The 252,781-nt window shown below is 34.1% G+C and overlaps 10 protein-coding genes across 11 annotated transcripts; 3 read left to right on the forward strand and 7 right to left on the reverse strand.

Annotated features, from left to right (window-relative positions):
- The first annotated feature begins 18,344 nt into the window (after positions 1–18,344).
- Positions 18,345–40,974, forward strand: LOC145332582 (rhomboid-related protein 2-like). The gene is made up of 15 exons (XM_080177590.1): positions 18,345–18,426; positions 20,177–20,242; positions 25,949–26,017; positions 26,732–26,829; positions 27,983–28,090; positions 28,685–28,752; positions 30,622–30,682; positions 31,234–31,318; positions 31,764–31,824; positions 32,439–32,504; positions 33,080–33,218; positions 33,911–33,979; positions 34,417–34,507; positions 35,077–35,146; positions 37,224–40,974. The coding sequence occupies exons 1-15, from the start codon at positions 18,373–18,375 to the stop codon at positions 37,355–37,357; spliced, it is 1,239 nt and encodes a 412-aa protein (XP_080033716.1). The 5' UTR covers positions 18,345–18,372; the 3' UTR covers positions 37,358–40,974.
- A 5,736-nt stretch (positions 40,975–46,710) lies between these two features.
- On the forward strand, positions 46,711–67,269 carry LOC145332599 (dynein axonemal light chain 4-like). 2 transcript variants are annotated; one of them, XM_080177606.1, is made up of 10 exons: positions 46,711–46,794; positions 47,596–47,627; positions 55,295–55,338; positions 56,761–56,829; positions 58,042–58,122; positions 59,822–59,899; positions 60,452–60,529; positions 63,023–63,075; positions 65,082–65,119; positions 66,743–67,269. In XM_080177606.1, the coding sequence occupies exons 1-10, from the start codon at positions 46,736–46,738 to the stop codon at positions 66,826–66,828; spliced, it is 618 nt and encodes a 205-aa protein (XP_080033732.1). In that variant the 5' UTR covers positions 46,711–46,735; the 3' UTR covers positions 66,829–67,269. The 2 variants fall into 2 exon arrangements, with proteins under 2 accessions (XP_080033732.1, XP_080033733.1); XM_080177607.1 differs by lacking the exons at positions 65,082–65,119; positions 66,743–67,269 and adding an exon at positions 63,526–63,577.
- Positions 67,270–73,954: 6,685 nt separating this feature from the next.
- Positions 73,955–78,499, reverse strand: LOC145331795 (small lysine-rich protein 1). Its single transcript, XM_080176635.1, has 3 exons — positions 78,428–78,499; positions 77,781–77,867; positions 73,955–74,116 (listed from the first exon to the last, which is right to left on the reverse strand). Exons 1-3 carry the CDS (start codon positions 78,494–78,496, stop codon positions 74,039–74,041), a joined length of 234 nt encoding a protein of 77 aa, XP_080032761.1. The 5' UTR covers positions 78,497–78,499; the 3' UTR covers positions 73,955–74,038.
- Position 78,500: 1 nt separating this feature from the next.
- Positions 78,501–85,693, reverse strand: LOC145331298 (cilia- and flagella-associated protein 298-A). Its single transcript, XM_080175916.1, has 12 exons — positions 85,578–85,693; positions 84,671–84,785; positions 84,205–84,289; positions 83,653–83,705; positions 82,869–82,963; positions 82,599–82,654; positions 82,377–82,451; positions 81,031–81,137; positions 80,432–80,514; positions 79,876–79,950; positions 79,453–79,519; positions 78,501–78,907 (listed from the first exon to the last, which is right to left on the reverse strand). The coding sequence occupies exons 1-12, from the start codon at positions 85,601–85,603 to the stop codon at positions 78,878–78,880; spliced, it is 867 nt and encodes a 288-aa protein (XP_080032042.1). The 5' UTR covers positions 85,604–85,693; the 3' UTR covers positions 78,501–78,877.
- Positions 85,694–92,680: 6,987 nt separating this feature from the next.
- On the forward strand, positions 92,681–196,126 carry LOC145332601 (tektin-1-like). The gene is made up of 17 exons (XM_080177609.1): positions 92,681–92,791; positions 93,139–93,207; positions 99,940–100,036; positions 109,052–109,147; positions 138,235–138,320; positions 143,721–143,750; positions 144,154–144,247; positions 168,425–168,493; positions 171,399–171,484; positions 172,028–172,105; positions 174,942–174,959; positions 193,776–193,853; positions 194,458–194,536; positions 194,841–194,909; positions 195,186–195,239; positions 195,405–195,479; positions 195,615–196,126. The coding sequence occupies exons 1-17, from the start codon at positions 92,700–92,702 to the stop codon at positions 195,750–195,752; spliced, it is 1,308 nt and encodes a 435-aa protein (XP_080033735.1). The 5' UTR covers positions 92,681–92,699; the 3' UTR covers positions 195,753–196,126.
- Positions 196,127–199,108: 2,982 nt separating this feature from the next.
- LOC145331516 (uncharacterized) lies at positions 199,109–200,666 on the reverse strand. Its single transcript, XM_080176206.1, has 3 exons — positions 200,521–200,666; positions 200,002–200,095; positions 199,109–199,467 (listed from the first exon to the last, which is right to left on the reverse strand). Exons 1-3 carry the CDS (start codon positions 200,663–200,665, stop codon positions 199,278–199,280), a joined length of 429 nt encoding a protein of 142 aa, XP_080032332.1. The 5' UTR covers position 200,666; the 3' UTR covers positions 199,109–199,277.
- Positions 200,667–200,864: 198 nt separating this feature from the next.
- Positions 200,865–203,376, reverse strand: LOC145331299 (uncharacterized). The gene is made up of 3 exons (XM_080175917.1): positions 203,238–203,376; positions 202,446–202,539; positions 200,865–201,199 (listed from the first exon to the last, which is right to left on the reverse strand). Exons 1-3 carry the CDS (start codon positions 203,374–203,376, stop codon positions 201,010–201,012), a joined length of 423 nt encoding a protein of 140 aa, XP_080032043.1. The 3' UTR covers positions 200,865–201,009.
- Positions 203,377–218,753: 15,377 nt separating this feature from the next.
- Positions 218,754–220,256, reverse strand: LOC145332602 (uncharacterized). Its single transcript, XM_080177610.1, has 3 exons — positions 220,071–220,256; positions 219,864–219,957; positions 218,754–219,198 (listed from the first exon to the last, which is right to left on the reverse strand). The coding sequence occupies exons 1-3, from the start codon at positions 220,213–220,215 to the stop codon at positions 219,006–219,008; spliced, it is 432 nt and encodes a 143-aa protein (XP_080033736.1). The 5' UTR covers positions 220,216–220,256; the 3' UTR covers positions 218,754–219,005.
- A 9,367-nt stretch (positions 220,257–229,623) lies between these two features.
- LOC145332606 (uncharacterized) lies at positions 229,624–231,107 on the reverse strand. The gene is made up of 3 exons (XM_080177614.1): positions 230,932–231,107; positions 230,725–230,818; positions 229,624–230,068 (listed from the first exon to the last, which is right to left on the reverse strand). Exons 1-3 carry the CDS (start codon positions 231,074–231,076, stop codon positions 229,876–229,878), a joined length of 432 nt encoding a protein of 143 aa, XP_080033740.1. The 5' UTR covers positions 231,077–231,107; the 3' UTR covers positions 229,624–229,875.
- Positions 231,108–239,311: 8,204 nt separating this feature from the next.
- Positions 239,312–241,298, reverse strand: LOC145331922 (uncharacterized). Its single transcript, XM_080176798.1, has 3 exons — positions 241,146–241,298; positions 240,245–240,338; positions 239,312–239,766 (listed from the first exon to the last, which is right to left on the reverse strand). Exons 1-3 carry the CDS (start codon positions 241,288–241,290, stop codon positions 239,577–239,579), a joined length of 429 nt encoding a protein of 142 aa, XP_080032924.1. The 5' UTR covers positions 241,291–241,298; the 3' UTR covers positions 239,312–239,576.
- Between the last annotated feature and the right edge of the window lie 11,483 nt (positions 241,299–252,781).

The raw sequence follows: 252,781 nt of genomic DNA on the forward strand, positions 1-252,781 counted from the left end.
CGGTTTGTGTTATGGACAAGTTTCTTTGAATAAAAATATAAAAATCGTAAAATCAATTACCAATTATTAATCAGAATCTTATGATTTTTGAATTTATTATTTAATTTATTATTACTTGGTACTTACACCAGATTTTGATGTTCTCTATTAATGTGAAAATTGCAGCAGGATAAACTAAAGCTTCTCCATTTATCCTTTACTCCATCCTCTTCCCTCCTGCTGGAGGAACGAACTGACCAATATGCGAGTTCCATATTAGCAACCTAAATTGACGACATTTTTTTCCCCCTGTCATAATATCCACGTATATTCTGCATCCATCTAATTTCTAATATGGGTGTTTGTAGAGGACCATTGAGGGCGAACTTGAATTGGTCAGTCAATCTTAGTTCACAGTCGGGGGGGGGAAGGTTTTCACCAGGGAGGATAAAGGGATGGGACAATGAATAATAAATAATTACTAATCCCCCCTAAATATATTACTATTGGTAGTTGGCTGATATTGGGTTAAGAAAGGAGTGTAGATTAAAATATCAGTCATTGTTCTTTCTCTATGTCCCTGGTTTTCAGGGAAAGTTACAAAATGTATGCGGCAACAAAACAGCAAAAATTTTAGGATTCTATTTCACGATGACATATAAATTCAATTGTCTATTTCGACCATAGTGCACCTAGTAAAAGTGGCTATGGTTGACATACAGTAGCACAGCTAATTTTTAAGACTCAATATCTTGGCGTATTTGTATGTAAAAAGTTATGGCCTTAATTTTAAAATAATTTTTTTTTTGTAGCTGAATTTGATAAACTCCTAAAATTTTCACTTGCCCCAATAAATATTGTTACATTTAGAAGTAGCCAGAAAAATTTAAGGGACAAGTCAATGGACAATATTTTGATTTACCTCCAGCCAACTCTTTAAAAAAACCTTTAAATCATTTTGACACTGCTATTTATAAAAAAAATTAAGATTTTGTAAGTCTCCACAGTTTTAAGCTATTGGCTCCTATCTAAGAAAGACGGTTGAAAATTTTAAAGATTCCCAAGAACAAGGAGTATACAGTATAAACTTTACAGTGCCCGTAGATCTGTCAGCAATGAAAAAATATATTTATGTAGGTTTCGTGATATTCTTTTCATCCGGTGTTCTTTGTATCCTCCCCTTTTTTATGACCACTGAACATAATCTCCACAACTCACTTTATCCGTTTGTGAAGCTACGATTTATTTGTGGATGTTGTGATCCTTGTCTTTTTGTATAAACGGAAAAATTCTTATAATAAAATAACCCGTACACTATACGCACATTAAATGACAATAATTATAGCAGCTAACCACAAACAGACCAAAAATGTAAACTCAAAATAGACGACGTTTCTCTCCTAATATGTAATAATATTTGAACCTCAAATAAACATCTTGGGAATTCCAATATTATTTATTAGTAATCTCTTGTAAATAGCAGTCGAGTTATTAACATTTTTCCTCCACACCTGAAAGGAATACAAACAGATTGACAGGGTGAGTTATAGAGTAGCTTCGTCACTAAAACAGAAAACTAATGTATCTATTGAATGCATTCAACAGGGAGGGAGGAGACATTGGGCTGTTTATTACACTTGTCCCAAAAGTTTTATAATAACGTTTTCATATTCGTTGGCTCAACAACTTTGCGACATTTTGATTGGTTGGTTCATTAAGTTCAGTGTACAAACGTTTCAACCAATAATCGTAAACTTCAGAGGTGGTAATTTTGTGTTCATCATTGGGGATGTACATCAATTTGTTGGCAATTGTCTTATCCCTTTAGATCCCTGGCATTTAGTGTTTAATAAAATGGATGACTATTTAAGTTAACTGGTTTTACCACCAATTACATACTGTGCCATAATTTCATCCAAAAAATCAGCAATCAACAAACATATGAAAATATTGTCTAAAGTGATATTTTTTTTCACTAAATCAAGGATCGGTCCGTCCATCCGTCCGTCAGTAACGTATAGGTAAGTTAGGCATGTTAGAAATGTCTAATAAATTATAACATAGCATAATGAATCCTGTAACAGTAGGGTGCAATTCAAAAAGCGTTATAACTCTATAATCATTTCCAGTATGTCATCCTTATTGTTTACCAAGAAAAGAAAAAACAGTAAAGTTTTAAAAGAAAAAATTTAAAAAAAATCCTCCACCCTAGTTTTGTTTTGTCGGTGTTGGAGTTCCCTCCTCAAAATAGTAATAAACATTCCCAGGACATATGATAAGATACATTGTAAAAGAGAACCATATCAATTCAGCTGTTGGTGAGATCCTACGGTACACACAGACAGAGATCCTGTTACTTTTATAGGGATTAGCTAGTATATAAAAGATGTATGTATCCCTTTCTTCTTTAGGATTTTAAAAATTTAGGATTTTTGCTATTTTTGTTCGGAAGTGATGAAAAACTTTTTCAAATATGTTGTTCAGTTTTCCTTGATTGAAATTGTAGATAATTTTGCTAGGTATAAAAACAGAACTGCAAGGTTTTTTTAGCAGGGAGGGAGGGGACATTTGTAGGAAAACTATATTGGTATCCAATTTGAACTCGGTGGTTTATTTTATACTTTTTATTGATTGGTTGGTGCCAACTAGCAGTATCAAGGACATTTATTCTTTTTTAGATTGTAAAATGAGAAATTTTTGAGGTTTGAGGGGGGTAAAATGAGGGGTTTTAGAGGTTTGAGGGGAGTAAAATGAGGGGTTTTAAAGTTAAGTATGGGTCCCTCTCCCCCTTGGACGTGTATAAGCACTTACGAAACGTTTCAACTAATTAAACAAGGATCTGAAGGGTAAATAAAGATTGATTTACATGACACCATGGAAACTGTCCCAATTTTGTATAACTTTTGCGGAACATGTTCCAGTTACGGCATATTTTTCTTTCCCGAAAAAGGGAAGAGGGAAAGAAAAAAAAGGGAAGGGGGAAGAAAAAAGAGATGGGAGAAAAGGGGGTTTTCCCCATCTCTTTTGAAGAGATTTTCTTCCCCCCTTCCCTTTTTTGGGAAAGAAAAATATGACGTAACTGGAACATGTTCCGCAAAAGTTATACAAAATTGGGACAGTTTCCATGGTGTCGATTTACATCCCATATTATCATAAACAAAATAACTCAGGAATGGAGAAGACATTGAACTGTAAATTATAATGGTACCCAAAGTTTTATTAAAATAATATCCTCTAATGATAATGCATAAAAAACATTGGTTTCTTTAAATTAAATCTATGCTTTTTAACAAATAAGTTTGATCTACAAAAGAGTTTGATTTAATTTTTCATCAACGGGTATGTACATTAATGTATTTTACCATTGTCTTAATCCTTTAGAGCCCTGAGATTCTTTTGTTATAACTTTCTGCCTAATTGTCCCAGGAATATTCATGGTGAAAACAATTGTAGCTCACTGTTTCAGGAATTATCAAGTTTTGAATTAATAGAACAAATGTACGTAATGACTAAAACAGAAAAGCCTTGCTTTGAAAATTGTATTACACAATTGGAGCCTATTAAAAATTAGTTTGACTATGATATATAATTATGTTTAGTTTTTTCATGGGTTTTCTATAAAAACCCGCTAGAGATAAATTTTGCGCTTCGCAATAAAACAAGGATGACAACATCCAGAAGTAGCGAAGCAGACAAAAAATCCATGGATGGACAAAGTGGGTTATAGAACAGATTTTCAGTTGCCATATAGAAAGGGAAAAAAAGAGAGATTAATCATAGAAACCTTTAAATAGTATTCATCTCTTTTGAAGCAGGATAGATAGACCGACGGACCAAAGAAAATAATATACTAGTTGCTCATTTGTACAGGGAATCTTCACCAAAACTTTAGCTGTTCATCTTAAATAGCAGCCGAGAAAATAATATTTGCCCCCAGCGTTACGGACTGACAAAGTGAATTTTAAAGTAGCTTCGCTACTAATTTTTTGTTGTTGTTATAGGAATCAGTACTCCAAAAATCAGAACAATCGGATAATTTCATCATATAAAAATTAGCTGTTAAAAAGGTTAAAAATCAACATGTTAAAAGTGGAATTACGGACATCAAAGTAACAATTATAGAGTTTCTACGCTTTCTAAATTGTACCTAACTACTACAGTAATCATCCTGACCTGTTTAAATTAACAAAAAGAGCTGACTGTCTGTCTGTCGGACGGACCGACCCTAATTATAGAAACGCTTCGCTTTTAAAAAACATGGTCTACTTGAAAAGTACAAATAGTAAACACATGAAGGAAACTTTTGAAAAAATAGTTATTTCTTGCATATCGTATTATAAACGGCTTTCCGCGGATATAAAATGTACAATTATAAGTTTTTTTAGCCCAGAGATGCCGAAGGCCCGTGCTAAAAAAGTGGTTTTATTCTTATGATTGTATATTTTTATATTCGTAGGAAGCTGGATATAATACGATGCTAGACATAGTTTTTTCGTATGGATGAGAACCGGTTCCTATCCACCGTCACCACTCACCACCACTGTTTATCCAGGGAGGAGGGGACAGGGACTTTAAATGATACTTTAAATGATACTGGTGCTCAAAGTATTAATGACACATCTCAGTCGATGTCTTGAAACTGTGGGTACTCCAAATTGGTTTTCAATCATTTAAATATATATCTACATTAAAATATTCTAATTTTATTGTCCATTGTCTTATCCCTAAGATGCCTGCAGTTTATCATGGAAAGAATCAAAGATGATTAAGTGCAAAAGGAGCAAAACTTTTAACATTTTAACAGAAAAATAACACTAAAGTGATGTACACCCCCAATCATGGTAAATAAAATTCATCTTTAGAAAAGAAATATCGGTGTAAAAGTTTAAACACTGCTAGTTTATACCATCTTATAAATATCTATAATACAAAGTAGAACGATGTCTGTTTGTTTGTTTGTCTGTCTGTCTGTTTGTTTGTCTGTCTGTTTGTAGTGAAGGAACTCGCTAACCGCTGAACCGATCGGGTTCTCCTTTACAGGGTAGCTTCTCATAGGTTCCGGGAATGTTTATAACTATTTCCTGGGGGGTGGGACACCCCCCCCCCCCAAAAAAAAATTTTCTTTTTAAAACTAAACTTAAAATAGTTGGGTCGACTACCCCCCCCCCCAAAAAAAAAAAAAATTCCCCCCTCCCCAAATTTTTTTAAAAATTTTTCTTTTAAATCTTAAATACGAAAAATTGGTTTGATTAAACCTCGTAGGGCAAAGCCTCTAGAGGCTAGGGGCGAAGCCTTTAGTTTATATAAAAGTACCTAAAGTGTTTTGTAACCAACAAAAGTGAGTGGTTACAAATTGTTCCTCTGTCCGCTTTTTGCATGTGCAATGCATCAGATGTTTAAATCACGAGGTAAAAGTATGCCATGATTAATACTGAATAGACGACTTACAAAGTCTTAATAATCAATTACCTCACCTGGGGCGAAATTCTTCTTTAATATTCAGTAATCATCTAGAGAAGCCAGAGCAACATCTGCTAAATAGTAAAGGGATGCGACACTCTCGAACGCCATTTGTATAGAACCAACCCTTTAATTGAACGATCTTTTTCTGTGAGTCCTAATTGAGCATGGTAATGAATTTTGCCTGTAACTCCAAAAAATATTTTAGGGTAAGCAGGTATAAAAAGGCAAGAGGAACCCTACAATGACTAAAAGTAAAATAAGTTTAGAATCTTGAAAATAAGAGGGATGGGTCGGTGGGTTTGACAGCTAGCTATATAGTTTTGCCAGGGGGGTTCGCAAAATTTTAACACAGAACCTTAAACTAAAATTGAGGGGGGGGGGTGTAGGAGATGTATTTGTGGTAATACGACACCCAGACGGACAGGCCGTTTACAGAGTTGCTTCGCTGTGACTTATGATAACAAACCCCCTGCACTAATCCTATTATATCACCATCTATCTCATGACCGCTGTTGACCCCGCACCCAGCGGTCAAACTAGCCTGCCTAAATGTGGGGAGGGGACTCAAACATGCAACTATCACGAGTCCCTCACGCGCTTATATAATCGGGAGGCGTTGCCTCCCCTTTTACCACCGCTGCCCCCACAGCCTGTCTGCCGTCGGGAGCTAAGCCCTAGCGCCCCACACCCCCTTCAAACCTAACCATTGTTATATTTTGTTGTATATATATAGTAAACATAACTTGTAAATATTATTCAGTTTAAATATATAATTTCTGTATGATTGAATCCTGCTTGTTTGTTTGGTAGAATAATTAAAGGCTAGGGCTCGTTGAATCCGAACTCGTTACCCCGTGGGCCGAGAACGCTCGGCTTACCAGAACTTGGTGTCAGCGTGTTTCAATCGAGCCTTACAGAAACTAGCCTATTCTACCTCTGATTGGACCCTTTGGCAAGTAAGGGGACAATCAGCCGCCAACTGACCCGTGAGACGGCCTTTTTAGGTCGAATTTCCATCATTTTGAACGCAATATGTGGGCCTCTGGCCTACGGCAAGCAGATTTAGCCTGCTAAAAGCGCCAGTTAAGACGCTTTTTCCGTGTCGTGTAGGAGTAGCGCTAGGTGCGCAGCCACGGCAATCGGATAATTTAGCTCAGACGGCTACAGAACTGAGTCTAAATTGGCAAGTGTAGCTGGGACAAGCCCCAGGACACCCAGGCCAAACCTACGAGACAGACAGCTGGGTGCTGGTCTCCCTAAGAAGGCAATGTGTGGCTGCGAAGCTTCAGCACACAAGTAAGCCCTACCACTGCGACGGATAGCAGATTTGGAGCCACAGGCACGGCAGGACGGGACATTCCCTGCCGCTGCCTCCCAGGATTCGAACCCGAGGCGCTGCAGGACGGGCCATTCCCTGCCGCCATTTTCGGGATTCGAACCAGCGGCGCTGTAGGACGGGTCATTCCCTACCGCCGTCACCCCTCTGAACCTTGCAGGACGGACATTCCCTGCTGCCAGTGCTTCCAGAATCGCACCTAGAGCTCCTAGTGATAACAACACATAAGTGTGTATAAATGTCAACCAAGTGATAAGAATAAATATAAAATTGTTGACCAAGTGATAATTAATAAGCTCTAGTGATTCGAAGCTACAGTCTAAGCCACCATGGTAAGCGATACCACCATAGCTGCGGTTCGGCCACCACCAAAGTTTCTGCCAACCCCAGCCGAACGAGAGGCCCCCTTGTCTCAAGGGCAGGACCTCCACTTCCCCTGCCATGTCAGGGTGAGGTTTCCTACCCCTGACCCTGCCCAGCATGTACAGGTTGATGCCATGATTGATTCTGGCAACCGTGTACCAGGGTCTGCTGTAATTTCTGAGCACCTCATGCACGCGATGGGCGTGCAACGCATGTTGATTCCGGACAACACCCAGATCCTGACTGCTAATGAGGAAGGCCAGCCCCTCCAGGTAATAGGAAAGTTAAAAGAGTTATATATGGCAGTCTCACACACTCTTATACTCCATCTATACCACGTGACTGTGGTCCGGAACCTCTCACACCCTCTGAACCTAGGAGGGTATTTTCTCAAGGAGTTCGGAACTAGGCTCTGTTTCGACATGCAACCACCTTGCTTGTGGGTGCGTGGGGAGTTTATCCCACTCCGTGGCGTCCCCATTGACCGGGAGACAGCCGAGAGAGAGCTAAGCTATGAGGGGCCCCTGCCAGGCCCCCTGCCTGAGCAGCCGCGTGTGGTTGAGAAAGGCACACACTGGGTGGACGCTGAGCTCAACGCACACAAGGGAGCTAACCTGCTAGCCATGGGGTTGCCCCCAGTGCCCAAGGTGCCGAGGGAGAGCCTGCCAATGACGTTTCCTGAGATTGCCAGCCCTCCAGAACCAATCTTCTCCGCCGACACCTTTATCAACGGCCAGCCGTGTCCACCTGGCCCCCTCTACCTGGGACCTCCAGCCAGTCCACCAGCCAAGCCCGAGTCCAGACCCGTCAAGTCGCGGTCTGATGTACCCGGAGCCACACTCAACTCTCAGGCCCCAGCCTCTCCCGGCGCCGTGCCCGTCAAGTCGCGGCCGGACGTCCACGGAGCCAAAGCTGGACCCAGCACCGTGGCCTCTCCCAGCGCCGAGCCCGTCAAATCGTGGCCGGACGCCCTCGGAGCCACACCTGGCTCCGACACGTCAGCCCCTCCAGAAGCCGAGCCCGTCAAGTCGCGGCCGGTGGGTCCCGGAGCCAAGGCTGACCCCGCACCAGCCACGTATAGGCTAAGCGCTGTCACTCCAACTGATGGCCAGCCACCCCAGCTCCGCACAGCCAAGCGGGTGGTCCTGCCTGGCCGCGGGGTTATGGCGGTCCCTGTTGAGCTAGTAGGCCATCGCACCAAGGATGCCATTCAACTAGCTGCCCCAGAACAGAGGTTTGGGGAGGATCTTGTTATTCCAGAGGGCCTGTATGCCCACAGGCCTGGCTCTGCCACTGTGTTTAGAGTACTGGTGGTCAATGAGGGGGAGGTGCCCCTCTTGCTGGATTCTGGCCTCCCAGTGGCAGAGGAGCTGGTCAAACCTGACATTCTAGAGGTCTCTGATACGCCTCCCCCGCGTCTCCACTCGTTCCAAGAACCTGCTGAGCCTATAGACATGCAGGAGTTGTGGGAGGCCCTGGAGATGGAAGACAATGAGTTCCTACGCAAGGACCCCTTGCTCAAGAAGGAGGTCTGGACTATGTTGTCAGAATACAGGGACGTCTTCTCCAATTCTACCCCCGGCTGCACAGATGTGGTTGAGTTGCAGCTGCGCCTCAAGCCAGGGACCCAGCCGATCCGCCAGAGATTTAGGGATCTGAACCCGCGGCAAGAGGCTGAACTGGAGAAACAACTGGACACCTGGCTACAGGAGGGAGTTATAGAGCCGTCAGACTCCGCCTGGAGCAGCCCCCTGGTGCCCATCAAGAAGAAGGACGGGAGCACCCGCTGGGCCGTCGACTACAGAGCCCTCAACAAGTGTCTGGAGCTGGACAGCTACCCCCTGCCTAGGATCCAGCAGTTGGTGGAACGAGCTGGCGGGCACCGTGTCTACAGTGCTTTAGACGCGGTGGCCGCATACTACACCATCCGTGTGTCCGAGGACAGCCGGCCCTGCACCGCCTTCACCACCCCCAGGGGCTTGTATCAATGGAAAAGGATGCCCTTTGGCCTGGCTACGGCACCGTCTGTCTATTCCAGGTTTATTGCAGGGGTCCTAAACCCACTAGGCACAGCCAACCTCCAGTCATACCTTGACGACGTCCTGACCTTCCACCAGGATACCTGGGCCCACCTGGCCAGGCTCCGAGAGGTCTTGGAAGCCCACCGCAGGGGAGGGATCCGCCTCAAGCCAGCCAAGACCAAGCTGTTCCGATCCAAGGTGGATTATCTGGGCCACACCCTCAGCCGTGAGGGGATAGCCATGCAAGAGGACTATATTGACCGTATCTTGGACTGGCCAGCCCCTAGCACCCCCAAGGATTTGCTGGCGTTGCTGGGGTTCTTTGGATACTACCGCCTGTTCATCCCAGAGTATGCAGACCTCACCTACGAGATGAATCGACAGAAGACGGCCAAGGCCCTAACCTGGACGCCTGAGATGGAAGCCCAGCTGCTGCAACTCAAGGACAAGTTCCGCAAGGCCCCCATCCGAGCGCCGCCCAGGTTTGATTTGCCAGCGGTGTTTCAGCTCACCACAGATTTCAGCAGCCGCGCCATCTCTGCCATACTGAGTCAATGCCAGGAGGGCAAGGAGAGGCTGATTGCCGCCGTGGGGCGCAAGACAACCGACCCTGAGACGCGCTACCCGTCCTGGAAGGGAGAGATGGCCGCCATTATGTATGGGATCCGAAAATTCCACGGCATCTTGTCCTACCGCAGCTTCCAGATCAACACTGATTCCTCTGCCTTGCTACAGATGAAATCACTGAACACATCCACAGGGATGGTGGCCCGCTGGCAGGAGGAGCTAGCGGCCTTAGACTTTACCGTCTGCCACAGGCCTGGCACCCAGAATACCAACGCCGACGCCCTCAGCCGCCGGGAAGATGCCAACATGCCAACGGCTAGCGCCGAAGAATTAGCAGAGCAGGCTGAGTATATCCACAACCTTTGCCAGCTAGGGGAGTCCGCAGCTAGCCGGCCTCCTGCCGCCCGACTGGATCCAGCTAGAGTGTTGGAGGCCCAGACACAGGACCCCCTCCTGCTCCGTGTCCGCCAATGGGTGGCTGATGGCAAAGCCCCAACCAAGGCTGAGCTGCGTGGCAAGGAACGAGACGAGCAGCAGTACGCCAGCCGCTTCCCAGCCCTGGGGCTTGACGAGCATGGCTGCCTCACCACCACCGACCAGACTCTGACAGGAGAGAGGACAAGATACCTGCTGCCTTCGGCCCTCCAGCAGGACGCGTTCTTTCTAGCCCATGGGACCCCCATGGCTGGGCACTTTGGGATGGACGCAACTATCGCCCGCGTTGCCATGCACTTCTGGTGGCCCAACCTGGCCCGTGACGTCCGCCTGATGGTACAAACCTGCCCTGAGTGTGTCCAGAAAGTTACCAAGGAGAGGCTGAAGCAGGGGATCCACGTGCCCTCCCGCCAGGGGTATCCACAGCAAGTCCTATTCATCGACCTGGTGGGGCCACTGCCAGAGACCCCAGCTGGGAACCGCTACATCCTCACCTGCCAAGATGGATTCAGCCGGTTTGTCAGCCTCTACGCCATCCCCAACAAGCGCACCCTCACGGTGGCTGAAGCTCTGTTGCACCGCCACCTGGCCACGTTCGGATGCCCCCTGAAGATCCATTCCGACAATGGAATGGAATTTACCGGCCAGGTATTCCAGGAACTGGCCTCCAGACTTGAGATTGGCCTGACACATCCACCACCCTACAACCCGCAGTCCAACCGAGTGGAGAGGTTTCATAGGACGCTCAACACAGGCATGCGACTGTTCCTAGACAGAGACGATAACAACTGGGAGCCACACCTGCCTGCCATCGCCTTCGCCTACAACACCAAGGCCTGCAGATCCACTGGCGTGACCCAGTTCCTGGCCTTCTTTGGGAGAGAGGCCAAACTTCCGGTGGACATGGTACTACGGCTGCCAGAGACCGAATATACTTCAGTTCCAGCCAACGTCCAAGCTCTCTTGCAGCGCTACTATGCAGTGTATGATGCCATCCAGCAGAAGGAGGAGGGAGCCATCAGGAGGAGCGCGGCAGCTTACGAAGGCACGGCCAAGTATGAGGTTGGAGACTTGGTCTGGTACCTGGCCCCCCGCCTGGTGCCAGGGAAGGCAGCCAAGATTACCAAGAGATGGACTGGCCCCTGGAAAGTAGTGAGGAAAGCTACAGAAGTCCATTATGTCATTAAACCTGCCTCTCCAGTAGCCAGGATCTCAGAAGTTACCGCGCATGTAGGCCGACTGCGCAAATACACTGGAGATGTGACTGCCCACCAGATCCCAGCAGACATCCAAGTTGACATGGACGGCGACGAGGATGCCACCGAGCTGCCAGTTGGAGCGGCGGCGCCCGCAGCTAGCAACCCAGGAGAGCTCCCAGTGCACCAGCCAGCCGCAGCCGCCCCACAGCCTAGCGGCCAAGATCGTGACCCAGTAGAGGAGAACCTGCAGGAGCAGCCCAACGAACCACCGCCGCCGCCGCCCGCTCCAGAGCCACTCAGAGATGCCATCTGGAACCCTGACGCAGACATGGAGAACCTGCCAGCCAGCAGCGAGCCTGTAGGAGAAGAGCCAGCCACTGCGATGGAAGAGGCCGCCCCCGAAGAAGAAGAAGAAGCCATGTGCCCCCTGCTGATGACAGCCATCCCCATCCGGGTAGGAGCTAGGAGACCAAGCAACCTGAATCAAGCAGGCGCCCCCATGGAGTTCTATGCGCCCTTTGCCATCACCATTCCACCCTTAGGAACCACCAGAGTCTGCCTAGGCCTCCGTGTCCAGCTACCAGCCGAGGCAGAACTGATCCTGCAGACGAGGCAAAATTTCCAGCGGCGAGGCTTGGCCGTCGCCAACCCACGCCTAGAAGCCAACCAGGAGCTGACAATGCTGATCACCAACCACAGTCAGACCGAGCAACGAGTGTCCCAGGGAGCCTGTGTAGCCCGAGCTGTCCTCCATCGAGCTGTGCCCCAAGAACTGCCTGTCCGGCGCAGGCATAGGCTGTCGTATCCCCAGGTTCAAGGCCTGGTGGCTCAGGAGCCACGCAACCCTTGAAGGGGAGGTTGTGGTAATACGACACCCAGACGGACAGGCCGTTTACAGAGTTGCTTCGCTGTGACTTATGATAACAAACCCCCTGCACTAATCCTATTATATCACCATCTATCTCATGACCGCTGTTGACCCCGCACCCAGCGGTCAAACTAGCCTGCCTAAATGTGGGGAGGGGACTCAAACATGCAACTATCACGAGTCCCTCACGCGGTTATATAATCGGGAGGCGTTGCCTCCCCTTTTACCACCGCTGCCCCCACAGCCTGTCTGCCGTCGGGAGCTAAGCCCTAGCGCCCCACACCCCCTTCAAACCTAACCATTGTTATATTTTGTTGTATATATATAGTAAACATAACTTGTAAATATTATTCAGTTTAAATATATAATTTCTGTATGATTGAATCCTGCTTGTTTGTTTGGTAGAATAATTAAAGGCTAGGGCTCGTTGAATCCGAACTCGTTACCCCGTGGGCCGAGAACGCTCGGCTTACCAGATATTATAGACAGCAAGAGGGGTGTTGTTATCCTCATGGGGGTGTGAGGTTTTGAGTGTTTTGCACTTACCCCTTTATTTTAAGGGCGTAGACCCCTGTCAGTGGGGTTAAGAGGGTGTCACAGTAAGGGTGGACACTTCCCCCCAATTTTTCCAGCATGGGGTATAGAGCCCCATTCTGTTGAGTGGTTAAGAAATGAGTTTTAGGGAAAACACCAACTTTTTTCCTTAAGTAAATTAAGGCTCTAGGATAAAAAAAAAGAAAAAATGAGAGAATAAAATATGCAGCAAATCTAACTTTAAATTACCTAACCATTTTAGTATAAAATTAACAATACAAATACTTGAACCAAAATATTTAAAAGTTTTATCTCTTTATTGATCATTAAGCTTTTCTATAATTAGGGTCGGCCCGTCCGTACGTCCGTCCGTCCGAGATAGAATTGTCCTATCGATTTCAAAGTTTGCATGATGATTCCTGTAGTAGTTAGGTACGATTTAGAAAGCGTAGCAACTCTATAATCATTACCAGAATGTCCGTACGTCAATTTTAAACATGTTGATTTTTCTACTTTTTTAACAACAAATTTTTATGTGATCTAGTTATCCGTTTGATCTGATTTTCTGTATATTGATTCATGGGACAACAAAAAACAATATTATAAGCGAAGCAACTCTATAATCAAGTCCTAAAAATGTAAGCATGTCCTTAAACATTATCCTGTATCAAGCAGTTTTTCAACAAATTTACTTACAATTTTGCTTTGATTCTTATACTTTTATATTCTGACTATTCAGTTCAGACACTATACAAGTGTTAATGTCCGTTTGTCCTACCGTTTCAGTGCTTCGCTTTTATGGATGTTGTCATCCTTGTTACTATGCAAATCATGTTCTACAGGCAGGAAGGGAGGGGATAATGGATCAAATATTCAATATTTTAGGGTTTCAAATCTTGGGTACCAGCTTAAAGTGTTTGTGAATGATTTAGACTGAATTTGGGGACTTTGGGTACTAGCGCACAGTTGCATTAAAACAATTAACACAAATTGACACTAATGTTAATGTTGGTCAGTCCTACTTTCCCAAATGTACATCCCAAATGATGATACATAAAATTACCCCTCTCTTGGTAATCTCTTTTTATTTCATCTTTATGTGTTTTGGCCTTTTACATTCTTGTTTTTATGTCCTAGAGTAATGGATATAGAATACTTGGACATATTGATAGTGGAAAATTTGTCGCCAATTTAGGTGGCTTATTTGCACCTCATTTATTGGTCAGTTCGTTCATGCTTTAGGTGAGTATGAGGTAAAGTGGGTGGATTTGGAGTATCGTTATTTTAGCCAGCTGCTAGTATCACTTTATTAGAGTGCATGAAAATCTGGAGCAACATCCAAGTAATAATATATCTATTCCTTTAAAGAGTAGAGTGGTAGTTGATTGTATAATTAAAGATTCAAATCTTGTTTAATTTTAACCAATGCAATAACCCGTCTATGAGAACAAATCTAGGGTTGCCTAAATCTGTTTTATAATGTTTTTTTTTATGCAGATATCTGTTGTGCCCATATTAACTAGGTTTATGTATTCGAAGGGGTAGTGAGAGGAAGTAAAATAGCCTAAAACCATCTAGTGACCAATATGAAATATTCCTAAAATAAAGAACTTAATAGGTTCAGTGGTTAGCAAGATCTCAACACAAAACAAATAAAACCTTAAGTTGTTAAAAATAAGAGTTAAATTTGCATTATGAAACATTTCAATAGGGTGGATATTCTTAAATCAGGGCTCGGCAGTTAGAGCTGATTAGGTTAATCAAATTGAGCTGCATTGTTTTTCTATTGTTTTATTCAGCTGGTACTCATATCCAAAATATTTTTATATATTTTTTAAGGTTTATGTATTGGTTTTTAACTTTTTGTATATTTCTTTTTTTTGTTATGATAACAGATATTCTGCTCTATAACTCACTTTGTCCGTTTGTCTTTCTCATGATATATTTGTACTTCGCTACTTATGTATGTTGTCATCCTTGTTTCACACCATAAAACAAGAATCAATGGTGAAGACATTCATAAAAAGGACTCAACAAATTAGATGTATAGATATACGAACATTAACAAATCTATATACGAGTGATATTTAAATTGATTTTAAAAATTGATTATGTTTGTTAGTTATAGGAGTCATTATTCCAAAATTTAGTGATTAGGATAATCAGATCATGAAAAAAGATTTAAGCTAAAATAACACACTGTTTTAGAAATTAACACACCAAATTTTTGGTAATAATTTTTTGAAATAAGTAAGACGTTTCTAACATGTCTAAAATAACGATTAGTGCTATGGACTTACGGATGGACCGACCCTTATTGTGAAATGGTTTTGTCATTCACAAAAAAACTAAAAATATTTTTTAACAAAGAACTAATTCAAAGAATACATTTTGACCAAATAATTCACTTGGCAACCGTACATAAAGTACGTGTAGGCAGTCGGATCACGGGCGTTGGATGCATTACACCTCTAGCTCTCTCTCTTTTAATCTTCCTCTCCCTTCCTATCTCTCTCTCTCTCTCTCTCTCTCTCTCTCTCTCTCTCCCTCTCTGATCTGTTTACTTCCCCTGGACTTTGCCTTTTTCCTCCTCTAAAGAAGTGTGTCATAACATTCACTAAAAGTGGTACACCGACAAACGTCCTACAGCGACAAACGTCCTACTACGACAAACGTCCAAAGCGACAAACGTCCTACTGCGACATCTCTTAAGTAAAACGTCCTAAAAATTTAAAGGTCGAATTTTGTAATGCAAGGATGTATCGGGTTCGAAACCATACCATTTGATAGCCAACACAGACTTTGGGAAAACTGTCGGACAGATTTTTAAAATTTAGCATATGGTTAAAGTTATTCAAAAAATAAATTTCAGTTAAAGATTATTTTCCTGTGTTAATTATCGCCATTTTGAATTTTATATTGATATGTATTCTTACAATTAGAGGATTTTGTCCTTAAATTTGGAAGATTTTTTTTATTTCATAATTTTTGAAAATTTTTAGGACGTTTTACTAAAGAGATGTCGCAGTAGGACGTTTGTCGCAGTAGGACGTTTGTCGCTTAGGACGTTTGTCGCGTAGGACATTTGTCGTAGTAGGACGTTTGTCGCGGTAGGACGTTTGTCGGTGTACCCTAAAAGTTATGGTCTTAAATTCGATATATTATTACATGGATGTTGTAAAAGATTTTCTTGTACTCTTATCTGATAAAGTTATGCTCGCAGTTGGCTAAAATAACAATAACCCCCATTCCCTACAATCCTACTTAATAAAAGAACTGACCAATAAATGAGGTCCACATTAGTGAACTAAATTAGCAAAATTTTCTCCTGTCGATATATCCACGTAAATCATATATCCATTGTTCTTAAAAACTTACATTGTATACAAATCATAGGGTTTACTAGATCGTACTAGTGAATCAACCAAAAAAATTGCATTTTAAACTATAGCAAAGATTAGCGATTTTGATGATTTTAAAATATGATACATTTGGGAATGCCATAGCACACCCTGGAAAAGACTTGAGTTTAAAAATGGTCCGTGTTTTCTCCCGGCGTTCCTTCCCTTTTTTCACTCCATTAACTTTCCATCAATCCAGAAAAAAATGTGAAAATAGCAAATTTTATAAATAATAAAAATAAAAAAATTTGTTAAAATAACTATGAGAACATTTAATTTTTCAATTTTTTTTAGCTAAGAGGAAATTAATTTTTTTGGTTGTTTTTTAAAAGCATAAATTTTGTGTAAATTTAATGCATAGCTGCCTGGCATAGCTTAGCTTAGGTTGGTAAAACCCATAGTTGTCATTCAGTCGCTCTTAACTCAGTGAAAATATACAAAATTAAAAACATTATTACTCTTAAAAGTAATATAGTAATAACAAAAATAATTCATATACATATATAAATGTCTGGGGTAATTAACTGTAAAAGATTCCTTATCTGATTTGGTTAGCCACAACCACCTTATCTCTTGTTGCTATGCCTATAACTGTTTGTAAAACTATACCATTATTTTATATGTGTACGTTTTAATTAACTATAAGGAAAATCAGTTTTAATGTGATAAATTTAATCATAGCTTTTAGTTGAAAGTGAAAAAGTGACATAATATTTCAATAGGTACACCATTAAGTTTTGGTTTTTAAAAAATATGAAAAAAAGCATCTGGTTAAAAAATCTGGTTTGAAAACTAACTCTTTCCTTTTTCCCCTTCCTTCCTATAGGTCCCTGCCAGAGCTAGAGAGAGAGAGAGGGGACAATGGGCTGTTTGTTAATCAAGTTCCCAAAGTTTTATAATAAAATTTTCTTATTCGCTAGCTTATCAACTTTGGGGACTTTTGTGAAATTTCAAAATTTGATTGGTTAGTATATTAAGATGGTTGTTCAAATGTTTGAACCTCTAATTTTAATCTATAAAAGGGATTATTTTTTTGTATCATCATTGGGATATATCAATTTATCGGCCATTGTCTTATCCCTTTAGGTCCATGGGACCCTGTAGAAACCTGTACTATAAAAATTAGGTTTGCGTAACATTTAATATGCAAGATTTTGCATTGATAAAGAAAACATTTTTCAAACATTTAATTTTTTTATCCTTAAAAGTTTAATCATTGAATAAAAGTTATATTTATGTATCAACAAGAACGATGTTATTGACATAATTTTAAACATTGTTTGGTAGTTTCATAAGCCTTTGCATAAGATGAAAATACAAAATTAAAAAATATTCATTTAAAGGTTTTTAAGCAGGGATCGGAAGCCGCGCGTAAGCCGCGTGTAAGCCTCAGTAAAATCGTCATTTTATCACTATAAAATTTAGCTGGATGTATAAAACTGTCTCTTTAGTAGCCAATCCTTCTTTCAAAAATTTCTTTTTCTGCTCACAAGCAGGTTTAAAACTGAGGCTTATGCGCGGCTTCCGAACCCTGTTTTTAAGTTTCTAGGTAATATAATGTGAAACATAATTGTTGGAAGAATTTGAACATTGCGGGTTTTTACAACCAAATCAAAGTTATATAACAATCGTATGATACACCGTATTTACTGTTTAAGGTTGTCATCGTTGTTCATCTAAAAAAAGTACGTCTGAGATGGATAGCTTTTTTCGTTAATTTAGGCATGTTCGAATTGTCCTATCGATTTCAAACTTTGCATGGTGATTCCTGTAGTAGTTAGGTACGATTTATAAAACGTTACAACTATATAATCATTACCAGAATGTCCGTACGTCCATTTTAAACATGTTGATTTTTAAACTTTTTTAACAACAAGTTTTTATGTGATAAAATCATCCGATTGTTCTGATTTTTGGATTACTGATTCCTATTACAATAAGGTACAATATTTTGAGCGAAGCATCTCTATAATCAAGTCCTAAAAATGGCAGTATGTCCCTAAACAGAATCATGTATTTAATAAGTTTTGCAACAAATTTACGTAAAATTTTGTCAACTTATATATTAATATTTTGTATATTCAGTTCTGACACTTTAAAAGAGTCAATGTTCGTCTGTCATACCGTTTCAGAGCTTCGCTTTTATGGATGTTGTCATCCTTGTTTTTTTATATTTCAGAAGGCAAGCAAACCAAAAAAACTAGATATGAAAGAATGGGTTGAACTATTGAAGAATGGTAAACCATGTTTACAAAAAGAGGTAAATATTTTCCAGTATGGCTTCGAAACCGCTTAATATACGGCGGATTAGAACCGGTTCTCAGCCATACTGAAAAATCTACGAATTTAAAAATGTATAATCATAATATTAAAACCAGTTTTGTTAGCCCGTGGCTTCGGCATTTCGGGGCTAACGAAACTAGTTTTAACCTTATAATTGTACATTTTATGTCCGCGGAAAGCTGTTTATAATACGATTCGATAAATATATAATTCAGTATTGTTCCCCTAGTGCATAACATGCGAACTGACTGACAGAGTGAGTTATAGAGTAGATGATCATTGGAAAACAGAATCAGCACAAAAATCGAGACGTCTATCTAATAGTGAAGTAAATGAAAAGCACAGAATTAATTGCAGACGGACGGAAAAAGTTATGTATATAACTGGTTGCTAATTGGTATGGGGATATCTTCAGAAAAAAATCACCAGTCTATTTTTTGATATCAGCCAGGAAATTTACGTTTTTTCCCAAAACGTTTCAGGAAGACCGACGAATTATAGAGTGGATTTGCTTCCTAAAATATACTTCCCTAATGAGTGTCCACTTTAAATCATTAGCTTAACAATTTTGGTGATTTTATTAGATTTTTTATTAGTTGGTTCATTAAGTTTGTTTTTTTAACGTTTCAACCACTAATTGTAATATACAAAAGGGGTTATTTAGTGTATCATTGGAGATGTTCATCAATTTATCGGCCATTGTCTTATCCCTTTAGATCCCTGACTTTAAATCAACTTTTACTGTCCGCTCTTTTGGTTATTTCTTAACAAGATTTTTGCTTTTAAATTTTGCGAGAACTTTTGGGAATAAAAAGAACATATTTTTATAGCAACCCACAGGGTTTACAGCCCTTTAGAGATGCTTTTTTCTTTAAAAAAATAATTGGAGGGAGGGGTGGTTCGAGTTAGGATTCTTTGTGGTTCTAGGTCAACCGTATGAGTGAAAAAAACCCAAATTTTTTATGTATATAAAAATTCCTGTATTTTACATTTATAAAACTGGATAAATGATAATCATAGATAAGGTTTTACGGGTATAGTCCCTTTCGTAACATCGCACCTTATGGGGCGGTTCTTCGTATTTTTCACAGTAACTTTTCTCCTATTTCTAGCCCCTGCGGGGGACTCTAACCCAATATAACCTAACCTAACCTAAAATAACCTATAAAAAGCCATTTTAAAAATACAACGAATCGCCCCTTATGGGGCGATGTTACGAAAGGGACTATTCCCGGTTTTACTTCTACTTTTCCTCTTAAATATTTCTGAGATCAAAACTTTTGTATAATTCTTGTGTTCTGGTTTGTCTGTCTGCAAGAATTGATTTGACTTTATTAAGGACGAGAAAATGCTTTAGTATCAGCAAGAATCTACAGTGATACAATAGATTAGAATTTCTTGAAAAACAAAACTACCCCTTTTGACAGTTTAAAAAAACAGTCAAAATTTGATAATAGTTATTTATAGCACAGTATAATAGACAGCTTTCTGCAAATAGTAAAATTAAAAATTATGTTGTAAAAACCAGTTTTGTTAGCCCCAAAAGGCCGAATATAATATGATGCGATACATGATTTTTCAGTATGGCTGAGAACCGGTTACATTCCAACCAATATTAGTCATACTGGAAAAAATTTGAAACCAACAAATGAAAGGACGAGTTTAGAAAAAGTTAGAAGCCCAATGACCCCTACTACCCTCATACTAATTAACTGTTGTATTTTTAGGATTTGAAAAGTAACGATTACTCCCGATTAGACTGGGATGATATTTTTGATAAATTAGACACAAAGGTGAATATATTCTTTTTAAAGCGAAGCTTTTCTACAATTAAGGTCGGTCCGTCCCCATTCGTAACTAAAAGATCTGATCGTTACCTTTAGACATGTTAAAATTGTCCTATAACTTCGCAAACTTTCCTATTCCTATGATTTTTTGAATGATTAAAAAATTATGAAAAAAAATCTTTTTAAAGGTAATACGTAAGAAGTTTTTTGTTATTAAAAATGGGAGTTTTTAAGCAGTATTTCCTACAGGCTTCAAAGGACGTTAAATTTATGTGTTTATACTGGGTATTCCAAAATATAATAATAGCCAAAAATCACAAAAGCTAAAAATCATATGACTACTGTATTTACTTTTACATATGAATGTTTTCATCCTTGTTTTATTTCAATATAATTATGATTTTACATTATTGTTGCTTAGGCGTTTTTTTTTGCGTTTATATTTGAATAATATGCGTCGTTTTTATTAATAATAGATAAACAAGGATGACAACAATCATAAAAGCGAAGCACTGAAACGGTAGGACAAACGGACATTAACACATGTATAGTGTCATAACTAAATAATCATAATATAAATGTATAAGAGTCAAAGCAAAATTGTAAGTAAATTCGTTGAAAAACTGCTTGATTCAGGATAATGTTTATGGACATACTTACATTTTTAGGACTTGATTATAGAGTTGCTTCGCTTATTAAATTATACTTTGTTGTCCCAGGAATTAATATACCAAAAATCAGATCAATCGGATGATTAGATCACATAAAAATTTGTTGTTAAAAAAGTAAAAAAATCAACATGTTTAAAATGGACGTACGGACATTTTGGTGATGATTATAGAGCTTTCTAAATCGTACCTAACTACTAAAGGAATCACCATGCAAAATTTGAAATCGATAGGACAATTCTAACATGCCAAAATTAACGAAAAAAGCTATCCGTTACGGACGGACGTACGGACGGACCGACCCTAATTATAGAAAAGCTTCGCTTTTAACAAAGATGATAACCATCATAAAAGCGAAGCTCAACAAATCAGTCTGACGAACATTCAAACAATGGATAATAATTCAAAGTGGAAAGTTTTTTGTTTGTTTGAAGCTAAAGATCTTAGAAAATGATGGTACAAAAGTATTATTTTTTTTTCAGGAAAGCTATATAAATGTCTTTTGATAGTTTTAGGCCATTTTAATGACCTTCCCGACTCTAAACTAGGGGCTAGGAGAGAAGCAACTAGCAAATAATATAAAGTAACAACGCATTTAATATTCCAAATAGCTGAAGCTCATTATTGTGCCTATAAAAATGGGGATAAATTTGAAAACTTTTGGCCGAAATGTCCAGAATGACGTCATGAATAATTCATTTAACTAATATGACGTCAATTGGGATACTTTGGCCAAAAGTTTTTAAATTCCCCCCCTCTTTTTACAGGCACTATAAAGAGCTTCCAAATATCTAGAAGTCTAAACAAAATTTTCTTTTTAAACAATTCCAAATTACTTGAATACTGGATACTCTATGGACACATACTAACATTACATGGCTTGATTACAGTGATGCTTCGCTTATAGCATAGTACCTACTCTTCCTAGGAATCATTATTTAAAAACTCAGAGGAATAGGATAAATTTATAGTGTGAGGGACAGAAAAAATGACTAAAACATTCCCAAGGCTTAATATAAAACAGCTTAAACCAACTTCTCTACAATAGTTAGCGAAATCTTAGTGGAAAAATAGAAAATTGTTACTTAGTATTATATCTGAGTAAAATATGAAATTTCTTAATTATTTGATAAAATCAGGCCGCAGAAAAGACGCATTTTAGAAATTTTAAAATCAAATAAACAAAGGCATCTTTTAATTGCCTTTTTATGTTTTTGTTTATAAAGCTAAAAAGCAGTTTACATCAGTTTTAAGCAGTTTTTAGTTATGGTTCATGTTCATTTTTTCTTTGGGAAATTAATTTTTATAAAAAAGGTCCGGCAACGCAACATAATAAATATAGTAGATCTAGACCCATACTTGGTATATTGGACCAATTAGAACACAAATGATAAAAAACCGGCCATACTATTGGTAGGCTTTTACTAATTTTGATACAGTCTTAATTTCTTAGGATAAAGCTAGCTTTCTGGAAAATTCTATTGTTTAAAAATTTCGTCGCTCGTATTATTGGAATATTTCACATCCTATTATATAAAGTATTATTATATGTATAAACACATTTAATTTTTTATTAGTAGCGAAGCTACTCTATAATTCACTATGTCCGTCCGTCCGTCAGTCAGTCAGTCCGTAACGCTATGGGGGAAATGTGATTTTCTCGGCTCCTATTCAAGATAGACAGCTGAAATTTTTAGTGAAGATTCATATGACATATGCCCATCTAATCTATACATTGTTTTGTCCGTCTGTTAATTGGGGTGCTAGATCGATTCCTAGATTTTTACGTTTTTGTAATTTTCTCGATTCCTGTTCAAGATAAATGGCTGGAATTTTCAGGGATTGAATAAATTTGGATTTTACATATTTCGATTAAGTTTTATTTAGATGCCTTTATTGGTTGGGTTGCTAGATCGATTCCTAGATTTTTAAGTTTTCATGATTTTTTCAATCCCTATACAAGATAGACAGTTGAAATTTTCAGGGATTGAACAAGTTTACTTTATACATAATTCCACCTATTTTTATTAAGATACCTTTATTGGTTAGGGTGCTAGATCGATTCCTAGTTTTTCAAGTTTTTGTAATTTTCTCAACTCCTGTTCAAGATAAACGGTTGGATTTTTAGTGATTAATTAAGTCAACATTCTTCATATTTTGACCAAGTTTTTTAAGACTTACTTTTTTTTGGGGTGCTAAATCGAATTTTAGATTTTAACGTTTTTTCTTATTAGCTTAATGCTTCAAAAAAACATTATACAATATACATTTTAAAAGGTTTCGTGATTTTTGTTATTGAAGTTTTTTATTACATACTCTATAGATCATTTCCAGTTGTCTATTTATAGTTTTTGAGCTTCGCTACTTATGGATGTTGTCATCCTTGTTTAACTATTTATTGGTGGAATACACATGTTTCTCTATAAAAATAGATCATCAGTTCCAATTAAGATGTATAAAATAAGAGTTAAAAAGATATATGTCCATGTATTTTGAATCTTTTTAAAAGACTAAATGAGAAAGAAGTGGAATACAGTAATAGTGTCTGACTGATTATGACGTAACAAAAAAATTAGCCAATGAGAGGCCACTATAAATTTTACCATTGGTCAATAACGGCCTCTCATTGACTAATTTTTTTTGTTACGTCATAATCAGTCAGACACTATTACTGTGTTCGAAAGAAGTGTTAGAAAATTGTGCCCCCTGCGGGTTTTTTTACTGCTTATATCCTCTTGGGGTTGGGGGGGGGGGGAATTAGCATCTTTATATAAAAAAGGGGGAGGTGTTTAAAGGGAATCTTTAAAGAGACAAAAATAGGTCATATTTATCATTTGCAGTTTTACAAATTAATACATATTTCTTTTGTGTGTAGCCTAAGATTTCGGTAGTTACTGATCCGATTGAGTTCTACATTTAAGTGAAGGTTCATGTTTGACCTGAGATTGTGTTAGGTTGTTTTTTATTATTTAAATTTAAATCTTAAGTTGGGTTAATGCTATTTTTCTGCCCTAGATGCTAAAGGCATAAAGGTATATAGACAAACTTATAAATTCGTCTGCTAGAAATTACTTTCTAAGTTTGATGGGTTATTTTGTCTCAGAGCCCATCTAGAATTATACATCTATTGCAACACAAACTATTCATTGTTTAAGTATGGCGTTTTTACATTTAGGGCGTGTCCGTCCATCCGTAGCACATTGCTTTCACTTTCTACCTTTTCATTTTCCTAATTCAATTAGTACTTTTTTAACGGCGTTTCTAGCATCTAGGGGAAGATAGGTAGTAAACTAGCCAAAAACCATTCCAAGGTGCATTTTCTTAAAATATATAACACAAAAGGTTCAATAGTTAGCGAGATCTCAACGGACAAACATGTCTATTATTTAGCTCCCCTCCCCCCCTCTCTTAACTTTTAGATCTTGGCATCTATTAAAGATATCAAGACAAACAAAAAAAACAAAGTTGCTTCATACATTAAAATCAGGAAGATTAAAATAAAATTTAGTGCCGTGTCATCGTTATTTATAACTAAAAACCTCCATAAATATAGAAAACGACGAAAAAAAAGCAGCAAAATTGTGTTGAAAAATATTTATTGTAACTTTACTGAAGTTCAAGGATGACCGGTTGATATTTTCTCACCTCTAAAGATCTTAATTGGTTTTTGGGGTCGCTTTTATGGATGTTGTCATCCTTGTTTGAAAAGGGTGTGGCGAGAGGAAATAGTAAAGAATACACAGGGATCTTAAGGATAAGATACTGGACTATAAATTGATATATACTTCCCCAATGATGATTAAAAAAATTACCCAACCAATAGATTAAAATTATTGGTTGAATAATTTTGACAATAAAAGTTTTTAAAAACCAATCAAAATTCAATAAGATTACCCCAAATAAGATACGGTTGTAATAATAAAACTTTGGGTACCAGTGTAATTTACAGATCAATGTCCCCTTCATCCCTGATAATACATAGTACGCATTTGCCATTTTTTTTATTCATAATTGTTTTTGTCACAGATGGCTGAATTAATAGTACGCAAAAATCTGGGACTTAAAAAAAATTTAACATAAAAAACATTTATTAATTGTTTTATTTCCATCTAAACTACAGATGTATTTGGAATCTCATGTTCGAAAAGTATTTTTAGACACCTTTTAAAGGCGTGGCTTTTATAAATTTAAGTCGTGTCCTTATAAGATGTTAATTATTTCAAACATTGTTTATTTTATTTAAAGTTTAAGCAATTTTGCGAAGGTTAAAAACAATATCAAAACCTGGATTACAATAAATCAAAGTAAATTTAGAGTGGCAGCGCGTTTGATTTTTAAAGTCTGATCGGATTAAAAATATATGTATCTAATATAAACTTCAAGCTTATAAGATCAATGCGTTTAAAATTGTCAGTCGGACTTCTCGGTAATGATTATAGTAGTGTTGCATTCTAAATTGTTAATTACTGTTACAGAAATCATCATGCCAAGATTAATTAAAATGATTTTTAAAAGCAAAGCTTTTCTATAATTAGGGTCGGTCTGTCCGTACGTCCGTACGTCTGTAACGGATAGCTTTTTTCGTTAATTTAGCCATGTTAGAATTGTCCTATCGATTTCAAATTTTGCATGGTGATTCCTTTAGTTGTTAGGTACGATTTAGAAAGCGTAGCAACTCTATAATCATCACCAAAATGTCCGTACGTCCATTTTAAACATGTTGATTTTTAAATTTTTTTAGCAAAAAATTTTTATGTGATCTAATAATCCGATTGATCTAATTTTTAGTATATTGATTCCTGGGACAACAAAGTATAATGTAATAAGCGAAGCAACTCTATAATCAAGTCCAAAAAATTTAAGTATGTCCATATACATTATCCTGAATCAAGCTGTTTTTCAACAAATTTACTTACAATTTTGCTTTGACTCTTACACATTTATATTCTGATTATTCAGTTCTGACACTATACAAGCGTTCATGTCCGTTTGTCCTACCGTTTCTGTGCTTTTATGGATGTTGTCATCCTTGGTTATCTTCTAGGATGGTAAGGAGGATGATAGAATTCCAAGTAAATGTTTTATTGAGTGGATGGACGCACTTAATTTTCAGGTAAAAAACTTTTAGTAATAGATTGATAAAGTAGGGGGGGGGGGGGGTATCCTAAGAAATAAGAAAAATGAAATAATAGTTATTATTCGCATCGTATTATAAACGGCTTTCCGCAGATATAGAATGTACAATTGTAAGATTAAAACCACTTTTTTTAGCCCCGAGCTGCCGGAGGCGCCGGCTAAAAAAACTGGTTTTAATCTTATGATTGTACATTTTCATATTCGTAGAAAGCTGGATATAATACGATGCTAGACATAGTTTTTTCGTATGGATGAGAACCGGTTACTATCCAACGGATTCGAATAATTACGGGAAAAAGAATATTTATTTCAGTCAGCATATTATAACACAATGATATGATCAGAATATTTACATAATGTGTATGATGTACAACCCCAATTATTTTGAACAAAACTACCCTACTAGTACTATAGATCATCATTTTATTAAAAGTTTGGACTCTTACAGTTTTAATCAACATGTCAAGATGAAAGTACCAAAATATTTTCAGCCAACTAATAATAGAACGTGTTTATAAACCTTTGGGAACCACAAAATAAACAATTCAATGTCCGCCAACTTAAATTTTTTTTTAAATTAAGGAGTTTTATTTCTGTGCAATATAAAAGATGGAAAACAATAGAAAATAGAAAACTTAAGAATATCATAATTATGTTTGATTAAACTATTATTGTTGTGTTTTGATTTTAGGACTCATTAAGTTTGGAATCCAAACATGGGGTGAACAGATCTAAACTTATTCAAATAGCTTATGAAGCTGATATTGATGAAGATGGTTATATAGACAGGTAGATAGATAGATAGATCTACACTTATTAAATAGCTTATGAAGCTGATATTGATGAAGATGGTTATATAGACAGGTAGATAGATAGATAGATAGATAGATCTAAACTTATTAAATAGCTTATGAAGCTAATATTGATGAAGATGGTTATATAGACAGGTAGATAGATAGATAGATAGATAGATAGATCTGCACTTATTAAATAGCTTATGAAGCTAATATTGATGAAGATGGTTTAATAGACATGTATATAGATAGATAGATAGAAAGATCTACACTTATTAAATAGCTTATGAAGCTGATATTGATGAAGATGGTTATATAGACAGGTAGATATATAGATAGATAGATAGATAGATAGATCTACACTTATTAAATAGCTTATGAAGCTAATATTGATGAAGATGGTTTAATAGACAGGTACATAGATAGATATATAGATAGATAGATAGATCTAAACTTATAGAAATAGCTTATGAAGCTGATATTGATGAAGATGGTTATATAGACAGGTAGATAGATAGATAGATAGATAGATAGATAGATAGATAGATAGATAGATAGATAGATAGATAGATAGATAGATAGATCTAAACTTATTGAAATAGCTTATGAAGCTGATATTGATGAAGATGGTTATATAGACAGGTAGATAGATAAATAGATAGATAGATAGATAGATAGATAGATCTAAACTTATTAAATAGCTTATGAAGCTAATATTGATGAAGATGGTTATATAGACAGGTACATAGATAGGAAGATAGCTTGATAGATAGATAGGCAGAGACATGGATAGACATTTAGATAGACAAAAATCAAAGATAGATAGACAAGGTCAATCAGATTTACAACTAAATAGTTAGATAAGTAGTTAGAAAGATAGTTAGATAGATGGATTTAAAAAAAAGATAGGTAGACAGTTATATAGATAAATGTGTGTGAGTGTGTGAGCCAATGTGGGTTTCCTTTACAGTAAAGCTTTTATGAAAGGTTCCCAAGAGAAATTTACACTAGAAAGAATGACCCTAAACAAACTTTTTAACTTTTTCTTTTTAAAACTAAAATTAAAAGTTAACCCCCCCCCCCCTGTTCACTTAAGTGCCCCTATTAGCCGCTGGTAGAATGGTGAACTTAATTTGTTTTACACTTAGGTATGAATTTAAGAGGTTGGTAGACAAACACTCGAAACAATGGGGAAAAATCCAAAGCAACAAGTTTTTATCCTACATCAGAATTGTGGCATATGCCGAGGAATACAGGTGAACAGTAGCGTAGCTGTACTATAACTATCACATATATGAACGTCATCGTTCTGTTTACGTAAGTTTATTAAGTTGACTTTATCTTCTATATTTTGAAATTTTGAAATATTGAAAGATGACTTTTAATTTGACTTCTCGGTAATTTCACTTAAACCTACTTCTAGCTCCTGTAGGGGAAGGAGTGCTTTAACCATGCGAGGCCCCATCCCTAGGGGTTTCTCTTCCTGCAAAGATGTCTTTCCTCGTCTAGGAGGTGCTAGGTTCGAATATCGGCTTAACACCACGTCATAACTAAAGATGATAAAAATGTTCCTACCGGTGCTATGTCAGGTTCGCGACATAAATAGTTGAAGTTGGAGAATGTCTAGGCCCAAAACAGGCACAATTCATTACCATGCCCGTTTAGGACTTCTAAGACAAAGGTCGTGCAATCAAAGGGTTCATTATCTACAGGGCGATATACTCTTGACACTGCAATTTAAGAGTAAGTTCTAAGGTGCGTAAAGTGGTGTAGAGCTCCAAACGACACATGGCCCTCAACCTAATAAAGTTCTGTCTATTTTTAAAATGAAAAAAAATGTAATGTTTTAGATGGCTGCCACCACCATGGTTCACATTTGTTTCTGTTGTTTTACTTATTGGCATCTACATTTTCAATGGTAAGCACTTCATACAGCAAGCATGACGACACCCATAGGGGCGTCGTAGCTCAGTGGTAACGCACTGAGTTACGGTGATGAGAGTTCGAGTTCAAGTCCCCATGTGGCAACTCGAATTCTCAGATGAACATATTCACACAACTTCCCCTGGTTGTGTAAGAAGGGAGATTATTAAGTGGTTTGGATACTTAATAGTCACGTACATAATATCTGTACAACCCTTATCCCAAGCTCCTCTGCGGAGAGCGTCATTTATTAGGGTGGCTTAATTTGGGACACCTGCCATACTCGGCGGGGTTGAGGTAATAAAGAGTAGCTCCCTTGAGACAGCGGGTCAAGGCATAATGTAGTTGGGCGTGGAGCTTGATAGCCCCAGTGGCTATACAAAAGTGTCTCGTCCTTCTTCATGACTACTTAGATCCAAACACTAAGAAACTATGGCTACACACACACACACACACACACACACCCATAAAACCGAAGCATCTTGGAGGGAAGGAACATTTGACTGGTATAAAAAGTTTCTTATTAGTTTGCTCAAAACTTTGGGTACTTTTATTTCATTGATGTTGGTTGGTTATAATCTTTTTAAACAAACAATTTGAATCTGCAGAAGGGGTAATTTTGATTATCATAATTGGGATGCACATCAGTTTATCATCCATTTGTTATGTTGCTTTACTTATTGGCATTTACATTTTCAATGGTAAGCTCTTCATAATACAACAAGGATGACAACACCAATAAAAGCGAGGCTCCTGGGAGGGAAGGAACATTAAAATGGTATATAGAGTTTCTTATTTGTTTGTTTAAAAATAATGGGTACTTTTATATATCTTACTAGCGGCTACGACCCTAGAGGCCTCTAGTGGCACTTGATATGATATGATTTATTAGCAGTAAATTACAGATTAATTTAACAAATAATTTAATACATTTTAAATTACATCAATTTTTATAGATATATTTATTTACATTGACATAATTAGGGTAACTGTACTACAGGGCCTTTAAAGTCAATCTTGACTGTCCTTCGGCCCAATTTTCATTTAAGTTTTTTTTTCTTATATATTTACAGGTTTCACAAATGATATAAAATAATACTAGCTATTTACAGGGTATGGCATTTAAGTAGCTTACTGGTTGCGATATTTAAATTATATTTAGGTTTTTCCACAGGGATAACACTTTCTCTCCCTGCATTGAAATGTTTTGTACTTTGATATACACTTATTTTTTATATTTAATATTAATATTTTAAATATAATTTATAACGTTTGACGTTTATATTTGCGTTGAACTCTCTTTCTAAAATCGAGAACGTAAAAAATTTTTGATTTCTCTTGGGAGGGTGGTGGTACCCTCCCCTAAAATAGTTAAAAAACCTTCCCGGGACATAAGAGAATCTACCCTGTTAATAAGAACCCGATCGGTTCTTCGGTTAGCGAGATCCTTCGGTACAGACACAGAGACAAACAAACATCCTGTTACTTTAGTAAAAGGATTTGGATTATATCTTATCTTTACAGAAATCTTCATGAAGTTAAAATTGTAATGGTAAAATGTTAAATACTTAACATTACAATAACAACTTAGAAAATAAAATTGATATAATGCAATATTACTAAGTAGCGCAAATGCTCTATAAATAGAACATGTCAGTAATCACGTCCGTCCGTAGGGCACAACGAAATAGTGGCTTAAAGGTTTCGTGATTTAATGTATATACATATATATATATATATTTATTTAATTCTAGTATATTTTCCATTTTTCCAAACTCTAATTTTAGGGTTACTGTTCTTTTTCCCAGAAGCTACAACTGTAACTAGTAGATTTGCGCTACTTATGAAATAATATTTTGTTTAGAATACTTTCAATCTTCTGGAACTCTGATTTTTGACATGCTGGTCTACAATCCAGCTAGAAGGTAAATTCAATCCGATTAATTAACGATTAATTGCATCGTGTTACAAAGAATTTTTCACGTAAATAGAATAAAAATCAGAATAGTTATTTCTCGCATCGTATTATAAACAGCTTTCCGAGAAAGGGGACAATGAGCCGTTTATTACACTAGTCCCCAAAATTTTATAATAACGTTTACTAATTAGTTGGCTTAGCAACTTTAATTGGTTGGTTTATTAAATTGAGTGTTCAAACGTTTCAACCAATAATTTTATTCTACAGAAGGGCTAATTTTGTGTATCATCATCATTATACATCAAAATATTGGCCTTTGTCTTATCCCTTTATATCCCTAATTTTCAGGGTTCGGCAGCCGCGCCTCAGCCCCGCATAAGCCTCAGTTTTAAACCTGCTGGTGAGCAGAAAAAGAAATTTTAGAAAGAAGGATTGTCTGCTAAAGAGCAGTTTTATACATCCAGCTGAATTTTATAGCGATTTCACTGAGGCTTATACGCGGCTTACGCGCGGCTTCCGATCCCTGCTAATTTTTACTACATCTTCACTAATATTTAGGTATGAGGCTTGGAGATACTTTACTTACATACTTCTGCATGGGAGTGTGCTACACCTCACACTAAACCTCTGTCTTCTATGCATGGTAAGATTACTAGGTGTTTTCCCTAAAAGTGTTGTGCGAGCACTTGAAACCACCCATCCCCCTTATTTTAAAAATAAGAAGAAGGGAGGGTAGTTATGTTTTATCTGTGCCTAACCCTTTGTGATGGTGCTTAAACTTTGCAGGGGCATTTACCCACGCGGTGTTTAAACCCAGTAGGGTTACACTATACCTAATACAACCTAACCTACCCAGCTTAAGGTAACAATCTTACATTAGAAAACTACCCCCTACTTATTTTTAGATAAGGAAAGTAGACCTGTTCTTGGCTAGGCACTTTATGGGAAACCGTCGATAAATTGAAAATCCAACAATAAAGCATATTTTTTTATGTTTTTTAGGTGAAACATATCTAGGTACACACCCACCTAACCTTCTGATATTAAAGCTTCGCTTTTATAGATGTTATCATCCTGTTTTTGTTTAGGTTAGTTTGCCTTTGGAAATGACACATGGCACTGTACGAACACAGATAGTTGCGTTAGCAGGTTTTTTTTTATTTAAAACTTTAATCCTAAAACTACTACTTAAATAAGTTTCTAATATCCTTATATTAAAGTAACAGGATGCTTTTATGTGTGTCTGTCTGGCTTTACCGAAGGATCTCTCTAACTGCTAAACCGATAGTGTTCTCCTTTACAATGTGGCTTCTCATAGGTCATTAAAAGAATTATAACTATTTAGGTGGTGGAGGGTACCACAACCTTTCCAAGAGAAATCGCCCCTAAAAATGAAACCTCCCCTAATTTTGTTTTCTTTTTTATTGTTTAAACTAAAATTCATAATGAGGGAGGGGGGGATGACTTTCCTCTTCCCAGCTGAAGTGCATTTAAAGGCCACTATAATATAACAAATATTCAGCTTAAAAATTGTTTTACTGTACAATATATAAAAACAGTTTATATTAGAACTACCGATTGCGCCCTTAGCATCTAGGAATAAAAAATAGCTTAAAGCCATTCCGGGCCCTAAGGCAAGCTTCCCTAAAAAAATGAGAGCTCAATTAATGCTGTAGTTAACGAAATCATTACTATTTCATGTAGAGATAAGTAAAACATTTTATCTGATGATAATGCAATTTGTAGAATTATATATTTTTCAGGTGCCATATCTTCTTGCTTGTTGTTCTCAGTGTCAAATCCAAAAGCTTTTCTCGTAGGATCTTCAGGTTAGATAATTTGACTTACACTTATTGGCAGGGAGGGAGGGAACATTAAACAATGAATTAAATTGGTACCAACATTTTTATACACACGCCATCTTATTATTTAGTTAGGTACATTTATATAATTATGTTTGGTTGATTCCAAGCTAATGCAGGCCAAGCTTTTCAACCAACAATTTTAATCTACAGAAGGGGTAATTTTAGGTATCACCATTGAAAATGTCTTTTTCTTTTAGATCTATGACTTTTGGGGGGACACCACACCTATAATTTTTCATTTATTTCAATAAAAGGGGGGGTAGATAAGTGTCTCACTCGGTTCATTGAGAGATATTGCCGAGGAGAGAGAGAGAGAGAGAGATAGAGGGGACAATGAGTTGTTTATTACCCTAGTCCCCAAAGTTTTATAATAACGTTTTCTTACTCGTTGAATTAACAACTTTTAATTTAATTTTGATTTATAAAAGGGGGAATTTTGTGTATCATCATTGGGGATGTACATAAATTTAACGGCTATTGTCTTATCCCTTTAGATCCCTAGATATTGCCCAATTTTTTTTAACAAATTGTAACTGTAGGCGCTGTGACAAGCCTAGTAACAGCCCATCTAGCCTCCATTATCCTAAACTGGAGGGAGGATACTCTAATATTGAGACAGAGGTTCAGAAACTCGCAGGCAACCAGTCCCATCTTTGGTAAACCCGTCAGAGTTGCCAGGTAATGTTCGTTTCTTTTTCTCGGCTATTATTTGAGATAGATGTTCGAAGATTTACTATATCTTTTTAAAATCAATTAATCTTATAATTAACTTGGTCTGTCAGTCATTCATTCCTGCCAGAATTGCCAGGTGTTATCATAATTAAATTACTATTTGTAGAAGCAAAGCTACAACATAATTTTATATGTCCGCCTGCAAAAGTTTGCGGACAATATGTTTTTAGAAAGAAGGATGAAGGAATAGTTATTTCTCGCATCGTATTATAAACGGCTTTCCACGGATATAGAAAGTACAATTATAAGATTAAAACTAGTTTTTTTAGCCCCGAGGTGCCGGAGGCACCGGCTAAAAAAACTGGTTTTAATCTTATTATTGTACATTTCTATATTCGTAGAAAGCTGGATATAATACGATGCTAGACATAGTTTTTTCGTATGGATGAGAACCGGTTCCTATCCACCGGATTTGAATGAATGCGAGAAACATTTTTAGACTAATTCGGATAATAAAAATGTAATATAATATATAAATGTTATTTAATTTCTAATACTTATTAACATGATTGTGTATAAAAATTTACAACATCATAACACTACAGAAAGATAGACAGACAAATACAAACACTTCTAGAGTAGATTCACTACTAAAATTATTCTAGAGGTAAAATAAAATGATATGAAATTATTTTTAGAGTTCTCCTTGTAATAGTGATATTGTGCCTGGATATCTTCAAATTTTGCCAAGACAATGAAGACACAAAGTAAGTTTTAGCCCATATTTTGGAGTGTTCCCTCAAAGTGCATGTTAAGCACTCAAACCCCCACACATATTTTTGAAATAAGTTGAAAATAAGGCAGGATGGGGGGGGGGTCGTAGTTTTCGTTTGTTTGTTTATTACTTCAGGGCAGTTTCTGGTTAGTTTGAAAATGGGTAGCCCCGCAAAGGTCGGCAATCTGCAAGGGTTGAGCATAGAAAAACACTTTTGTCTTTAAGATTACATTTCTTTAAAAATATATTTCTTAAATATTTTTTTTTTGGGGTGGGGTGAAACACATTAAAAGAGATAGAAATAAAGACAAACATAATATTTATTTAATTGCAGAGGGAGAGGGAGAGGAGACAATAGGCTGTTTATTACACTAGTCCCCAAAGTTTTATAATAACGTTTTCTTTTTCGTTAGCTTTATTGCTTTACAGGATTGCTTTTACAGCCCACATAGGCGGAGCAGTAGCTGGACTATTTGTTGGTATCGTTGTGCTACAAAATAGAAGAGTTCAGTTCTGGGAGGTTAGAAATTTGATTCTAAACCATTTCATTAAATAATTAAAGCATGGCGTATCCGCTCGTCGTCGGGGAAGTTATAGGTTAGAATCTCGGCCCGACACCGCGTCATAACGTAAGACGTTAAAAATGGTTCCTACTGTCGCTATATCAGGTTCTTGACATAAATAGATAGCGTAGGGGGGGGGGGGATGCCTTGGCCTAAAACATGCGCAACTAAATACTATGCACAGTTTGGATTTCTCAGATAAAGGTCTTGCCATCAAAGAGTTGGTTGTCTCATGGGTGTCCTAATACCCTGGGTGATTGGACGGAAAAGAAGAGATTTGGCTCCCCTTAGTTATCCTAAATTGTTGGACCTGACATGGACAGCACCCTCGCACGTATGAGGTATATAAAAATGATTATTTTACAAGATTGTATACATCCAAAAAGCAAAGCTTACAGCGTTTGGAGCTTATTTTTATTTGACTTGACAGGTTTTAGGCTAATTGTAATTTTTAATTAACCATAAACATTAATAATATTTCTCTTTCAATTAGATAAAAGTATGAAAACCCTATTCTTTATTATAGGTATGGGCTAAAGCAATGTGCATAGCAATTGTTTTGATCTTCATTTCAATACTCATCATTCTTAACATAGGTAACATTTCATTTGATACTTTAAAAGTCAAATCCAGAGAATCGACTTTAAGATAGCCAGATATAAACATCTCCAAAATCAAATTAAAAATCTTCAATAAATAAATATTATTTCCCATTAATACCCATTCTACAATTTTAATTCAAGTGTTATGTCAAAATATTATGCCACTAAAATATCCAAAATTTTCAGCAATTTCAAATGAAATTAATAATTATATATTTTTTTATGCTTAAAAGAAGCCTGCAAGAAATACCACGCTTTAACTGCTGAAAGACTGCCACAAGTAGATCAATACCCCAAATTTGAGGCCTTCAGATTCTATAACAAAAAAGTTCTAGGCATTTTAAAATGACATTTTATGTACAATGAAAATTTTGAAAGATTCTCAATGCTAATGTTAGAAATTTTGAAATTAAACTACGTGGCCTAGAAACAAAATTATAAGCTTTTTTTTGCCATAAATTTCGGTTGCAAGGAATTAATTATATTTGTACAATAAAAATACCCATTTTTATAGTCAAAACCATTAAAAAAAATTAAGTTTAACTTGCGTTGTACCGAGTGTACTGTAGCCAATCAGAAGGCTGAATCAGCTAAGCAACCAATCACAGCTGAGCTTGTTTTAGTTTTCCCCTTTGTTTCCGCTATGATTTTCGTTCACAAATGCAACTTAAATCGAATTTTTTTTTATATATTTTGACTATGAAATGTTGTGTTTTTATTGTAAATATGTAATCAGTTACCGGCAATCTAAATTTCTGACAAAGATAAGGTTATAATTTTATGTCTAGGCAACGTAGTTTAATATTGTTTTTAAAAGCGAAGCTTTTCTATAATTAGGGTCGGTCCGTACGTCCGTCCGTCCGAGATAGTTAGCTTTTATTCGTTAATTTAAGCATGCTAGAATTGTCCTATTGATTTCAAACTTTGCATGGTGATTCCTGTAGTAGTTAGGTACGATTTAGAAAGCGTAGCAACTCTATAATCGTTACCAGAATGTCCGTACGTCCATTTTAAACATGTAGATTTTTTTACTTTTTTAATAACAATTTTTTATGTGATAAAATCATCCGATAGATCTGATTTTTTGAATACTGATTCCTATTACAATAAGGTACAATATTATGAGCGAAGCATCTCTATGATAAAGTATTAAAAATGTCAGTATGTCCTTAAACAGAATTCTGTATTTAAGAAGTTTTGCAACAAATTTACGTATAATTTTGCCAAACCTTATATTTTCATATTTTGTATATTCAGTTCTGACACTCAACAAAAGTTAATGTTCGTCTGTCATATCGTTTCAGAGCTTCGCTTTTATGGATGTTGTCCTCCTTGTTTCTTTTATGAGCATTGTAAATCTTTCAAAATTTTCATTGTACATGAAATGCTATTTTGAAATGCCTAGAACTTTTTTGTTATTGAAGCTGAAGGCTTTAAATTTGGGGTATTGGGTCTACTTGTGGCAGTCTTTCAGTAGTTAAAGGGTGGTATTTCTTGCAGGCGTCCTTAAAGGCTGAATGTGTACGAATAAGATTAATTGTATACTTGCCCCAATGTTACATCGAGTTTTTAATTATCTTAATTAATTTTAGGATGGATAATCAAGGCCTATTTTGTGGCTTGAATATCATAATTAAATTCAAGTCGACTTATAGGATAAATATTATCAAAAAGAATATTTTTCCATACATCCTACATCCTATAATATAAAGTAGTAAGAGTTATTGCCTGTATCGAAGAATCTCGCTAAACGCTAGACCGATCGGGTTCTCCTTTACAAAATAGCTTGTCATAGGTCCCGGGAAGGTTTATAACTATTTTCTTGGGGGATGGGACACCTCCAACCCCCCTAAAAAAATGAGAAATACACCCCCCAAACAAATTGTTTTTTTCTTATTAAAACTAAAATTAAAATAGTGGGGACGACGATTCCCACCCCCCCCGCTAAAAAAATTTCTTTTAAATCTTAAATACGAAAAATTAGTTTGATCAAACCTCTTGGGGCAAAGCCCCTATAGGCTAGGGGCAAAGTTGGTAGTAATTTTGAATGAAACGTAATATATTATCTTAGTATGGAGTGATGGTTCCTATTTCCCTGAGCAGGACCACGGCCCTATTCACAAAGACCAGCCCTATGTTCCCAAGAATACATCCATGACACCGGATCTATATCTCGAAGATGAAGATTACAAGATTGATTATTAAAGGCAGCTGTCTATAGTGCCCTAGCAAAATGGGGATAGATGTTACTGCTTTTGGCCTACCTATTCTATTGACGTCAGGAAATACCATATACCCCATTTATTTTCCAGGGGTTTCTTTCCCCCTTCCCTTTCTCTTATCCTCTACTATGACGTCAATAGGTACTTGGTAGGCCAAAAGCTGTGAAATCTATCCCCATTTTCCCAGGGCACTAAACACTTATTAAAGAAGAAGAAAAATTGACATTTTTTGTCATCAGTACAATATCAAATATTTTGAAAAAGTCGTTAATACAATGGAAGGTCTTAATTTCATTAATGGTAAACCTTAGCTGGCCAATATATTAGCTGTAGCTTTTTATCTAATAAAGTTATTTATGAAAAACGCAGTCTAAAACCCCCTTATTGCGCAAATATCCTTAAAATGCCGCTGTTCATTTTAACAATTAATTTTCACTTCAATCAATCTATAACCAAATTAAATAGACTTTGATATATATTTTTGAGTGTAGCTAGCCGGTTAGCCGTTAGCAGCTTTTAATATTATTGAAAAGAGATCCTTCGCTGTTTAGTTTACTTATTTCTTCAACAATTTATATATCAAAAGTAAAAATCAAAATAAGATTAATATTTGTACTTATAATCTAATGATATTGTAAAAAAACGTTGATTTTGATGCCGCCTTTCAGTAAACCAAAAAATATGTTCCTATTACGCGCATTGGAAAAGTATTTTAAAGAAGCAAATTATAGTGCCTATACAAAAATGACGTCATTTTTTATAAGCACTATAAGCTGCCTCATTTAAAAGTTAGATTTTATACTAATTTATATTTACCTAATAATTGATTTTTCATTCAAAAGTATTACATTTTTGAAAAACACAAAATTAGTAGGAACATTACAGTATAAAACATGAAAATATATTTTATAAAAGTTATTAGAATACAAAAATGTCAGTTTTATATTCTATTTTCTTGGTAACTTTTATGAAGTATCTTTGAAAGAAGGCGTCTTAACTTTTTTGCTTTTTATTTGCTTAGAATGGATTCGTAATATTTTTCTGATTCTATGAACCCATATTTTTATGTCTGTTTGAGAAAATATTTAGGTTTAAAGTTTTTATTAAACCGAAGTTAAAAAAATAGATTTTTTCAATATTTACTCAACAGAATTTAAAAGTAAGGTGTCAAATTCAAGATCTTACTATTTTTGTTCATACTGGCAATTTTCTTCTTTTATTTTGTTGCGTTTTAGTACCTTAAAACTGACTTAATTATTTTTTTAAAAACTTAAATTACTTCAAAAATAAGAGGTCTACAAAAAACCGATTGCGTATTTGAATTCTATGGACCATTTTACATCTATTACTTACTAAAAGAACCGGCTAGCTATCTTAAATAAAAAGCAAAAAAGTTAAGACGCCTTCTTTAACCTAAACTAGAGAAAAGAGTAAAAATTTGAATAGAGTATTATTATGAGATGACCAATCCTAAGCACTAAATTCATCTACTCTCCCCCCATTGAAATTGAAAAATTCTTTGCGCCTTGCACATTTTTTGCACAAATATTTGGTTGAGTGTTTTCTTGCCCTATGTCTAACCCCTGTGGGACCTATACCTGCAGTGTCCTAACTCTGCAGGGCTACCCATTACCTAATATAACCTAACTTAACAAGGCCTAAGTAATGAAAAAAGGGGGCGGAATTATCAGGTATTATCTAAGAAAGTTCCTAGCTTAACAGATCATAATGTTTATGCCCTTGTAATATTTACAAAACTGCACTTCAATGCCTTTTTTTTACCTAAACAAAATGATTTCATTTATGCAAGTTTAAAAAGAAAACTTTGTTAATAAAACGCCTAAAGTTTTTTTACATGAAAAAAAGGGATAGTTATTACAGAATAAATTCCCTCTGAAAATTAAGTTAAAAAAATTTAAAGATTAAAATATTTTCTAAAACTTCCCCTTATTTTATCAATAATTATTTCTGTTTAAAACGAATAAATACTGTGTGTTTTTTTTTATTAGAACTTTTTTGAAAGCAATTTTACTCTACTTTTAGTTATCAGAATTTAAAGATTAATGGCTTATTTTCTTCGTTTTTTAATGCAATTAATAGAACAATAAAAAAAATATTTCAGTTTTTATTTAAAAAGTACAGTAAAATCTAAAATTCAAAACTTAGGTGTCAACATCTAAAAGAGTTTTTTTTTATGCTCAAATATTCAACCTTTTGCAAGAATGGCTGCTAAACACTTTAAAGTTGAGATATACATAGAGCTAAAAATGTCTACAGATACTATTAGGAACATATACTAGAACATATCAAAGTTTGAAGGTCAAATCTCAACCAGGGAAGAAGTAGTGGCCCCCCAAAGTCGACTATAGAAAATCCAATTTTTTTCTTGCAAAGGGTAGAAGATTTAGGCATAAGAAAAATGCGCTAAAACCATTTTTAGATGTTGACACCTAAGTTTTGAATTTTAGATTTTACTGTACTTTTAAATAAAACTGAAATATTTTTTTTGTGTTCTATTAATTGCATTAAAAAACGAAGAAAATAAGCCATTAATCATTAAATTCTGATAACTATAAGTGGGGTAAAATTGCTTTCAAAAAAGTTCTCATAAAAAAACACACTGTAGTATCCTAATGCAGAAGCAACTTATAGTGTCTAATAATAAATGACGTCATACAATACAATGACTAATGATAGGCCAGAAAACATTTTACCATAGGGAAATTACAATGTATACTGGCCTCTCATTGGTCATTTGTATTGTATAACGTCATTTTTGATTATGCACTTTAAGGTGCTTCCCTAATGTAATATTTGTTAATTTGAATCTTTACTAATAATCATGGTTCAAATCTATAATGCAATAGTTTTGAAGATATTTTTTTTTTATATTTTGATATATGTGTGCTATTATGGATGCTGTTCACAGAGCTCGGCAATCGTCTGTAAGCCACTAACAGCTGCCATAAATTTAATTATAAGATTTTCAGGAAGGGAGTGGACATTAGACTGAAAATAATTCCTTTGACTTACAAACTTTGATTAGGTTTTAAAAATAAGCAGTGTCCAAACTTTTCCAATAAAATCTACAGAGGGGAAAATTTGTGTATCATCATTATTGATATAAAATTTTTTTCCAATGTCTTGTCTCTTAAGATCCCTGGAATGTAACCGAACCCATCAGGAATGAATTTTAAGGAGCCCATTGTAATTTAATTGGCGGCTTTTTTTACAGCTGGCTGACGACTGCTAAGTCCTGGCAGTTTATCTGTATCAGATAAATAGAAACCACAGCTGCTCTACAATTTACTTTTATCTACAATATTTTACAATATATGTATGATAATAATGCTTTGATAATTCTAATTCAAATTTATTTTTGAAAAAAAATATTTTTTAAACATTGTTTTATACATTGATTTTTATAATATAGAAATATGCTTTTCTAAAACTTTTTTTAAAGAACTCAACAAAAATATATTCAAATTGTCTCTAAAATGATTTTCAATTGTGATACTATTTCTAAAGATTTAATGTATTTTCTTTTTGTACAACTTTAAAAATGTATTTTCTATTTAGAAATATAATCTTATTTAGTAAGCTTTTAATATCAATTTATTAAAGATTTTTGAGCAGACATCTTTTTTTGTGAAGATGAGTTTTATTTTTAAATGAAGCAAAATAAAAAGATATTATACCTTCACTCAAAAGTATCTGGTTGTTTTTAACGTGCACCGATTTGTACTTGTATAAGATGGTTGCAATTTATTTCTCTATTTTCTTTGGATCAAGTCAAGCAGAGTGTGCTAATATCCTGTTTTGGCACACTCTGCTTGACTTGGGGGAATATTGGTATACTCTGCTTTACTAGGGGGAATATTGGCACACTCTTCTTTTCTTGGGGGAATATTGGCATACTCTGCTTTGCTTGTCAAAATATGCTTTTCCTAAAATTTAAAATAATTCATGTATAGGTATGTACTAGCGAATCCACAAATCGATGCCTCTAGGGGCACTTGAGGGAAGGAGAGAGCTGAACATCTAATTTACATTTAAGTTTTATAATGAAAAACATTTTTACAAAATCAGGGTGTTTTTTAGGACGAATGAAAGGCTTCATTGAAAAGGGAACCCTAACAGTCCATTGATAAGTGAGATCCTTTAATTTGAAATTTAATAGTTATTTCTCGCATCGTATTATAAACTACTTTCCGCGGATATAGAATGTACAATTATAAGATTAAAACTAGTTTTTTTAGCCCCGAGGTGCCGAAGGCACGGGCTAAAAAAATGGTTTTTATCTTATGATTGTATATTTTTATATTCGCCGAAAGCTGGATATAATTCGATGATAGACATAGTTTTTTCGTATGGATGAGAACCGGTTCCTATCCACCGGATTCGAATGAATACGAGAAATGTTTTTAGGCTATTTTTCATAATTTTTCTACCAAAATATTGGTACACTCTGTTTTACTTGTTGTGTTTGGTCCACTCTGCTTGACTTGATCCTTTTCTTTCATATTTTTCCCTAGTATTCATGCAGTCACTGTCAGTAATAAATATATTTTTATATGGATGTTGCACGACATTTTCATGTACTCTGTTAAATTTATGCTCGCAGCTGGCTAAATTAACGATATCCCCCATCCACCAAAATTTCCTCCATCCCCTCCCTTCCTACGGGATTGACGAACTAACCAATAAATGATGTCAATGTTAGCAAGCTAAATTAACGAAAAATTTTTCCCTGTCAATATATCCATGTATATCCTTTATCCAATCTGTCAGAACAGGCAGGTTTTTAAAAACCAGTTCTTTTATTCATTATACTATACATTATTGGATACTATTTGGTCGACCAACTCCCCCCCATTTTCAATTATAGTTAAAAAGAATATTAATTTAAACAAGAGGGGTGGGTTAATTTTTTTTTTATCTAGGCGCGATTTCTATTGGGTGGTACACTCTTCTGAAATAGTAAAAAAATTCCCCAGGACCTATGATAAGATACCCTGTAAAGGAGAACCTTATCGGTTCAGCGGATAGCGAGGTCCTTTGGTACAAACAGACATCCTGTTACTTTACCATAAGGATTTAGTAATAATGTACAAACACCGAACAAGTTACCAAAATTTATTGGCTTTTTGCAAATAGTAATTTCTAATTTTGCGTGCAAAATTTTTGTCACCTATACAAAGTCACCAAAAATTTTCCTAAAATCATAGGGTCTAATTTTGTTGTTCAATATCTTCTGTAAAGTTTTGTATTGGTCATGTTTTAGGTCATTTTTAGAAAATTTTTACAAGGCTGCCATCATTTTTTTCACACGTTTCCTGAAAAATTTTTGGTAATTCTATTAAAGATTGATTTGTTAGTATACATGATAAGTGTCGATTGGGTGATTTAGTTTTTGTAATAATTTATCGTTCATTGTCTCATTCCTTAAAAGCCCTTCTATTTATAGATTTAGGTCTATATAAGAAGCACTTATACATTTCTTTTGGCGGTTTTGACTGCAAATAGAATGCGGCTGCAGTCGCTAACATTTTCTTTTTCTCTATTATTCCCCCATTAATATTGGCCTGTGTAAATATGCTATATGATTTTTTCGTTGTATTTAGAAGAATAATAAAAAGCTCGGATTTGAAAGTGTAACTGCAGTCACTAAACAGTCTTTCAATGAAACCCACCCTATCAAAAGTTCGTGTAGTTATTATATCAACAAAAGTAGTTAGTCATAATGTTATTATCAGGGCTTGGCAGCCGCGTATAAGCCTCAAATTAAAACCCGTCAGAATAATCTGAAAAAATATTTTAAAAAGGAATTTTCATATTATGTCAGGGTTAGAATTCAGCTGTTGTCTTAATACTATAAAAGAATGTCAACTATAGCCACTTTTATTTAAATTCAAATAGTCTATGTATATATAATGTCATTTGAAAAAAAAATATGTCGATAACATGTCAATTATCATCACTTTTTAACACTACTAACAAGTAATTGTTACCAACTTACATAGTACATCAATTATACTTTCTTTTTCTATAGTTTTTATTTTCGTACTTATACGATACATGATTTTTCAGTACGGATCAGAACCAGTTCTTATTCTTTAAAAAATAATAAGATATGTGATATGTTAATAAATGATGAATATAAAAGTAACCGGATATCTAGCAGCCTCTAGGGGCGTAACCGCAAGTTTATTATAAATTATTAGAAAACTTATCTATTTTTTTTATTGCACAGTAGAGCAAAATCATTGTTTTACGGAATCTCGCCTCTGAATGCCTCTCTAGCTGCCAAGCCCTTGCAAACTTTTGTTAAATCGTTTGATTGTTGAAAATTTAAGTATGAAATGAAATAGTTATTTCTCGCATCGTATTATAAACGGCTTTCCGCGGATATAGAATGTACAATTATAAGATTAAAACCAGTTTTTTAGCCCCTAGGTGCCGTAGGCACGGGCTAAAAAAACTGGTTTTAATATTATAATTGTACATTTTTATATTCGTAGAAAGCTGGATATAATACGATGCTAGATATAGTTTTTTCGTATGGATGAGAACCGGTTTCTATCCACCGGATTCGAATGAATACGAGAAAATATGATACCACAAACTAAAAGTTTACCAAAACCTCCTCCCACCCTCCAATCAAAAAAACGTGTTTTTTTCAACTGCGGGGCTCTCTCAACTCGTCTGACCTAACCTACCCAAAAATAAGCATAAACCCAGAGACCCTAAGGGATAAAACAATAAAAAATAAGTTGAAATACATCCCAATGATGACAAACAAAATGATACCCTTCTGAATATGTAGTGAACAATTGAGACACAAAATTGATAAAGTTTGTCAATATTTTATAAAAGGTCCAACGACAAACGCAGGAGTCTCAAACGTCGGAGTGGACAAACGTCGAAGTGGACACTTAACCTAACCTAACCTATTTTAGACCATCTTATAGGTTTTTTAAAAGCCTAACTCCTGCGGGGGGCTTATTTGTTCATTCATGACTTAACCTAACTTAATCTCTAATCTGTATAGAAATATTTAATAAAATTAATATTTTAAAACTCCTGCGTTTGTCCACTCCGACGTTTGGGACTCCTGCGTTTGTCCTGGAACCCTATAAAATAGTAAAGTTTTTATTACCCATGGAACGGGAGGAAATGTCCTTAAAGTAGCAGTATAAACTATTTACTCCTTTTTCGCTGGTTATACCTAGGTTGTATTTTGAACAGTAGTTCATTTTCAGATAAAGTAAAATGTCCAAATGAATAATACAATAATAATATAGGGCAATCAATATGATGACAGGACAATTTAATATCATATTTTGTACAGTACTTATTCTGTACATAAATATAGGGTTTTCTAGAGTTTAACAAATTTTAAAAAGGATTATTTGATAAAATGTGTTAAATTACGTGATTTTAAAAACAATTAAAATTTCAAATTGGACTATTTATTGATAATTTGTCCTTGTACTTTTTAAGTATGCGTACATTTTGTAACGACCAGATACTCATCATCGAAAGAGCGTCATTTGAATTTGTAGACGGTTATGTAATACGATTTATAGTAAAGTGTTTGTCGAATTATTGTGTTTTACAGTTTGCTTTCTCTTAATTATAATAACTAAAACGTTCTTTTTAAGATAAACAAGGATGACAACATCCATAAAAGCGAAGCACTGAAATGGTAGGACAAACGAACATTAACACTTGTATAGTGTATGAACTGAATAATCAGAATATAAAAGAAATATCGAAAGAGTCAAAGCAAAATTTAAGTAAATTTGTTGGAAAACTGCTTGATACAGGATAATGTTTATGGACATACTTACAGTTTTAGGACTTGATTATAGAGTTTCTTCGCTTATACTATTTTTCTTTGTTGTCCCAGGAATCAATATACCAAAAATCAGATCAAACAGATAATTAGATCACATAAAAATTTGTTGTTAAAAAAGTAGAAAAATCAACATGTTTAAAATGGACGTACGGACATTCTGGTCATGATTATAGAGTTGCTACGGTTTCTAAATCGTACCTAACTACTACAGGAATCATCATGCAAAATTTGAAATCGATAGGACAATTCTAACATGCCTAAATTAACGAATAAAAGCTATCTATCTCGGACGGACGGACGTACGGACGTACGGACGGACGGACCGACCCTAATTATAGAAAAGCTTTGCTTTTAATTATACCCTTCCAGGAATAAGGTTTAAGAAACAAGCAAAATATATTTAAAATAATATTTGGAGGGCAAAAAAATCGTGTAGTGTAGCCCACTAACGACAGGTGAAATTTAGTTTAGGTTTCGTGATTGTTTTCAAATAATTTTTGTTGTAAAAGAAATGGGAGAAAAGGGAGAAAGATGAGATTTTTTCCTCCCCTTCCCTTTTTATATGGCGTCAAAGGAATCGTCTTGCTCAAAACTGGGACAGTTTGGGGTTCGTCTATATGCTGATACCATTCCCATTTAGATTTTTGAACTAACTAAGTTGCTCCTTTTGTATTTAACAATTATTGATTGAACAGTTTTGACACTGTTAGTATGAACCAACCAATCAACATTTACTACCCAATTTTTTAAAAAGTATCCAACAACGAATAATAAGCGAACACGTTTTACAAAACATTAGGAGCCAGTATGAATCACAGTCCAATATCCCCTCCCTTTCTCAATAAACCTTTTTCATGAAACCATATATTAGCCGCTAGTCTATAATACAAAGTAGAACGATGTCTGTCTGTCTTTTTGCTTGTTTGTCTGCTTGTTTTTAGCGAAGGATCTCGCTAACCGCTGAACCGATCGGGTTATCCTTTACAGGGTAGCTTCTCATAGGTCCCGGCAAGGTTTATAACTATTTTCATGGGGGGTGGGACACATTTTTAAAAAATTTTTCTTTTAAATCTAAAATACGAAAAATTACTTTGATTAAACCTCTTGGGGAAAAGCTCCTAGAGGCTAGGGGCGAAGCCGCTAGTTGTAAATAAAAAGCATTATCTCATTACAGAAAGCAGTAAGGATTTTTTGTCAGATCCTAATGTTTTCATTTAGCTCCCTGGATGGGTTTATGCCATATATTTAATATTCTTTAAGTATTCCCGTCTTCTTCGCTAGGGGCGCAACCACAAGTGGATATAAAAATATGGGATCATGAAAAGAAAACTAAGTAGAGGGTTTTGTCGCATTTTGACAGCAACTTTTGACTTTAGGTTAGGTAAAAATTAATGATTGCCCTGCAGGATTGAAGCCCCCAGTAAGTAACCCGCGTCTTCGTTTTCTTTCCATGATCCAAAATTTGAATATTTTTCAGGAAAAAATAGATAAAAGGTAAAAATGAAAGAGATATCATCAGAAGAGTTGGCGGGGATGTATATTGGTCCCATCCTGGCAGCGTAAGTCTTTTATTAGCGGATAAGCCCCTAGAGGCCTCTGAGTGATGGGGTGATATGTTAATTTCCAAAGCTGCTTTTAAACAACATTGTACTTTTATCATGTGATTGTGCAATATCCATGCAACTGTCAGAATATATATTTATCGCATCGTATTATAGACAGTTTTCCGCAGATAGTAAAATGAAAAATCACAAGACAAAAAATAGTTTTTTTTCCCGGGAAAGGGGGAAAACAAAACTAGTATTAATTTTCTTTATATAAGAATTGGTCTGTATTACGATGCTTATATAATTTTTAGATATGGCTTAGAACCGGTTCAAATCCAGTGGAAATTAATTGGTTTCGAAGCCATACTGGAAAAATATTCCCAACTCTTTTTATACCAAATATTAAAAATGTATATACTTCATGTTATTTGTTAAATCAATTTATTTTATGGAGAAAATAATATTGTTTTGTATAATATTTTCTATATCAAACGTTTTAATTTAGTCAAACTGGTACAAAATGTTTACTTAGGAAGGAAGGAAAGGTACATAGACTGTAAATTATACAGATATCTAAAGTTTAGAAACATTCGTGGGAGATTTTACTAATTCTTGTTTGATTTAAAATAGCATTGTCTAAACTTTCTACAAAAGGGTGATTATTTTTCTTTATTTGGGTTGTACATCAATTGCCTATTGAAAAAATGGACCTTAACAAAAAAGTTACACCAATGTTTTTACTTTCGTATCTGTGGACAATTTTTGTAATGTTATTCCAAAAATGTATAATTTTCTCATTGTTTTTATATTTAGAGAGAAGCTGAATGTGAAAGAACTACTACAAGGTATTTAAAACAAGGATGACAACATCCATAAAAGCGAAGCTCTGAAACAGTAGGACAAACGAACATTAATACTTGTAGAGTGTCAGAACTGAAAAATCAGAACATAAATGTATAAATGTTGAATCAAAATTGTAAGAAAATTTGTTGAAAAAATGCTTAAATACAAGATAATGTTTAAGGACATATGTACATTGTACTTTGATGTCCTAGGAAATTGAATCAGTATTCCAAAAATCAGATCAATCGGATAATTTAATCACATACAAATTTGTTGTTAAAAAACTTAAAAATCAAAATGTTTAAACTGGACGTACGAACATTCTGGTAACGATTATAAAGTTGCTACGCTTTCTAAATAGTACTTAACTACTACAGGAATCACCATTTAAGTTTGAAATCGACAGGACAATTCTAACATGCCTAAATTAACGAAAAAAACTATCCGTTCCAGACGCACGGACGGACCGACATTAATAATAGAAAAGCTTCGCTTTTAAAAAGGAACTACTTTATAACCCATGTATGTCCGTCCATCCGTAACAACGTAAAAGTATTTTTGCTTACAAGATTTCGTGATTTTTCAGTGTTATGTAATCAAACTATATTTTTTCAATTTTTAAAACTTCCTGTTTTAAGTGTAGCGAAAAATGTGATTTTCTCAGCTGACAGACGGCTGAAATTTTTTTTTTACAAAATTCTATTTACCATGAATGTGCATTCAGTACACTTTATCCGCCGGTTTGTCAGTCATGCTTCAAAATATAAATATCTTTCTATTCTTTCTTTTTTAAAGCACATAATCAAATACTCTTAAAATCTCTTTATCTATATTCCAATCTATGAATTTTTGTACTTAGCTACTTGTTTTCATTCTTGTTTATTTACAGTTTTCTATCCTGTTTTTCAGTCAATCTACTGAAACTTCCAATGCTCATAGACACAATTGTTCTCTTCTTATTCTTAAAGGAAGCCTGCAAGAAATACCACGCTTTAACTGCTAAAAGACTGCCACAAGTAGACCAAATACCCCAAATTTGAAGCCTTCAGCTTCTATAACAAAAAAGTTCTGGGCATTTTAAAATGACATTTTATGTACAATGAAAATTTTGAAAGAATTGCAATGCTCATGTTGAAAACTTTGAAATTAAACTACGTGGCCTAGAAACAAAATTATAAGCTTATTTTTGTCATAAATTTAGGTTTCCAGTAACTAATTATATTTTTACAATAAAAATACCCATTTTTATTGTCAAAATCATTCAAAAAAATTAAGTTTTACTTGTGTTGTACCGAATGTACTGTAGCCAATTAGAAGGCTGAATCAGCTTAACAACCAATCACAGCTAAGATTGTATTAGTTTACCCCTTTGTTTCCGTTGTGATTTTCGTTTAAAAATGCAATTTAAATCGATTTTTTTTCATAGATTTTGACTATGAAATGTGGTGTTTTTATTGTAAAAATGTAATCAGTTACAGGCAATCTAAGTTTCTGACAAAGATAAGGTTATAATTTTGTGTCTACGCGACGTAATTTAATACTGTTTTTTCTTTTATGAGCATTGGAAATCTTTCAAAAATTTTATTGTACATAAAATGCTATTTGAAATGCCTAGAACTTTTTTGTTATTGAAGCTGAAGGCTTTAAATTTGGGGTATTGGGTCTACTTGTGGCAGTCTTTCAGCAGTTAATGCGTGTTATTTCTTGCAGGCGTCCTTTAAAACATATCAAGCAAACAAGGACAGCCATTTTCAATATTAGAAAAGTGGTAAGAGGGTACACATCAGGGATCTAAAGGGATAAGACAAATAAATGTACATCCCCCCAATGATGATACACAAAATTATCCCTTCTGTAGATAAAACTAGTGCTTATAACGTTTGAACACTCAACTTTCTAAACCAACCAATCAAAATTCACTGTTGCTTAGCCAACCTAATATAGAGAGATAAAGAGTAAGATATTTATATCAGTGTTAATATAACACTAACCACTGAACCGATAGAGATGTCCATTATAGAAAACCTTCACATAGGTCCATGAATGGTCTTTTCATACCCGCCTTTCATATAAAGAGCCCTGAGATTGTATGGGTGCATTTGCTTGTTGCCAATAAAAAAGTAGGTTCTTTACTAAATTGCAATAATAAAGTGTTTACAACCACAGAACCAAATAGAGCACAGCATTACCTACGGACAGACAGACACAATCAATCATGGAGTAGATTTGCTACTAAAATAAAACAACTGTCGATTTTTTGGGTATAGTCCCTTTCTTAACATCGGACCTTATGGGGCGATTCTTCGTATTTTTCACAGTAGCTTTTCTCCTATTTCTAGCCCCTGCAGGGGGCTTTAACCCTGCGGGGCCAACTACCTAACCCTGTGAGGCAATCACCTAACCCAATATAACCTAATTTAACCTAAAATAACCTATAAAAAGCCATTTTAAAAATACAACGAATCGCCCCTTATGGGGCGATGTTACGAAAGGGACTATATCCCATTTTTTCATAGCCGGCAATTTTGTATAATGACGTAAGGGTTTTACTCAGGAAAAGGAAAAAACATTCTGAAAAACACATCTGTATGAAAGGAACTGTAAAAGTATTATTATTTAATATTTTATATTTAAAAGCCGCCTGTATTTCAGTAAATCAACCGCCGTTGCATGTTGGCTACCATGTTGCCATCTTATTCATTTTTTTATCCATATAGTGGATAAAAGAAAACAATAGATATCTATCGCATCGTATTATAGACAGCTTTCAAAAGGAATATTTAGATTAAGATTAAATCTAGTTAGGAGCCGAAGGTTTTTCAAAATATTCCTTTTTACAATTTTGATTGATTTAAAATCCGCAATTTCGAATATGGTAATCTTCCCACAATTTTTCTTCCCTTCTACCAAAAGCATACTTTCTAGAATAAGATTTGTTTTTATTCAATTGTTCTATTCCTGAATGAAAATTTTTAAGATTCTTTTTCTTTTTGCCAGCTGGTTTACAAAGAATTTTGTACTCTTTAGTACAAAGTACATGCACAAAAAAGTTGTTGTTAAGGAATATTTTATTTCAACTTGGATGAAAGATTTTTATTTTTTTGGTTATTTCCTCATTGATTTCCTGTCAATTTTCAACAGTTTGCAAATCTATTTTTTTCATTTTCAACTTTTTTTTAGCAAAAATTTCTTTAGAGAAAAAACAAGGATGACAACATCCATAAAAGCGAAGCACTGAAACGGTAGGACAAACGGACATTAACACTTGAATAGTGTCAGAACTGAATAATCATAATATAAATTCATAAGGGTCAAAGCAAAATTGTAAGTAAATTTGTTAAAAAACTGCTTGATACAGGATAATGTTAATGGACATACTTACATTTTAAGGACTTAATTATAGAGTTGCTTCGCTTATTACATTATACTTTGTTGTCCCAGGAATCAATATACCAAAAATCAGATCAATCAGATGATTAGTTCACATAAAAATTTGTTGTTAAAAAAGTAAAAAAATCAACATGTTTAAAATGGACGTACGGACATTTTGGTAATGATTATAGAGTTGCTACGCTTTCTAAATCGTACCTAACTACTAAATGAATCACCATGCAAAATTTGAAATCGATAGGACAATTCTAACATGCCTAAATTAATGAAAAAAGCTATCCGTTACGGACGTACGGACAGACCGACCCTAATAATAGATAAGCTTCGCTTTTAAAAATAACCAAAAATTTATATTCGTTGATTGATATAGAAAAAACGTAGCACATTTGCTAGTAGAATATAAGGATATGGGCTCGCCAATAACCTCTTGAGGATCTCAATTTGAAGAAGAAACAAGGGGGCAAATATTTAGCCTCAAAGCTAGCAATAAAAAATAACAGAAAGCCATACTAGGATCTTTGTAAAGCTTTCCTAAAATGCATAGCTCTATCGGTTCAGTGGTTAATGTTATCTTGACGGATAAGCAAAAATTACTCTATTTATGTATACTAGGATTATGCCTTCTTTCTTAAGTGGGGAGGCTTATACACCCTCTGATGCTTGTACGTTCTGCATAATGTAAAATGTAAATTGTATTTACAAGTGGAAGTAAGAGTCCAAGCTTTTTTTTTTTTTTGGGGGGGGGGGGGTACTCACACCATAACATCTACTCCCATACCCTGCAAATTTACAACTAGAAAAAAAATATGCAGACTCAAAATTTAAAAACTCCATACTTCAAATTAAAGATGTCATTATACAAGCCAAAACAATTGGGATCCTGTCTGTTATCAGATTTGGGGTAAAGTCCCGTTCATGTCAACGCCCCTTAAGGAGATATTCTTCGTATTTTGACAGTAGTTTTTCTCCTATTTCTCGCCCTTGCGGGGAGTTCTAGAGCTGCGGGGCCAATTGCCTAACCCTGCGGGGCAATCCCCAAACCCAATATAACCTATTAAAAGCCATTCTAAAAATACGACAAATCGCCCCTTAAGGGGCGTTGCCACGTAAGGAACTATACCAGACATTTGTTACTAAAGAACACAATTGTCCATAATGTACAGCAAAGAGAGGTTTTTATTGATGTTGTCATTTTTGGTTTAAAAAAACAAGTTTAATTTGTTTTGAATAAATTTCCTACCTCACTTTTCATTTTATTTCAAACTTTTAACTTTATACAGGGAGGGAGGGGTTATTGGCCAATAAATATTACTGGTCGTCAATTATAGTGAGAAAGACTAAACTACATAACTTTTGTGTCACTTTTGAGGAAGACGATTTCCTTTTCTCCCATCTCTGTCTTAACCATAACACTTTAGTTAAGTGTGACTTCCGAATTTGCGGGATGTTCTAGAGATCTTAAAGTCTTTCAAGGCAAAACCCCCAATACCAGGACCATCAAGTTCAACAGCAGGTTTGAATATAGATTTATTGACAAACTATTTTAAAGTCCTGAAATTACAAAATCAATTAATACAGAATTCCAGTTTATATATCCACAAAATATTATTTGCTTTTTAAAATCTTTTTTTCTATGGTTAAAGAATCTTTGGGTACTTTGGCTTTAAAGGAAAATTATTTGGTTTAATAGACCATTGTTAAATGCATAAATATAAGCACATAAAAATTACTAAAATATAATATTTGAATCATAATAAAGTTTTTGTGTAGCTGGCTAGAGCCTTAAAACTTAATAAATCCGTCCTATATGCCATACAATTATATATGAAAACAAAGAAAAAACTACCTGAAGTTCTTTAGGTTTACACTCCTGGAATACTAGGGTTATACACGCACTCTGAGACCAATGTTAGGCCCGACTCAATTCTCCGAATGTCTTTATCCACACACATATAAATCAGAAGTAACGTGGCTTCACCAAAACATAAACAATCTTAAAATGCCGCAATTCTTTAGGGAAGTTAAGCAAAGACGACATTTTTTTTTTTGACTGGAATTATGGGATAAGGAAATTAATTTCGAACTTGATAAACACAAAGCTTCCTCAAAAAGAGGTTGAGACAATCTCTTTTGAAAAGATTTTCTTCCCCACTTCTCTTTTTCTTTTCCGAAATGTATATGACGTCACAGGAATCGTCTTTCTCAAAAGTTATGTAGTTCTTGAAAAAATGACTTTATTTAGTCTAGATTGGTTGGTACATACTGGGACATTCAAATATTTCCACAAACAATTTAAAAGTACAGAAGTGGTTATTTTGTTTATCCTTATTGGTGAGGGGGGGGGGGTGTTCATTAATCTTGTTCATTGTCCTATCCCTTGTGATCCCTGTCTCCGTGTGTTCCAACAATTCATTCAATCTGTATTTAGGTGTTTATACACACTTGCAAAGCTTATTGTTTTACACAAAAAGCTCAAATTAAGTAAAAACAGCTTTGGCGACTATGCCCCTAGAGGCCTCTAGAAGCCCCTAAGAGAGGGAAGAGGTGTAATCGACCCCTCACATCCAATTGTAGTTTTTTTAAAAAGCTGCAATTTTTTCTGAAGAAGAATTTTTTTAAAGGCGATTTAAAGTGGTACCCTTCCCCAAAATAGTTATAAACCTTCCAAGGACCCATGAGAAGTAATTCTGTAAAGGAGAACCATAACGGTTAAGTAGTTAAAGAGATCGGTACAGACAGACACACACACATAATTACTTTTGTATAAGAATTTAATACTATATGGTTCTCCTTTTCAGTAAAGCTTACTGGATAGTTTTAGGCTGTATCATTAATATAAAAAGTCTGAGGATGGTTTTAAGCTATTTTTCTTCTTTGAATATAGAGCCCGTAAATGCCAGGGGCACAGCAGCTAGTAAATAATATATTGTACTTAACAAAGGAAAACAAAACGCAGAGTTGTATAAACATCGAATATTTGAAAGTGCAAGGTTGAATACAAAAGATTTTAAGCAAAAATGCATTTCCACAAATTCTATGAAACATCCCCTTCTTTTTTTAACGTCATTTCTAAACTTTAATGGAAAAGTATTTTGTGCATTTGTTTTTATGCACTCCTATAGAATATTCAAAGCCTGAAATTTCTAATTGTTTACAGATTTGGAAGGGGGTTGGTTTTGTTAGGTCATGATCAATAATAGAAATAATAGTCAAAAGTAAAAGATGTTAACATAAAAAGTATCGAAACTTACAAATATATAAAATAGATGCATAAATGTTAAAAACAGTCGGAAAGAATTAAGGGGAATCATTATCAGCCCTTTCCGGATATTACGTTCAAATAAATATCATTTTACTTATTTCCAGTTAGAATTGATAGCAGTCACTCCCTTATCTTCTAGTAAAATAGCCTAAAACCAAACCAAGACTTAATAATAATAAAAAAATATTTAAATCATGACGTTTTGCTGGTTTTGAGTTTCTTCAATGCTCAAAGACTAATAAACATCCTGTTATTTTTATATAATGCCAGATAATTAGGGACATCATTTTTTAACTCAAAAACAAACAAAAATTTGTTAGGGTCAAGCATTTCACAAGAAATCTTTTAGATTTTTTTATGACCGCAAACTGTTTTTGATCCATTCATTTCTATTTGTTAACCGGAGAAGCCAAAATTAGTTTTCCAATAATGGATATAGGATATACGTGGATATATATTGACAGGGGAATATTTGTCGTAAATTTAGCTTCCTAATTTTGGACCTCATTTATTGGTCAGTTCGTTCATACTATAGGGCGGAAGAGGATGTGGTGAAGGGGATGGATGAGGGTTGTCGTCATTTTATCCAGCTACGGGCATCACTTTAACAGAGTACATTCAAATCTGGTGTAACATCCAAGGAATAATATATCGATTTTCCCAATAAATATCAGATACAACTCAAGTAAATAAAGAAATCAAAATATATTTTTTAACACAAAAAGTGTGTTCTATAAAACTCTGGGTATCTCACACTGTCTCTCTGTATGTCTGTAATGCGTTAAATGTAAAGCTTGTGTTTTACCGTAAATCCGAAAATTGGCTGATTTTTAAAATGTTTATTAGTGGAATCTTGAGATTTGCACATTGAAGACACTTCGATATGTCAGCTACAAAATCTTGATTAACATATAACAGTAGATTGTTCTATTTTAATTATAGTTTCAATTATAGCTAAATGCTGCAATACTTTTATAAATTAAGTTTTCTTGTATGAATTATGTAATGAATTTTTAGGTCCGTCGCCTCCAGTTGACTTCATACGATACTACAAAAGATTAGTAAGTTTAAAAAAATTAAGTAACTACTCTATAATTATGCTATGTCAGTGTGCCCGTCCGTCCGTATGTCCAAATGACATATTGATTGATAAAATGTTATATTAAAAGACCTTACAAGGTTTTGTGATTTTTCTATAAAAGTTTATTCTAATTTCTACCTACTTCCTATTAAAAAAAGTAATAGTTTACCTTCTAGCTTGAAATTTAAGGATTTATATAAAATTCAGTAAATTTTGTATCTGGACTTTAAAGGCTCCAAGCCTTGCAAATGTATGAAATTCATAATGCAACTCTATCCTACCTTAACCTGGCCTACCTCTAGAGGACAGGATATGGAAAAATTCCTAATATTGGGTATAACTTTGAATTTCATTTCACGTCTTTTAGACAACAAACACATTGATTGCACGACCTTTGTCTTGAAGTATTTACTGTGCCTTGTAATGATACGTGCCTTTTTTTGCCAAATAATTTCTCCTACTCTAACTATTAATTTCGTTCATCTGACATAGCATCAGAAGGAATCACATTTTTAATGTCTTTAATCATGATGTGGTGTTTGTTTAAGATTTCAACCCAGGATATCTCTTTTAAAGATCAGATGCGCTATAGTCTACTAGCGGCTTCGCCCCTAGCCTCTAGGGCTTCGCCCCATATAGTTATGGAAAGTCAACCCTACTTCATAGAAATATTCAAAAATATATTCTTTGTTTAATTACTCTGTGGTAAAATTAAACCCAGGTTGTGCGCTTTATGCACAAAAATTTTAATTTGTACAAATTAAACCCAGGTTGTTTGCCGTATACACAAATATTTCAATTCGTAAAAATTAAACCTAGGTTGTTCGCATTAACAAAAATTAAAATTAAAAAAAAAATATTTAAATTTTTTTTTTTGGGGGGGGGGGTTCATGGGGGCTTCGCCCCATGTTGCAGTGGGGTTCCCCCATCTCAATTACTGGTTTTTTTTACAAAAATTTAAAAAAATAAAAAATTTTGGAAGTGGGGATTTTTTTATTTTTGGGGGGGTTGGGGTGTCCCACCCCCCAAGCCAAGAAAATAGCTTAAAACCACTAAAGGACCAGTAGGTATATTCCCAGAAGGGTAGAGCCCAATTTGATCAGCAGTTACTGAGATTTTACAAAAAATGTAAAAAAAAATTTGGGGGGGGTGGTTTATTTTTTATTTTTTTGGGGGTGGGGGGTGTCCCACCCCCCAAGAAAATAGCCTAAAACCACCACAGGACCAGTAGGTATATTCCCTGAAGAGTAGAATCCGATCGGTTCATTGGTTACCGAGATCTTAAGGGACGGACAGACAGACGGACAGAGACGGACAGACATCAAGCTACTTTGTATTATAGATGGCTCCTTTCGAAGGTTGTGTATTTTTTAATTCTAATATTAAAAGTTTGACTCTAAAGGTAGAGGCAGAACTAGAGAAGAACAGAAACCAGCAAGTCACACAATCTACTGAAGTAGTTGTAAAACAAGTAAGCATATTTGTCTAATCATCTTTGGTGAAGCAGCTTACACTGCCTACAAAAAATGATCTCATACAATACAAATGACCAATCATAGGCCAGAATACTTTTTACCATTGCATTGGTCAATTACAATATATATTTGCCTATTATTCGTCATTTGTATTGTATGACGTAATTTTTTTTATAGGCTCTATAAGCTGCTTCGTCTTTTGTATGCCAGTGGCTGCGCCCTTAATATTGATGTGCAGGATTTGCCTGCCATGAGGGAGTGCGCTGTAAACAACTGAAATCCTGCAAAAATATCTATCATAGAGATAGAATGACGACATTCATCCTTACACAAAGACGACAAAATCCTGACATATTAATTATTTCATGATTAATTTTTATTTTCGAACAATTAATTAAGAATCACTGAAAAGTAAATGCAGCCACAGAATATATAAATAAAAAAATTAAAAATTGAAATTTTTTTATAGGTAGCACTGCATTTATTCAGAGTTATTAATGGCTTAGAAAAAAACACATGAAATTGTAATTACAACATCCATAAAAGCGAAGCACTGAAACGGTAGGACAAACGGACATTAACACTTGTATAGTGTTAGAACTTAATTATCATAATATAAATTTATAAGAGTCAAAGCAAAATTGTAAGTAAATTTGTTGTAAAACTGCTTGATACAGGATAATTTTTATGGACATACTTACATTTTTAGGGCTTGATTATATAGTTGCTTCGCTTATTACATCATACTTTGTTGTCCCAGGAATCAATATACCAAAAATCATATCAATCCGATGATTTGATCACATAAAAATTGTTAAAAAAGTAAAAAAATCAACATGTTTAAAATGGACGTACGGACATTTTGGTAATGATTATAGAGTTGCTACGCTTTCTAAATCGTACCTAACTACTTAAGGAATCACCATGCAAAATTTGAAATCGATAGGACAATTCTAACATGCCTAAATTAACGGAAAAAGCTATCCGTTACGGACGTACGGACAGGCCGACCCTAATTATAGAAAAGCTTCGCTTTTAAAAATCATATGGAGTGGATATAAAGACGGATGACTAGAGTAACTGCACTCCAAAAAAGTAACTTTTATAATTTGATTGCTTGATTATTAACTTTACTATTGGAGATTTATATGCACTAATAATTATATTATGTTTAATTTTGTTGTTTTTCAGAGTTTATGTTATTTTAGGATATAATAAATCCCAACAATGCAAATCGAATCTACGCCTGGCCAATCACAATCAAATCAAATATGCCAGAACACTGGAAGGTAAATTATAGAGTAGCACAGCTACTCTATAATTAGTATTGTCCGTATGTCAAATTATAAAAGCGCTTGAACTTGAAAAGATTTTTTTTATTGAAATAAGCATTGAAGTCCAAACCTCTCATTTTACCCCTTTAAAAAAAATTGAACGTACACTCATCCAAGCTAATATTAATTTCAAATTCTACCCCATGTATTCTCGTACTCAATTTAGTAGCTTAGCTCCTAAATGGAAGTCTGTTTTTATGTCCATTGGTCTGTTTGCTCGTCCATTCGACATTTTGTTATCTTTTATTTATTAAATTTACCTGCAGTATCCACAGAAATTATAATTATGAAACCTGACCTTATATCAGGATGATATACTTGATACTAGAGTTGGCTCGATATAATTATCTCCCTATTGGCTAGTTTTCTATATGCATATCTATTTCTCAATAAATCTATTTTCCTCACCCGGCATTACTATCTAAAAGAAAGTAAATATTTAATAATTTAAATGATTTCAAAAAGATTTTTTAAATTATATTTTTTCTTTACATTACCATCACCAAAGGGTTAATAATGATGATTACAATTTTAGTTTAATATTTGAACACACAAAATGTCGCCACAATCGAATTCTTTTAAAACAGAGTTTTCTTAAATTTATTATATTATAAGTTAAAATTTTCTTTTTTATTATTAGAAATTAAATACATCAATATAAGGTAAATAGCAACATGAAATTAAAAAAAGGAATTTATTTTTAATAAAGTAAAATAATGGGTCTTATCGTTCTGGGCAATGAGAGTTTATTATGGATTATTGGAGCACTATGAGTTTTAAACAAATATTCCTTGGAAAATTTGAGCTCGTTTATAGACATTTATTTCCTATATAGATCTAACATGGATCTTGAAGCAATTAAGCAGGCCGTTTTGTACATGTTAAAAATTGGAAGATTTCATTAAATAAAAGTTATCGCAAATATACTTAGTAAATAATATCAGCACACCTAGAGAAGTATATGTGGAGTATCCACAGAAATTATAATTATAAAACCTGACCTTATTTCAGGATGATATACTTGATATAATATCAGCACACCTAGAGAAGTATATGTGGAGAGCCACAGAAATTATAATTATGAAACCTGACCATATTTTAGGATGATATACTTGATATAATATCAGCACACCTATAGAAGTATATGTGGAGTATCCACAGAAATTATAATTATGAAACCTGACCATATTTCAGGATGAAATACTTGATATAATATCATCACACCTATAGAAGTATATGTAGAGTATCCACAGAAATTATAATTTTGAAACCTGACCATATTTCAGGATGATATACTTGATATAATATCAGCACACCTATAGAAGTATATGTGGAGTATCCACAGAAATTATAATTATGAAACCTGACCATATTTCAGGATGATATACTTGATATAATATCAGCACACCTAGAGAAGTATATGTGGAGTATCCACAGAAATTATAATTATGAAACCTGACCATATTTCAGGATGATATACTTGATATAATATCAGCACACCTAGAGAAGTATATGTGGAGTATCCACAGAAATTATAATTATGAAACCTGACCATATTTCAGGATGATATACTTGATATAATATCAGCACACCTAGAGAAGTATATGTGGAGTATCCACAGAAATTATAATTATGAAACCTGACCATATTTCAGGATGATATACTTGATATAATATCAGCACACCTAGAGAAGTATATGTGGAGAGCCACAGAAATTGCTCAGTTTATAAAAGTAAGAATTATTCTAAACCTGTATTAACTCCAGCCTTTTCCACAGACTTTACCAATTTATATATTATTTTGTCCATTTGGTTTTCATGAGGGAAATGTGATTTTGCAAAAAATGTTTTTATTTGATGAGATTCCTAACTGAACGTGCGGTAAGAGGGTATCAACACCAAATATGGAAAGGCATAAATCCTTTTTTTTCACCCACCTTTTACATTTGATGACTGAAAGCTCAGTAATATTTTAAAAAGTGCTGCTTGGTGCATTATATTTTTTTCACCTTGCGATATGACAATTTTTTGCGCTGTAAGAATAAAAATAAATTTGATATACAAAAATGTATCTGTAATCTTTTCCTGTATTATCATATTCCGTATTAAGCTTTGAAATAATCATTAGTTGTTAGAATTTGTTAATATTAAGTAAAACTTAAAACCATTTTAAAATTATCACTCAATTTTAATTACATTCACCCTATATTTTTATATACTATTGGGTAAACTGATTGTTAGTTTGTTATTTCTGCCCTTCTGATAGACATAATTTCTTTTTAAAGATTGAGCTAGATGGTCGGTACGGCTGCTCTTGGCATGTCGTGGCGGGGGAAGAATTTGGAACAGATATCACATTTGAGGTATCATATCAAACGCTTTGCTTATGTCAATATATGCGACAATACATTTTGTTGTATCACAGCAACTGGTTTAATCGATATATTATTACTTGGATATTGCATCAGATTTTTATGTACTCTGATAGTGATAATCGCAGCTGGATAAAATAATGATACACCCCCTCTTTACCCCCTACCCTTTAATTGGATGAACGAAATGAACTTTAAATTAACTAGGATATATGCCAAAATAAATTACATATCAATTACAAGATATAAATCTATTTACTAACCTTTAAGCACATAAGAAATAATTTTTAGCAAATTAATCTAATTTTTATTTAGTTATGATTTTGTAATTTCTATTGCTGCACTACTCTGGACCTGACATCAATAATAAATTCAGGGATAAGGGATGGGAAACCTGACCGAAAATTAGGTCTCAGCCTCCTTTTAAAAGTGATGGGGCAACTTTTCTTTTTTGCCTATAAAATCAACTCATTTCCCCCAGTTCCTCATTGGCTGTAGGCCAATATCCAATAGCCTGAAACTTGCTTTTAGCATTAACCAATTAATTAATAACAAACGCGTCCCCCAGTTCATTATTGGCTAAATTAATTCAACCAAACATAAATTTCTGCTATTAGAAAGACAACAATGGAAACTTTCTGCTATTAGAATGACAACAATATATATGACGTTCAATCACATCAACTTATTATTAAATTTACACATTAATAAATGTCCATATAGCAAAACATAAATTGAGAGATCGTTTTTTGAAGACTGAGTAGGATTCAACATTTTATACTTTAGAACAATGTGAAAAACTCATGTCTTTAGACAATTTAAAAGTTACATTTCATGTGGAATTGATAACCCATCTAAATGATCACAAATACAAAACTAGTTCAATATGTAAATAAAAGTGTACTGTGTTTTGTTAAAAAAAAAATTTCATTAATTTTGGTAAAAATTAATGCACACTTAATTGAACTTTTCTGTTAATATTTAACGTAAAATATTTTTTTTTTTAAATTCTTAATTTATATGTTTGCTATGGAACAATTAGTTGATAGAATGTTACCCATGTACTTATTCAATTCTACTTAATTTATTTATTAAAGCTGGGGAGCTAAAGCGGTGTTTATTTCTATATACAAATTTTGGGGTGAAGTAGATACCCCCTTAAAATGTTTGAAAATAAATCAGATTTAACCATCTCAAAAAAAACTTTTTTTAAAACTGTTTTTAACCTATTTTTAAAACATATATAAAAAATATACTATGACACCAGTAGAATGAGACTGCAGAGCCTAAATTTGAATTAAGTCCCCAATAAACTTCTTTGGGGGGATTTAAATATTAATTTTTACAGTTGCCGTGATCATTTTGATCCGAGCAAAAGGTCTTTTTTTTATTTGGGTAAAATTCGTAGCTTTTAGAGTGTTTTGCTTCATAAATATTGTATTCTGGTATAGAGTAAAATTAGGCCTTATGATTTTACTATAAAAATTCACTAAAAAGTTAATTCTTTATAATATATCAACGAATTAACATTAACATGTTTGTGTTCTCTCACTTATTTTAAAAACATAAAAAATGGCTGTAAAGGGTTAAATGACAACAAATGTTTATGCAATACAACAAATTTATTTTTGTCACATATACAAATGTGTTATAAAATAAGATTATTCAAACTTATCTTTTAAAATAATTTTAAAAAGTATGTATCTTTTATGTTTACGGTTTTCATTCTTTTCATTTTAATTAAATAAAAAATATTTAACTACATTGGAAATAAGTCACTTTGTGAAAACACTCTTTTTTGAATTGTAAAGAATTATATAATACAAGACTTTTTATTGGTTAGATTTCAGAATTATTTGTTTATTGTAAATGTTAGATTTTTCAATGAAATTAATTGTTTTGGAAAAAAAATTATTTCCAATGAACAGAGTAATGTTTTTTTAATGTATCAATATAAAGTGAATTATATAAAAATGTTCTGTAAGCCACAATATTACCCGAAGTAAAAAAAAGCTTTTGCTTCGGTCAAAATGATTACAGCAACACTAAAAATTAATTTTTAAATCCCCCAAAAAAAGTTTACTGGGGACTTAATTCAAATTTGGGCTCTGCAGTCTGATTCTATAGGTGTCCTAGTATATTTTTGACCCCCCATTCAAAAATAGGTTAAAAACAGTTTAAATGGGGGGGGGGGGGGGGTTGGCGAAGTAATAACGGGATTCTACTTAAAGCCACTAACATATTGGTTCTTTGAAAAGTTTTTATTATATTTTATGATAGGTGAAATCAACTACCTGAATTCTATTCTATACTTTTTTTCTTTGCATTCATATAATAGCTATTTCATCATTGTTCATAGTTTTCAAATCTAACTACTGCGTCATCCCGAAACTAGTTTTTTAGGCCTAGTTGGAAAATAGGCCTGGAATAATATTTTCTTACGTTTCCCATCCCTTATCCCTGAATAAATTGTATTTCCTCTAGGTTGGAGCAATGCTGTATGTATTCTATGGATCTCTAGCTATTCTTATTTGGAGGTAATTTTTTAATAAAATACTTATTTTTTTAAAAATTGTATTGAATACCCTTTTAATATATAGGAAAAAAGGGTCCTTGGAAATAACTTACATTTTATGTAAAATGAGTTTTCATAAAAATTGTCATCTTTGCAATGTAATTTTACCATGTATACGTATAGTTTTCCTCTTAGCTTAACAATAACAGAATTACAATATGGTTGACAATCAACAGGACACATTTTTTTTACATAAATAATATCTTAAATTTAAATTCCACAAACATCTTTAAAAAAGATTGTATACTAAAATACCTATATAAACAAAGGGTTAAAATGATATCGATTCAACAGAAGAATCATAAAAGTTGTTTTGATTGCCTTTTTTTAACATTTTATCAAGATTTGTATTTTTCAGTTTAGCAAAAATTAAACATAATTTTCACCTATTTAATATAAAAGTTGTTTCAAGGTGTTAGAAGAGTAGAAAGGTACCAAATAATTGTTGAAAAAAACTTGCTTGAAATTTATAACCATTTTGAATAGAATTCTTTGATAATTATTTTTGTGTTAGATTTTTTTCTGACTTAAATTTTTTATATTGAAATATGCATAATTGTAAATAATTTGAAAAAAGTTTTTTGCATGAAACAAGGACGAATTTCTCAAACTTTTTTTTGAGAAACAAATGTACATTTCCAGTCTTTTTCTATCCTTGCCATAAAGAATAAAACTAAAATATTTCTATCAAAGCAAATTACCATATTTATTGATAATACAATTTAATAATTCTTTTGCTATTTTTATTGCTGCGCTTCTTATGGCCCTAATTGTCCTTATGTCTATCTAAGTTTTTGTTTGAAATTGATCCTTTCAAAATGACAATCAAACCATGGTTATATAGTAAATTCTATATATTTGATAATATTGCCGACAAAAATTTGTATTTGATTGCTGAATTTGCCGCCAGAATGAACCAATTATGTGTCTCAATGTCAAAACACCAGTTTATTATTGGATATATTTTCATAAGGAAAAAATGGTTGAGAATACAGAGGCCCTGAGGTGGGTTTTTGAACCAACCATGCCGCGTTTTTTCGACATTTTTAAGACCTGTCGTCTTCGTTCAATCAATCATTATTATGAAAATGCCTCGTAGGATTTAAACAGAGTATACAACTTAGGAATTCAAAATTTTAAAATTAGTATTTTTGCCATTTGTATAATAAAGCTCTAAAAAGATGCATTATTTAATATACAGCGAAAATGGACATAAGATTATTTCTCGTATTCATTCGAATCTGGTGGATAGGAACCGGTTCTTATCCATACGAAAAAACTATGTCTAGCATCGTATTATAAATGGCCTTCTACGAATATAAAAATGTACAATCATAAGATTATTTCTCGTATTCATTCGAATCCGGTGGATAGGAACCGGTTCTCATCCATACGAAAAAACTATGTCTAGCATCATATTATAAACGGCTTTCTACGAATATAAAAATGTACAATCATAAGATTATTTCTCTTATTCATTCGAATCCGGTGGATAGGAACCGGTTCTCATCCATACAAAAAAACTATGTCTAGCATCGTATTATAAACGGCTTTCTACGAATATAAAAATGTACAATCATAAGATTATTTTACCAACAAAAGAGAAATAATTAAATAAATAATTGTTTAAATCCTACAGGGCATTTTCATAATAATAATTGATTTAAAGAAGACGACATGTCTAAAAAATGTTGAAAAAACGCGGCATTCTTGGTTTAAAACCCACCTCTGGCTTCATATAACATAATCTCACTCGGAGAAACATAATTGGTTCATTTTAGCGGCAAATTCAGGAATTCAAAGTTTACCTTTAATATTAACATTTTTCCTATTTTGAAGTATTAATATTTTTCATATAGCTGACCTTGTTGTTGACTTTAGCACTTACTGCTGCTCTTGCACTAACTAAGACTTGTTGCAAGGGGCATGTACTGTGTAAATAACACTGTGTTATATTTCTTGTTATAGATGTGGTACCCAGTTTCAAAGAGAGGCTATTTATAAAGGTAATATATTTCAATTGGGTAATTTTCCTATAACTGAAATTGAACCACTAATGGTAAAAGGTCCTTACAAGACATGATCTTTCATGAGGAGAAATAAAAAGAATAGTGTTGGGGTTGCTGTGGCCCATTGTCAGTTAAAGAGATTATTTTTTTTTATCTCTTTTTTATGGAAGTGTTTTTTATTAACATGAATATTACCCTGTCCTGTTTTAGAAAAATTTTGTTAAAATTTTTGCCCCCAGCCATAATATGCTTGATTTATGCAAAATAATGACCCATGCAAAATATTTTTTCTGTAATGCAAAAATTGCGATGGTACAAGCACTGCAAAATTTTTAAAATTTGCAAAAAGACCTGTTTTTAAAGCTCTTGTACCATCTCAATTTAAAAGATTTAAAATTTCAATTCTAGTGCGTCAAAATAAACCTGAAATTTACCAAAAAAAATGGGGGCAGTCTCAATTCTAACATATGAAGGACAAAGGTGTAGCAAGTAATCTTTCAAAGTAAAAATTGCCAGATTTCATACACAAATAATAGGGTTAGGCCGGATTGGATGGATTCAGATATCCGGCTGATCTATAATTCTGGATATCAAGTATTTAGGTTTATATTGACACACTAGAATTGAAATTTCATAAAAATATTTAAAATTGAGTTGAAACAAAAACTTTAAAAACGTTCTTTTTGCAGATTTTAAAAAGTTTGTACCATCTCAATTTTAAAGATTTTTACGAAATTTCAATTCTAGTGTGTCAATATAACCCTAAATACTTGATATCCAGAATTATGAATCAGCTGGATATCTGTATCTATCGATTCCAGCCCAACCCTATTATTTATGTATGAAATCTAGCAATTTTTACTTTGGAAAATTACTTGCTACACCTTCTTCCATTATATGTCAGAATTGAGACTGCCCCCATTTCTTTTGGTAAATTTCAGGTTTATTTAGACACACTAGAATTGTAATTTTGTAAAAATCTTTAAAATTGAGATGGTACAAGAGCTTTAAAAACAGGTCTTTTTTGCAAATTTTAAAAACTTTGCAGTGCTTGTACCATCGCAATTTTTGCATTACAGAAAAAATATTTTGCATGGGTCAATATTTTGCATAAATCAACTATATTATGGCTGGGGGCAAAAATTTTAACAAAATTTTTCAAATCCGGAACAGGCTAATGAATATACTAGAAAATCAGTAAAATTCATAAGCATGAGTATACTAGAAAATTTATATAAAGTCTGTTAGTTTTTTATATGCTCAATCATAACATTACATGTATTTGGCCATAACTCTGTAAAAAAATGCTTACAAAATAGATTTTCTCGACATAATACACTAAAATCGTTTATTTACAAGCCCAATGTATCAATTATGAGTTATCTTTTTATTTCAAGGAAACTTAACAAAATACTAAAATAAAAGCAAATTTGGGTGTCAACTTATTAATATATTTTATAATTTGCATATTTTTTTGTATTTTCTTTAAAATAGAAAGATATTTCAAAACTGATTGATTGGTCTGGCAAAGAAACAGTTCGAGTATGTTAGGTTAAAAAAGGTCTGTTTTGAAAGCATTTTTGAACATATTATAAATTAACAGTCTTTAACTTATTTCAGAACTTAATGGTGATAGTGAGATAGCCAGAAAGAAAGAAGAATTAAAACGAAGAAAATCTGTTTTTCAACAACCTGTTCAAGAATAGTTTTATTTTTGCATGTTATTGCACATTTACATGCATTGGTTAATACTAATGTAAAAGTAACAGGATGTCTGTCTGTTTGTCTGTGAGTAACGAAGAGTCTCTTCCTTTACAGTAAAGTGTTTTTTAAAGATTTAAAACTTTTTTTTTTGGAGGGGGGGATAGTACCACAACCAACCATAAAGAATTAACCACCATAAATTAGATTTAAAAGTGGTAGGTTGACTTCCTCTCCTTCAAGGGCCTCTAGAGGCTTTTAAGGGCGTAGCTGCTAGTCTCTGACAGAGCATTTAAAACTTTTGTTCCCCAAGGATGACATTTTATATGAATTAACCCTTTTAGAATACTTTTGCTTCTGATAGATACGAAGCGTTCCAAAATTTCACAAAATCCTTTTTTAAAAAACAGGAATCTAGCAGCAGATTGTTTAATATTTTTTCTCTTATTCATTCGAATCCGGTGGATAGGAACCGGTTCTCATCCATACGAAAAAACTATGTCTAGCATTGTATTATATCCAGTTTTCTACGAATATAGAAATGTAAAATCACAAGATTAAAACTAGTTTTAATCTTATAATTGTACATTCTATATCCGCGGAAAGCCGTATATAATACGATACGAGAAATAACTATTCTCGTATTCATTCGAATCCGGTGGACAGGAACCGAATACGAAAAAATTATGTCTAGCATCGTATTATAAACCACTTTCTACGAATATAGAAATGTACAATCATAAGATTAAAACCATTTTTTTAGCTTGTGCCTTCGGCACCGCGGGGCTAAAAAAACTAGTTTTAATCTTATAATTGTACATTCTATATCCGTGGAAAGCCGTTTATAATACGATGAAAGAAATAACTATTATCTATTACTGCACCTACACATCTCCATCTGTTAATTTACTGACAGTTGTATTATTGGGTGTGAGGACGCAATCATTAAGAAATGAGGTTGCAGTTGCTTCATAAAATGGTTTGGAAAGAACTGTACATTTTTCATATAGTAAATTTTAAAGTTGGCGATTTTTGAAGACTCTGCCAAAAAAACAAAATACTGTTATTTAATTTAATAAATAAATATTTAACAACAATATATTTCTGATATTTATCAAAATAAAAATAGACTAACATTTATCTTCTTTTTGATAATATTATTATTAACACAATATGAAACGAATGAAAAATTATGAACAAATATACTAATAAAACAAACTGGTTGACGCAGCTGTGACATGAATTGGTTGTGGTGGCTGAGTGGCTGGAAGATTATACAGTGTGTTTTTTTTATGAGAACTTTTTTGAAAGCCATTTTACGCCACTTATAGTTATCAGAATTTAATGATTAACGGCTTATTTTCTTTGTTTTTTTATAACCATTTATAAAACATTAAAAAATATTTCAGTTTTTATTAAAAAAGTACAGTAAAACTTAGGTGTCAACATCTAAAAAAGGTTTTAGCGCATTTTTCTTAAGCTCAAATCTTCTACCCTTTGCAGGAAAAAAATTGGATTTTCAGTAGTCCACTTTGGGGGGCCAGTACTCCCACTCTGGTTGAGATATGTCCTTTGATATGTTCTAATACATGTCCCCAAAAGTATCTGTATAAATTTTTAACTCTTAACTTTGAAGCGTTTTGCAGCCATTCTTGCAAAGGGTAGAAGATTTGAGCATGAGAAAAATGAGCTAAAATCGTTTTTAGATGTTGACACCCAGGTTTTGAATTTTTGACTTTACTGTACTTTTTTAATATAAACTGAAATATTTTTTTGATGTTCTATAAATGGTTATAAAAAACGAAGAAAAGAAGCCGTTAATCATTAAATTCTGATAACTATAAATGGGGTAAAATTGCTTTCAAAAAAGTTCTCATAAAAAAAAACACACTGTATATTTCCTTATAATAAAGTAACATGAAGTCTATTTGTCTGTCTGTCTGTTTGTACCAAAGGATCAATTCAGTGACTGCGATAAGTTCAGGGAGTGAGGGAATATTGGGCTGTTTATTACACTAGTCCCCAAAGACTTATAATGATGTTTTCTTATTCCTTGCCTTAACAACTTTGGGAACTTTTATTGAATTTTGAATGGTTGGTGCATTTAGTTAAGTGTCCAAAAGTTTCAACCAAAAATTGTAACTTACAGAAAAGGTAATTTTGTGTATCATTATTGGGGTTTTACACAATTTAACGCCAATTGTCTTATTTCTTTAAATCTCTGAATATGTTGTACGTACATATATTCAGTTTAGTATATTGTACATCTTTTTATAAAAAGTCTTGGATCATGGAAAGAAAACAAAGTCATTCGTAAATTAGGACAGAAGTCACCTTCCTAGGAAGGACATAAGTAGCCTTCCTTAAGTGAGAATTTGTTAGATGAAGGGCATAACATGCCTCCCTGAACAAAGATTTTGCAAGATTGAGGACATAAGTAGCCTCCCTTCACCTCACAAAACCTAGCTTTTTGATCCTTCACTTAGCAAAATCTTGCATAAAATTGGTTTTTGGTCCATCACATAGCAAAATATTGGAAAACTTAGCTTTTCTGTCCTTCACATAGCTAATTCTTGCAAAACATAGCAAATTCTTGCAAAACATAGCAAATTCTTGCAAAACATAGCAAATTCTTGCAAAACATAGCAAATTCTTACAAAAAATAGCAAGTTCTTGCAAAACATAGCAAATTCTTACAAAACATAGCAAATTTTTAGAAAACTTAGCTTTTCTGTCCTTCATATAGCAAATTCTTGCAAAACATAGCAAATTCTTGCAAAACATTGCAAATTCTTGCAAAACATAGCAAATTCTTGCAAAACATTGCAAATTCTTGCAAAACATAGCAAATTCTTGGAAAACTTAGCTTTTTTGTCCTTCACATAGCAAATTCTTGCAAAACATAGCAAATTCTTGCAAAACATAGCAAATTCTTGGAAAACTTAGCTTTTTTGTCCTTTACATAGCAAATTCTTGCAAAACATAGCAAATTCTTGGAAAACTTAGCTTTTCTGTCCTTCACATAGCTAATTCTTGCAAAACATAGCAAATTCTTACAAAACATAGCAAATTCTTGCAAAACATAGCAAATTCTAACAAAACATAGCAAATTCTTGCAAAACATAGCAAATAATTGCAAAACATAGCAAATTCTTGCAAAACATAGCAAATTCTTACCAAACATAGCAAATTCTTACAAAACATAGCAAATTCTTGGAAAACTTAGCTTTTCTGTCCTTCACATAGCTAATTCTTGCAAAACATAGCAAATTCTTACAAAAAATAGCAAATTCTTGCAAAACATAGCAAATTCTTGCAAAACATAGCAAATTCTTGCAAAACATAGCAAATTCTTGGAAAACATAGCAAATTCTTGGAAAACATAGCAAATTCTTAAAAAACATAGCTAATTCTTGCAAAACATAGCAAATTCTTGCAAAACATAGCAAATTCTTGCAATACATAGCAAATTCTTGCAAAACATAGCAAATTCTTAAAAAACATAGCTAATTCTTGCAAAACATAGCAAATTCTTACAAAACATAGCAAATTCTTGAAAACCATTGCAAATTCTTACAAAACATAGCAAATTCTTGCAAAACATAGCAAATTCTTACAAAACATAGCAAATTCTTGCAAAACTTAGCTTTTTCTGTCCTTCACATAGCTAATTCTTGCAAAACATAGCAAATTCTTACAAAAAATAGCAAATTCTTACAAAACATAGCTAATTCTTGCAAAACATAGCAAATTCTTACAAAACATAGCAAATTCTTGCAAAACATAGCAAATTCTTACAAAACATAGCAAATTCTTACAAAACATAGCAAATTCTTGTAAAACTTAGCTTTTCTGTCCTTCACATAGCTAATTCTTGCAAAACATAGCAAATTCTTACAAAAAATAGCAAATTCTTGCAAAACATAGCAAATTCTTACAAAACATAGCAAATTCTTAGAAAAGTTAGCAAATTCCTGCAAAACATAGCAAATTCTTGCAATGAGGGTCCCAAACTTAAAAACAAATTTTCAGCGTGATCCGACCACCGGTTCTCGAGATACGGTGACCTGGTGTACTTGGTACTAACCGTAAGATTTGGGAAATGGTTTGAAATTTGGCTAAGTCTAAAAATTTTTTGACACTTAGAATTTTTTTGACCTGGTGTCCTCTCAGTAGGTACGCTTGGTGACACCTGGGTATTTTTTCTTCAAAAATTTGACTAAGTGTCAAAATATTTTTGGACTTAGCCAAATTTACTAAGGATTCGAACCATTTCCCAAATCTCACAGTCGGTACCAATGACACCAGGTCACTGTATCTCAAGAACCGGTGGTCGGATCGCGCTGAAAATTCGTTTTTGAGTTTGGGACCCATATTGCAAGAATTTGCTATGTTTTGTAAGAATTTGCTATGTTTTGCGAGAATTTGCTATGTTTTGTAAGAATTTGCAATGTTTTGCAAGAATTTGCAATGTTTTGTAAGAATTTGCTATGTTTTGCAAGAATTTGCTATGTTTTGTAAGAATTTGCTATGTTTTGCAAGAATTTGCTATGTTTTGTAAGAATTTGCTATGTTTTGCAAGAATTTGCTATGTTTTGTAAGAATTTGCTAAGTTTTGTAAGAATTTGCAATGTTTTGCAAGAATTTGCTATTATTTGTAAGAATTTGCTGTGTTTTGCAAGAATTTGCTATGTTTTGTAAGAATTTGCTATGTTTTGCAAGAATTAGCTATGTGAAGGACAGAAAAGCTAAGTTTTCCAAGAATTTGCTATGTTTTGCAAGAATTTGCTATGTTTTGTAAGAATTTGCAATGTTTTGCAAGAATTTGCTATGTTTTGTAAGAATTTGCTATGTTTTGCAAGAATTAGCTATGTGAAGGACAGAAAAGCTAAGTTTTCCAAGAATTTGCTATGTTTTGTAAGAATTTGCTATGTTTTGCAAGAATTTGCTATGGTTTGTAAGAAATTGCTATGTTTTGCAAGAATTTGCTATGTTTTGCAAGAATTTGCTATGTTTTGTAAGAATTTGCTATGTTTTGCAAGAATTAGCTATGTGAAGGACAGAAAAGCTAAGTTTTCCAAGAATTTGCTATGTTTTGCAAGAATTTGCTATGTTTTGTAAGAATTTGCTATGTTTTGCAAGAATTTGCTATGTTTTGTAAGATTTTGCTAAGTTTTGTAAGAATTTGCAATGTTTTGCAAGAATTTGCTATTATTTGTAAGAATTTGCTATGTTTTGCAAGAATTTGCTATGTTTTGTAAGAATTTGCTAAGTTTTGTAAGAATTTGCAATGTTTTGCAAGAATTTGCTATTATTTGTAAGAATTTGCTGTGTTTTGCAAGAATTTGCTATGTTTTGTAAGAATTTGCTATGTTTTGCAAGAATTAGCTATGTGAAGGACAGAAAAGCTAAGTTTTCCAAGAATTTGCTATGTTTTGTAAGAATTTGCAATGTTTTGCAAGAATTTGCTATGTTTTGTAAGAATTTGCTATGTTGTGCAAGAATTTGCTATGTTTTGTAGGAATTTGCTATGTTTTGCAAGAATTTGCAATGTTTTGCAAGAATTTGCTATGTTTTGTAAGAATTTGGTATGTTTTGCAAGAATTAGCTATGCAAAGGACAGAAAAGCTAAATTTTCCAAGAATTTGCTATGTTTTGTAAGAATTTGCTATGTTTTGTAAGAATTTGCAATGTTTTGTAAGAATTTGCTATGTTTTGTAAGACTTTGCTATGTTTTGCAAGAATTAGCTATGTGAAGGACAGAAAAGCTAAGTTTTCCAAGAATTTGCTATGTTTTGTAAGAATTTGCAATGTTTTGCAAGAATTTGCTATGTTTTGTAAGAATTTGCTATGTTTTGCAAGAATTAGCTATGTGAAGGACAGAAAAGCTAAGTTTTCCAAGAATTTGCTATGTTTTGTAAGAATTTGCTATGTTTTGCAAGAATTTGCTATGTTTTGTAAGAAATTGCTATGTTTTGCAAGAATTTGCTATGTTTTGTAAGAATTTGCTATGTTTTGCAAGAATTAGCTATGTGAAGGACAGAAAAGCTAAGTTTTCCAAGAATTTGCTATGTTTTGCAAGAATTTGCTATGTTTTGTAAGAATTTGCTATGTTTTGCAAGAATTTGCTATGTTTTGCAAGAATTTGCTATGTTTTGTAAGAATTTGCTATTTTTTGCAAGAATTTGCTATGTTTTGTAAGAATTTGCTATGTTTTGCAAGAATTTGCTATGTTTTGTAAGAATTTGCAATGTTTTGCAAGAATTTGCTATGTTTTGTAAGAATTTGCTATGTTTTGCAAGAATTAGCTATGTGAAGGACAGAAAAGCTAAGTTTTCCAAGAATATGCTATGTTTTGTAAGAATTTGCTATGTTTTGCAAGAATTTGCTATGGTGTGTAAGAAATTGCTATGTTTTGCAAGAATTTGCTATGTTTTGTAAGAATTTGCTATGTTTTGCAAGAATTAGCTATGTGAAGGACAGAAAAGCTAAGTTTTCCAAGAATTTGCTATGTTTTGCAAGATGAAGGACATAAGCAGCCTTCCTAATGTAAGAATTTGTCAGACAAAGGACATAAGTCACCTCCCTTAAGTTAGATTTTGTTAGATGAAGGACATAAGTAGCCTTCCTTAGATCAATTTCCAGTGACTTCTGTCCTAATTAGGAATGACTTTGTTTTCTTTCCATGATCCAAAGTCTTAAACAAACCATCTAGTATTAAAATTTTATTAATCAAATCACATCTATAATACAAAGTAGAACGATGTCTATCTGTCTGTTTGTAGCGAAGGATCTCGCTAACCGCTGAACCGATCGGGTTCTCCTTTACAGGGTAGCTTCTCATAAGTCCCGGGAAGGTTTGTAACTATTTTCTTGGGGGGTGGGACACCCCCAACTCCCCCAAAAATGAAAAATACCCCCCCCCCCCGATTTTTCTTTTTAAAACTATAATTAAAATAGTGGGGTCGACTTCCCCCCCCCCCCCCCAAAGAATTTTTTTTTTTAAATTTTTCTTTTAAATCTAAATTACGAAAAATTGGTTTGATCACACCTCTTGGGGCACAGCCCCTAGAGGCTAGGGGCGAAGCCGGTAGTATTTTTATAAAATAATAAACATTTTATTTGTGTATATTTTTATTTAATATTTTACATAAATGATATATTTTTCAATGATCACACATAATTTTATTAATATTAATGTTACAATTAATAAAACTATCTTTTCTTCTTTTTACCAGCTTTACCTTTACTCTTAGCTCCATCCCAAACAAATCCACGAAAATACATCAAATCCTAAAGAAGAATGGATGTAGAATATATGTGGATGTTATAACAGGAAAAAAATTTTCCCTAATTTAATATGCAATTTCTCCCCATATTTATTGGTCGGGCAGTTTATTCAGTATGAGGAAAGATGATGGGTTAAATGAGGGGGTTTTGGGAGATCGTTATTTTAGCCTGCTATAGAGTTCACTTTATTAGAGAACATGAAAATCTGGTGTAAGATCCAAGTAATTTACATCCATTTTAATTAGATATATGAAAATAAAGTACAAGAATCATATTTGTGAAAAGAAAAGTATTGCATTTAACTTTTTTGAAAATTTATACCTTTATAGTAAAAATATGTTATAGCAATATTATGACTATATTATACCTGTATATTATGACAAATACAGTGAGCATATGTCATTGCAATATTATGACTATATTATACCTGTACATTATGACAAATATAGTAAGCATTTGTCATAGCAATATTATGACTATATTATACCTGTACATTATGACAAATATAGTAAGCTTTAGTCATAGCAATATTATGGCTATATTATACCTGTACATTATGACAAATACAGTGAGTATATGTCATAGCAATATTATGACTATATTATACCTGATCATTACCCCGTCCCGGATTTGAAAAATTTTGTTAAATTTTTTGCCCCCAGCCAAAATATGGTTGATTTATGCATAAAAATGACCCATGCAAAATATTTTTTCTGTAATGCAAAAATTGTGACGGTACAAGCACTGCAAAGTTTTTAAAATCTGCAAAAAACCCTGTTTTTATGGCTTTTTTGGGGCTTTTGTACCATCCCAATTTTGAAGATTTTTACAAAATTTCAATTCAAGTGTGTTGATATATACCTGAAATTTACCAAAAAAAATGGGGGCAGTCTCAATTATAACATATGAAGGTGTAGCGAGTAATCTTCCAAATACAAAATTGTCAAATTGCATACATATATAATAGGGTTGGGCCGGATACTTTTTTTTACAGATATTGGATATCTGGCTGATTTAAAATGCCGGATATCCGGCATCTGGTCAGATATCTAGCAAATGTCCGGTAATTTGGCCGGATATCTGGTTATTCGGCCGGATATCCGGTAATTTGCCAGATACCAAATATCTTGCATTATAAATCATCTGGATATGCGGTATCCGTCCAAAAAAGTATCCGCCCTACCTCTATTATATAAGTATGAAATTAGTTTGATACACAAAACTATCCCTTCTGTAGATTAAACTTAGCAGTTGAAACGTTTATACACTTAACTTAATAAACCAACCAATCAAAATTCAATAAAATTCTCAAAAGTTGTTAACCTAATGAATTAGAAAAACAATTATAAAACTTTGGGGACAAGTGAAATAAACAGTCCAATTTCCCCTCCCTCTCTGAATTATACCAGAGTGTACCAAAAGTCTAATAATAACTAGGGAGGCAGAGCACAATGGGCTGTTAATTACACTAGTCCCCGAAGTTTTAAAAACTTTTTCATTTGTTTGCTCAACAACTTTTTAGATTGTTTGAAATTTTAATTGGTTTAATAAGACGTTCCAACCACCTATTGTAATCAACAGAAAGGGTAAGTTTGTGTATAATCATGGGGTATACACGTCCATTTATCAGCCATTGTCTTCTCTATCTAGATCCCTGTACCCAAAGTGTAATAATAACTAGAATACTTTAATTTTTATTACATAACAAGAAATAACATGTTACTCGAGGATGTTACTCAGGGATAAGACTATGGCTAATGAATTGATGTACATCCCCATTAATAATACACAAAATTAACCCTTCTGTAGATTAAAACTAGTGGTAGAAACGACTGAACACTCAAATTAATAAACCTATCCATCAAAATTTATTGAAAGTCCCCAAAGTTATTAAGTCAACGAATAAGAAAAGGTTATTTTCAAACTTTTGGGACTAGTGTATTAAACGGCTTATTTTGTCCCATCTATTTCTGATACTTATTAAAAGCAAATCTTTTCTATAATATGAGTCTGAACGAACTCCGTAAAGGTTAGCTCTTTTATTTAATCTAAGCAAGTTGAAATTTTTTGATTGAAAACTTTGGTTGATGATTCCTGTAACAATAAGGGTTTAGAAAGTGTAGCAACTCTGCAATCGGTACTTCTGCTTTATAGCATTAGTTTTTGATATATAGAAGACGTAAGTTTATACAAATTATTGCCAGTTTCCCAAGTGCCAAGTCGAGCACATACCCCCTTCCGACCTTGAAAAAAGGAACGGATACTTTCTAGTTTGTTTCTTAATTATATAAGGTCAGGTTAGGATAGTTTATATTGAGTACCAGGAACCATTGCAAGTTAATATAAGGAGGAAGGGGTTGTCAGTGATCAAAAGACGTTTTGAGGGAAAGCACTGTACATCTTTTATAAGCTAAGACATCTTTTTCCATTAAGTTAATACAAAATTAACAGAGATAAACAATGAATAATGATACATAAAAAGATGTTAAATGTTAAAAATTATCTAATTTTTACAAGAAGAGCTTCTCCATAGTACTTTCTAGCGTTAACGCTCCTAAAGGACTCTTGGGCACCTGAGAGAAGGGTCGATCCTCTAATTTTATTTAAGTGGTAATAACTGAAACATTCCTTGGATTTATCAGAAACTTTACTGTAAAGAAGAAACAATTGCATACATATATATTAGGGTTAGGCCGATACTTTTTTGGCTGGATACCAGATATCCGGTTGATTTCTAATGACAGATAATTGTTATATGGCAATTTACCGGATATCTGGCCGAATAAAAGAACATCGGCCAAATAACCGGATATCTGGCCGAATAACCGGATATCCGGCCGAATAACCGGATATCCGGCCAAATAACCGGATATCCGGTCGAATAACTGGATATCCGGCCAAATAACATATATTTGCCGGATATCCAGCGTTATAAATCAGCCAGATATCCAGTATCCGTCCAAAAAAGTATCCGGCCCAATCCTATTATATATGTATGCAATTTGACAATTTTGTATTTGGAAGATTACTTGCTACACCTTTATATGTTATAATTGAGACTGCCCCCATTTTTTTTGGTAAATTTCAGGTATATATCAACACACTTGAATTGAAATTTTGTAAAAATCTTCAAAATTGGGATGGTACAAAAGCCCCAAAAAAGCCATAAAAACAGGATTTTTTGCAGATTTTAAAAACTTTGCAGTGCTTGTACCGTCGCAATTTTTGCATTACAGAAAAAATATTTTGCATGGGTCATTTTTATGCATAAATTAACCATATTTTGGCTGGGGGCAAAGATTTTAACAAAATTTTTCAAATCCGGGACGGGGTACTGATCATTATAACAAATATAGTAAGCATTTGTCATAGCAATATTATGACTATATTATACCTGTATATTATGACAAAAATAGTAAGCATTTGTCATAGCAATATTATGACTATATTATACCTGATCATTATGACAAATATAGTAAGCATTTGTCATAGCAATATTATGACTATATTATACCTGTACATTATGACCAACATAGTAAGCATTAGTCATAGCAATATTATGACAAAAATAGTAAGCATTGGTCATAGCAATATTATGACTATATATCTGTACATTATGACAAATATGGTAAGCATTGGTCATAGCAATATTATGACTATATCATACCTGTACATTATGACAAATATAGTAAGCATTGGTCATAGCAGCTTCTGACAAGATGTCTGGTGTTGATGATCCTTTACCCTCCTCTCCCTATAAAGATAAATATATAATTCCTTTTTGGAACAATTGAGCTAAGGTAAATTAATTAAAACTTTTAAAAAACAGGATTTCCCCCATGGATTAAACTTTAATGTATGTATACTTATTTCGGATGGTAAGAGAAAAAATATAGAAATTATTTAATTTTTTTGTTGCAATTGTACTTTTTAACAGCTAATGAAAATCAACCTTTTAAATCATCTGATCTCCAAACTATTTCACTTGTTGGGTAGAACTGTCTAATTCTAAACTTGGGGCTACGTCCCTAAAGGCCTCTAGGGGCACTTGAGGAGGAGGGAGTGGAATTTAATAACCCATATTTTATTTTAGATTTTATTTTAATTTAAAAAATAATTTTTTTTTTTTGGGGGGGAGGAATATTTGTATATTCTCTATCTAGGGTTGTAGTACCCTCCCCTAAAATAGTTCTAAACCTTCCTAGGACCTACTAAAAACTACCCTGTAAAGGAGAACCATATTGGTTCAGCGGTTAGCGAGATCCTTTGGTACAAGCAGACATCCTGTAACTTTATTTTCCGGATTGTATATACCTTATCTTTCCCCTTGGCCTTAGTTTTCTCTTTTGCTTTGATCAACTCCTCTTCTTGTTCTTCTGACATTTCAATTCTGAAAATTTAAAAGAAGTTCTAACAAAACAGATCAATTTTGTCACCTGAATATTGTACATTGCTCAAGATTTCATAAACATATTTTTAATATTTTAAAAAATCTAAAATTTGGCAACTAATTCCTTGTTATTTTTAAAATGCCTTTGTAATTTAATACTGTTAAGGAGGGATAATAAAGCCCCATACATAAAAAGCTTTTTAGCATGACTAGATACAAAAATTACAATACAAGAGGGATTATCATTGCTGTATTGCAAAATAAAGAATTATGCTGTTTCAAATACAATTTATATCATAAATTAATAATAATGAGTAGCGTCATTGGTGAACATTTTGGGAGAAGCTAGTCCTAGAAATCCATGCTAGTTTTGTCTAAGGCTTCCATTTCACTGATGTTACTCCCTGAAAATATATTGATATTATGTTTTTTGGTAGATCTTCTTCTATTTGAATGTTTGTCAAGACTCAAGAAAATTTAGCTAGTCTTTGATCTATTACTCACTTGTTAGTCTCTAGAGAAATACTAAATAAAAACCTCACCCCCCCCACAATTTTTTTTTATTTTTGAAAAGTTATAGAATTATAGGGCAGGTAATTGTTTTAGTCGTACACCTACTGAAAAAATTTAAAACTGGACCAATATGTATATAGAGGTACAACCTAACCAGTTAAGCAGCTAGATCCTAAGCTTCTGAAAGAATCCTGTTAATTCTATTTGAGGTTATTTGTTTCTGGATATGCGGAAAGTATCATGTGTGACGTCATAAAAATCCGTCTCTTTTTTTAGAGGTTTCTTTTCCCACTTCTCTAATCCTTCATTTTTATAAGTTATTTTATGACGTCACACATGACACTTTCCGTATTTCCTTTAATTATGTGCTCAGCTGCTTCCAACCTTGTATCATTAATTTTTTTTGTGGTAGACAATGAATTTTGTAAGCAGTAACCTGTAATGTATTTGCTAGTTTGGTATTGTCGGCCCAATCTTCATTATAGAAAGACTGATCATCATCTCTGGAAAGTATAATTAGATTTTTACTTATTTTTATAAAATATAGCATTTATTAACTTTATCGTATTTATTGCTTAAAATTAAGTATTACAATTTTCTAATATTGTACATATGTAATAGTTTTCCAAATTTTATTGTCAATACATGACAAAAAATGTAATTTCGACCTTCTTCATCTAGAAAAAACAACTAAGAGAGAAATCTCAAGTTTTTCCATGTGATCAAAAATTGGAATATCCATTCAAAAATTTAACAAGTTTACGAAAATACGATATATAACTATTTCTGGTACAATCAGTCATGGTTTGGGAGTAAGAATCATGGTTTATTTATTGTTTAACAATTTTATTAAGCTTACTTGACTAATTTCTTGAGTTCCTCTCTCTTCCTGTGTTCCAGGAGCATTATCTGTTTTCTTTCTTCTTCTGACAACCTAAAGTTAATATTGTATTAATGAAGCTACTCTATAGGTAATTAAGATCTAAATGTCTATAGCATTTTTTAAGGAATAGAATAATGTGTCTATTTTTGATGTTTAAAATAGATGGCAAAATTTTTGCCGTGAGAAGATTCTCCTACCCAATGAGTTACTTTATTAATAAATCGGTCTACCTGTAATGTATTATACAGAATCAAATTTCTACAAAGGAAATGTGATTTATCTTTTTCTATATTTAGGATAGATGTTTTGTTTGAAAATTTATTAACCAATGTAAATCTCTCTTTCCATAACTTTTTCAGTCAAAATCTTTTTTGTTTGGCTTGTGTTTTAAAATTCCAGTGTCTTGAAATTCCCAACTGATTGGAAAAGAGCAAAATTTAAAAAAAACTTTTATCTACCATGGAAGCTGTTGCTGCAAATTTTCATAAAAATACTGAAAATACATTGTCAATTAAAATCTTAAAGTTTTTACCTTGGTTCCCTGCATGGAGCTCCAGATCCTAGTTTGGCTAGTTTTACTACTGCTTTAGTCTTCTCATTTCCTCCAAGATAGTCCTATAACAATAAAATTACTATTTAAATAAAAATGAAAAGTAATTAACCACACATACTTAATTTTGCCCCTACCAAATATTCATTTTTCTTAAATCCTGTATTCAATTTCACACTAGTGCAATATGCATATAGTTCAACAAGATTTTTTATAAAATCTAGCATTTTTGATAAAGGGATGTATTAAATTATAGGTTAATATTATCATTTGCTTTAGGATTATGAAGCTGATGTCAAAATTCTTGGATCCTTGCCAGATTTTCCTATTCGGTCCCACAAAACTAGCTGCACAACCGAAAACTAAATTCTAAATGTGGTTTGCAATGTGTGGCACTTGTTTATAGCCAGAGATTTCCCTTGCTTCTAATTGTAAATGATGTTTATTTGTCATAACAGCAGTAGGTACAATTTTTAACATCAATAAGATGGTGTTTGAACCAATATTTTATCGATGGGCTACAGTCACAGAGTTTAAAAATGATAACTCCTCGTCTAGGAAAAGAAATAAAACCCACCAACCTTTAATAGCTTATCATTTTGCATTTGTTTAACAGTAAACCAGAGTGTGGTGGAGGCTGGGTCTAGGACTTGGTCTGCATCATGATGGCCCAATTCCTCACAGTTCTCTAAATAATATTCATATCAGGGAGGGAAAGGCAGAGGATATTGGAATGTTTATTATTCCATTCATACAGGATAATACATACCATATATACCCATTGAACAAACTAATATGGATACCCACCTATTTCCATTATAACAGGATCATAAGGTGGTATACCCATTGAATAAACTAATTTGGATACTACTTACCTAGTTCCATTCTAACAGGATCATAAGGTGGTATACCCATTTGATAAACTAATATGGATACTACTCACCTAGTTCCATTCTAACAGGATCATAAGGTGTTATACCCATTTGATAAACTAATATGGATACTACTCACCTAGTTCCATTCTAACAGGATCATAAGGTGGTATACCCATTGGATAAACTAATATGGATACTCACCTAGTTCCATTCTAACAGGATCATAAGGTGGTATACCCATTGGATAAACTAATATGGATACTCACCTAGTTCCATTCTAACAGGATCATAAGGTGTTATACCCATTGGATAAACTAATATGGATACTCACCTAGTTCCATTCTAACAGGATCATAAGGTGGTATACCCATTGGATAAACTAATATGGATACCCACCTAGTTCCATTCTAACAGGACCATAAGGTGGTATACCCATTTAATAAACTAATATGGATACTACTCACCTAGTTCCATTCTAAAAGGATCATAAGGAGGTATACCCATTGGATTAACTTATATGGATACTCACCTAGTTCCATTCTCACAGGATCATAGGGTGGTATACCCATTGGATAAACTAATATGGATACTCACCTAGTTCCATTCTAACAGGATCATAAGGTGGTATACCCATTGTATAAACTAATATGGATACTACTCACCTAGTTCCATTCTAACAGGATCATAAGCTGGTATACCCATTGGATAAACTAATATGGATACCCACCTAGTTCCATTCTAACAGGATCATAGGGTGGTATACCCATTGGATAAACTAACATGGATACTCACCTAGTTCCATTCTAACAGGATCATAAGGTGGTATACCCATTGGATAAACTAATATGGATACTCACCTAGTTCCATTCTAACAGGATCATAGGGTGGTATACCCATTGGATAAACTAATATGGATACTCACCTAGTTCCATTCTAACAGGATCATAAGGTGGTATACCCATTGGATAAACTAATATGGATACCCACCTAGTTCCATTCTAACAGGATCATAGGGTGGTATACCCATTGGATAAACTAATATGGATACTCACCTAGTTCCATTCTAACAGGATCATAAGGTGGTATACCCATTGGATAAACAATCTTTACTGCTCCATCCAGCAATTCTAAAAAATGTTGTAAATATTTTATAATATAAATATTAAGTTGGGTGTTAAACAATAAACTTAAAAAATATGACTTTTTTTATATTTTAAAAATATAATTATATAATTGAGCTATGTAAATTTCTATTTCAAACAGATGATAATTACCTAAACTTTCTGAGATAGTTTTCAATGTTAAACATTTTCCCTCTTTGGCTCTATCTCTGAAATAATTTTTTTTATAATAGCTGTTTTCAATTATTCTAAAAATCTATTTGTTTCATATGTTATAAGGTAAAGATAATTTTCACGATAAAGTTTTGATCTTTGTGTGATTGTTCCTCTGGTGAATAAGCATTAAGTCTTTAATTTAATCATGGACATCCAAATTATATGCTGTGTAACATTGTGTACATATATGGTATCCTTTTTAAAAACCTGTGAATTTTATATTTAACTTCTTCTGATGCTTTTGCTATGACCTCTTTCATGGCCTTGGTTGGAGCTCGACCATTCCTTCTCAAACATACATCCTTCACAAAATAAAATTAATTAAATTATTGGATGTTTTTTTTGGGTGGGGGGGGGAGTTAGGGTCAATCCACCCCACTAATTTTAATTTTATTTTTAAAAAGTTAAAATAAAAGTGAGAATTATTTTGTTATGAGGGGAGGAGGGGTCATTTTTTTTATAGGGTGATTTTTCTTGGGAGTGTACTGTGTGGAGTTAACCTCCATAAAAAACCTTACTGGACCAGTGAAACGCAACGCATTAAAGAAAAACCATATCAGTACAGCGGTGAGCAGTATCTTGTGTATAAGACTAAAAGACCTTACGACTTTATATAATAGGTTATAAAATTGTAAAGTTTTTTATTTGTTTGTTAAATTCTTGCTATAAACTGAACCTATAGGGTTCTCCATTTAAAGGAAGCCCAACTTAGGTCCCGGGATAGTTTTGGGGTTATTTTTTAAATTGATCCCAGGGTTCAGGCTAATTTCTGCTTTCTCCTTGCAAATTATATTATAAAACTTTGGGGACTAGTGTAATAAACAGCCAAATGTCTCCTCCCTCCCTGCTAAATTACAAATGGTGGAACAGTATACATTTCAATTGATCAATGTTAGGCCAGTATGACGGAATTTCTATAGGCACTAAATAAAGCTTCTTAGCAAAATACACAGTCACAAAAGTGAATTTTACTTGAAAAAATGGCACTTACCGCTTGAAAAGCAAATCCACCACTTGGTATACATTGTTCCTCATATTCATCAACTAAAATTATTTTAAATTATTATAATTAGCAGCTACATCCATAGAGGCCTCTATATTTTCATTTCAATCTATTTTAACAAAATATTTTTTTGCTGATATATGGGGTTAGTAATGTTTTTTGGGGGTTTTAGCTGTATTTTTGGCGATTTCTCTTGGAAGGGTGGTGGTATCCTCCCCCAAAATAGTTATAAACCTTCACAGGACCTATAAGAAGCTATCCTGTAAAGGAAAAGCATATCGATTCAGCGGTTAGCGAGATTCTCCATTACAAACAGACAAACAACCTGTTACTTTATCAAAAGGAATAGCGGATACGTCCCTAAAACAGTGATGAGGGACGACCTCTCACTAAATTCAAGTTTTAAAAATCTTTTTTTGTTTGTTGGTTTATTATTATGGACGATTTTCATAGGGGGGTACTTTTGTTATCATAATTTCGGTATACATCAATGAATAAATTATTGTTGTCCTATCCTTAGTAGATCCTTAAAAATCATACCTAATTTTAATTCTTTGATTTGCTCTAGTACGAGTCCCTGCATCCTAGGGTCCATGGTGATACCATGCTTGCTTAGATCATCCAACTTAAATTATACATTAGTTATTTATCGCATCGTATTATAGACAGCTTTTCGTGGATAATAAAATGAAAACTTCTAAGGATAAAACCAGTTTAATTATCTCCGATTGCCGTACTAACAAAACTGTCATTAATTTTATTTCTATTATTCGTGAAAATTTGTCTATAATGCGATGCTATACAGTATACATGAGTTTTTGTTCAATGCAAATCCTAGACTATAAAACGGAAACTTACACCAAATTTTCATGTTCCCTAATAATGTGAAACACACAGCGGGCTAAAATAGCCTTTCACCCCCTTAAACCCATCCCCTCCCCGTCTCCTAGATGAACGAATTGACCAATAAATGACAGCAAACAGGCGTAGGTCTTTGAAATATTACCTCTGCTAAAAGTCGCATAACTTTATTTCTGCCATTATGAATGGCCACCACAGTATCAAGCACTTTTTTCACCTCTGTAGTTAAAGTTGTCTCAAAAAGGAACAATGATTCCTCCCTAAAAAGAACACAAGGATAACAACATCAGTAAGTAGAAAATCGCAAAAAATCATGGATGGACAAAGAGACAAAATGTTTTAAAGAAGATGTTCATTTGAAAAATAAATCATAGAAATCAAGAAACCATTCTGGAAAAAATCATACAAAAATTTACGGGTATAGTCCCTTTAGTGGCAACGCCCCGTAAGGGGCGATTCGTCGTATTTTCAAAATGGCTTTTGATAGGTTAGGTTATATTGGGTTAGGTGATTGCCCCGCAGGGTTAGAGCCCCTTACAGGGGATAAAATAGGAGAAAAGCTACTGTGAAAATACGAGGAAACGCCCCTTGAGGAGCGTTGTCACGAAAGGGGGTATACCCAAATTTTCTAATGAATGTTGATGCATGAATGACAGACCAACGAATCAAATGTATCTTATACTTGATGCTGATTGTCTGAAGGAATCTTCACCAATAATTTCAGCTGTCTATCAAATATATCAGACGACAAAATTGCATTTCCTCCATAGCGTTACGGTTCGACAAAGTGAATTATAGAGTAGTTTCGCTACATGTAGGTAAACCTATCCATGTATTTAGGTATGCTTAGCTTTTTCAAATTTATAATTATCGGTAAAAATGTCAAAACGGCAAAAATACTATTTTGAAATTCTGGGCAATTGTGTTTTAAATTTTTATAAATTAAATAAACTCATCACCCTAAAATAAAAAAAAAATAGTTTGTCCCTTTTAAAATTCTTGTAACAAATAATTAAATTGAATTGTAGAGTAGCTGCACTATTATTACTTACTTCTTTTTCACATGTAACAGAACCATATTGCCAGTTAGAAAGCTGAATATATATTACAGAATGTATTTTGCGCATTCTTGTTATTATTATACTATTCCATAAACCAAACATAACAGTATTGATCAAACTTCTAAATGTTTGGTTCTATGGAGGTTATAGAATGTCGTCGTCCAAATAAAAAAACTTAAAAGTAAACTTTTTCTACATTTTTCTAGGGTCCACCTGTCTTTTTGATTTCACACTATGCGCGATGATTCCTGATACAGCTAAGTTCAATTTAGAATGCGATGCAACTCTAAATCTTATAGAACACAGTATTTCAATTTTAAATAATTTGTTTCATTAGATTTTAAGAATACATTTTACGTGATAATATCGTATTTGAGTGATTTCTAAATATTGATTCAAAGCAAGATTAGGCACCATGTAATAAGAAAAGCATCTTTACAATCAATTCTAAAACACTGTTATTTGTTTTGCCTTATTTGACACCAACTATAATTGTGATATTATCTTTAATTTTAGTATCGATTCCTCAGACGACAAGGTACACTTTTCGATCTTTAGATTAATTTATAAATTGAAGCTTTTCTGGGCTAGTGCATTTTTGTTTATTTTGTAAAACTTAAAGCTAAAAAGTGATGAATATAAAAATTCTAGATCCTGGATCAATTATTTGGAACAACGGGAAACAGTGCAGAAACATCAGACCACATTATTGATTAGAAAGTGAACAAAGATTAGTATGAGAGGGCAGTTATTTTTTCATATAATGGGGCAGCCTTAAATAGTCCAATTTAATATGACAAATATAACCTACATCATCTAAAAATTTTCGCTGGTATTATTATGTGATTCAATCATAAGGAACTGAATATAAACAAAAATAAATCAATTCTAAAAGTTAAAAAAAACAATGGATGTACAATATACGTGGATATTAAAACATAGGAGATAATTGTCGTCAATTTAGCTTGCTAATATGGAGCTTGTTTATATGTCATCTATGTTCATCTAGAAGGAGAAGGAATGAGGTAAAGGGGGTGGAAAGATGAAATCGTTATTTTTTTAGCCCGCTGCGTGTTTTGCTTTATTAGAAAGCATGAAAATCTAGTGTAAGATTCAGGTAATAATTTATCCATTAGTGGAACTTTTATCCAGCAAACTTTGCTAAATTGTCTTTCTCGGGAAATTGAATTGTTTTGTTTTACAGGTAAGAAACCAGGGATAGCAGGAATAAGAGGTACACCGACAAACCTCCTAAAGGGACAAACGTCCTAATGCGACAAACGTCCTAAACCTCATAATGCGACATACATCCTAATGCGACAAACCTCCTAAACGACATACCCCCTAATGCGACAAACCACCTAAAGGGACAAACATCCTAATGCGACATTTCTTAAGTAAAACGTCCTAAAATTTTTCAAAAGTTAAAAAATAAAAAAAATCTTCCAAAATTTGAGGACCACTGCTGTTAAAAAGTTGAACAATAAAATCCAATATGGCGATAAAACACACAGGGACGAAATTCAAAACCGAAATTTCTTTCTTGAATAACTTTGTCCACAGTGTGAAATTTAAAAATCCGTCCGACAGTTGTCCCAAAGTCGGTGTTGGCTACCCAACGGCATGGTTTCGAACCCGATACAACCTTGCATTAAAAATATCGACCCTTACCTCACACTTAATAAATGTGATATCACTTGAAAAAGTTTTTAGGAGGTTTTACTTAAGAGATGTCGCATTAGGAGGTTTGTCGTTTAGGAGGTTTGTCGCTTAGGACGTTTGTCGTTTAGGAGGTTTGTCGGATTAGGATGTTTGTCGCATTAGGACGTTTGTCGTAGTAGGACGTTTGTCGGTGTACCTCTTATTCGGTATAGGAGGTTAAATTTATTGTAGGAAGAATGGGATGTAGCTTAGTAGAAAAGGAAATCACATGGCTTTATAAAGTGATCTTAAGGGTTAAGACAATGAACGTGAAATTGATGTATATCACATTCATATAATATTAAAACATATTGTAGATTAAATGTATGGGTTGCAAAGTTTTGGCCTACATATCAAGATTTAGAATTAATAAAAAAATTTAATCCAACGGATTAGAGAACATATTTATTAAATTTGAAAACTATCTACAGCCAAATTTCCCCCACCCCCTTGCTTCATAATTGTTTTAAAAAGCTGTTAAAAATCCTCAAAAATTTTCAATGAAAATCTACGATTTTATTGAACAATTTCCCAGTCTCTTTAATCCTTGCTTAAAAATGGGTCGTGTTTCAGGACTTTACAAAATAAAACTGCAATAAAGCGCAAAAAATGTTTTGGATCTAGTACAGTTTATGCTAAAATGTTGGTAGAATCGAGCATTACAAAAATCTATTATTTAAGGCTACTACCGACCAAACGGCTGGATGAACATTTTATTTCTGCATATTGTTATAACCAGGTAAGAATCGACTTTGAAGCCCTTGGCTAGAGAAAATCCGCGTAAAATAAGTATTATTGTGAGTTTATTTGCAATGTGAAAAAAAAATGTGCATAATTAAGTAACTGCTATTGCAGATTATAAATTTTTTTTTTTGCCGCTTACAAAGATATGCGAACACAACGTATTTGCCGTTAAGTTTCATCAATTTATAATAACCTGGATCTTACACCATATTAACAATTACTCTAATAAAGTAAAACTTGTAGCTGGCTAAAATAACAATATCTCCAATCCACCCCCTTTACCCCACTTCTCTCCTACTGTATGAAAAAGGTGATGTCCATGTTAGCAACTTGAATTGATGAAAATTTTCCCCTGTCATATCCACGTATATTAGACTATAAAAGTTTGAAAGATTTTTAATCAATATAATAGATTTGAAATCTGCATAAAATTTTAAGGATTTTTTATAAAATTCGTTTTTTATATAATTCTTTATTTAAAGGCGCAAATACGATTTAAGTTAATAAATTTTGACCAATAGGATAGCTGGATTGGAAACTACCTACGCTCTAATTGGTTGAATGATGTACGTCACTTAAGCTTCTCCAATCAGAGCGCAGATAGTTTTCAATCCACCAATCACAGATCTCAAAATTATTTAACTTAATTTGTATTTGCGCCTTTAAATAAAGAATTATATAAAAAACTAATTTTATAAAAAATCCTTAAAATTTTATGCAGATTTCAAATCTATTATATTGATTAAAAATCTTTCCAACTTTTATAGTCTAACGTATATTCTATATCCATTATTAAAGAATCGATTCCAGGAATAATTTACCATAAACTGTACCAGATCCAATGTCTTCTCTTATAAATAAGGCCACTTTATTCAACAGAAGTGTTCTGAAAAAAAAACAAAGTTGAAGATAAAAAAATTGGATATAGTCCTTTTCGTGGTAACGCCCCTTAAGGGGCGATTCTTCGAATTTTCACAGTAGCTTTTCTCCTATTTCTAGCCCCTGTGGGAAGCTCTAACCCTGCGGAGCCAATTGTCTAACCCTGTGGGACAATCACCTAACCCAATATAACCTAACCTAACCTTAATTAACCTATTAAAGGCCATTTTGAAAATACAAAGAATCGCCCCATAAGGGGCGTTGCCACGAAAGGGACTATACCCAAAAAATTGATATTTTGTATATATTATTTAATAATTATATGTGACTTTGCCCTTGGGTCTCTTTTTCAGAAGTTAAGTAATAATAAGTATCATACTCTTTAACTCCTTTTTTCCTTAAATCTAGTTGGCTTTTTTCGTCACTTATAAATATTTCTGCGCTTCGCTTCTTATGGATATTTCATCTTTGTTTAGTATAATTGGATATTGGTTATTTATCGTATTAAAGACAGCTTAACGCAGATATTAAATCCCGGGCCTGCAGATCCTTGGGCTAACATAACTGGTTTTAATTTGAAGATTTTTAAATATTCGTAGAAAATTTTATTTAATACAATGTTATACATTATTTTTCAGTAGAACTGGTTGTAATCTTGCAGTTATTAATCGGTTTCAAAGCAATACTGAAAAAAACATTTTATTGTCAAATAAAAGTGTAGGATAATTTGAAGTATTAAAATCGTTTGAAGTAATTTTAAAGATAATCAAACAGAAAAAAAATAATTTTGTGCAATGCATTGATTAAAATAAAGCCATTAAGTAACAGACAGACAAAGAAAAGAATAGTTGGTTATCGTATCGTATCAAAGACAGTTTTCCACAGTTGGTAAATTAAAAAAAATATAAGATTTCTCCCAGTTTTGTTGGCTAACAAAATTAGTTTGTAATACGATTCTATGCATGATTTCTTACCGGTTCTAATCCAGCGGATATTAAACGGTTTCTAAGCCATCCTGGATACAATGTTATTGTATATATTTAACTTTGTGCAAAAAGCATTTCCTTGAAATTAATTTCTTAGACAAGACGGCTAACTACAAGTAACTTTACACAAAAATTGACAACACTTTTTAAAATTTATTCTTTTATTATGCTAACGGACTGGCAGGCAATTTACTTACATATATAACTTTAAAAGTTATATTAAGACCCAACATTCTAATTTCTAAATTTGTATTAAACCTAAACGTTCCAACCGCAATAATGTTCTAGCATTCAGACCCTGATTATAAAAAATCTTTAAAAACAGACAGTATGAAGGATTTTATACTTTATGGAACACGCTATGCGTGTTTGAAACATTTTTAAACAGAGATTATTAAGTTACTTTTGATGCTATATGGTTTTCCTATGATTTAATGTAAAGATAAGGCTTTCCCTATTTATTTAAAGAATCGATATATTATTACTTGGATGTTGCACCAGATTTTCATGTACTCTGATAAAGTAATTCTCAGAGCTGGCTAAAATAACGATACCCCCTGTCCAACCCCTTTTCCATTTCCCATTCCTTTCTACTGGATGAACGAACTAACCAATAAATGAGGTCCATATTAGCAAGCTAAATTGACGACATATTTCCCTTTCAATAATACATCCACGTATATCCTATATTAACTATCAAAAGGGAATATTATAAAATTATCTATAGTCTAGATTACAAGTTGGCTTATGTAAAAACACCACAAATTTTGACAAACAAAATGACTTTAACTTTATGTTTATACTACCTTAATTGTTTAATAATTGTTATATAACTGTACAGATTAAGTAAAGGAGCCAAGAAATTAGCCTGAAATAATCCCAAGGCATTGGCAAAGATTATCTGAAAAGAACATGTCACATCTGAACAACCATTTTTAGATTACTATTTCATGTTATAGGACTCGTGACTTCCCCATTGAATCCAGTGGCTTTGTATTTAAAGGAGGAGACTAGAGAGCGGTTAGAAAATAACCCAAAACACCCTGGGACCTATGTCAAGCTTCCCTAAACTGCAAAACTCCATTGGTTAATTGGTTTGCGATATTCTAAGTAACAAACAAAAAAACTTAGTAATACTTTATATAAGAAGATTAAGATGTAAAAAGTTAAAATTCTAATTAGTTTATGCATGCTTTAATTGTGATGAATAAAAAAGTTATAATATTTTAAGAAGGTCATTCATGGAAAGGGGGCGGCAACATTTACAGGTAAGAAGGGAAATTCCCAATATAGTTGGGGGGGGGGGGGGGGATTTTCTGTGCAGAAGTGCATAATAATACAAAGGGAAGTATAAATTGTGGAGGAGGGGGTGTGGGGGGGGGGGAATTTCAAAGGTATTGACAAAACTTTATTGCAAGAGAAGTTTACCAAAAATACCACAGTTATTCAATATTATCAAACTGGTTACTCTTTATAAAGATTGTACTTTTAGACGTCAAGAAATCTGGCCTAGTTATTTAGAAATTATGTAAAAAGTTAAAAAAAAACGAATTGTCGCATTTCGTCAAATTTTTAACCTACAAACGTTTTTACAAGATTGAATATTTAATTTGTTTCACTTAACATCAACCACAGGACAGACTTTTTTTATATAAAAGAACTAGATATTGTACAGCTTATACCAATAACAAAATAGTTCGAGAAAAAATCACGAAACCTATACGGGGTTTTCAGCTGTCGTTGGGGGGCAATACATCGTAAATTTGACGACCTCTCCATATGCCCACCAAATATTATTTTAGATTTATTTTACTTGTTGGTTATACCTTATACCCTGGATGCTGTGCCCCTATCATTTAAGGGCTTTGTATTAGAAGGGGTTGCAAAAGGTTTGAAAAATAGCCTAAAACCTTCCTTACAATGAAGAGCTGAATTAGTTTTTGACTAAACAGGGGGTGGGGATACTTTATATTACAGGTTCATGTCAGAGTTGTTAAATCTCATTCTTCATATAAAAAAAACTTTTATTATATATTTATTGTCTTATTATATTTTATTTGTTTGTTTTAAAATAAATTCATCGGTTCGCAAGAGAGGGGTATTGTGGGTTGTGTATACACCTGAGAGTGGGGGAGGTGTTCTTTCCCCCTTTTTAAGACCCTTCATATTGTACATATTTCTGTGCATGCGTAAGGTTAAATATTAAATTAATTTTTCACATCTTCTTCATGTGAAAAAATTCTTTTTCATTTTATAGTCGGATAGTTTAAATATAAAGTAAAAGGAAATTCCCCTCAATTTCTATGTCGATCACAGAACCCCTATCCTTATTTTGAAATAACTCAAGAAATATAAATCGTGGATGGGGGAGTTTTTCCTTTGTTTGTTTATTACTTTAGGTCAGGTTAGGTTATATTTGGCACTGGTTAACCAAGCAGGGTAGGTGCACCACAGGGTTTTATTATTATGAATAAGAAGCATCAATTCTAAAACTCATTTTTTTGCATCAGTAAAGCTGTGAAGGGCATGAAAATTGTATATTGGGGTTTGTTTCTGCTAAAATTATAGATAGAAAGATTGTATCTTATAGTTTTTTCAATAAGACCGTTTATTAAGTATCATGATTTCTCGGCTCCCATACGATACAGATTTTTAGTATATTTTGGTAATCCATGAATATTAATATATGTTGGTCCTTCCAACGACAAGTATAGGTTTCGTGATTTTTTTTCGGATTCATTTCTTTATTTGTATAAGCTATTGTCATCTTTGTTTTTCAGAATATCACTGCCAGCCGGGGAAAATGGCAACCAAGAGTAGGTTGAAAAATATGCCCGCCCAGCCACACAAAAATTATGGATATGGAACCACTGCCAATTCAATTAATCTACCGCAGTAAGTACTTATTCTATAGCACCTATAAAACATGATGCCATACTGGCCTAGTATTGGCCAATTAAAATGTAAACAGACTGCCATTGGTATTTTAGTCTGTGTATTGGCCTATCATTGGTAATTTGTATTGCATGACGTCATTTTTTTAAAGGCACTATAAAGAGCTTCTCCTTAATTGAACCAATAGTAATACAGCGCAGGAAAAATCCGGCAACTTATTGGTTAGAATAGCAAAACATCCATAAACAGAGATAATTCGAATATTATTATTCATAATCTCAAAAAAAAGTAGGGCGCACTATAATGTTATTTTATTTGTTACATCTAATTTCCTTTTTTATTTTTAGTATGCCAAAAGGTCCGAGTGTAACCTACAAGCCTATTTGGGAGAATGCCAATAAAACAACATTTAACAGGTAATAGCTATTTCTTGCATCGTATTATAAATGGCTTTCCGCGGATATAAAATGTACAATAATTAGATTAAAACTAGTTTTTTTAGCCCTGAGATGCCGAAGGCACGGGCTAAAAAAACTGGTTTTAATCTTATGATTGTACATTTTTATATTCGTAGAAAACTGGTTATAATACGGTGCTAGACATAGTTTTTTTTGTATGGATGAGAACCGGTTTCTATCCACCAGATTCGAATGAATACGAGAAATGAATTTATTATTACTTACACAAGATTATCATGCACTCCAATAAAGTGAAACTGGTTGCAGGCTAAAGAAAACGATCCCCCTTACACAGCCCCTTTATTCCATATTCTCCCTTCATATAATATAAACAGTTGGGATATATGGTCAGGGTTTTTATGGGATCCTAGCCAATTTCAAGGAAAGTAAAGGATAAGACAGATAAATGTACATTGTACACTCCCAATGATATAAACAAAATATAGCCCCCACTGGGGTTAAGCATAGGAAACTCCCCCTCCTTATTTATAATTTGTTTAAAAATAATGGTAAAGGGGGGGGGGGGGACTAAGAGCTTATTCGATGGGCACTTTGAATTATTCAACAAATTATATATTATAAGCAGTCGGAACAATATGTCTTAAATTCTTTCTAATGCAGTCTGGCTCCTTAAAGCTGTCGTTATTTTATTTTGATGCTAAATTATAGTGTATATATCTTATTGTTAATATTGACATGTTAGAATGGTTCTATCAAAGTAAAACTTCATACAATTTAGAAATCATAGAAACTCTTAAATAATAAATATATCAGAAAGTTAGTTTTCAACATAATTAAACATTGTACTGACATAGGAACTGAAGCTTGCAGAAAATGTTAAAAATTTGCTTCCGGATTTTTTTATTGTCTGTACGCTTTTAGAGTTAATGGCATAGACTTTAATTTATAAATTATCCTAAAACTATGTTAAACCATTATTATGTACGTGAAATGTGTATAGAATTACTCGACCATGCACTTTAGAGGGTTTGCAAAATCAATGACTTTTTTCCTTTTACTAATATTATTTTTTCTTCAGACTTTTATTCCAGCTAATATAAAAAACTTTGGGTAGTTTTATTGAATTTTGGGTACTTGCTTACATGTGGTAGACTGGAGCACCGAAACCCCCCCCCCCCCGCTTAGTTTTGCCAAAAATTAAAAATAAGGGGGGGGGGGGGGGGTAGTTTTTTAATGTCTGGAAAACGGCAAGGAGGAAAAGTGCTCAGCAAAGCAAAGACTTAACCCCCCCTTAATTTTGAAGAAAATCAAAAATAAGGGGGGGAGTAGTTTTTTCACTGTGCAACACGCCAGAAGCGCAAAATTAAAACCTTTTACTGGCCCCCCTCCTCCTTATTTTCTGTTTAGGGATACATCAATTACTAAAATCAAAAATAAGGGGGGGGGGGTAGTTTTTTCACTGTGCAACACGCCAGAAGCGCAAAATTAAAACCTTTTACTGGCCCCCCTCCTCCTTATTTTCTGTTCAGGGATACATCAATTACTAAAATCAGTCAATAAATAAGGAAATTATGCCCCAAAACATAAATATCCCTGTAATAAGGTTTCCAATCTGGTATACTGGATTTTCTTGATTTACCTCACTCAACTTTCTGGCGTGTTGTACAGTGAAAAAACTACCCCCCCCCCCTTATTTTTGATTTTCTTCAAAATTAAGGGGGGGGGGGGGGTTAAAAACTACCCCCCCCCTTATTTTTGATTTTTGTCAAAACTAAGCGGGGGGTTAAAAAACTACCCCCCCCTTATTTTTGATTTTTGTCAAAACTAAGCGGGGGGGGGGAGGGTTTCGGTGCTCCGGTCTTCACATGTAAGCAAGCACCGAATTTTGTTGGTTACAAACTAATTATCTGTTAATCCAATTTATCAAAAAACCAGGCTGATGGATTGTACATTGGACTATAAATTATATTGGTCCCAAAATTTTTAAAAACATCAATTTATTTTACATTATCTTATCCCTTAAGATTTTTGTTTTCCATATTTTCTTGGCATTATGAAACCCTCTGATGTTCTAAACTTTAGTGTTTCATTATAATAAAAAATTAAAGCTAACAAATGCATACAAAAAAACAAAGAAAATATCTTATTTGAAAGGGTTAAAATAACCATTTTTTTAAATTTAAAAGTTTGATTGTTGGGATATAGTTGCATGACCTATAGATTACACATAAAAATCCAGGCTAATTTTTCAAAAAGTGAACAAGGATGAAATCTACAAGGACTTGATGATTGAAATGCTTTACAATTTGTTCTAGGAATCATAGTTCCAATATCATACCTTACCTCATTGTTACAGAAATCATCATGCAAGGTTTGGAATTGATAGGACATACTAACATGTCTAAATTAACGATAAGAGCCATCCTTTCTTGACTGACATAGAATCGACCCAAAAAATATAAAAAATTCGCTTTTAAAAGTAAAATTTAAAATGAATTTGCTATGCATTAAACAAAAGATATTCTTAGTTGTTTTTAAAAGACATATTTATAACCTTTTCCCCCTTTCTTATATATTATTATTTTTTATCATCAAGGAACGCCAACTGCCAACAGCATAAATAGTTTTTTTTTGTGCGGATTTGTCCAAGTTGCACCCCCCCCCGCCCCCCCCCCCTCCTTAAATCCCCCCAGTCCTAAAAACAAGGATAACAACATCCAATAAGTCGAAGCTCAATAAAATTTATATTTATTAGCGTTATTACATATTTGATATCAACGTACTTACATTATCTTGCAAATAATAATCACTGTAGATTACAATGATTTGTTTTAAAGTTTTGAAACTACTATTTTAGAACAAAATTTAATAAAAGTACCCAAATTTTTGAGCTAATGAATAAGATAATGAGGCTAAAAATTTTGGGTACTAGTTTCATTTACAGTTCATTGTCCCCTCACTCTCTGGGTTTTTAATAATAAATACATATTACATATAGTTGAAATTATTGAAATCAATAGTTAATCATTCTAATATGCCATGATTAACAATCAATACTATCCTCCACGGACGAACCTACCCTGATATTAGAAAAGCTTCGCATTCAAAACTTCGAAAATATGGTTTTAAGTCATGTTATAAAAAAAGTTAAAATTGACGTTCCCCGTTTATGATCTAATCGGTAATTTGGTTTTGACAATTACCACACATATGGTAAAATTAACTAAGACATCAATCAATTTAGTTCAATGTCATACTATGTTGAAATCTTTATTATCTTTACAAATTTGTTTTTAAATTAGTCAAAATAATATCTATCAAGTATAATTTGTTTCAATTTGTCTATCACATAGGAGGGGACAATACACTGTAGATTACACTGGTACCCAAAGTTTTATTACCACGTTATCTTTTTCGTTAACTCAAAAAACTTTAGATACTTGTATATTTTTTTTCTTGATTATAGAGATACAAAAAAGTTAAAAATCAGCATTTCTAATAGACGTAGGATTTTATGGTAACAATTATGGTGTTACTTCGCTTTCTAAATCGTTCGTACGGACCTTAATTATAAGAAGCGTCGTTCCATGTCCGTTCCATGATTTTTTAGTGCTCGCTACTTGAGAATATTGTCATCCTTGTTTATGTGCTTATTTACAGACAGGGAGTAGACATTGGGATGTTTATTACACTAGTCCCCTAAGTTTTATAATAAAGTTCGTTAGTTTAACTATTTTGGGGACTTTTAATGCATTTTGGTTGGTTGGTTTATTATTTTCAGAGTCTAAACGTCCAAACCACTAATTTGAAGGTGTAATTTTGAGTATCATCATTGGGAATATGCATCAATTTATCGGTTATTGTCTTATCCCTTTAGATCCCTGACGCTCTCAGTCTACTGTCATGTTGATCAGTGACATTGAAGTTTTTGCAACAATTGTTTCTGTTTACTTTCGTGTTGCCTCTGGTCAACTCTGTAGTACACTTTCAGGGATCTTAAGGGATAAGACAATGGACAATAAATTGATGTGCATAGTAGAAATAAACTAAATTTCCCCTTTTGTTAATTAAGATTATCGGACAAGCTTAATCAACCATCCTTATCGGACAAGCTTAATCAACCATCCATGATTTATTAAAGTTACCAAAAAGATAATATGGTTACTAAGTTGGATACCAGTATAATTTACAGTCCAATGTATTACCTTCCCTCCGTGATAAATTGCTATATACTGTATGGCCATTTAAAAAAAATGCTATTACTTCCTGAAACACAATTGACTTAATACTGCTAGAGCCAACAAACTTTTACAAAGTTACTCTGTAATTACAAATTATCCTTATACTAAAGTAACAGGCTGTTTGTCTGTGTGTCTGTCTGTGTGTCTGTGTGTCTGTCTGTGTGTACCGAAGGATCTCGCTAACAGCTGAACCGATTGGGTTCTCCTTAACAGGGTAGATTCTCATATGTCCCGGGAAGGTTTATAACTATTTTGGGGGAGGGTACCACCACCCTCCCTAGAGAAATTAGATTTTTTAAAAATTTACCAATTTTAGAAAGAGAGTTCAACGAAAAATAAACATCAAACGTAATTTTTTTAACTTTTTCTTTTAAAATCTAAAATAAGAAATTGAATTATCAAATTCGACTCTCTCCTCCTCAAGTGCCCCTAGAGGCCTCTAGGGGCGTAGCCGCTAGTATTATATATAGTAGTAAGCGTTTTTTGTCCGTCCCGAAGGATCTCGCTAACCGCTGAACCGATATTGTTCTCCTTTACAGTGAAGGTTCTTATAGGTCCTGGGAAGGTTTAAACTATTTTTCGAGAGGGTGACTTCACCCCCCCCCCCAAAAAAAAAAAAATAATTTATATAACTCTTTTGAAACTCAAATTTAAAATAGGATGATGTCAACGTTTCCTTCTCCTACCAGTGCAGTGCCCCTAGAGGCTTCTAGGGGGCGTAGCCGCTAGTTACAAATAATCTATTAATATTTTCTCGTAGGCATCTTTTGATTTATATTTCACTTAATACTTAAAAACACTTCATTTTACATCTTTCAAAATTTTAAAATACATGAGATTATCCCCCTCAAACCTTTAAAACCCCTCATCTTATCCCCCTCCAAAAAAAGCTTGGGCGTCCCTGACTTATGGATATAATAATTCTTTTGAAAGGAGTGGACAATGGACATTGATGGGTAAATCATAATTTTATCCATATTGGTCGAAAAATATGGTAATTTGTAAATGCAAATCAGCAATGCCTTAACTTTTCAACCAATATCTTTATTCTACAGAAGAGGTCGTTTTGTGTATCATCAATAGGGATGTACATTTATAATCATTGTTTTATCTTTCAGATCATGCTTGTTACTTTTTTGCATTGTAGTATAGGCTTATTTTTAAAATTTTTGGGCACTTCACGTCACGCTTTAACAATATAACAGATTTGAAGTGTAATAATAGTAATTTTAACCCTGTGTTTAGTTTTCTGGTTTCAAAATACTGACGGAAACTAATAGATTTATTACTCAAGATGGAGAATCAGAAACAATAATCCGCCAAACTTCTAATTACGATTATAATTTATACCTTTAGGGGATGATTGTTAATTATTTCTACATTGCATTGGCCTTCTAGTAAGCGAGGCATCTCTATAATAAAATCATAAACTGAAAGTATGCCCTGTTACTGTATCCTTTATCTACCCAAATTTTGCAACAAATTTATGTGCAATTTCATTTAGACTTGGAAATTAATGTTCTGCTTATTAAATCCTAACACTCTACAAGAGTTATTGTTCGTTTGTCCGTCCTTCTGAGCTTTACTTTTATGTATGTTGTCATCCTTGTTAAAATTATGTTTTCCTCTTGCTTTAAATGAGTAACTCTTTTATAATTGTAATAGGTAACAAATTTAAATTGAATTATCTATAGAAATAAGTCAAAGTCGTATTTTTTTATGAATTCACTAACGGCTTCGCCCCTAGCCTGCAGGGGCTTTGCCCCAAGAGGTAATTTAAAAAAAAAATGGAGATGCAACCAATGCAACCACTAAAACCACTAATACATTTAAAAAATGGAGGGGGATTTTTTTTGTTTTTTACGGATTATAGGTGTCCCCCCCACCAAAAAAAATAGCCTAAAACCACCACACGACCAGTAGGTATATTCCCTGAAGAGTAGAATCCAATCGGTTCAGTGGTTACCGAGATCTTAAGGGACGGACAGACAAGCTACTTTGTATTATAGAATTTCATGTTTTGCAAAGATGCTTCCACACTAGACTATAAAAGTTTTAAAGATTTTTAATCAATATAATAGATTTGAAATCTGCATAAAATTTTAAATTTTTTATAAAATTAGTTTTTTTATATAATTCTTTATTTAAAGGCGCAAATACAAATTAAGTTAAATAATTTTGAGATCTGTGATTGGTGGATTGAAAACTATCTGCGCTCTGATTGGAGAAGCTTAAGTGACGTACATCATTCAACCAATTAGAGCGTAGGTAGTTTCCAATCCAGCTATCCTATTGGTCAAAATTTATTAACTTAAAACTTATTTGCGCCTTTAAATAAAGAATTATATAAAAAACTAATTTTATAAAAAATCCTTAACATTTTATGCAGATTTCAAATCTATTATATTGATTAAAAATCTTTAAAACTTTTATAGTCTATTCCACACAACTGAAATATATCTACCTATCTATCTATCTATCTATTCAGGGCTGAAAGTGAGAGGCTAGCGGCGGAGAAACTGTTGGAGGAGGCGAAGTCTCTGATTGAAGATGCCAGGGTCAGAGTGGATAAAGGAGAAGTGGAGGTAAACATGTTATATTTAGTACAGACTCACTGACATGCATCATTTTTGAGATGCTTTGCAATAAAGAAATCTGTAAAAAAATATGAAAAGCACTAACCACTTATTTTATTCATCATTTAATTTTAAGTAAGTAACCAACAATAATTTTGGGGATGTTTATATGTTAATATTTTAGTTACACAGCTATCTAATGTTAAACCTTCTTGAAGAGTAGCTATGCTACTTTTTACTATAGTAGAAAACTGTTAATTTGAATGGCATGACTTTTATATATGACTACGCAAATTTTCAAAGTCTATTCTATGCAAAAATATTCGTGTCGCTCAGTTTCACATTCGCATTTTTGCAAATCGACAAAAATATGAAATAGATAATTATATTATTATATTACAGACAGGCAGACGTTTGGACAGGCAGACACTAACACGTGAATGAAGAGTAGCTTTGCTACTAAAAATGGGTTAGGAAAACTAAAAATGTCGTCAGGCTGTTTTTCAAGGCTGCAAAATGCATTGGCAAAAAGTGCATTGCGCTAATTTTATATTAATTACGCGCCATTTGCATCCAGTAGGAGATTAGAGCTGGATCTTTAAATCATTTTAGTGGTGCGCCAGATCGGGGCGATCCAACTTTCCACCAATGAGAGCACAGCATTGTATGAAATGCCGCACTGTGATTGGCTGAAATTTGGCGCACCCCGATCTGGCTCACCACTAAAATGATTTAAAGATCCAGCTTAGGACAACCAGTAAGACTACATAGGATAAATATACCCACATGTAGCGGAGCATTAACAACATATTTTGATTAGGGTTGGGCCGGATATCCGGCCGGATAGTTTCAATATCCGGTATCCGGATATCCGGTGTGGCCGGATAACAGCCGGATAATTTTTAATATCCGGTATCCGCATACCCTTTGTGGCCGGATATCCGGCCGGATAGTTTCAATATCCGGTAATCGGATATCCGGCCCAAGCCTAATTTTGATCATTGTTAAAGTAGTAGAAAATTTGGGTATAGTCCTTTCCACGAGATCCCTCCATAAGGAGCGATTCTTCGTATTTTTCACTGTAGCTTTTCTCCTATTTCTAGCCCCTGCGGGGGGCTCTAACCCTGCGGGGCCAATTACCTAACCCTGTGGGGCAATCACCTAACACAATATAACCTAACCTAACCTAAAATAACCTATAAAAAGCCATTTTAAAATTACGAAGAATCGCTCCTTATGGAGGGATGTCGTGGAAAGGACTATACCCGAAAATTTTATTTTATGGTTACTAATATCTTTAAATTCCTAGTAATTATTTTTTAAAAAATCATTCAGAAATTTCTTGCCTTAATACGTTTGAACTTAAAGAGTATCCTCGTTATTAATCATTATTTTGATCATTAAAACCTGTATTGGCATTTACCAGGTTTGTTAATGACTTAATTTTTGCATATTATGAGTAGATGTAATTTTTACAACTTAATATTTTAATTTGATGATAAAATTTGGCCCTAATATTTGGCAATAAAACTGGACCACTGGACTGATTTTGTTATTCTTTTAAGAAAAGCTTAATGTATACTGTATAGGTCATAGTTTGATTTTAGAAATTAACACCCCCCCCCCAAAAAAAAAAAATATTAAATTACGATGAGTGAGGCCTACTTATAACTGAACTTTAGGGAGAAAAACAGGGGATAAAATATTATTTTAGTAGAAGACCGTAATTTTAAAGAGAAAAATTTATACGGATTGCATTTTCTAAAGTTTGCAATAAAAATGGCACAAAAAATTCTTAGTATGCATTTTTCTTATTAATACGTACTGTTTATTATGTACTAGGCAAGTACCATGCTTAATAATGTTCATACAGAGCTGACAAAAATATTATTTTAAAAATTAAAGAAACAAATTTTCAGTATTTATATTTTTTGAGCGAAGCTACTCTATAATTTACACTTCCACCCGTCCGTCCATCAGGTTTTGGGCAGAAAAATCTTACGAAAGAGAATTCAAAATATAACTTACTTGGTCCATCAGTACGTCGGTCATGAAGTAAAAGCCATACATCCATCTCAATTAATTATAATGTTGAATCAAAAATGAATAGCAAAAATTTATATATTCATTATATAAGATAAAACAATGGACGATTAATTGGTATACCTATTTTTAAGACTAATTAATTTGGTGGAAAAGTATAGACACTGAAAAGGTGTACAATGCTAAAAAGATTTAGAAAAGTACCTAAAGTTATTAAACCTTTTATTGGCTTAATTGCGGGATATCCAAGTAAAAGTATACTTTCCTATATAAAATGCAAATCATCCTTTAATTTCAATAATACTATAAAAAAATCTGTTAAAAAATGTGGAAAATAATTTTCGCAATCCTTTGTTATTTTCTAACCAGATTTTTTTTTATGGAAAGAGGTTTTTTGCTTGATTTAATAATTTTTAGAGTGTTTTTTCTTGACCTTATAGAGACATGGAATAGAAAAAGAGTGAGAGGGATATGTCCGGGTAAAAGTGTTTCTCGTTACAGCAAAAGAATTTACAACGAAGCGACGTCCAAGATTTTTTTTTATTGTAGGGTAGGGGGTTGGTTAATTACTGTCAACAGGGGGAACCAAAACTTTTTTTTATTTGGGCGGGGGTATGTGGGATTTTAAATTTTTCACCTCTCCAAAATATTTTACCATGTGGCAAAATTTATATAGTATTCTGGCAAATATCCCCCCCCCCCCCCAATATTTTTTGGAGGGAGTATGGGATAAAATCATCTGTTTTGTATACTGTAAATTTGTTTATGGGATAGGGTATTTTTTTTACAAAACTCATGAAGATAAATTATCAACTAAGCTAACCAAATGAAAGTCTTAATAACTTCTAACCCAAAAAACCAAGAGGCTTGTTTTCATTATTAAAATCCTGATTAAATCAACTGACTAGTGAAAATCTGTTGCTTACTTGTCCCGTCTGCCTGTATGTACTATGCAATACTTTTCATCCTTGTTAATTTTACTGACAAATTTGCAATATAAAATATTTCTTACTTATTAAAAGCGAAGCTTTTCTATAATTAGGGTAGGTCCGTACGTCCATCCGTACGTCCGTCCGAGATATATAGCTTTTATTCTTTAATCTAGGTATGTTAGAATTGTCCTATCGATTTCAAACTTTGCATGGTGATTCCTGTAGTAGTTAGGTACGATTTAGAAAGTGTAGCAACTCTATAATCATTACCAGAATGTCCGTACGTCCATTTTAAACATGTTGATTTTTCTACTTTTTTAACAACAAATTTTTATGTGATCTAATTATCCGTTTGATCTGATTTTTGGTATATTGATTTCTGGGACAACAAAGAACAATTTAATAAGCAAAGCAACTTTATAAACAAGTCCTAAAAATGTAAGTATGTCCATAAACATTATCCTGTATCATGCAGTTTTGCAAAAAATTTGCTTACACTTTTGCTTCGACTCTTATACTTTTAAATTCTGATTATTCAGTTCAGACACTATACAAGTGTTGATGTCCGTTTGTCCTACCGTTTCAGTGCTCCGCTTTTATGGATGTTGTCATCCTTGTTTAAAAATGAATTGAACAACATTTCTTTTACATTCAGACACAAGGGAATAGAATACATAGTTCAATTGACCTATCTCTGTCTGCTTAACATTATACAATTTTTACAATTTTTTTTTGGCTTCTACTAATAGTTTTATATTGAATGTATTTTACAAATGATCATATATCTTTTACTAATATAGTTAAGACTTTTGACAAAAAATCAGCCTCTTTCATGATGCTGTGAGTATTGGTTTAAAAAATATGACGTAACAAAAAAAATAGCCAATGAGAGGCCGTTATTGACCTATGGCGGCATGCGTAGTGGACTCTCATTGGTTAATTTTTTTTGTTACGTCATATTTTTTAATCCAATACTCACAGCATCCTCTTTCATTTGATCCATGTCTAATATAACTATTTATTATTTTTGATGAATTGTAAAAACACTGTTTATATTTTGTTGCAGTAACGAGGCGGACTGGCTGCTAAATGCAAAAAACGAAGGACCTTTTTACTACATAGAAAAAAATCATTTTCGGTAGATCCTGTTTTTTTAAATCTTAAAAGACCATTGGCGCCTCGCCCCCCCCCCCCCCCCCTCCCTCCCCCACGCTCGTTCCAAAACAATAATATATTTAGTAAAGAATAACCATTAAAAAAATTTATAAATAAATAAACAAGTGTGCGCCTCTTTAAAAGAAACTTAATTTATTCTTCATTAAAAATAAAAAATATCACCCCTCAAGCAATTTAAATGTGTACTCAGGGAGGGTGGGGACACTGGGCTGTTTATTAGACTAGTCCCCAAGGTTTTTTTTTTATCAACGTTTTCTTTTTTCGTTAGCTTATCAACTTTAATGAATTTTCATGAATTTTCTTGAATTTTTATTGGTCGGTCCAAAGGTTCAATCACTAATTGTAATATACAGAAGGTTATTTTTGTGTATCCTCATTGTGCATGTACATTAATTTATCGTCTAATGTCTTATCCCTTTAGATACCTTCTTTGTACTGCTGGCGCCAGAAATGCTGAGTAGCCTTGTACAGTTTCACAATCATTCAGTTAGTAAAACAAGTACTATACCATTAGTAGCATAACAAAAATTATTCTTTTTTTAATTCATAAAATTAAAAATTGACGACACGTTGATAAAATCTTTTCCCGGTCGTGTCTCAACTTCTCAATCAATAACTTTAATATAGAAGTTTATCGTCAATGAAATTGGGGATGTACATCAATTAATAGTTTAATATCTTTTTATCCTTTAATATTCTCGAACATTTTTAAAGAAATCAAAAATAGATGTAAGTAAGTATGGACATAACCTAGTTTTAGAGAAGCTATGCTATATTAATTATACTTAACTACACAGGGAGTAAGGGAGGAGACAATGGGCAATTAATTCAATATAAGAGTTATCAAAGAAAGGGCAGGAAATCCAGTTTAATCCAATAAATTTGTAGGAAATTATAAAGGGATTGTTAATTGAATAATAGATTTCCATAGCGTCATGTAAAGTGAAATCACAACTTGTTTTTGATGAAATATATTGAGGTTTTTTGGTGTGATTTTTATATTAAAAGATTATTGGACCCGGCCAGCTGCTAGCAAGAATATGACTGCCCCTTTTTATTCTGTTTATTTCCCTTGCCCCCACTTCCCTTCTCCCCGTAAGCTACATTCCAAACTAACACAACGAGTGTTTATTTTCCTTCCCCCCACTTCCCTTATCCCTTCTCCCCGTCTGCAATATTCAAAACATACATAACGAGTAGCGGCATTCTATGCGCAAGTCCCCAAACTCAGTCAGAAACTGCTAAATTCTTGCACATTCCCTTTAAGCCAGTCCCCAAAGTCTGAGACTCCTAAAAATTGAATATTCGATCCATTGTCCCCTCCCTTACTCCCTGTTAACTACATCTATATTAACTGTTGTTTGACTGGTTTTAACAATAATAAAAACCCTGATAATTAAAACTAGCCCAGAGGCGACTATTTTGTATTGTAAAATAAATAACAACTACTTTACGGGATTGTCGTTTGTCTTTTAAATTTTACTAGTGGCTACGACCCTAGAGGCCTCTAGGGCCAGATAAGTTGTTGATGGGTGGTAAAGTCCCCTACCCCCCTGTTTCAAAGAAGGTTTTTAAGAGAAAAAATGGGGGGGGGGGGGTATAATTTTTAATAGGAGGATGGAGATACCATCTTCCAAAATATTTAAAAACCTTAGCGATATTCTTCAGTCCATAATTCTTTATTATTAGGATTATGGACTAATGCTTATTTTTTTGCTTTTCTTTTCTTTTAGATTTTATATAACTGTTTAAAAGAAAAATTTCTAAAAATCCATGAAAGCAAAAGCACAGTCAAGTGACTGCAATTTTGTGTGATAATGATAATTCCTGCAGTAGTTAGGTCCGACTTAGAAAGCGTTTCAACTCTATAATTGTTACCAGAATGTCCGTAGGTCCATTTTAAACATGTTACTTTTTAAACTTTTTAACAACAATTTTTTGTGATATAATCATCCGATTGATCTGACTTTTGGAGTGCTAATTCCTATTACAAGGTACAATATTACAATCGAAGCATCTCTATAATCAAGTCCTAAAAATGTCAGTAAACAGAATTCTATATTTAAGAAGTTTTGCAACAAATATACGTATAATTTATGTAAAAACTTTTATATTTTTATTTTGTAAATTCAGTTCAGACACTCTATAAGACCATAAGTGTCCCTAGAGGCTTTTAGGAATTGAAAGGAAAAGAATTTGGAATATAGCTTGCGATGAACATTGTGAACAAATTTTGTAAAAATAAATAAATAGTCATTTCAGTATACTATATGGGATGAATGCATTTTTCTAAATCATCATAAAATGAGTTTTATTATTTTATTTCGTACTCAGAACACAGTGAACTTACTTTGTGAGAAAAAAGTAAATTGCATTTTATAAAGAGTCATTTCAGTATACCAATTAAAGATCGTTAAAATAGATAAATTGATTTTACCTTGAAATTGCAGGGGTTATTGTATAAAACAACAGAAATATTTGTTTAGCTGTTAAATCAATAATAGAAAAAAAACAATCCTTGCACTTAGCGATATAAAACGCATTTATTATCAAAGAAATTTGAATATGCCTAAAATAACATCATAGGCTATCCTCTATAAGGATGTACGTACGTAAGAATTGACTGACCATTCTTGCAGGGAGTAAGGGGACATTAGGCTTTTAATTACACCAGTCCTCACAATATTATGATAACTTTTTCTCAATCGTTGGCTTAACAACGTAAGGGACTTGCATTGAACTTTAATCGCTGGTCCTTTAATTTGAGTGTACATACCTTTCAATTACGAATTTTAATCTACAAAAGGGTAATTGGGGATGTAAATAAATTTATCAACAATTGTTTTATCCCTTTGATATCCCTGCTCTACTTAATGAAACTGGTAAATTGAGTGGCTAGATAAAAACTGATTGTCATAGTGTAGTACAGTGCAACAATATTTTTTACTGTTACCAAATCTACTCTATAAGTAACTGTGTACGTCATTCCGTAAATCTTACGGCTACTATTCAAGATAGACAGCTAAAATATTTTTGTCAAGATTTATTATTCCAAAAAGCAAATATATGCCAGTATATAATTTATTTGGCCCGTTAGCCGGTCTATCAGTTATGGTTACAAAATATAGATAATTAAATATTTATGTATTCTTGATGTATGACTAAAAATCTGCTCTTTAAATCCCTTTATCCGTCCCACCATGTTTCTTTTTGAGCTTCGCTATTTATGGATTTTGGCCATCTTGTTAATAACTATAATTGTTATACCACGACAATAGATATATATATTATTTGGATGTTGCACTAGATTTTCATTAAATGATATTCGAAATCTGGCTAAAATTAAGTTACCCTCCCCATCCAACCCTTTTACCCTATTTACTCCTAGATGACCGAACTGACCAATAAATGACATCCATATTAGCAACCTAAATTAACAACAAACTTTCCCCTGTTATTATATTCACGTATTTTATATCCATTGATGAGACAGATAATACAGGGAGGAAGGGAGGGGACAATAGATCTAAAATAAAAATTTCTGACAGTCTTGGACTTTGGGTACCAGAACACATGCAACTTTTATTATTTTGGCAAATTTCAAAGACTTTGGGTAACAGCGCAAAGAATGCCGCTAAAACAATTATTCCCAAAAGAAGACAACTCTTACTGAACTAACCAATACAAATACCAGCAGACCATTTGAAAAAAAAAGTTTATTTTGGTTTTTAAACAAAATAGTTTTGTTCTTAGAATGGGTGGGATAAACCAGAAATTCTACTGTGATACTTCTGTAACTATCCATTCTAATCAAGGTGCCAGTACTAAGGTCATACCTCTTATCATAAATTACAGACTATACACAGGAAAATAAGACAGGATAACCTAATGTTAAATACTTTTCTTTCAGTGTTTAATAATTTCTTATTATACAAATCTAATAAAGATTGCTCCATCTAAATTTTTGGTATTTTCCAGATATATCTGGTTTTGAAGATATTAAGTTAAAACTCTAAAAGTGAATTAATTGCCCATTGTCCCCTCCCTTCCTCCCTGCAGATAATACCTTGTACTAAGTAGAACTAGATATATGTCATGTATTTTCCTACAAAGTGTATTATTTGTACTTTCCCTCAGAGTATCTATTAAGCATACAACCCCCCCCCCCACCATTTTTGAAATTTCTATTTCTAACCTCCGGGGGGCGTTTTAGTGCTGTAATCCTACAGGGCTACCCCGTACCCAAAATAAACCAACATAACATAATCTTAGGTAAAACACTAATACAGGAATACTTTTCCTTCGCCTTTATTTTTAATTTATTTAAAAATAAGATGTGAGGGGATTTTGTGATCACTGGGCACTGTAAGGAAAACCACCATTTAAACAAATGTTGATAATTAGATGTACTTTCAAATATAATAATAGTTATTTCTCGTATCGTATTATAAACGGCTTTCCGCGGATATAGAATGTACATTTCTATATTCGTAGAAAACTGGATATAATACGATGCTAGACATAGTTTTTTCGTATGGATGAGAACCGGTTCCTATCCACCGGATTCGAATAAATACCAGAAAAAGGTTTATTTTTCTATTAGATCATGACAATAAAATTTTGTAGGATTTCAAACTGGTTTATGTAAATTAATAAAGAAAAACAAGGTCGACAACAACCACAAAGCAAAGCTCTGAAACGGTAGGACAAACAAATATTAACACTTGTAGAGTGTAAGCAGAATAACTGAATTAAGCAGAATATAAATGTCTAAACAAAAGTGGGGGCGTTTTAGGCGTTAGGTGGGGGGGGGGGGAGGGATTAGTACTAGTGGCGGTTAGCTAATATTTATGAAATTTTCTGTATTTGCCAGGTTGATGTTAGATTGAAGCTGCGTACCACGGATGTGGACTTCTGGAAGTCAGAACTGGACAACAAGCTGGCGGATATCAAGCAGGAAATCGACGAGGTAACATTTTTTCTAGTATGATTATGAAACCGATTATTATCCGCTGAAAGTCATGTATTGCATCGGGTTATAGACAGTTTTCGACAAAAAACTAAAATAAAAACATAAGAATAAAACCAGTTTTGTTTGCCCGCGCCTTCAGCCACTCGGTGCTAACAAAGCTAGTTTTAATCTTATAATATTTAATTTATTTGACTATAATATGATGCGATATATAACTATTCTTCATTGCAAGGAGGGTTTGTTGGACATTGGAATGCAAATTATACTGGTAAATACTATAGTTTCTTATTTGTTGGCTAAAAAACTCAAATTTTGATTGGTTGGTACAATCTAGAAGTGTCCAAACTTTTCAACCAAATATTGTCTATATTAAAGTTCAATGCTATTTAGAATTTGGTACCAAATTATATAAATTGTTTATGATATGATTATTTAAGTGTTTTTTTTTTTAAATATTAAGCTTTTACCGTATGGTTTTATGCTATTTTCTGGAACTTCCCTCAAGTTTTAAACACATACATGCATGATTTTTCATGTGAAGATTCGTCTGACCTAAGAGCTTGTATTCTTTAACCCACTTTGTCTGAAATTTTATCCGTTATGGTATTGTTAACATTATAATTGTTTGGCCGCTTATGCATGTTAACATCCTTGTTCTATGCAAATTAAGTTTTCTGGACAATATTCAGTAGTTTAATGTGGCTTTAGGTGCAAATGTGCAATGTTTCATATTTAATGATTCTATTTTAACCATGAATATTACTTTATTTCCAAAATAGATATAGAAAACTTAGATGGTCAAAAGCTTATTGGACCAATGAAAATAAATAATGTAGGAACAATTCGACCATATAATAGGTATGAAAGTGTACACAATTTGATAATAAAGTGTAGTTATTTCATCCGTGTGCTAGAAATGTAAGCTAGACGGATTAGTGTGTTGGTTGGACCATCTAGCATAATAATTCTATAATTTTCGAAAGTAAGTAGAAGAAACGCCTCTGACAAAAAAGATGAATATAATGATAAGCAATGCATATATGAAGTTACACTCAAAATAAACTATATGTACAATAAAACAAGTATGACCCATATATAAAAGCAAAGCGTAACAAATTTTAGTGGGACAAGTGTCTCAAAAATTAATCATGTGACGTCATAAAAACGAGAGATTATCGATCTCTTTTCCTCTCTGATGAAAAGTTAAAATATTCTTAAATGTCTGGAAGTTGTCAGCTTGCACTTTCTCATTATTTCTTCACATATTAGAGTTAATAAGAATTAGAGACACAGTATTATAATTAGAGCAATGATGTGTCTACTAGATATTTTAAATATTAACTATTCTAAACCCTAAACGTATCGTATTTCGAGTAAATTTGGAAGGGAATTCAGAGATATGAAAATATTGAAATTGGGGAATATTTATATACGTGTGCAAGAATTCTATTTCAAAAATAGGATATTAATTCCCCTCTCACTTCGTTCAAAAATACATCCCTATTTCTATTTTTCTAAATATTCAAATTTCTTAATATTTATATACGAAGTACTTGGTAAATAAATAGAAGATTTTGAAAAATAATAAATTTTTACGTTTTATATTTCTATTTCGAAATAAATCACGCAATCTTAAATGTTCGTTAAACAATTCCGAAATAAAATTTACTAAATATATTAATTAGACTTTTAGGTTCTTTCTATATATATCATAAAATTATATAAATGATATAAAAATTTAAATTCATTAATGTCCATTAAAACCTTGGAAATGCATAAAATTGCCAAAAATTTTCTTAATTTCAAACAGGATGTCAGAAATGTTTAGGGGTTTAAATAGAGAGTTTGGGAGAGGGAGATAGATAGATAGATACACAAATTTATTTTATTTATTACTATTAGGTCAAGAAATGTGTTAGAGGGTAGTATTGAAATGTATACCCACCTTTATATAATTTTCTCATAGCCACCCCTCCTACCCCTCCCCCCCCCCATAATAATAATGACTTTAACTCAAAGTACAAAATATATAAAATCTCCCCCCTCCCCAAACTTCCCCCTACCAGCTGAAGATGTGAAATAAAATGCCCTTTTCCCTTCGCCTCTTCTCCTTAACATTAAAAAATTTTCCCTCTAACCCTCTGAGAGATGTTAAAGCTTAAAACATACACCCCCCACCCTTCTGCGACTAATACCTCATCCCTACCTACAACACACAACCCAAGCTCTGGTTAACACCAGGTTCTTAGAACAAATTTTGATTTAACATCACAGCACGTTTTTGTACTGAGCTCTGGTGTGATTATAAGGAAGTAAATTGTGCATGGAATCAGACATGCTGTGTGTCGGAGCATACAGACCTTATCAACATAGTTTTTATAGATTATTTTAATTTTTAGGGATGTACATCAATTTATCGGCCATTGTCTTATCCCTTTATATCCCTGACACTAATTATGTAAAACTATTCTGATAATAAAGCAACTGGACATTTTTCTGTCTGTCTGTGTGTGCATGTTATAAAGGATCTTGCTAATAACTTAACTTATTGAAAAATATTTGTTGCTATAGAAAATAAAAAAAAGTGGAAGGGGGGTAAAAACTTGAGTTTACCAACTTTCCTAGATTCTACTACTTAGATTCAACAATTTTTTATTATTTTAAAAGTAATTTTTACATATATAATTTTGAAAACTAGCATTTAGATTTGCATTATAAAAAGGATATCAGAACACAAACATACATTAAGCACTAATTGGTATAATTAGATAGATAGATATGTATTTCAACATAAGCATACAAAATGATAATATTATTATTACACATATATTACACATATATACATAGTTTTATGCATAGTTTGGTACTTTCATAACCTGGGTTGGCCAGAGAGAGAGAGAGGGGACAATAACATTGTTTATTACATTAGTCCCCAATGATTTATAATAAGGTTTTCTTATTCGTTGGCTTAAACTTTGGGAACTTTAGTGAATTTTGATTGGTTGGTTAATTAAATTGAGTGTTTAAACGTTTCAACTTCTAATTTAAAACTAAAGAAGGGGTAATTTTGTGTATCATTATTGGGGATGAACATCAATTTATTGCTTATTGTCTTATCCCCATAGATTCCTGAATTATACCCATCCTCTTAAAAATATTTTTTTATCCTTTTCAGTTTTGATATCCTGGTGCACATTTATAATTCAAACAATTAATTTTATCTTTGGAGGGTGGTGGTACCCTCCCCCAAAATAGTTATAAACTTCCCAGGGCCTATGAGAAGCTACCCTGTAAAGGAGAACCCGATCTGTTCAGCGGTTAGCGAGATCCTTTGGTACCCACAAACAGACAGACAAACTAATACAGACATGCAAGGACATCCTTGGTTTTTTATTTAGAGAGGGTAAAATTATAAATTGAAATAACTGAAATATATTTTAAAAATGTGAATTTAAAACTTTAAATCAAGCCCTCAAGTTTTAAAATCAAGTACTGAAATATATTTTAAAAGCCATCAAGTTTTAAATGAAGCCATGTATGTATCTCCCCTGTGAAAATCATTCACATTAATAATCATTCCCTTTATCATTTTTACAAAAGTAATTTTGTAAAGTTGTATAAATAATAAATATACTATTGAAATATTTAGACAAAATTGTATTTAACAACTTATAAAGCAGACTTTGAAAAAAGTGATAAATTTAGAGAATATAACAATGTGTAATTTCAAGAAAGGAGATAAGACAAAAAAATAAGAATTTATCTTAATTCATCTTATCAAATTATCTAAAAAGTATTTTTTACTGGATAAAACCATGAACAGATTGAGACGCTTCCTAAAAAAGCAAAATTAAACTCAATCTTTAAGATGAAAACACCATAGCAATTAACAGGATGTCAGAAAATTACATTAGGATATCAAACATATGCAAATAATACATCAACCTAGTATGTACTTGACATGTATTAGGGTCCCCCAAACCCTCCCCATTTTTATGTTATAAGGCATGGCTCTATGGTGAAATATACACATTTTTTTTCAAGTTCATTCACGTTCATCATTTATTCTATGTCTTCCCCCATCCAACTAGAAATTATAAAACCCTTTTCTTTTTTAATATGTACCCCCCTCCCCTATTAATCTTTCTTTACCATCCCTTTCTTCTCTCTCTCTCTCTCTCTCTATGTGTTGTGATGTGTATTTGTATTTGTAAGCAGGGATCTAAGGGGATAAGACAATGACTGATATATTAATGTACAACCCCAAAGATAAAACACAAAATTACCCGTTCTGTAGATTTTAATTAATGGTTGAAAATTTGGACACTCAACTTAATGAACCAAACATTTGAAATACAATAAAAGTCCCCAAAAAAGAGAAAGACAGTGAAAGACAAAGAAAGAGAGAAAGAAAAGAGAGAGAGAGAGTTAATAGTTATTTCTCGTATCTTATGATTGTACATTTCTATATTCGTAGAAAGCCGTTTATAATATGATGCTAGACATAGTTTTTTCGTATGGATGAGAACCGGTTCCTATCCACCGGATTCGAATGAATACGAGAAAATTTGTTAAAGTTTATTGATAATCTAAAATGGTGGTTCCAAAATAGTTTGTCTGTTTGTTAGGTTGTCTGTCTGTCATAATATATCTCCCACTCTTTCTCATTTGATTGATTTGAAAAGCTACTTTTATCTTCTTATCCAGATTACAATGTGCAATCACTTCCGTATAGAGTTTCACAGGGATCTAAAGGGATAAGACAATGGCTGATTAATTGATGAACATCCCAAATACCGCACATTTTTCCTTCTGTAGATTAAAATTGTGGATAAAATATTTGAATACTCAACCTAATGAATGTTATTTTAAGACTTTATAAGAAGCTACACTTTTAAGAAGAATCGAATCAGCTATGTGGTTAGTAATATCCTTTCTCGTATTCGAATCCGGTGGATAGGAACCGGTTCTCATCCATACAAAAAAACTATGTCTAGCATCATATTATATCCATGCAGCTTTCTATGAATATAAAAATGTACAATCATAAGATAATGCTTCGGCTTCGGCACCTCAGGGCTAAAAAAACTGGTTTTAATCTTATAATTGTACATTCTATATCCGTGGCAAGCCGTTTATAATACGATGAAATAAATAACTTTTAATTCACAAAGTTCAACAAACACAGATCTTGTTACTTTTATGTAAGGATAGAACAATTGATGATAAAATGATTTTTTTTTAAAAATCTAAAATTTTAGTTTAAAAAAAAAATTTTGGGGGGTGGAGTATTTTAAATTTTTTTTTTTTGGGGGGGGGGTTGGGGGTGTCCCACCCCCCAAGAAAATAGTTATAAACCTTCCCGGGACCTATGAGAAGCTACCCTGTAAAGGAGAACTTGATCGGTTCAGCAGTTAGCGAGATCCTTCGCTACAAACAAACAAACAAACAGACAAACAGACAGACATCGTTCTACTTTGTATCATAGATTATAATGGACATAAAAAAACACTCTTATTTTTGAAAAGCTAAGCTTTGAAGAATATTTGAAATAAATGATTAGTAAAAATTCCGAGGATTTTTACCCTGGAATTGGCTTTTAAAATACCGTCAAAATACCTATAGACACACACACACACATATTGACGCATATGTGATGCTCTCCTAAACTCTCTCTCTCTCTCTATCTATCTATACCATTAGACACACACACACACATATATTGACTCATATGTGATGATGATCTCTCTCTCCAGATATCTATCTATCTATCTAACGATCAATTTTTTTTATCACTGCCCAAAAATTTCCTTACATTATCTAATATTAATAAAGTAGTAAGCTTTTTTGTCTGTAGCAAAGGATCTTGGTAACCACCGAACCAATTTTCTTTTACAATGAAGCTTCCTATAGGTCTGAGGAAGAGTTGTAGCTATTTTGGGGGAGGTTATGTACACAGTCCCAAGAAACAAATTACCCCTCCATTTCTTTTTCTTTATAAAACTTAAACTGAGAATAAGTTGATTGCTTTCCCTCCCGCCTCTCATCTAAAGTGCCTCTAGAGGCATTGGGTTTTCCTTTACTGGTTAGCTTCTCATAGGTCCTGTTTTAGTATCTTACAAGACAAACATGTCTGTATATTTAATATTTAACTATCTTTTGTCTTTTCTTTGACAACTATTTTTAAAGTTTACATCCTGATCTACTTTTGGAGATATTTAACCTTGTTTTTTTTCAAGCTAGCTTTATTATAAACAAGGATGACAACATCAATTGTGTCTACAATCCCACTTATTTTTTCTAAAAAATAAAAATCAATTGCATTGAGTGCTTTCCTATGAGAGGCGCCATTTAATTTTATGATAAATTGAAAATAAGGTTGGGGTAGGTTTTTCTTTAATACCTAACCCCTGCAGGGCATAATTCTAATCCAGCGGGGCTACAAATATAACTGATATAACCTAACCTAACCAGACTTAAAGTAATGATAATAAACAAAATACAAAAAAGTAGGAGTGTACAATGATGAAAGAGAGGCAAAGTATAAGGTATAGTTTAGACTGTTTTAACAACTAGCAAAAATGAAACTATTGGGGAAATATAGACACACCACACATGAAAAGTGTTTTGGAGAAAATGTCAACTTTAATTATCCCCATAAATATATTTATATCATATATATATCATTACCCCCTACCAATTTACATTTTTACCACCATTTTTACAAATAATCTTGTTGTATGTATTTCTATCAATGATTTTGGATCTAGTCAACCTTGTTTTTATTATTGCATGAAAGGATGGGGGAGGGGAGGGGAGGTCATGTTATAATTATCAAATTACAATATGACGTCTATTTGGGGGGGGGGGGGGGGGATGACATGTATACACGGGTCATTTAATGTGATTTAGATGTACACTTGTACATTTAAATTATGCTTATTTTGATATTCCGACCATAAACACCAAAAATAGAAAGACAGAAGGACATTTCAAAATATAGAGTAGCTTCGAAAGTTTGGAAAGTCAACTCCTAAGTCTAACCCAGAAGAATGAAGGGATAATAAATAAAAGTAAAAGTTTTCCTCCCCCACAATCTACAATACAAAGTAGAATGATGTCTGTCTGTCTGTCCCTTAAGATCTTTGTAACTGCTGGATTCTACTCTTCAGGGAATATACCTACTGGTCCTGTGGTGGTTATAGGCTATTTGTATTGTGTGGGGGGGGGGGGACACCATCAACAACCCCCAAAACCTATGTGATATTTTGTTAGCAGAACTAATCAGGGCAAGTTCCAACCTTCTCCCAATCACACCTAACACATGTTTTTGTAGTTTTACAATATACATATACTAGCGGTTACGCCCCTAGAAGCCTCTAGGGGTACTTAAGGTAGAAGGGGAAAAAGTCGACCTCATCCCATTTTAATATTAAGTTTTGAAAGAGTAAAAAAATAATATTTTGGGGGGGAAGTTTAAAACCTTCCCAGGACCTGTAAGAAGCTTTACTGTAAAAGAGAACAATACCGGTTCAGCGGTTAGCGAGATCCTTCGGGACAGACAAAAACGCTTACTACTTTATATAATAGGATAATTAAAAATACTGCTCCCCCCCCTCCAATTATTTATCATTACTTTTTACACTATCTACTTTGAGAAAATTACAAGGATAACAACATCCATAAAAGCGAAGCTCTAAAATGGAATGACTGATATTAACTTTTGTAGAGTGTCAGAACAAATTAAGCATAATATTTTTGGATTATTTTTGACAAAATTATACGTTATTTTTTTTGTAAAACTGTTAAATACAGAATAATGTTAAAAGGACAGACCTACCGACCTTAAGTATAGAAAAGCCCTGCTTTGGTCATATCAAAACCTCAACTTCCTGTTGTTGTATTATTAAAGAAATATGGGAGGGATATTAAATTAATCTAATGATTTTATAAGTTTAAATTTTTAAAAGCGAAGCTTTTCTATAATTAGGGTTGAACCGTACGTCCGTCCGTCCGTACGTCTGAGATGGATAGCTTTTTTCATTAATCAAAATCAGAAATCAAAATACCAAAAATCAGATCAATCAGATGATTAGATCACATAAAAATTTGTTGTTAAAAAAGTAAAAAAATCAACATGGTTAAAATGGACGTACGGACATTTTGGTAATGATTATAGAGTTGCTACGCTTTCTAAATCGTACCTAACTACTAAAGTTATCACCATGATTATTTTTCCATGCTTCTTAGTTAGTTTAATATAATTTCTTGTATTCATTCGAATCCGGTGGATAGGAACCGGTTCTCATCCATACGAAAAAACTATGTCTAGCATCGTATTATATCCAGTTTTCTACGAATATAGAAATGTACAATCATAAGATTAAAACTAGCCCCGAGTTTTAATCTTATAATTGTACATTCTATAACCGCGGAAAGCCGTTTATAATACGATACGAGAAATAACTATTATTGTTCATTTTCTTTAAAGACAAAATTATTTTCATATAATTTAATATAATGTTAAACATCAGTTGATTTTTAAAAGCGAAGCTTTTCTATAATTAGAATCGGTCCATTTGTCCGAGACAGATAGCTTTTTCCGTTAATTTAGGCATGTTAGAATTGTCCTATATATTTCTTGCATGGTGATTTCTGTAGTAGTTAGTTAAGATTGAGAAACTCTATAATCATTACCAGAATGTAAGTACGTCCATTTCAAACATGTTAATTCTTCTACTTTTTAACAACAAATGTGATTTAATTATACGATTGATCTGATTTTTGGTATAATGATTCCTGGGACAACAAAGTACAATATTATAAGAGAAACAACACTATAATGAGGTCCTCCTAAAAATCTGAGTATGTCTATAAACATTATCCTGTATCAAACAGTTTTTCAACAAATTTAATTACAATTTTGCTTTTACTCTTATACATTTATACTCTGATTATTCAGTTCTGACACTATATCAGTGTTAATGTCCGTTTGTCCTACACTTTCAGTGCTTCGCTTTTGTGGATGGTGTCATCCTTGTTTCTATATATAATTTTGTTTGTCCATAAAGCCCATAACAGATTAATTTTTAGGGTGATAGACACGTCCTTCTTGTTTCAAGCCTTTTATAATGACTCATATAACATTTCAGCTTTTTAATTTGAATTTAGGTTGCAATTACGCAGCAGTCTAAGTAATGATTTCTCCCTTCCCCTTCCCTTCCCTACCCCATCCCCTCCCCTCCTAATGAATTATCGAACTAACCACCAAGGGAGTTCACTGTTAGCAATCTAAATAGACCACTATTTCTCCCTTGTCATAATATCCACGTATATATCCTTTTCTACAATAGGCAAATGTATGTGTGATTGTCCAATAAGATCTCATAATTGTCTAGACCCTGCAATAAATTTGTCAGTACTATGTCAACATAAGTACCTATGTAGTTATATTATAAAAAAGTTAATATGTCAATATTATCTTTATATTCTTTTAAAACAGCCTAAATCAAAAGTGCGACCAACCGAAATCAGTTGGTTTAAGAGAACACCAACAAAGTTCAAGAAAAAGGATAAAAATCTAGAATCCAAATGGATAAGTCAATGGCCGAACAATTGATTTACATCCCCAATCATGATATACAAAATTTTCCCTTCTGTAGATTACAATTGGTGTTTAAAACATTTTGACACTAAATTAAATGAATCAACCAATCAAAATTCAATTTATTGTTTAGGTCTTGGGATGTTTTGAAGCAATTTTCTGATTTCCCTAGCTTCAAAATACAAATGAGAAAGAGTTTCTACAATAAGAAGAGGCGCTAACATTTAGAAAAATTAGAACTAATACAAGAATGACAACATATATCAAAGCGAACCTCTGTAATGGTAGGACAAATAAACTTTATAATTACTTGTAAGTTGTAGAGTGTTAGAACTGAGGGCAGAATATAAATAGATATAAGGACATATAAGATTTTTAGGACTTGATTAGGGAGATGCTTCGCTTATAACATTACTAATATTATGCATGGTTAAAAACTTAAACATTTTAATATATATTGAAAACAGAAATATACTTTTAATTTTTCATGACTCTATACATGTTTTTTTTATTATCTTTGTCTTAAGATGTATTATGTGTTAAACTTATAATTATTAAACTTTAAAAATTGTAATTTACAGAAGGGGTTGTGTATGATCATTGGGGATGTGAATCAATTTATCTGCCATTGTCTTATCCCTTTAGATCTCATATAAAGAATACAGGACTACAGCCCCTCCACCCCCCCCCCCCATCTAAAGTAATATGATATGAGTTGTCCATCTGAAGTCTATTATTAGGTTTGTTTGTTTTTTTTTGGGGGGGGGGGGAGGGGGGAGGCTTATGTTCAACATAGCTTAGACATTTTAAAGGCGAGGCTTTTCTATAATTAGGGTTGGTCCTTCCATCCGTCACAAATGGATAGCTTTTTTTGTTAATTTAGGCATGTTTGAGATATCAAGCAGTTTTTTAACAAATTGACTTACAATTTTGCTTCGACTCTTCTGACACTATACAAGTGTTAATATCCGTTTGTCCTACTGTATCAGTGCTTCGCTTTTATGGATCTTGTAATCCTTTCTAAAATTTTCCATGACTGAGTATATACATGTCATACATTTCCCCCCCCCCCCCCCATAAAATGGGATTATCATCATCATAAATAATTAATGGGGGGTGGGGGGAAAGAAAGGAAGGGGTTGAACATAGGAATAGTGTGATCAACAGCTCATTGTCCCCTCCCTCCCTGGATATTAATTTTTCCGCCTCTCTTTATGGCTTATAGTCTAAAAGTCAAAATATCTTGCAATAAAAATTAAAAGTAAGAAAAATCAGGGATCTTAAGAGATAAGACAATAGCCAATAAATTGATGTACATCCCCAACAATGATACAAAATATGGTTCTGATATCACAAAAACCAATCAACCAATATTATTTTTTTTTATAATTCATTCTATAAAAATAAAAAACTCATCAATATTTAATTTTTAAAAAAAAATTGTATAAAAAGTAAAAAAAAAACACTGAGAAAATATTAGGTGTAGAGGTTTCGTGTTTTTTCTAGACAGCCATATTGGCTATTTTTCCAAATTTTGACGAAACGAAAAAATTTATTGGAAAATATCAGTAAATATTAACTTTCAGGATCGTATAAATTTAGAAAAGATTTTAATATTTAGGTTTCCTGTCCAAATTCAACCCTTTCCCTAATTATTATAAACGTCTTTGGACAGTTAGAAAATAGGGGGAATATTAAAGAAATATTGACCCGACAGTTTCAAATTTCCATCGTCTAAGATCTATTGAATAGATTTCTAGTAGACATATGTCTGAATTAGAGTTAATAAGAATTAGGAGACACAGTATTATACAGTGTGTTTTTTTTTTATGAGAACTTTTTTGAAAGCAATTTTACCCCACTTATAGTTATCAGAATTTAATGATTAATGGCTTATTTTCTTCATTTTTTATAACCATTTACATAACATCAAAAAAAAATTTCAGCTTCTATTAAAAAAGTGCAGAAAAATCAGAAATTCATAACCTAGGTGTCAACATCTAAAAATGGTTTTAGTGCATTTTTCTCATGCTAGAATCTTCTACCTTTTGCAAGAATAGCTGCAAAACGCTTTAAAATTGATATACAGAGTAAAAAATTAATGCAGATACTTTTGGGGACATGTACTAGAACATATCAAAGTTTGAAGGCCATATCTCAACCAAGAAGGGAGTACTGGCCCCCCAAAGTCGACTACTGAAAATCCAATTTTTTTCTTGCAAAGGGTAGAAGATTTGTGCTTAAGAAAAATGCGCTAAAACCATTTTTAGATGTTGACACCCAAGTTTTGAATTTTTTGATTTTACTGTACTTTTTAAATAAAAACTGAAATATTTTTTTGATGATCTATAAATGGTTATAAAAAACGAAGAAAATAAGCCGTTAATCATTAAATTCTGATAACTATAAGTGGGGTAAAATTGGTTTGAAAAAAAGTTCTCATAAAAAAAACACACTGTAATAAGAGTTAATAAGCATTAGAGACACAGTATTATAATTAGAGTTAATAAGAATTAGAGACACAGTATTATAATTAGAGTTAATAAGAATTAGAGACACAGTATTATATTTAGGGTTAATAAGCATTAGAGACAAAGTATTATAATAAGAGTTAAAGGGAGTGTGAACGTAAAAATTTCTCATCTGATTATCAAATCTTAACATTTACTAAGCACATTTCACTACACTGATCAACCAAAAATGTCCTATTCACAAAAATATCCAGAAATAATGCCTTGATTTTATGGTATTTTGAGAGAGAAAAAGGAAAAAACAGGGAAAATCTGAACGTTTTTGTTTCTTATAATGTTTGTAGGGATATTTAACTTGTCATTTATAGTTGAAACAATTTAATTACTGTTAAGGATTTATTTTATGCTATAAAATTGCCAATTCGTTTTTTTATAACGTAGTAATTAGGTAATAAAGACATATTTTAAATTTGTATTATTGACAAAAAAATACCTCACTGTCTACAAAGGGTTGAATCTCATAGGTTATATAAAATAATAATATCCTTTTTCATTGTGTTGAACAAAAAATAACCCACTTTGGAGAATTAGTTTACACTTTTATCAGACTGTTTATAAAGAAATATTGCCTTTATTATTTACAAATTTGTAATTAAAGGTGGGCGAGAGATGGGCCATTTAAAGTTAATTGGATACTAATAAAAAACCTGTTTCTGGCTTTGTTATTGTATTTGGTTTTCAATAAAAAAATATTGCTTATTTTATCAATTTCTAAGTAACTATACATTGGATTAAAGCAAGGATTATGTTAAAAGACAGCTTAACTGTTAGGAAAAATCTAGAACTATGTGAAAAAGTTTAATTTTAGCTATAATGGGAGAAAAAAGCAATTTAATGCACATTTTATATAATACGGAAAATTTCTTCCTTTCCCCGTACCTTATAAAAATCGTAGGAAAAAGCCGTTTTTTAAGCAAACAAAAGCGCGTTTTGCTCTACCTGTGAGATATTATGAATGAGATAATGTTAAGATTTGATATTAAGATGAGAAAAATTTACGTTCACAGTCCCTTTAATAAAAATTAGAGACACAGTATTATATTTAGATTTAATAAGCATTAGAGACACAGTGTTAAAATTTGATTGAAATCTTTCTAGTCACTGATATTAACTGAAAAGTTTGATATCAGTCATTGAGAGTTTAAAAAAAAATCTATTTTGAAGGGGTTGGACCACCACTCTCCCAACAAAAAAATCCTATAAATAATCCCCCTCTCTCAAAAAAATTTTTTTTTTTGAATATTTTAATGTTGTCAAAAAAAGTAATTTGTAATAAAAAGGAATAAAGTAAAATACCAATTAAGATAGTTATTGAATTTACAAGAATAAACAAGCAGCCAAAAGAAAAGAGACAGACGGACATTTTGAATTATATAACAGCTTTGTAGTATTATTACCTTTAAAAATCTGAATTGGATTAATTTAGGACCTTACATTGCATTGCAGTATTTGGCAGTATTCACCAAACTTCTTATTTCAAAATTTAGCCTGAATCAACTAATATAAAATGATCATGAAATGTTGATTATACTAGTAATCAAAGTTTATTGACACGATATTTTATTCGTTGGTTTGAAAATTTTTAACAAATTTACGTCGGGATGTACAAGTCATTCGAGTCTTTTCTTTCCACACATAATCTTCACAGGGGGCTATTTTGTTTATATTAATTTACTTTCCATTGTCTTATCCCTCGTGATCTCTGGTGAATGATGTAAATGTCTATTTTTCAAACCATAAAAGCCAATTTCTTCAGTATTTTCACATGACAAAATTTGCATTTTCAATTTTTTCTCTCTAATTCTTCATTCTTGACATTGTGTTAAATAAATATTTTGGATCTAGTGCAGTTCACGTTAAAATGTTCTTGTTAACGATTAAAAAAAAAATACGTTATTTACTTTAAAGGCTGCCAGGTACCAAACGGCTGAACGTACATATCATGCCTACAAATTGTGTTAAGGGGCATAAGAAGGCCACAAAAATATCTGGATAATACTAGTTCCAATGACACACAGGAGAAAAAAACGCCAAAAATAAAACTTTTTCGCGCATTTATGTGCTCTGCGAAATAACTGTTTATTATATAGCAATAGCTATTCCAGATTACTTGTAAACGTTTCACCGTTTGCATGCCATTAGAAGCCTTTAAAATTCACAGATATTTGGAGATAATCGTTACCAGGAACTGCATTATATCCAATATTTAAAACAAGGATAACAACAATCCACGAAAATGCAAAGAACAATTCAAACAATTGGCAAATAAAGAGTGGCTTTGATTATAAGATATCAAAGAAACAAAAAATCGATGTTTATATGTAGTAATATTAGCTGGTTTAATCTAGCTAATTCATTGAAACAATGGCCATTAAGATATATAAGTTTTCCGGAATTTTAATGTTAGGGGGAGATTTGAAATTTGCATTAAATTTTAAGGATTTTTTTTTATAAAATTCGTTTTTTGTATAATTCTTTATCTAAAAGCGGAAATGCATTTTAAGTTAATTAATTTTGACCAATAGGATAGTTGGATTTTAAACTACCTGCGCTTTAATTGGTTGAATGATGTACGCCATCCAATCAGAGCGCAGATTTTTTAAATCCACCAATCACAGATGCCAAAATTAATTAACTTAAATTGCATTTCCGCTTTTAGATAAAGAATTATAGAAAAAACGAATTTTATAAAAAATCCTCAAAATTTGATGCAGATTTCAAATCTCCCCCTAACTTTAAAATTCCGGAAAACTTATATATCTTAATGGCCATCTTCAAGACAGTCACTCGGCATTTTCATAGTCTTTGTGGAATGTCATTAGTTAATGGATATATAATACGTGGATAATGTGAGATATTCTCGCATACCCTGATTAAATGTTTCTCCCATCTGGCTAATTTCATCCCTCCCAACCCCCTCTCTTATGACTCTTCCCCACCCCTAACCTAACCACATATGAACGTATTGACCAATATTAGCTACCTATATTGTCGACAAAACTCCTCCCCCCCCCCTGACACAATATCCACGAATTAATAGATTCATTAGTATTTGTAGTTATTTTGACCAGCGATTTAGCTTATATGTATGCAACTGTAGGACAATTTAACAGATGAGCGATTGTATGATTTATCATATGTATAATATATGCATATATAACTATAATTATATATGTTTCAACATTTCTGTTTTTATGTGGTCTAATTAAAAATAAAAACTTAAATAAAAAATTTAACAAAAACCTTGGCTTGTTTATTTGTTAGTCTTACAAATCACAAAACCTTTCACTCGTTTATGGGATAAGACAATGGACGATGAATTGGTGTACATCACCAATAATAACAAACAAAATTACCCTAATGGATGAAAAGTTTGCACACTGCTAGTTTATTTCAACCAATCAAAATTTTATACTTTAAGCACCATGGTGATATGTTCAACGAATGAAAGATCTTAATTATATGAAACTTTGTATACCAATGTAATTTCCAGTCCAATGTCCCCTCCTTCCTTGAAAGATAATATTTACATGAAGAATCATAAGAATATCTCTGAACGAACGGACAGACAGACAAACGGACGAAGTAAATTTTTGAGCAGATTATAATTACACATAGGAATCCTTACTTAAAATACAACACATTTCCCTCAGAAGACGGAAGGACATATGGACATACAAAGTAAGTTGTAGTAGCTACTAAAATAGTATCTATAATACAAAGTAGACTGATGTCTGTCCGTCCGTCTGTCTGTCCGTCCCTTAAGATCTCGGTAACCATTGAACCGATCGGATTCTACTCTTCAGGGAATCTCCCATTTTTTTATTGTTGAAGATTTCCTTGGACCTTTTACGAATTTCGCCAAAATGTTTTTTTTATCACTCTTGGGGCAAAGCCCCTAGAGGCTAGGGGCGAAGCCGCTAGTATATAATAAAAGAGAAAGTAGAGATGCCTCGCATCTTAAAAGTGAAAGTTGCTTCACTTCGGGAAAAATGGTCACAAATTTTAAATATTTTTCTTTTTCCTTTGTCTGTGTGTGGTGTGGTGTGTGTGTGTGCGTGTGTATGTTTGCCTCTGGTCATATTGTGTGCGAATCAAATTCCAAATAACTTACTTTTAAAGTGGTGTTCAAACAGATAAGCAAGATATGGTTATATTTAATATTTTTGTCTTACAAATTGTTCCTGCTGCTGCTATGTCAGGTGCTCGATTTTAATCGTTAGAGTAGAATGCCCTGGCCAATAAACAGGCGCAACTCATTGCCATTCACAGTTTCAGACAAAGGTCGAGCAATCAAAGGGTTGGTTGTCTGTTGGGTGTTACTTTCTTAACCTGATATTCACCAATGAGCGTTAGAATATTGCATCCATGATGCCCTAGATGATCACTTGGTAATAGGTAATAGTATAGTAGGCATACAATACATAATTTAACTATGTCACATATACATAAAATAACATTTCAGCTAAGCTGGATCTATAAATGTGTAGCCGTTGCAGTTGCCGTAGCTGTGGCCGTAGTCGTGGCTGAAGTCGTAGCCATCGCCACAGCCAGGGCTGCCAATAAAGCATGGATTTTTAAATGTTTGAAGTTTTTACGTATTTTTATTTTTTTTCTTCATATTTTTACTGAAAATTCAAAGAGTGGTTGTGATTAAAAGATTGCATATAGCTGTGGCCATGCGTTGGCAATTTGATTTAAAGATTGGTATTAGGTTAGTTGCTGTACCTCTGGCCACGGCTACGGCAACGGCGACACATTTAAAGATCTGTAGTAAAGATATTTTGGATCTGACTAAAATCATTATATTTTATATTATACTGTTGGCTACACCCATACCATCTAGATATAAAATTGGGTAGTTAAATAGCCTGAAATCACAACAGGACTTTCCTAAAACAGAGAACTCAATCATATGTTAACTTGTGTTGCATTTTTACTTGAAAATAGCTTCATAAAATTGATTAATTATACACATCATGATAAATTATATTTGCAAAGTTAGAATTTAGTTATGTTTGGTTTTACAAATTTGTATTTAACGTCATCACATGTGTTTTGTAAATTTTTGCAAGTTATTAAAGTCATCACAAAGAAATTTTTTAAAATGCATTTTTATTTACCTTTTCTTAATTTTAAAGTAATTTTTATAGAATACTGCCTTAAAAATTGAAGTTATAAGGCACTTTTTATCTCAAATTTAGCAATATTTTCGTCATAATTCTAAATAACTAAGTAATTCTAAATATATATATCATTTTGTTTCGTGATCACTTTAAGGGGATCAGAAATGAGAAGCTCCTAAAAGTCATCAGGAATGGGACCATAGGCTCTTTATTATATATGTACACTCGTCCTCAAGGTTTTATAATAACGTTTTTTTATTCGTTGGGACACCAACTTTTATTGAAATTTTAATGGTTGGTTCATTAAGTAGAGCTTCTAAACATTTTAACCACTACCTGTAATCTTTATAAGGGGTTATTTTGTATATCATCATTAGGGATATGTATCAATTTATTGATGTTTTTTATTAACCTAGATCCCTGTAAGACTATAGTCATTATTGTCATCTATAATACAAAGTAGAATGATGTCTGTCTGTCTGTCTATCTGTCTGTCCGTCCGTCTGTCTGTCCATCCGTCTGTCTGTCTGTCCATCCCTTAAGATCTTGGTAACCACTGAACCGATCGGATTCTACTCTTCAGGGAATATACCTACTGGTCCTGTGGTGGTTTTAGTCTATTTTCTTGGGGGGTGGGACACCCCGAACCCCCCCAAAAACAAAAAATCCCCCCCCCCCCATTTTTTTTTTTTTTTTTTTTTGTAGAAGATTTCCTTGGTCCTTTTACTTATTTCGCCAAAAAAAAAATTATCACCTCTTGGGGCAAAGCCCCTAGAGGCTAGGGGCGAAGCCGCTAGTATCTTTATAAGGTTGGTCCCGAATAACAGAATCAAGGCACAAAGCCCAGAGCACAAAGTGTGGTGCTGAAAATTACGTGAATACCAGTAGCATATGCAGTATGGCATTATTTATTGCTTTTGTCTAAACTCCTAATATACCAGAGATCTTAAGGGGTAAGACAATGGTCGGTGCATTGATGTTTAACCGCAAAGTTGAAAATAAAATTACTACTTTTGCAAGTTAATGGTTTTATAAAAATCTCTCTAAAATCTTTGGGTAATTTCATAAAATCTTGGATTGATTGGAACAAACTGGCAGTGTCTAAACTTTCCAACCGATAATTTTGTTCAAAAGAATGAACAATTTTGTTTATCATAACTGGTGCTGTGCATCAATTTATCGTTCATTGTCTAATCCCTTAAGATACCAGGACTTTCGCAAAAAGGTTCAGTTTTTTAAAATTCTATTTTAAGAGTTTTTAAAAAATCTTCATTATATAAAGTTCAAAATTTAAGATATTTAAAGCGAATAATAACTACATTTTGACATTTATGGTCGTCCGTCCAACTGTCTGTAAGGTAATCATGTTATTAATGTTTTATCGATTTAAATCTTTGTATCAAACTTAGGTACACTTTAGTTAGAAAATACCAGAAAGTCGGTTTGTCAATCTTTATCCAGTTTATATGATTTTTGTTATATTCAGGGGATAATATTTTTCCAATTAATTCCTAAATTGCCGAAAATAATTTTTTTGTAGGCGTAGAGTTGGCGTAAAACTTGTTTTAAGTAACTGAAGGGAAGTGGGTAAAAATGGGAGAAAAAAGGGTATTATCACTAGAATTGTTTGCCTGAATCACATTCCCTTTTACCTGGTTATAATGATTAGACACAATATCATTAGTAAAGCATCTCTATAATCATGTCTTAAAATGTCCTAATTAAGCTTTCGGTCCCTAACTTTGAAATACAATTATGCTGGTTCAGACTTTTAAATAATGTAAAATATTAAGTGCGTTGTCACTTTACATTTGTTAATGTTTGTTTGTCTGACTTTCTGGTAAGTTGAACCTCTCTTTTATTCAATTTTTGTTTATGCTGTTTGTCGAATTATATTTATTTGATTTCTAACATAAAAAATGATGAAATAAAATTATATCGTTGACTAGAGTCTGTGCTTTGGAGAGCGCGCATACATTTCATCCATTTTTTTTTTATCATCAGATTAAATATAGGAAGTTTAGTTCAAACTTGGTATTGTAATTCTGATTATTAAAGTTTTATAGTTTAAAATTTGCCTCTAAATCATAAAGCGCTAAGATCTCGCTTACCGCTCAATCGATTGGGTCATACTTTTATGGAAAGTTTCACACAGGTCAGGAATAGTTTTAGGCTATTTATTTATAGAATCAAATTTATGGTGGTATAGTGTTGCTAAAAAAACGGGTCAGTCAATTTCTTTTTAAAAAATATTTATGCTATTTTGTGTGTGTATTGTTTTGTTATGCATGATATATTAGCTAGTCGGAGGGGGGGGGGGGGGGGGTCGGAGAGTAGTCAAGGCCAATAACGTTTGATTCAAACAAAGATACATGATTAACTAAAAAAGAGTGGTAAAATTTTTGTTGTTGTCAATATACTTTGTAAGTGAACGTGCTTGGAATGAGTAATGACAATTTTAACATGTCTAAATTAATTATATGAGCTAATGGTAGGACAAATAACCGACCTTAATTGTAGAAAAACCTCGCTTTAATAAAAGAAAGGAAAGTTAATTTGAAAAGGAAGTAAAATAATCTGGGTTAATTACCTTTTGGTACAAATATTTTGGAGACGACCCAACATTGATTTTTTTAATTTTCTTTTGATTTTGTCTCTAAAATGTCTTCTAGTGAACATACCAGTATCTTATTGGATGAATGCTTCTTTTTAAAAGCGAAGCTTTTCTATAATTAGGGTCGGTCCGTCTGTCACAGAGAGTTAGCTCTTTTCGTTAATTTAAACAGGTTAGCATTGTCCTATCGATTCCAAACTTTGCATGATGATTCCTATAGTAGTTAGGTACAATTTAGAAAGCGTAACAACTCTATAAACAATATCAGAATATCCGTACATCCATTTTAAACATGTCGATTTTTAACTTTTTTGACAACAAATTTTCGTATGTTAAAATTATCCGATTCTTCAATTTTTTGGGAAACTGATTCCTATTACAACAATGTACAATGTTATAAGCGAAGCATCTCTATAAACAAGTCCAAAAAATGTAAGTATGTCCTTAAACAGTATCATCAATTTATGCAATTTTGCAACAAATTTTCTTAAAATATTGTTTGTACTGATGCATTAATATTCTGCTAATTCAATTCTGACAATCTACAAGTGTTAATGTTTGATTATCCTTCCATTTCAAAGCTTTCGCTTTTATGGATGTTGTCATCCTTGTTATCTCATAAATTTGGATATTCATTATATTTTCGATTGGGACAAGGGAAGGGGTCAATGGGCTGTTTATTATGTTTATTAAACTATTCTCCAAAGTTTTATAATAACATGAAGGTTTCTCCTATGAAAATATTATATTGTTTAGCTTAAAAACTTTGGGAACTTTTATTATATTTTAATTGATTGTTTTAAACTATCAGTTTCCAAAATTTTTAGATATAATTAGGGGTAATTTTTGTATATATCATATGGGATGTACATTAATTTATTGTCCATTGTCTTATCACGGTTGGTTTTTTATTAAATGAATATGTTAGGGTACAATGTTTGGCACTTTCGATATAAGTAAATGATAATAAAAAACCACATAGAATGGATGCTGTGAGAATTGGTGCAAAAAATATGACAAAACAAAAAAAATTAGCCAATGAGAGGCCGTTATTGACCAATGGCAGCCACTACCATTGCCGCCATTGGTCAATAACGGCCTCTCATTGGCTAATTTTTTTTGTTACGTCATATTTTTTGCACCAATTCTCACAGCATCCATAGAATGCGATAATAACTTCAGAAAAATCGAAGAAAATAGTTTTCATTCTTAATTAACGTTTTTAAGTTTTTCTTCAAAAAGTTTAGATAAGATGCCTTTAAAAGTCGTCTATGATTTTTTCAGGGATAAAAATGTAACTTTAAAATAAGAATTACAACATATTTTTTCAATTAGTACAAAGTAAAATTTTGAACATTTTATTGATCAGTATATTTTTTAAAATGTGAAGTAGAAACCTGAATATTTTATCATGAAAATTGTGTTATGATTTGATTGTCTGTTAGATAATGACAGTACTTGTTGGTTCTTTAAAAAAAATTAGGTAGATTACTTTCAGAACCCCTCTTTTTGTAATGTTATTTCAATAGAACAGAGCCGTAGTCTTAGTGTACTCAATATCTAGACAGCCAACCATTGTTTTTAGAATTGTTCAATTTTTTTAACTTCTGATAAAAACAGAATTAATGGTATTTTTGTAAATATTATACCTCCAAGAAATGGCTATACTTCCCAATCATATGTTGTGTGATATTTAAGAGGAATTATTTTGATATAATGTCATTAAAATATTCGTTGAAAAAAGTGCTATTCTAGCTTATACTTTACATTTTAATGTGTATGATAATTCAAATAAAAGATAATGAAGATTTATATTATATTTAATTGTTATAATTATAAAGAAAAACCTGGAAACAGTAAAAAACTGACTTTATTTTATTGACGTAGGGAAAATTTTGTCAAGTATTTGAATAAAAAAACAATATAAAACAAAATAAATTATTTTTAATATAGTCACAAAAAGGCTTAATGAGTTTAGGAAATATTTCATTCACTAATCATGTCATTTAAACTCTATTACACAGAATACAGTGTAAAAAAATGTTCTCATTTTAATTTTAAGTAATTTCAAATGCATTTTAATACCTTTTAATGATTTATTTTTTGAAACATCTTTTTATAAAATGTTATTGATTTTTGAAGTTATATGTTAAAATGTTTTTAAATTTTGTTAACATTTTGTTTTAAATGTAGAAAATTGGTAATTCTAAACATTCAAAAAATGATTTTATTAAATTTTCATCACTTAATTTGCATGTTTGATGAAATTTTCAACTGATAATTCAAGAAAAATCGTTTAAGTTTTATTATATTTTACTTTGAAATGTTAAAAAAATATAATTATTGTCAAAAATGTGGAAGTTATACTTTCCTCAAAAAAAGACCTAAAACATGCAAATTAACACGTGTAATGAGTTTTTCTTTCAGGTTTAATTTTAAGTAATTATTGATATTTTTTGTAAAAAGGATTTTATATAAAAAGTTTTAAAACTCGAGTTATGTAGTGGTTCTAAAAAAGGTTGCAAAATTATGCAATTTTCTTGTAAAAAAAATTATCTAGGATTTTAAAAATAGCAAAGGGTGTTATTAGACGTACTTACAGATACAATTGCTGAGTCATTTTGGCCAAACACTAAAATAAAGTTTTTACATCTGAGGGTCCAACCGTGTTATCTCTTATGATTTTTGACTTTCATGGACGAATAGTATAAACTATTCCTCTCTTGTATTGCATACTCCATGTTGCATATATGCATGAAGTTTTGTGGTTTAGGATGGCTACCCTACATACAGTACACATTAATTCTAAACTTAAACAGTTTTATTAATTTACATTATTATTTTTAAAAGCGAAGCTTTTCTATAATTAGGGTCGGTCCGTACGTCCATCCGTCCGTAACGGGTAGCTCTTTTCGTTGATTTAGGCATGTTAGAATTGTCCTATCGATTTCAAACTTTGCATGATGATTCCTATAGGAGTTAGGTACAAGTTAGAAAGCAATGCAACTCTATAATCACTACCAGAAAGTCCGTAAGTCCATTTTAAACATGTTGCTTTTTAACCTTTTTAACAACAATTTTTTATGTGATAAAATTATCTGATTTTTGGAATACTTATTCCTTGGACAACAAAGTACATTGTTATAAGCAAATCATCTCTATAATCAAGACCTAAAAATATAAGTATGCCTCAAACAATATCCTGTATTTAAGCAGTTTTCAGCAGATCTACTTACAATTTTGTTTCTTTCGACTGTATTACATTTATATTCTGATTATTCAGTTTTGACACTGTACTCACTCAAGTGTTAATGTTCGTTTGTCCTACCGTTTTAGAGCTTCGCTTTTATAGATGTTAATGTCATCTTTGTTACTTATTCTATTATATAAAGTAATAAGTAATAAGTATCTCGCTAACCGCTTAGCCGATCGGGTTCTCCTTAACAGGGTAGATTCTCATAGGTCCCGGGAAGGTTTATAACTATTTTTGGATAGGGTACCATTACCCTCCCAAGAGAAATCGCCCCTAGAAAAAATCCACCCCTTCCCCCCAAATGTTTTACAATTATTTAAAATAAGTTTTGTCCACTTCCCCCTCCTCAAGTGTCCCTAGAGCCTCTAGGGGCGTAGCTGCTAGTATATATTATAGTCTTCCTTACATTTTGAAATTTAATCTTAATATTTTTAAAACTTCAAAATTGTCAATTTTAGATTATTCTCATTTATCTAAAAGATATTTAGAAAAATAAATAGAAAAGTTCACTAAAGATGTTATTTATAAAGTGTTTTTAATTCAAATAAATTTATTTATAAGATCACGAAACCTCGTCAGCGAAATGTATTTTTTGACCATAAAATCCAAATGACGCGTAAATAGAATTTTCATTAAAATCATCATTAAAAGTATGTTTGTGTAACCAAGCAAATAGAGCTTTATTATTCACAAATATAAAAAATCTTTTTTTTATATTTAGACGCACATATGGAGATACTTTGCTTATAGATTATTCTTTATCGTACTAGAATCCACTATTTAACAAAGAGTTGCTAAGTTTCATATGAAATTGTATACTTTCTGATTGATAAAGAATATGGAATTGTCGTGTTTTCTTTATTAAAGGTATATTTTTAGAGGATTTCTGGTGCAATGTTTAAGATCAAGAGGACAATTCCAACATGCCCAAGTAAAAAATCTAAGCTATTCGTACGGACGAACGGGCGTTGTAGAAAATCTTTGCCTAAAAACTAAGTTTAAATGCAGAGATAAATTTGTAATAAATTTTAAAATTGCTGTTTTTTATGTGAAAAATGTTGTATGTGTTTCCAGAACTAGGTCTGTCCGCCCTTGTAAATGATGATGGTAGAAGTTGGTGATCATAACTATTTTCGGATATCTTCAAACTTGATTTACACCCTCTCTTTTTACATTCCCTTTGAAGTGGATAATTCTGGATTATCTATTATGTGATAAGGTGTTTATACAAGTGCGCTAATGTTTTTTTTTTATAAAATTGTTAAAAAATGACATCTGTTTGGTTTTCCTTTGCAATTAAGCTTTTTTTTAGGTACAGGGAAGGTTTTTAACTATTTTGGGAGAGCGTATCTCCACTCTCCCAATTTAAAATCCTCCCCCCCCCAAATTTTTTTGCTGAATATTTCTTTTTGAAACTCAAATTCTTGGGGGCGTTCGTTGCTCCTAGTCTTTCTTAAAATAAAAGCTATGTCTTGCATTTTTTTTCAATTAGGGTGTTTGATCACAAATTTTATATGGTTAAAATGTTTTTCTTATTTAATTGTTATCCTAATAAGATAAAAGTTATGCTTGAAAATTGTTTTAATAGCTATTATTATATGTTGCATTTTAAAATAAACGTGAGAATTGTGATCAGAATTTGCGTATCATTTGCGTCATTTCTATTTTCAGATATTTATTACCCTTCATCCTTGTAATTGATATTGAAAGGGAAAGCGGTGGTAAAAATTACGTACTAGGCGGCGGGGGAGGGATAGTAGTAGAGGTGGGGGGGGGGGGTGTAACAACACTACAAGAAGAAAAAAGAAAGATAGGTGGTGAGATAAAAAGTGAGAATATTGAAAAGAAAGTAGATAGACAAATCTCAGGGATCTTAAGGGATAAGACAATAGATGAAAAAAAGATGTACACCAATTATGATAAACAAATTGCACTTTTTCAGTATTAAAATTTTTGGTGGAACCAATAAAGAATTGATTAAAGCACCCTCAAATTTTTAAATCAACCAATGAGAGATAGTGTCTATTAAACTTATGAATGAATAAATAAATTACAGTAAAGTGGCTTTCCCTCCCTGGATAAACTTAGACAGATAGATTGATAGAATGTTTGGAGAAAGTATTCTGGAAAATACCACACTTTACTTCTCACGGTTGGACCCTCAGATGTCAAAACTTTATTTTAGTGTTTGGCCAAAATGACTTTGCAATTGTATCTGTAAGTACGTCTAATAACACCCTTTGCTATTTTTAAAATCCTAGAAAATTTTTTTTGCAAGAAAATTGCATAAATTCGCAACCTTTTTTAGAACCACTACATAACTCGAGTTTTAAAACTTTTTATATAAAATCCTTTTTACAAAAAATATCAATAATTACTTAAAATTAAACCTGAAAGAAAAAAAAATCTCATTACACGTGTTAATTTGCATGTTTTAGGTCTTTTTTTGAGGAAAGTATAACTTCCACATTTTTGACAATAATTATATTTTTTTAACATTTCAAAGTAAAATATAATAAAACTTAAACGATTTTTCTTGAATTATCAGTTGAAAATTTCATCAAACATGCAATTTAAGTGATGAAAATTTAATAAAATCATTTTTTGAATGTTTAGAATTACCAATTTTCTACATTTAAAACAAAATGTTAACAAAATTTAAAAACATTTTAACATATAACTTCAAAAATCAATAACATTTTATAAAAAGATGTTTCAAAAAATAAATCATTAAAAGGTATTAAAATGCATTTCAAATTACTTAAAATTAAAACGAGAACATCTTTTTACAATGTATTCTGTGTAATAGAGTTTAAATGACATGATTAGTGAATGAAATATTTCCTAAACTCATTAAGCCTTTTTGTGACTATATTAAAAATAATTTATTTTGTTTTATAGTGTTTTTTTATTCAAATATTTGACAAAATTTTCCCTACGTCAATAAAATAAAGTCAGTTTTTTACTGTTTCCAGGTTTTTCTTTATAATTATAACAATTAAATATAATATAAATCTTCATTATCTTTTATTTGAATTATCATACACATTAAAATGTAAAGTATAAGCTAGAATAGCACTTTTTTTAACGAATATTTTAATATTCCTCTTAAATATCACACAACATATGATTGGGAAGTATAGCCATTTCTTGGAGGTATAATATTTACAAAAATACCATTAATTCTGTTTTTATCAGAAGTTAAAAAAATTGAACAATTCTAAAACAATGGTTGGCTGTCTAGATATTGAGTACACTAAGACTACGGCTCTGTTCTATTGAAATAACGTTGCAAAAAGAGGGGTTCTGAAAGTAATCTACCTAATTATTTTTAAAGAACCAACAAGTACTGTCAGTATCTTTTTTCTTGTAATCTAGCAGACAATCAAATCATAACACAATTTTCATGATAAAATATTCAGGTTTCTACTTCACATTTTAAAAAATATACTGATCAATAAAATGTTCAAAATTTTACTTTGTACTAATTGAAAAAATATGTTGTAATTCTTATTTTAAAGTTACATTTTTATCCCTGACAAAATCATAGACGACTTTTAAAGGCATCTTATCTAAACTTTTTGAAGAAAAACTTAAAAACGTTAATTAAGTATTAAAACTATTTTCTTCGATTTTTCTGAAGTTATTATCGCATTCTATGGGTTTTTTATTATCATTTACTTATATCGAAAGTGCCAAACATTGTACCCTAACTTATTCATTTAATAAAAAACCAAGCGTGTTCTTCTTCTTCTAGCAAATGGATGAAGATTCTAAAAAAGAAATAGATTTTGGCGGTTTCCCTCTGAACGCAATTGTACAACAAACTATCTTTGAAAAAATCGTTTTATGCATATTAAGGTTAAGTAAAGTTTAAAAGAGCCCCGCTTTGACGTTGCCCCACAGGGTTATGCCCCCCCCCCCCACAAAAAAAATGTTTGAATGAAAGCACCCGGCTTCATTTACTTAAAAGGGGTTGACGTTGTATGTCTGTATTGTAAGATCTCTCAGTATATAGATTTATAGTGGCTTATAGAAGGTTTAACCATTCCTTCCTAAATTCTCTTTTTTAAACAAAAATTTATCCAAAATTTCTTTTTATTTAAAAATGTAAATTAAGCAGTAATGTTTTTTTAGAGTTTCCATTTGTTTCAGACGATACATATATAGGTCCTTGTAGGTTTAAGGCTATTTTACTGTTCTCCATTCCTTAAATGTTGATGGCGCAGCAACTAGTTATAAATGATGTCTGTCACTGTAAGCTAGAATTGAATCAAGACAAAAGTAAGTGCCGAGCCCTGGGACCTATGTATGGTGAAAATAGACATAAAACCATGATTATTCCAGGTAAAACCAAAATATTTCAGCGGGGGCTTTTTGAGAAAATTAGATTTGAAAATTTCAAGTTTAATTTTCACCCCTTAGGAGTTGCCGCATAATCATGACAAGAAAAGCAAATATTATTTATTTTAAATTTTAAACAACTTTGCTTTTATGAAGTCCTTCTTAAAACCTCTCTATATATGATTTATTTTAGGCTGAATTTTTGTGACCTTTGCAAAGCAAGTGATAAAAATGGCCATTTATTAACTCCCTTCAGGAGTGGTTTTATGAAGAACTTTATAAAAGCAAAGTTGTTCAAAATTTAAAATAAATAATATTTGCTTTTCTTTTCATGATTATGCGGCAACTCCTAGGGGGTGAAAATTAAACTTGAAATTTTTAAATCTAATTTTCTCAAAAAGCACCCACTGAAATATTTTGGTTTTACCTGGAATAATCATGGTTTTATGTCTATTTTCACCATACATAGGTCCCAGGGCTCGGCACTTACTTTTGTCTTGATTCAATTCTAGACCACAGTGCTGTTTTTTTATGATAATTTTCATAATCTTTATTTCTGTCCTTAAATATTACTTAATATTTAACATGTTTTTACTACTTGTAGTGAAATAAATTAATCAAGGATTAGGGGTAGAGAGAGAGAGGGGGGTGGGAGTGGCTACTGTCATAAAATATGACGTTTCAGTACGCTGTAAATATCAGGGATCTTAAGGGATAAGATGATAAAAAAAACTATAAACTTATGAACATTCCCAACCAAAATTACTACTTATTTAGATGGACACTGTTAGTTTTTAGTAGCGAAGCTACTCCATAATTTGAAATGTCCGTCTACCCATCTGAAACGTGATTTTCTCAGCTCCTTTTCAAGATAGACACCTGAAATTTTCATGGATGAAAAAAGTTCCCATTCTTCATATTTTTACACTAAGTTTCATCAAGATTTGTCAATTAATTGGGGTGCTAGATCGATTCCTAGACTCTTAAGTTTTCATAAAAAAATTAAAGTTGCATTGGTTCTAGTACCCAAAGTCCATGACTATTAGGTAAATTAATAAAGGTACTAAGAAAGAGAGGGAATGTCTGATTGAGCCAATAGGAGAATCGCATCGGAATTTACATTGGATCTCATTGGTTGAAATTATGTACAAAAATGAAATAAAATCTTAAGAGGGTTATTAACATATGATTTTGTTTAATTTTTGTAGATTTTTAATGTGCTTTTGGATGATTTTTCACAAAAATAATTTTGCCTCACTATCGAATAGCGAGTCTATCATTTTTTAAGAATTCACATCAGCTTGAGTCGAAAGTAAACAATACTTTTGTCTGCTAGGAATGTTCTCTCTTAGATTTGACGAAAAAAGGGTTCAGAATATTCTTCTACTCTTCTATTTCTATTGGTAAATTGTTCCATGTTAACATAATTATTACCTATTTGTTTAGGTTCATAATTTGAAGATATGCACTGACTCTAGTGTAGATCTTGACCCAAGGTCTTAAAAACTAGCCCAAAAAAAAAGAAAAGTTGCGTTGGTTCAAGTCTAAGAATGTTAAGACCATTGTCCCAGCTCTATATCCCTATTATTAACCTAATTATTATTTTATTTAGGTTCATAATTTGAAGATACGGACTGACTCCGAGTGTAGATCCTGCATTGAACCCATCAACATTACTACTCAATGCATCACTTTTAGGTAACATGCATCATTTAAACAAGGATGACAATATTAATTATTAGCGAAGCATAAAAAAATAATGGATAGACAAACAGACAAATAATGTTTTTGATCAGATATTCCGTCTATTCATTATGACCCACAGACCGACGGACAAAGTAACTCTCATAGCAGTATGGACGGACGGACAGGCAAAGTGAACTATTGAGAAGCTTCTCTATTGTTCATAATATTAACATTAAAGGATGTCAGCATCTGAAGATACATAATTTTTAAAAGCGAAGCTTTTCTATAATTAGGGTCGGTCCGTACGTACGTAACGGATAGTTCTTTTAGTTAACTTATGCATGTTAGAAATGTCCTATCGATTTTAAACTTTGCATGATGATTCCAATAACAGTTGGATACGAGTTAGAAAGCGAAGTAACTCTATAATTGTTACCAGAAAGTCCGTACGTACATTTTAAACATGTCGCTTTTTAACTTTTTTAACATCAAATTTTTATGTGATAAAATTATCCGATTGGTCTGATTTTTGGAATACTGATTCCTAGTACAACAAAGTACATTGTTATAAGTAATGCATCTCTATGATCAAGTCCTAAAAATGAATGGGGTATTCCTGTCCAGTTTTTTTGTTTAGGAATGAATATTTCTTACCCGAGGGAATAAATGATGGACCGATAGGTCATCATTTATCAATATTCTGTATTTAAGCAGTTTTTTAAGCCGATTTACTTACAATTTTGTTTCGTTTGACTTTTATACATTCATATTCTGATTATTCAGTTCTGACACTATACAAGTGTTAATGCTCGTTTGTCCTATCGTTCAGAGCTTCGCTTTTATAGATGTTGTCATCCTTGTTTAATTTATAATTATGAACAAATGTTCGATTAATCTAAAATGCATAATTATGAGATTAATACACATTAATTATTGCGTAAGTTATATAAAGTAGGAAGTTTTTTTTTGACTAAAGCTAAAGATCTCGGAAATTAATGGTCCAAATAGTTTGAACTTTTCAGGGAAGCTTTATAAAAGTCTTGAGGTTGTTTCATGCTATTTCCTTGACATTCCAGCCTTCCCTAGATGCTATAGGCGTTGCAACTAGCAACATAAAAAATGGATAACCACAAACAAAAATTTTACCTGAAATAAGGATCTAATTGTACAGTTGTTAGCGAGTTTAAAACCTTACTACTTGTTAAAGTACAAAATATTTCACAATTTAAAAATAAAAATACCACAAAATGGCCTGAAGAAAAACAATCCGTAAACTTTGAGAGTAGACCTATTATCATAATTGCATTTTTAGTAGCGAAGCTACTCTATAATTCACTTTTTAGTAGCGAAGCTACTCTATAATTCACTTTGTCCGTCCGTCAGTCAGTCCGTCAGTCCGTCAGTCAGTCCGTAACGCTATGGGGGAAATGGGATTTACTCAGCTCCTATAAAAGATAGAATGCTGAAATTTTTTGACAACATTCCCATCATTAAGGAGCACAATTGACTATAAAACATCATTGGCTCTCGGACCAATTTTTAGCAGGTTTTAGGCTATTTTTATATTTTTCACATTTTTCTCCATATCTTCAGTGTTTATGGTCCAATTTTCAAAATTTTTTCAGTTACAGATATCAAATTAAATTTCCCGTCGTTTAAAGGAACAACCATGAAGGCCAGACTGCCTTTTTAGCAGGTTTTAGGCTATTTTTATATTTTTCACATTTTTCTCCATATCTTCAGTGTTTATGGTCCGATTTTCAAATTTTTTTCAGTTATAGATATCAAAATTAAATTTCCCGTCTTTTAAAGAAAACAATCATGACGGCCAGACTGCCTTTTTAGCAGGTTTTAGGCTGTTTTTATATATTTAACATTTTTCTCCATATCTTCAGTGTTTATAGTCCAATTTTCAAAATTTTTCAGTTATAGATATCAAAATTAAATTTCCCGTCTTTTAAACAAAATAACCATGACGGCCAGACTGCCTTTTTGGCAGGTTTTAGGCTATTTTTATATATTTAACACTTTTTTCCATATCTTCAGTGTATATGGTAAATTTTCCAAATTTTTAAGTTAAAGATTTAAAAAATTAAATTTTTTGTCGTTTTAATAAAACAACCATGACGGCCAGACTGCCTATTATCAGGTTTTTGGCTATTTTTATATGTTTTACATATTTCCCCATATCTTTGTTTATTTTGATGCAATTTTCAAACTTTTATGGGATATCAGTATCAAAATAATTTTTCCCATTGTTATGAGCATCTTTAATATAATTTACTTTGACCATCGTCATCATGCAAAATAAAACAAGGTTTCATATTTATTTTATCCAATAAACCTATTCTTGATTTTAGTAAATTCCTTTTATATCTACCTGTACGTATTCCCATCGACGATTTTTTGTGCTTCGCTACTTATGGATGTTGTCATCCTTGTTATATATGATAAATGCGATTATAATTTTAAATTAAATTCCATACAAATTTTTTTCTGTATTTTTGTATTTAAAAAACACTTATCATTTTTAGAAGACAGACACAAATACTTAAAGAGTATAATTATAGCAAATAAAAACATCATTTATCCTTGACACATCTTGGAACTAATGAGTGTAATTTATATTTAGAAATGTCAAAATTAAGAGATTTGGTGAGGTAAGGTTATAACAGTTATTTGATATACATTGTTGAATCTTTTCTACATATTCAATAATCTTATCCTTGAAAAAGTTGAACTGGTTAGTCAAAGTTAATTTTAAGTACTGTGTGTATGTAATTATGATAACCCAAAATTAGGACTTAAAAATTATTCAACGTTGCAACAAGTATATACATGGTGTTTTTTTAATGGATAAAAAGAATTGCTTCATTTAGCAAAATAACCTTCTACATTAACTAATACTTAATCTATTATTTTGACAGTATGGCTTTAAAACTGATTAATATCCGCTGGATTAGAACCGGTTCTCAGTCGTACTGAAAAATCATGTATAACAATAAAGAAAAAAAATGGAATTAATCAAATTTCTAAGCCCGGGTCTATCGTGGCTAAAACTTTTTAAAACCTTTAATTTTTTTTATTTTAATAACCACGGAAAGCTGTCTACAGTACGATGTGATAAAAAACAGATCTATAGTATAGATGTATATACAGATAACTACCTCAATCTTCTTTTTCAAAGACATCTTTCGTCTGCTTCTAAATTTTTTTCTGCTACTTGACTGTGTTAATATAAGCGACACCATTGGTTGATTTTAAATGACCCAATAGAAGGGTTGCACAAGGTGGTTGCGATGGGGAGATACAGTTATTTAACCCTTCTCCATCTAGTGTTTTACTCTAATGTGATAAATAACTGTTCTTAGTTTGCCTGAAAATAAAATATCATACAATTTTCAACAAATAACGACCTGAAAATTTGTTTTATCCAATTTTTAAATATTTATGGATTATTATCAAGTGATGGATTGATATTGCGAGTAGCTACCAAACGGCTAGCAGCACAGTCTGCTAACCAACACCAACGGAATAAAAAGACATGGAAAACATGTAATAATTCAGTATTATAATAATGTTCTTTTTTGCACGTTTTTGTTTGCAGTTTTACTTTGTCTCCCAATACACGCCTGACTAAGTAGATGTTACGGATGGAACGGACGGACAAACAGACAGACGGTCGAAATAATTAAATGATACAAGATGGGATGCAAATAAAGAGAAATTATTATATTTCTTGAAAATTTCTCTTAAATTTATTTAATCATATATTAGACGGTATCAAATTTGTATTTTTAAAATCTAATTATAAATCCTTATATAAAAGAAACAGGATCTGTGTGTATATTAAGATATATAAGTTTTCCGGAATTTTAAAGTTAGGGGGAGATTTGAAATCTGCATCAAATTTAGAGGATTTTTTTTATAAAATTCGTTTTTTCTATAATTCTTTATCTAAAAGCGGAAATGCAATTTAAGTTAATTAATTTTGGCATCTGTGATTAGTGGATTTAAAAAATCTGCGCTCTGATTGGATGGCATACATCATTCAACCAATTAGAGCGCAGATAGTTTAAAATCCACCTATCCTATTGGTCAAAATTAATTAACTTAAAATGCATTTCCGCTTTTAGATAAAGAATTATACAAAAAACTAATTTTATAAAAAATCCTTAAAATTTGATGCAGATTTCAAATCTCCCCCTAACATTAAAGTTCCGGAAAACTTATATATCTTAGTGTATATGTCTGTACCAAAGGATATCCCTAACTGATTTGGTTCTTACAATGTAACTTCTCATAGGTCTTGGGAAGGTTTTTTAGGGAGGGTACCACCCACCTCCCAAGAGAAATCGCCCCTAGAAAAGGAATATCTTAAATTGCCGCTAGAGACCGCCACATACATTTTCATACAAATATTTCAAGATAACATTGAATCTTCAAAACTGTAATGCATATTGTATGGTAGAATTTTCACTAGCAACAAGAACCGGCTCTGATATCTGTCTAAATGAAAGAGCCTGAGTTTGCAACTTCTAAAATTGTATAATATCTTATATTCATGTCTTTTGATTTAAACACTTTTGTGATTAAATGAATGAATATATACAAAAAAAATATTTGGTTATGAGTTGATTCTGTTTTTTTTACAACTATCCTCTATTTGGCACTTGATAATAAAAAAACATTACTCTTTATATGTCCCAAGATATTGGTTGAAAAGTGTAAACATCATTAGTTTTAACAAACCAATCCAGAATAAACAAAACTAAACAATGTTTTTAAGCCAACTAATAAACATAATAATCAAATTAAAGTAAAATGAAACTGCCTAATTATTACAAGAAACACATTGATGTGAAATTAAATGCAGTCATCCGGTAATTATTCGGTAAATTTCGCCAATATCTTATCATTAACACATATTTTTTTTTCTGTGGCGAAGTTACTCTATTACTTACAATTTACTTTAGTCTGTCTTTCAGCTACTGACCATTAAAACCCTAAGGAAAATAAAACTTTTTCACGATCAATCAATATCTACTCTGAAATCAATCTGTAGAAAAACGAACATGAACACTTGTAGAGTGTCGAAACATGATAAGTATATTACTAATTTAAAGGTATATAACGTAATTGTATATGAACTTGTTGCAAAATTGCCTTAATACAGGATTCTGTTTAATATTATATTTAAGTATTGTACTTGTTTGTCATAGGAATCATTGTTACAAAAATTAGATGAATAGGATAATTATATCATATAAAAAAAAACATTTTCTGCTTATGAAAGTAGAAGTACAACATAATGTGAAATAATAGTCAATTTCTGGTGCTGATCCTTCAAATCTCATGCAATATTTTAAAGATTAGGTTTATCTTGAAATTGATTTATTCATTTCTTTTCAGGGGAGGAAGACAAGGTTGCGATTTGATTAGGTAAGTTCTTTCTTAATTATCCTTTTTTTTCTCCTTATTAATGAGATTAAAATAGATGCCATATTAAAAAAACATTTTGTCTTCAAATTTTAAAATGCAATGCTTTGAGTGGCAATCAAATTAGTTTACTTTACTCATTAAAAAAGCTTGTTTAATGATATCTTCTCATATCTTATGATATTTTTTTTACCTAAACCCCATGTATAAAGATGAGGTTAATATTTCTGCTCACAATATCAGCGCCAAAAACAAACAAATACTAAAGAAATGCGCATTTTGCGGCATTCCAAATAAATGCTCACTCCGAGAGGCATTTTTCTCAATCTTACAATGTCGTCTTATTTCATATATAACAAAAATTATTTTGTTGACAGAACACACACTTACAATCTGTGTGTTATAGAGATGAGGTTGATATGTCGCTGGACCATGAGCTGGACACGTGTAGATCTTCCCAAGCTCTTCTTGGACAAACTTCTTCCCAACTGGAGGAACAGGTAGGCTTTTCTTAATACATGGAGGATTATTTTCTAATAAAAACAAAATTGGTTGAAATTATGGTTTGCACTTGATGTCATTCACTTATCAGATAACTAGAAACAACTTTTCTTGTTTCAGCAAATATTTCAGGGTTAAATGTTACTCTTAAGAAGGCAGTAAGCCTTTGCCCGTAAATATATAAACCATGAACAGTAAGGACCTCTTGACAAAGGCTGTGCGATCTTGGGGTTGGTTGTCAGTTGGAGGTTGCTGTCTTGAAAAAGAAGGAAAACACCGCTATATTGACAAGGTAAAGTGACTTGGGCAGATAATGTTATCCCTGCAACTACATAAATTCATATTTTTTGAGTGACGGTCGGTTGAACAGACAAACTTAGACATAAATAAGTTGCGCTCTTTTTAAATGAATTGTGATTGATATAAAAAAGTTAAAGGGTTAAAGTTAATTGAGACAGATATAGCAATCATCGCGGGCTACAGTTACAGATTATCAAGGATAAAAATATATATGAAATTACGGAAATGCATGATGCTCAATTTGGGTATACTTACATTTTAGGGCTTGATTATATATATGCTTTGTTTTTGGCTAATAGTTCAAGAAATTAACATTTTAATTAACATTAATTGGACTCACTTTAAAGGAGAAACATGTCGGTTCAGTAGATCCTTTGCTACAAACAAAAAAGCTTACTACTTTATGTAATACTAGCGGCTTCGCCCCTAGCCTCTAGGGGCTTTGCCCCAAGAGGTTTGATCAACCTAATTTTTCGTATTTTAGATTTAAAAAGAAAAAGTAAAAAAAAAATTTTTTGGGGGGTATTTTTCATTTTTTGGGGGGGTTGGGGGTGTCCCACCCCCCAAGAAAACAGCTTAAAACCATCACAGGACCAGTAGGTATATTCCCTGAAGAGTAGAGCCCAATCGGTTCAGTGGTTACTGAGATCTTAAGCTTCAGACGGACAGACAGACGGACAGACGGACAGACGGACAGACAGACGGACAGACATCGTTCTACTTTGTATTATAGACTAGCGGCTTCGCCCCTAGCCTCTAGGGGCTTTGCCCCAAGAGGTGATAACAAAATTAAGGCGAAAATCGTAAAGGACCATGGAAATCTCCTTAAAAAAAGAGGACCAAGGAAATCTTCTACAAAAAAAAATGGGGGGGGGTGTCCCACCCCCCAAGAAAATAGCTTAAAACCACCACAGGACCAATAGGTAGATACCCTGAAGAGTAGAATCCGATCGGTTCAGTGGTTACCGAGATCTTAAGGGACAGACAGACAGACATCGTTCTACTTTGTATTATAGACTAGCGGCTTCGCCCCTAGCCTCTAGGGGCTTTGCCCCAAGAGGTGATAAAAAGAATTATTGCGAAAATTGTAAAGGACCATGGAAATCTCTTTCAAAAAAAAAAAAAAAAAAAAAAAAATGGGGGGGGGATTTTTTGGTTTTTGGGGGGGTTGATGGTGTCCCACCCCCCGAGAAAATAGCTTAAAACCACCACAGGACCAATAGGTAGATACCCTGAAGAGTAGAATCCGATCGGTTCAGTGATTACCGAGATCTTAAGGGACAGACCGACAGACAGACAGACGGTCAGACGGACAGACGGACAGACAGACATCGTTCTACTTTGTATTATAGATGATGATAAAAAAATGTTCCAAAAAGCTAAAAATCTTCATTCAAAGTTTGAAAACAACATAACGACTCTGACATTCGAAGAGAAACAAAAAGAGCTATACTATACTGACAGACGGACCGAATTTAATATAGAAAAGCTTTGCTTCCAATAAAAAAAACACACAATAAATCAATGATTTAATGCTTAAAAGCACCGTGCTCTTTGTGGTACATTTCAAACTTTTTTTTTGTAATATTTCAATATTAAATAAAAGTGTATTTGTGGTATCCGCCTAGGATAAATGGCAGACACCAGAGTTCAAATGACTACGGCAGTGTGAACAGACGTGGACACCTATACTATAGAGAAGCTACGCTTCTCTAGCAATCACTAAATAATAAACAGAGTCTATTCAGTTGTTCCTTTATTGAAGGTCTAAGGATTACTAACGTTATATACAACAAACAATAGCTACACAGATAGGAATAAATAATCATAAATAAAAGCAATATAATACATATACAATAGTCAGTTTGGGCAATAATGATCCCCCATCCCTGGAAAGGGTGGGGGGAATTAACAATACAGCTTAACCATAATAAGGCTGTCAGAATCAATCATTAATTTTAGGCATAGGGAGGGGGTCGGCAGACCCCTTCCCCAGGACTCGGGGGAGGGCCTTTGGCCCTTCCCCGAACCCCGGTCAGGGTTGCCATAGGCATGGCTCACGGTTGCCGAATACCACAACTCTCCCCTCGGAAGGCTGGGAGGGGGTCTCCCTGCCAGACTTCCGACAGTGGTTGAGGTCTTCGGCCCGCTCCTTAGGGCTAAGATATATACAAACGATAATGATTCAATGGAATCCTAGTGGTGATTTTCAGGTCTGATGGGCTCCCAACGTGGGATAGAAGGTAGAGGCTGGCTTTGGTTGGACACGTAGCTCGGCGCCAGCAGGTGTCAGGTTGGCGTGGGGCACAGCCGCTGCGGGGCCGGTCAGTAACGGGGCATTCTGGTTGTTGTTGGCAGCGGCTGGGGCACTGGCTACCAAGGTGACCGTCTGAGCGACAGCCTGGCCTCCCGAGGGGCCGCGGGGCTTTCCAGAGGGTGGTCCAGGCCTGCCTGGGCGGTCATGCCCGCTATCGGTTGATTGCATGGACACCATTTCCTCGGCTGCTTCCCGGCCGATAGGAATGGCATCCCAGTCTACTGAAAAGTCCCGGGACTTGGCATGGGTGAGTCTGGCTCTGGCCAAGGCCTTACGGTACAAGGTTGGATGGTACAGGAACACTTGTGACATCGCATTCATGGCGGCCCGTACACCTCCTTGTGCGGCTGCCAGGGAAATGATGGTTAAATCCCCCAGCAGTTTGAGGATCAACAACAGCAAACACAGTATGGCTGCGCCATCTCCCCACTTGTGAATAGCTTGTCTGAACCCAGCCCAGACATCCAGGGCGGCTTCTCCTTCCTCCGCCAGTCGGTCGATATTGTAGGACACGATCCCATGGTCTCCGGTGGCCGAACAGCTACCTTGCTGAACGCATGAGCCATAAGACAGGCCGGTCAGCATGGCGGCTTTATACGCTGGGAACGCTAGCAGCTGCTGCCAGTCGTTCAGCTCAGCCTGCGAATACAAGCCTCCCGAACTAAAGTCATCCAAAGGTTCTGTCAGCAGCTGCTTGGGCGTATCCAGCGGGGGTGGCCTCTTCTTAGGTGCGAAGGGTTAGCTCTATCCAGCCTTCCTCCGCGTGCACAGTTAGGGGGTAGGTGGAGGAGCAGGGAATCTTGGTGGCGTGGCCGCTATACACCCTTGTCACAGCGTCTACGAATCCTGTGGGTTCCACTGGTACTTTGTCCCAACATTCATTGCTCTCACGGACAACATATTTGTTGCGTTGGCAGGTAAGCTGGAGCAGTACATCTCCCCTCAGCACAGAGAACGTGCTCCCCTGGACACGCACCGGGTTGGGCCGGGTCTAGTTGCTGGAGCTTCCAGCAATTGGCCGCTACTTCTTCTGCCGCTGTGCTTTTCATGCGTGTCTCCAGGGTAAATCCAATGTAACCTGCATGTATCTGGGCCTGCAGGGGGACATCCACATCCCTGGCCAATACTCTGGGCAGCGCGGCCGCGGCCGGGTCAGCTGCCACGAACAATGCTGGGTGGTTGGTGGCATGGGCCTCAAAGTCGCAGTTCACTATTGAGGTGGGGGTGGTCATGTTGATGAAGAACTGGGCTTGATGGTCAACCAGGAACGCATCCATCACTAGGCTAGGCTGGAGGCTGCGGATCAGCCTCAAGGGGCAATCTCTCCCCAGGTGGTCCCACACGTAGATGGCCTCCCCAGTAATGCAAGACAGCTCAGAATGGGGACATTCTAGGGTCAGGTGGTCAGATTGGGACTCCACCCGTCCATCCTCCACTACGTAGGTCTCTTCCTTGACCAGCAGCCGTTGTTCCTGGAGCACTAATTCATTGCGGTACAGCTGGCCCTCCAAATGGACGTCCTCCCCTTCACAACCCACCCCCTCGGGGCTGTTGACCAAGGCGCCCACCATGTCGAGGGTGAAGAACAGGGGATGGTTCAGCTGGAACGTCAGTGGCTGGGTCTTGTCTGACAGCGTGGAGACTCGGTTCCTGGCCTGGTCTCGGCACGTTTCTGGATCAATCTTGGTTGGCCTCATGAGGGTGGGGACCGAGGTCACCTTGAGGTGACCTCATACCCCACACCTAAATGTCCACTGGGACACGGTGAGCTGACAGCTATATCCTGTTGTTTCCCTAATCTTGACTTGCTGCAGGACATGTACCTCGTGGCCCAGGGGCACCTCCTGGTGTAGCAGTTCCGTGCTACACATCTTCTCCTTGTTGTAGGCTGTGACGTGGGTGGGGTTGGCGCAGTCCCACCCTACCAGGAGGTAGCTAGTTGTAGGCCACACGGCTGCGAGCAGTAGTCCCCACAGAACCATCCACCAGTGTGAGAAGCTACCAGCACACGCGGCTGGGGATCTTCGGCTCGGGCCACGGCTGCTTCTTGGGGCTGGACACGGCTGGGTTGCTCCTGGCTAGATACAAATTTCCATTGAGCGTTATCTTTGGGTGCCCGGGGCATCCCGATACCCTCCCCAATGACAGACTGACAGGCGACTGGCGCCTGCCTGGGTGTCGGCTCCCCTAGCCCCAAGGGGTCCCTTCCCTTGTCCATGGCATGCCCAGTGGCATGGGGCTGAAGTGCGTGTGGCACAGGCTTGCCCTGAATTACGTCCCTCCCCTGCCCTAGGAACTCAGGTGCATGTGGCACAGGCAAGTCCTTATATCCCCAAATTTCAATCTCCCCAGCCTCTGGTGCAGGAGGCACAGGCAAGGCTGGAGGGTTACAATACTTTGGATACAATACATTTGTCAAATTTAACTTATCCTGGCTCGACTGGAAGTGATGGGCAGCTGGGTTCCCTAGGCTGGCAGTGGGCGCTGGATGGTGTATGGCTGGGCTCTCCCTACGGGCTGGTTACGCTGGCTGACTGGGGGTGACGGGTGTCACCCCTTCCTCTGGGGCTGCTAGCTTGTTCCAGGATCCAGGTATCTCGGTGGCGGCAACGGTTGTCGCCCCAGGCACCAGGGTGGGGGCGCTGGATAGCACCCCCCAGTCATCGCAGGTGGCAGCGCCGGATGGCGCCCCATACATCGATTCCGATGCGCTGGCTAGCGCCTCCTGCCTCTCTCGTTCAACGGTCGCCAGGGCCTCTCCGTACACCGTCTCAGTGACGCTGGGTAGCGCCCCTCCACTCTTGCTGGGTAAGCTCGGTCGGGCAGGCCCCATCATGTTGAGGCTGAAGGGCTGGGGCCTCAGGACTTCTGGATCGGCGATGTTGTTGGGCTGCACAAACTCTAGCCCCAGGTGGTTGAGGCTGAAGCCCAGGCCAACCCGGTTGGGTTCAGCCGCTCCTCCCAGTACGTTGATTCTAGCTGGGACGGTTCCAAACTGCGGCATTCCGTCGGCTCGGCCCGCTGCGTTGGGGGCGGCTGCTTGCTGGGGTGTTGCTGGGGGCGCGCTCCCTTCCATGTTGGCTACTCTGCTGGGCTTTCCTGTGGATATGTATGCTTGTATAGGTTCTGTCGAGTGTTGCCTGTAATCCCTGAAGGCTTGCTTCAAAGTCTGGGATTCAAAGGCTGGACGAAATAACATTTCACACTCGGCCTTGACTTGTTCGTATGTCAAGGCTTGGCCTGCCTCGCCAAACAGATGAGAGGCCATCTCCGCCGCTTGCCCCACCAGTGACAGTAAAAGGGCGTTGCGGCGGTTTAGTGTGTCATGGGGAGGCACACGGTAAGCCGCCCATGACATCTCGAGTCTCCGGATGTGGGAACTCCAGGATTGCTTGGGCGGTCCTCTATACTCCGGCAGGTTGCTCAGCATCAGCTTGCGGTACTCGGCTGGAGCCGGTTGGGGATCATCCTGGAGCCATCCTTGGGCTTGGTCGCCTCCTGGCGCTTGCGGCTGCTCCATCGGGTCAACGGTTCAGCGGCGGGACACGAAGTTTTAAGTCAATACTATAAATGGTTTACACTTGGGGCTTTCTAGCCTAGCAGCCAACACTGTTTATCACTAGGTTGGTAGTTTAACTACAAAGATGTAACTTAGATGTACTTGTCACTAGTTTTTTTTCTGAGTTGTAGAGTAGGCTGGTAGGGGTAGATAGCTGTTGAGGGTCTGAACTGCTGTCAGGAACTGATTGGGTTTTCCTTTATCACACTATAGATAGGAGGGAGAAGCTTGTAAGTCTTGTTTTCTAAAAATATCTCTGTTAGATGCTATGGAGTAGCTCCGCTCCTGTGTGTGTGTGTGTGTGTGAAATATCCTTTCCTTGCAACGCGCTTACACACCGTCAGATCCGCGCACACAGGTAAAACGCGCACTTATCCCTCAACCCGCTCTCTCATTGGTCCGCTTTGTCTTATTCGTCCGTTGAATTTTGTTATGTGTCCCGAACTCTGCTGCGCGACCCGTAAATGGCGCTCTGTTCTCCCGGTCGCTATCTCCACACCGTTGGCGGACTTAGTCAAGTGTGGGTAGGAGGGGGGAAGCGCGTGAGGGGACGGGGTAAAACCGTCCGTTCCCCCTGTGGAGAGGGGGAGTGCTGTGGGTTTGAGGTAACTGTGTGGTGAGGTAATTGTGCCCTTTTCCTTAATCCTGGGCTTGTTGTTATGTCACCTCGATTGTATTTTCTTCAATGGATGGTGGGCCCCTCCCTTTCCGCTGGAATAAGGGGTGTATTTGTTGTGCTGGAGGCTTGGGGGGTTAGATTGTTTATCAATGCATTGTTATATTACATCTAGGTTCTATTTTTGGCCTTATCACAATACACAACAGATTTGCTTACCAAGCCTGTTCTATTTTTAGTTTTATCACAATACACAACAAATTGTTTACCAATCCTTGCTCATAAATCTATTGTTCAGCCTTCACACTAGGGTGGTAATCCCTACAATGTGATATAATATCTGCTTTTCTAGATGGGTGGCTGCGCTGTAGCCTCTCAGGATACTTGGAGTTGACGTAGTTTCCTCTGCTTGGTACACTACACTCGTATGTTCGCTCGCAGCTCGCAGCTATTTGGCTTGTTTCAGCCTGTCGGCGGCAGGGAATGTCCCGTCCTGCAGCGCCGTGTATCCGAATCCAGCTGGTGGCGGCAGGGAATGTCCCGTCCTGCAGCGCCGCTGGTTCGAATCCTTGGCTTGTTTCAGTCTGTCGGCGGCAGGGAATGTCCCGTCCTGCAGCGCCGTGTATCCGAATCCGGCTGGTGGCGGCAGGGAATTCCCGTCCTGCAGCGCCGCTGGTTCGAATCCTGCTATCTCTTGCAGGAAATGTTGGCCTATTTTCAGCCGTTTACACTTAGTTGGCCTGTTTCAGCCCGTCCGCAGGCCTGTTTCAGCCCTTGAGCGCTCAATTCTCCGTTAGATGTCGGCGCTTCTCGCGGTTCTCCGTCAAGTTTCGCTGCTCTCCATAGTCTCTCGTCCGATCTTGCTAGATTTCGCTTCCACAACTGCCGGATGCAGAGTTAGACCTTGCTATCCAGGGTGGGTAATTCAGGTTGCTTGTGTCAGTTTTGCCAGTTTCACTGCTGGGAGTACCTTAGCCTCAGCTGCGCGTCTGCTCTACACTTGTGGTTTGCCGTAATCTCACACAGCTGTCACCAAAAGTTGTGGTATCCGCCTAGGATAAATGGCAGACACCAGAGTTCAAATGACTACGGCAGTGTGAACAGACGTGGACACCTATACTATAGAGAAGCTACGCTTCTCTAGCAATCACTAAATAATAAACAGAGTCTATTCAGTTGTTCCTTTATTGAAGGTCTAAGGATTACTAACGTTATATACAACAAACAATAGCTACACAGATAGGAATAAATAATCATAAATAAAAGCAATATAATACATATACAATAGTCAGTTTGGGCAATAATGATCCCCCATCCCTGGAAAGGGTGGGGGGAATTAACAATACAGCTTAACCATAATAAGGCTGTCAGAATCAATCATTAATTTTAGGCATAGGGAGGGGGTCGGCAGACCCCTTCCCCAGGACTCGGGGGAGGGCCTTTGGCCCTTCCCCGAACCCCGGTCAGGGTTGCCATAGGCATGGCTCACGGTTGCCGAATACCACATATTAAAATCATATTTGTTTTCATGAGCTTATCATTCAGTTAAACAGTATCTGAATAATTTAAGATCTCGGCAACCACAGGACCTATTAGGTTTGGTTTTTAGTGATTATACTTTTGATCGTACCATGGTTTAAGGCTATTTTCTTTTTGGGGAAGTTAGTTTTAGTTTAAAAGTTATGAAAAAATTTGGATCTCGAAAATCGAAGGATCGTTTGTGTTCTAATTTTTAGAAATATAAATTTTTAATAATTGACATTATCATAAGAGAAATAACTTAAATTTTTGCAAAAGTTTAAATAATGAAATAAAGATAAAGAGCTGTAAGTCATTTTCTGACAACCATAGTTTTTGTTATAATTTGTAAAATGGCAAAGTAGGCTGTTACTTTAATAAATAGCAGTGCTGCGGGGGTGATATCATCTATATTACTATGATATATCTTATCAATTACACCATGCGGATCATGTTCAGAAAAAAATAACATTATTTTTTTACAAGGGGGGAATTGACATTGTGATACACTAGTCCCCAAAGTTTTATATTAACATTTTCTTATTCGTTGGCTCAACTCCTTTGAGGGCTGTTATTGAATTTTGATTGGTTGGTGCATTAAGTAAATTGTCCAAATGTTTTAACCACTAATTGTAATTTATAGAATAGATAATTTTGTGTTTTATAATTTGGGATGTACATCAATATATCGGCCATTGATCTGTGATCTTTATATGACTTGAAATAATTCTTTACCAGACGTTTTTAAACTAAAAAAAAGATTTGTGTATCTTTGAACCCAATCTTTCAGATTGGTGGCTAAACGTCATTCAAACAACAGACCTTTGATTTTCCAACCGTTGTCTAAACTCTTGCGCTTGTTTTGTGATAAGACCTTTTCCCGACAAGGACATAGCAGCAGAAGAATCCATCATAGCTTATGTAGTGGATGATATTTGAACCGTCTACCTTCATGAAAACGATCGGATGCTTAACAAGTTTGCTATACTTGATCCCATATTTTTTGAGTTAATTGAAACATAGATAAATGCACTTATATAGATTGTGGGAATTCTAGAGATGGAATTTTAGAAGTGTATTAAAGAACAAGAAAACAATTATGAAAAAATATCGTAGCTATAAAACGTTGCAACAGCTTTGACGCTTATAGATTAACACATATTGAATATTTAGGTTTTTTAATTTCAACTTTAGAAGGACTTACCAATAAATCACTTAATATGTCCTAGTTTTAATCATTTAATCTTTTAGAAGATTTGATTACTACTTAATAGATCTGTCTTCGATCAGCTAGTCCTATTGTATAAAGTATTAAGATAGTTTGTCTGATGCTTAATACTCGATAGAGCACAACTGATTGAGTTCTCCATTTTAGAGAAGCTTCATCTAGGTCTTAGGGTGAATTCACTCATTATATTAACAATAAATAAGTATTAAGAAAGTGCAGATGTGAAAAAAATATTGATTTTTTTAAATTTTGAAAATTAAGCTTAAAGATTAAGGCTTTTGGGTTTCAATCGAACACACTTACCAGCGGCGACTTTAACGAAAAGTGTAAAAGCATCGTTCTGAACCAAAACTTTTACAATTTAGGTTAGGATTTTATAAATGCATTTTTGAAGAGTCTTCAGTAATAATCAAATCTATTATTATTTGGTCTTATCGCTTAAAAATAACTGTGAGGCACAAACCACAACAATTGTTTGTTCATCATCACTTTAACCGTAATTCTTTTAATTACTTTATCGTATTAATTCGCATCTTTTACCAAATAAATAAGGATGATTGCGTTCAAAAGTAACAAAGCTACTAGAAAAAAAATACTGAAATAAAATCGTTATCTATTAGGGGCCAGGGCTCGGCAGCCGTGCGTCAGCCGCCTGTAAACCTTGTTGTCCTTATTGAATTTAAAAGTCATATGAAATTCTAAACCAGACACAAATATGTCAATTCCTCTTTTAAAAACATTTTTAAAGTATTAAAACTGTGTTGATTTTGAGGCTAGGTCGCAGCTGACGCGTGGCTGCCGAGTATTGTTATTTTTAGACAAGCTTACAAAGTACATAGTGGGAAAACTAGCTTCGCCTCTAGCCTCTAGGGGCTTTGCCCCAAGAGGTAATTTAAAAAAAGTAACTCTAGTGCTGCATCCATAACATTTTAAATTAACTGAATAAAAAAAATGAGTGGGACTTTTTTTTTTTTTTTGAGGAGGTTGGGGGTGTAGATATATTCCCTGAAGATTAGAATCAAATCGGTTCAGTGGTTACTGAGATCTCAAGGGACAACAGACGGACAGACTGACAACCAGACTGACATCGTACTACTTTGTATTATAGATAGTAGATGTGAAACAAACATTTTGAATATTGAAATTTGAGTTTTAAAATTAAGAGCATAACATATAGTCCTACAGACCAAGTGAGTTATAATGTACATGCTTAATGGTGAGCTATACTCTTACAATTAATTTCAGCATTCTATCTCTAATAACATTTGAGTAAATTGCATAACCCCTTTAGAATTGTCTTTGAGAATGACCAATGCAAAAATTGTTGTATGCGAGATGTGAGTAGAATCTCCCATTCTGCTGAAAAATTAAAAATTATTTAAAGTACAGGAGATCTAAGAATGATATACCATACATAAAAACAAAGCATATGAAACCCGGACAAACGACAAGTAAGAAGTCTCTTCAAATCCCCCCTCCCCCCCCCAAAAAAAAAAAAACATAAAAATTAGTTTAGTCAATGGGAATTTCCATTTATATATGTATAATATTTTTTATATTAATGAATTATTTTAACACAATAAATTTTACGAAATTGTAAACCATAAAAAAACTTTTTCACGCTATACACTATACATCCGAATTAACAATAAAAACATTAAGCCAGTTTCAACCATAAAATATTTGAAATCAATTCCGACCTTCAGTTTACTACGTATTGTCTAATTCAATAAAGCCATTTAGAAAAAAAACCATTAAGAAAGAAAAACTAAGATATTTCTTTGATTATATATTAATGTAAAAGTTCATTAGTGCGTGTTTTCTTTACACAATTGTTTCTAAACGCGAAGTGTTTCTACAATCAGGCCAGGTCAGTCTATCCTTCCGTTAATTTGGGCATTTGTGAATTGTTTAAATTTTTTTTAATAGTTAAAAATTGAAATAGTTGGATACAAGTTAGATAGCGTATCAACTCTCTAATTTTTACTAAAATGGCTGTAACTTCATAATATTCTATTTCTAATCTGTTCAGCTTCGGTTTTAATAATGTCCTTGTTTATCCTTGTTTTTATTATAATGATGAAAGTTGAAGGGTAAGCAACAGATAAAATGTCATACTATTTCAAAACGGTTTGCTTTACCCTTTTATTGGCTGTAAATAAGGATGATAACATCTATAAAACATATCAGACAGTCTAACAAATGAACATGAACTTTTTAAAAGCAAATTTCATATTCATCCTATGAATCAGATACCAAGTGAATAGGATAATTTTATTTTATCAAAAAATTTAAAATGCTGTCAAAAAATCTACTAAAATCATCATGCAAAATTTTGCAAAAATGAACTTTTTAGTAATGATTATAATTTATAGAGTTACTACTTAATTGTACCTAACTATTAGAGGAATTATCATACAAAGATTGAAAACGATGGAACGACTCTATCAAGCCAAAATTGATAATAAAGATAAATGATAAACATTATTTGTATTACTTTATTATTTCTCTAAAAAGCATCAATTAACTCTTTCCACATAATTTATTCAGATAATTACAGTTATTAAGTTTTAAGAGCAAAAAGTGTGCTATTGTGGTATCCGCCTAGGATAAATGGCAGACACCAGAGTTCAAATGACTATGGCAGTGTGAACAGACGTGGACACCTATACTATAGACACGGCGGCTCGCTCACTTATAGAAATGGGAAACTTATAAAAGTTTTACTCAACACACGAAATCGTAACAATTTTCATGAGAAATACGCATTTTATATAGCATACAAAACGCTCTAATTTTCGTTCTATTTAACGTAATTTTATCATTTTTTTTGCTGTTTATTTTATTTTATATACTTTTATCATTTTATCAAAAAAAAATTTATCTTTTTTCATCATTTTTTGGAGAAATTACTGCTTAAACTTAGGGTATCTTTAGACGCAAAATTGACGCACTTAGAATAAAAAATGCATATTGAGTACAAAGGGGGGATAATTTCAAGTAATGAATGTTCTAAAGATATCTTTTTTTCCATAAAATTTTAATGTTTAGTCCACCCCACGTCACCCCGAAAATTATATATCAATTTAGGAAGATAATTTTTGTAGAATAATTACAGAATTTACAACGTTATGGACTCTGAAAGTATAGTTAAGATCAAAGGCGTGCAAAAGGTTGGTATAGGGGTTGTTTACACCACCCTTGTAAAATTAAGGGGGATGGATACACCTCCCTAGGTTTTCACCCATGTCCACCCTCTTGACAAGAGCCTACACCCTCAGATACACCCCTCTATAAATTCCAAGGGGGTGTAAAGGAAATAAATTTACACCCCTTAAAATAAAGTGGGGTTGGGGGTGTTTAAGGAGGGTGTATATAAGCAAGTCACAGATTCAGATAATTATATGCTATCTATTTTTAGATAAATTAATTACCAGACTAAAATAATCTTGCAATATTCTGTACAACTGTACTGTACAACTTTTAATTAGTAAATTGGGACATGAGGAAGCTCTCATACATATGTAGGGGGGGGGGGGGAGAGTTAATGCAACCATCCCATAATCAATTAATCCAAATTTTGTTATGAAGATTGGCATGTGTAATCCTTGGTAGGTCTGTTTTTCAAAATTTAACAAAAGGTAAGCTTAAGGGGGGGGGGGGTTAAGGCAACCATCACGCAATCAATGCACAAATGGCACTGTTTGCTCAGCTGTTTAGCCGTTTTTGGGCTATTTTCAGGGCAAATCCATCAATAATCATGTAGGAATCATCCATTAGGGATAGGTTTTAATGGGTGCTGAGCTGAAAAATACTACCAAAAATAGTGGCAGCTGGGTAATGGCTTATAAGGATATAAAAAAATTGAATATTTCCATGGAATTAAACTTTTCTTAATTAACATTATAACTTTATGTCATGGACATATTACTAAAAGAACTTTTTTTAATTTCTAGATTTCGCTGTCATAACAGCTAATAACTGCCAAAAATGGCTGAGAACAGCTGTCAACAGCCAAAAGTATATATTGTAGATTAAATCATCGCGCCCTGGAAAAATTTTGATAAAAGTTTTGCCCCCAGTAAAAATTGGTTGATTTAAGCCAAAAAATGACCCATGCTAAATATTTTTCTGTGATGCAATAATTGTGACCTCATGAGCACTGCAAAGTTTTTGAAATCTGCAAAAAAAAATTTTTTTTAGTTCTTTTGTGTGATCTCAATTTTAAAGATTTTTACAAAATTTCAATTCTAGTATGTCAATATAAACCTGAAATTTACCAAAAAATGGAGCAGTCTCAATTATAACATATGAAGGTGTAGCAAGAAATCTGCAAAGTCAAATTCCATTTTTGCAGAGTTTTTCTTACATAACTTAAAAATAAAAATTTTAATTTGGTTTTCATTTAGATGCAGTAACTACTGTAACCAGGCATTTTCAAAATTTTAGCTCAATATTCAATCAATTTTGCTCACCTTCCAACACTAAACCCCCTTTATTGATAAGAAGACCATTAATTTTATTTGGGGTTTCCCTCAAAGTTTTTACACAGATAGTGTTAGTATTTATAGTAAATTGTGACCTCAAAAATTGTATTATATATATTTATGCAATTTTGACTTTGGAAGATGTGACATGTCTAGGGTAGTTTTTTTTTTTTTAAACATACTTTTGCTTTAATGTATGTTAAATCATACCAATAACCATATTTTAATTTTCAGTACCACCCACTTAACAGCTAGAACTGGCTGGAAACAGCTGGGAGTGGTCAAGAGTATGATGAGTAGATAGGGCTTTTGATGTGTCTAAGGGTAGGTTTTTATGGGTGCTGAGCTCAAAAATACCACACAACATCCATATGGCAGCTTGCTAACGGCCGGAGCTCAGCTGGGAGCAGCCAAGAGTAGAATTAGTAGATAGGGCTTGTGACATGTCTCTAGGTAGGTTTTTAACAGTCTGTGTAACAGCCCCAGCTACCAAATGGATGGACCCCCACTATTTATAGTAGTATTTTTGAGCTTGGTACCAATAAAAACCTACCCCTAGACATGTCACAAGCCCTATCTACTCTTCATACTCTTAGCCGCTCCCAGCCATTTTCAGCCAGTTCTAGCCATTTAGCAGCTGGTACAAGAAATTTTAAAAATGGATATTTAAAGCAAAAATATGTTTTAAAAAGTTGATTCCTATGTAATTAATGATAGTTTTGCCCTGAATATAGCCCAAAAACGGCTAAACGACTAAACCGCCAGCTGTTAGCCATCACTTTTCCAACTTTTTGTTTCATTTTGGGAAAATAGATATACCAAGGATTACTCATGCCAAGTTTTGTAACGAAATTCGAATTCTAAGTGCAATTTGCGCATTGATTACAAGATGGTTGCATTAACCCCCCCCCTTAAACTTGAATTAATTCCTTTAATGATCTTGATAGATATAGGTTTATAACTTTTAATATATTTTACAATAGTGCTCAAAGTTAATGTTGGGAGGGAGGTATATCCCAATCCTCTTTTTATAAAAAATTTTTAAAATGTAATAAATTTCTTATGTAAAGTAGTTTTGATAAAATCTTAATAAAATAACCCTTGATTTTAGTTTAAGGGGGCTGTTAAAAGTCATAAGTGGGGTGTCAAAAAATTTAGTTGTTAATAAATTAATGGAATATAACCTGATATTATAAATTTGAAACATATTTTTGATGTACAAAGAGATTTAAGGAACATGTATTACACTTTTTTTCATAGAAGAAATTGAATAATTTTTTATTTGTTTTTTTTCAACACAAGGTTATTTGTGTATCTCTGACAGACAGAGGGACAGGTAAATAGTAATAGACAGTCTTTGAGGCATTAACAAATTACAATTAGGCTATGCTAGATGATTCATTGAAATCCAAAAGAGAGGCAGTTAGACAGATAGACAGACAAGTGGTGGGACAGACAGACAAAAGGACAGACAGACAGAGGGACAGACAGACAGACAGACAAATGGGTATTGCCTAAAAACAGTTTGGCTGCTATATGAATCATTAAAACCCACAATAGAAAAGAAATTTACAATAGTTTCTTTTTTCGATACTCAAGGCCCCCCCCCCCTCCCCCACTCAAAGGGGTTTATTATTTCTGAAAATCAATGAGTGACTTCTCAGCATAATAAAATTGAATATACTTTTTATTTCATCAATTTATCTTAAATAGAACGAAAGTTATAATCATTTTATTGTCTACAAGAAATATGCTTTGAGTAAAAATCAACCTAATTGTCAGTAAAAACGTTATATTTATGCATATTTACACAGTAAATAAATTTTAAAATTGTATTTTATTGTAATGAATAAATTAAGGGGGTCGTATGAATTATCAAAAACCTAAAAAAAACTAATTTAATTAAATTAGTCCAAGTAATGATTGATTTAGTACAGCACATATGAATATGTTGTCAATTTCCTATCAGAGTCGCAGTGTAGAGAAGCTACGCTTCTCTAGCAATCACTAAATAATAAACAGAGTCTATTCAGTTGTTCCTTTATTCAGGGTCTAAGGTTTACTAAAGTTATATACAACAAACAATAAATACACAGATAGGAATAAGTAATCATAAACAGAATCAATATAATACATATACAATAGTCAGTTTGGGCAATAATGATCCCCCATCCCTGGAAAGGGTGGGGGGAATTAACAATACAGCTTAACCATAATAAGGCTGTCAGAATCTATCATTAATTTTAGGCATAGGGAGGGGGTCGGCAGACCCCTTCCCCAGGACTCGGGGGAGGGCCCTCGGCCCTTCCCCGAACCCAGGTCAGGGTTGCCATAGGCATGGCTCACGGTTGCCGAATACCACAACTCTCCCCTCGGAAGGCTGGGAGGGGGTTTCCCTGCCAGACTTCCGACAGTGGTTGAGGCCTTCGGCCCGCTCCTTAGGGCTAATTTATATACAAGCGATAATGATTCAATGGAATCCTAGTGGTGATTTTCAGGGCTGATGGGCTCCCAACGTGGGATAGAAGGTAGAGGTTGGCTTTTGTTGGACACGTAGCTCGGCGCCAGCAGGTGTCAGGTTGGCGTGGGGCACAGCCGCTGCGGGGCCGGTCAGTAGCGGGGCATTCTGGTTGTTGTTGGCAGCGGCTGGGGCACTGGCTACCAGGTTGACCGTCTGAGCGACAGCCTGGCGTCCCGAGGGGCCGCGGGGCTTTCCAGAGTGTGGCCCAGGCCTGCCTGGGCGGTCATTCCCACTATCGGCTGATTGCATGGATACCATTTCCTCGGCTGCTTCCCGGCCGATAGGAATGGCATCCCAGTCTACTGAAAAGTCCCGGGACTTGGCATGGGTGAGCCTGGCTCTGGCCAAGGCCTTCCGATACAAGGTTGGGTGGTACAGGAACACTTGTCGCGTTCATGGCGTTCATGGCGGCCCGTACACCTCCTTGTGCGGCTGCCAGGGAAATGATGGTTAAGTCCCCCAGCAGCTTGAGGATCAACAGCAGCAAACACAGTATGGCTGCGCCATCTCCCCACTCGTGAATAGCCTGTCTGAACCCAGCCCAGACATCCAGGGTTGCTTCTCCTTCCTCCGCCAGTTGGTCAATATCGTAGGACACGATCCCATGGTCTCCGGTGGCTGAACAGCTACCTTGCTGAACGCATGAGCCATATGACAGGCCGGTCAGCATGGCGGCCTTATACGCTGGGAACGCTAGCAGCTGCTGCCAGTCGTTCAGCTCAGCCTGCGAATACAAGCCTCCCGAACTAAAGTCATCCAAGGGCTCTGTCAGCAGCTGCTTGGGTGTATCCATCGGGGGTGGCCTCTTCTTAGGTGCGGGGGTTAGCTCTATCCAGCCTTCCTCAGCGTGTACAGTTAGGGGGTAGGTGGAGGCGCAGGGAATTTTGGTGGCGTGGCCGCTATACACCTTTGTCACGGCATCTACAAATCCTGTGGGCTCCACCGGCACCTTGTCCCAACATTCATTGCTCTCCCTGACAACATATTTATTGCGTTGGCAGGTAAGCTGGAGCAATACATCTCCCCTCAGCACAGAGAACGTGCTCCCCTGGACACGCACCGGATGGGCCGGGTCTAGTTGCTGGAGCTTCCAGCAATTGGCCGCTACTTCTTCTGCTGCGGTGCTTCTCATTCGAGTTTCCAGGGTAAATCCGATGTAACCTGCATGTATCTGGGCCTGCAGGGGGACATCCACGTCCCTGGCCGATACTCTGGGCAGCGCTGCCGCGGCCGGGTCGGCTGCCACGAACAATGCTGGGTGGTTTGTGGCATGGGCCTCAAAGTCGCAGTTCACTATTGAGGTGGGGGTAGTCATGTTGATGAAGAATTGGGCTTGATGGTCAACCAGAAACGCATCCATCACCAGGCTAGGCTGGAGGCTGCGGATCAGCCTCAAGGGGCAATCTCTCCCCAGGTGGTCCCACACGTAGGTGGCCTCCCCAGTGATGCAGGACAGCTCAGAATGGGGATACTCTAGGGTCAGGTGGTCAGACTGGGACTCCACCCGTCCATTCTCGACTACGTAGGTCTCTTCCTTGACCAGCAGCCGTCGCTCCTGGAGCACTAATTCATTGCGGTACAGCTGGCCCTTGAAATGGACGTCCTCCCCTTCACAACCCACCCCCTCGGGGCTATTGACCAAGGCGCCCACCATATCGAGGGTGAAGAACAGGGGATGGTTCAGCTGAAACGTCAGTGGCTGGGTCTTGCCTGGCAGAGTGTAGACTCGGTTCCTGGCCAGGTCTCGGCACGTTTCTGGATCAATCTTGGTTGGCCGCATGAGGGTGGGGACCGAGGTCACCTTGAGGTGGCCCCATACTCCACACCTAAATGTCCACTGGGACACGGTGAGTTGACAGCTATATCCCGTTGTTTCCCTAATCTTGACTTGCTGCAGGACATGTACCTCATGGCCCAAGGGCACCTCCTGGTGTAGCGGCTCCGTGCTACACATCTTCTCCTTGTTGTAGGCTGTGACATGGGTGGGGTTGGCACAGTCCCACCCTACCAGGACGTAGCTAGTTGTAGGCCACACGGCTGCGAGCAGTAGTCCCCACAGAACCATCCACCAGTGTGAGAATCTACCAGACAGCCATCGACCTCGCGCACGCGTCTGGGGATCCTCGGCTCGGGCCGCGGCTGCTTCTTGGGGCTGGACACTGCTAGGCTGCTCCTGGCTAGATATGAATTTCCATTGAGCATTATCTTTGGGTGCCCAGGCCATCCTGATACCCTCCCCAATGACAGACTGACAGGCGACTGGCGCCTGCCTGGGTGTCGGCTCCCCTAGCCCCAAGGGGTCCCTTCCCTTGTCCATGGCATGCCCAGTGGCATGGGGCTGGAGTGCGTGTGGCACAGGCTCGCCCTGTATTACATCCCTCCCCTGCCCTAGGAACTCAGGTGCATGTGGCACAGGCAAGTCCTTATATCCCCAAATTTCAGTCTCCCCAGCCTCTGGTGCGGGAGGCACAGGCAAGGCTGGAGGGTTACAATACTTTGGATACGATACATTTGTCAAATTTAACTTATCCTGGCTCGGTTGGGAATGGTGGGCAGCTGGGTTCCCTCGGCTGGCACGGGGCGCTGGATGGTGTATGGCTGGGCTCTCCCTACGGGCTGGTGGCGCTGGCTGATGGATCGCTGGACCCTCCCTGCTGGCTGGTGGCACTGGCTGACTGGGGGTGACGGATGTCACCCCTCCCTCTGGGGCTGCTGGCTCGTTCCAGGATCCAGGTATCTCGGTGGCGGCGACGGTTGTTGCCCCAGGCACCAGGGTGGGGGCGCTGGATAGCACCCCCCAGTCATCGCAGGTGGCGGCGGCGGTTGCCGCCCCAGACATCAGCTTGGGGGTGCAGGGGCGCACCTCTCGTCCTTCTCAGGTGGCGGCGCCGGATGGCGCCCCATACATCGACTCCGATGCGCTGGCTAGCGCCTCTTGCCTCTCTCGCTCAGCGGCCGCCAGGGCCTCCCCGTACACCGTCTCAGTGGCGCTGGGTAGCGCCCCTCCACTCTGGCTGGGTAGACTCGGTCTGGCAGGCCCCATCATGTTGAGGCTGAAGGGTTGAGGCCTCAGGACTTCTGGCTCTGCAATGTTGGTGGGCTGCACAAACTCCGGTCCCAAGTGATTGAGGCTGAAGCCCAGACCAACCCGGTTTGGTTCAGCCGCTCCTCCCAGCACGTCAATCCTAGCTGGGACGGTTCCAAACTGCGGCATTCCGTCGGCTCGGCCCGCTGCGTTGGGGGCGGCTGCTTGCTGGAGTGTTGCTGGGGGCACGCTCCCTTCCATGTTGGCTACTCTGCTGGGCTTTCCTGAGGGAGCGCCCTTGTCAGCGATGCGTCTCCGGCCGGCTACCTGGTCCCAGTCAGCCTTGCACTCGGCCGCCGTATGGCCTGCGTAATGGCAACGGTCACATTTGGCAGGACGGTCACGGCGTGGCTGGGTGCGTCTCTCTTCTAGGCTGACCTCCATAGGCGTAGGACAGTCTCGGACTCGGTGGCCTTTCCCATGGCAGCGATAGCAGCGGCCTGGAATCTTGTCATCTGGGGCGACCTTCCCCATCTGGTGGAGACCCGGAGCCAAGGCGCCAATCCCCATTGGCTCCGACTCATCATATTGGGGCAACTGGACGCTGGCTGATACCGTGAGCCCGTCGGTGGCGTCCACTAGGCACACACCCTCCTTCAGCTGCTTGGTGATCATTGTGACGGTAAACATGGCTCGCCTCGTGTACTCAGGTACCGAGGCGATCTCATGACCCATCATTTCACGTTTCACATTAGCGTTACAAATGCCACGATTTAATTCGTCTATCAATAACTCAAGGTCCTCGTGGCTATAGGCCTCCCTATACAATGCACACATTGTGGATATGTATGCTTGTATAGGTTCTGTCGAGTGTTGCCTATAATCTCTGAAGGCTTGCTTTAGGGTCTGAGATTCATAGGCTGGACGAAATAACATTTCACACTTGGCCTTGACTTGTTCGTATGTCAAGGCTTGGCCTGCCTCGCCAAACAGATGAGAGGCCATCTCCGCCGCTTGCCCCGCCAGGGATAGTAAAAGGGCGTTGCGGCGATTTAGTGTGTCATGGGGGGGCACATGGTAAGCCGCCCATGACATTTCGAGTCTCCGGATGTGGGAATTCCAGGATTGCTTGGGCGGTCCTCGATACTACGGCAGGTTACTCAGCATCAGCTTGCGGTACTCGGCTGGAGCCGGCTGGGGATCATCCTGGAGCCATCCTTGGAGCTGGTCGCCTCCTGGCGCTTGTGGCTGCTCCATCGGGTCAAAGGTTCAGCGGCGGGACACGAAGTTTTAAGGCAATACTATAAATGGTTTACACTTGAGGCTTTCTAGCCTAGCAGCCAACACTGTTTTATCACTAGGTTGGTAGTTTAACTACAAAGATTTAAATTAGGTGTATCTAAAGTACTTGTCACTAGTTTCTGAGTTGTAGAGTAGGCTGGTAGGTGTAGATAGCTGTTGAGGGTCTGAACTGCTGTCAGGAACTGATTTGGTTTTCCTTATCACACTATAGATAGGAGGGAGGAGCTTGCAAGTCTTTTTTTTTCTAAAAATATCTCTGTTGGATGCTATGGAGTAGCTCCGCTCCTGTGTGTGTGTGTGTGCGTGAAGTATCCTTTCCTTGCAACGCGCTTACGCGCCGTCAGATTCGCGCACACAGGTAAAACGCGCACCTATCCCTCAATCCGCTCTCTCATTGGTCCGCTTTGTCTTATTCGTCCGTTGAATTTTGGTTGTGCGTCCCAAGCTCTGCTGCGCGACCCGTAAATGGCACTCTGTTCTCCCGGTCGCTATCTCCACACCGTGGGCGGACTTATTCAAGTGTGGGTAGGAAGGGGGAGCGCGTGAGGGGACGGGGTAAAACCATCCGTTCCCCCCTATGGGGAGGGGGGGGTGCTGTAGGTTTGAAGTAACTGTGTGGTGAGGTAATTGTGCCCTTTCCTTAATCCTGAGCTTATTGTAATGTCACCTCGATTGTATTTGCTTCAATTGATGGTGGGCCCCTCCCCTTCCGTTGGGATAAGGGGTGTATTTGTTGTGCTGAAGGCTTGGGGGGTTAGATTGTTTATCAATGCATTGTTATATTACATCTAGGTTCTATTTTTGGCTTTATCACAATACACAACAGATTTGCTTACCAAGCCTGTTCTATTTTTAGCTTTATCACAATACACAACAAATTTGTTTACCAAGCCTTGCTCATAAATCTATTGTTCAGCCTTCACACTAGGGTGGTAATCCCTAAAATGTGATATAATATCTGTTTTTCTAGATGGGTGGCTGCGCTGTAGCCTCTCAGGATACTTGGAGTTAATGTAGTTTTTCTTCTGCTTGGTACACTACACTCGTATTTTCGCTCGCAGCTCGCAGCTATTTGGCTTGTTTCAGCCTGTCGGCGGCAGGGAATGTCCCGTCCTGCGGCGCCGTGTATCCGAATCCGGCTGGTGGCGGCAGGGAATGTCCCTTCCTGCAGCACCGCTGGTTCGGATCCTGCTATCTCTTGCAGTAAAGGTTGGCCTATTTTCAGCCATTTGCACTTATTTGGCCTGTTTCAGCCCGTCCGCAGGCCTGTTTCAGCCCTTGAGCGCTCAATTCTCCGTTAGATGTCGGCGCTTCTCGCGGTTCTCCGTCAAGTTTCGCTGCTCTCCGCAGTCTCTCGTCCGATTTCGCTACTCTCCGCAGCTCGGGTTCCGCCACACTTAGTGGTCTTTCGCTAGGTTTCGCTTCCACAACTGCTGGATGCAGAGTTAGACCTTGCTATCCAGGGTGGGTAATTCAGGTTGCTTGTGTCAGTTTTGCCAGTTTCACTGCTGGGAGTACCTTAGCCTCAGCTGCGCGTCTGCTCTACACTTGTGGTTTGCCGTAATCTCACACAGCTGTCACCAAAAGTTGTGGTATCCGCCTAGGATAAATGGCAGACACCAGAGTTCAAATGACTACGGCAGTGTGAACAGACGTGGACACCTATACTATAGAGAAGCTACGCTTCTCTAGCAATCACTAAATAATAAACAGAGTCTATTCAGTTGTTCCTTTATTCAGGGTCTAAGGTTTACTAAAGTTATATACAACAAACAATAAATACACAGATAGGAATAAGTAATCATAAACAGAATCAATATAATACATATACAATAGTCAGTTTGGGCAATAATGATCCCCCATCCCTGGAAAGGGTGGGGGGAATTAACAATACAGCTTAACCATAATAAGGCTGTCAGAATCTATCATTAATTTTAGGCATAGGGAGGGGGTCGGCAGACCCCTTCCCCAGGACTCGGGGGAGGGCCCTCGGCCCTTCCCCGAACCCAGGTCAGGGTTGCCATAGGCATGGCTCACGGTTGCCGAATACCACACTATCTATTTAAGCGGCAATCAAATTAAGTAATTTTACATAATAACAAAATTACACTGAATGCTAAAATAATTCTATAATATAAAGTGGTAAGAATTTTTTGTCTGAAACTAAAAATCTCGAAAATTGTTGATCGAAATTGGTTTTACTGTTCAAGGAAGCTTTACAAATGTGTTGGGCGGCTTTAGGCAAATTTTCTACCTTTTTCTTGCCCTCACCTAGAGTCTAAGGGCGAAGTAACTATATGTAATACAAAATAGAACGATGACCGTCCGTCTGAAGCTTAAGACGGAGAAAGGCGAATCCCCTAGAGGCTTAAGGAGCAAAGCCACTAGTAGATTTCTAAGAGAGAAAGGCAGATAATTAGATAGCAAAAATAGTTGTAATAGGATACCAAAGCCTTGTAACCCTATACTTAACCCCCGTAGGGCTACCAATTGGCCAATTTAACCTAATCTAACCTGACCTAAGGTAAAAAATGGTCCAACCTCTTATTTCAGGTTATTTAAAAAAATAAGGTTTTAGGAAAATTGCATATGTGAAGTGAGCCCTTTTTAGTGCCTCTAAAAAATTATGTCATACAATACGAATGACCAATAATATGCAATACACATACTAAATTACCAATAGCAGGCTGGTATACATTATATCTGAATGACGTCATTTTTTATAGACACTATAAAAAGCTTCCATAAGTGTACATGAAAACTAATCTTCTTTTTTTAAAAGCGAAGCTTTTCTATAATTAGGGTCGGTCCGTCCATACGTCCGTCACAGAGAGTTAGCTCTTTTCGTTAATTTAAACAGGTTATAATTGTCCTATCGATTCCAAACTTTGCATGATGATTCCTGTAGTAGTTAGGTACAATTTAGAAAGCGTAGCAACTCTATAATCAATACCAGAATGTTTGTACGTCGATTTGAAACATGTCGAATTTTAACTTTTTTGACAACTAATTTTTGTATGTACAAATTATTCGATTCTTCTGATTTATTGAAAACTGATTCCTATTACAACAAGGTACAATGTTATAAGCAAATCATCTCTATAAACAAGTCTCAAAAATGTAAGTATGTCCTTAAACAGTATCATCTATTTGTGCAGTTTTGCAACAAATTTTCTTAAAATATTGTTTGTACTGATGCATTAATATTCTGCTAATTCAGTTTTGACAAGTGTTAATGCTCGTTTGTCCTTCCATTTCAGAGCTTCGCTTTTATGAGTGTTATCATCCTTTTTTTTGTTATAGTTACGGCTGCTGCGCAAGTGCAAGTACACAATTGAAAAAGAACACAATGAGAAGGAGATGGCTCAGCAGGTAAAAACAGATGGACAGTAATCAAATGCCGGTTCTCAAAGTCGTACGCGGTCATACGCAATGTTCGGAGGGTAACGCAAAGTTCACTTCTCAGTTCTAGCGATTTGAATTACTTATATTCTGTACAAGATAAAAGCGATGCTAGCAAAATTATCTAATTCGCTATGATATAAAGATGATTTTCTCAAATGCCGAAAACTTAGATCATTTGTTTGTGTCACCCTTCCAAAATTGCGTATGACTGCTTACGACTTAGACAACAAAAAATAATAAAAATCAAATTGATTGTTATTTATTGCATCATAGTAAAGACAGGTTTCTGCGGATATTGAAATGGAAAAAGTTAAACTATTTTTATGATTTTTATTTTAATATTTGTGGAAAATTGTCTGTAATCCGAGGCTATACATGGTTTTCCATTAGGACTTAGAACCGGTTCTAATCCACCGGATATTAATCGGTTTCGAAGCATTACTGTAAAAAATATTAATCTATCTTGTTTTTGGTTGGAAATCGATCAAACAGTAATTAATTTTACAAGCAAAAAATTCATAACGTTTTTTTAACTTTGGATCAATCAAAGTTTACCACCCACTAAGCAGATTTTCAAAGCGAAGCTATTCTATAATTGGTGTCAGTCCGTCCGTCCGTAATGGTTAGCCTTTTTTCTTAAATTTGAACAGGTTAAAATTGTCCTATCGTTTTCGAACTTTAAATGATGATATCTTTAACAGTTAGGTAAGATTTAGAAAGCGTAGCAACTCAAAAAATCTTTATCAGAATGTCCATTTATTACATAATGATTTTTAACTTTTTGGACAACAATTTTTCATGTGATGTATTGACCTATTCATCTGATTTTTGGAATACTGATTATTAGAATAAAAAAGTACAATGTTAAAAGCAAAGCATCTCTATAATCAAGTTCTAAAAATGTAAGTATGTCCTTAAACTGTATTCTGTATTTATGCAATTTTGCAAGAAATTTACTACAAATTTTGTTTATACAATTATGTTTTGCTTATTCAGTTCTGATACTCTAAAAGTTTTTATATTTGTTTGTCCTTCCTTTTGATTTTTAGAGCTTCGTTTTGTATGTTGTCATCCTTGTTTTAGTGTAATTTATATTAGTAATTGTAAATGATTATAATTGATATATCAAAGTTACGATTAAAAAGAATCTTTTTATTAACATTATTTTAACTAGAGAAATTACTGAATATTACTTGGCTTTAAATAATAATAGTAACTAAAAATTTTGTTTACTATTAATAAAACTATAGTTTGATAGCTAAGTTCAAACTTTTCCATGAATAATTTTTGAAAATATAGAAGCCAAATATTGAGATGTTTTATTATGAAGTGTTGAAGGAACGAATAATAAAATATTATCAAGGAAAAATTTATTTTATCCACTTTTAATGGCATTTTTGCAGGCTCATTTTACTGCCAATGAATCAGTTTTTTTAGTGGGATAAAACAATTAATGGGCATTTAATACATTGAAATCTAGCAAATTGATCAATTGTTGTTTTTGGCAGATAGGTAGATAGAGAGATAGACATACAGAAAGAAAAAAAAACAGACATAAACATAGAATGGAATACAGAAAGATAGACATACAGATTGAGAGATAGACAGACTGACTAGCAGACATATAGGCATACTGAGATACAGACAGACTGACAAACAGACAGACTGACATACTGACAGACTGACAGATAGATAGATAGATAGTTGGATGAACAGACAGATATACATACAGATTGAGAGACAGACAGACAGACTGACAGAAATATGTATATAAAGATAAAAAGAAAGATTTTACTGCCAATAAATCGTTTTATGAGGTTCAGATAAAACAATCAATGGGCATTTAATGCATTGGAATCTCGTTAATTGCTCAATTATTAGCTAATTTTCGGATAGATAGATCGATAGATGAATGGATAAATAGATAGATAGGCAAACAACGCAAGATGAAACAAAAAGTTAGATAGATAGAGAGGAGAAAAATAGATAATAGTTATTTCTTTCATCGTATTATAAACCGCTTTCCGCGGATATAGAATGTACAATTATAAGATTAAAACTAGTTTTTTTTTAGCCCCGAGTTGCCGAAGGCACGGGCTAAAAAAACTGGTTTTTATCTTATGATTGTACATTTCTATATTCGTAGAAAGCTGGATATAATACGATGCTAGACATAGTTTTTTCGTATAGATGAGAACCGGTTCCTATCCACCGGATTCGAATGAATACGAGAAAAAGAAATAAAAGAATCTGACAGATTTTTAAACATACAGACATATATACTGACAGATAAATAGACAGACACAAAGACAGACATATAAACGGACATACGAACATACAGGAAAGCATACAAACATAGTAGCAGACAGACCGATAGACAGACCGACAGACAGACCGAAAGACAGACAGACAGACATAAAGACAGATTGATAAAAAAACAGACTATTACGATGCTTGTTCATTTTGCGATTAAGTCTCCAAATTAAGAGTGAAATTATAGCAATAGAAATTACAGTTAAATTTTGACTTCATACCCTAAGTTTTGTTGGGATAAATTTCATAATAATAAAAAATAGTTTTAACAAAGATGACATATCTATAAGACTGACTGACTTTCGGACAGACATAGTGAATTATAAAACATCTTTGCTACTAACAAATATTTAAATAAGAAGGATGACAACATCCATAAAAAATCTGCCTGTTTTAAATAATTATGTCACTCAAAGTTGTTTTAAAAATTAAAATAAATAATAATAAATTGTCTTATAAACTTTTTGGTAACGATCATTGAGTTGCTACACTTGTTAAATCATACCTAATTGTTAAAGAAATCAAAGAAAAAGCTTTTCTTTAAAAAGTATTTGATTAGGTTGATGCTGTTACAAAAGGGATCAAGATAACAAGCTTGAATGGTAAGAAGACGCAGGGACGTTCTACATCTGTTCACATGCCTAGGTAGGATATCTAAATCTTCTCACTGTGTAGGAACAATCCGACCACTGTATGTACATTTGTATGAATTGATAAGGATAAAGTTGTGTCTTGTATTGTTCCTTAAGATCTCTGGAACAGAAGTCTTTTCTTGACATGTTGGGCTGTTTATTATCCTTGTCCCCTAAGTTTTATAATAATGTTTCTCGTATTCATTCGAATCCGGTGGATAGGAACCGGTTCTCATCCACACGAAAAAACTATGTCTAGCATCGTATTATATTCAGCTTTTTACGAATATAAAAATGTACAATCATAAGATTAAAACCAGTTTTTTAGCCCGTGCCTACATGCGAGAAATAACTATTCCTAATTTGTTGTAATTACAACTTTAGGAACTTTAACTGAATTTTGATTGGTGGGGTAACCAATTTTAGTGTCCTAACGTTGCAACCACTTAAAGTAATCCATAGAATTGGAAACGTTGTGCATAATTATTGGGCATGTACATCAATTTAACGTCCATTGTCTTATCCCTTTAGATCCCTTATATATTTTGCTTTTCAGGGGTGGTGCGCCTGTAACTGTCTCGGACTGGATGAATTTGACCCAGCAAAATCTGCAGCGAGCTGTTCAAACTCTTGAAGGAAACATTGAATATCTTAACATATACAATAACTAGTTCAACCCGCGACTGTGGCTCAACGCGTAGCGCACCCGTACGTCGTCGGGGATGTAATAGGTTCGAATCTCGGTTCGACGCTGCGTTATAACATATTAGCGGCTACGCCCCTAGAGGCCTCTAGTGGCACTTTAAATGTTTTTGTTTGTTAAAGTTAATTTTTTATGTACGATACCGTTTTATTTGACGTTGAAGTCTCCCCTAAATTTTAAAAAAAATTCGATTTTTTTGTCATTTCTCTTGGGAGGGTGGTGGTACCCTCCCCCAAAATAGTTATAAACCTTCCCGGGACTTATGAGAAGCTACCCTGTTAAGGAGTACCCGATTGGTTCAGCGGTTAGCGAGATCCTTCGGTACAAACACACAGACAAACACACAAACACACAGACATCCTGTTACTTTAGTATAAGGATTAGTATAACGTTAAAAATAGTTTCTACTGCTGCTATGTTAGGTGCGCAACATTAATAGTTTGAGTAGGAGTATGTCTTGGCCCAAAACAGGCGAACACAGTAATAGTGTCTGACTGATTATGACGTAACAAAAAAATTAGCCAATGAGAGGCCGTTATTGACCAATGGTAAAATTTATAGTGGCTCTCATTGGCTAATTTTTTTTGTTACGTCATAATCAGTCAGACACTATTACTGTGTTCAAAACAGGCGCAACTCATTATCATGCACAGTTAGTCGACAAAGGTCGTGCAATAAAAGAGTTTGTTGGCTGATGGGTGTTACTTACCCCGGGTGTTTGGACGGGAAAAGGAGAGATTTGACTTGTTAGTGTACGGGGCGCTTTGCAATATTTTTGCAATGTAGCAAATATAATTTTGCAACACCTGGGTTGTTGGACTTAACGTTAAAGTTTCATTGAAAGCAGCCTCGCACGTATGAGGTACATATCAATTACTTAATTTTTTTTAGCGCAGATACTCTTTAATGAGGATATGTTCGTCTGTCTGTCCATAAGAACGTTAAAAAAGTGTAACATTTATATAATTTTGAATGGGTAGTATATTCTTGTAAATTTTCCATAAATCATTTTGATATACAGAATGGTAATTTTGTTGATCATTACTGGGTCTGTACATTGTCTTTTCCCTTATATATTAATTGAAAAGTAAAACTAAATAGAAGGTGAGATGCACTTGTTGATATGAATTAATCTTGATCCTAATTCATTGAAATAATATAAATGTGCAAAGTGCCCATTACCCCCATCATCAAAATTAATCTCAATTATCTGCACATTATACACAGAGCGCGCGCCACAGGAAAAGTCCCATTTTAAAAATATGCTAAAAAGTGTTTTGAATTTAAATTTAAAGTGCTGTTTATTACACTGGTCCCAAATGTTTTATGTTTTCTTATTTGTTGGCCTAAACTCTTTGGAGACTTTGGTGAATTTTGATTGGTTAACTCATTAAGCTGAGTGTTCAACGTTTCAACCACTAATTTTATTCTACAGAAGGTGTAATTATGTTTAGCATCATTGGGAATGTACCTCAATTAATCGGTCATTATCTTGTCCCTTTAGATCCCTGCATTATCATAGCGAAGCTCAATAAATCAAACATTTAAAGCAAAATTGCCAAACATCGCAAAGAAATTAAATAAATAAATACACGATGCTTCATTACATTTATTCACTTCATTATGGGATGCTTTGCTTTTATTATAGTGCCTTAATCTTTCTAGAAACCATTATTCTGAGATTCAAATTAATATGAAAATTTACTAATTATAATCAAATAATTCTATTTTAAAATGAACTGAAATGGACTTTTGGTAGAGAGATACTACACTTTATTATTTGTACTTAACTATTACAGGAATCATCATGCCAAGATTAAAATCGATAGAACAATTCTAACATGACTAATCTAACAATTACAGCTAGTCTTTACGGACTGTCTTACCCTATATGTAGAAAAGCTTCGCTTTTAAAAATGTACCAATCTAGAAGCCACACCTTGTATGTATATTATACGGCCACTGACCACGGCAAAAAGTGCAATTAATTGTGCAAATGAATTAATAAGAGTTTTTATGGGAAAGTCCGCAAAAAAGCTGAGTTTTGTGATGCATGTCTGCGCGGCCTGGAAAACTATATACGCTGCGGTGTTCAGTTCATACTTTTAGACAAAATATTCTTCAAATTTAATAGCATAGATTTTGTTTAATTCATGGAGGTATGGGGACTTTAGACTGAAAATTATACTTTATCAAACACGTTTTCTTATTCGTTAAAACCTCGTTCAATAAAACCAAAATTGATAGATTCAAATTGGAAGTTTTCCATCTTAAATATATCCATCTAGTATATAAGTAATTTTGTGCTATTGCAGATTTTTTTTACACTTATTAGACTTTTTTTACAACCTGATTCTTTTTATTACCCAGTTGTTAGACGTCTAAAAAGTGCACATAGGGAACCCCCTTTGGTCTCTGGCATTAACTCATTCAATTAATATGACAATTTATTTCTACAATTATGTAATTTCCGCTATATTTTGCAAAACAAATAAAAAGTTGCTATGAACCAAAGGAGATCTAGATACCTACTCTATAAATCAGCCAACAGGGAAACATTTGAGGAGCAATCCGGTCATGTTATTGGTTAGAAAGAGTACAGATTTGAGTTATAGAATAGAAGTTATATTTTCATTTCCTTTGCATGATAAAAAATCAAGAGCGAAATCTTGTATTGTGTATTTTATTTTATTTCCTTTTTATTAATTTGCTATTATTTTATTTCATCAATTTGATAATTCTAAGATATTCAATGTTATACTATTTTAGGATCTTTCCATCTTAGGTAAGTAAATTTATCTTTAATTTAAAAAAAAACATTAATCTATATTTATCCCTTTAACGTTGGGGGGGGGGGGGGGCCTGAAAAACCCCTCCACCCTTGCTATCTCGGAAACCATTAGAGATATAACCAAAAGACAAAACTAAAATTGGAGACAAAATAGGGTGGGGGTTGGGGTGGGGGGGGGGGGGTAGGGGGAGGGTGTGGTAGAGTAGAGAGGGTCTATATGAACGTGCTCCCGAAATAAAAGTTTTTAAAAAACCATAGGGTAGGGGGTGGAGTAGAGAGGGTCCATATGACCGTGCCCCTGAAATAAGAGTTTAAAAAAAAACATAGGGTAGGGGGTGGAGTAGAGAAGGTCTATATGAACCTGCCCTCGAAATAAGAGTTTTAAATAAAAACCATACGGTAGAGGGTGGCGTAGAAAGGGTCCAAATGAACATGGAGGTGGGGTGGAGTAGGGAGAGGGTTGGTATGAACGTGCCCCCAAAATAAGAGTTTAAAAAAAACATAGGGTAGGGGGTGGAGTAGAGAGGGTCTACATGACCGTGCCCCTGAAATAAGGAAAAAAGAAGTTGGGAAATCAACATTCAATATAAGTAACGAATCTCTAAAGTTATTTCTCAGTTATTTCTCGCATCGTATTATAAACAACTTTTCGCGGGTGTAAAATGTACAATTATAAGATTAAAACCAGTTTTTATATTCGTAGAAAGCTGGATATAATACGATGCTAGACATAGTTTTTTTCGTATGGATGAGAACTGGTTCTTATCCACCGGATTCAAATGAATACGAGAAAAATTGTTGTCAACATACTTACGAACTTTCTCTCATTGATTGTGGATTTAAATTAACTATTAGAGCTATCCGTACGTAAATAGGAATGTGTAGCAGACCCACCCTAATTATAAAAAAGCTTCGCTTTTACTAATGATACTTATATCATTATTTTTTTTCCAAGCAAATGTCGTTACATAGTTACGAAGATGAATATGAAGTTGTATAGTATGGACAAATATTTTTTTTTTTTTTTTTTTCAATAAATGTTTAAAAAATAATTATTGATACCTTCGCATAAGAGACAATTGTCTGCTGATAAAAAAAATAAAAATGTAAATTCCTGTTGTACTTGCCCAGGTCTTCCGCCCCTTTATATATTGACTACAATTTTTTGGCGATCTATTTTTGGTTGTGTTGAAAATGACGATTTTTTAGGGAATTTTTTTTATCAATTTTGAAAAAATTTTCCCCTTACTATACAGTTCTTAGTTTGGTTTGCAACAAATATTAAAAGCGTTGCTACAATAAAATTAGTGGTTGGCCGTATGAACAAAGTAATATGAACCTTTCTTTCTCTAATTTACTTTTGATCTATGTATGAAATGGTATGAATTAGAACATTATAAAATATAAAACATTCCAGTTTGGCTTCGAAACCAATTAATATCCGCTGGATTAGAACCGATTCTCAGGCATTATGAAAAATTATGCCTCGTATTATATCCAGTTTTCTACAAATTTCAAATGAAGAATCATAAAATTGATACCAGTTTTGTTTGCCTGGTCCTTCGGCCCATCGGGACTAACAAAACTGGTTTTTATCTTATGATTCTAAATTTTGATATCCGCGGAAAGCTGTCTACAATACGAGGCGATGAATAACTATTAGATTTATTAAATTGTTATTGCTTGTGCTAAGAATATTCTAAGTAGCGAAACTTCTCTATATTTGTCGAGTCTGCAATAATTGGATGCCCCGTTTTTATTTCTTATATACTATATGAAAGATCGACCGCATATTTTGCTTAAAAGTTTAAACAGTTTTGTTACCATTGGACAGTATCGTCCTTGTTTGAATATATTTCTAAAGTACGTGTTTCAAGATTAGAGCTATTGATTACTGAAATTATACAGGGAGTAAGGGAGGGGACAATGGATCGAATATTCAATTTTTAGGAGTCTCAGACTTTGGGGACTGGCTTAAAGGGAATGTGCAAGAATTTAGCAGTTTCTGACTGAGTTTGGGGACTTGCGCATGAAATCCCGCTACTCGTTATGTATGTTTTGAATATTGCAGACGGGGAGAAGGGATAAGGGTAGTGGGGGCATGGGAAATAAACACTCGTTGTGTTGGTTTGGAATGTAGCAGAAGGGGAGAAGGGAGAAGGGAGGTGGGGGCAAGGGGCAAGGGAAATAAACAGAATAAAAAGGGGCAGTCATATTCTTGCTAGCAGCTGGCCGGGACCAATGATATTTTAATATAAAAATCACACCAAAAAACCTCAATATATTTCATCAAAAACAAGTTGTGATTTCACTTTATATGACGCTATGGAAATCTATTATCCAATTAACAATCCCTTTATAATTTCCTACAAATTTATTGGATTAAACTGGATTTCATGCCCTTTCTTTGATAACTCTTATATTGAATTAATTGCCCATTGTCCCCTCCCTTACTCCCTGGAAATTATATATGTAAGTTTTCTTAATATGTTTGTGACAAAACTTTCTAAGAAGTTGAGAATCTATTCTATAGAGAGGCTAAGGTCTTAAATTTTCTTTTAAAAGTTTAATTCAAAGATTCACAAACTCATTTATTGTTGTTTAAATTTTTCGGCTGAAAATGTGACCTTAAAAAACAGGGAGGTGGGGGACATTGGACTGTAAATTATACCTAAAGTTCAACTAAAAATTCTCCTTGTTTTTATTTAAACGTTGGTTACTTTTATTAAAGTTTGAATGTGTTTTACAAAAGTAGCAGTGTCCAAACTTTTCTCCCAATTATTTTAATCTACAAAAGGCTTTTTTTATCATAATTTCAAGGAGCGGTAAATTTATCGCCCATTGTCTTATTTCTTAAAATTTCTGAAAAAGGACATTTTATTTGTAAAAAAAAACTATAACCATTAATATTATAAATTTTCCCAGATTATATTATTTAATACTTATATTTGCGGGAACTTTTGCTTAATGAAATCTTCCAATTTTTAACATTTACAAAACAGCCTGCTTTATTGCATCAAGATCCATGACAGATCTATATAGGAAATAAATGTCTATATATGAGCTCAAGTTTTCCAAGTAATAAATGTTTAAAACTCATAGTGCTCCAATAATCCGTAATAAACTCTCATTGACCAGAACGATGAGACCCATTATTTTACTCTATGAAGAATGACTTCATTTTTTTATTTCATGTTGCTATTTGAATTATATTGAAGTATTAAATTTCTATCCATAAAACAGAAAATTTAAATTTATAATATAGTAAATAAAAGAAAACTTAGTTTTGAAATAATTTCATACTAGCGATATGTGCGTAATGTGGTCAGATAATGAACTAAAATTTAACATTTAACTAAACATTTTAACCCTTTCAGGACGTTAATTTGAAATAAAAAATATTAAGATCCTAAAATAGTTTAAAGAAAGAAATCGTCAAGGAGAAGATAATGGAAGAATAGGGTTAATAGTCAGAATTCAGATAACCAAAAGAAAGTAAATAAAACATTGAATAAACCTAGCCAATAGCGAGATAATTATATCGAGCCCAACTCTAGTGTATTATTTTAACAATTGTTTCTCACAATAATGGATATAAAATACGTGGATATTGTGAGAGATTCTCGAATACCTTGATAAAATGTTTCTTCAAGCTGGCCATGCTAATATAACAATACCCTCCATCCCCTCCATTTTACTTTACCCAAATCACTCCCCTGATCATGGTGGAACGTATTAACCAATATCTGAGGACTATAGTAGCAACCTAAAATAACTGACAAAATTTCCCCGATTACAATATCCACGAATTTTAGATCCATTTTCACAATTATACGCATAAAAAGTATTTATATTAAGTAATATTATTATACATTAAGTACAATGGCATTATGCGGCTTTAGTCCTGCTTTTACGGAATCGTATACTGAATACACGATCTATCTTGTCTATGGAATATTAGTGGCTTCGCCCCTTTAGGGGCTTTTTCCTAAAGGTTGAGGAGATATTTTTAACATTTTTATTATTTTTTATAATTCTTTCTATTATTTATTATTGATTTATATTTCTTTTGATTGTTAAGTTTTCCTTTCTTTTGAGTTTTTTTTAATTTCTTTGCCTCTAACCTTTTAGGGCTTTGCCCCTACAGGGAAGGAAGGTTTCCCAATCGTTTTGAGTTAAAAAGAACATGTATAAAGAAGAAAAGACGAAAAAATATTCCTACTGCAGCTACGTCAGATGTGTGGCATAAAAAGTTTGAATAGGGGAAATAGCTTGACCCATAAAGAGGCACAACTCATTTCCATGAACAGTTAGGACTTTTTAGACAAATGTCGTGCAATCAAAGGGTTCGTTGTCTGTTGAATGTTACTTAACCTAATATTAATGTTAAAGTATCGCATCTCATTATATACGGATGATGCTTTGGATTCTCTAGATACCCACCTAAAAATCGAAGGAGAATCCAGCCCTTACGAGGTAAAGTAAGATACACTAATAGAAAAGCTAAAATACAAAAGACTTTTTTTTGGCGTCACGAGGTAATGAAGTACAAGATTTTACACCAAGTTAAGTATCTAATTAAAATTTGTCTTTGTTTAATTATAAGAAAATTTCCCATATCATACATATAATTTTTTCCTAACCAGTGTGTTGTATGAGTAAAAATATTTAGATTATAGCTGAGAATTCTAGCTAGTAAGACTTGATTTTATGCTCCCAATTGAACAGCTCTTTTTGTCATAATTAAAGTAATGGATCAACTATTACTTGGATCTTACACCAGATTTTCACGTTCTATAATAAAGTGAACTCTGTAGTGGGCTAAAATAACGATCTCAACCGCCATCACCCACACACACACACTTAACCCAATCCTCTTTCCTCCTACTGGATAAAAGGCCCGACCTATCAATGCGGGGAGATATTACAACCTAAATTGACGACAATTATTCTCCTGTTATATATTCCACATATATTTTACATCCATCATTAAAGTACACAAGTCTGCAACATAAATATGACGGATTAGACATGATTTTCAAATATAATTATATATATCAATCAAAACTACATAACTAAATATTTCTTTTTTTCGTAAAATTATGGAAATTTGTACTACAAATATATACATGAATGCAAAAAACTTATCATTTACCTTTATCGAACAAGAACAAATTTTTATATTAAGTTGTGCAGCGAAAACAACAGAAAACAAGGATGACAACAACCATAAAAGCGAAGCTCTAAAACGGTAGGACAAAAGGGCATTAACACTTGTAGAGTGTCAGAACTGAATAATTGAATATAAATATATAAGAGTCGAAGCAAAATTCTAAGTAAATTTGTTGAAAAATTGCTTCATGCAGGATAATGTTTAAGGACATACTTACATTTTTAGGACTTGATTATAGAGTTGCTTTGATTATAATATTGTACTTTGTTGTCCCAAAAATCAGTAAACCAAAAATCAGATCATTCGGATAATTAGATCATATAAAATTTGTTGTTAAAAAAGTGAAAAAATCAACATGTTGAAAATTGACGTACGGATATTTTAGTAACGATTATAGAGTTGCTACGCTTTTAAAATTATACCTAACTACTACAGGGATCCCAATGCAAAATTTGAAATCGATAGGACAATTATAACGTGCCTAAATTAACGAATAAAAGCTATCTATCTCGGACGGACGTACGGACGGACGGACGGACGGACGGACGGACGGACGGACCGACCCTAATTATAGAAAAGCTTCGCTTTTAAAAAGTTTAGACAGCAAAGACTTGAACAACCTAAACACTATCAATGAAAACCAACGAATAAGATATCTTGTTTATAAAAACTTTGGAAGTTATATTTTTATTGTAAAATTACTGTATAATCAATATTTATTTCCCAAGAAATAATTAGATTTATTTTACTTACTTTGTCAAATACAAACATATGCTATTGGAAAAAAATTTTAAAATCACAAAACTCTCCAAAATAAGTCCTTTTGTTTTTCATTCATATCATTCTAACCACTGAACCGATTTAATTCTGAATACTTCATAATTATTCGTGATGGAATCAATTGTACTAATAAGCCCCCCCCCCTCTCCCACAAAAATTATGAAGGGGCCACCCTCTAATATAATTTCTAGTTTCGCCCCCAGAGGTTAAAGAGTGAAAGTGTGGATTGTTTCAATAAATAAAATAGTTGCTACACAATCTGATAGTTTTATCAAAATATTTTTATGAAACTCTATACATAAATAGTATGTATTTAAGGAAAGAAACCCCTAATGATTTATTTATAAACATTATTACCCAATCTGTAGATTAAAATTGTTAGTTAGAAGTTTTACAACTACAACACTACAAGTTTCATTAAAATTATTGCCATTTCGAGTAAAATAATAAGTCCTATGACTTATAGAGAAGCTTCACTTCTAGGTTCAAGGTTACTTATTTTGTTGTAAACAAAATAAGTTCTAATTTTCCCTCATACAAGCTCACAGATAATGCTTAATCACATTTTAAAAATCACACAAGACTGATTGTGGCCAAAAAGTCATCTTTTTAATATCAAACAGACGACATACTGTTTTTTTTTCTTCTAAAAAGGGATTATTTACAGCTCAATATTTTGTCATTTTTCAGGTTGATTATTTTGCCTGTTATTTAGCCACCACTTTGAAAGATTTTATCAGTATAAAAGAAATTCTAGAAGGGGAAAGGGTTGGGTTGTACACAAAATAAGAAATTCTACCGTTTTATGATAAAATCCAAGTCTAGACCTGTGCGTATGTATTTGCAATGATTCCCTAGAAAAATGCATTTTCAAGAGTAGTAAGATATTTTGATATAGCTTCTGTATATGTGGTATCCGCCTAGGGTAAATGGCAGACACCAGAGTTCGAATAAAGACTACGGCAGTGTGAACAGACGTGGACACCTATACTATAGAGAAGCTACGCTTCTCTAGCAATCACTAAATAATAAACATAGTCTATTCAGTTGTTTCTTTATTGCAGGTCTAAGGATAACTAAAGTTGTACAACATAATATAAATACATATGGATTAGGAATAAAGATAGTTAAAGATAAATCATACAGTAAAACATAGATAATTGCAATGGTTAGGTAGATGGCTATCCCTGTCTGGGGCAGGCAGGATAGCCCATGGAACAGCACAATAGGTAGATAAGCATAGAGGGGTTGAGTGGTAGGTCTGGGTACTAAAGAGGGAAGGTTTGATGATTACTGCGACAACAACAGTCTGTGTGGGGGTGATTCTATCAGGTGAGGGAAGGCTTAGATCCTTTATCCCCAGGGTTGAGGTGGTGCTGATAACTTGGTGGTTGAAGGGGAAGGTTCCGGTGCTTAAGATGGGAGAGGGAGGGGTAACACCCCTCCCTCCATTTGCAGGACAACTGAGAGATGAAATCAATACCGTTATCTGACATATTTTCAGGTGGCTTTACAATTGTAGAATAACAGGATTTAGCTGGGTGCGTAGCATCACTATAATGTCTTGGTTTTCTGCATGGTCCAGAGTTGCCGCATACCACAACTCTCCCCTCGGAAGGCTGGGAGGGGTTGTCTGCACCGCCAGACTTCCGACAGTGGTTGCGGCCTTCAGTTTGTTGTCCTTGTGGAATGGGTCCGCCAGGATACCAGCTGCTGAACGGTGGTGGACTCCAGCCCTCCCCAGGTCGAACGGAATCTGCTATATCTGCTGGAGTAGCTGGTCCTGTTGGATGTTCTGGCCGTTGGATGTGTACCTCTGAGGCCACCCTGGCAACCTCCAGGGGTGGCACAGCACATGAGGGGGCTTGGACCAACAGCCGCCTGGTATACACCTCTTCAGGTTTCTCCACTGGGCTGGTGGTCTCCATCGTGTTGGTCACCTTGCTGCTGGCAGGCTGGCTACTGGATGCAGGCGCAGCTTCTTCGCCCTCGGGGCTGGTCAGGTTCATTCGGCTTCCAGGGTCTCTGTCAACGCGGGCAGGTGGTGGTTGCCATACTGTAGGAGCGTTGCCTCCCTCAGGCTCATCCTGGACATTGGCAGGGTGGTGCATGGCAGTCAGACCTGCGGGGTAGGGGAAGGTAACAGTCCATCCCTTATGCCGGAGGCTGTCTTGGATCTGCAAGGGTGGCTCCGCTCTAGTTGGCTGGGAGACAGGCCCATCCACGGCCACTGCTGCTGGTGGACTGCAGGCACAAGGCTCCGGATTTCCTCCCCTAGCCTGAAGGGGTCCAGGCACATCGTCTCCATCTTGGGTAGACATAATTGTTGGGGACCCTCTACTTCTATGGTTAGGCTCGGCACTTGGCGCATCTAGTTGAGTTACTCCCCAGGCAGCGGTCAAAGCTTCTTCAGTTTGGCTGGTAATGGCTGATATCCTGGTTCCTGGGGCAGATGCAGGGGGCGCAGGCAAGTTTGGCCCAGCCCAAACTTCCTGGTACACCAGTGCAATACAATTACCCTGGCTTGGTTGAGGGAGGTAGACAGCTGGATGCAGTTGAGGGTGAGGGACAGCTGGACTCTCCCTGCTGGCTGGGGGCTCTGGCTGGCTGGGGGTGACGGGTGTCACCCCTTCCTCTGGGGCTGCGGGCTCATTCCGGGGTCCAGGTATCTCGGTGGCGGCGACGGTTGTCGCCCCAGGCACCAGCGTGGGGGCGCTGGATAGCACCCCCCAGTCTTCACAGGGGTCCAGGTCTCTCGGTGGCGGCGACGGTTGTCGCCCCAGGCACCAGCGTGGGGCGCTGGATAGCACCCCCCAGTCTTCACAGGTGGCGGCGACGGTTGTCGCCCCAGACATCAGCTTGGTGGTGCAGGGAAGCACCTCTCGTTCCTTCCAGGTGGCGACGCCGGTTGGCGTCCCATACATCGACTCAGACTCGCTGGCTAGCGCCTCTTGCCTCTCCCACTCGGCGGCCGCCAGGGCCTCCCCGTACACCGTCCCGGTGGCGCTGGGTAGCGCCCCTCAGCTCTTGCTGGGGGTGACAGGGGTTACGGACACCGGTCCCCTGTGGTTGAGGCTGAGGTCCAGGCCAACCCGGTTGGGTTCAGCCGCTCCTCCCAGCACGTTGATCCTGGCCACTATGGTCCCAATCTGAGACACAGACTCCTGGGTAGCCGCGGCCCCAGCGGCGGCAGCTGGTTGGGGTGACGGCTGGGCATCTCCCTCCAGGTGGACCTGGGTGTCAGACTGGTTGCATGCAGGTTTTTGGGCGGCCTGGTGTTTCTTCATTGCCTGGTCCCAACCGGTTCTACACTTGGCGGCTGTGTGGCCGTTGAAGCGGCAGCGCCCCTTCGTCCAGCTGGGTCCCATCAGGCCGGCTTCCCCAGGGTGTATCAACCTGCCAGGTCTCTCCTCCTCCAGTTGGGGCACCAGCTGACAAACAGGGTCTCCCCTACTAGGGGTCAGGCGGTGCTGGGCTGCTTGTGGTGGCTCCTTGGTTACATTCAGCCTCCTCCCCATACACACAGGTCCCTTCCATCCAACAGCGGCTCTCCTCTCCTGGGTGGCGAGGCCAGCCTCGGCCTTAGCTTCTGCAGGTGCTTCTCCACATGAGGGATCCTGCCTCTGGGTACGCCAGGTAGTTGGTAGCAAAGGCCGTTGATGATGCCAGTCGGAAAGGGGGCTATGATCTCTGGGGGGTACCTGTGGCCAGTGTGTGGACAGGTACCCACAGTTGAACCAGCAAGGCCCAGAAGATGCCATACTGATGGTAGCCTGAACTGTATTCTGGACTGCCAGCAGGCTGTTGGTAGCCACCTGAGTTGGGCCAGAGTTGCCAGCTGGTATTGCGTCCCTGCCAGGCTCCGTCAGCTGCTGGTGGGGAGCCCCTGCGGTGGTTCTGGTTTTGGCAGGGGGTGGCCTTCTTATTGACTTCCCTAGTTGGAGCTCTGCATCCTGGTGGGCCTCCATCTTCAGCAGCATGGGGGAACTTGGCTGGGACATGTGCAGTGGTTCAACAGAGTAGAGGCATCTGGTCTTGGAGTGTGGGGGAACAGCCTCACTGCTGCTGGTCAACCCTGCTCCCTCCGTGCTGGGTAAAGCCTTCCACTGCAGCAGGTCACCAGTCCCCATCCTTAGGCCGGTCCCCAGTCGTTCCATGCCTGGGGGCTCCCAGGGAGGCTTGGGTGGCGGCTCCCCCACCCCCAGGTACGCGTCGGGCATCTGGGTGAAGAGCCTATTCCCCTGGGACAGCTCCCCATCCTCCAGCTTGGTGAGGCCAGCGCCAGGGAGGACCTTTCCACCCCAGAAACAGGTGGTACTGGCCCTAGGGCTGGGCCCCTTTGGAGTCTCAGTTCTGGTGGTAGTGTCCATCTTGGGGCTGGCCACTAAGTCTCTGAAGCTTGTCACCTTCTCATTAGGCTCAGTTGCATCGTTCAACACCTCCAGGAGGACACCTACAGGTTCAGCAATCCCCAGTCCAGTATTGCTATTTCTCGTGCGTTGAGCACCAACTGAACAGGAGCTGTGCAGCGGACATTCAGTCACCCTTCCAGACAAGGGCATCTCAAGGACCAGGGGTCTGTGACCTGGCATGTGTTTGATGTTCACTGTACTCAACACAGTAGGCCAAAGTAATAACAGAAGCAGTATCTTGTATGAAGAAGCAGAGAGTGGTGGGGTACAGATGTTGGTGGTTCTGGTCCAAATGAAGACTTCTGTCCACCACAGTGCCAGCAGCAGGCCTAGGCACACAGTTAATGCCCAATCAGGAATGTCTTCTATTGCCGCACGTCGGGCTAGGGGCTGACAAGTTCTTATCTTGTAGATATAGGAGCAGAGTAGAGTAGCCGCGCCGCAAGGAGGTTCGAGCCGGCTCACCCCTAGTATAAATACTTTAGCTGTGTAATTAGGGTGGTGGTCCACGTAGCCGTAGGCTCGGTCCTCCTGGCTCAAGAGTTTCTGTGGCTGGCGCGTCCCCATGATAAGTAGCAGGGGGTTGGTCTGTTGGTGCCAGCGTCTTGTTTAACTGTTGAGCCTGAGTTGTTCTCCTTTCCAGTATAGCTCTTGATTTCTGTGATAACCAGCGGATCTTAGCTTAAAGGCAAAAGGGGAATATGTTAGGTATCCATAGATGTCTCTAGGAGCGTATCCGCTAGTAGATATATGGATAGGTAGGCTATCTATATATATATATGGCTACACTCCCATATATATATATACGTGTATAGGAATATCCCCAGAGCTAGCTAGCTTTCCTCCTTGCTCCAAAAAAATCACGCTTCCTCTGTATATAGTTCACAACTATGAGGGTCGATAGTCCAGGTACACACCACCACTGCCCAGTGTGGGACATCAAGTCAGGCTATGTCCACAGGGTGGGCGTACTTTCGTTCAGTTACCATATCAGTTTCCAGTGTTGTATGGTGAGGTTAGTATTCACTTACTTGCACCCATGATACAAAAAAAAACAACACTATTTATCACTTGGGTAGTTATATATACATATATTTGTTTCACTAACCACTCAGCTTTGAAGTAGGGTTGGCAGGGCTAGGAAGATGTTGAGGGTCTGAGCTGGTCTGAGGAACTGATTTAGTTTTCCTTATCACACTGTAGATAGGGAGGGAGGAGCTTGCAAGCTTTTCTTCTAAAAAATATCTCTGTTGTATGCTATAGAGTGGCCCCTCTCCTGTGTGTGTGTGTGTGTGTGCGTGAAATCTCCTTTCCTTGCAGCGCGCTTACGCACCGTCAAATCCGCGCACACAGGTAAAATGCGCACTTATCCCTCAACTCGCCCTCTCATTGGTCCGCTTTGTCCGTTGAATTTTTCTGATATGTCCCGCACTCGGTTGCGCGACCCGTAAATGGCGCTCTGTCCTCCCGATCGCTAGCTCCACACCGTGGGCGGACTTAGTCAAGTGTGGGTAGGAGGGGGGAAGCGCGTGAGGGGACGGGGTAAAGCCGTCCGTTCCCCCTGTGGGGAAGGGGGGAATGCTGTGGGTTTGAGGTAACTGTGTAATGAGGTAATGTTGCCCTCTCTCCTTAATCCTAGGTTTATTGTTATATCACCTTGATTGTATTCTCTTCAATGGAGAGTGGGCCCCTCCCTTTCCTCTGGAATAAAGGGTGTATTTGCTGTGCAGGAGGCTTTGGGTGGTTAGATTGTTTATCAAGGCATTGTCATATTACATCTAGATTCTATTTTTTTGGCCTTAGCACAATACATAACAGATTTGTTTACCAAGCCTGTTCTATTTTTAGTTGTTATCACAATACACAGCAAATCCAAGCCTGTTCTATTTTTAGTTTTATCACAATACACAACAAATTGTTTGCCAATCTTTGCTCATAAATCTATTGTTTAACCATCACACCAGGGTGGTAATCCCTACAATGTGATATAATATCTGTTTTTCTAGATGGGTGGCTGCGTTGTAGCCTCTCAGGATACTTGGAGTTGACGTAGTTTTCTCTGCTTTGGTGTACTACACTCGTATGTTGGCTCGCAGCTCGCAGCTATGTGGCGTGTTTCAGCCTATCGGCGGCAGGGAATGTCCCGTCCTGCTAGCGCCGCTTATCCAAATCCGGCTGATGGCGGCAGGGAATGTCCCGTCCTGCTAGCGCCGCTGGTTCGGATCCTGCTATCTCTTGCAGTAAATGTTGGCCTATTTTCAGCCGTTTGCACTTATTTGGCCTGTTTCAGCCAGTCCGCAGGCCTGTTTCAGCCCTTTGAGCGCTCAATTCTCCGTTAGATGTCGGCGCTTCTCGCGGTTCTCCGTCAAGTTTCGCTGTTTCACTTCCACAACTGCCGGATGCAGAGTTAGACCTTGCTATCCAGGGTGGGTAATTCAGGTTGCTTGTGTCAGTTTTGCCAGTTTCGCTTCCACAACTGCCGGATACAGAGTTAGACCTTGCTATCCAGGGTGGGTAATTCAGGTTGCTTGTGTCAGTTTTGCCAGTTTCACTGCTGGGAGTACCTTAGCCTCAGCTGCGCGTCTGCTCTACACTTGTGGTTCGCCGTAATCTCACACAGCTGTCACCAAAAGTTGTGGTATCCGCCTAGGGTAAATGGCAGACACCAGAGTTTGAATAAAGACTACGGCAGTGTGAACAGACGTGGACACCTATACTATAGAGAATCTACGCTTCTCTAGCAATCACTAAATAATAAACATAGTCTATTCAGTTGTTTCTTTATTGCAGGTCTAAGGATAACTAAAGTTGTACAACATAATATAAATACATATGGATTAGGAATAAAGATAGTTAAAGATAAATCATACAGTAAAACATAGATAATTGCAATGGTTAGGTAGATGGCTATCCCTGTCTGGGGCAGGCAGGATAGCCCATGGAACAGCACAATAGGTAGATAAGCATAGAGGGGTTGAGTGGTAGGTCTGGGTACTAAAGAGGGAAGGTTTGATGATTACTGCGACAACAACAGTCTGTGTGGGGGTGATTCTATCAGGTGAGGGAAGGCTTAGATCCTTTATCCCCAGGGTTGAGGTGGTGCTGATAACTTGGTGGTTGAAGGGGAAGGTTCCGGTGCTTAAGATGGGAGAGGGAGGGGTAACACCCCTCCCTCCATTTGCAGGACAACTGAGAGATGAAATCAATACCGTTATCTGACATATTTTCAGGTGGCTTTACAATTGTAGAATAACAGGATTTAGCTGGGTGCGTAGCATCACTATAATGTCTTGGTTTTCTGCATGGTCCAGAGTTGCCGCATACCACATATACACAAAAGTGTTAATGTCATTATATAATTAATAGCTATGAAATATCAGGGACAGTAAAATAGCCTAAACCCTCTCAAGACTTAGAATTACAAATAAAAAGAGCATGCATAAACTGTGGGAATCAAAAATGGAGAACTAAATCGGGTCTGTGGTTGACGAAATCTTAACGGTTAATGAATTTAAGATAATTATAAAATTTCGTATTCGATGGCTCAAAAACTTAGGATGCTTTATAAAATCTTTATTCGTGATTTAAGCTTTCAATGTCCAAAGTTTTCAACCATTAACTCGAATCTGTAAATGTGATTTTCTTATAATCCTTGGAGATGTAGACGGATTTATTTTCATTTGTCTTATCCCTTAAGATCCCTAATCATAATGCATTAAATATGGACCAATGTGTTGTTACAGATTAACTTTCATTAACCTTTACTTCCTACATAATTCTGTATCTATACTTACAAATACATATATACTGTAAGTTAAACCTTCACTTTTAAAAACATATTTATATTTTATCGACGCAAAGATACTCTATAATTCGAAATATCCATTGGTCCGTCCGTCAGTCTGTAAGAAACGTAATAGGAAGAAATGTTAATTTCAAAGCTGCTCATAAATATAATGAGCTGAACTTTTTTGGTAAAGATTTCTTGTACTTATGAGTAACCAGTATATAATTAAATTATTACGTCTGTACTTGTCGGCTATGCTACAAAAGACAGAAATGTACGATTATTTAAAAAGGTTCTTAATAATCAATTTTTCTCATTTATTTAAATGTCCGCCTTCCCCCAAAATAGTTATAAACCTTCCGAGGACCTGTGAGAAACTACCAAAAAATGCTTCAGCGGTTAGCGAGATCCTTCTGTACACACATACAGATATCCTGTTACTTTATTATTTTTTAGAGGGTGGAGTCTACTAACCTTTTTTCGATTTCTCTTAGGACGGTGGTGGTACCCTCTTCCGAATGATTAAAAACCTTTCCCAGAACTAATGAGGAGCTACCCTGTAAAGGAGAACCATAACGGTTCAGCGGTTAGTGAGATCCTTTACATTCTGTTACTTTATTATAAGTATTTCTATTATTATTTTTAATATAAGTTGTTTAGATCTTTTTATATTATAATTAAAATTATAAATTATATTTAGATTTCATTTTTTACAGTAACAAAATTATTATACTTGAATTAATTATTTGGCATAGCTAAGTTAAATGCAATGAACCAAGTCATTCTAATCATTATATTATCATTTGTTACATGTTACAAATATAAAAAAAATCACTGTTTACGGATATTTTTAATTATGTTCTATTTAAGGTTTTTGTTAAAAATAAAACGATAGATTTGTTGCTGGTTTAAAAAAATTTATTGCAGGGCTCGGCAGCCGCGCTTTAGCCTCAAATTTAATCCTGTTTAAATGCTTTCATATCTAAAAAAAAAAGATTATGTTTAGTCTTACAGCTGATTATAAAAAATGTAAAAGGTTGATTTCCTTGAGGCTTACAGGAGCCCTGGTTAATTTAATAACTGATGAATGCACCTATTGTTTAGGAAAAGGACAGCAATGAAATAGCCTAAAACCATTCAGGGAAGTAGCATCAGCTAGCTCAGTATATATAGAGGGAGGACGGTGGCGAAAAAATAGCATAAGATAAAAGTTAAAAATAGCATTAAACCCACACTGGACCCAAGTTAAGCTTCCCTAGAATGGAGAACCTAATCGGTTTAGTATTTAGCGAGATCTTATAATGAACATATAAAAGAAAATCTTACTACTTTACATAATAGGATGTACAAATTTTTACAAATATTGCTTTAGCTTCAGATAATTAGAGAAACAGATAAAAGCGCCCGTTGGCTATCAATTTTATGCTTCTACCATTTACATAATTTCATTTTCTCTAAAAAATTGTCTGTCTAACCTAATAGATTAAAATATTGTGCTGGTAGTGTGGTTGTTAAGAACTATAGTTTATAAAAATGTAGGTCAACTACAAGTTTTGCTCACAAAACACCAAGACAAATATGTATATTGTATATATATAAATATATATATATGGTGGTGGATTTATGTATTTTTATCTACATAAAATTCATTCCTCCTTCCTTTTCTACTTAAATGGATAAAGAAATGATCCAATGATTCATTTATTTATACATTTTGTTTTTATAATAAAGCATACTGTTTTTTAATATCTAATGATTGTAAGAAAAAAAAAATGGTAGAAAATTGAATAATATGTAAAAGTGACTTAATGTAATGTAGCCAGGAAACAATGATTAAGCATTTTTGAAAACGATATCTTCAATTTACAAGGAACATTCTTGCTATGCGACCAAAATTGCTAATTTTATCAACAGCAATTTTAAGCCTTGGACAATCATTTTTAAGTTAATGGTTTGTCTTTAAACTAATTTATTTATGATTATATTTTTGTAAGTTAATCCCTAGCCTGTAGAATCTTTTTACTCAGTAATTAGGTCGGTAATAAAATAGCCAAGAATCACATCAAGACCATTACAAAGTTTAGCTAAATTTTATTAAAAGAAAATTAGTTAGAAATATGAATTATGCATGCACCTTCAATTTTGTTTTTTTAGATTAAAGAAAAATTTTAATTTAAAAATATTTGTTGTATTGTGAGGTGCCAAAACGACCTGTCTTTTTCTTCACCCTACATTATACAATCGTTTTTTCCTCTTCTTGTGATCCAACCATTAAATCCAGGGAGTAAGGGAGTGGACAATGGATCGAATGTTCAATTTTTTTGAGTCTCAGACTTTGGGTACTGGCTTAAAGGGAATGTATAAAAATTAAGCAGTTTCTGACTGACTTTGGGTACTAGCGCAACAAATGCCGCAACTCGTGTGTTAGTTTTGAATATCTAGCAGACAAGATCAATCAACTTGATTTGTTATGATGTGGCTGGTTTTAACAATTTTTTTCTCTCCAGATAATATCATTTCATAGATAAAAACTTTATTGTGATATTTGTTTAATAACCATTCTAAGAACTCAATTAAATTTTGGGTTAGGGGGCGATGGGTTGAATGGGTTCCAGGGAGATTTTTATAGAAGCAGAAGGCTTCAAATTTGGGGTATTTGGTCTACTTGTGGCAGTCTTTCAGCAGTTAAAGCGTGGTATTTCTTGCAGGCTTCCTTTAAATATTTACTTAATTTTCATATGTAGATATAAAATCAAACCACTCAAAATTATCCTTTTGTAGAACAAAATTATTGGCTGAAAAGTTTAGAGACTGCTAGTTTGGAACTAACTAATAATAATTCAATAAAAGTACCCAAAGTGTAATTGTCTGATATGTCCCTGTCCTCCATGAGTTTAGCTTATATATAAACAAGGAATACAACATCCACAAGTAGCGAAGCACAAAAACCTATTATGAAGTAGACAAACGGACAAAGTGAGTTATAGAGCAGATTATCTGTTATCATAACAAAGAAATAAAAGAGAGAGGAATACAAAAACATAAAATCACGAAAAAATATCACTTATGTCTTTGAAAGTTGTAAAAAGAAAAGCAGCTAATACTACCATAGATATTTTAGATCTAATGCCTAATTATGGATCATAATGAAGTGAACATTGGCAAGAAGTTTCATCCGTGTATCTTTTGTAGGAGGAGAGAAAAATTACCCTCAATATTTTTTTGATTTTTCTGAAATCGTGGCGTAACCGCTAGCTGTTGATATTGAATGTTGAATCCGATGCAATGAACCAAAACAAGTTGTTTTACTGGTAATACAACAATTTTTAATAGATATTTCTAGCATCGTATTATAAACAGCCTTCCGCGGATATAGAATGTACAATTATAAGATTAAAACCAGTTTTAATCTTATGATTGTACATTTTTATATTCGTAGAAAGCTGGGTATAATACGATGCTAGACATAGATTTTTCGTATGGATGAGAACCGGTTCCTATCCACCGGAGAAACAAAATTATCACATCTAAATATTAGCAGATTTATCAAAATGTAAAAAAGCCTCTTTGGTGAAATCAGAAGGGAGGAAACGTTGGACTGTTTATTAAACAAGTACCCAAAGTCTTATCTCTCATTGTTTGGCTTAAAAAAATGTGGTTAGTTGGATTCATTAACTTTGTCAAAAAACGAATAAAAATTTATTTACTGTTTTCTACGGTATAATGAAAGTGTACCAAGTTTTTATCTATCACTAGCACTGTTTAAGTACATGGAATTAAAAGAAAACTTTCACTTTATTTGTAGCTCTAGGCACTAGAAGTTTCTTGCATATTTCAACATTTATAACCGCGATTCAATCTGTACTGTAAAAAAGTTCTGGCGGTTTCCCTTATATCACATTAAGACCATACAATTTTTTTATTTAAAAGCGTTTTTATATGTTTGTTATAAATGATTGGTTAAGCAAAGAAAAAATAAGCACCATAGGGAAATGGCCTTACAGGATTATAGCCTATCACAAGGGGCTAGTAATTTTTTTAATCAAAAGGGGTAGGGGGTTCCTTGTTCCATGAAAATTTTATCCAACAATCTTTATTCCTTTATACAATATACTACTAGACTTTAGGGGCTTCACCCCAAGAGTTCCCCTTCTACTATGAATCGCTCGTTTGTAATTTGTAAAAAAAATACGACAAAAAAATTTTTTCCCTGGGGCTTCGACCCAGGGTGTGATGGAGTTCCTTCACCCCCTTAATTGTTTTTGTTCACAAGAAAAAAATTTTGGTGGTGGTTGGAGGTGTCAACTCCCCGAGAAAATGGCATAAAACCAACACAGTACCGTAAGGTATATTTCTTGATGAGCACAACCGAGATCTAAAGCTTCCAGACATACAGACTTTGTATTACAAATTACATTTGAAAATCAGATTATAAACGCCCAAAAGACCGAGAATGTACACAAGTGTTAGAAAGTACAAATAACAAATGAAAAAGAAAATAAAGCAACGGGAATCTTTTTCTAGGGGCGATTTCTACCGGGAGGTTTTATGCTAACCCTGGACATAAAATATGAAGCTCCATATTGGTTCAGCAGTCAGACATAGACAGAGAGATATCCTGTCACCCAGTATAAGAATATTAATAATTTTTTGTTTAGGTCTGTAGTGAATGGAATATTAGCCAGAGTTGCCTCAAATATGAAGACATGTGTCGATGTTTCAGATTTAGCATTCAAGTAAGATAATAGATATTTCTCGCATCGTATAATAAATAGCTTTCCGTGGATATAAAATGTACAGTTATAAGATCAAAGCAAGTTTTTTTAAGCCTCGAGATGCCGAAGGCACGGGCTAAAAATCTGGTTTTATTTTTATGATTGTACATTTATATATTCATATTAAACTGGATATAATACGATGCTAGACATTATTTTTTCGTATGGATGAGAAACAGTTCTAATCTACCGGATATTTATCGGTTTCGAATGAATGCTTGGAAGCTCTTCATAGTGTCTATAAAAAAGGGGAAAAATTTTAAAACTTTTGGGATCATGGAAAGACAACAAAGTTGGTTTCTTCGTATTTTCACAGTAGCTTTTAATAGGTTATTTTAGGTTAGGTAAATGTTACTGATTGCCCTGCAGGATTAGAGCCCCCCACAGAAGCTAGATATAGGAGAAAATCTACTGTGAAAATACGACGAAATCTTCAGCTTCGTTATCTTTCCTTAATCCAACTTTTGGCCGAAATATCCGGAATGCCGTCATTCGGGATATTTCCGAATGATTTCAGATATTACCATGATTGGGCGACACAAGTAATGAAACTTTATCTTTCTAGTCGTCGTTTATCTGAGATAAGAGATGCCAAGACAAAACTGGAAGAACAAAAATCAGAGACAAATGTTAAAATTCAGGAGGTAAAGTACTTTGTTGGTTGGGGGGGGGGGGGGGGCGGGGGCATGCGGGGGTTATTGGTGTTGGGAAATTTTTTCTAGGGTTTATATCTCTTAGGAGGGATGTGGTACACACACCAAAAATAGTTATTAACCTTCTGAGTACCTATGAGAAGCTACATTGTAAAGAAGAAACATATCAGTTCAGCGATTAGCAAGATCCTTGTATACAGACAGAAAAACACATAGACATCCTGTTACCTTATACTTTTACTTGTATAAGGTTAAAAAGTGTATTCATAATACATTATTTTTATTAAATTTCTAGGTTGATGACACCATACAGTCTTTGGAGAGAGCTCTGATGGCCAAGCAAGGACCTCTGGCTTCAACTCAGGTATTTGCAGCAACCTTAAAGGACATGAAAATGGTCGATGAATTGATGCACATCCCCAATGATGATACACAAAATTGCCATAACATAATAAACTAAAATAATAAATTGTACATTTTGGAACTACTAGTTATAACTAACCCGTCAAGATTTAAAGCTTTGTTTACCAGTATCATATACCGTCCTATGTTCTCTCCAACACTGGTTATTAGTTTTTGCCTAATTTTGGAAAGTGTCCATGTTAATTAGGAATGTTGTTATAATGAATAATATCTTCAGGCAAAGATTCAGCAAAGAAAAATGCGTCCAGGAGCTGAACTGTGCCATGATGAGGTATTTCTTTCCTTTTTTTCCTGAAAGATACTATATCTACTTTTTTACTACCAAAACTTTATTTTCACCATCAATCATGCATTTTTATTGAACTGCAACAACAATTTATAAAGTACATTTTTTAAAACTCATTAGATAGTTGTAAAGATAATTTTATTTGTATAGGTTGATGTACATCTTGCCCGCGAACACAGAAATCTACTGGATATTATTAACAAATTAGAAGGAGGTATTCTACAGGTAAAAAGTTTTGGTAAAGTTTATTTAAACACTTTTTTATTGTCAAAGGATTAGTCACTTTCAAGAAATGAAACTAAGAGAGTAATACAATTGTTTTTACAGAAGATGCAAATTAATTGTAGATTTTTTTTTTAGGCTAAACATTGCTATGCTGGTTTACAGAAGACTCTTTTGGAGTTAGAAGATGAGATAGCAAAGAAAGCCAATAGTATTTATATTGATGAGGTCAAATGTTTAACTCTTAGAAAGAGTATCTCTATCAATATGTACTAAATCATCATCATATATACATTTAGATTTGGAGATCATAATTAAGCTTAGTTTTTAATATTTACTATATTTGGTGTTTTAAATTCATTTTAAAGCAGAATCAATTTAGTGCACTTTTAAATTCTTTTTGTTTATAATCTCTTTTTAAAATCTAACTTGTGATTATGCTTGTATATAAATTTAATATGTGAAGGTTAAATTTGTTGCTTTTATGAAGAAAAAATGCACAGAAACTCCTTAAATATCATTATAACTTTTTGTTAAAATCTTGAATTGTAATCTAATAACTTTAAACTGTAATGTAAATTGAATACATTTTAACACTGCCTTTAATCAAACTGTAACCTTAAAAGAAAATAAAGATTTAAATTAGAAAATAGTTTTAAATCATTTGGCTGGTGAAAAAGTATCTTTTTTTTTATAAAATCTTTGTTTTAAAATCTGATAATGTTTACATTATATTTTACATTGTGGTTAGTTGAATTTCCTTAAGTATTTATTAATTATTTAAAGATGGTGAACCTACATTTTTCTTAACCATTCCTCATTTTTTAAATTTAATATATTACATAGTTTTGTAAAAAATCAAATATTTAGACATATTCAACTAAATCACTAATGATAAAGAAAACACGGCTCAATACCAGCTGAGTATCCACGTGGATATTCAGCTACTATTGGGGTCATTTTTGGATACTTAGCTACCATTGGGGAAATGTGTGGATATTCAACTACAATTGGGGGAAAATAAAATTTTTAAACAATTATTTTGGTTAACTTTTTTGTTAATTTATACATGTTAGAATTGTCCTATTGATTTAATACAAAAAATACGATTTATGAAGCGCAGCAACTCTATATTTGGTTCCTAAATCTGTATTAAAGTTAAATGAAAGGTGAGAATTGCTTGCATTAATGTGCTTTATTGTCATGGGAATCAGCATTATGAAAGGATATAATGAAAATACCAATAGGAAACTATTGTGGATATTCAACTACCATAGGGGAAAAGTGTGGATATTCAACTACTCTTGGGAAATATGCGTGGATACTCAGCTACTATTGGGGAATTTGTGGATACTGGTATTGAGCTGAAAACACTGATAGGTAACAACTTTCGGTTCTTAATGTAAGGAATAAATAAAAGATGAAAGATAAAAGTAGCTTTCTCCATTTTTGTTTTATTTAAACAAATTGTGGAAAAAGTAATTAATCTCTGAAGCTCTTTAAACATTAAATGTTAAAATAAAAACAAAATGGCTGTAATTTTCTTATTTTTAAAGAATTTTTTTTTCAGAAAATTTTAATTTTATTTCTCGTATTCATTCAAAACTGATTCTAATCTGGTGGATTGGAACCGGTTCTCATCCATACAAAAAAAAACTATGTCTAGCATCGTATTATATTCAGTTTTCTACGAAATAAAAATGTACGATCATAACAAGTTTTTTAGCCGGTGCCTTCGGCACCTCGGGGCTAAAAAAACTGGTTTTAATCTGCGGAAAGCCGTTTGTAATACAATGTGAGAAATAACTATTCCAGTATTGCTATCCTGTTTACTACAAATATAAAAATGTACAATTATAATATTAAAACTAGTTTTTTAAGCCCGTGCTTTCAGTTAAAAAAAACTAGTTTTACTTTTATAATTGTACACTTTCATATCCCCGGAAAGGTGTTTATAATACAATGCGATAAGTGTCCATTTTTGTTCTGAATGTTTTATTAAATTTAAAAATTAAACATTTTGGTTGCGGTGGATAATGAAAAATCCGTCGGAAAATCGGAAGCGGATTTTCAAAAAATTAATGTCTTGTAGACATGTATTATAAGCTTAAGTTTTAAATTTGAAGTCAAATAATGCGCTCAAAGGATTCATTGAAAGATGAAGACCTGGAGGATAAAGTTCTACAGGATCATACCTCCAAACTAAAATTTACTTGGAAATCTAATATTTCAAATTATTTTGTACAACTAATGGATAAGTTAGTAATTTGGCCTTATAAATGCTTTGTGTGACAAAATATTTTTGTTCTTTGACTGGATGATCTTGTCAGGTTTGCTGATTATTTTTAGATAAATTTATCTAGAATTTTTTACAAAAAAATATGTCATTTAGACTTATGAGATGAACTTAAATATAAAACAAAATTGCAATCACTTTTAAAACAAAACCTGTTATTATTATTGGATTGAAGATATAAAAAAGAAGAATGTTAGTCTATGTCTAACCCTGCAGTGCCTATACCTTGTGGGGCTACTTACCCAATATAACTTATTTTCCATCATAAGCAACCATAATTAATAGTACGCTCATATGAATAAAGCAAAGCATGTACATCGCTTGATATATAATCTTAACCGCCCACAATTCTCCCTCCTTACAAGTAAACAAATTATCTAATACTATTGAATAAAAGTGATCAAATAAAATGAATTGTCTCTAATTTAGAAAACTTGTTCATTTAACTTGAATTTATTGGCAAATACTTTAAATTTAGATTTTTGTGTAGTATTTTATTTTTATATTAAAAAGTAAAGAAGTTAACAAGATATTTGAATATTCTTTATACATGAATATATTTATTAAAACATGAATAACAAATAAATAATAATGAAACAAGGATGACAACATCCATAAGTAGCGAAGCACAAATATTATGAATGGATATCCGGAAAAAAATAACTTTATAGCAGTTTCATAAAAAACATTAAACTAAAAAATCCCGAAATCTTATAAGATTTATAACGTGAAAATCTAGGAATCGATCTAGCACCTCAGCAAATTACCAAATCTTAATGAAACTTTGTGGGGATATGTAAATTGTGAAATTATTTAAACCCTAAAAGTATCAGCCGTCTATCTCAAATAGGAGTAAAGAAAATTATGAAAACTAAAAATCTAGGAATCGAACTAGCACCCCAACCAATATGCAAATCTCAATAAAACTTGATAAAAGTATGTCTAATATGAAAGTATTCAATCCCTGAAAATTTCAACCGTCTATGTTGAATAGGAGTTGAGAAAATCATGAAAACTTCAAAATGTAGGACCCGATCTAGCACCCCAACCAACTGACGAATCTTAATGAAACTTAGTGAAAATATGAAGACTGTTAACATAATTAATCCCTAAAAACTTCAGCTCTCTATCTCAATAGGAACCGAGAAAATCACGTTTCCCCCTTTCTGTCTCAGACGGACGGACATTTCGAATTATAGAGTAGCTTCCCTACTAAAAATATCACATCAGTTTCAGATTTTTAATATTAATGGTAATATAATTTATAACAAGAAAATTTTCTATGCTAAAGTTAGTTCAATAGCAAAAATTATATTAATGCAAAGCTAGACAGAATGAAAGATTGTTAAATCAAAATTTCTTAATTTGCCGCTAAAACAAACCAATCAGATGTCTTCTTCTTAAAAACCTGTGTATTATTGGATGTCCTATGACAAGAAAACAAATGATTTGTTTGTTTTAGCAACAAAATCAGAAAATCTCAAACTCAAAGTTGGCCACATGTTTTAACCACAAAGGGCAAGCGTCCAGCTGGTCGGAGTGCAATTCAGCTGGGAGAGTGATGCTGTTGCTGTGTAGGTTGTGGTTGTAGAGGTTGATGTAGTTGTCATCCAGTAAACTAAAAATTTTCCTTCTCTCTTTGCTTTCATACTAACTCCATCCTGGGATGAACTCAAATCCAATTCTCGGTCTTGTCTGAAATGTTTAAGGTAATTGTAGGTCATTATTAATTTTTAGTTTTAAATCAAGGAACTTTTTATCAAATTAATCAAAGATGTCAAGCAAAATTGAAAATAAATTATATTTGAAACATTTAACACAAAGGTTGTTGTACGGTGGGTTAAAAATTCATTAAAATAAATATTTATGTAAATGGGGTATTCCTATCCAGTTTTTTGTTTAGGAATATCATTCTCATTTAAACAAAAACTCATTTTTATGCTAAAATGTGGTTTAATTTTGGTTTTTAAATTTCATTTATTTCTCTGGTATCATTTTTCTTTCTTTTAGTAATTAATAAAAATTCTAAAATCTTCCAAAAATGATACCAGGGATATAAATGAGATACTGGGGAAATAAATGAATATTTACATCCACTATTTAAGGGGACATTTATATGGGAATGTAAAGACACTATAACATTCTCAACTTTGGGTTAATATGGGAGGGGAGATCTAATATAACTAGGGTGCGTGATAACCCCCTGGATATTGTATATATTATTTTGACCTGGGAGAAGGAAGTGCAATATCGAAATCCAAAACTGGGCTGTCATAAATCACTGAACGCTTCTTCTTTCCAAGAGTAAGGCAGGCCGTCGAACCTAAAATAATATTTTTTTTTGTAAATCCATACTTGTCCATTCTAGTTCAATAATTTGTTTATAAAAGCAAAGCTTTTCTTCCTTTAGGTTTCTTTTTTCCGTCTGTAAAAAAGCTATTCAGGCTAGAACAAGTTGAACATTACCAAAGTTTGATTAAAAATAATGCCGCCATTTCATGTACATTATGTTTAAATAATGATGATTAAGCCGGGTCTTTACATAAATTGTTAGCCAATTAGACTGGCTCCTCTTGTTTTTTTTGTCCAACAATGAACGGAAAAATGAAATGGGGGAGTAGGGCGTTATTTTCTAGGAATTTTTTGTACAAATTTGAAAATTTTTGTCCCTCTCCCTCCCCCTTCTTAGTTAAGTTAATCTTAATAACAATGCAACCTTTTTTTAATTGCAGAAAATGAGTAACTTACTTGCAGCAGTTTCATAGCAGATAGAAAATGTGGACAATGTAGATGTTGTGGTTGTGCTGGAAATCAAAAATAGTTTGGGTTCTCTGTTCTGACAGGAACCAGAAGCAATCAATCCTGCACAGTAAAAGAGCAAAAATTTCAACATTGTCTCTGAAATATTTACATATCATAATGTACTATGATTATTAGAATAATCTATATAACAATAATAATTACACATTCAACAAAAACAAACATGGATATTTATATAAAGACCTACAATTTATGTTTGCTCCAAGGGCCCAAAACCCAGACTAACTAAGCTTGTTTTAATCTTATAATTTTTATCTTATTTTTTTGTGGAAATTTCAGTAATATGATGCTCTAAATGATTTTTTAGTATAGCTGAGAACCGGTTCTATTCTGGCGACTATTAATCGGTTACAAAGCCATACTGGCAAATTTTTTATAACATAGGAAAGCTGTACTGAAATGAATTGTCAATCCAATTTAACCGCAGACAGAGTATGTCCAACTGCTTGGTGTACATTCCAGAGCACTCAGTGAGGCTGTCAGCGTGTAGGTAGTGGAAGTTGAAGTGGTGGTGGTGGTCATCCAGTACAGCAGAAACTTCCCCTCCCTCTTACCAGCCTTAGTCTCATTATCCAATCCAGAGTCAATCTCTAATTCTCTGCTTCGCCTGAATAATCATTTTTCTCTTTATACTTTTTTGGGTATGAAATGTTGTCTTCGCCTGTGGCGGTCTATAGTAAAATATTTTTTGTATTTCTTTTCCTTTTGTGATGGCGTGTTTGACTTTGGTACCGTCCACCAAAATAGCAAGAACCATTTCGGTACAGCATTTAGCAAAACTCTTCGGAACACACAAACCAGTTACTTTATAAAAGATTTTAAAAATCTTAAATACTAAAGAACCAAATTATAAAACTATCATGAAGAACCTCAGGATTATGTCATGTTGGAATTTAGAGTTTTTGTTAATACTAAAATAAATAAAAAACCAGATAAAAGGACATCTAACCGAGTAAAATAGAAGTAAAAGTGAAAGAATACCTAATTTATAGCCGTATTCTTTTTAATAGGTTTTATTTATCATTAATAAAGGGTGTTAAAAAAACCAAGCGCTTCACTTTTTTTAATACAAACCTTACATTTTTGGTCCTAAACTAATAACAAATAATACAATTCATGCCCAAGTAATGAGAAAACAATATTAAATTTGAATCTACTCACCCTTCTAGTGCACTAGGGCTAGACCTAGCCCTTGCAGAGAAATTTGCTGTATGCCAAAAGTAAATATTTTATTACAAATTAAGACAAATGTTTGGAGTTTCTGGAGACCTTTCTATAGATACCTTAACAAGGTTTCTAACACAATCTTAGCCAATTTGGCATAAAAAAGAAAGACCTGGCAAACATCAAGAACTGGGAATAGACAGAGCCGGCATGCCTCAAAGTTGGATGGGTATGTCTGTTTTATGCAAAATTGGCAGGGATAGAGTTAGAAATCTGGTTTTTACATGCCCCATCAAAAATTCAAAACATTATGGGGTCTATCTTCAAGATTTAAAGTACTTATGGTGGTTCAAATTGTGAGCGATTGGTATTTTTTAACACCCTTTATATCATGTTGTTGCTTAACAAGGAGAACCTAATATTTGTTAAGAATTTAATCATATTTTCCAAAGCAAATATCTAAACATATACATTTGAATAAATCTGCCAAATCTTTCATGAATCTCTTTTCTATGCTTATTTTGTTATACATACAAAACTGTTACATTCAAGATACCTTTGTATTCCTCGAAGCACTGAAAACACGTTGTAGATTTAAAACTAGATTATTTTTACATAAACATTAAGCTTAGGGAAGCCAGGTTTGCGTACTACAGCATGACCAAATCCTGGGGTCCTCTAAAAAGTACCTTATTGAGGGTAAAACTGCGTCAAAATCAACCAGTTCATTTGGTGTCTCAAGGATAGAACGCCTCTTTTTCCCAGTTGTTAAACATGATGTCACTAAAAAAATACAAAAGTGCCATCAAATTTATGAGATATTTTTTTCATAATTTTAATTCAAACAATTCCAACTTAGTCTATATTATTTAAAGCCTTTTTAAATTTTAAGGCAATTATCATATATACTTGATTGAAATCATAAATAAACTTATCCATCAATTTAGAAGTATTTTTGGTAAAACAAGGATGACAACATCCATTAAAGCGAAGAACTGAAACGGTAGGACAAACGGACATTAACACTTGTATAGTGTCAGAACTAAATAATCAGAATATAAATGTATAAAATTCGAAACAAAATTGTGAGTAAATTTGTTGAAATCTGCTTAATACAGGATAATGTTTATGGAAATACCTACATTTTTGGGACTTGATTATAGAGTTGCTTCGCTTTTAATATTGTACTTTGTTGTCCCAGGAATCAATATACCAAAAATCAGTTAAATCAGAAAATTAGATCACATAAAAATTTATTGTTTAAAAATCTGAAAAATCAACATGTTTAAAATGGACGTACGGACATACTGGTAATGATTATAGAGTTGCTACGCTTTCTATCTACTACAAGAATCACCATGCAATGTTTGAAATCAATAGGACAATTCTAGATTGCCTAAATTACGGACGGACGGACGGACAAACGTATGGACCTATCCTAATTATAGAAAAACTTTGCTTTTAAAAATATTTAAACTGACATGTAGCACTGGATGTATAGCAGAATGAGCTTGTAGTCAGAGTTGAGGTAGAGATACTGGTGGAAATAAAAAACAATCGAGGATCCCTTTTCCCTTCAACGGCAACAATAAGAAAACAAGCCACAGCTAAAATTTTCATCTTTTTTTCTGAAACATAAAAATGCAATGCTATTAAAAATAGAAAAATATTTTATTTCCATTCATTTAAATATTCTTTCTAAATCATTACAGGGACATTTTACAACATACTTTGATTAGGCAATTTAATTTCTAAATTAAAGTTAAGGAATGGATTCCAGGTATAACTAATATTTTTGTTACAAAATTTCACAGCATATCATTGAATTTGACAAAAGCCAAATTAGGTCAAAAAAGATCCATGTGACGTTATTAAAATGAGGGAGATGAGAGGATAAGTGGAAAACCCCTAAAAAAGAGATGGATATTCCCTCATTTTTGTTACAAAATTTCACAGCATATTTGACAAAAACCAAATTATGTCAAAAAAGATCCATGTGACGTCATTAAAATGAGGGAGATGAGAGGATAAGTGGAAAACCCCTAAAAAAGAGATGGATATTCCCTCATTTTTATGACGTCACATGGATCATTTTTGACACAATTTGGTCTTTGTCATTGAATTTCAAAAAGATGTATGAATCAAAATAAAATTGAAACTGTTTCTTTGCTAATAATCTCAAAAGATATAATATTGCCGACCAAACTAAACAAAATATTGCCAAATATATACCAATTATTTAAATAGACAAAAACGCAACCACTTATTGTCAAGAGTACCAGTGGATAAATTACTGCTGATAGTAAAAATGTCGGCTTTCAATATGTTACCTAAAATGATTTTTTGAAATAGTTAATAGTTATTTCTCGTATCGTATTATAAACAATTATAATTATAAGATTAAAACTAGTATTTTAGCCCCGTGGTGCCGAAGGCACCGGCTAAAAAAACTGGTTTTAATCTTATGATTGTACATTTCTATATTCGTAGAAAACTGGATATAATACGATGCTAGACATAGTTTTTTCGTATGGATGAGAACCGGTTCCTATCCACCGGATTCGAATAAATACGAGAATAGTTATTTCTCGTATCGTATTATAAACGGCTTTCCGCGGATATAGAATGTACAATTATAAGATTAGAACTAGTTTTTTTAGCCCCGTGGTGCCGAAGGCACCAGCTAAAAAAACTAGTTTTAATCTTATGATTGTACATTTCTATATTCGTAGAAAACTGGATATAATACGATGCTAGACATAGTTTTTTCGTATTCATGAGAACTGGTTCCTATCCACCGGATTCAAATGAATACGAGAAAAGATATTATGATTTAAATGTTTTATGTCTGATAAAGTTATGGCATTATTTATTTAAATATTCCATAACTTAACTGAAAATTTGATGCAAAATATAAAATGGACAAAATAAACTTATTATTGAGGAAATAAGGTAAGAAATTATTCTATTTTTACAATTTTAAAAATTATCACTTCTTCATATTTTTTAGAAAAAAAATAAGTTGCCCAATTTTTAAAATAACTTTCTCGTATTCATTCGAAACCGATTAATATCCGGTGGATTAGAACCGATTCTCATCCATATTATAACCAGTTTTCTACGAAAATAAAAATATACAATCATAAGATTAAAACCAGTATTTAACCCGTGCCTTCGGCATCTCAGGGCGAAAATACTGGTTTTAATCTCATCATTGTACACATTTTATCCGCGGAAAGCTGGTTATAATAATAGAGAAATAACTATCATCTTAATTTAGTAGTACATTTTTAAGTTTAATGAATTTTTTACTTGAAAGAATTGCCTCACTTTTAACGTCTTTATGTTTTCAAATTTAAGCACAAATAGTCAAAATTTAATAATGATACTACTCTCAATTTTTAATTATATTGTTGGAATAATTCTAAATTCAATTTGGTGAAATTTGACCTTAGAGCCTCACGCCAAAAAAAGCTTGTCACAATAAAAATTGTAACATGATTAGTTGTGAATAATAATCATCTTTTTTAATTATATGTTTTATTGATTATTTCGAGCTAGGATGTTCTAGTTTTGTTTTTCATTTCTATCTTTAAGTTGGATTTTATTTTTAAAAGCGAAGCTATTTATATAAAGGGTCTGTACGTCTGTCCGTTTTTCAAACTTTTCATGATGATTACTGCTATTCTTAGATACATCTTAGAAATCTTATCAACTCTTTAATCGTTATCAGAAATGCCATACGTCCATTTAAAACATGCTAATTTTAATATTTTTGCGATTTTTTTTCCTAGTTGTCATGGTCATTTTACTTTTGAAATAAAGATTTCTAGAACAACTAGGTACAATACTTTAAGTAAGTCACCTCTTTATATAATCAAGTTCTAAAACTGTAAGTAACAGTAAACAGTAATTTATAAACAACTTTGTTTATACTTAATATTTAGATTATAAAGGTTAAAATTCCGCATGTTCGTTAGTCCTACCGTCTGGTTTTGGAGCTTCGCTTTTATGGATGTTGTTATATTGCATCCCTATCTTCAGGACTTCAAGGAAGCTTAACCCTTTATCCGTTTTTTTCTATCTCATTTTCTGTGTGTGAAAGATAAAGAGCCTAAACTGCTTGACTTTTTAAGTATGGGTATGACACATAACTGAGAGTTGGAATTTTTTGAATATCTCCAACCTGGCGGGCACAGGATACCAGCAAACCTGGCAGGGTCATCCAGGTAAAGAGCAAAAATATTTTTTTTGACTAAAACAAAGCATTTTATTATACTAAAATATCCTCTAGTAGTACATCCTTATATGAAATACAGGTGTTCAAGTCACTTTCAGGTTCCAGGTATGATCCTGCAGGTCCTGATCCTCCAGGTCTCCAGAAATCTTTAAAAGGCTCCTGTGGCCGCAATTTTTGACTTAATGACTTCAAATAAACTTAAGATTTTATTACATGTCTACATAACGTATTAAAATTTTATAAAGATCCGCCGCCGTTTTCTCACCGACCGCCGACTGCGGCGGATGGCAGCTGCCAAGAACAGTTGCGGCCGCTGTAATTTATATTTTGATATTTATAATGTAAAATTTACATAAAGATAAATATTTTTTGGAAAAAAATTGTTCTTCTAGCTTCAAAAATAAGAAAATTACAGCCTTTTGAAATTTTTAAGTAAAAAAAGACCTAAAAACAAAGGTTGTTAAATAAAAGGGTGAAGGAAGCGAAAATGGACTTAGACTAATAAAAGGTTGGAAATTCTAGTGATGGCAATCCGTCGAATTTTTGGGCCGGATTCGGATTCCGGATTCTTTAAGAATCCATGAAAAAAAGTGGCGGATTCCAGCGGATTCCGGATTCTTAATTTTGTCGGATTCCGGATTCTAGCAATATTTTAAAAGGATTTTAATTTAAAAAAAAAAAATAAGTGCTACATTTACACATGATATTATATATAATGATGAAAATCTTTGCCTTCAAAAAGGGGGAGTTGAAAGAAAAAACTCAAGACGTTAAATTTAGCCTACAAATTAAGAATCCGGAATCTGCTATTAAAAAACGGATTCTGGATCCGGATTCGGATTCCAATATTGGCCAAAAATTGGGTGGATTCCGGATTCCTGATCCGGATTCCGGATACGGATTGCCATCCCTAGGAAATTCATTATCAAACAGGGGACTTGCACAAAAAAAATAGCCCTCTAGCTTTAATAGGAACTGAGATAATGCCCCCCCCCCCCTACCGATTAAGGTGCGGCAAGGGGCCCGACTGTAAAGGGTTAATCTTCTATTCTAAATTCTGATTGCACGTTTTTTAAAAGCGAAGCTTTTTATATTTAGAGAGGGTCAAGGACAGTTAGCTCTTTTTGTTGAAAAATTTGAACAAGTTAGAATTGACCTACCGTACGTCCATTTTAAACATGTTAATGTTGATTTTTAAGTTTTTAACAACATATGTGATAAAATTATTCGATTAATCAGATTTTTGGAATTCTGATTCCTAGGACAACAAAGTTTTTCAACAAATTTATTTAAATTTTGTTTCGACTTTTATGCATTTATATACTGAACTGATTATTAAGTTCTGACACTCTACAAGTGTTTATGTTCGTTTGTCCTACCGTTTCAAAGCTTCGCTGTTATGGATGTTGTCATCCTTGTTTTAAGTGGTTCTAGAAAATATTCCTATCCATTATTATTCATTCTGGTAAAATTTGTAATTTTTCATCAAATGAGCAGGATACTCTAGATACCTGAAGGATACTCCAGATACCTGAAGGATACTCCAGATACCTGAAAGATACTCCAGTTACCTGAAGGATACTCCAGATACCTGTAGGATACTCCAGATACCTGACGGATACTCCATATACCTGAAGGATACTATGGATGATAATCTTTAAGGGAGCTATGAACTAATTTCAAAACATCTTTGGTTAAGAGCATAATAGAATTAGAAAGTTGGAAGATTTTTTTAATGCACACGACCACCAGAATCTTAAACACAATTTTTATTCATGCTTAACTATGCTTCTTAGATCTTTTCATGAAAATACTCTTTTTCGAATTTTGTCTTCTGCTAACCTAAAAAGTTACTTTAGGAGCCTAGAAATACATGTACAAAATTTCAGCTCTCTATCTCTACTGGCGATCTAGCGCCAGGCATGTAAAATATCAACAGATAACGATAGCACGGCGGTTTTAACAATATCACAGCAATGTGCAGGTTTTAAGCTCTTTTGCATATTTCAATTTAAACACATAAGGGCAAAGATATATTATCCCAAAAATCTTTTGTCAAAGTCTACTCTACACCTAGCGCCAGTCAGTTTTCTAAAATCATGCCTTTTATACCTGTGAAAATAGAAATCGCCAGCGCTAGGTGTAGAGTAGACTTTGACAAAAGATTTTTGGGACATTATATCTTTGGCCTTATGTGTTTAAATTGAAATATGCAGAACACTTAAATTCATCTTCCAAGCCATTCTCTAGGCATTTTAATTTTTTTTATAAAACATAACGGGATTTCAAAACTGCCCTTTGAAAAGGCCTAAAAAATATCTTTTTTTGTCACTTTTGTCATTGCTTACAGTTACAACTTATTAAGATATTATGCTCAGTTAAAAAAAATCGGCGCCTCCAGCACCAAAACCGGCAAAAACTGGCAGTTAAACTTCTGTGCCCCTACTTGCCCCCCTCTTCGATAAACAGTAGTTATCTCAAGAAGTAAAAGAGATATCAACACACAGAAAGAAAACTTTTTAAATAAAACTGAACTAAGTAACCATTACACATTCAATTTTGGGACTTTCCTTCTAGGGACTTGTGGAGCAAAAGACCCACCAAAACACTAAAAATAGATGTTCTGACCTTTTTTTTAAAGATATCGACCTGATTTTTTAAAAAATCTTTTGTTACCATAATTGAACTCAGTAACATTTACAGATTTCATTTTGGGACTTTCTTTCTAGGGGCTTGTTAGGAAAAAGACCCCCAAAAACTAAAAATGTGAGTTCTGGACTTATTTTTAAAGATATCAACCTAATTTTTTTAAAGAAAACTTTTTTCACATAACCAAACTCAGCAACCTATACAGATTTCATTTTGGGACTTTCCTTCTAGAGGCTTGTTTGGCAAAAGACCCCCAAAAACTAAAAATATGAGTTCTGGACTTTTTTAACATAACCAAACTCAGCAGGGGCGTTCAAGCTTTTTTTTGGGGGGGGTAAAATTTGCTTGTGGGGGGGGGGGGGTAATTACCCCCCCTGAAACCTGTTGGCCGGGGCAAATTTTGTTTACCTTCCCAAAATTTACCCCCAAATTTTTAAAGAAAATTTTTAAAATAAAACTCAACTCAGTAATGATTACACATTTCATTTTAGGACTTTCCTTTATGGGGCTTGTGGAGCAAAAGACCCCCCAAAACACAAAATTATGAATTCTGAGCTGATATTTAAAGATATCAACCTGATTTTTTTAAAGGAAGCTTTTTTAACATAACCAAACTCAGCAGGGGCGTCAAAGCTTTTTTTTTGGGGTGGGGGCACCTCCAAATTCGTTTTGGGGTGGGGGGTAATCCCCACTTTACCCCCCCCCTCTTGGACGTCTATGAAACTCAGTAATGTTTACAGATTTCATTTTAGGACTTTCCTTCTAGGGGCTAGTTGGGTAAAAGACCCCCAAAACTAAAAATATGAGTTCTGAGCTTATTTTTAAAGATATCAACCTGATTTTTTTTTGAAAACTTTGTTAACATAACCAAACTTAGTAACATTTACAGATTTTATTTTGGGACTTTCCTTCTAGAGGCTTGTTTGGCAAAAGACCCCCAAAAACTAAAAATATGAGTTCTGGACTTATTTTTAAAGATATCAACCATTTCAGAGGGTTTTTTTTAGGAGGGGTAAACAATTTTGAATACCCCTGAAAATATAAAATCTCTAACAAAAAAAATACCAAATATTTAATAAAATTTAAATTACCCACCCCCCCAAAAAAAATTTTTGCCCTGTCGGCAAATTTTGTTTACCAACAGATTTCAGGGGGGTTAATTACCCACCCCCTCCAAGCAAATTTTACCCCCCCCCCCAAAAAAAGCTTGGACGCCCCTGCTGAGTTTGGTTATGTTAAAAAAGTTTTCTTTAAAAAAATCAGTTTGATATCTTTAAATATCAGCTCAGAACTCATATTTTTTGTGTTTTGGGGGGTCTATTGCTCCACAAGCCCCTCAAAGGAAAGTCCCAAAATGAAATGTGTAATCATCATTGAGTTCTGTTTTATTTTAAAAACTTTCTTTAAAAAAATCAGGTTGATATCATTAAATTAAGCTCAGAACTCATATTTTTTGTGTTTTGGGGGGTCTCTTGCTCCACTAGCACCTGGAAGGAAAGTCCTAAAATGAAATCTGTAAACATTACTGAGTTTCAAAGTCGTCCAAGAGGGGGGGTAAAGTGGGGATTACCCCCCCCCCCCCAAACGAATTTGGGGGTGCCCCCAACCCAAAAAAAAAAAGCTTGGACGCCCCTGCTGAGTTTGGTTATGTTAAAAATGTTTCCTTTAAAAAAATCAGGTTGATATCTTTAAATATCAGCTCAGAACTCATATTTTTGTGTTTTGGGGGTCTTTTGCTCCACAAGCCCCTCAAAGGAAAGTCCCAAAATGAAATGTGTAATCATTACTGAGTTGGTTTTTTTTTTAAAAATTTTCTATAAAAATTTGGGGGTAAATTTTGGGAAGGTAAACAAAATTTGCCCCAATCAACAAGTTTCAGGGGGGGTAATTACCCCCCTCCCCCACAAGCAAATTTTACCCCCCCCAAAAAAAAAGCTTGGACGCCCCTGCTGAGTTTGGTTATGTTAAAAAAGTTTTCTTTAAAAAAATCAGTTTGATATCTTTTAATATCAGCTCAGAACTCATATTTTTTGTGTTTTGGGGGGTCTTTTGCTCCACAAGCCCCTCAAAGGAAAGTCCCAAAATGAAATGTGTAATCATTACTGAGTTCTGTTTTATTTTAAAAATTTTCTTTAAAAAAATCAGGTTGATATCTTTAAAAATAAGCTCAGAACTCATATTTTTTGTGTTTTGGGGGGTCTTTTGCTCCACTAGCACCTGGAAGGAAAGTCCTAAAATGAAATCTGTAAACATTACTGAGTTTCATAGACGTCCAAGAGGGGGGGTAAAATGGGGATTACCCCCCCGGGCCCCCCCCCCAAACGAATTTGGGGGTTCCCCAACCCCCCAAAAAAAAGCTTGTACGCCCCTGCTGAGTTTGGTTATGTTTAAAAAGTTTCCTTTAAAAAATCAGGTTGATATCTTTAAATATCAGCTCAGAACTCATATTTTTGTGTTTTGGGGGGTCTTTTGCTCCACAAGCCCCTCAAAGGAAAGTCCCAAAATGAAATGTGTAATCATTACTGAGTTGAGTTTTATTTTAAAAATTTTCTTTAAAAATTTGGGGGTAAATTTTGGGAAGGTAAACAAAATTTGCCCCGGCCAACAGGTTTCAGGGGGGGTAATTACCCCCCCCGGGGTAATTACCCCCCCCCCCATAAGCAAATTTTACCCCCCCCCCAAAAAAAAAAAAGCTTGGATGCCCCTGCTGAGTTTGGTTATGTTAAAAAAGTTTTCTTTAAAAAATCAGTTTGATATCTTTAAATATCAGCTCAGAACTCATATTTTTTGTGTTTTGGGGGGTCTTTTGCTCCACAAGCCCCTCAAAGAAAAGTCCTAAAATGAAAAGTGTATTCATTACTAAGTTCTGTTTTATTTTAAAAATTTTCTTTAAAAAAATCAGGTTGATATCTTTAAAAATAAGCTCAGAACTCATATTTTTTGTGTTTTGGGGGGTCTTTTGCTCCACTAGCACCTGGAAGGAAAGTCCCAAAATGAAATATGTATAGGTTGCTGAGTTTGGTTATGTGAAAAAAGTTTTATAAAAAAAAATTAGGTTGATATCTCTAAAAATAAGTCCAGAACTCACATTTTTAGTTTTTGGGGGTCTTTTGCCAAACAAGCCCCTAGAAGGAAAGTCCCAAAATGAAATCTGTAAATGTTACTGAGTTCAATTATGGTAACAAAAGAATTTTTAAAAATCAGGTTGATATCTTTAAAAATAAGCTCAGAACTCATATTATTAGTGTTTTAGTGGGTCTTTTGCTCCACAAGCCCCTAGAAGGAAAGTCCCAAAATTGAATGTGTAATGGTTACTTAGTTCAGTTTTATTTAAAAAGTTTTCTTTCTGTGTGTTGATATCTCTTTTACTTCTTGAGATAACTACTGTTTACCGAAGAGGGGGGCAAGTAGGGGCACAGAAGTTTAACTGCCAGTTTTTGCCAGTTTTGGTGCTGGAGGCGCCGATTTTTTTTAACTGAGCATAATATCTTAATAAGTTGTAACTATAAGCAATGACAAAAGTGACAAAAAAGATATTTTTTAGGCCTTTTCAAAGGGCAGTTTTGAAAACCCGTTATTTCATAAAAAAATTAAAATGCCTAGAGAATGGCTTGGAAGATGAATTTAAGTGTTCTGCATATTTCAATTTAAACACATAAGGCCAAAGATATAATATCCCTAAAATCTTTTGTCAAAGTCTACTCTACACCTAGCGCTGGCGATTTCTATTTTCACAGGTAAAAAAGGCATGATTTTAGAAAACTGATTGGCGCTAGGTGTAGAGTAGACTTTGACAAAAGATTTTTGGGATAATATATCTTTGCCCTTATGTATTTAAATTGAAACATGCAGAAGAGCTTAAAACCTGCACATTGCTGTGATATTGTTAAAACCGCCGTGCTACCGTTATCTGTTGATATTTTACATGCCTGGCGCTAGGTCGCCAGTAGAGATAGAGAGCTGAAATTTTGTACATGTATTTCTATACTCCTAAAGTAACTTTTTAGGTTAGCAGAAGACTAAAATTAGAAAAAGAGTATTTTCATGGAAAGATCTAGTTGTCAATTTTATGGAAGCTTCACAATGACGTCATTGATCCTGGAATGGTTTTGGTTTATTTTATTTCTAATTTTAAACAAATATTTTATGTTACAAGTTCACTGTTTTGTGTTTTTTTTAGTATCGAAGCTACTCTATAATTCTATTTGTCTGTCCGTCCGTCCGTAACGCTATGGGGGAAATGGGATTTACTCAGCTCCTATAAAAGATAGAATGCTGAAACTTTTTGTCAACATTCCCACAAATAGCTATAAAACATCAATGGCGGTCGGACTGCTTTTTAGCAGGTTTTAGGCTATTTTTATATTTATCCCATTTTCACCATATCTTTGGTGTTTATAGTCTGATTTTCAAATTTTTTCAGTTTTAGATTTAAAAATTAAAGTAACAATGGCGGTCAGACTCAATTTTAGCAGGTTTTTGGCTATCTTTATATGCTTTACATAGTTTTGGTAGTTTTGGTTCGATTTTCAAACTTTTTTGCGATGACAGTATCAAAATATTTTTTCCCATTGTTATCAGCATCTAGTATATAATTTACTGTCGTCGTCATACAAAATAAAACTATGTTTCGTATTTATTTTTTCCAATAAATCTATTCTTGATTTTTATAAATACACTTTAAATCAATTTGTACGTATTCCCATCCACTATTTTTGTGCTTCGCCAGTTACAGATGTTGTCATTTTCTCAATAATTGGGACAATTTTACTTCTTATTGTCTTAAATTAGACATAGCTTAGACACGCCCAATGCATTATTTACTTTAAAGGCCATTGCAATATGAACCAACAAACTATTACATGTTTTTTTTTTATCGTGGATCAGAACTGTTTGTATCTTGTTTCTATCTATTATTTGATCCAGAAATCCAAACTTTTTTTATTTTGGTGGAGTAAAAAATCTGAATAGTGGAAGTAAAATACCACACGAAGGGTACCGAAATTTATATGAGAGAATATTTTTTTTGTTGGTAGGGTATTTACCTACCCCCCCTCCCCCACTCATTTAATGTTTTGGAGGGTTAATACCCCCTCCTTAATTCTTTTATCATGTTTTTATCTGGTGAAACTATATTATAATTGATTAAGAACATCTAAGGCTTTTTTTGGAGGGGGGGGGAGGGGGGGCAACTTAAAAGTGGAAGTAAAATGCCGCAGAAATTTATTTTATATAGTATTTCTTTGGTGGATTATCCCCCCTCCCCCCGCTTAAATAATAGAGGGAAGAGGATTGAGTGAACCTACGGCACCCCAAAAGTTTGGAGTGGGGAAAAAACACCTAATTTTAAAATGCCTAACTAAAAATGCCTAACTAAAAACATCTAAGTTTAAAAATACCTAATGTTAAAAACACCTACGTTAAAAACACCTAATTTAAAAACACCTAATTTATAAATGCCTAATTTAAAAACGCCTAACTAAAAATGCCTAACTAAAAATACCTAATTTTAAAAAAGTCTAATTTTAAAAATGCCAAATTTAAAAATACCTAATTTTAAACTATCTAAACGCCTAATTTAGAAATGCCTAATTCTAAAATATCAAATATTTTCACTAAAATACCTAAAATTTTGATAACATTAATCCAATTGGCTGATTGTTATTGCTAAAGGATCTTGCTAGTCGATGAACCAATATGGCTCATTTTTACATAGACGTCCAGGGGGGGGGGGGGGTAAAGTGGGGATTACCCCCCCCCCCCCAAACGAATTTGGGGGTGTCGTAGGCACCCCCAAAATTTTTTTCATTTTACCCCCCCCCCCATTTAAAATTTACCCCAACCATTTAGGAGGGGGTATTTACACCCCACAATCAATTTTGGGGGGAGTAAATACCCCCCCCCCAAAAAAATAAAAAATCTCTAACAAAAAAAATGTTTGTGCACTTCGCGCACATTTTTAATACTAAATATTTAATAAAATTTAAATTACCCCCCCCAGAAATTTTACCCCGCGGGTAAATTTAGGGGGGGTAAATAAAATTTACCCCTGCCAACAGATTTCACGGGGGGTAATTACCCTCCCCCCCAAGCTAATTTTACCCCCGGGTAAAAATTTTAGGGGGGGGAAAAAATTGCAGCACGCTTTGTGCGCCATTTTACACCCCCAAAAACTAATTACCCCCCCCCTTAAAAAAAATTTTTCCCCCCCCCAAAAAAAAAGCTTGGACGCCCCTGCATTTTTACAATGAAGCTTCCCATATGTCATGGGATGGTTTATATAAGGTTGGGAAGGTTTTGGGGAGGTTACCAACACCTTCCAATGAGAAATCACCTGTTGAAAAAATCCCCCCCCCCCCCTCCGTTTTTTAATATTTCTTCAATCTTTCTTTATCAAACTAAACCCTGAACAAACATATTATGCAAATCTGAATTTTCAAAATAGAAGCTTTATTATTCATTTAGGATGATTTTACAATAAATATGAAATGTAGATGCCTCTTTTGGTTACAAAATTCCACTGTTATTTTTTTATTAATCAGCACCAATAAAGCACAAGATCTCAAAAACAGCATTTGGGGGGAATACTGGTGAACAAACATAATATGCAAATCCAAAACAAAGCAATAAAAAAAAGGTTTTTTTGGCACTTTTCTCCTCTTTTAAAGATTGATTCTGATAAAATGATAATTTTTTAAAGGGATTTATGCATTAATTATTATGAAATATAGTATAAGGTAGAAATTAATGATTTTTCTAAATAAGAAATGTTTGAAAAAAATAAATTCAATCCCTATCACTTTAGAGGACAGCTGCTGACCCCCAGTCTTATGGATGAACCTAAATACATGTTAAAGATAAAAATTACCCTGAAAAGTATACAAAAATGTTTTTTTGTGTTTAAAAAATTTATTTTAAAATCATGAGATTGAGGATGATGACCTTTCAGATGCTCCTGTAGGTGGTGATGATGAGCCAAATGTTATCTAAGTACATGCCCATTACAACAACTTGTCTATTAACCTATGTACCATTTTTTGTAGTCATAGCAGCCTCCAATGGAGCCTTCCAACAAGAAATATAACCATCTTCTAAAAACTACAGTATTCACCTTATGAATTGAAGTAAATAAAATTGCAATTCTTTTCTTTTTTAATAATGCTGGGCTGGAGGCTGCTATGACTACAAAAATTGGATCATAGTTTAATATATAAGTTGTCATTATGGACATGCACTTTGATAACATTTGGCTCACAATCACCACCAATAGGGGCATCTTAAAGGTCATCATCCTCAAAATCAAGATTTTAGAATATATTTTTTTAACACACCAAAAAACATTTTTGTATAATTTTCAGGGTAATTTTTATCTTTAACATATATTTAGGTTCATCCATAAGACTGGGGGTCAGCAGCTGTCCTCTAAAGTGATAGGGATCAAATTTATTATTTTCAAACATTTCTTATTTAGAAAAAATCATGAATTTCTACTTTACACTATATTTCATGATAATTAATGCATATATCCCTTTAAAAAATTATCATTTTATCAGAATCAATCTTTAAAAGAAGAGAAAAGTGCCCAAAAACCTTTTTTTTATTGCTTTGTTTTGGATTTGCATATTATGTTTGTTCGCCAGTATTCCCCCCAAATGCTGTTTTTGAGATCTTGTGCTTTATTGGTGCTGATTAATAAAAAAATAACAGTGGAATTTTGTAACCAAAGGAGGCATCTACATTTCATATTTATTGTAAAATCATCCTAAATGAATAATAATGCTGCTATTTTTAAAATTCAGATTTGCATAATATGTTTGTTCAGGGTTTAAAATGAAAATGGTGGATGATTAACTATCACCCCCCAAGAAAAAAAAGGGATGCTACGGCTACTTAGTTTAGGGAAGAAACCAAAAAAAATTAAAATTCATTTGTTTCCTTGTCCTTCAACCCTTGAAATTCTGGAGGGGGGGGGGTCATGAACCCTCAATCCCCCCTTTCCCCCCAAAGACTTAATTGTATTCCCCTCTGCACCGCAATTGCCCCTAGAGGCCTCTAGGTGGCGTATATATTTAATATATTTAACAACAGTTTTAAGATATACTTAAAATTAGGTTTTTTTAGATTAGGTATTTTAAAATTAGGTATTTTTAAACTTAGGTATTTATAGTTAGGTGTTTATAAAATTAGGCATTTTTAAAGTTAGGTGTTTTGTCACATTAGGCATTTTAAGAATTAGGTATTTTTAAATTAGACATTTTTAAATTAGGTATTTATAAATTAGGTGTTTTGTCACATTAGACATTTATAAAATTAGGCATTTTTAAATTAGGTATTTTAAATTAGGTGTTTTGTCCCCACTCCAAAAGTTTAAGTAAATCTTATAAAGGGGGTAAACTATATAGTAAGAATATCAGATTCTTGTGATTAAAAGTTTGGCCTATTTTAGGATGCCTTAACCTAACCCATGATACTACGTTTAAGATTTTTTGAAAACCTAAATTTTAAAAAATATTCTATAGCTCCCCTAAAATATATAGATAATATTACTATAGAAATGTCTGGTTATTCATATTCCTTTGACTTAAATAACTCTTTGACATCTAGTTTCTGAGATAATTTACCCTTATCTCACCTTCTATCAGAGCTAGAGGGCTAAACAATTTTGTGCTTGTCCCGCCTTGCTAAAGAAGGCGTCTTAAATTTTTTGTTTTTTATTTAGAATAGCTAGTCGGTGTTTTTAGTAAGTAATAGATGTAAAATGGTTCATAGAATTTAAATATGCAATCGGTTTTTTTGTAGACCTCTTATTTTTGAAGTATTTTAAGTTTTATAAAAAAATAATTAAGTCAGTTTTAAGGTACTAAAACTTAACAAAATAAAAGAAGAAAATTGCCAGTATGAACAAAAATAGTAAGATCTTTAATCTATTTTTTAACCTCGGTATAATCAAAACTTTAAACCTAAATATTTTCTCACACAGGCATAAAAAATATGTGTTTATATTTGACTTTAGAATCAAAAAAATATTACTAATCCATTCTAAGCAAAATTGAAAAAGTTTTATAAAACTATAATAAAAAATATGAGTTTATTTTAAGAATCATGATTTTCGGCTTTAAAGGGTTGACTTGAACAAAACCTAAACATATGTACATACACTGTAACAGATATTTTTAAACACAAGAAACAATAATGCATTTTTAACTGCATTGTTTTGAAGTTTATAAACAGACTGAAGCATATTTGTTCATATTTGTTCATAATTTTTCATTCTTCACTTGTTATGTAAGTATCACTATTTTTATTGTAGTATCTATTGTATATATTGTATGAACATTATCCTTTTTTTGTCAATTCTATTGGTTAAGTTTTGAGGTGAAGCTTCCTGATTTGTCAATTTTTGAGATTTTTGATTGGCTAGGTAAATAGTTACAATTAAGTGTTGCCTGTAAAAATATAATATGCTAGGCCATTTTTATTTTTTAAAGTTTTTACTTTTTATCAATTTTGCTCAGAATGGATTCGTAATATTTTTCTGATTCTAAAGGTATATATGAATCCATATTTTTTATGTCTGTGTGAGAAAATATTTAAGTTTAAAGTTTTGATTATACCGAGGTTAAAAAAATAGATTATTTCAATAATTACTCAACAGAATTTAATAAGTAAGGTGTCAAATTAAAGATTTTACTATTTTTGTTCATACTGGCAATTTTCTTCTTTTATTTTGTTGCGTTTTAGAACCTTAAAACCGATTTAATTATTTAAAAAAAAAACTTAAATTACTTCAAAAATAAGAGGTCTATGAAGATACCGATTGCATATCTAAATTCTATGGACCATTTTACATTATTACTTACTAAAAACACCAACTAGCTATTCTAAATAAAGAGCAAAAAATTTAAGACACCTTCTTTAAAATTTTTTTCTGTAAAACAGTCAAAGTCATATTATGTGTCCTTCACCCTTTTATTTAACAGCCATTGTTTTTAGGTTCTTTCTTACTCAAAATTTCTTAACAAATGTAGTTTTTTTTTACTAGAAGAATATTTTTTTCTAAAACTATTTAAAAATAATTATTCCCATAAATTTTGAAAAATAAACAAAATAGAAATAAATATATTTATTTATTCTTGCAAGGTAAAATATCACATCAGTTCTGGAAACAAAAACAATGCAAGCTCAAAGCATGCTAGTAACAATAATGTTTTCTGTTAATAACAGAACAACTTTAACATAACATTGTAATGAGTTGGAAAACATGAACTAAAATAAATTAAATAATTTAGAACAATTTTAAGTAAGTCCATTTTCGTTTGCTATGGTCGGGTACTTTAAGGCAGATCCAAGATAAATAAAATTAACCACAGACAGCGTACAGATTGCTCCAGCCAGTTGGTGTGCAGCTCAGGGAAGTGAGAGAGGCTGTGGCGGTGTAGGTGGTGGTGGTGGTGGTGGAGGTAGTGGTCATCCAGTACAGCAGGAACTTGCCCTCTCTTTGTCCAGCCTTGGCAGCCTCCTGGCCAGAAGCAATCTCCATGTCTCGGCCTTCCCTGAAAAAAAAAATTCTTTTATTATTTTGTTCAAATAATTGGAAGATTTGAATATACTGCTATTATTTTAAATTTTAATGTGATATATTAATCAGATTAATCAGATTTTTGGAATACTGATTCCTAAGACAACAAAATACAATATTATTAGCAAAGCACCTAGATAATCAAGTCCTAAAAATGTAAGTATGTCCTTAAATATTATCCTGTCTTTAAGCAGTTTTTCAACAAATTTACTCACAATTTTGTATCGAATTTTATACATTTACTTTCTGATTATTCAGTTCTGACACTATACAAGGGTTAATATCTGTTTGTCCTACCGTTTCAGAACTTTGCTTTTATGGATGTTGTCATCCTTGTTTTAAAAATCTCAAATACAAACCAGGTTCAAATTATAATGTTATAAATGATTACATCCCTATTGTAATTTGTGGGCCATACAATATGTAAGTGCAAGTGTAGAATAGTTATTTATCACATAAACAGGTTTCTGTTGATAGTAAAATAAAAATTATAAGATTTATTACAGTTTAGTTGGTGTAGTGGGGGAGCTGAAGACATGAGTTATCTAAACTGGTTATATTCATTATTCATGTAAAATGTTTATAACAGGATACAATACATGATATATCAGTATGCCCCATAACTGGTTCCAATATTACCTGATTGAAGGGGTCAAAGCTTCAGTGTCGAAGTTAAGGGGACCATTAATGATGTGACGCTTCTTCTTACCAGTAGTTCCGCAGGCAGTATTACCTGAAATCATTTTAGATTTATTGGAAATTTTACAGAATATAAGATATCAAGAAGAAAGAAGAATTAAACAAATTAATTGATGGTCTTCAAAATTATATAAGGATGAAGCTTACCGGTGCTGGAAGTGCTGTAGCAAATAGAGCTAGTTGTCAGAGTGGATGTTGTTGTGCTGCTGGAAACCAGGAACAACTTAGGATCTCTGGTTGTACATTCTACAGTAGCCACCAAGAGGCAAGCAAGAGCCACAATTTTCATCATTTTTTCTGTAAAATGTTACCACTTAATTATGCAATGCATGTAGGACAAAATTTTATAATTTGAAAAAGTTATTTTAAATTTGCCTTTTAAGAAGTATTGAGACACACATATATATACAAGGTTAAAAAATATTTTTTTTTCAATCTTTAAAATATTGATAAACTCCCTAGGAAAACATTGAATAATTCTTAAAAATTTGTAAGATGTTTAAAAAAATAATTATACTAAAATATCAAAAAAAATTGTCAAAAAGATTGAACACCTACAGCAACTTACAGTGTAATCTATAATTCACCAAAATAAATTCTATTCTATGTTCCATTGTTGTGACTATAGATTTTGTTCACCCATGGGTTTGGCCTTATTAATCTTTTACTATTTTACTAGTGGAAGGAATGTCACAATACTTTGTGCTGTTGAGAATTTATTCAGTTTTAACTATTTTTTTCTACATTCTACTCTACAATTCATTTAAAAAATATTCCCCATACTTTGAAAATTGACTTATAAAGTAAATGATGCAAAATACTTTTAGTTAGAGCTTAAATTCTTGATTGATATTTGAATTTTTTTAAGCAGAAAATATTTATTTAACCTTTCCATAATTTAATTTTATTTTTCAATTCTATATGCAAGTTGGCCACAATTCATCAAAAACTCATTCATCTGTTTAAATTTTCTTATTAGATAAAATACAACTTTCTTTTAAAAAGATTTGAAAAATCTTTATTCTTCTAAAAGCATAGTTAAGAGTTTTAAAATTTGTTCATAACATTGATTTTATCTCTTTATTTATAAGTTATTTTTACAACTTCAAAGTTTATTTACTTGAACTTAAACAATTTGTAAAAGTGAAATAACTAATATCGTTTGAGACTCTTTTGCAACTAATAACTTTTTGTAAGCCAGTTAAAAATATCAACTTTTGACTTACAAATTGCTTAATCATGATTACTAAAAAAGTACTTAACAGAATTATTTCACTCATCCAAAAAGCATGATATGTTGATATACACTGGCTTCACACATACTGTTCTTCTTCATTACGCACTAAGGGCTTCGCCCCTAGCCTATAGGGGCTTTGCCTGAAGAGGTTTGATCAACCTAATTTTCGCATATTTGATTCTAAAAGTAAAAAAATTTTGGGGGTAAATCTTTTTTTGGGAGGGGGGTGGGGGGTAGTCAACCCCTTTTTTTATTTTAGGTTTTAAAAAGAATTTTTTTTTTTGGGGGGGGGAGATATTTAAATATTTTTGTGGGGGGGGTATCCCAACCTTCACAAAATAGCTTAAAACCATCACAGTACCAAAGGGTATATTACCTGAAGTTTAGAGCCCAATCGGTTCAGTGGTTACTAATACTGAGATCTTAAGTTTCAAACAGACAGACGGACAGACACACAGACAGACATCGTTCTTCTTTGGATCAAAGATTACAAAACAACTAAAATTATATATGAAGATATAGACAATAGTAAAAAGTATCCTAAAACCTAATCACGTGGCTACAGCTTAACACGTAATGCATTTGCTCAATGTCGGGTAGGTTATACTTAAGAGTTCAAATTTCTGCATACCACCGCGTCATAATGAAAGATGCTAAAATGGTTCCTACTGCTGCTATTTCAGTAGATGTACAGTAAGAATATAGGAAATTATTAAGCACAGAACAGGGATAACTCTTACTTAGTTTGGACTTCTAGACAGAGATCATGCAATTAAAGAACCCTCGTGTCCTAGAAAGGCTATCCTAATGATTACTTTTTGCATATATTTTTAGTAACTTTTTCTTACTTTTTACATGTAATATTTTCTGTTTTACAGGCACACCTTTTTTGAACATTACCCAAAACATTATGAACAAAACTGGCTACTAATGAGTCTTTATAAAAAAAAATTTGAATCTGAAATACAACATTTTATCCATTACCTTTTCCAAATTTTGATTTTTGTGAATTTGTCTGTTATTATAAAGTACTAAACATTGATGCTTGATATTGGTTATGTGAAAAAGAAATGCAAATTTGGGTGTAAGTGATTATATGTATGGTTATTGGTTACCATAAAATCATCGGAAAAATCTTTCTTTATACTTTTCTCTCATTTCTAAAGTTTGATTCTGTTTACTTAACTGTTTTAAAAGGGATTTATGTAATTAATCCATATATTAAAGTAACAGGATGTTTGTCTGTTTGTGTGTCTGTGTGTACCGCAGGATCTTGCTAACCGCAGAACTGATCGGGTTCTCCTTAACAGGGTAGCTTCTCATAGGTCCCGGGAAGGTTTATAACTATTTTCTTGGGAGGTGAGACACCCTCAACCCCCCAAAAAATGAAAAATACCCCCACCTAAATAAAATCTTTTTTTACTTTTTCTTTTAAAATCTAAAATAAGAAAATGGGTCATCAAATTCGACTACCCCCTCCTCAAGTGCCCCTAGAGGCCTCTAGGGGCGTAGCCGCTAGTCCTTATAAGATCCTTGTGTGTCTGTGTGTACCAAAGGATCTTACTAACCGCTGAACTGATTAGGTTCTCCTTAACAGGATAGCTTCTTATAGGTCCCGGGAAGGTTTATTACTATTTTCTTGGGAGGTGGGACACCCCCAACCCCCCCCAAAATGAAAAATACCCCGACCTAAAAATTTTTTTTTTTACTTTTTCTTTTAAAATTGCGAAGCTACTCTATAATTCGAAATGTCCGTCCGTCTGTCCGTCTGTCTGTCTGTCTGTCTGTCTGTCTGTCTGTCTGTCTGTCTGTCTGTCTGTCTGTCTGTCTGTCTGTCTGTCTGTATGTCTGTCTGTCCGTCTGTCCGTCCGTCCGTCCGTCCGTCCGTCTGTCTGTCTGTCCGTCTGAGACAAAGTGGGGGAAACGTGATTTTCTCGGCCCCTATGCATTGTTTTCTCCATCCGTCTGTTATTTGGGGTGCTAGATCGATTCCTACATTTTCATGTTTTCCTGATTTTCTCAACTCCTTTTTAAGATAATGGGCTGAAATTTTCAGGGATTGCTTAAATTTACATTTTACACATTTTCCTAAAGTTTTATTACGATTTTTCCATTAATAGGGGTGCTAGATCGATTCCTAGATTTTTAGGTTTTCTATTGTTTTCTCGATTCCTATTCAGGATTTGCGGCTGAAATTATTAGGGATTGAATATGCTCATATTCAACATTTTTTATCAAGTTTCATTAAGATTTGTCTATAAATTGCGGTGCTAGATCGATTCCTAGATTTTTTAATTTTCAAGATTTTTAAGGTTGCGTGATTTTAAAGGTTATCTGACAATATTTTATCAACATTAATGTTTATTGTATGACGCTGCTTTATAGTATTTTTTCCTGATATATAATCATAATTTTTAAGCTTCGCTACTTATGGATGTTGTCATCCTTGTTTTCATTGTGAAAACACCACACTGAGAAAATGCGCAAAAAACCGGACTTTAAATGGATTAAAAAGGTTACAAATCACCCAGCCCTTAGTTTTATGACCAAATGAAGGGGACTGGAAGTTTTTATCAAACTCTGAGACATTATGCAGAAAAATGTTTTTTTTTCGTAAATAATGAGCCTATTCACAATGGATTAAAATGTAATTTTAAGTGCAAAGCCTTAAAATTTTTAATTAACCCATTAGTGCCGAGCGCCACTTTTATGGGCCGATCAAGCTGAAAATCTCAGGGAAGCTTTATAATGGTAAAAACGGAATTCCAATTTTTTTGTTTTGCTCTAGTGGCATGCACAGGAAAGTTGCAAAAAAAACCCGGTTCAGCCTGGCCATAAATACCAACCAGGCATTATTACCCGTTTTGGGCATTAAAACCTGGTTTTGTAGTAAAAACCCGGTTATTTCGACCAAAAATAAAAAAATGTAATTTTTGAATGCCAAAAGTGAGATGAACACTTTTTAGAACTTTGATACAATCCAAATTGAAAACTACACAACCTCATGTAATCTATAGAGCTACAAATAATATATGAAGCGATTTATTTCAAATTTAGTGTTTCAGCTATAGGTGCCGCCGTTTTCGGGTAAAAAACCCTGTTTTGTTGTTGTTGTCAAAAAAGATCTTTTAGTAAAACTGGGTAATAAAAATTTCAGACTCCTGACTCCTGTGCCGAACCGGGCTTATATAAGGCGTAAAAAAACGATAAGAAAATCATATAAAAAATAATAAGTTAAATAAAACGAATTCACAAATAGATGTACTTGTCAATAAACTTTAGATTTCACGGAAAAAAAACAGCAACTTTACTATAAAAACAAAAAAGTTAGATAGGGTATTTTGAATTTTCATGATTTTCAAACTTTGTTGAGCTATACCGGCAAACGGAAGTAAGCAATACTGCCTGCTCCAGGGGGAAATGAAAGCCAGGGTAGTAGAGGGGGGATTCATACTGAGAATGATGCAATTATGAAGCTGGAAACCAGTTTTTTTTACATTTTCTGGAACCGGGTTTTAATACCCGGTTCGTCACTAATGGGTTAAGTAAGAAAATTACTACCATTTTTTTTACAAAAATATGGTATTTGTATTTAAGGATGCACTTCTATGTTTGTTTTCAAACAGCTGATAATACACACTAGTGGCTACTAGTGTGGCCCAAATGAAGGTCTAAATCGCTTTTCAATGTGCGCAATGTAAAAATAGGTTATGTATTGTTTGTAGATTTTATCCCTATAATTGATTTTAAGAAAAAATCTATCACTATCTCGTCAAATGCATATTTATTTTCACCTTTACTTCCCCAAATTAAGAATGCCTTACACCAGATATAAAGCAAAACATCAAATTTTCTGTCTGTTTGTTTACAAACATTGAAATAAAATATTAAAATCACCAGGAATAAATATATGAAGAAAGAAAGTATACAAATTTATTTATGTACAATTACAATAATTTGGGAAAGCTAATTCATACTGCAAAATCATTGAAGAAAAATAATTAAAGATAAGCCTTACTCTTTATTCCTGGTTTAATAAAAAACAATCAAATTATTTTTTGCAATATTCATTTTTTTATTAGTATGCTTTTTTTAAAAGTTGAATATGAGAATACTTACATTACATGTTTTTTTTACCTTCATTTAATTTTTTATTTAAATAAATTGTCTCTTTATTGGCGACAATGTCTGTTGAGCCATGAAATTTATTAAAAACACTTTTTCCTATTTTATGTCTTTAAAACATATATTTTTTAGAGTTTTTCATCATTTCTCTTCTCATAAGACTAATAGCTACTGTTTTAGTTCAATTTCTTACACAAATTATCAATTTAAAAAAAAACAATGTTTTTAGACGTTTTTCAGAATTATTCAGCAGGAATGGTGGTTCTGCCTAATTTTTATAATTGCTTCATATTTGAACTCTTGTTACATTATTTTAGGTTGGCAGTTCTTTTCTTATTTCTTGTTAAAATCATGAAAATATGAAGTTTTTAAAAAAAAACAGCTTAAGATTGAAATTTCGAGATCAATTTTCATTGTAGAGAGGTCTAGTTTTCACTAAAAGGTCTACATTTGAGCCGGTAACAACTTCAAGCTATGCGCAAATTGATATGGTAAAGATTTAAAAATTCATGTTTTTTTGGGCCAGTCTAGTGGCTACATCCATACAAGAACTTAAGGTTGTAGGAGGGGGGGGGGGGGGGTGGAAGAGGTTGAAAACATTTAAGTGACCCTTAAAAATTAAAACTGTGGTCAATAGACTGGCCAAAAAAAAAATGAATTTTTAAATCTTTACCATATCAATTTGCGTATACCTGGAAGTTGTTACCGGCTCAAAAGTAGACCTTTTAGTGAAAACTAGACCTCTCTACAATGAAAATTGATCTCGACATTTCAATCTTAAGCTTTTTATTAAAAACTTCATATTTTCATGATTTTAACAAGAAATAAGTAAAGAACTGCCAACCTAAAATAATGTAACAAGAGTTCAAATATCAAGCAATCATAAAAAGTAGACAGAACCACCATTCCTGCCGAATAATTCCAAAAAACGTCTAAAAACATTGTTTTTTTTTAAACTGATAATTTGTGTAAGAAATTGAACTAAAACAGTAGTTATTAGTCTTATGAGAAGCGAATTGATGAAAAACTCTAAAAAATCTACATTTTAAAGACATAAAATAGGAAAAAGAGTTTTTAATAAATTTCATGTCTCAACAGACATTGTCGCCAATAAAGAGACAATTTATTTAAATAAGAAATTAAAGGAAGGTAAAAAAATATGTAAAACACTTATTCTCATATCCAACTTTAAAAAAAAAGGATACTAATAAAAAAATTAATATTGCAAAAAATAATTTGATTGTTTTTTATTAAACCAGGAATAAAGAGTAAGGTATATCTTTAATTATTTTTCTTCAATGATTTTGCTGTATGAATTAGCTTTCCCAAATTATTGTAATTGTACATAAAAAAAAATAATACTTTCTTTCTTCATATGTTTATTACTGGTGATTTTAATATTTTATTTCAATGTTTGTAAACAAACAGACAGAAAATTTAATTATTTGCTTTATATCTTGTGTAAGGCTATATTAATTGGGGAAAAAAGAATGAAAATAAAAATGCATTTGACAAGATAGCGATATATTTTTTCTTAAAATCAATTATAGGGCTAAAATCTACAAACAATGCATAACCTATTTTTACTTAACGCACATTGAAAAGTTATTTAGACCTTCATTTGGGCCACACTAGTGGTCAATGCTACTTATCAAAATCAAAATCTTATACTTTTCATCTTTGTCTAATACGACCTAGCAAGAATTGCTTCTCTGAGGTTTGTATTAGTTGTGTCTTCCTGAGTCAGAAACTAATATTTTTCAGGGCCATAGAGTACATTCTAAATATTGAGATATAAGAATACAACTAACAAGTTATATATATTAGTACTTTATCTAAACATTGAAATAATATTTAACATTATCTATCAGATTTTGATAGAAATTAAAATATTTTAGTTTTGTTCAACTAGTCACTGTGATTAGTACTTAAGCATAATTTTCTTCACTGCGCATGTCAATCTTTCTTTCAAATTGTAATTGTAATTTATTTCCTGTGCAATAACTGCTCGCCTCGTTTTATTGCACTGCAGCATTATAGGCCTAATTGACCATTAGCATTACGTTAACAAAATATGGCCCTACTTATATTAGAAATAGTGTACATATTTAATAGTAATAATTTTAATAATAAACTTAGCCTTATTAATCACAATATTCTAAGTTAGGGGTGCTTGCACTTTGTTGATGCTGGTACAAAGTGTTTGCAATATTTAAAATGATTTATTATTATGATATGCATATAATATATAGATATCAAGGAATATTTAGGGTTTTCTATTCTATACTTTATCTTCTTTGTGATGATGACACAGATGGTAACAAAATAGATGAGCATTATGACAACTTATCTATTAAACTATGGTCCGATTTTTGTATTTGTAGCATTCTCCAATCAAAAGAAATCCCAAAACATACAATCATGGCTTTAAAATTCTTAAATTCATGAGGTAAAAACTAGGGTTTTTAAAAGATGGTTATATTTCTTGTTAAAACTTTTTACTGGAGGATACTACAAATACAAAAATTGGACCATAGTTCAATATATGAGTTGTCATAATGCTCATGTACTTTGATACCATCTGGGTCATCATCACCACCAGTAAGAGCGTCCTTAAGATCATCATCCCCAAAATTAAGATGTAGATTTTTTTACCATATTAAAAAATTTTTTGTTTCACTATTTGGGCTGATTATTATAACTAATAAGTATTTAACTACATCCTGTAAACTATAGGTTGGCAGTTGTCCTCTGAAGTGATAAGGTCAAAATTCTTATTTTCCAAATTTTCTTTCTTTGAAATACAATTAATATCTACCAAATATTACCATAGAAACGTCTGGTTATACATATTCCTTTGAGATGTTTAACTCTTTTTTAAGAATTCCTCACTGTAAAACAGTCAAAGTCATATTATGCGCCCTTCACCCTTTTATTTAACAACCATAGTTTTAAGGTTCTTTCTTACTCAAAAATTCTAAATGTTTTTTTTGAATTTAGAAGAATATTTTTTTCTAAAAACAAATATTTCTTTGTTAATTCTTATCTTATGATTGTTCATATTTGTTAATCCTCGCCACTCATTTAATTCCTTAATCCTTTAATTCTTAAAAGCAAAGCTTTTCTATAATTAGGGTCAGTCTGTCCATAACAGATAGCTTTTTTTTTGTTAATTTTGGCATGTTAGAATTGTTCTAACAATTTTAAACTTTGTTTTATGATTCCTGAAGTAGTTAGGTACAATTAGGAAATTGTAGCAACTCTATTAACATCAAATGAATGTCCATACGTCAATTTTAAACATGTTGATTTTAAACTTTTTTAAAAACAATTTTTATACATGATAAAATCATCAAGATTGATCTATTTTTTGGAGCACTCAAGCATCTCTATAATCAAGTCCTAAAAATTTCAGAATATCCTTAAACAGTATTCCGAATTTAAGAATTTACGTATAATTTTGTCAAAATTTTGTTTTTATTTTATTAAGTTCAGTTCTGACACTCTACAAGAGTTAATGCTTGTCTGATACCGTTTCAGAGCTTTTATGGATGTTGTCATTCTTCGTAATGACATATTCAAAATTAAGTTAAATAATATCAAAATTTATGAAAAAGTTTTTGATAACAGTTTCCTTAAAATGCATTTATGTTTAAAAGCAGGTCAAATTAAAAGCTCCTAAAAGTACATTTCTGAAACACTATTCTAGATAATTATTGATATTTTTGATAATTTTTTTCTACATAATGAAAGAGGTATCTTAATTTTTCTTGTACCATTTATTTAAGGCATTTTTTGATACTATATACCTGTCTTTGCAACTTTATTTTTAAAGATAAAAAAATACCTTTTTATTGTTGTATTTTAAAAGCGAAGCTTTTCTATAATTAGGGTAGGTCCGTATGTACTAATGGACTAATGTAACAGATAGCCTTTTTCGTTAATTTAGGCATGTGAGAATTGTCCTATCGATTTCAAACTTTGCATGAATCATATAATTTTGTCAAAACATATATTCCTATTTTTTGTATGTTCAGTTCTGACACTCTACTAGAGTTAATGTTCGTCTGTCAGACCGTTTCAGAGCTTCACTTTTATGGATGTTGTCATCCTTATTTTTTCAGAAAACTATGTTTTTTCTGTATTCCTTCTAGTTGTGTCAGAAAAACAGAAAACGAAGTTTTATTTGAATCACTCTGTACACAACTAAATGATGAACAAAAAAAAACTTTATGATACCCTCAGAGAATCTGAACTGAATTTATTTTGAGAATAAAAATAAATGCCAATTTTTGATTTAAAATAATTATTCCCATAAATTTTGAAAAATAAACAAAATAGAAATAAATATATTTATTTATTCTTGCAAGGTAAAATATCACATCAGTTCTGGAAACAAAAACAATGCAAGCTCAAAGCATGCTAGTAACAATAATGTTTTCTGTTAATAACAGAACAACTTTAACATAACATTGTATTGAGTTGGATAACATTAACTAAGATAAATTAAATAATTTAGAACAATTTTAAGTAAGTCCATTTTCTTTTGCTATGGTCGGGTACTTTTAGGCAGATCCAAGATAAATAAAATTAACCACAGACAGAGTACAGATTGCTCCAGCCAGTTGGTGTGCAGCTGAGGGAAGTGAGAGAGGCTGTGGCGGTGTAAGTGGTGGTGGTGGTGGTGGAGGTAGTGGTCATCCAGTACAGCAGGAACTTGCCCTCTCTCTGTCCAGCCTTGGCAGCCTCCTGGCCAGAAGCAATCTCCAAGTCTTGGCCTTCCCTGAAAAAAAATTTCTTTTATTATTTTGTTCAAATAATTGAAAGATTTGAATATACTGCTATTATTTTAAATTTTAATGTGATATATTAATCCGATTAATCAGATTTTTTGAATACTGATTCCTAAGACAACAAAATACAATATTATTAGCAAAGCACCTCTATAATCAAGTCCTAAAAATGTAAGTATGTCCTTAAATATTATCCTGTCTTTAAGCAGTTTTTCAACAAATTTACTCACAATTTTGTATCAAATTTTATACATTTACTTTCTGATTATTCAGTTCTGACACTATAAGTGTTAATATCTGTTTGTCCTACCGTTTCAGAGCTATGCTTTTATGGATGTTGTCATCCTTGTTTTAAAAATCTCAAATACAAACAAGGTTCAAATTATAATGTTATAAATGATTAAATCCCTATTGTAATTTGTGGGCCATACAATATGTAAGTGCAAGTGTAGAATAGTTATTTATCACATTGTATCATAAACAGGTTTCTGTAAAATAAAAATTATAAGATTTATTCCAGTTTAGTTGGTGTAGTGAGGTATCTGAAGACATGAGTTATCTAAACTGGTTATATTCATTATTCATGTTTATAACAGAATACAATACATGATATATCAGTATGCCCCATAACTGGTTCCAATATTACCTGATTGAAGGGGTCAAAGCTCTAGTGTCGAAGTCAAGGGGACCATTAATGATGTGACGCTTCTTCTTACCAGTAGTTCCGCAGGCAGTATTACCTGAAATCATTTTAGATTTATTGGAAATTTTACAGAATATAAGATATCAAGAAGAAAGAAGAATTAAAAAAATTAATTGATGGTCTTCAAAATTAAACAAGGATGAAGCTTACCGGTGCTGGAAGTGCTGTAGCAAATAGAGCTAGTTGTCAGAGTGGATGTTGATGTACTGCTGGAAACCAGGAACAACTTAGGATCTCTGGTTGTACATTCTACAGTAGCCACCAAAAGGCAAGCAAGAGCCACAATTTTCATCATTTTTTCTGTAAAATGTTACCACTCAATTATACTATGCATGTAGGACAAAATTTTATAATTTGAAAAAGTTATTTTAAATTTGCCTTTTAAGAACTATTGAGACACAAATATATGTTATAGATAATAACTTTCTATTACTTTCTAAATTTTTTTAAAAATAATTATACTAAAATATTAAAAAATCTGTCAAAAAGATTGAACTCCTACTGCAGCTTACAGGATAATCTTTAATTCACCAAACTTAATTCTATTCTGTGTTTCATTGTTATGGCCATAGACGTCCAAGGGGGGGGGGTGAAGGGGTGATTACCCCCCCAAACGAATTTGGGCGTGCCGTAGGCACCCCAAAATATTTTTCATTTTACCCCTCCCATTTAAAATTTACCCCTACCTTGGGGTGCCAATAAGATTAATACATTATCAAATTACCCCCCCAAAAAATTTTACCCCGGGGGTAAACTTTTTGGGGGGGGGGGTAAACAAAATTTACCCCTGCCAACAGATTTCAGGGGGGGTAATTACTTCATTTTAAAATTTACCCCTACATAGGGGGTGCTTACGGCACCCCCAACCATTTAGGAGGGGGTATTTACACCCCCCAAACAATTTTAGGGGGTGAAATACCCCCCCCCCCAAAAAAAAAAAATAAAAAATCCCTAACAAAAAAACTTACTACTAAATATTAATACATTATCAAATTACCCCCACCAAAAATTGACCCCGGGGGTAAACAAAATTTACCCCTGCCAACCCCCCAAGCAAATTTTACTTCCGGGGTAAAAATTTTTGGGGGGGGTTAAAAAAAATTGGCGCAATTTTACCCCCCCCCCCAAAAAAAAAGCAAATTACCTCCCCCTTAAAAATTTTTACCCCCCCAAATAAAAAAGCTTGGACGCCCCTGGTTATGGCTATAGATTTTGTTCACACATGGGTTTAGCCTTATTATTAATCTTTTACTATTTTACTAGTGGAAGGAATGTCACAATACTTTGTGCTGTTGAGAATTTATTCAGTTTAAGCTATTATTTTATTTTATCCTACAATTCATTTAAAAAATATTCCCCATACTTTGAAAATTGATTTATAAAGTAAATGATGCAAAATACTTTTAGTTAGAGCTTAAATTGTTGGTTGATATTTGAATTGTTTTGAAATAGAAAATATTTATTTCACCTTTCCACACTTTCATTCTATTTTTCAATTCTATATGCAAGTTGGCCAAAATTCATCAAAAACATTCGGTTTAATTTGTGTTTGTGAGAGTAAAATCATAGTGGTAACAAATAAAACTAAATACAAGATCAGCTGTGATTGGTTGTTGAGCTGATTCAGCCTTTTGATTGGCAGAAAATACTACAGTACTTTCGGTACAACATAAGTTAATGATTTTGACTAAAAAATGGGTATTTTTATTGTAAAAATATAATTAGTTACTGCAATTTAAATTTATGACGAAAATAAGCTCATAATTTTGATTCTAGGCTATGTAGTTTAATTTCAAACTTTTTAACATGAGCAACAAAATATCTTTCAAAATTTTCATTGTACATAAAACGTCATTTTCAAATGCCTACAACTTTTTGTTATTAAAGCTGAAGGCTTCAAATTTGGGGTAATGGATCTACTTGAGGCATTCTTTCAGCAGTTAGATCAGTGTATTTCTTGCAGGATTCCTTTAAATTTTCTTATCAGATAAAATATAATTTTCTTTTTAAAAAATTCGAAAAATCTATATTTTTTTTAAAGTTAAGATTTTTTAAATTTGTACATAACTTTTATTTTTTCTCTATATTTTTAAAGTTATTTTTACAACTTTAAAGTTTATTCACTTGAACTCAAACAATTTGTATATTGTATAAGTGAAAAAACTAGACTCGTTTAAAACTACTTTGCAACTAAAAGCTTTTTGCAAGCTAGTTTAAAATATCAACTTTTGACTCACAAAATGCTTGGTCACTCAACCAAAAAACATGATATGTTAATATACACTGGCTTCACACATACTGTTCTTCATTATGCACTAGCGAATTTGCCCCTAGCCTCAAGGGGCTTTACCCCAAGAAGTTTGATCAAAATATTTGATTCTATAAGAAAAAAATGAATTTTTTTGGGGGGGAAGGGGATGGTAGTCAACCCCCTTTTTGGGGGGGTGTTTTTCATTTGGGGGGAGGGTGTCCCACTCCAAAAGAGATAGTTTAAAACCATCACAGTACCAGTAGGTATATTCCCTGAAGAGAAGAACCCAATCGGTTCAGTGGTTACTGAGATCTTAAGCTTCAGACAGACAGACGGACAGACAGACATTGTTCTACTTTGTGTTATCTTTAACGGACAGACAGACATTGTTTTACTTTGTATTATCTACAATACAAAATAGAACGATGTCTGTCTGTCCGTCTGTCTAGGGGCGAAGCCACCAGTAGATCAAAAAACAACTAAAATTTTTTTTTGCTCTTCTCTCTTTTCTAAAGTTTAATTCTGTTCAATTAACTATTTTAAAAGGGATTTATGTAATACTATAATACAAAGTAGCTTGATGTTCTCCGTCTTAAGCTTAAGATCTCGGTAACCGCTGAACTGAATATGCTCTACTCTTCAGGGAATATACCTACTGGTCCTGTGGTGGTTTTAAGCTATTTTCTTGGGGGGTGGGACATCCTCTTCAACCCCCCTTCCATAAAAAGTATCAACCACCTCAAAAAAAATTTTCTTTCTTTGTAAACAAAAAGTAATTGCTAAACTGATTGGGCTCTACTCTTCAGGGAATATACCTACAGGTCCTGAGCTGGTCTTAAGCTATTGTTTTGTAAGCAAAAAGCAGTAATGGGGGTGGGGGAACCACCACCGCATCACGGGGCAAAGCCAAACTGAAACCCCCCACCAATATAATTGTTAAAAAATTAAAGTTTCTGTATAATGAAGGTTGTCACAAATATAGGTATTAAATTTGATTTTAAAAAATACATTTTTTTTGTGAAGTAATTGTTAATAAATATACAGTTTTTGAGAAGTATGAAATAGGGCATCAAATAAAATTTATTGCAGATTACATGATACACACAGAATACAGGGATATTTCCCATCACTTCTTTGGGCATTAAGGTGTGTCGATTTTGGAATTTCATATTAGTACACATTGGCAAGGGTTACTGGGACAATATAAAAACATGTGAAACTTGAAAGAGGTATTTTAATCTAAAAACGGGGGGTATAAAATGTACCCGCCCCCTTATAAAACAAAAAAATTAAACTCCTTCAAACACAGGCATGTTGCATATCAAAATGACCGCACTGAAATGCTGATTACAGATCTGAAAACAGTTTTAAAAAATATTGATTCAGTCTAAAATGATTTTCAAATAACCTACCAAAATAAACGATTTTGACTAAATCAGCTGTTTTTAGGTACTTAATGAGATCTTATTTGAACTATGAGCATTATTTTTCAAAACGGCTTTCAGATTCGTAAACAGCATTTCAATGCGGTCATTTTGCAACATGCCTGTGTTTGAAGAAATTTCAATTTTTGGTTTTATAGGGGGTGGGCACTTTTTATACCACCGCGCGCCCTTTGTTTTTGGATTAAAAAACCCCTTTCAAGTTTCACAGGGTTTTTTATTGGCCCAGTAACCCTTGCCAATGTGTACTAATGTGAAAATCCAAAAAAGATGGCAAATCGGCCCGCCCTCTTGGGCAAAGCCCCAAGAGGCTGAAAGGTTTTTAATGATTTTATATTGGGATTTCCCAATACCCCTTGGGGCGAAGCCCCTAGAGGCTAGGGGCGAAGCCACTACTATTTTATATAATGATACTAGGTAGATATTAATGGTATTTCAAAGAAAGAAAATTTAGAAAGTGAGAAATTTTACCTCTGTAACTTCAAAGGACAGCTGCCAACCCCCAGTTTACAGGAAGTTAAATACTTGTTAGAGATAATAATTAGCCTAAAAGGTAATACAAACAGTTTTTTTTTAATGTAGGAAACGAATGATTATCTAAATCTTAATTTTAGGGATATTGGTCTTAAAGATGCTCTTATTGGTGGTACTGGTGACCCAGATGATATCAAAATGCATGAGCATTATGACAACTTATTTGTTGAACTATGGTCCGATTCTTATATTTGTAGCATTAAAAGTGCAAATACAATTTAAGTTAATTAATTTTGACATCTGTGATTAGTGGATTAAAAACTACCTGAGCTCTGATTGATTGAATGATGTATGACACTTAAGCTCTCCAATCACAGATGTCAGAGTTAATTACCTAAAACTGCATTTGCACTATTTAATAAAAAATTATACAAAAACGAATTTTTATACTAAATCCTTTATATTTGATGCAGATTTCAAATCTACCTCTAACATTAAAATTCTTTCCATCTTCTAAGTCTAGTGCCTATACCAAAAAAAAGACTCTCTCATTGCTCCTATTATAAAGAACTTTGCATGCTTGGACAGTGACATGGTGACCAGGGTTGGCGGGCAGTTCGGGCTTCCCAGTTTTTAAAATTCAATAAAATCTTTAAAATTGACAATTTTATGTTTATTTGTTTAAAAATAAGAAAAAGTCCTGATTTATGTTTCACACCCTGTATTTGTTCATAATTTTCATTCTTTACATGTTATGTAAGTATTATTATTTTAATATAATATCTATCTATATCTATAATACAAAGTAGCTGAATGTCTATCTGTCCATCCGTCCATCTGTCTGAAGCTTAAGATCTTGGTAACCACTGAACCGATCGGATTCTACTCTTCAGGGAATATACCTACTGGTCCTGTGGTAGTTTTAGGCTCCTTTCTTGGGGGGTGGGACACCCCCAACCCCCCAAAAAACAAAAAATTCCCCCCCATTTTTTTTTATTTTTTTTGCAGAACATTTCCTTGGTCCTTTTTTTTGCAGAACATTTCCTTGGTCCTTTTTTTTTTGCAGAACATTTCCTTGGTCCTTTTTTTTTGCTGAAGATTTCCCTGGTCCTTTTACAAATTTCGCCTTAGTTTTTTTTTATCACCTCTTGGGGCACAGCCCCTAGAGGCTAGGGGCGAAGCCGCTAGTTGTATATATTGTATGAACACTCTCCTTTTTTCAAGCAATTCTATTTGTTAACTTTTGATGATAAGCTTCCCTATTTGTCATTTTTTGGTGATTTGTGATTTAGTTACATTTCTTAAAATAAATCTAGATTTTTAGTTACTTTTTTTTCAATTTTGCTTAGAATGGATTCATGTTTCACATTTTAAAGGTATATATGAACACATATGTTTTTTGATATATTTAAGTTCAAAGTTTTTTAAGTTAAGTTTGATTTTTTCAATTTTACCAGACAGATTTCAAAAAGTTAGGTGTCAAATTAAAGATCTTACTGTTTTTGTTCATAATGACATTTGGCTTCTTTCTTAGTAGTGTGTTAGTACCTTAAAACTGACATATTTTTTTAAAACCTCAATTACTTTAAAGCACTGACTGGCTGTTTTTAAAAAATATCACAATAGTTAGGACACCTTCTTTGCATATGAAATAGAAAGATATTTCTAAACTGATTACCTGTGCTTGTAAACAATCTGTTTTAGTATCTTAAGTCGAAAAAGGTCTGCTTTGTAAGAATGTTTCACATTCTTATAGCTAAAATATATATGATCGATCATAAAAAAACTTACAGACTTTACTAGACTACAAATAAAGGTACTTGTACGAGAAAAAAGATGACCAAAAACAAGCATTAATATTTAGTACTTTGTAATAACAGACAAATTCACAATAATAAAAGGTTTTACGTAATGTTGAAAAAATCCTTTTTCACAGAGTAATGGCTATATATCGAACATATAAAAAACTTACAGACTTTATATTATATATTCTAGTATGGCTTCGAAAACGATAATAATCGCAGGATTATAACCGGTTCTTAGAAATACTGAAAAATCATGTATAGCATCATATCACAGAGAATTTTGTACAAATCTTAAATTTGAAATTATAAGATTAATACCAGTTTTGTTAGCCCGGGTCTTCGACCCATCGGGGCTTTTTAATTTTATATTTTAATAATCGCTGAAATCTGTTTATAATACGATGCGATAAATGACTATTCTTATTTCCTCCTAAAATAAACAAGGATAACAGCATTCATAAAAGCGAAGCTCTGAAATTGAAGTACAAACGAACATTAACATTGGTAGAGTGTCAGAACTAAATAAGCAGATTATTATTGCATAAGTATAAACAAAATTGTAAGTGAATTTGTTGTATAACTGCATAAATACATAATACTATTTAAGGACATACTTACATTTTTAGTACTTAATTATAGAGATGCTTCGCTTATAACATTGTACCTTGTTGTAATCGAAATCAGTATCCCAAAAATCAGATGAATCGGATAATTCTAACATACAAAAATTTGATGTCAAAAAAGTAAAAAATCAACATGTTTAAAATTTACATACAGACATTTTGGTAATGACTATAGAGTTGCTACACTTTCTAAATAGTACCTAACTACTACAGGAATCACCATGCAAAATTTGAAATCGATAGGATAATTCTAACATGTCTAAATTAACGAAAAGGGCTAACCGTAACGGACTGATGGACGGACCGACCCTAATTATAGAAAAGCTTTGCTTTTAAAAATGCAAACTGGACTGTAATTTTATATTGTTAACCAAAGTTCTTAAACACGATCTCCATTTGTCGTATAAAACTTTAGATACTTTGATTGGTTGGTACAAACCTAAATTGTAAAAAACTTTTCCAACCCAAATTTTGGTCTACATGAAAAGGTTGTTGATTGATTATAATGTGGGGGGTGTACGTAAACATATCGTCCAATGGACTTCCAAAGGGGGTGGGGGTAAAGGGGTGATTACCTTCCCAAAACGAATTTAAGGGTAGGTATCCCCAAAAGTTTTTGGAAATTGATTTAGTTTAACCCCCTTCCCCATATAAAATTAACCACCAACCATTTATCCACTTACAAAATAAAAGGTGCTTGCTTACATGTGAAGACCGGAGCACCGAAACCCCCCCCCCCGCTTAGTTTTGACAAAGATAGAGTTTAACTTAAAGTCAAGAAAATAAAACATTATGATAACCCGTTTTACCCCATCCCTTATCCTCTACCCCACTTTTGCTTTCATTACAAAATTCTTCCATCCTAACTTAACAACGCTACTCAATACTGTGGCTCACCAAATTTACACATAAGGTGACGTTAACATGGGAAATACATATAATTAATTATGAAAATAATATATCCAAGTGCGTCTGTCGATAAAAAGAGAAAGACACAATAAATCATTTAGCTCTTTATTTTTAATTTTTTAAGTTTAAAAATATTGTACTCGGCTATTCCTTGGCCGATTTAGGCTTTTAATCATATCCTGGCCGAGACAAATTTAGACCGTTGACTAATCAAAAATCGGTTCAGTTAGAGGGATACCCAACGTCTCAATTTATTGCTACCAAAAGTCTTATAACTACGTTGCAATTATATAAAAACCCGTAAATTGAGTTTAATCAAAGGAGTATACTACACATTTCAATCACGCCCCCATCCCGTGATACAGCGTGGCATTAATTTGTCATCGACCTTGACAAAAATCAAAAATAAGGGGGGGGGGGTAGTTTTTTCACTGTACAACATGCCAGAAAGTTGAGTGAGGTAAATCAAGTAAATCCAGTATACCAGAGGGGCAAAATTAAAACCTTTTACTGGCCCCCCTCCTCCTTATTTTCATTTTCTGTTCAGGGATACATCAATTACTAAAATCAGTCAATAAATAAGGAAATTATGCCCCAAAACATGAATGTCCCTGTAATAAGGTTTCCCCTCTGGTATACTGGATTTTCTTGATTTACCTCACTCAACTTTCTGGCGTGTTGTACAGTGAAAAAACTACCCCCCCCCCCTTATTTTTGATTTTCTTCAAAATTAAGGGGGGGGGGTTAAGTCTTTGCCTTGCTGAGCTTTTTTCCTCCTTGCCCTTTTCCAGACATTAAAAAACTACCCCCCCCCCCCCCTTATTTTTGATTTTTGTCAAAACTAAGCGGGGGGGGGGGGGGGTTTCGGTGCTCCAGTCTACCACATGTAAGCAAGTACCAAATAAAACATTTAAGGGGGGGGGGGGAGCTAAAATACTCATTTAACAAAATATATGCGCGCTACGTATGGGTGCTCTCTACCTTGTTTAGTATCAAATAAATAAGTCTAAGAAAAAGAAGTTCATATTAAAAAAAAAACATTTATTTCTTGTAAGTTAAAATATCACATCAATTTTGAAAATAAAAACAATTTAAGCTCAGAACATTTTCATATCAGAATTTTATAACAATTTAAACATAACACTGATTATATAACAGACAACAATTTTCGAGAAAAAAAAAACAATTTCATTATTCAGGTTCAAGTCAATTATTCGTGAAGGTCATTTAAAAGATAAGAGTAGTTCAAACAGAGGTGACACATTTTGTACGTATTTGTCCCTCATCTGGACTAACTACACACAGCCATGGTCCAGCTGGTGGGTGTACACTCCAGGGTGGCCAGAGTGGCTGTGGCGGTGTAGGTGGTGGTGGTAGTGCTAGAGGTGGTGGTCATCCAGTACAACACGAACTTGCCCTTTCTCTGTCCAGCCTTAGTGGCGCCATTAATGCCAGCACTAAGATCAAAGTCTCTACTCGCCCTAAAAACAAACCAAAATAAATAAGTATTACAGTATTACAGTATTACAGTATCCAAGTTAACAGTGAGGGAGGAACCTTTGGAATGAAAATTATAATTGTTCCTAATAAAGCTTTGTATAAAAAAAAGATGACTTAAACTCTTTATTTCAAAAATAAATTGGATTTATATCAATTTAACATCTAATATATATATTCCCTAAAATACTTGCAAGTTTTGCATTTTGTTCTAGTCATTAGGTCAGCAATAACGAAGTGTTATTAATTTGTTTATTTTTTCAGTGATTATTAATGTATATAATCATTCTTGTTATGATAAGCTGATTACAGTGCCTATAAAAAATGTTGTCATATGTACAAATGATCAATGACTAAATTACCAATGGCAGGCCAGTATAAACTTTTAATTGACCAATGGTAGGCCAGTATGACGTCATTTTAATAGGCACTATAAAAAAAAGCTTCTTTTGATGACTTTACCTGATTGAAGGAAGAAGGAGATCAGTTTGAAGGTCATTGAGAGGATCCTCCAGGATTTGACGCTTTCTCTTGCCAGAACAGGCAGTCAGGGCAGCTGAAATTATACAATCCATCACATATTGTCTTATTATTGGGCAAACAAGAAATTGATCATCTAGACTTTCTATATTTATTGCTTAAAAATTTCTGACAAAAATTATCATTTTGAAACCAGATAATACCATAAAACAAAACTGGAATTAATCTTGAAATTTTATTTATTATCTGGTAAAGGTGTCTATTATGCGATACGATTCATTATTTTTTGGTATGGCCCACAATCGGTTTTAATCCATGGGACATTTTTCTTTTTCGAAGCCATACCCGAAAAAATTCTCAAGCTTTCCAATGTTTTTACAGTGAATTCTATAATAGTTATTTCTCGTATCGTATTATAAACGGCTTTCCGCGGATATAGAATGTACAATTATAAGATTAAAACTAGTTTTTTTAGCCCCGAGGTGCCGGAGGCACCGGCTAAAAAAACTGGTTTTAATCTTATGATTGTACATTTCTATATTCGTAGAAAACTGGATATAATACGATGCTAGACATAGTTTTTTCGTATGGATGAGAACCGGTTCCTATCCACCGGATTCGAATGAATACGAGAATGATCTTTCCAGTATATTGGTTATAAAATCGAACAATATACGATGGATTAGAACCAGTTCCCAGCCATACTGAAAAATCATGTATAGCATCTTATTAGAGCCAATTTTCCGCGAAAATTTAAATGAGAATCATAGAATTAATACCATTCGAGGTTAACATAACTGGATTTAATCATATAATATTCAATTTTAGTATCTGCAAAAAGCTGCCTTTTTTAGGTTAATTATGATGTGAATAAGTAACTTACTTCCAGTGTTGCTGGTATAGCATAGAGAGCTGGTGGTCAGAGTAGAAGTGTAGGTACTGCTGGATACCAGGAACATCTTCGGGTCCCTGCCTGTACAGTTCACTGATGCAACCATCAAACAGACGAAAGCTAAAAATTTCATCATTTTTTTCTGAAACTTGGGAAAATTGTGAAATAAAGATCAAAATAAAGAAAATTTGCCTAAAATATATATTGTTTTAACATGTTTATATAAAATGTCATTGAGTATCACAACTTATAAGATTAAAACTAGTTTTTTTAGCCTCGAGGTGCCGAAGGCATTGGCTAAAAAACTGGTTTTAATCTTATGATTGTACATTTTTATATTCGTAGAAAGCTGGATGTAATACGATGCTAGACATCGTTTTTTCGTATGGATTAGAACCAGTTCCTATCGTCCGGATTCGAATAAATACGAGGAATATTCTAAATCTATAATACAAAGTAGCTTGATGTCTGTCCGTCTGTCTGTCCGTCTGTCCCTTAAGATCTCGGTAACCACTGAACCGATCGGATTCTACTCTTCAGGGTATATACCTATTGGTCCTGTGGTGGTTTTAAGCTATTTTCTTGGGGGTTGGGACACCCCCAACCCCCCCAAAAACAAAAAAAATTCCCTCATTTTTTTTTTTTTTTTTTTTTGTAAGAAATATCCTTGGTCCTTTGTAGAAGATTTCTTTTGTGGAATATTTCCTTTGTAGAAGATTTCCTTGGTCCTTCTTATTATTTTTTTTTTTACAAAATTCACCTTACACTTTTTTTACCATCTCTTGGGGCAAAGCCCCTAGAGGCTAGGGGCGAAGCCGCTAGTATATATATATTTCTTTTGATGAAGGTAGATAAACATTATAAAAGAAAAAATGACCTAAACATAAGATAATCTAACTATTAATATTTCTATATTAAATATCTTTAAAGTGTTAAAAAGTGTTCTAAGAAATAACAATTAGCTATATGATCTAAATCAAAATACTTTAAGTAAAATTTAGTTTACACATATATTAAATGGGATTCATCTATGTATAAATCAATTGTATAAATGTTATCGTATCAAATAACCTAATTCTAACTGATTTGCTTGATTATCAATCATGCAATTTATATTATTATGAAGGGCTTGAATTTCTTGTGGTGTAGATTTCTGCTATTGTGGAAAAAAGGGGGGGGGGGGAGGGTATGCATGCAATTCTTAACGCATAATTGAATTGTAGGCAAGCATATTGTACTTGTAGGATACATGTAGGATATGGGGAAGTATGGTGGATCTTTTCATTGAAGTACAAAAGTGCATTTGCCCCTAGCTTTCCAGTGCAGTGGATGGGGGTGGGGAGACTGAAAAATACGCAAAAAATAGCCTTTACGCCTATAAGTTGTAATGAAATAGCGCGCCTAAGATCATTATGGTTTTTTTTTATGGAATCTCATATATTTATTATGGTTAGCAAGATCCTTCGTTACAAACAAGAAAAAGCTTACTACTGTACATAATAGGATTATATAATCTAGGAATAATGTTCTATTTTCACAGGTAACTGCGATGATTTTGAAAACACGAAATTTTTTATTTCATTTCCGTCATTCTAAATCTATTAGATATATACAAGTTAGTAAGGTTTTTTGTTTGTTTAAGATCTCGGTAACCTCTACCGATTGAGCTGTCTATTTCAGGGAATTATTAGGTAGGTGCGGATTTGTTTGAGTCTTTTTAAGTGTGGAGGTTTGGTTTTAGGCTATTCAATTGTCTTCCCATAGATTTGTAAAAGAATACATCAGAGGTGGACTCTTTTTAAAAATTTGCCCCACTAATCGTTTAGTGGGGCAAAATTGTTTTCGTGAAAAATCCTCCAATATCACATAAAAAATCTACAAAAATTAAATTAAATCTTATGTTAATAACCCTTCTATGATTTTGTTTATTTTTTGTAAATTTTTAATGTAATTTTAGTGGATTTCTCACGAAAACAATTTTGCCCCACTAAGCGATTATTAAGGGAAAACATTTTTAAGAATCCACCTCAGAATAATCAATTTGTACCCAAAATAGTCTAATCATTTAAATTTTCAAACTATTTTTGACTTTTCTAAATCTAAATTTTCCCCGTGTACATTTTTTACACAAATCGTTCACTAAACAACGCATTTTCATTGGTTCTCACGGCTGGCCAATGAGAAAATTTAGCTTGAGTTCAGCGTGAGCGTGCCCTAGAATGACACAGCATTTTTGGCCGCGCTCTAACTCGCGTAAAGCCGTTTTATGACATTGATCTGCGATCGCGCACACGTAATTCCGCCATCCCTTTTAATTCTAATTGAACAAGTCTCTAAATAATCTTCCCCTTTATTATTTGGCACACATGTTCCTTTTATCTCTAGCAAATGTAAAAAACCCTCCCTTTTGTAGGCTAAAAAAAGGTGGTAGCCCCCCCACCCCCCCTTATCTTCGGCAATATTGCTTGGTATTTTTTAAGTTCCCGGCTTGTTGCCTTGTGTCTGCGGTATCTGGCTCTATCACGTAGTTTAGAGTATCATGCGTTGTGCTATGGAAGGTCTCCGCATAATATTCATCATCCATGCTTGCTTCCGCATTTATTACAACATACCAATAGATAGATAAATAGATTGTTTGGGAGAAAAATACAAATTATTTTGATATGCTTCATAGATGATTGCTCCCAAGATTGCTTAATACATAATATTATCAAGGATTACTAATCTTTAACTTTGAAAAATTAAACAAAATTTTTTAATTTTTGTCCTTTTTGAAAGATGCAATTTTGGGTATAACGCTGAGTTTGAGTTGAGAGGTTTCGTGTTTTTTCCTTTATTATTAGTATTTTGGGGTTAAGGATTTAATTCAAAGCTTTATAAAACTTTGGATACCATAATATTCAATTTAAACTTTTGACACAAAGTTTCAATGCAATAAAAAAATGCTCTGACAATAGTAATTTAAAGTTAATTCTATTTGGATATTTTAAAATTTAGAAGTTTCAAAATTCGCACAATTCAATAGAATTCATGAAAACTTATTAAATAAATATATATATTAGCTCATTAAAATGATTTTCATAATAATGATATTAAAGTTATAAAAGTGGTATAAGCTTTACTAACTTATTGGCCTTTTGATAAAATAACTATTTTCTAGTGGGTATTCCAAAGTCAGAATTATTTTATTTTGGTTATTTCCGTAATTAAATCAATTATTTTGAATAAATTTTACATAACAAATATATCATTTCTTCCTATCCATTAAAAAAATCATAAAATGCTTTAAAAGACAATAAACATCATAACCTTATATTTTATTACTTTAGTAAGTACAAGGCAACATTTGTGAAGGCCTCACATAAAGAATACAATGTTAGATAGATAGATATCAAGTTTTTTCCCTCCCCTTTTTCATTTTTAAAAGCGAAGCTTTTCTATAATTAGGGTCGGTCCGTCCGTACGTCCATACGTCCGTCCGTCCGTACATCCGTCCGAGATAGATAGCTTTTATTCGTTAATTTGGGCATGTTAGAATTGTCCTATCGATTTCAAACTTTGCATGATGAGTTTTTTTAGTAGTTAGGTACGATTTAGAAAGCGAAGCAACTCTATAATCATTGCCAGAATGTCCTTACGTCCATTTTAAACATGTTAATTTTTCTACTTTTTTAACAACAAATTTTTATGTGATCTAAATATCCGTTTGATATGATTTTTTTGTATATTGATTCCTGAGACAACAAAGAACAATATTATAAGCGAAGCAACTCTATAATCAAGTCCAAAAATGTATGTATGTCCATAAACATTACCCTGTATCAAGCAGTTTTTCAACAAAATTAACAATTTTGCTTCGACTTTTATATTCTGATTATTCAGTTCAGACACTATACAAGTGTTAATGTCCGTTTGTCCTACCGTTTCAGTGCTTCGCTTTTATGGATGTTGTAATCCTTGTTTTATCAGCAGGATAGATAGATAGGATTCTGGTCCGTTCTTGCTTACCAATCATGCTTTGTCATTCAAGGTCAGCGGATCCAGTTATATTTGTACATACCATATCATGCATGTACTTGCGCACCATATACTAATTCACAGACAAAACAAAATAAAATAAGAGAATCAAGTCCAGTTATAGATATATTTTTTTTATCAAAATTATTATTGTTGTGGTTTCCCTCATACTGTTTTTGGACCATTCTTTGATAAAAAACTTATTTATAATGCTTGTCGTAGGTTAAGTTAAGGTTAGATGAATCCCGCAGGGAAAGAGTCCTACATATTTTGAGCTGTTAAAATATCGTTTGTGGTCTAGATGCAGAAAATCTTACTTATTTTCATTTCGTTCCAAGTTTTCCTAAACTGGATGTGGACAAGAAGTTGATCATTAAGCAGCAAATATAAAAAAGAACAGTAAAATACAAACATTTTGTATCGTGGTGTGAATTAGATTGTTTATTTGTCATTAATTGCGAAGCAATAGACAATCAAATGAAATGAAAAAGGATAGATAGATATTAGGCTATAAAAATTGGAAAGAATTTTAATGAATATAATAGATTTGAAATCTGCATAAAATTTTAAGGATTTTTTATAAAATTCGTTTTTTATATAAATCATTATTTAAAAGCGGAAATTCAATTTAAGTTAATTAATTTTGACCAATAGGATAGGTGGATTAGAGACTACCTGCGCTCTAATTGGTTGAATGATGTACGTCACTTAAGCTTCTCCAATCAGGGCGCAGATAGTTTTCAATCCACCAATCACAGATATCAAAATTATTTAACTTAATTTGTATTTGCGCTTATAGATAAAGAATTATACAAAAAATTAATTTTATAAAAATTCCTTAAAATTTTATGCATATTTCAAATCTATTATATTCATTAAAATTCTTTCCAATTTTTATAGCTTAATAGATATCGTATACTGGGGATTTGCATCTGCTTTTAGTCGCGATTTTTGTTACAAAACCCAGCTTTTTTATGTAATTTTATTGTCACCAATTAGAATTTTTAAAGCCGAAATCCAAACGATTTTATTTAGTTCAATTTAGTTCAGGTTTAGCCAGTTTGTCGAAAAAAGTATGAGCCGTGAGTAAGTCAAGATTCTAGAACAGCCTTATTTATTAAGTATATTCTAACGGATTTTGTGTTGAGTGTTTTTTTTAAATCTGCCATTAAGATACAAGAGAAGACATAGACAGATACACCTATAGTGGAGATATACATACTAGAGTAATCTTCATAGACAGATACACCTATAGTGGAGATAAACATACTAGAGTAATCTTCATAGACAGATACACCTATAGTGGAGATAAACAAACTAGAGTAATCTTCATAGACAGATACACCTATAGTGGAGATATACATACTAGAGTTATCTTCATAATATCTAATTCACTGCTCTGGATAAAAGATCTAACTAGACCTCTATTGATTTTGTCATCCTTGTTTAATTTTGTATACTTCAGATTCTAAGTGGTAAAACTATGAGAAAATTTTTGTATTTTATTTTTTTGTACATCTCTAATCATAATATCTCTTTTACACATATTCATGAAATATCCAGAAATCTTTAGGGATAAGACAATGGCCGATAAATTGATGTACATCCTCAATAATGATTTTAGATAGAATCAAGTTTGAACCAAGATCTAATTGAAAACTCCAAAGTTTAAAGTCATTTAATGAGAGGATGTAATCATAAAACTTTGGATACTGTTAAAATTTACAGGCCAAAGTCCCCTCCTTTCCTGAGCTGGATCTTTAAATCATTTTAGTGGTTAGCAAGATCGGGGTGCGCCGAATTTCAGCCAATCACAGCACGGCATTTCATAAAATGCTGTGCTCTCATTGGTGAAAAGTAGGCTCACCCCGATCTGGCTCACAACTAAAATGATTTAAAGATCCAGCTCTGTAAACTATTACATTAAAAGATATGACTATTCACTGGTTTGCACAAGGGAGAGAGGAGAGGACAATGGCTAATTAATCAACAATCCTCCCCAATAATAATAAACAAAAACGCCAAATATCGCCCATCATATTTTTTGGAAAGAATAATCCAATTGTCTTATCCCTGTATCCCTTGAAGTTTGTTGCCTTGAACTTGGTTCCTGGTTTTTTTTAAACACCTGTATTTAATTGTCCGCCAGGCTGCTAGCCCTGTCCATTCCAGGGATTTTAAGGGAAAAACAAAGGACGGTAAATTGATGTACATCTCCAATGATGATACACAAAATAACCCATTCTGTAGATTAAATTAAGTGGCTGAAATGTTTGGACACTCAACTAAATGAAAAATTGAATAAAAGTTCTAAAAGTTGTAAAGCCAACAAATAAGAAATTTTATTATAAAACTTTGGGTACTAGTAAAAATGTCCCTCCCTGTATCCATTCCCTGCCAGCACACACACACACACGAGTATTTTGCATGCAACCAAATACAATTCATAAGATAATAAATATAGTACATCTAGATCCCTTATTATATTGACAAGAACAGAGTGTAGGAACAATACGGCCATTTTATTGGTTGGAACTTGTATATTTATGGTACAAAATGGCATTTATTTCTTCCCTATTTGTATATAAAAAGGTGAATTTCTTAGGATAAAGCGAAATTTCTGGAAATGATATCGTTCAAAGATTTCATTTTTTGAGACTTTAAAAATTGACAAAAAAAGATATTTTTTAGGCCTTTTCAAAGGGCAGTTTTGAAATCCCGTTATTTCATAAAAAAAATTAAATGCCTAGAGAATGGCTTGGAAGATAAATTTAGGTGTTCTGCATATTTCAACTTAAACACATAAGGCCAAAGATATGATATCCCAAAAATCTTTTGTCAAAGTCTATTCTACACCTAGCGCTGGCGATTTCTATTTTCACAGGTATAAAATGCATGATTTTAGAAAACTGACTGGCGCTAGGTGTAGAGTAGACTTTGACAACAGATTTTTGGGATAATATATCTTTGGCCTTATGTGATTAAATTGAAATATGCAGAAGAGCCTAAAACCTGCACATTGCTGAGATATTGTTAAAACCGCCGTGCTACCGTTATCTGTTGATATTTTACATGCCTGGCGCTAGGTCGCCCATAGAGATAGAGAGCTGAAATTTTGTACATGTATTTCTAGGCTCCTAAAGTAACTTTTTAGGTTAGCAGGAGACTAAAATTCGAAAAAGTGTATTTTTTTTATGAAAAGATCTAATATATATGTATAAATGACTCTGTGTGCCTCCGTTAACAGTATACACAGAGGGAAAAACACAGCAAAATTTTTCGCAGATTTTTAAAATCCATTGAAAAATGTCGGAGGGGGGTAATTTTTACCTTTCCTAACTTAAGGGCCCAAAAAGGGGCGAAGTCGCTAATCTAAACTGCGAACCAAAAAAATAGGCAAATCTAAATTTTCAGAATAGCACCTTTATTATTCATTTTGGATAATTTTACTGTAAATATGAAATGTAGATGCATCTTTTGGTTACAGGTTATATGCATAAATCCCTTTGAAAATTGTTAATTTATCAGGATCAATCTTTAAAAATCGCTTTTTTATTGATTTGTTTTGGATTTGCATATCTTTTTGGTTCACCAGCATTTCCCTCAAATGCTGTTTTTGAGATCTTGTGCTTCATTGGTGCTAATTAATAAAAAAATAATGGTGGAAACTTGTAACTAAAAGATGGATCTACATTTCATATTTACAGTAAAATTATCCAAAATGAATAATAAAGCTGCTATTCTGAAAATTCAGATTTGCCTATTTTTTTGGTTCGCATTTTATAATAAAGTAGCAAATGTATTAATAACTACGAACAGGGGTCTTCTTTTCTCATGGCAAAAGAATATACCTAGCAATAAGAGGTTTTTTAAAACAGCAGTGTGTAAAGTATCAAATTGGCGCATATTTGCAATTATACATGTTGGAACTGTACTATTGTTTTCAAACTTTGCATGACAAGTCCTGTCACAGTAAGGTAGGATTAAAGAAGCGTAGCAACCCTATAATCGTTACAAAGTCCGTACGTCCATTTAGAACATGTTGCTTTTTATACTTTTAAAAAAAAAATTATAAGATATAATTATCCTATTCTTCTGATTTTAGGAATACTGATTCCTCTTGCAACAAAGAACAATGTTATTAGCGAAGCGTCTCTATAAATAAGTCCTAACAACGTCAGTGTGCCCTTGAACAATATCCTGTATTCACCCGAGTATTCTTCGCATACAGCTGATGGCGGCTGAAAACCAAAGATTTTTAGTAATAAATAAAACAAAACTGCAATAAATATTGTATATTTCAGCAATATGTCCTTTTAATTGCTTTGTTTTAAGGAAATAAAAATTGTAATTATGGTTAAGTAGTGTAGTGAAAAGTAATTATGCTATTAAAACCGAAGGTTTTTAAAAAAGTAGGATTTGTCCGTCAGTAATTGATTTATCAATTCCTATAACAATAAAAATAATATTAAAATGTTAAAATTTTCTTAAAACCAGTGGCGTGCTTTTCTAGAGGGGTGTGAGATGCCCATCCAATAAATTCGACACCATTCTTACATTTTTGCCACTAACTTAAGTCAAAATCGAGGAAGAGGGGGGGGGGGGGGTGAAAAAAATCAATTTCCAAAACTAAGTTTCTTAATCATTAAGCTTCGCACTTATAAATGTTTTTATCTTTGTTATGAATTAACTTGAAGTGTGGTTTTATGACGAGTTATTAACATTGTTCTTGCCGAGTGTATTTATTAAGCAATTAAAAAATTAAAAATGCATTTAAGAATATTATTTGATCCATATGAATTTTCAAGTATTTTACAGTAAAAATCTAGAGGGGGGAAGAGTTACTTAACTCTATGTCCCTATCCCAAGGACCGTGTGCCAACTCTCAATTGGGTCTTTGAAACTAAACCAATAGTATTGGGAATATTAACACAGCCAAGTAGCAGAAAACAGTTTGCTTGTAGACGAAAAAGGTCCTTGGAAAAGGGATGCTGGTAGTTCTGATTAAAATTCTGTTACCTAAAAATTTCTTGGTCGCAGCTATTTGTAGCAAGCTGCAGCTGTCAACTAACTTATTTTATAAATCTATGCCGTTAAATAACTGAATATTAATAGATTTAACGGATATACCTTATACTTAATTAAGAATTAGAATTGATTTCAAACTTGTTATACTGTGAGCTTTCATTTTATTCATGTTGTCATCCTTGTCTACTATCAATTTGAGCTGTTTTTACTAAGGATAAGTGAAATTATCTTGCAACAAATAATTATATATATAAACCACATTAACTTTTTATTCAGCCATCTCCAGCTGCCAGCCGTCATCAGCTGCCAGCAATCACCAACTTCCACCAGCATTCTGCCACCAAATAAAAAGCGCGGCTGTCAAGCTCTGATTATCTAATTTTTAGTTTAGGATTAATAACTTTTATTGCGACAGTAAATATAAAAAATATTTTTTTTCTTCCAACAGTATAGTCTTCTCGAGTTTCCCAACTATTAGTAAAACATCCATTAATGCAGGAATGTCCAATGGGGGGGGGGGGGGAAAGTGGAGTGTGATATATTTTATGCTACTTATAATTGTAATTTTATGCAAACTAAACTATGTACTTTTAATTTACACACACTTTACAAAAAAATAATTAACACTAACCAGGGATAAAGGATGGGAAACGTAGGAAAATATTATTTCAGGCCTTTTTCAAGCCTAGGCCTAATAAACCAGTTTTGGGATGGCGCAGTGGTTCGTTATAATCGCTAATGAAATAGCTGTGTGTGTGTGTGTAGATAAAGTATAGAATCAAATTCAGGTAGCTTCTTTAAAGTAAAAAACATAACTTTTTATAAACCTATATATTAATGGCTTTGTTAAAATGAAGTTTTTTCTCTCCCAAAATTTTTTTATCTTTTACTTGAACTGTAATTTGAAGCTATCGTTGGGTTTCCCTCAGACAGATTTTAGTTTGTATTATTTGCATTTCTATTAATAAGTAAAAACTTTATTTGAAAATTTCATTGCTAATTAAAATTCAAAATAAATAAATTAATATGCACTTGGGTAACATTCTATCAAGTTGTTTGGATACTATTATGTAATGATATATTTGTACTGTGTTGTATTGTACAAATATTAGGGTTAAGGTGTTGTATCAATTCTGTATTAAATTTTTAAAATTCAAAATACAACATCTAATTTATAAACTACCAAATGAAAATTTGTAGCTACCTTCTTTCCAAAAAATAATCCTGTTATTTTTATTTTTTTCTATATGGCCCTTTTTTAATGTTAAACTCTAAGCAGATTTAATAATTAAGCTAATGTGATCTAACACCATTTATATTTATTTTTTAGTAGCAGACAAATCATAATTTTTTCTAGAATTGTCTGCTTCTAAAATTTCCGCCAATTGGTGATTGGTTGATACAAAACAGGCTGATTCTTATTGGTTTAGAGCGATAGCTACTTGGGAGCGTCTGCCAGTTTGATAGGAATTTGTAATAGTTGCAATATCCCTTTAGAATCTAGGCCGGGACCTAATTAATGACCAGGTTTCCTATCCCTTATCCCTGACACTAACAAAAATGTTTAATAATTGGTTTAAAACTTTCAACACTGCTAGTTTGTACAATCCAATCACCAGTTATTAAGAATCTCCAAAGTTTTTGGGCCAGCGAATGAGAGAATGTTTTCAACTTTGAAGGTCATTAAAATATACAGTCTAATGTTCCCTCCCTCCCTGAAAAAGGAAGTAGTAGGACATACACACATAGTTTATTTCAAGTCAAGCAGAAATTTATCTTAATTGTATACAATGTACATCATTACGGCAGATACTCTACAAAAAGTTATGTTAATATGTCTTTCGGGCCTTTCGTTGAAAAGGCTGTAGTGGCACTCAAACACACCTATTAAACTCAGTGCACTTATTAGTTTAAATGTGACGCGAAATGTGATAACTCTGGACCTATAGGAAGCTGTAATAAAATGGAAAACTCAATCAGTTTAGTACTTATCGAAATCTTAGGTGACAGACAAAAGAAAACTTATTTCTTTATTTAAAAGGATATTAGAATAAATAATATTTGTGCTCTCGACTTTTTATATAGCATCATAGTGTAGACAGCTCATTGTAAAATTATTTCCAGTTTTGTTAGCTTATGGGGACCGAAGTCCGGGCAAACAATACTGAAGTAAATTTCATTATTTTTATTTCCTTATTCGTGGAATTGTCCATCATATGATACGATACAGTATTATTCAGTATGACTCAGAACTGATACTTATCAAGCGTATTTTAGGAGATTCGAAGCCATACTGGAAATCTTGTTATTGGTGCGCTATTAACAGTTTCGTTCTTGTATAAATATCATTTATATTATGCATTATTAACCAAATCATTCACCATTTACTATGGAAGTAATTAATAGCGAATTAATAATATAATATAAAATTGCTAGCAACTCTAAAATCATCAAAAAGGCTATTTTAAACATTGTGAATTTTTAGCATTAGAAATCAATCTTTAACTATAAAATTATCTTTTTTAAATGTTTTTTTTTAATATTGATTTTTAGAACGACTAGGCACAATTTTAAAAGCACAT

The sequence above is a fragment of the Acartia tonsa genome, chromosome 11 (assembly GCF_053477335.1).
Source record: "Acartia tonsa isolate MP-2025a chromosome 11, ASM5347733v1, whole genome shotgun sequence".
In the NCBI taxonomy this organism is placed as follows: domain Eukaryota; kingdom Metazoa; phylum Arthropoda; class Copepoda; order Calanoida; family Acartiidae; genus Acartia; species Acartia tonsa.

What these genes read in the sequence shown, in the direction of transcription:
- LOC145331516 (XM_080176206.1), bottom strand. Translation starts at nt 200,665, where the DNA reads ATGTTGAAATTTTTGCTCTTTTACTGTGCAGGATTGATTGCTTCTGGT. An exon ending in CTGCTATGAAACTGCTGCAA is followed by an intron (nt 200,096 to 200,520) that starts GTAAGTTACTCA and finishes ATATTATTTTAG; the next exon opens with GTTCGACGGCCTGCCTTACT. An exon ending in ATTGCACTTCCTTCTCCCAG is followed by an intron (nt 199,468 to 200,001) that starts GTCAAAATAATA and finishes TAAACATTTCAG; the next exon opens with ACAAGACCGAGAATTGGATT.
- LOC145331298 (XM_080175916.1), bottom strand. Translation starts at nt 85,603, where the DNA reads ATGGTTCTGTTACATGTGAAAAAGAA. An exon ending in GTTAAATATAAAATTCACAG is followed by an intron (nt 82,655 to 82,868) that starts GTTTTTAAAAAG and finishes AAATTATTTCAG; the next exon opens with AGATAGAGCCAAAGAGGGAA. An exon ending in GAACTCAAGAAATTAGTCAA is followed by an intron (nt 79,520 to 79,875) that starts GTAAGCTTAATA and finishes TATACTTTCCAG; the next exon opens with AGATGATGATCAGTCTTTCT.
- LOC145332606 (XM_080177614.1), bottom strand. Translation starts at nt 231,076, where the DNA reads ATGATGAAAATTGTGGCTCTTGCTTGCCTTTTGGTGGCTACTGTAGAA. An exon ending in CTACAGCACTTCCAGCACCG is followed by an intron (nt 230,819 to 230,931) that starts GTAAGCTTCATC and finishes AAATGATTTCAG; the next exon opens with GTAATACTGCCTGCGGAACT. An exon ending in GCTTTGACCCCTTCAATCAG is followed by an intron (nt 230,069 to 230,724) that starts GTAATATTGGAA and finishes ATTTTTTTTCAG; the next exon opens with GGAAGGCCAAGACTTGGAGA.
- LOC145332582 (XM_080177590.1), top strand. Translation starts at nt 18,373, where the DNA reads ATGAAAGAATGGGTTGAACTATTGAAGAATGGTAAACCATGTTTACAA. An exon ending in GCATATGCCGAGGAATACAG is followed by an intron (nt 28,091 to 28,684) that starts GTGAACAGTAGC and finishes GTAATGTTTTAG; the next exon opens with ATGGCTGCCACCACCATGGT. An exon ending in ACTCATCATTCTTAACATAG is followed by an intron (nt 35,147 to 37,223) that starts GTAACATTTCAT and finishes ATATTATCTTAG; the next exon opens with TATGGAGTGATGGTTCCTAT.
- LOC145332601 (XM_080177609.1), top strand. Translation starts at nt 92,700, where the DNA reads ATGGCAACCAAGAGTAGGTTGAAAAATATGCCCGCCCAGCCACACAAA. An exon ending in CTTCCCAACTGGAGGAACAG is followed by an intron (nt 144,248 to 168,424) that starts GTAGGCTTTTCT and finishes TTTTTGTTATAG; the next exon opens with TTACGGCTGCTGCGCAAGTG. An exon ending in GTTTCAGATTTAGCATTCAA is followed by an intron (nt 193,854 to 194,457) that starts GTAAGATAATAG and finishes TTATCTTTCTAG; the next exon opens with TCGTCGTTTATCTGAGATAA.
- LOC145332602 (XM_080177610.1), bottom strand. Translation starts at nt 220,215, where the DNA reads ATGATGAAAATTGTGGCTCTTGCTTGCCTCTTGGTGGCTACTGTAGAA. An exon ending in CTACAGCACTTCCAGCACCG is followed by an intron (nt 219,958 to 220,070) that starts GTAAGCTTCATC and finishes AAATGATTTCAG; the next exon opens with GTAATACTGCCTGCGGAACT. An exon ending in GCTTTGACCCCTTCAATCAG is followed by an intron (nt 219,199 to 219,863) that starts GTAATATTGGAA and finishes TTTTTTTTTCAG; the next exon opens with GGAAGGCCGAGACATGGAGA.
- LOC145332599 (XM_080177606.1), top strand. Translation starts at nt 46,736, where the DNA reads ATGAAAGAGATATCATCAGAAGAGTTGGCGGGGATGTATATTGGTCCC. An exon ending in TGTGAAAGAACTACTACAAG is followed by an intron (nt 47,628 to 55,294) that starts GTATTTAAAACA and finishes ATGAATTTTTAG; the next exon opens with GTCCGTCGCCTCCAGTTGAC. An exon ending in TACGATACTACAAAAGATTA is followed by an intron (nt 55,339 to 56,760) that starts GTAAGTTTAAAA and finishes TTGACTCTAAAG; the next exon opens with GTAGAGGCAGAACTAGAGAA.
- LOC145331299 (XM_080175917.1), bottom strand. Translation starts at nt 203,376, where the DNA reads ATGAAAATTTTAGCTGTGGCTTGTTTTCTTATTGTTGCCGTTGAAGGG. An exon ending in CTATACATCCAGTGCTACAT is followed by an intron (nt 202,540 to 203,237) that starts GTCAGTTTAAAT and finishes GTATTTTTTTAG; the next exon opens with TGACATCATGTTTAACAACT. An exon ending in GCAGTTTTACCCTCAATAAG is followed by an intron (nt 201,200 to 202,445) that starts GTACTTTTTAGA and finishes ATGATTATTCAG; the next exon opens with GCGAAGCAGAGAATTAGAGA.
- LOC145331795 (XM_080176635.1), bottom strand. Translation starts at nt 78,496, where the DNA reads ATGTCAGAAGAACAAGAAGAGGAGTTGATCAAAGCAAAAGAGAAAACT. An exon ending in AGGCCAAGGGGAAAGATAAG is followed by an intron (nt 77,868 to 78,427) that starts GTATATACAATC and finishes TTATCTTTATAG; the next exon opens with GGAGAGGAGGGTAAAGGATC. An exon ending in ATATTTGTCATAATGTACAG is followed by an intron (nt 74,117 to 77,780) that starts GTATGATATAGT and finishes ATTCTTCTTTAG; the next exon opens with GATTTGATGTATTTTCGTGG.
- LOC145331922 (XM_080176798.1), bottom strand. Translation starts at nt 241,290, where the DNA reads ATGATGAAATTTTTAGCTTTCGTCTGTTTGATGGTTGCATCAGTGAAC. An exon ending in CTATACCAGCAACACTGGAA is followed by an intron (nt 240,339 to 241,145) that starts GTAAGTTACTTA and finishes GTATAATTTCAG; the next exon opens with CTGCCCTGACTGCCTGTTCT. An exon ending in CTCCTTCTTCCTTCAATCAG is followed by an intron (nt 239,767 to 240,244) that starts GTAAAGTCATCA and finishes GTTTGTTTTTAG; the next exon opens with GGCGAGTAGAGACTTTGATC.